The following is a 288,358-nucleotide window of genomic DNA, read 5'->3' as shown; positions in this document are numbered from 1 at the left end:
TTAGGATGGTTTTTGCACAGCAAGGTAATTGTATTTTAAGTCTACTTCCAAATGAATTCCCGATAGCTATCCAACTTTGCAAACAGTCATTTAAGCAGCGCTCTTTGGGGAAGCCTGCATGCACACCCACACACACGCTGTTTGCTTCATAAATTTCCACAGATAAAAATCCTGTTTCATTTCTCACAGAGTGTTTATTTTTAATATGTTCTAACTAGATACTGAGCCAGATACGGCAACAAGAGATATCTGCTGAGTACCTGACTGGCCCTAGCCAAGACTGGGCTTCTGTCCTGCACTCAGGTTCTTGAGATGCCCCCATGACTTTTATGTGAGCATAGAGTACCAAGATGCAGAAATATTTGGGGGAAAGAAAAAAAATCTCAGAAGAAGTGTTCTTCTATTTGTGTAATTGTTCATGGTCTATTTATGTCTGAGCCTAATTCACTGAATACTTCCTTGCTCTTCCCTCATAGACTTTTCCTGACCATCAAATCTGATGCAAAACATTGACATAACATTGGATACTTTGGGATGCCTCTTCTGAGATTTCTTTGTGGGATGTTTTATATGGTATTTAATACCACTTTCTGTGCAAACACATATGAACACACAAAGCACTTCCCTTTGGGAAGTATTGAAATTTCTCCTGGATGCACAAAGGTTCAGGTCCAATGAAGGATAGAAGCATCTCCTGGGGAGAGTCAGTGCCTTATCTCTTCACCAGGAAATGGCTAATTAGTTAGGAGTTCTTCACTGACACAGATGGACTTGTCAGAGCCTGTCCTGATACTTCCATACGGGCAATATGATGTCTGAGAAGTTTAGTTCATGTTTAAATTGGATCCCTTCCCATCTTATTGCAACATCTAGTGTTCAAATTCCTTGCAGGATCCTCAGATGTACTTTCTGATGCCCAGTTCCACCACTCTGAGCAGCAGTTTCTCATATCCAGTGGTAACTTCCTGCCCTTGCACTAAGACCTGCACTCTGCCAGATCTCCAGGCACAGCCCAGCCCACTTGGAGCAGCAGTGGAGAAGTGCTCCTGGTTCCAAAAAGGCAGTTTTGAGTAGGGATGGATTATATTTCCTCACATGTACATTTTGAGCTGTGCTCCCCAGGACAGAATGCAGTTCTTTTACAGTGGCAAAGCAAACGAGGACTCGAATTTTTGACAATGTTGTATGCGTAAGGATGCAGCCTTGCACTCACACAAGGCTTTATAAAACTTGAAGGATCTGACCACCTTAAACCTCTTGCAGGTCACAGTCTGTAAGCTCCTCCCAGACTGAGAGAAAACCTCAAAAGAGGTAATAGTAATGAAGCTGTATGCTCCTCTGCCATCACAATCTGAAAGACATACATCCCAATTACTGACAAGTCTACATTAAATCAAAAACAGGAAAAAATTTTAGGAGCCCCAAAGAATTTTCCAAAACGAAATCAATTAAGAGAAAGGCACATCTGAAATTCAAAACAGTCCTACATGTTTGGAACCGTTGAAAGATATTACAAGAGAAATCACAACCGCAGTCAGTCCAGTGAGTAGCACAGACACTTGTCTACACCGTGTTTCATTGCATCCCTGCACATGGTACTTCAAAAAGCGTGGTAATTTGCAAAAGTAATTTTGTAAAAGCTTCCATACATCTCCTGTTAAAAGCAATTTGGCTAGTATCTGTTGCTAGCTGTGAGCGTGCTTTTAGATATTAGATGGATGAGTGCAGACTAGAAGGAGGGAAAAAAAACCTGAGGATAAATACTTGGCAGATCTCTAACAACTTTCACTAGAGGATCGCAAAGTGATTTACAAACATCAATTAATTAAGCCTCAAAAAGCCCCAGTGAGATAGGTAAGTATCATTACTCTCATTTCACTAATGCGTAAACTGAGACACTGAGAGAATAAGTCTTTCACCCAAGGTCACACAGCAAGCAGCTGGCAGAGCCAGGGATAGAAACCAAGAATGCTGACTTACCCTGCTCCTTTCCTATTAGACCACTGTATCTCTCTTAAAACAATATTAAAACTTCTCTTGTGCTTGTTACTGGCAAATGCAAGCTCCTGCAAACCCAGTGAAGTTTCCTCATATGTCAGGGGTCACAAGTCAGAACACCTCACTGGTGTCAGGCCACACGTTCCTCCTGCTGCATAACGTGAAGGTCTCTAACCCCTTCATTCCCAGTTTCTATTGCCCAGTCCCAACTGGTCATAGGGTCAAAAAATGAAGATAGAATGGAAAAAAAAAACCAACCCCAAACCCCACTTGCCACAAAATGTCACAAAACCCTCAGCCTTCAATGCTGGAAGCATGACTGGTCATGGCTGACTGATGCTACACTGTGGTTGGTGCAGAATGTTCAAGGGCCAGAGCACAGAAATCATCAGTACCAAGGATATCAGTTGCTTTTTACCCTGGCTTGGCTGAGGAAGTGCTCAGATTCACAGAGAGCACTTTTCAGGCTGGGCAGGATATCCACACATACACAGGCTCGTGCCATACAGAATAAAAACAGAATGGTTGTGTTGATAGTACTAGGCAACACCATATGCTTGGAGAGCACCACATGTTTTTACTTTAAACCAGGGATATTTAAAAAAAAATAATTTGATGCCTAGGGTTACTATTGAATACATCATCAGAGATCAGTTTACAAGGATTTAGAGCATTACTTAAAAAATTGGAATTGTGTCTAGAAATAAATATTTGAAATATATAATATACACCCAACATGGCTGCACCAGACAGAGACATTATGCATAAAATATTTTAGAAAACACCTGACCTCTGGTATCAGCAGAAATAAACTCCCAGCAAACAGCTCTGAATAGATTTGTTTCAGCTCCAAATGCATTTGTTTATATACATACATATATTTATATATGTAGAGAAGCAACAATGACCCTCTACAGACAAACAGAGGAAGGATAGAAAACCTTTGCACTATTGCCCAATAATCCTCAATTTTGGATGGACCAGTAGGAGAAACAAGTGCCAAAGCCTCTGAAATTTCCATAGTCATTCAAAAGTGTTCTGCTTGGTAATAAAGTAAATTAGCTGGCTGCTGAGATTTGGGAGCTGAATACAGAAAAGTAACAAAACCAAAAACCCCACTGCACAACAGCAATGTAACTACTTGTTGACAGTCATATGGTCAGGAAGCAACTTCTCATCTGTTGATTATATATATCAGAAAAGTGCTCATATAGTCCATTTAGATATTTAAAATGGAAACCAAACCACTGGAGAAAGGAAAATACTTGCTCTTTGCCTATCTTGCTTTCCCATGGAGAGAACTGCAAGGACTGTCAGAAGAAAGTGTCTTCTTTCAGATGGATCCATCACTACAGCCAGATTCCTCACCAGAAAGAGTAATCTTTTCAATGAGGAAAATTAGATAACAGACCCTGTGATTTTGCAGCTGAGGGAGGCCCCTCCTGCAGCTGCTTCAGCATCATTTGGGTAATGGCTCTGGGAGCTGAACCAAAAAGGTTGCAGGAGTTATGTTCTCACAGACCTTCTTCAACACGAGACCCTACAGAGGAACGGGACACAGTGCCTTCCTGTGCTGCCCCCACATCCTACAACTCTTTTAGTCTCACTGTTTTTGGTACTTACAATTGCAGTGAAGAACTAATCAAAACCCATTCTTGGTTACTCATGGGTGAACTATCAGGTTGTGAATTATAATCAAGTGTTCTGCCAGGGGCTGGGAGCAGACCCTGGTCATTCCACTTGCTACTACAAAACTTGTCCTCAGAGGTTAATTTACAGAGGGTTTATAGTATAGGAGGCTTTTTCCTTGCAAAGCTCTGCCTTGGCTCCCAGATGACTAACAGAAGACAGACAGACAGAAGGAAGCCAACATTTCCACACTTCATGCACTCTCATTTCTATTCCTTATAGCCAACACCACAACCTCGCTGCAAACCCAGCCTGCTAGGCTAGCACATCTGTAATAGGAGAAACATAAGAAACAACTAAAATTCAGGCAGACTACACAGAAGATCATTTTTTACTTTATCCATTTGTGTGTAAAATAATATTAATAAAACTGATGTTTTTTTAAAGCAATTGGCTTATGTATTTATGTGCAAAAAAGAATATATGTGGTATGATCAGCTATTGCAAATAATTCTGGTGTGCTCCCAAAGAAAGAATTCAAATTTAAATTATTTATTCAACATTCCATACTAAATCATATAATAAAATACGATTTCTACACAGAAAATAGATTTATTGCATACAGATGTGCTAAAACCAAAACATCTGCACATGAAAAATCATCAGTACCATGATATTTTATCTACTTTGTGCAGATAAAGCAACCAACTAATTGCTTTCTGAAAAATTCAGGGCAGAAATTTAGTGTGCCAAATATTTATGGGTTAAAAAGAAATGTAGTAATTACAGAATCCTGTATCACTTCCATTTGTACATAGCACATTGGGTGTAGGCACATGCCACCAGACCTCAAGTAATGCTTTGTAGATTGATGAAGTCTGACTCAAACAATATGTCACAACAGGAGCCTGACAACTGCAAGCCTGCTTAATGCAAACTTGTACAGTCTTCCAAAAGAATGCTAGATTTTTAGCCACTTAATGACTTGAGCAGTAGGATCTTCTTACTGCTACTGAAATTAAATACTTCAGTAAACCTCTTGTCATTTACAGATGTCCTTCTATATCAAAATCATGCACCACTTTTGGTTCTTTTACAAAATCAGATGAAACAGAGCTGGATCTTTTACTACTTCCTAACTGGCTGCTATTAGTAGATAGATGCTATTAAATAGGACTATTGAAGAACTTTCTCCCCAGTCTGTTTTTCAGTTTTCTGAGTAAAACTGTAGGCCAACAATCTTAGCAAACATCTCCATTTATTATTTTTCATAGAAAAGTTCATAACATCTTGCAATGTGTTTGCTTTTCGTTTCTGTCTGGCTACTAGACAATGAAGTAATTTGGGACATTTATTCAAATGTGTTCAGCTATCCTTTAGTGTGATCTGAGTTTATGCTTCTGTACAGTACTACGTCTAACACTAGAATTGCACTTGTTTATAAAATTGCTGGCTGTAAAAAATTCAAGGAATATAGTGAGCAGTTGAGTTCTGATGAAAAATAAATCTTATAAAGGTAAGAAATTGACTGAAGTTTGGGGAAAAGTATTCTTGCTTATTTTAAAAAATACATTTAAAGAGCGAGGACACAGATGGAGAAATTGGATTATCAAATATCATTTTAAGTCTTCTTGCCTTTAGAAACTAAGTATCTATGAGGATGGGTTTTGTATTGTAGGAAGGGATTTTAAAATTAAAAATTTCTGCTACATTTCATCCTAAGATGTTTTCTTAAATATTTGATGGATGCAGGTGACCGAGCCTACAGCTTACATGACACATTGGATCTTCTCAGATAACAATACTACCATCCTCATTTTTATTTAATAAATCTTCTGTCAAAAAAAGAAAAAAAAAAGAAAAGAATGCTTTCTAAGTAGAGTGTGTATGATTTGAAGGAATAGGCAAATTGTGACACTTGGGCAGCTGTTGCTGTACCTAAGCAAGACACTACAGCAAAGCTGCAGCTGCCTGTAAGAAGGATGGATATAAAGGTACTCACATTTGGTTTATGATCAACATAGAAAAGACAGTGGAAAAGAAGTCAATATACCAGTCTCAAGTTTCCCTAAGGAATATTTCACTTAGTCAAAGGGAGAGATGAGAAGAGCTGCTTCTTTTCCACTATATTTATGAAATATGTTATATTTTAAGCCATTTAAGGGGGAGGTGGCCTTTAAATTTGTGTATTGGACTAGTTATTGCAATAACCTGAATTATCAGCTCTTTAACTATACTTTTTCCACATGTCAAAAAAAAAAAAAGAAGAAAAGCAAGCCTCCTAAAAGAGCCTCATGCCAGAAACTGTTGATTTGTCAGCTGTGTATTATCAGGGGCAGCTTCCACATGTCTCTCCAGGCCTTTGAAACTTCATGGCACATCATCCCCCCATAACAACATTTACAGATGTTCTTTTTCTGGCACGTGTAAGGTGCCTGGACTTAGACTATTAGCATAGCAAACTGTATGAAATCTTGCCTGTCTTGTATATAAGAGCACATGTAAAAGAAAAAACGAATGTTTTCTATCCTCCTTATTAAGAATAAAATGAACATATAAATACATTAGTATGAAAAATGTATGTTGAATGATCCTACATTAAGAAACTGAGTAAAAAGCAACATCAGTATTTCATTGTACCTAATTCAATAAAACCAATAGGTAAAGAAATTAATTATTTGATTTTGCTGCATGGAATCATAAATGCCTCAATGTTTTCAAATGACACACTTTGTCAGTGTTGTTGCTAATTAATAGCATTTGTTTAGTTTGGGAACCACCTTCTATCACAGCTGAAATTAGCTGGGAATTTGAAAGAGGAAAAAAAGATAAAGGTCTAGTTTCCAGGTCTGTTTTGGGATGTGGCCTCCATTTGAGGACAGTGGAACAAGTGCAGCACTACAAGCTGGAGAAGAGGAAGAGAAAATGGCTATAAACTGGTTATCAGTGGCTTGTTCAGCACTTGATGATTCAGGCTTTAAAAGCACAGACCCATAGAAGCATCTTGACTTGAGGATATAAACTGACAACATTAGGACTAAAGATGGCAAGATAAAAGTGAACAAATCTTTTCCCAGGTATCTCCTGGAGCCTTTCTGTATTCCAGTTTTTCCTTCCTGGGCTAGATTGCTGAAAACAGGTGAGTTACCTTTTCTTTTCATTTCATCTTCCCCATTATTGCAGTTAGTCCTTGCATCCTAAGCTGGAATTTAAGCACCTGTGTATACACATGTGCTGTGTATACCATGCAACATGGGACCACAGGACTATTATCCATATTTAGGTGCTATCACAGATTCATTACTTAGTTTAGTAGCATGTGACAGGTATCTGCAGAGAACCTAACAGTTCTGCTGATTCAATTCTTCAGCTTGGAAATGAGAAAGTCATTCTAAATCACTCACCAGGTGCTCAAGAAAACCACACAAAGAAACAAACATGTAGGGAAAGCTCAACTCACATCTTCTGGAAATGGGTGCGTTTTCCATAGCAATGTTAAAACTCACCCAGTTTTAACCCACTTAAACCCAGTTAAAACTCACTGCCATCAGTGGTCTGGCCACTCAGGTCCCCTGCTGTAGCAGAATTTTAGGGACACTGCCGTGTCACACCACATACCTGAGAGCGCTGTCCAAATGATTCTTAACCTCTGGCAGGTTTGGTGCCATGACCACTTCCCTGGGGAGCCTGTTCAATTGCCCAAACACCCTCTGGGTTAAGAACCTATTCCTCTAAACCTCCCCTGACACAGGTTCATGCCACTCCCTCAGGTCCTGTCACTGGTCATCAGAGAGATGACATCATCCTTTCTATTTGCTGAGCAAGAGCTGACTGAGGATCTCAGCCTGCAGGTCTCATGCCTCCCGTAGTCTTTAGCCTTTTGTTTTGTAATTACATTGTGTTTGAAATTATTGAATTGTTTTCCAATGTTGAAACACTTGTGGAGCATCCAGCCCATCACAGAGGCCAGGTGTGTGTGGCACTCCCTGTTGGAGCTGTTTTATTCATTTACGTTTCATTAGAAAATAAATACTGCCAAGTGTGGACTAAAGACAACTCCTTGTCCTGAAGCAGCATACTGCAATTCCAGTTGGTGAGAGAGGTTTGATGGTAGGACACAAATACTTGGATAGCTGGGCAGTGGGTTTGAACAAACCTTGAGTGAGTTCTGGAAGACCTTCTTCATTGCACTTCTTTGGAAAACCATTCTACATGCTGACACTTATGCTCAACTCTTATAACCCAAACTTAAACCCACTGTGGGATCTATGACTAGGGACTCTGAAAAGCCCTGTTCTTTCCTGTGTATTTTCAAGAAACAGTAACAAAAGTTTGGGTACAATCAGATTCTAAGAATCCCAGCCACTGTCTCCCGGCTGTAAAGCTGGTCTGTTGCAAACTGTGAAAGAATATGAAGTCTTTAATCTATCATTATTATTTCTGGAACTGAAAAAAATGTCATCTTTCAGTCACAGCCTGTGATGGTGTTATCCATTTTATATACATGCACAGCTACACACACATAAATATATACATGTAAAGAAAAACAGCTTAAGTAGGTGTGTAAGCATGCAAATATTTGTGCAATAAAGACAGATAAATGTCAGCAAACCCTACCTTAACTTAAATAAACTACCAAAACAAAACATTTAACATAGAGCTGCAGACCAACTCTTTTTTTTTTTTTTGGCATGTTCCAAGAATCTTTCCCTAGCAGACCAGTACATTCCTTCCTGTTTTTTTCTGTCCATGTTCTCAAATTTGGCTATGTCTTGCCAGTGGAAATGTAAAGACAGTTATTTTATTTAATGTTGTCAATCAGCATTCAAAAAACATTTTTCTTTTAAAATCTTCCAGCTCCTTTTTCAATTCTTTTTTATAGCTATTACATTTCAATCATTTTAAGAAAATGGATGGAGGTAAAATAAGAAAAACAGAAGAAATTGCTAAGTTCAGCAATACAATTAATGCAGCCATCATTGGCAGGCTGAAAGAAGACAATCAATGGCTGGAAGGTGACCTGGCATCAGACTTTTCTGCCATAGCAATCAATATTATTCTTACTGCAGACAGGCTACTCTAGATATGTGAGGTTTCATCTCAATGGTTTTTATTCCTGTATAAATACTTTAAATAAATAGCACAAGAAGAACACCTAGGGCTACTTTCAATTACATCCCTATCACGCAAAGGTGCGAGTAGTTCCACTTGGTAGAATTTGCCCTTCTGTCCAAGACAAGACACTTTAAGAAGGGAAAAAGGAACTTAATGAAGTGTTATTTACACACCATGCAAGTTTTCATTATGCTGTTCTCACATTGTCAGAAAGCATTTCCAGTCTGATAGCAGCTAGCCCCAGTAAACAGCCAAATTCTTATGACTGCTTTCTTTCCAGCTGAAACTTCATGGACCTTGGATTCCAGTGACTTGGCATTTTAATAATGACAAAACCAGTCCCAAAGCAAATACTATTTCTCCAGGACATGTTTGGGCTTTTTCTCCTTCAGAAAATACTTAGAGATGATCTGATAAATATGAAAAAAAAAATCATAAAGAAAGCTTTATCCTTGATCCCTTTTTTCTGATATGTAAACAGATTATAAAATTATCGTGTAGTTGTTCTGAGTTAGAGAATAATACAAAACTATTGAAAAACAACTGGTTTGGGATGTTGTTGACTAGTAATATTACTTATGTTTGGACTAGTTTAGTCAGGACTGTACTGGGCAGATCATTTACAAAGACAGGTCTTCAATTTTTTCTATATATGCAAGGTTTCCCACAGCATCAAGAACAGCTTTTTCATCTCTACCCAGGCTACCTTCTACAGAAGCCTGTGGGAGTCTTTCCATCTGCAGACAAAGATAGAACTGCAAGTTTCTTTCAAGTGCACTGCGTTAATTTGAGACAGGCTAAGAAAATCCCCTTACAACTCAGGAAAAAAAAAATAAAAAAAGAAGTTCCAGTAAGCTAGTAACTAACTTCCATGCCAGGCACAATGTTCTCCAGATATGTCCCAAATAAAAGCAATAAGATAAAATTCTTAAGATAGAACGTATTTGCAAGGAACAGTAACACACTGTTTAATTATATGAAATCAAATATTTGAATGGCAGTGCATGACCTCAGAATTACTGCTTGAAAACATACTTTTAATTATCTGAACAAACCCATCTTAGTAGCTCCTTATGGTACACAGATTGTGAGACAGTCAGGCACCTTCTCCAAAGCCCTGAACATGGGGTGACCCCGACCACAGAGAGATTTGTCCCCAAGGCTGAGCACTGCAGTGCTCGAAGGTCTGAGCAGAGCAGGTCATCGCCTCCCCACGTGCACATTCCACGTGGAAACACAGACAAAATAACTTGCAGAGTTATTTTCAGATTTGTTTTGTGGTGACTATGATTGCAGCAAATATTGAAAATATTATAGTAACTACTGAAAGCATGCCCATGGCCCCCAGAGACAGACAAGTACATTTTATAATCAAATTACTATATGCTTCTGGCCCTTAATTCAGCAAGCTACACCAGTACACACTTAAGGATAAGCACATTGCTACATTTTTTTGTATAACCAGAATCTGGGATAAGAAGAGTAAAATAAAAGGTTTGGATACATCTTAGGCTGTATATATCTTGGTTACATATATCTCTAGGAGAAGGGCAGCAAATCTCATCCAAATTCAAAAAAACTCCCCAAACTCTAGACAATAAACTTTCAATATTAACCAAATGCCTGTTTTGAATTATGCCCCAAACCTGCACCAACTCTTTCAATCTCAAAGAGTTTTAGCAAAAAAAGATAGAAAAAAGTTAAAAGCCAAACAGAATGGAAGTATATACTCAGTAACCTTATTTGTGTTACAGTAGTCAATATGACATTCCTTTGGCTCAAGGTAAAAAAAATCATGGTGAAATTGTCTTCTTAATGAAAGATTATAAACCATCTATTGAAAGCATAGATCATTTTTGGCTCTGATAAATAGGATTTGGGTGTTTTTGATTTATAAAGAAGGTTCATCACCAAGCTTTCTTGTTGCTAGAGTCTGGTAAAGAACCTCAAAGTTGCTGAGCAAAGCACTTTTAACAGCCAATAAGCACGTGCAAGAGTAAGGTCTGGTTTTAAATGCACAGATGTAAGTTATCAAAAGTAACTGGTCATTTGGTGTCAGTTCTAAAATTCTCAACCTGATATACTTTTGATGACTAACTGCTTGACTTGTATGCTTAAAAATGATAGCCTTTGACTCATGACACTCAAAATGAAGAATGGTAACTACAGTTTCAGTTCATCTAAGAACGTCACTAGTCTCACCAACTTTGATTAAACTACTTACATGTTTAAAGTTGGGCAGATGCTTTAGTAATTAGCTGGAGTGGGCACAAAACCCAGCAAGTACAGTTAAATTTCCTCATGTTCCATTATACAGAAATCAAGGCATAAAAATTTTTAATGAACATCAGAGAACTGTGTCAGCATTGTTCTAGGAGAACTACAGATTTGTACAGTTTAGATATGTTCTAATTTAAAGATTTCCACAATAGGGAATTAAAAAGACCTGAATTATAATTCCTTTAATGGCAGATCACTTGATAACAGTGCCATCTCAAGCAGTTCTATTTTAAAATTCATGGTAGTGCAGACAAATACTTTTTGAAGGAAAAGAATTTAACATTATCTTTTTACTTTGTCTAATTAGCTGAATACTGTGTTTTTTCACCCTGCAGCTCTTAAAAAGCTGATCTAATTTCACAATGAACACTTAATGCCATTATATTTGGAAATAGTTGCATTTGCCAACTCTTGTGCAATCACCATTCATCCCACTGCACTCATCCCTTGCTTCTCTTTCCTTGGAAAGGATTCTCTACTTCTGCCTTGATAAGCTCCTTTCATCAGAACAACTGCTTTGCTGAATCAAAAAAAAAAGGGTCAGGAAAGTTTCTCTGTGGATGCATGCGGATATCCTCATATCACTATACCACTACAAATTAGCTCCTTTTCAAAGTTTGCCTTCCACGTGTATATTCCTTCTTTTCCATCCTTGGAAGCCCTTCAACAGCACTGACATTCAGATTCAGAGGAGATTCTATGCTCACTATAGGGCCCTTTGTGAGTGCTGAACCACAGAATCACCCAGAAAAGATGAGGTGGAGGAGACCTCTGTAAATCATCTAGTCCCACCCTCGCTGTAGCAGGGTCAGGTGGAGAAAGGTGCCCAGGACTGTGTCCAACAGTGAAGACTCCACAACCTCCCTGAGCAACTTGTCCCAGTGTTCAATTATCCTTAAGGAAAAAATAGATTTTCTTATCTTTAAACAGAATGCCCTGTATTTCAGTTGTCTCCAGTCTTTTCACTGTGCACAACTGTCAAGAGCCTGGCTCTCCATCCTCTCTACTCCTCATGCCATCAGGTATTTATTCACATGGATGAGGTTCCCCTCAGCCTTCTCTTCTGAAGGCTGGAAATCCCAGCTCTCTCAGCCTCTCCTCATACAACAAATGTTCCAAACCTTTCATCATCTTTGCAGCCTTTTTCTGGACTCACTCCTATACACCCATCTCTCCTTTACTACTACTTCTGTGCTCAAAACTGGACACAGCTGCAGACGTGTCTCACCACTGCCAAGCAGAGGGAGAACACGCATCTTTACCACCATTTATGAAATAAGTTTATCTTTCACAAAAGCCAGCGCACCAGCTCAGTCCTAGACTGTGAGCACACATTTCCTTCCAAGTCCAGCTCCATTAGCATACAGATGACTCACCTCAAAAGGCTGTGATCACTTGCCTTGAGGAGGGTACAGACACTTGATGGAGCTCAGGTAAAATAAATAGGACTTGCTTATACCCTTTACATGACTGGTCTGTGCCAAGGCAGCTGTACTCACCTGACATGAACCAAGCTCCCTGGCAGACCAGCAAAGGCAGTAAAGCCTGGGAATGGACAGGGAATAGAAATCCTCACCCAGGAGCAGTAGTTTCTTTCAATGAAGCAGATAGATTTTGAAGGGGAGGCCTCTGCACAGCTTAATTCATTAGCAGCTCTGAGTAGCCTTCCTGAATAATGACAAACTTCATCTGATGATATGATATGTTCTCACTGCTCCAAAACTAGGAAATCTGATTTTGGCAGCACTGGCAATACTGCTCCACATCTCTGAAAATACATCTGTAGTGACACGCACGACTGGGACTGCCTGAGATGAAATACTAATACAATTGATTAATCATGACAGCTATTGAGCATTTCACCAGTTGGGAGGATAAATACATTATACAGTTAAAGGAGACATTGCCTCAACCTTTCTTTGAGTCTATTACTGCAGAGGGAGAGCAGCTCCCAGCTGGAGAAAGGGGCCCTCAGCACCTATAAACTGCCCTAGACATGTCTGCATACATTTTGGACAAACATTTCTTCGAAGCTGGGCAGTTGTTTTTTCTTCCATTTTCATTTTCCATTTGCTTGCTCAACCTCTGCAGCCCCTTTGTTTCCTGGTAATAGGTGAGATAGGCAAATACAGGCTCTGGGCACTGGAACGAAAGGGCCTTTCATGTTGTCGGCACCTCAGAATGAGCAAGCAGTGTAAGCCCTCTCTGCAGTTTACATACTGTAGTGTCCTGCTATAGAAACTATGTAATTTGGTTTGCTTTGTTATTTGATAAATGGCAAAGAAAGCTTTGTAGCATGTTGACTGACCCTACTTGTAAGGTCATAGGCCAGCACTGGAGTGAGAGGACACAGCCGTCTGCATGGTCCCAGCATGCCTCGAGATTGCCTGGGAGAAAGCAGGCTTTATTAGAGGTACAAAGAGCTTGTGATGCAGAGCATCAGCTCTTAATCAGGAAAAATATCAGGGGTGTTTTCAACAAAAAGATACTGAGAAGTCTTAACGTGTAACATAGCACATAACGCACAGTATGGAACAGTAAGGCATATTAATAGTACTACCTCTTTACAAGCCTACAGTCCAGCCCACCATGGATTGCTCCTTTTTTGACCCAAACCTACACACTTTTTCACCCTGGAGAGGCCTGTTCAGAACATGAGTTGTAAAACAGTCTTCCATTATATTCGAGAAAAATATATTTGAGTAGAAGTTGTGTTCACTTCACCAGACTGTTATGTGTGAGGAGGAATGAAGAACCTCACCCAAGGAGGAATGAAAAACAGGGCATGAAGAAGATGCCAGTCAACCTGTTTGCATTTGCTTTTACCTCCAAGAGCCACTTGTGACACTTTGTTAAGAGGAGACTATGCCCAACATGGGCTCTGAACATGAGGGACTGTTGGATCCCAGCTGGTTGAAACGTGGAGTTGGAAGAGAAAAGGAACTTTAGTCAACAATTTCCACCCCTGTAATGTTCTCCCTCTGCTCCCACTCCCCTCACACACCTGCGGGATCGCAAACTGGGATCGCAAACTGGGATCTTCCTTTAAGAGGTCTGAACTGGCTGATATATATTAAAAAAGTTTATAAAACATAGCAAAGAAGAGGGTGCTATGTGTCTGTGTGCTGCAGCACAGCAAGCAGACTGGGTGCAAGCACTCTGAAATAGGACGGCCCACCCAGGACCACAGAAAGACTTTAAACTGGAGTACAATTAAAATTACAGTGCAAGCTGTTGTATTTCTATCATAGTAATTTCCCCCTGTGAAGTATCTGGCTTGCTGTAGTTCAAAGTTCTATATTTCATATGTACAGTTACATATGTCATGCCTCTGAGAATGCACTGACCCCAGAGACATTCCATGAAGGTATCAAATGAATAGGAGTAGCTACTGAATGAGAAAAATTCGTGTCTCCACTGTGGAGTATACAGGGCAGAAATTCAGTTGTCATTTTATTAAATGGCTTCTGATATACAATTACATTAAGATTCTGAGATGAGTACAGACTACTGAGTGGTAGCATCATTCAAAGCACTGCAAATCCAAAGCCCTTTATAATCAAAAGTGCGAATTTGCCAGAGAGAGCAAAAGGAACTGGGGGGACCCTAAGCCACCACAGTACCAACCAGCTGGGGAGACGCTGAGCACATGCAGCTCCAGCTCAAGGAGCATGCTCAGCACTCAAGATAAACCTATTGTCAAATGACAGATGTGTGACAGAGGAATAAAAACCAGTGTGTGGGCAGTCTGCACATTAAAGCTGAAATTTAGACCTACCATTTTCATAGCAGATACAAGACAGCTGACATTTAAGACAAACTGAGATTCCTCTTCTGAATTATTTGGCTTGCTCCTTGTTTATTTTACTTTATTCTGTACCAGCTCAATTTTGTGAGTCAGGGAGAAGCACCAAGTGGAAATTCCTTGCTAATCACTTGTTCAGAGCTGGGCTACAGAGAGAGTCTTACAATGAATCTCTTAAAACATAAAACAAGGACCAATTTAGCCCAGGAAGACTCACCTAGAAGCAAGCTGTTACAAAGGGGGCAGCAAGGTTTGACAGGCAAGGGATGAGACATAATTAAACTAGAGAGGGGAGGAGAGGAAGAAATTAAATGGTATTTGGGAACACATGAAACAGAAATAACTCAAAATATGAAATATTTATTATTTGTAGCTGTGAGGGGTTATTTGGAAATATTTTATCGCTCTTCTTCTGTCCCCAGTGCTTTTTCTAGGAAGGGAGGAAAAGCAGAATACTTCAAAGGATGTGAACCAGGAACTGCAGAAAAACTGGTTGTGCATGTGTGTGTTAATTCACGTACTTCTGGTCTTCTTTCATTCTCGAACTCATTCCATCTGAGTCTTGAATCTTACTGAGTTTGAAAAGCCAAAACACACAGGTTCAAAAGTGATGGGACTACTGTCACTTCGAGGGACAGTAAACTAATTATTAGGACACAGGATTTGGGGTAACTCAGTGTTCTCTGTTGCTTTGAAAGCCTTCCTGTTTTGGGGGCCTGGAGGAGGTGTGGATACATTCTTATCCCCTCTTTGGGGTCAGGCTGATGACAGCTGACCTGTAATATACTTCGAAAAGATGAAGTATTTATGCATATAAATCCTCCTTTTAGTTACTACAGAAAAAAATTTCAGCCTATTCCTAACCTCTTCAAGGTGCCAGGCATACTGAATTATTGAACTTTCCTGCTCCTCTGAGCATGCTTTCAAAATAGGTACTAGCTAGGCTTTTAGTATATGTATGTATGGATTCCCTATATTAAGCAATACTCATTGCAGTATCTGGGTTCTGTTGATTGCAACACTACTGTCCTCCCTTTAATCACTGCCATAAAAAAAAATTAAATCAATCTGGATTTTGTTCCCTTTTCTCTGATGCTAAATTTGTTACACTTAAATTATTTTATCATTTTCTCCATAATGAAGTAGGTTTTCAAATTTTTTTATGTATTTCAAATAAAATCTTAAAGCTGGGTTCCAACAAACCTCAACTATCATAAGACATAGAGAAATTCATAGAAGTTGACAAAGATGAAATCTTCATCCTAAAAGCACATTGTAAATGTTAAGTAATCATTGCAATATCCACCTCAGTAAATAGTATTACCCTCACATAGTGGGAAGGGCTAAGTCCAGAAAGAGATGTGAGTACTACTGAGCCAAGTAGTGCTGTCTGTGACTCCTGCTGACTGCAGCCAGCCTGGAATTTTACTCCTTTGCAATGCTCTGCAGAGCTTAGCTCAACATAAATTCAAACCTGAACTAGTCATCAAACTGCTGTATAACTTCACACAGTGGCACATTTGCTAAGGTGTTTAAAGTTTCTCTTCTATTAAATACCATAATTATTCATGCCAACCTGCTTATTCACATAAACCAACTCTTCCCTTAAGCTTTCCTTCCCTTGAGAACACTAAACACTCTTATGTGACCATATCTTTAAGTCAAATAAAGAATTGCAAATGCCTGTCTTCCAAAGGAAATGCTGTACAGATCCAGCACAGAGAGGGAACTACATTAACAGGATCCTGATAAAAGAGAACAGTTTAAAGTAATACAGATAGGACAAAATGAGAAGGTTGTCAAGAGACCCCTGTCCCTTCTCAAACATTCTAAAAATTCTTAAGTGCATTTAAAAAAGAAAATTCCCTTCATTAGTCTAAAGATGAACTAACACTTTGAACATTTTGGTGTGGGGATACCACATAAGTAAGGTCTCCAGCCAAAGAGAAATAAGGTAGGACCTTCCCAAAACAGTCACAGCTTCAGGCAGCAGAAATGAGAAACTTAAAGGATATTGAAGTTACAAACATAGTCTGCAATATTTTTGTGTTGGAGGCTGCCACTACTATGCTACAGACAGCTGAATCCCTTTATAGCCATCAAAATACATGCACAAGCAGTTCCATCAGAGGGGTAAAAGCAAAGCCAGGTGTGTAGAGCTAAAAGACACATCTGGCTGCGGGTAGGTAGCTGAACTCAACACTGCTGAGCACAGACCTGCTGGTCAGGTATTCATCCAGACCATCCTGTGCACCTCAATCCAGACCAACACAGAGGCACTCCAGCCTGAAATGAAGAAAATTGCTGCTTATCCCCCCCAGCTACTTACAGATGATCTCAGAGAGGAAGCCTCCCAACCACCAGTGTCCTCACGTGGTGTGGTGCAGCTGCCTGTCACTGGGGCCATCTCCCCATGCCTGCCATGGAGGGTGCAGGGCAGCTGCTCCCCGTGGGATGGGGACTGCAGAGAGGGCAGGGCAGGGCTCAGCCCACAGCAGCAGGTGACAAGGTGGAGCAGAGGTCAGGCCAGGAAATGAGTGAAGTCCTGAGTCAGGGCTCCATAGGGCAGGGCTGAGCTGAAGCCCAGCACTGGTGCAGCAAAGCTGAGGCAGGACTGACTGACTATCCAGGGTGAGAGGGACTGAAGCACCTGGGCTGGGGTGTGGAGAGAGCCCAGGTGGGGCTGCTCATGGCCAAGGAGGCCTCTGAGTGCCCTCAGGCCCTGACAACTCCAGCCCTTTTATTCCAGCTATGACACAGAAAAAACTTTCCTTCTGCAGCCAAAGGGGGAGGAAATAAGCTGTGCCCTTCCACTGGGAATGGTCTGTGCCCATCTAATAGCAAAAGACAGAAAGTTTGAACACACAGTGAGCATCTTGTAGGCAAGCAATGCAATCACGCTCAGGTGTTCAAACGAGAAAATAACTTCACAAGAGAAGTAACAAATTAATTCTGGATTTGGATAGCCTGTGGATTTAATTTACTATGGCATTGCAACTGAACTAGCTTAGAAAAAAAAGCACTTTCAGTGCCTGGTCCCTGGCTGCAGCTGGGACAGGTTAGGGGGTGATGGGTGTTTGACGGGTGTTCCCCATGTGCTGCTCACTTCCACTGAGCCTGCTGGCTGCTCCCTCATCTGCTCTGTCAAAGCCATTGACATAGGAAAATAAAAAGTGTTTAAATTAAAACAGATAATCCTGACAAAGTACAACCGAGAAATGTGGCCTGTTGTGCCAGGAGATACGACAGACAGTGACCTTTAGTAAGGAAAGTGTATGTGTGTGTAGGAAGCTCCCCAACCTCCTAACCCCACTGAGCTCACACAGGATGGCACAGCTGGCTCTGCCCAGCTGTGTCCTCCAATTTCACAACTTGGCTGTTTCCATCTTCCAATGCCAAGCATCCCTGGTCAGTTATATGCTCGCTGGAATATCTCACTGACTGGATCTGCTTGTGTACCTACTCATAATTAATCCCTTGAAACACAGATAAACAGTCTTTGCAAGAACAAAAAGAAATAAGTAATATAAACCATAACACAAGTGCTGGTTTTGTTATTTCCCATGTAAAACACTAGGCCAGCACTGAACAATTAGGCAAACTTTCTGAGGGAACTGCCCATAAACCAGTTCTTTTACCAGGTGTCAATACCACAGCCAAACAAAATCTTTACACATTATATTGATCTGCATCTATCACATCCTGATCAAAGTTTCCTGCCTTTTGATAAGGTGCTAATGATTTCCTAAGCAAAATCAAACACAGCTACTCAAGTGTCTGAACAAGTTAGATGAAGTCACTTTAATTGCTGACTTTGATGCATCTTTCCTCGCATACTAATTTCAGCCAAGCAAGATGGTGCACACACATTAAATGATGAAGCAAGGCAGCAGCAGAGCCAGCTGAGGGGAATCTTGTGAAAAGTGTCTCGCTCATTCCCAAGTCTCAGTTTTAGGAACTTACTTTCTGTCTCTGTTCAGGCAGACCCAGAAGAAGTGGTCTTGCTCCACAACTCATTTTTCAAAGCCCAAATAATTAGACATATCCCAATGACAGTTGCAGTATGCTACAAATAAAAATTCATGCTATTTTTTCATACAGTCACGCAATTGTTGTCTGTTGCTTCTGCCTAGTCACCTTTTGCTCAGATCTAAAGAGGAAATAGGAGGAACAAAATCAAAACTTAAAATTTATAGGCCTAAAGTGCCTTCTCAAAACAGCTGTGGCACATGCTTACCCCAAGATTTCACAGTCCCCAGCAGCATCTCTACTGACGTGGCTCCATGTTGGCCTCTTTAAAATTCCATATGGAGAAGCTCACATTTTCTGTCTGTGCCTGTGATGTAATGAAAGGGAAATATTAAAGGGAATGGGATCCTTCTAGTAATGTATTTGTATTGCTATTGTTAACCTTGTGTCAAGAACTTAGGACTTTGCCATAGAAATATTTGTACTTGGAGAAAATCTGGAGAGAAAGGACTTGGCCCTGGAGGGAATTTCATAAAATACCAAATTAAGACATGTCAATTGGGTTCTTAAATTACGCAAAGGCAAAGCAAATAACATACACCAGTGGCTTGAAGTGCTCTTTTGTAATCAAATGATTTGTGTTTCAAACTCAAAATTTGACAAGTAATTAATTCCTTTTGCAGATTTATTTTTTATGTGTTTTTTGCATTTCTAGAAAAAGATAGATTGCAGCATAATGTAGTAGAATATAAATTATTATGACATGCATTTTTTAGTCTGTCTGAATTTCTTTTTTTTTTTTTGTTACATTGTAGAATATGAGTGCTCTTGGAAATTCTTTCTCCAATTTTACAATTTGCATCTTGCAAATTTTATCTCTGACATGTTTGCTTAATATTTGGATGACTGCCACTGTGTGCACAAAATAGCCCACATATTTTGAAGTGCCAAGCCTCTTATCCATTACATTTCCCATTGCTTTCAACAACCATTCAAGCTGGGATGTAAAGGTCCTTCCCTGCACTGTGTAGGACAGGGCCACTGGGTCACTTGTGCATATCAAGGGGTTGAACATTCAACCTACACTTGGTTCTCACAAATACTGCTCGTGAACTTACATGCCAAGACTTGCACACATAAGATTTCCCACAAAAATATAAATTAAAGAATGGTTTTCAACTTTAGTGGGAGAGCTTAGCACTCAGGACTTCTACAGACCTGTCCCAGAAATACTTAGCACAGAGTTTAAGCAGAGCTGATCAGCAGGTGGTGGCTTCTGGAAAAATGGGGAAGCCTTTTCCAATCGGCACGTACAAGCAGTTATCACCTGGCAGATACTTTTAGTTCACTTTTCTCCTTTTCAATTCCACGCCTGAGTCACAATGCTTTGTACCTGCATTGCACAACCTCAAAGCACACACAGCACAGTTTTCACGGTGCAGGTGAGTAAGAGGTTGGTCATCTGCAAACTTCAGGTTCCATTGCGCAAATCGCGCTGCAAAGGATGCGTGGGGGGTTTTGTTCCAAGACACACAGTACACTTGGGAAAGTTCAAATGCACACTGTATTACAACACTAATTTTTGCTGTGCTGTCATATGATACCTCCAGTGGATTCATGCTGAAGATTGCCTCTGTTCTGCAAGTCCCCATCTGGGCTGCCCTATGGCCCCGGCTGTTTCTGCAGTCTAAGGTAGGCAGGGAGCACTTCCCAGGAGCCACCTTTCTGGTCTCAGGCTCCTCTTCTCTAGGTACAAATAATCTTTGCTGGGGACAGAAAGAGACACTACTGCCAAGACAGATGTGTGATCTCAGTGACCTGTGATCACTGAGAACTCCACATAGTTCTCATACATGTAGGGATGTAGGACAGGGGCAAACCAAAACCATTTCCTAAAGCCTAGGAGTCTAAAATCTCATTTTCTTCACCTATATTATTGTTCTCATTATAACAAGTATGTAAAACTATTAGCATGAATCTAACCTCAAAATTATTATCAATGCATAATACTTATTATCAACGAAAGGAACACATCCCAGCCTCAAATGAGCACAAGAGCTCTTTCAAAGAGAGTAGAACAAGGCATCTTTTTATATTCTACAGGCCAAATTACTTTCCTCACTGAAGAGTATAAAAGTTTCCTAGGGAGGAATGAATATGTAGTGTTTTATCTAAAAATGATTTGCTACCCTGGTATATAATCTCAAAGTCCTGAACCTTCATCATCAGAGTGAGACAATCTACATCTTTTCCCCTCTGTTTTTGTATGTACTGTAGCCAGTGTTGCTACCACGCAAAAGGTAAATGTTTGTATTTCCCCTTATGCCATAACACTATTCATTGAGCTGTAACAACAAGAGTGTCTACAATCTCCAGGTTTGGCTGAATGTAATAATTGTTCTTCATGTTCATGAGAGGCTTCACGTTTGAGGTTGAGAAATATTTCTACTGTAAACATCAGACCAAGGAGCACAAATTTAGCTTTCCTTTCTCTCCATAGTGATCTTTGTGCACAACTTATGGCACAAAGGTGGGTCAATATGTAATACAGCAGCAACAAAATATCTCAATAAAAAGAAATTCCATTTTGTTAATACTTTAGTTGCCTCTTTAAACAAAACTTTTGCTTCTATACCTGTGAATGGCCAGTTCAGTTGTTAAGTCAGATGCAAAGCATGGGTAAGGCTCACAACATAATTGTTGCCATTGTACTGAACTTCCCTGAAGAAAGAGGGTCGTGACATGCCTTTCTGATAAACTTATCTAAATAAGACTGAACGGCAAGCTTTGGTTTCAAAGCTGTGAACTCTTACATGTGGATGTAGGTATTATGGAGTAGAAAGAAAAAGAACTAGCATAACTTGGGACAAAAACTAGTATGCCATGTCTACTTAATGTGTTTGGGTTTTCCCCCTGTGAAAAGGGCTTTGGTTATTCATTAGGCCATTTACATCAATTATACGTTACTGTGTGATATTATGTATAGGTCACTCCTAAAAATTACATATGTGCATAATACATTTTTTTTGTAGAGATATTGTGCATATTAAAGCTTCATAAACAACTGGATAGCAAGTTCTTGATATCTTCTTAAGATACTTGTTCTCAAAGCCTAATTTCCACTCTGATAAAGGTACACACAATTCCCAGTTCTACCCACTCTCACCAGCCTGCCCATCTCAGTGTTGTGTACAACCAAAAGCCACTAAAATTCCACCTGAAATCCTTAACGTACCTCTTCATCTGACAGATAGTAGGATGGTCTCTTAAAATAAGTGATCATTGGCTTAATATCATATTCATGTAGGAGACTCAACAATCCATTTTTCTACTTGTGTGTTAAATTATTGCATTATGTAGTTACAACAATATAAAAGTCTGATTTCCCTTTATCAGCCATAGGTCTAAGTCACAGTAAGATTTTTGCTATTAAAGAATCTCCCTAGGTACATGCTCTGTCACAGATCTTAACTCAAAATCATTTATTTAACATCTGTTCCACAATCATTTCTTAAAGATTTACTTTCTTTAAACACAACTGGGACACTTGATCCTCCCTTGTTTCAATCTGCAATATCCTTAAAAATAACAGTAAAAGATGTTATGAATACAAAACCAAAGCTGACACCAATAAATTTCAGTGACTCATTTCTCTTGCATTATTCCTGCTTGGCTGCTCCTAAGAGGAGATGAACTATAGAGACACTCAGAGGCAATTTAGTGGTATTACAGAAAGACTCATTCAGTCTGGACTGAAAAGATCCTCTCAAAATTACAGAAAAACATTTTTTCCCTTCGGTAGGGGAGTACAGAAAGTGCAATTTCTCAAGCAAGAAGCCCCAAATCACTGTTGTAGCTATGCTTAGAGTGGAGCATGCACCAGTGCCTGGCACACTGTCCCCTGAAAGCAGGTAATGCATAAATACAATCACTCCACCTGCTCACTTCACACTAAAAAGTTGCTTTTCTTTCGCATAGGAGTTTATTTTTGCAAAGTTCTTGGGGGGACGGGAGAGAGTGTTGCCCCCATAAAACTAATATATTAAGAGTATGTACAGTTTTTCCAGGTGTTATAAGTTTTTATCTCTGGCTATGACAGTGTTGCCATGGACTTGCCCTCTTTTTTCCACCTGGAAATTTTGCCTGGGCTGAACGTAAAGACTCTGGACATTGATCCAGGATTTCTGGCAACCCAGACACAGCAGTAACTACTGCCAAGCTGATGGACATCCAAAAATGCCAAACAAATGGCTCCTGAGCAAGTACGGATCAACTGTACAGCACGAGCACCCACCAACGGTACAGGGCACGTGCTGGAGGTCTCGTGTACCATAGATTTGCTGCAAATGCATAGACCATCTGTGCTGCACATGAGCATATATTTCAGTCCAGGAAATCCTGGACAGAAACAGGACCACCTGAGCTCACTGCTGCCCTCCCCCTCCACCAGCAGGCACGCTCCAGGTTACAGCTGCCTTCCCATCCGTACCCGACCACGTCAGTCCTTGGGAGCCACGGTGGCTGCTCTGCCACCAACTGCAGCAAAGCTCAGGATCCAGAGCATGTACAGCTCTGGACAGCTGTGCCAGGCTAGATTTGCAAACAAAGAGATTAGGCTGATATTGCAAATGTTACCATTTTATCGAGGATCTTGCAATGCTTGTTGTTCTTGTAGCTGAACTTCTGGAGCTGGAGAACTGTATGAGAACTGTAACTTTTCACTTAAGAAAAAAAAAATAATTCTGATCAGAACTCTGCAGCTGAGGAAGTGTGAATTATCTGGTGATCCAACTCCAGATTTTCCCTTGTCCAAACATGTAGAATAAAGAACTTGCAGATGTGACCTTAGGGACTTGAAAAGCATAGGTATATAAAGAGAATCCATAATGTTTTGCTCCTTGTTAATAACTTTTAAGCCACTCATAAAACCATCAATAACTTTGAAAGTCCGTATCCTGCTGATAAATGGCAGTTTTGTGTGGATGAAAGTTTGATTTTAAAATTATATTTAATTTTTTTTGGGGGGGGAGGGAGGGGAAGCTGAAGTGTTAATAATAGTTGATGCTCAAAATATTTTCCTAGATGGAGTGGTAGGAAATCATCCCAAGTGCTTGTGCTGAGATATTTGTCACAGTGAGTGTCTGAGGTCCATTCCCAAGAGGCTGGAGGGTCTGGTTGCCTCTGCACAGTCTACTACACTGCTTCAAATAGGGGGTGGCTTGGGTTGAATCAGCGTGGTCAGAGATCCTGAACCCTGATAATTTGTGTCAACTATCAAGGAGAGAGAGCAGGGGAAAAAAAAGGGGAAATCTGACATACAAAAATTGTAACTTATACAGAAAAAAATAACAATAGTTTTCTCAGTCCTACAGTTTCATGTAAACATTTGTCAGAGATGACAACTATATTTTCAGTTTTGTTCTTAACAGCAATGTTTGAAAAGTTGGATTTTTTAAGTGAAATAACTAGAAGTCTAAAAACTTTAACTAATTTAGGTTAATCTGAAAATCCAGGAACACATATTTTCAGAATATATAGAGATAATCTTTATAGGTGTTCCTTAAAAATTATTTCAGATGTATCAGCTTTTAGATTTTTTCTCTTTTTCCAATGGTACAAATCAGAAGAAACTCACTAAAATCAGTGGCGACATGACAGCATAAGAATGGTATGAGTGGATGGAAAATCCATCACAACTGTAGTAAGGAATTAAGCCTGGTCCTTCCTCCTTCAACCACAGCACAATCATAGAGCTCCAGCCAAGTTAAGGTACTCAAGAAGGGAAATGAGGCTCACAGTATAATGAAGGAGGTCTTGTGGGATGTTGTACATCTCGCTGAAATCCTGTTTCATCAGTGGCAGTCAGGGCAGGTGCTGCAGGAGGGCTCTGCCTTACCCAGCAGCTCTGCCCTGTGCAACACCCACCACAAAGCTGCACTGCTGCATCCTAACAAGAGTTCCATATCACTAATATATAATACTCAGTGTCTGCACACAAGAACAGGCAACTGGAAGCTTTTCAACCATCTCAGATGCCATCATGACTTCATGAATCCTGTTTTCAGAGTGACTCACAGCTTCCTGAGATGCCTGACCTCCAAGAAGCTGGGCAGACCCAGTGACCCTGTCCTGTCTGCCTCTCTGCATTATATATCCCTGAAGTTAGTGTGCCATGCTCCTTCACACAAAAAACTTGATGGAAAAACACCAGGTGTTCAACCAACCAGTGAACAGCCAGACTGTGGTCCTGTACACAGCTGTAAATCCCCTGGATGGAGCCCTGATTAGCTGTGCTAGGGAAGATTGCAGGATTGGAACCTATGGAATAAACTTGAAATTACCAGGAATTTAGTAGTTTTGATACCTAAAGGGCCATCCCTTTTCTATAGAATCAGCTCCTTAAACCTCCAGAGCCAAAACTGAACTTGGCAGAGAAGCTGGGGCAGTGGCTGTAGGCGGCTTCCTCCTTGCCCTAGGTTTGCCACCTGTCCTGCTGCAGAGTGTCCCCCCTTTCCTGTCCCAGCAGATGCTGTGCCTGTGTCACCAGACCCTGGCATGTAAGCTCCCACACCCCAAATGCAGCTCATCAACCATGCAGCACTAGGCACTCACCAAAGCTTCCTCACCCACAGAACCCAGTCCACCTTCAGAAGAACAAGCTAAGGGAAGTCCATCAAATTCCTTCCCAAACTTTTTTGCTGTCACACCCATACAAAGTGTGACAGCTCCTGGGTAGCTCCTGCTAAAACCTCTGCTCTGACCCTTAGTGCTGTTCACATATTTGTGTTTTCCTGGCTCACAGGACTGACCTACCCATCAGCATGTGTTTGTACAGTGCTGAGCACAATGATGTTCTTGAGCTCACTGAAGCATTTGAGTCTGTAACTACAGCTCCTCAACACTAGAATACTGTAAATAAGACATGACGACTTGTCTCTACTCCTTTTGCCAGAGAGTCACTAAATATCATTCCTTTGTTTTAAGAGAAGAAAGTGATCTTCATTTGAGGACATTCTTTTCTTATTTATGAGTATCCAAATTTGAAATATTTTCCAAAACAGTAAATACAACAGTGGATTCCCACACAAATGCAAGTGTGCACACATTTTGACTTCACATAGTCATCCTCTTTTTGTTGACAATGAGTTGTTTCAAATATTTGTCACCACTGGCAGCAACACCTCCTGTGTACTGCAAGAGGAACTACTCACAGCTATATTTTCCACTGCCTATCCCTAGCAAGTGGGTCTTTAACTTCTTACTCCAATGGGAATGTGTAGCACAAGACGCCTAACGTGCTGCCTGCTGCCTTTTTCTGGCTCACATGCCACTTAGACTGATACACCAAGGTTTGTGAACTTTCTGGCAGCAGCAACACTGTTGTATTCCCACAGTTTTTCTCAGCAGCCCCAGCCCTATGTGGCTGACAATGGTGTTAGGGGCTGGATGGGGGAGAGCTTGGTGAGTTTCAGAACATTTAATCTGAAAGCATCAAGGTTGCTGCTTGTATTTCAGACTTGAAAAATGGGCCCATTTTTTATCTGTTTCTCCAAAATTATGTCTAATATAACTCTAATGTCTATAATGCCTATAACTAATAAGAGATACTGAATCTTCCCTAAATATCTCGCCTCACTTTTATTCTAGGACTATCACGACTGCAACACCACTACTAATATGAGTATTTTACAATCATTAATGGATTAATCTTCACAGCACTGTTGTAGAGATAGAAGACAATAGCATAGAGATAAAGCAAATCACTATTTAGGTCAGAGACACAATAAAAAAAGGAAAAAAATACCTCAGAATTTCCTGTTCCTCTATGTTCATATGTCTGCATTGCAGCTCGGACTTTTTGCTTTGATTTCTGGTTTAAATTTCTTCATAGCTTTTTTTAATATATCAGAACTGAAACTTTCCAATGCTATAAAAAACTTTTTTATTTTCAATTTCACAGAATAGTAAATTTCCACAGAAAATCCTATTATAATCCAAAACAAACTGGTTGAGTCAGAGTTTTCTATGTAACAAATTTAGCCAGTTTGGGTTTTGACAACACAGTTACCAAAGCAAAACATGATTATGCTGAAGACTTTATTGTAGAAAATTATAACTTCTTGAGTAAAACCAACTTTACAACAAGTCTACTTATAGGCAAGAAATTATTTGTTATTTTACAAGCATAAAGATACTAAATAACTTGTGAGAGTAGGATCAGATAGGAATACAAGTAAGTTAATTATACCTGTTCATTGTTTTTTTGTTCCCAGTCAAGCATATGAAAAAAAGAAATTTATTTATCTTAAAGCTATTGAACTCCCCCTCACTAGATCTGCTCTAGATTTCCAATTCCTTCACTTTTCTGTATCAGTTATCCTGTACAGATGCTTCATTCTTCAATGAGAAAGCCAGAAAATTAAAATCAATAACTTCATTATGTTTACAGTGTTTTTCTTTTCACCTGAGTTTTCCCAGTCTTAATGTCTTACTATAACTTGAAAACTATTGCTTGCTTTTACTGAAATATTCCATTCTTATTCCTTTCAAATAAAGGTTAGGAATATGGTAATGTATACCTTAATTTTTTATAATGTATATTCTGAAAGGCCTAAAGTATAAATCTATGTCTGCTTTCACAAAAGTCCTACTGAATATAACATAAACAAACAATTTTGTAGCATCTTCTACCATATAGTAAAAATAATAATTTGTACTTTTAAAATGGAACAATTACGTTTTAAATTCATATTCTTTTTCTGACAACAAGAATTCTTCCTCCACAAGTCTTTGTGTTTTTTGCATATACAAAAAATAAATAATTGACATTTTGTACTATATGAACTTCATGTATTATTAATTTGATGGAAATGAACACATGATGGAGCACCTTCTTTATCTGTGTGATTGTTTTCACAGATATGTCAGTTACACTGATATGGAATTGTATGATGTGTCCTAGGGACTGCAACATTTCAACAAAATATCTCCAGAAATATATGTGCACCCACAATGTCATCTAACAAACTCACCTTTCATTAAAATCATCTTCAGTAAATGTGAGCTTGCATTTGCAAGGCTAATCTAAAAAGCTATGAAAGGAACACTGAAGATAAAAAAAAAATTATTAATATAGCAAGAGAGCCTTAGAGATTACTTTTCCTATAATTCTAATGAGACAATACAAATAAAAATCCAGAGATTCAGACTTGATGGTAACACAGAACTTTCTTCTCAAGAATATTTGGGGTGTTCATTAAATGAAATACTATGTGCTATTTCATCTCAAATTCTGGCATCTCCTGACAGTGTATTCTCTCACTGATATGCACATGTGTAATCACTCATTTACATTAATGGGATTATGGGTGTTTTGTATCTAGGAGAGAATACCTTTTTTTCCTTTCCCCCCCCCCCCAGAGTGGTTGCTCACTATGTGCTTGGCAACTGAGATGTATTATGGTTTTTGCCTAACAGGAATTAAGGCTCTCCCATACAGCATGTCATACTTGCCTGAAAGCAAAAATGCTGCCTACTAAGCAACAGACACCCTAATTAAAGTTGCCCAGCATAATATCAGCCCATTAGTTTAAACTAAAGACCAAAGAGAATAATGGAGGTGGTATTAGGATACTACAAAACATAACCTAAGGTCAAACAAAGATTACTTTGCTTTGGGTAATTTTTTTTTAATTTATACATTTTCGACCAATTTTCACAAGCATTCCAAACCCAAATATAGATAATAAAATGCTTGTCAGTTTTTAAGCCCCTGCCAAAGCAAAAATGATAACAAACAGCAATAAAATAATTGTCAATCAGATGCTTTCGCAGGAACATTTTGCAATAATGAGATATATTAAATATTCATCAGGACATAGTCTATAAAGGCACATAGGAGCATATTTTATGCCTGTGCTGGACAGTTACAGCTGATCATGGAATAGTAGCAGTCTTATAAAGCTTTCTGGCACATTTACAATTTCTTTATCCCTTACACATAGTCTAGAAAATCTGAACCCTTATAAACAGAAGGAGTCAATACTGTGTCCTTTCCACAAGGCATTCTTTAAAGAGGATGGGAAAAGCTCCAGAAAACAAGTGAACTTGAAATTCCCATTTTCAGACTTCGTTTCATCCATAATCACATCTTAGTGGTGCTATTTCAAACATTTTCAAATTAACTCTTTCAGAACTAATCACTTTAAAATACCTTACAAAGAGAAAAATAATGTATTCAGTAATACTGCTGAATAATAATAATGCAGTAATACTGCTGAATTTTCACATGCTAAAATAAGAATTTTTGGGTTTTTATTATGGTCTTAATCCTTACAATTAACCAAATAAAGCAGGAAATTATCCATGTTCATTAAAAGCCCTTGTATGGCACTTTAACAAACAGGTATGTGGTTCAAAACACAGTAAAAGCCTCCCAGAACAGCTGATAAAAGGAAGCAGCTGGCAGAGAATCTGATTTTGTTTCATGACACTATAAGAAGCACTTAAATTGTTTCTGCTGCATGTCTATCATAAAGTCCTTTGAGATATTTATCACTGGACTTAGGAAAATAAGCATTAGATGGAGTCACAGATACTCCTCAAATTAAGATAGAGAGCCAAATCCTGCCCACACAGACCACAGCCCTTCCTGAAGCTCAGGTTTTTCAGCAGACACCTCCCTGAGGTCATTCCCAGCTCTATTTTCTTGGATTCCACAAACTTAGCACAAAATAAAAGCTTCAGCCTTCCTTTCCTCTCTGTCCTTGCCCATAGGACAGGCATGTAGCAAAGCTGGAGGGTGTGCAAGGGTATTCACAGCCTCAGGCTTCTCCCTCTTCCCTCCAGAGCCTATATGGGGTTGTGGAGAATACACACACATTACAGGCTCATGGTCTAGACTTATTCTGAATTTCTTCAATGAGAATCACACACAAAGACCAAATGTTAAAGGATCACATCAGTAAGGATATATTCAGGACCTGATTGCCTGTGCCTGGAAAGCAGAGCTCTGATATGGTACTGGCTTGGTAAGAGGACCTGGAATTTAGACATGGCATGTCTGTCCATTAGTCAGTTATCTGCAAGTATTTGATAATTATAAAATTGTCACTAGTAGGCTATTTGGCTAGAAAATAAAGATAGCTGCAAGAAATATTTGAAATCTTTTGCCTGAGTGCCAGCTTTAGTGAAGGTCTGAGCTGTTCTCATTAAAAGTCAACAGAGAGGATCCTACTGTTTTCAATGCTACAAGCTCAAATCCTGCCAGCATCATTGTGCAACTGAAAGTAGGTCTGTGTAAGAACAATTACACAGCACTGATCCCAGATACTTGAGCTCTCTTCAGCAGTGCAAGACTCCTGTTATCACATTTGGCAGTGGCACTCAAAATAAGGCTTTCACAGGTTTAAAATGGAGATGACAGAATATCTCGTAATGGGACCCTGTGGGTGAATGAATTCCTTTGCTCCTTGAGCAGTGTGATTAGATGGGCCTGACTGCAAGGCACAGAAAGAACGACCTATCTGTACCACAGGTGGGAACAGGCTTTTGGAAAAGATGGGTTAGACCTCTGATTGTGGATTATGATTCTCCTAATCTTGCACAATTCCATAGCAAGTTGGGCAGGAGCTGCTAAAATAAACACGCATCAGGAAACAACTGTGACACTCAAGGTTTTCCTTAAAGAGAAATTAAAAAACGCAGGTGAGATTAAAGCCCCCAAAGGTGACAAGTATGAAGAGAAGTTTCCCAGCCCTATCTTTGCTATCATTTCTACCCAGGGCTCTTCCAGTGGTACCACAGGGTGCAAGCCCTGATTGTTTTCTGATGCTCTGGTGAGTGTCTGTGGGACACTTCCAAGAACAACTGTATGATGACCAAGGTGATACTGGCACATCTGAGCCTCAGCCTTAATCCCACTAAGTTTTAGTGGGCTGGGTATTTTAGCTGGGCCAGATCCATAGTCTGTTGGGTTTGATCATCTCTACATTTTATCAAGGTAGCCTTGGGCCACAGTCCAGTAATTGCCAGGGTTTTCCAAATGCCAGGTTGAAAATAAACTCCCATCAAAACTGAGTGGCTCTGCCAAGTTCAAAAGGTGAAATAAATGAATCTTTACACATTATAAGAACAAAATCAACATTCTTCTGTGGCATAAAGTGCCTGAAAAACTAGCAAGTAAAAGCAGGTGTGATGTGCTCCCTGTCAGCTAACGACACTGATAAGCTTGCCATGCCTGGTTCTGCTTCATTTCAAACAGACTGCTGGAAAAAAGGGGGAAAAGCCAGAGCAGAAATAATTGCTGGAGCTTCGAGTTAGCTGAGAGAGCCTGCAGGCTAAGATCAACGCGACTGATTTCATCCTCTTCCTTTTATTTCTATAACCTTAAACGTTCTGCTATTATAAAAGTCATCATGTCAGCTTTCCCCCAAGCCTTAGCAGCGGCCTATTTTAAAATTGTATCAATTGGTAAAGCTCTTGGCTGGAGTATTTTCATCTTGATTTATGGTTTTAGAGCTTTAAAGATGAAGAAAACTCCACTGACCTGATCCGAGCATGCATGTGCATTGTCCCACACATATGTTTATAATCAGACCCTACAGAAACAACGCACATTAGGGAAGCTTTAAAATTACAGGGAAAGCAGTAAATTGCAAGTGAACGCTGTTTATCCTGTATTTGTCTCCATGAAGAATTAAAAAAACCCCAAAACAACCCACCTACTTTAATTCTAAACGTTTTCTTTCTCTGCTTAATATCAGGGATTTAGCACTTCCTGAGGCCATTGATAAGGTAAGGGTCTTAGAATTAAGAAACTCGTAAATCAGTGTAACAAATGTGGACATATAATACTGTGGCCTTGTTCTTGCTTCTAGATCAGTGTAACTGATAAAAGAACTTTAGGCTGGTGAGGAAGAGGGCAAAGGGACTTTTGCTTTTTTTTTTAAGCAGGGACTGATCAAAAGCAAGCCCATAACTTAGACTATTCCAGCAAAGCAGCAGCCATCCAGCACTAACGCTTATTGCTTCCTTTTAAACACTTGCAGCACGGACCCCAGAGGATGCATTATTAAAATGTTCAAGAGGATCATATTAGGGCTTCAGAATAAATACTAACTTCCCACAATAATCTTCACACATTCGTCCATAGGGAACGATGGAATAATGACCCTTTGAATTTGTAATACAAAGGAGAGGCTTTTCTTCTCCCTCTCTCCTTGCCAGCAGTGTGGTGGCATTGCACACTAAAGAGCCTGCTGCTAGCAGAGAGGTTAACCTGTGAGAGGGTGAGAGGAGGCACTCAGAGGAAAGGAACTTAATCTAAAAAGATGGTGACTGAAGCAGGCACATTGAGGTAAGGCTTCCTCACCTAACAGGGAAATACACATTGCAAATAAGACACACTTGTAGTGCTGTGGGGTCCTGGAGGGGAGCCGAGCAGGGGGATGCCCAGGAATTACCTGTCGTGATGTTCTCATCAGCCTGTAATGCCCATCACACGTGGAAAAACACTCCCCTACATGAAAACGTTTGAGCGCAAGAAGCACTTCTGAAGTCCTCTGTCCAGATGATTTGAGTTTTTGGTATGTCAACTAACCCAAATAATACCTTAAATAACGCCAGATAAGCTAACCATCAAAAGCGCATTTCTTATAATGCGGGCAGAACAGAAGCTCAATCCAAATCTGAGAAAATTCTCTTGGGACTAAGTGTAATTTTGAAGGTCCTCTAAAAATGATCTATACCTTCCCTTCAGACAGACAGTAGGTCAGAAAATGCTGTTGTTCTTTCGAGGCAAGTTGGTCACAGTGTTTCTGAGACAATTCTTTTTCCCTGTCTTTTTTCTCCTCCTTTGAGAAATGGCTCGACAGAGCTCACCTTACCGAGGGAGATGCTTGACAGATTGCACATGAAAAAATCTGATCTATCCCTTTTCCCAGGACAGAATTGTTCCCTACAGTATACTTTGTATCAATTATCAAAGGAATTAAAACATGCAAATAGGAAAAAGGTCTGTTAAGTTATCCTGTTGCACTGAAAGAACCTAAAGGCACAATTTACGGCAAGTGGGAGTCTTAAAAAACAGCAACTGCTTTAGCTGAGCTGGGGGGAAGAGAGGTTGTGCATGCAGTCAAAGCCATAAACGCCAGCCTTGGTCTGAAAAAAGGTAATTGTGCTGCGAATGCTGACAGGTCTGACAGAAAGTGTCTTCATTGAGAAATTGCATTTTGAAGTTCTTCCCGTTCCTTCAGAAATAAATGGACTAAAGCAACAGGGCTGGCTCTGACAGGAAGCGGGGATTCGGGACTTCAAATACAAACATTATGAAAAACAAGCAACATCTGCAAACAGTAAGTACTTATTTATATTTTATGGAGTGTGTGCTTGGGATTTTGACAGGTTTTTAAACAGAGCCTATATTAGGCCCATACAAAGGCGAGAATGCCCCTTTTTAAAAATACATTATGCTGCTGAAAAGCAGTCTAAATCTGCAGTCCAAGCCTCAGGTGAGCTCTGACCCCTCCTAACCTGGTCTAACAAAACACACATGTGGTGTTTGCAATAGAACAGTTTACTGTTACTTTCTCAAGGTCAGGACAAGACAGACACTTGAGGGTTAGTATTCAGCAAGCTTTTCCCTCAGCTGCCAGAGTCGCTTTGAACTTTTCCCTTTTGAACAAATAGGAAGTGAAACTGTGAGGAAACAAGTGCTTGGAATCATAGAGAAGCACACACACCAAAAAGAGAGGGGAACCCTCCTAAAAAGCTATAAACAGATCTTTTTTCAAACAAACAAACAAAAAAAAATCCCAAAACTGACCCCAGCCTGACATCTAATTTAAGGGTTTAAAAATATTCTGTGTGTAGTTTTGAAATTTTAACACACGCTCCTTTTCACATGCTACCCCTGATTTTTTCATATAACAAATAATAACCAGTTGGCAGGTATGGTGCACTGTGCACTATAAAATATTTAGTAAGGCAATAACGACTCCCTGGGCAGCATAAGAAAACCGCGATTATATTCAGAGAGAAAGCCATGAACAAACAGAGGGGGGAAAAAAATACAAAGAAAGATAAAGGAAGGCCTTTCATCAGGTCTTCCTGTCCAATAACACACTCAGGCTTGATCCATATGTTTTGAGAAAAATCAAAGTGTCACGACTACCAAAAATGTCAATAGCTCCAGTAAGGAATATTGTCTAACATTTTCTATTACACTGTTGAAGAATTTGCCTCCCAGCGCAATTTGGAAGAAAAGTCTTTTATTTCTAAAACACTAAAAAAAATGAACAAGGCACGCTTCTGTGCAATGTGTAATACAATAATGCTGTGGGCTTCCAAACTATCCTGGAAACTGATACTTTGATGAAAGTGAGTCCTTCTCTACACCTCTCATATTTTCTGTCCTCTGCGCACAGACAGGGCTGCGAGGCACATCCTGGTCAGCGGGATCTAATAGCGCAATACGCCGTTCACTGGGAAACTGGAGAAGGCAAACTTTCATCAGCCTTAATATTTTTATAATCCTGCATAATGACCCCCAGGATTGGCTAACCCACCAAAATGAAGGGGGTTGTCCAGGAAAGGAGAATCAATTGCCCTTTGCTCAAAGCTGTGCCTCTGCCTGTGCACTGTTTGCATTCCTGTGCATAGCTCACTTTTAAGGACATCCCATTTCTCCCTGTCATCTGTAAACAAACAATTTTATTGCTGTCTTAGCAAAATGTAAACAAAACTTAGCACCTTGCCCTAGGGAGAGCTGCAGCTAACACACGGTTTGTCTGTACCTTGGTGCACAATTTCTTTTGTATTTGTCTTTTCCAGCACCTTTCAAGTTCCAGAGGGAAAAAAACCACATCAGTGGTGCTGCGTCTTTATCCTGTGGAATCTAAACTAGAATTGAGCGTGTTGCAGGCAATCAATATTACTGTGCAAATTAGCCTTTATGACTGAACCACTGTTTGCTCACGGGGAAAAAAAGAAAAAAGCTGGCGTGAGTACAGTGCAGCCAACAAACCACTGCTGTGAGCACACTGCAACTTAACTCGTGTCCTGGGGCTCTCTTCCAGAGGGCTTAGCATCTACCTGAGGGAGGAGTGGCAGCAGAGTCCGACAGCTACTTAGCAGTGTGAAGGACTCAGAGTTAATTGCTTAGGATTTTGCACCGGAGCCTGTTCTCATCCTTTTGGCCATCCTTTCCTTTGCCGCCAAACAAGTGGGTGGCAGACGTGCTGCTGTGGCCTTGGGAGGGCTCAGCAGGTGCTTTTGGTGCTTGATAACCCCCAGAGCACCAGGTACAGCAAGTCTCTGCTCCCATCCCATCAGACTGCCCAAGCCCTGACAGAGTAGAGAAGAGGCCCAGCAGACAGAATGCTCGCCCTGAAAGAGCCAGCTTGGGGACCAGCACTCATCTGGCCTAGAGAAGTCTTTGAGGGACCAGATAGCAGCCCCCAGAACTTATGAGGGGGTTAGCAAGGAGATGGAGCCAGAGCCAGGCTCTTCACAGTGGTACATGGTGGGAAAATAAGGTGCTGTAGGCTAGAGGTGACACAAGAGAGGTACAGATTAGAGATGAGGAGAAACAAGGTTGCCCAGAGAAGTTGTGCAATCTACATCCTGAAAGGTTTTCAAGATCTGATAAGAAAAAGCCCTGAATAACCACTTCAAAGCCCACAACTGACTTTGCTTTCAGCAGGAGGTTGGAGAAGAGACCTCCAGAGACCCCTTCCAATCCAAATTACAAGCCCTTCATGAGTTACTCACAGGATAGTGTTTTACTTCAGTAAGACAGATTTTTGGAATAAGATGCATGCTAAGGCATTTCAGGATCTGGTCTTTGGCATACTATTTGTCATTAACTCCTGTACTCACTTAACATATTCCAGTACAGTATTTGCACACTCTTACATGAACTCACATACTTATATAGTGCTGCATGCAGAAAATCCAGCAAGGCTGCCCTGTCAATATTTGGTTTTATTGCACGGTCCAAAGTAGTTTGTTTTCCACATGTATGCTATTAAAAGGGAGAGCTAGCACAGCAATGGACATTATTAGCCAATAAACTAAGCATTGATACTAGTCACATTAATAACAAGATACTCAAAAGTGAAAATATATCCTGCCTGCCTAAACCAATCATGCAGGAAGTGGTAGAAATGTCATAAGAATTTATTTTGTAGAGGATAAACAGAAGAAAATAACTATTACTGAGATATGTGCAATGATCAAGTTATTCAAAAAATGTTACTCCTTGTTTGTAAATTATCTGCAAATAGAGACCGAGTTTGTGTATCTATTTGCTATTTAGAATTACTCAGCAAATGGGTCACATCAACAAACTGCTGCCAGTGCTTCCCTGGCAGGTTTCTTACCAACACTAATAATTTGACTATATCTTCTTTGTGCAATCAACCACTTGTGCTCAGCACCTCCTCACCTGAGTCAGGCAGCATTTCCATCTCTCCCTGCTGTACAGAGTTAGCCAATTCCTATGCCAGCAAGGAATGCACAAGACAACTATATACTTTTGGCACCAGTAATTTATAATCATGAGTTCTTTCTGCAAATGGTTTTGTTCACAGAAAAAAGCTCATAATGTTCCCAGGAAGTGAACAAAGATGGAGAAAATACCGTCAAAGTCACTTGCAGCTTTCATTTGAAATAACACAAATAATGTTTTCAAGTACTCATATACAGCTAAAAATAACCCCTCTGAACTTCCCGCTCTAACAGTGAGCTATATTCTAAATAATAAATTTTAAAAGGATCATAGAATCCATGAAGGCTTCCTTCCTTCATAAATTGGATTTAGTTTTTTTTGGCTATCATACAACCCAGACCTTGCTCATGAGTCTGTCATACACAGGAAAAATAGCCAGAAAGGATAAGATTTGACCGACAGTCCTAGCTTCATATTCATCAGTCCCCCATCCCAGGACATGGCAGAATGAGGTCCTGTTCCTCCACAGACCAGCTGCAATACCAAGGCCACACGAAGGCATCACTACTTTGTCAACAGTGTTGTTATTTGCAGTTCCCTGCCGCACTCCCTGGTTTTCCTGAGGGTCCATTAGCTCTGCTTTCAGTGTACGTCGCTGTAGCTGGAACACACAAAGACAGGGCGACATGATAAGCATTTCAACCACTTTCACTGCCTATGTTGTTTTTTGAAAGGAAGTCCAGCAAGAGATACTATGGCTAAGATCTCAAGCATAATATAATACCAGAGACATGACACTGTCTTATTCCTTCAGAGCAAAAATGGTCCCCAGATGACTGAAATTTCCCTCTAGTCAGTGTCAGTAAACAGCAACAGAAATCAAAAGTCACAAGGGTACAATTGTCATTAGTATGTAAATTTTAAAAGCTCAGTCAAAAATATCAATACTTTCCACTTAATTTATTACTATATAAAGATGGATGATAGTAAAGTGAAACATTGATTTTCAATGCCCTTTAAAAAATGGTGATGAAGAAAATACTCAAGGACAACTACTTCAAAATACACAGACTCCAAATTAATTATTGTATTTTTTTTTTTACAACTGCTTGTTCAGTTCAATCCTATTTGATTGCCTTTTTTTTAATGAAGAAAAGGAATAGACCATTTATGTAAAGAGCCATTTCAAAATTGATTAGATGTAAAGACAGGTTAGCATTTTTACAGTATTGACAGAAAACCATTAACCAAGCAGCCTATAGACACGGTCAGTGAAAGTTAATCGAAGTGAATAGTAATTTGGTAGGGCTTTGCGTGACAGTCATACAAGCTACCTCCTTCTGTTCACAGATTTTGGTTGTAACTGATCTCTGAGAAGCATTGAATTGTCTCTTTTGAATGCCAGGTATAATTACTTTTTGATCATAATCATTGAATTTAAACATTTTTGAGAGTGTGTAACTGCTTGTTTCTAAAATTAACTACAGCATATTCACCATTGCATAGACACTTGATTTAAAGGACTGTAAGTGGTCTTGGGTAATAGCTCTTCTTTGATCATTCACCTTTCAGATTACTTCAGTCTACATTGTAAGATAAGGCTAAAGCTAAGAAATTATTTTAAAGGAAACAATACTTGTAGGCATTTTAGGTTGATGGTTCTGAACAAATTTTGTACCACCTGACAAATATCACATGCTCGCAGCAAACATGTTCTTAATAGTGATAAGTTGCAACTAACTCCTTTTTCAAGTGGTTCTGGTGTATGAAACAACCAGTAGAAGTGAAACACACAGGGCAAACTAGATAGAGGGCCTGAATAAGGAGACACCTTTATCTGGAGGTAGTTTTTAATGCCAGTCAGCCCCTGTTCCCTCCTAATCTCATGTTACTGAACTGATGGGCACACACAAAGCCACTCCACGAAGAGCCCTGGCAGCAGCTATGGCTCAGGAGTGGCTGCTGCTTTAATCTTCCACAGAACAAGGCAGAGGCCATTTTCCATTGCCACTGGAAAGTGTTCCAAACCCCTACACGGGATTTTTTTCTGAAGGCCAAAATTTGGCCCCTGGGCAGTACAATATTAAGTTTTGGCCCTCAGGCAGAACAACGATAATAGAGAATTTATAATGATGTCCAGTGAGAGAGACAAGCTGGTGATTAGGACAAACTTTAAATAAACAACTATTCCAAAGCTTTGGGAGACACAGCTGTCTCTGCTGACCACAGCAACAGCAGGAATCATTTCTCCTTGACCAAAGTTATGAAGAGCAACTGCTATAGCACTGTGGTGCTGCTGACCTGTAGCACACCCGGCTGAGGGAGCCTCCCAGTGCTCACAGGGACAGGAGGGGCTCTGTGCTCTCAATGCATTTCAGCTGTAAGGGCATTTAAAGAGAACAAAACAAGAAGCTGGAGCATATTCCTTGTCAAACTGACAAGCGGTTCAACCTGAGGTTTGAATATGTGGACCATGCTTGGTGTAAAAAGACTGAAATTGTTTCCTTATTTGTCTTGAAAGGAAAACAGGAGGCGGGGAGGGGAGGGGGGAAAAAAGCAAAGATGCCAAAACCTTGGAGGCATGCAAAGTCAGAAACACAAACTAAAGGCTGTCTCAACCTGCAGCTGTTACACAAAATATACTCAAAGCCTTCCCCAAGTAAATATCTTCCTTGCCTGCCTCTTTATTAGCAAATTCTATGAACCCTGACCCAGCTTAGAAAAATTTAATATTTTCCCCCTAAATACTTTAAAAAACGTATTCAAGGGGCCTGGTGGAGTCATGAAGTCTGGAGAGAGGTAATTTGACATCTGAATTATTTCAAGGCCAATATGGAAAAGTATTCAAAGTCTTATTTGGACATACATCAGTCAAGAGACCGCTTCTACCACAGAGATGGTGTTGGGAACGCAGACAGCTTTCAGAAAGCTATGAGATAGAGCAAGGGAACTATGGTGAACGTCACATCTCAATCTGAGATGTCTACGATTAAGAAAATTATCTTGGTAATAGGCCTATTTCCACACCTGTAAAAGCATTTAGAATTTATTAAGAATGATAAGCGTAAACAAGGAACATGGTGTAAAAGCTTCCCTCTGCTAATTTGGTTGCACTGATTAAGATTTTACGTGATGCTTCTAAATTGCAATGTCAGCCCCACACTTCATGGAGAGGCTTCACAAGCCGGGGTCTGCAGTGCTTTGGCTAAACGTTTGGCCTTTTAGGACTCTGCTGCATTGAGGGGCAGGCAATAGTAACCCATCCTTTCTTTCCAGTAGATAAATGGATGATACAGTGTGGATGATTTAATTATTCTTTATTGCCCACGCAATGTGGCTTAGCATAAAATGGCCAAGCTTCTGATTTGCCTTCTCTTAAGGTATTTCCCTCTATAAAAAAAATAAAAATCTAATTATCTACTATTAAAATTTGAAAACAAATCATGGTTGTAATCATGCAAATCTGGAGCCATTTTGCTAAAAGACACTCAAGTTGTGTCTGAAAAGTAATCAGCAGTAGAAAAGGAAAAATAAATTAATTAATATTCATTTCTGCAAATTATTAATAGTAGCACGTGACTAACAGCTACTTAACAGGGAGATGAGAGGTGCACGAACACTGGGATTGCCTGTCTAAAGTTTCTTTTTGCAAGTAACACAGACCAGCTACTCAACCTTCCAACTGACTGTTTTTATAGGAATCCTGTCACGGGCACCGCTACGACTCACCCAGAGCAGCGGTGAAGGGGTTTGTTATTCCACTACCCAGTGATGGGGAGGAAGCATGGTCAGCAGTAACTGTTCAGGCATCAGCTCTGGCATGAGATGGTTGGAAGCAGTTTGTTGTTGTACATTACAGACACCTAAACTACTTTTGCATTGTGCAGAGAGACGTATGACATAGGGCTGTGCCAGCAGAGCTGCACCTCTGACCGAGCAAGGCAGGCTCTGCAGTTCTGAACACAGACAGGGTACCCAAAAGCCCCCATGCACACACACACTTTATCTTTAATTTCCCAAGCAGCATGTACATATTTAAAATTACATTTCTCATCTACTGATGTAGTTGCATTTCTGGCATTCATCACCTAATTTTAATGAAAATACTAGACATTATTCAGCTTAAGGGCCTGTGCTGGCAGTCCTTCCCACAGGCAAGGAGCAATGCCTGGATCAGTTCTCCAGGTCTTAAACTCAGCTCTGTGGCTGCACTTCTTAATTTCACAAAAAGTTCTTTTTTTCTGTATTCATCCACACAAACTGCTACTTACTGATTTGTTCCTTAAAAAAAAAATATAATCTTCTTCTCTGCCATTGTCATTTTCTTCGTACAAGGAGCTCTTCTTACCTTCTGCAGAATTTTCTATTTTGTGGCTCCCCAGCTCAGATTCCAACACACAGAAACTTTAAGTAATATCAGAAATAACCCCTTGTCCCAATACAAAGGTGTCTCGATGCACCTCTGTGCCTGGCTGCTCCCTTGCACCTCTGGTGAAGGATCCCCTGGGACAAAACCAAGCCATGGCAATACTGTCTGCCTTGCCCCAAGGAAAGAGAGACAAGTATTAAAAAGAAATCTGCACTGTCAGTCGTAGAAACAGATGGGCTCACTGCTGCAGCACCATTTATCAGAGGGGTGAAAAAGCTCTCACAGGTTGTGCCCTCTGTCCTCCAGTGCAGCCATCTCTCAGAAGCTGCTTTTCTTTCCCATCACTTGCCACCATTTACATCTCAGCACAGCAAGAACAGGCAGTCCCAGGCCCTTCCCTGGAGGCCAGCTTGACTCTTGCCTCCTCTCAGTTGCTCGAGCTCAGTCTCACTGTTATGCTTCACAAAGATGTTATCCACCAGCAAATCTCTTGCTAAAGGCTCACTAATGCAGGGCTGATGGGAGAGATAGCTAATGCACCTTGTTGTCAAGTGATTTCTACTTTAATTGCATTTTAAGTCTCTTTTAATTGGTCCTTTAAAAGTCTCTCATATTGTAAGCAGAATAAAGTTATACTGTGTGTGTCTTATTAGTTCTCTCGCAAAGTGTGTTCTGTAGGGGATTTTGCTCTGGCATTCTGGCCTTTTATTCATTAATTTGAAGGAAAAGATTAGCCAATGATTTGGATATTACTGCTTAACTGGTGGCTCTGGAATTACAAATCTTTTCTTTCCATTAGAATTTTTTTTCTTAAATTCCACATATGAAATACAGTGGATGACACCATCCTAATCCTCACTAATAGTTTCTGACCTTTAGCTTCAGGCATATATTTTCCTGGGTTTTCAGGAATGAACCCCAACATTATGCTTCATTGCAAACTGTTTCACCTCTCTGCACATTCCCAAGTTTAAACTTTCTGCTCTGCCTCAGCATTCACAAAGCCCACATATATTAAGACCATACTTCCATTGACTTAGTTTTTAATATTAAACAGGCAGTACATGATACCCTCAGTATTGACTCTACCAAGTCCATTAATGACCCTTTTGTGGCTTCACTTTAATTTACACTTTGAAGGAAAACTGCTGTATTATGAGTCAGGGGTGAAAGAGAATATTGCTTATATTAAAGATCTGTATAAAAAGAATATCATCTTTGACCTACTAAGGCAAAGTTGAGCACTCAAAATAATTCCTACAGTAAGGCACATGAAAAATATTATTATGGAATGCCCAGGCTTTCATCTGACAAGGAAGATTTAAGGATTTCATTGTTTATGTACATAAGAGGAAAAGGTCTTCACTTTTTTTGTTGCAGCCAAGCTACAATAGAGCCAGAATTGTCCTAAGTCAGAATACATATATCTCCCTCAAAATCCATGTAATTATACAGATCTGAAGTGCCACCCAGAGTGTACTAGAAACATCAACTGTTGAGAGAGACCTCAAGAACTTCAACCTTACAGGTCGCATTAAAGACAGAGTTTCAAAACTTCCCCAGTCTTGCTGGTTTAAGTGAAACCCTTAATAACCCAGTATAGCTCTGGATGTGTATATCAGACCCTGTGGTAGAGCTAAGCACATTGTAATGAGATAGGAGCAGATCTGTGTTACAGTGAAGGATGACATGGGCTAATGGCTTTGGCTACAGCATAAAGTGTGAGATTTAAATTGACTGAAGTGAAATGCAAGGGTGAGATTTGCTTGAATGCGGTCATCTGAGGCATATTCCTCCAGATTGCCCTAGGGAAAAAAAATTCAGAAAGGACACATTGGAGTCTGCCAAGGAGACTGTGAGCTCTGCAACCTGCTCTGAAAGGGCAGCTGCTGGGGACGACCAGGGAAGTCCTGCCTGCCAGGGCTCCAGCTCCCAAGCTTTGCTATTACCATCTTACAGAGAAGCAGCTAAAAGAAGTAGTGTGAAGGCTCCTACTACATGCCAAAAAGGTGCTTGAGACAGTGGGCAGCCACAATATAAAAGGTAAAAAAACCCCACATGTCAATGATGCATCAAGAGATGCCAAAAAAAAATTAAAGGCAGAGGACAGATTCAGAATGTGGTTCAAATCAATAAACTTCTAAGTGAGCAGGCACAGAAGGTGCCCTGCAAAAAGCCAAGGAGCTGTATAGCTACTCTATCAGCATTTCTAATGTAGGTTTTGCAATAATAAAGACTTGTTAATTGAGGAATTGCAGTGAACTATAAGAACATTGCAAAAGGCTAAGGAACACTGAGAAAATTTTATTTTAAAATATTTCTTCAAATAGCAGTTGGGAAGAATTGAAATACTAACAGTTACTGGTCCAGTAACAGAATTGCATTGGATGACAGCTATAAAAAGAACAATTATCACACTTCTCCTGTGAATCTGAACAATTTTCTGTAGCATCTCTGCCAGCCTAACTTCAATTATTGACTAAATCTTTGAATTGGAAAAAGACAAGCAAACTCATCTGAAAATGAATCTACTGGAAGGACAATATTTTTCTATAAAGATCAAAGGCACATATATATGTGTGTGTGTGTATAAATCACATCTGGTGCATTGTTTCTTTACATCTGGTCAACACTCAGTAACACAATTATATTTAGATAAAAATGTGAAACATACCTTAGCGTTTTCCAACAGAGAGTCTGAGTAAATTCTCAAGCAGCAATCCTCTCCCCATCCAGCCACTCATCCTCAATCTCAAACCAACTCTCAACTTCCATTAACTGAATCCTACCTCAGTCAGGAAGCCAAAGCAAGGCTTTTTTTTAAGGTGAGAGAAGTCTGGACTCTCTCAGTCAAACAACAAGAACCAAGAGGTCTGTTACAGTTCTACTGACTCTTTTCTAGCCAGAAGCTTCAATAACCAAAATAAAGCCTGGCAAGATACAGCTGGACAAATGTTCACATAATATGCTAATCTTTTTTTCACATTTGTTGTGAATACCTTGTAAAAGTCTTCAGTTAAAAATCAAACATGGATGAAACATCTCAGCAGCCTGGAAAGGAACAAGGCTACTTGTCGTTAAGGAGGTGATGGAAGTTGTTTCAGTCTTCTCTGTAATTGCACTACTGCCTTGGACTGGTTTAGAGGAGAAACAGACTGGGATCAACATGAATAGAAAACAACTTGCCTTCCTAAGCCTGAGCTCAGGGGTCAAGGCTTCTTACAGTGAATAGTGCCAGCAAAATCCAGGGAACCAGTGCTTTGCCCTATAAATACTTTAACAGAGAGTTGCATCCTTCTAACACCTCACAAAGGAAACTGTTAACTGAATGTCTCCCTATACATCTGTGTTCTGCAGCCATGTCCCTGTGTGAGAACCTGAACACTGAGAAAGAACAAACCTGCCAGAGCTCATGTCCAAACCAAACACAGGGGTTTGCATCCCCCCAATCAACATTCCTGTCCTCACCCACCTCGTACATGGCTGATGCTGCTAATTACTACCGAGTAAGTAAACCCCAATTACTACAGAGCAGCCATGGCACCCAGGCTCAGTGGCAGCCACAGCTACTGCAGGTACCCTTAGTGCATCAGGACACATCTGCCTTTGTGTGTCAATACAGATGGGGAGCACACTGTTGAGATGAATCTCCTGACCATCACCACCTCCTGTGCTTTGGCTTACACCATGGAGCAGAAAGCCATAGTGTGAACTGGGATTCTCTCAGATGAAACTCAACCCAATGTTCTCCAGCTGCTCGCAATCACTTGGCATATAGACACAGACCCGAGCTGATTTTCAGTAAGCTACCCTGAAAACCCCACAGCGTGGCCTTGTCTTTATAACACACCTTTTGCTTTACAGGGCTGCTCCGACTGGGTTGTGTAAGTTATTCACACAGGTTTGGCCCCATGGACAGCCAAGGACAAACACAGCAACTGGTGAGCAGACCAAATCTGCTCAGTGGAAATGGTGCAAGGCAGAGCCTCTGGGGGGGATTGGGATAGAAGATTGATCCTGCAGATAACATCAAGTGATGCTAGAAGTTAAGTGGTCCAAGTTCCTCTTCTTCCCACTGTGTAACCAGAAATCACAAAAAAACCCCCCACTATTTATAGATTATTTTCTATTCAAATATAAAAAATTAAAGCAGGGGACCAAGTTCTGCAGCTCTTCTGCAATAAATACACAATTGCAGTAGGAATTTTTGCTGAATGAAAGACTGCAGACTTTAGCACATTAATTTTACAAATGTCTTGTCTTCAAATGCTACAGTAATTAGCTTAACTCCTCCACACTTTAAGATGCTTTAAAGTGTGCTGTAGGAATGTCTTAGATTTTAGGGCAAAGCTAATTTAAACTTCACTAGCAGTATGATCTCCTGGGATACTGCAGGCAATGTTGATTTTTATCTGCAAACTCTTCTCTTAACTGTTGCCAAGGTTTTAGATTTTATCATAATGTATTCACAAATATTTATGGAAACTATAATTCAAATATGCATTGGATAAAATTAAACATATTTTACACAAGGTAACATCAGTGCCAGTTTATATAAATAAGAGTTCTTAGCTGCTTCAGCAGGCTTATTTGTCATGTTTAGGAAAAAACACCTTTAAATCCTGACAAAGCTGTCTCATAAAAGAAAGCTAAATCTGTGGTTGTGGCTCACTTGCCAACACACCTTTTTAGTGTGCAGCAGCTATTGCAGAAGTCACCACAATGCTCAGAGCACAGCATTTGCTTGCCCTGGGGTGTGTCATAGGCACTGAGGTGCATGGGCTGCTCCAGAGGAGAGTTGACAGTTCATGTGCTGCACAGAGGAGCAGCACAGAGCAGGGCTGGAATTCACACAGAGGGAACCCCCTCTCTCTGGATCCGATATGTTTCTGGGGAATGAAAATTTTCCCATGATTGATCTGACTATGGGAATACTTTGGACACGAAAATGATGCAGGTAAAATAATACTCATTGAAACTTTTCAGAGAAAATAAGGAAATGCAACATGAGAACTCATCAACTTCTGTATGTTACAGATACGGAACTTGTTCAGTGTAATAAAAGAATCATGGGAAAAGCAGAGGCAGAGGAAACAAAGCAAAGAAGGTACTCAACATTTCCATGGCTTATAAACTTAAATTCAGTATTTTAAGTGTGAATATCTACTGTTAGCTCTGCAACCTCAAAAATGCCTACAGCGTATGCATGTCATTCATGATTTTCTACAGTTTTAATTCAGTGTGCTGCTCAAGTTGTTGGGAGAAAAATTTGTGGAGAGAAAGGGCAACACTTAACAATGGCAAAATTAACCTTGCAGTAACCAAAGCTGGAATCCAACTTGGCTTCAGATAAACACGGACAAATGGATTTATACATACTTTGCACTGGAGTTTGTATTTAACCCAAATTACACTAGTTAAGGATTTATCCCTGCAAGGACAGTCACAATGCAAGAAATCTTTCATCTCATTCTGCTTCTATTTTATCTTGGCCTAATTAATTGTACCTGGCAAACCTTCTTGTTAATCTCACAGCACCTTCACTCCTATGTCATTGACTGGTTTTCTACCCATTCTACATTTCTTGACAGGGTAAATGAGCCTATACAGAGGTCTGTGCTGTCACAGCTTGGATTTAAGATCATAGTATCACTGAAGGGTTGGGGCTGGAACCACCTAGTCCAATCCTCCTTCTCAAGCAAGGCCACCTGGAGCCAGTTGCCCAGGACCATGCCCAGATGCATGTACTGGACCTTTAAAAGTTTCTGAGCCAAAAGGAGGGTGAATTTCATCTGAGCCTTTTGGAAAGGGAATGTTATCAGGTAGAGCAGTCAAGCAGAATCCATGAGTAATAAAAAAAGCATGTCTGGTATGCACTTAAAATGAAGGTCTCCTCCATACATGACTACATTACACTGCAGTCACCTGTATCCCTGGACCTCAGTGATTCATGGATCCCACTGAGGTGTTGGAACAAAGCTTCAGATTTGTAGCTGTAGACATCCACAGGTGCTGAAAACAGTTGGAACTATTTTTTCCTACTGCTTTAGACTAAGTCATTGCTCAGTAGGTGTCTTGTGCCATCACAAATACTAAGATAGGCGTGTTTGTCACCTTTAAAGCCCTCAACTTCATATTTAAATCACTTGTTCTCTGGTTATTTCCTTGACTGGATTTTTTTAAGTTCCTTTGACTACAACAGAAATGAACAACTGTACGAGCTCAATCATCAGCTTAGTTTCTAATCCACCCCCCCCATACAGTGAACGACTAAACTGACAGTCCTGTCTTGATCTGTTATGCAGGTCAAATGAAGAACAGGGAAGGAAAAAAAGACCTATCAGTATTTGAAACACTTATTCCTTTCATGTGTTGTTTTCAGTTACATATTGTGTCGCACAACCCTCCATTTTCTAGGCCTTCTTGGATTTTTTCCTGTTTCCACTCAGTAGGTATATGACTGCTGTTGGAATTATGCTGCAGCCCACCAGGATTGAGAGCCAGGTACTTCTCATAATGGGAGGTCAAACTAAATGAAAGTCAGAGCCCCACCAGTTCTCACAGCTGAATTCCAACACTGGATATGACATGGCCAAGGGGAAAATATTGGATTTATTTTTATGAGTTAGTCATAACCCTAATGCCCTTAAGAGGTACTGTGAGAAGTGAATCCATTCATAAGGCCAACAAGGTCACTTTTAACTTGTAAAAATAAATCCAATATTTTTCACTATGTCTTATTAGGTTTGTACAATGCAGCAACCACTGTGGTTTGTTTTAAAAACGTCACTTCCCACAACTGCTTATATTGCTTTTTAGCATGATTCCCCTGTTCCTCAGCTCCCAAGGTCTGTATTGCCTCTCTCACTGCCTTTGTTTGTGCTTTGAGATGCAAGGACAAAACACATCCTTTTACTGAAAGTACTCTCAATTTTAATGTTCACCCCTTGCTCTAACACTTCATTGTCACAGCTCTCTCTTTTCTGCCTCACATGTTTAATGCATTCCTGGTATTTCTCTCGGTTGCTCCCTCTCAGCCTCAGCCTTCACTGACCTGTCTCTGTCTCCTGCCAACTGAACTGCAGTCAACAGAAATCTGCAGCAGCATATAGAATTTGTTGGTTAGCCTGGTCTGACAAATAGTCTAATAATCAGCCTAAATTTGATAACTTCTTGAGCTTTCTCTTTCCTTCTCAAGGCTTCAGTAGCTGTCCACTTAGAAGAGAATGGGTGAGCTGGGATGTGACCTGGAATACTTGTCCCAGCCCATGAAAACTGCCTTTTTAGGCCATGAGAAGTCATGCAGACCTCAGGACTGCCTGAATTTGAACAGCATTTCCCAGACAGAAAGAGCCCCTTGCACATTTCCTTCTTCTCCCTTGTAGCCCATGCCACAATTCACAAATAGCAGGAAAAGGTAGTGGGTATGGAAAGTCCACGGGGCAGGCTGGAACAAGCCTGACACAGCCTTATAGCCAAAGAAGGGAGGTTTCAAGTGACTGTTGACATACATGGGAGTGGGAAGATTTGGGATGGCACAGTCACACCTTCTTGTCTGCAAGAGAAAGGAGGGAAGCACTTGGTGCCCAGTGGAGCTTGAAGAGCTGAGCCCCAGAAAGTCAAGAGGAGATTACAGGGGTAGGACAGGAAGTGTTTCAGAGGTGGTGAAAGGAGGAATGAGTTACTCATCCCTTCAAAACATAAGGAAAAATATTATTTCAGGGATGATGCTAATACTTGCCATCAAGAAACCAAAGGAAAGCAGTGGATCAAAGAATATGGATGGAGCAGAACAGTTTGCTCTCAATATAATTCAAATTTGTTGGCCAGTTTCTGCTTCTGGGCAGAAGCTTTAGGGGCATTCATAAAAATCTAATTAGAAAATAACATCTCTCATGAATTATTAGCTCTCCTCATATCTGGTTGTAATAGATTAAATTAAAGTCACAAAACCAGCAAAATATACTAAATCAATTAAAAAAGGAGATTTTTAAGTCAATCACATTCTATTGTTTCCTTTTAAAACACTTAAAAAGAAATGGTGGTTTATGCCAAGAAGCCATTCTAGAAAATATTTGCTTTTCCCCTACAGGAGTTTGTAAGTTTCCAAAAGCCAAGAAACTTGTATTTTTTCTCCCCCTTAATACTAAGCAAAACATAAATCAAGCTGGGAACAGTTACAGGAACTAAAAAACCTGCCTCTTTCCTTAGTTTTGCCCATGCATCCACCTGTATGTTCCCATTCAATTAAATATGATGAGCCTACATTTTTACTGGTGAAGACAGAGTAGAATTTGGCTTTGAACAAATTGTAGTTGAATAGATCTGGATCAGTCCCTTCTTATCCAAATTCTGAACTATATTCCTTCCCAGCAACGATTTTCACTCCCTTTGTACTAATGATTTCACTAATGTAAATGACTGCACAAGATGCAAAGGAAAAGCAGACCTTCAGCTGTGTGTCTCGGTGAGAAAAGGCTCTGCACCAGCACAGCAGCTCTAACTGTTCCCACACAGCTCTCCTAAAAAAGGAATGGCCACGTCTTTATCACTTCAAAGCTCCAGCTCCCTGCTCGAGTAGCACCTCCAGATCATATAGTGCAATTTGAAATCTTGGCACTTGGCTTTCAATAATTCCCTGTTAGATTACTGTCTGTGGAAGAGCATATAACACAACTGCTACAAATGCTGGGAGCAAAATCTTCAATAACAACTTAGCGCATATGATAACTTTCCCAATTTCCTGCATCTACACCACCTATCTCTTTACTCTGGTCTGTAGCAGCTTGTTTCTTTATTGAACATCTGCCTTGGGATCCCCTGTCATAAAAAGTAATAAACACATCAATCCAAAAGAAAGAGTATTGCATGGCCCAAAACTACTTAACCAATCAAATTGGCAGCTGGTAGCATGAAACTAAAGGGATAAAACTCCAAGGTGCTTTTTATACAGTGGATTTCTAATGATATTACACACCTGCTGCCTTTTTGCACACCTAGCTGCCTGAGCGCTTCAAATAAGTTAATTATAGTTTCTAGCACCAATTATAGATTTCAACCTTTGTGGAAATACAAAGCAATGGGATTAATTTGTAAATCTGCTATCTCACTGATATTTGACAGCTATTGCTTTGATTCCCCTTCCTACAAAATACAGATGGATTGTCTTGGGAAAAAGCATTCTTTAACCAAATAATAATAAAAAAGCACAATAAAAATGCCTTGTAGCTTATTATCTACAGACCCTACAACTTGTAACTGTGACTGTAATTATAGTTGTTCGAGTTTCCCCTGCAGGTTTTGCTAAACAAACAAATGAAAAAGCCAAAAGGAAAAACAAAAGCAATTTATGCTTCCCAGTTATCATAATATAAATATCCATAGATTGCTTGCATAGAAAGTAGATCAGATCTAATCTTTCACCAGAGTTTCTTGTAAATTAGAAATTACATTTACTCCAGGTATATGCTGTTTGCCCAGTTCATATCCAGCTGTAAATTAGAGCAGTTTTGCCTTTTGGGAGAAAAAAACTCACTTTCAAAATGTGTCTTATTGACTGTGTATAGATTACCAGCAGCTGATCCATGAAGTAGATTTGGAGGTAGAACTGCCTATAGGCAACTTTCTTTATTGATTGTAGATTGATATTCAGTTGATTTTTAAGAAGAGCAAAAAAAAAATAAAGCTGCAATGTAACTGCCAACTCTTTGTAGGAATAACAGAAACTGTGCCCAGGGAAGTGGTGGAGTCACCATCCCTGTGTAGGTGAGCTGATTTCTAACAGGACTGAGTTCTCAAAACAGCCTTTTCCTTACAGGAAATGCCTCTCTTGCATTCTCATAAAACCTGCAGAAACTTACTCTCTTATTCAATTAAGTTTGGGTTAAATAGTTCTTTGGTTGATTATGGTACAGAACTAAGACATACACATCTGAGAATATAGCACAATTGCAAACATACTTCCTTAGGAAACCTGGTGAAATGATTTATTCTTCTGAAAAACCTCTGCTCAGAAAGATAGCAAACTGATGTTCCAAGCATCAGCTTGGATCCAGCAAAGCATTTACACATTTTCCCAATTAAAACTCATGCAACTTAAATATACACCCAAGTGCATTGGTGGTTTGGGGCTGAAAAGCTAAATGCCTAGCCCAGTTCTACTCAGTGTCACACTGACTACTAAAAGCAATGTTTGTCCATTGTGGATAATTGTTGGAACCTTGAAAAACATTAGCTTTTATACAGCCAAACCACTTCAAATAACATTACCCTAGTTTTATAAGTGTAAAACACAGAAAGTCCTAGTTTTCTCAGGCTTACTAGAAAGAAGTTGTTGTGTGAGCAGCAGAACTAATGAAGCCTAATTTCCCATGAATTCAAATTCTTTGTCACCAAAATCCTGCCCCTATCCCCTCACCACAATAGTCCTGCTCTCTCCATGTTGTGTAGTGTTTCCTCTCTCCAGGACACAGCCCGTGCTGTGACTGACTGACCAGCTGGCTGCTCCAATGGGACACTGATGGTTATATTCTGTTGGTTCCTCCTCAGAAGAGACACTGCTGTATATCTCTCCTGTTTTGCCACATTCTAAACTTCATGAAAAAAATCTCAGAACTTTGGTCTCTGAGACTCGAATTTTTATTTCATATTGGATTACAGTCAGCCATAAATTCAAAAGTCTTGAGGACAATGAATTACAAACATCAGAGCTTGGTCCACAGGGACACCAAAGCCTTGTTCATACAGATGGAAGAGTCCTGCTGAAACATGTCCATGCCTGAATTTGATTCCTCTATTAATCACAGAATATGTTAAATTCTTTACTCTACCAAAAGCAATACTGTCTGCAAAACACCATAGCACACTCAGGACTGTGGAAAAACACTCCCACCTACCTTTCTGCTTTCCAGCATGTCCACCAGCTTCTTCCAGCCTACTTGAGGTCCTTCCCATCAAGTTTCTAGCTCCCTCCTTTGTTACAGATTGAAACCTTTCTCCTGGGCAGCTGGGAAAGTAAATGGAGTTTTTGCACATGTGCTTCCATTTCCTGTCATCTCAGACTTACTACAGCTGCAGATAACCATGTCCATTGTGTTTTGGGCCTAGAGAGGGGTGGCATCAATGAATTGCAATTTTCCCCTGACAAAGAAAGCTGTTCCTCTGTATTTGATGCCATTATTTTTATTCCTATGTAAACCCAACTTATATGACAACTACCTTCATGGTTTATAGAAGGCAAATTAAGGATACAAGGAACACACTAAAGCAAAAAACCCCCACTAAAATACTTTTACTGCAGGTAGAATTCCATGATATTTGTGAACTATCTATGGAAAAGCATGCCCACCAGCACATTACATTTGTAGAGTGCATAATATGATTAACTACTCCTTCCTAGCTGGCACATCTCAGATTTCCTGTAATAGCAATATTCAAATAGCAATATTTAAGAGAAGAAACTGCAGTAGCAGCAAAAGATTATACCCTGGTGCACAGTTTGTAAGATGGGTCTATGTATTTTTTCACTGCTGATCATTTCACTTCTATCCCAAATTTTCAATTTCCACCTTTAAAAAAAGACCTTCCTGCTCCTTGATATTAATACTTCTCATACAGCTCCATAAGATAGACCCCAGTAAATACACAATATTTGAAAAATATATGAAGTATTTTACATCTCATTCCTCCTGAAAATCCACTGGTAGATAACTGATAATTACTCATAGCTGCTTCTATGATTTGGGGTAGTTAATTTTGATGTGTGTGGTTCCTCATTAGTGTTTGAGGTTTTTTTCTTTCTGATTACATTCTCTCAAACTACTGGCAAGGCCACTTGCTTGAGGAGGGTAGAACTGAAGTGCAGCACTTCATTTCAGAGTACATTATTTGGTGACAGGCAGGCAAAATTACTTCACTGGGTGTTTATCTGCCCTCCTAATGGACATGAGGTCCAAGCCCCCTTCCCTGTATGACTTTTTTATGCTTAAGTACATGAGTTTCCTGAGCTATTGACTTTGTCTGCTTTTTAGCACTGGGCATGGCACAAAGATTTATGTTGCTCTGTGTGACCATACCAGTCATCCATCACTATTAATTACAATAAAATCTTTCTCCTTGTTTTTAAAAGCCCTTTGAATTAGTTTCCATTATGAAGTTATACCACAGATGTTCTTGTGAACATGGAGAAGGTAAATATTCTTCCTAGCACCTTTGTGATCTATCTAGCCTTTTATGTCAGGGAGAAAGTCAAGGGACTTGGATGACTAAAGATGATTTTCCTCAGCCAAATTTAGCTGAAAGTTACACAAGCAAGTTACCTCAGCTCTCTCTAGAGTCAATGAGAATAGACAAGACTTCTTCAGAGACAGTTCATGCTAATCTGAAATAAATACCAAATCCAGGTGGAATGATTAACTCTCTGGATATGCTTCTTGATTTTCATTCATTACAGAAACCATCTCAGAATATCATAGAATCAGCTGGGTTGGAAGGGACCTCTGAGATCATCAAGTCCAACCCTTGGTCCACTACCATCATGGTTATTAGGCCATGGCACTAAGTGCCACATCCAGTCTCATCTTAAAAACCTCCAGGGACGGGAAATCCACCACTTCCCTGGGCAGCCCATTCCAATGCCTGATCACCCTCTCTGCAAAGAATTTCTTCCTAATATCCAATCTAAACCTCCCCAGGCAGAGCTTAAGACTGTGCCCTCTTGTCTTACTGATAAATGCCTGGGAGAAGAGACCGACCCACCTGGCTACGACCTCCTGTCAGGGAATTGTAGAGAGTGATGAGGTCTCCCCTGAGCCTCCTCTTCTCCAGGCTGAACAGCCCCAGCTCCCTCAGCCTCTCCTCATAGGACTTGTGCTCCAGTCCCTTCACCAGTCTCATTGCTCTTCTCTGGACCTGCTCCAGCCCCTCAATGTCCTTCCTGAACTGAGGGGCCCAGAACTGGACACAGTACTCAAGGTGTGGCCTCACCACTGCTGAGTACAAGGGAAGAATCACTTCCTTGGACTTGTTGGCCACACATTATCCCATATGACCCTCCATTTATCTATTTTTAAACCAAACACATGAGGTGCATTAACGTTTCATCATCTGCTCTGGCTGCCCCATTCCAGGAAGCCCCACTGTGGTAAATGGTGGATATTTCAGTGGGACCACATTCATCCCATATCTCAACAACAGCCCTCTGCATGGCTCTTGCCATCTGTCTGATTGGGAAGGAGTTAAAATCCTAATTTCTCTATTGCATTTCACTTTAAAGATAAGCCTCTTTTATTGCAGCGTGGCTCAAACCCTCGGCTTGCACCGCCACTGCTCAGCAGAGCGTTTGGTTTTCTCCTTACATCACATTTTAGAGAATGTTGTGTTTTATAAGATAAAATGATAAATGGCCTGACTTAAATGACCGGAGGGTATCTACTTTCCTGCTACTCTATTTAAAAGGTTTCTGTGAACATTTTACACACCTTATTGTGTGACTGTGGCTGTCTAATAGCAAAGGAAACAATAGCCTCTGATGTCCACAGAGGCAGGGCATACCACACAGGTGCCATGTTTTACAACACCACTATATCTTGTCATTCAGAAGTGCTCCCTGAACAAATTGCCTGTCATATTTAAAGATAAAATCTGACAGTGCCAGAGCTGACAAGTAGTCCTCAACCCTGACATACAACACGGAGCTGAATTTTGCTAGATTCATTGTAGATGGATTTGTCTTTAGAGATTCACAGCAAAGCTAACTGCTGGCAGAGCAGCAAAAATTATTTCAAAACATTGCTAAGTGTCAGACTTTATTAAATGGTTGCCTTAAAAAAAGGGGAAAAAAGCTTCTGTGTTAGCTTTAGAAAAGAACTGTAAAGAAATGTTTTTAAATATTTTACTTCTCAAATATAATAAATAAAAAATAATGATGTACAGTGTTTCTAAATAATAGAAAATTTTGCAGTACATTTCAGGAAGTGCATATTCATTGCTCCTTAACACTGGGATATATTTACACTGCAGGAGCTTGTATTCTTTTATCTTTTGCCCGGTGAGGCTCTAAAAGGTATGTACAGTAAATGAAAATGAAGAAGGAATGGCAGTGCTCAGCAATGACCATGCACTGCTCAGGTGGTGACTGGGGACAGTCAGAGGGCTGCCCTGGGTAAGGAAACACTAGTGCTGCAGTGCTATTTGCCCCCAGCAGCACCACAGGGAACAGAGGGTGGAGGTACAGAACCATGAAACACAAGTGGCAATGGCAGACGGGCAGGGACAGGGCAGGTACTCTGCAGGTCTGCTGAAATGCCAGCCTGTAACTGTTTCCAGATGAGCCCCTTTTTGTTCTCTTTTGGGGTTCTGAGGGGGTAAAGAGCCACATACATGTTCATCTGCTTATGCACCTCTTTGTAACCATTTTATGCCCCCATTAGATCCCCGTATATTTAACTCCCTCCTTGGCTACAGAATGCAAACTTTGGCATGTCTAATTGGAGAGATTGTTCTGATCCTGGTCATTAGCCATTAACAAGGAGCTACATGTTTGTTCTCAGAGAGGAAGAGGAAAACCATCAAACATTATCTACAATTCAACATGCCACGTTGTGTCAAATCATTTCACAAAGACAGCTCTGACATCTTTCCATACCTACTGCCAGCTGAGTGCTGGCTTTAACAATGTAAAGGGAATGTGTCAGTAACCAGGGCTGGTCACCCCCTCCCCAGCCACCCCCATCACTGCCCTCACCACTCTGCTGCTGCTGGAACTGCTTGTCAAGCTGTGGATTAAATAAACACTCAGTTGGTGGGAAAACCAGAGAGGACACTGCCATAGCTGAGGTCAGTAGGTATCACACACAGTACACGTAGGGGCAAACAGGACACCAGTGGAGGAGACAGATGAGTCCCATCAGCAATTGCAAAAGACATCTGTCACAGTGAGCACAAACAGCATGCAGCTGAGTCCCAGAATCACAGAATGGAAGGAACTTCACAGATCATCCAGTTCAAACCCCCCTGCATCAAGCAGGGACATCTTCCACTAGACCAGGTTGCTCAGAGCCCCACTCAAGTTGGCCTCCAGCACTTCCAGGGATGGGACATCCAAAGCTTCTCTGGACAACCTGTGCCAATGCCTCATCACCACCACTGAGTTATGCTTCTTCAAGGAAGGGGACCCTCACTACAGAGTTGAGGCCATCAGTTAATGTCACTACATATGAAAAAACAGGGAGAGAGACAGGGAGGGTAAGAGGGAGGACTGTGCTGTGTCCCCAGCAGGAAGGTGAGACCAGGGGGCTGCAGCCACGTTTCCAGAGGGGCTCTGGTGCCACTTTGCAACTTGAACTTCTGACAAGCTAGTGCTGATGTAGGAGTCTGGGCCAGCAGTATTATGCAAGTGTCCTGGGTATCCAAAATGGATGATTGACATCAGTTAAGCTAGGAGCAATGACTGGAGAGCCTACTGCTACATCTTGCATGTAAAACTGACATGTGCAGAAGGCTGTGGAATTACAAAATTGGGAATTAAGTGGTCAGAGACAGGCAAGGTCTCAGCTACTGCCCACACCTCCAATTTATATTTCAGTCACAGACCTACCATGGAAATTAGGATTTGAATTCAAGAATAATGGGTGAAAATACCAGGATGCCTTGGACTTTCTGGGAATCAGAGGGGCAAGCAAATCCACCCTGCTTTTGTTCAGATACACAAGCTCAGTGGCGGCTCTAATGCTCTCTAACTGCTGGGATCCCTTCCCTGCCATGGAGGGCTGCTGCCCAGCCATGCTGTTCTCCCTGTGCTGGTGACTGTGAGGCAGGTTTGCTGCTACAGTGTGCACAGTCCTGCACAGTGTGGGGAAATAATACCTTTGGAGTGAGAAAGTTCAGGTATAGGCACAGCCCACTGCGTCTAATAAACTCACCCCTGCCCAGCCCTGTCCCAGCCTCTTGGCTGAGACATGCCATGGGACATGTTAAGACTCAGCAAAGGACTACTCAGCTGTGAATTCAAATTGCAGCTCTAACTTGATTGAGGCAGCCTCTTCTGAGTGCCTCTTTTACTGTCCATCTCAGCTGGCTCCCTGGACTTCAACCACAGGAGTGGTTCTTGTTTTTTTTATCTGTTGGATAAAAATACCTGTTGCCATCACCAGCTGCACTCAGTCCATGAAGAAAATAACCCAGACTTTACCAAAGTAACCCACAGAGGGACACTTCTCACTGTCTCCAACAGAAGAGCCATTTATGTGAGTTTCATTTTCTTTCTCACAAAACTTTTCTGTACCATGGACCTATCTACTAGTCACTACACTGAAAAAACCTCCCTGAGTACTCCATCATCCTGTTTCCTACAAAGCATGACTTTGCCTTAGGAATGGTGTTAGCAAAAGATGTAATTGTCATTCTCCCGGGCTGCATCAAATCTTATTTAAGGATCCTCTCAATTTCTCTTAGAGGCACTTCACCCTAGAGAGAACCAATCCATTATTGGAAGAAGATGTTCTGACCCCATTAGCTGGGCAGATGCGTGTTTGAACTACAGACCTCTGAGCATCCTCAATCCAAGATGAGCCAGCTCAAGCGATGGGGTCTAGAAGAGATGCATCCTCAGAGATCCCTTTGCTTCCTGCTTGCATCAGGCAAGTGCCAAATCCACACTGCAACAGGCAGCTGAGAGATCAGTATGACCAACAGCTGACTGAAATGAGAGCTCGCAAGGTTATGCAGATAAATAAATCCTGGGAAGTGTAACTTTGGATGTATGCTTTGTTTAAAAAACAGCATTGGAAAGAAATTCCCTGTGATTTATAATTCTTATATTGGCATATACTAAAAATCAGTGTGTTACATTGAATTTTTTTAAAAGAGTGCTCTGTTCCCAGCTTGTTTCATGCATGTTTGACTTTGGCCCTCTGAGAATATCAGAAGATGCATAATATAAGCCTTTAAAAGTAGAAATGTGATAACTTAGTTAGTCATTTGTGGCTCTGACTGTAATGAAAGTGCTGTTGCCCAGTAAGCTTTGCTCTACATTGATTTTTCTTCTATCAGCTGGGAGTTCTGGTAAAAGAACAATAGATCTAATAATGTCAGCAAAGCAAAGAAAGTAAGGAACAGTGAGCTCTTCAATATAGGTAAGTCAAACCACAATCAATTTCCAGATTTGAAATTATGTTTTTAAAATGTATGTTTAATACAAGACCTTGTTCTATGTCTATCAAGTCAAAGCTTGTACGGTTTAAAATTCCTGAATGACTGCTTTATCAAGTAGCCCAGCGTTGGGCCCCAGAGGTTAAGCAATAAAGGAGAAACAAAAATAACTTAAAAGTTTCTGCAGCCAGTTGAACCCAGCAACAGCTCCTGAAACCACTTTTACATTCCTACAGTTTGACATACCATAAAGCCGCAGATACACTGAAAAGCTATGAATTTGCTAAGTAGGATTTAACTTCCTCTTGTTGTTAGAGGTCATTAAATTTATTGGATGTTAGTAAAATCCTTGTAAACAGAAAATATGAAGGCTTATAAAAGAGTGCCCTTTATTTTCACCCTAATAATTAACATGCAACCAGGAATAGGATAATAACAGAAATCTAATTTATGAAGTGCCGTTAGTTCCAAAATCTTAGTGATATTTATGCAGCAAGTTTCACACATACCTGCTGAAATATAAGTGTGCAAAGGGGGTATCATACACATAAGATGAAAATTTGCATGTATGGTATTTTTAGTAGATATCATTCAGCTACAAATTCTATAATCACACTCTGGACTCCCTGAAAAAGCAATTATTTAGAGTGATACAAATTTTCTTTACTTCTTTTTTTGCCTACTTACAAACTCAGTGTGATTCTTCTGTTTTGAGATGATGGTTCTTAAATATGGATGATGTTGGAATAAAAAACCCCAACACTTTTAAAAATGTTTAGCAAAAACCACTTTGAGTTATGAGTGTATGACCACAAAATAAAGACACCAGCTGACAGATAAACTGCACACCTGCAACTTCAGCAATATAGCTTGAGACTTTTCAGATCAGAAATGAAGTCTAATCACAGAAAGGAAAGAATACCTTTTAGCTATAGCAGGGTATATATATGGAATTCTAATTTGCAGGGTGATAAGTGTGTGTAGCAAGGTGCAAGAGCCTTTATGGGGAAAAGACAACTACAAGTCTGTCTCGTCAAAGAGAATTTAGTTTCTCCTGACAGATTTCCTATAGAAAGAATGGAATTGGGGTAAAAATCAAAATTCAACAAACAATGAATCCTTATTAATCTGTCTCATTTAAGACAAGCTGCTTTTGAGTGCAGAGACTGGAAGAGCTTCTCAACCCACTCAGAAGATGCCTGTTCTTGAGTCTCCTTGTGCTTGTGTCCCTCCAGCAAAGGCCCCTTTGTTGCATCTTTTTTTTTGAAAGGTCACTACTGCCTTTTTATGTTTTACCCATTTTTATGAAAAGTTAAGGAAAAGGAAAATATACTCTGAGACAACCAGAAAAAAAAGGAACAGTTTAAGGCACTGTAGATCCCAGGGACACTCATCTTGGTCTTTCTAGATACATATACTATATATCACAATGGATTGTAAGAAATGTTTCAGAATCACACTGGTTTTGCAAATGGGTCTCCATCCAGTTGCCTGACTTTTACTTAAGTCAATTAAATCTTTTCTAAAGCCAAGGAAAGAATGTTCTAGGCTAAGAAATCAAATTTCTTACCTCTTGGATGCCTTGCTGACTCTAAGCTGGAGTGTCTGTGAATAATGCTCTCTGTCAACTTTTTTGCTTGGAGACTCCATTCCATCCTGGCCAATATTATTCACACTTTCATCACCTCTTGGCTGGAATCTAGTAATGCAGAACAATTTGGGCACACAGTCTTTGGCCTTAAGGGAACTCCAAGTAATACAGAACACTGCAGTGCATCTCAGCCACACGGGCATGTGAACATCAAATCATCCTGCTGTTCTCCACAATGGCTCTCTTCAGAATATCAAAGGAAATTTGCTGTTTCAGTCCTTGCCTTGTTATGCAACCTGAATCTGGGATAGCATGGACTTAGCTTTCCACAGCCCTGGGATGGAGACAACTAATGACAACTGTTCCTTTGATGCAGTACAACCCTCCACAAAATCTGATGTGGGTGGTAGGTAAACCTGTGAAATGAAGCTCCCTAGAAACAACAAACATCACAAATCTCACTACCTTTTAGTCTATGTGCAAGAGACATTTCTCTGATATTGCCTTGTTTAACATGACTGCATGTTTTAAATTGCAAACTCTACAGCGACAAACATGGAACAGTTTATACACTCAAACAGGTTGATGCAGAGCTGGCAGGCACTGAGCTCCTACTACTCACACCATATAAGAGTTTGTGTCAGACATGGGAAGTGTGAGGTTGCACAGCCAGAAGAATATGTTCTCAACCTAGTAGAGCCTTAAATATTTGCTGAAGGAAATAGTATTACAGGGGGTAGAAGTCAGTTATATTCATTTATGGTCTGACTCTAATCAAACTAAAGAAAATTATTCTGCCTTTCTTACTAGAAGATTTGCAATATAACCAGAATTTGATTCTATCAATTCAAAGAATAAAAACAAATTCTTCACTGTCTATTTTATCTATTTACCATTATTAAATTGCCAGCATAAGCAGATGTGGATAACTTTGCACTTAACTTGGACTTGCCACACAGTTCAAGTAGTTAGAAATGCGTCACTGAAGAGTAGACTCAGAGCATCTTTGAGTTTGCTGCTTTGAAGAAGCTTCTCTCTCACTATTTGGCATATAGGAAGCTTAGAGAAAACAATTTTCTCACATAGGCACCTGAAGTTAGGTGGTGGGAAAAATATACTTTTCTTCCACGCACTGCAACAAATGAGGGATTGAAGACAAGACCTAACACACTCTACAGGGCAAATGATAGACACAGATTATTTAACTGGTTTATTTGATAAATATCAGTAAATCAGCAAATACATAACACAAACTTATATTCTCACCATATATCTTGCATAGTTATATAAATAGTCCTTTATAAAAATTACATGTGGAAACACTAAACAAAAAAGGAGCAAAATAAAATCCTAATAAATTGGTTTGAAAATAAACGTACTTCAGAGATTGCTATCTGATATATAATTCTAAAGTTTTCTCACTTTAAAGTCATGTCAGCCTAACAAAGAACAAAACTTGTTAATAACATTACTGTTAATACTGAGACAAAAGGGAAAGGAGGGCCATTAGTTGACTGAAGAGAAAGAACAGCAATGAAAGAAATGTGGAATGTTTTGATAATGTTTGGGTAATACACTATTAGGATGTTCATCAAAATAACTAATAAAGTAGTGCTCTCAGTAAAGTACTACCAGACTACCAAATAGGTACCAGACTAAAGTGCTAATAGGTGCATAACCAACATTCCAGTTTGTTCCAGCAACTCATCTTCACCTTGGTAAATAGTACAAATACCCACAGGGTATTTTCTTAAGAGTTTCCTAGTACAGCAGTTATACCCCCTTGAGGGCATGCAGTGGCCATACTTTAAACAGAGGTAAAAGAGTGTGGACTGTATTATATTGTATTATATACTGCATAGTCTCCATGGAATAATTTAATAGTTCCAATAAAACTTACCTTTTCCACTGAGAGCTCAGGGACCTCGACTGTAACTAAAAGACTCACTGGAAAGTTTAATCAAACCTTAGGAGGCACAAAAGATCTCTATTACATGAGATGCATTATCATATCTTATGCAAATAAATATTGTGCTAAATATGACATGAGTAGGTCAGATTAAAGCTCCACTTACAGATACAACTTTGGAGGACAACAAGTTCTATGAGAGCATCTTTAATCTGTAAACTGAGCTGGTTAACTGGAAGTGATGGGGATATACCACTGATGGAGGGTTATACAACCCCCGGTTCCAGTGCTAGCAGTCAGATCCCTGCTGCACTTTTGACCTCTGCCTCAGTTTCTCTGTGTAAAGAATCCTGAGATCTTAAGATACAGAGTCGCTTCTAAAATACTACAATGAGATGTCAAAATTTTTCAGTGAAGATTTTGAGCAAAGGGCCTTGGAAAATTTCCTCCCACTCCACATATGTTATACCGTGAGGGTTACAATGAACTAGGAAAAATGAAAGGCTTGTGAGAACATACAGGTGATTTCACTGCATTTGTTTTTCCTTTTTTTATGTAGACATTCCTCTTCCACAAGAAACAAAGCTTCTCAGGACATGCCAGATAGCAAAATGCCCTAGTCATACATGCTTAGTTTCAAAGTTACATTTCTACTCAGACAGAGAAATCAATGTATACTATATTAAAAACAATCATCATAGCCCTTCAAATGATTGGATAGCTTAACTTTGAATGCAATTCAACCTAATAAAGGCTTTAATGGCCTTTGACAGATTGTTCCACTGATCAAGGGACATGTATGAAAATAACTGCCTACCAAGCCCTGATTTGATTTTAAGAAAAGAAAACTGAAGGTTAATGGTAAACAGAAGTTGATTGTTCACATTTTCACTGAAATAACTCTATCTGACCTGTTCTTAGAAGCAGCGAAATAAAGGATAATGGGAATCCTATACACCTGACTTTTTACTTTAGCCTGTAATCAAGGGGACTAATCAGATCAAGATGTGTTGGCATGAAAGCAAATATTCGATGATAGAGAGGGGGAGGAGAACAACTTTTGTGACCAAATTCTTAGTCATCATGGACAAGCCCTCTAAAAGCAGTGGAGATTTAGAGGATGTAAACCACAGCATAATATATCCTCTTGGATTATGAATATCTCCAAAGCAATAAGGAGATAAACCATAGTTTTCATGACATATGTGAAGTGCTCATGCCCAAATATCAGCATTTTAACGTGATAATTTTATCAGTTATTTCTTGGCTTTTACATGTTATTCAGCCAGTTCTGTAGCCTTTCTATGTACAGTCTCTTTACAACTGTATAAATTATCTTCTCCTGTTCAATGAATGCCCTTAGGCTAAGATGAAGAGGATAGATAAATGTAAATGAAGATGCAAGCTCAGCCACATTGAAGGGGAAGAGTCAGTTTGGACAGGAAAGAGAACAGTGGTCCTATTCAGGATTGCCTCTGCCTCTACAGGTGGGGTGAGGTGACAGCCAGAATCAGACAGATTGGGAGTCCTCCAAAACACCAATGTTGGTGGTTTAGCCAGAATCCTTCATCACTCCCCAGCAGCTCCCCTCCTCTAATGCCATGTTAGTGCAGTGCTGAGATTTTCATTCTCTTGTGGGGAGTCCAGTGGGTGTCTTTTTTGGGATGAGAAACCTCACTGCAAACAGTATCCTCCTTGTCTGACTCCTCCCCGTGGCAGCTCACCATCCTGGTGGGATAGGTAGAAGATGAGCTGCAGCAACCTGAATCTCAAAAGGGAAACAGCTGTTGACTGGAGTCCATGGAGGGGCAGTAGGACGGAGGTGGAGGACAAAGCTGGGGATGAGAGTTTCTCACACCTGTTGCTACAGTGGAACAACCACTCTTACCAACTCTGTAACCTTGGTGTGAGCAGAGAGTGGTCAGCTCCTAGCAAAAAGCTGAGGACCAGCTGTCAGGGGCAGGAAGGGGTTTAAGGAGCCAACATTAACTTTGCACCAGGTGGTAACAATTAAGGGAGAGATCCTGACCTGCACTGTACAAGTTACAGCTCAATGACTCCCATATGAGTTCAGTTAATAAAGTTGTGGCCTTGAGAAAGCACATCCCTTGGGTCTCATGTGCATCTCATCTCTCTTCCCCTCCTCTCACCCCAGCTTAGACATCAGCTCCTGGCCTAGTTTAATATCTATTACAATAGCCCAAACTCTACTGCATGGCAGAGGATTAATGGAACAGCACTGCAACAACTGAGAAAGGAGCAATGTCCATTACTAAACTCCACAATATTTTAGTCACCTTTCATGATGGATTTTAGTAATCTTTTAATTTCTTTATTTCCCCCACAGCATTATGTAGTCCAGCATGATTTTGTAGTGCATTTTGCACCATTACCAGTGAACCTAGACCATATTTGGATGGAGATCCAGAGTCACAGAATATTCTGAGTTGGAAGGGACCCACAAGGATCACTGAGTCCAACACTTAAGCAAATGAATGACTGTGACCCTGGCATTATTAACAGTATGCTTCACCCAACTGAGGAACTGATTTGGATATTTATTGTGGTGCATGTTACTCATCCTGCACAGTGTCCAGTTGGTGATTATTCCTGGCATTCTTTAATTTATACTTTGTGTAATCAGAACCTGCTGTAAAGCTTAGAACATAAGTATGATGCCTTTAAAATCTACTGTATTGAGATTATTATTTATTTACATAACCTTTTTAACAGAAGAAAGGACCTATGAGATAAAGTATTTTCATACACAGGATATGAACAAAGCATTATAAAAATATTTCTAATTACATTGCATAACACAGCAGTTTTCTATCAAATACTTAGAAACAGTCTGTATCTTTCATCCCTCAAATTACAGAAACAATAAAAGTTTTTCATTTTCTGCCAACATTTTCTTTCTATCAGTGTAAAACCAACTCTGTATCAGATTTTTAAAAGAAAGCCCTTGCCTCGAGCATTTCATTTGTATTGGTTCCATGTTTAGTCAGTAGCTTTTGTAAAATTGATGAATATTGTCTAAAGGCAAGTGCAGACAGGTAAACAGATCTGTATCTTCTGCAATCCATTTAGCCTGGTGCACACGTGCAAGTGAACTGTTTTACCTTAATTCGCTCATGGCTGGTGAAAAGTAAATGTAAGCAAAGTCATGAACTTCGCCATTTAAAAAGAATCACTGAATTTAATGTCAGAAGTTAATTTATGCTCTCACCTCTTCCTTGAAAAAACTTGACCTTGGTCCTCATGCTTCTGGAGCAGCCAGGCTTGGCAAACAGTTGCTATACACTGAATATCCATTAGAGTCTGTGTCTTCCAGCTCATCTAAAATGGAAACGTGTCATCTAAAGCTAGAATATAAATGGATTGCTAAACTATCATTAGTAGATTATAACTATTTTAATAAAGCTAGATTATAACTATTTGAATAAAAAGAAAACCTCAAAGTATTTGTCAGCTTCTAGTACATAATCCCAACACAGAGATAATTTACACTTGATCTCCCAGGTTTTTTACATAATTTTTTACATAATTTTTTACCTTTAACTGTGTTCTTCTTTTGGGGTACCCTTTGGCATTACTATGTGCTTCAAATAGTTCCATCAGCCTTATTCATGTCTTTGCTACCAACTCCTGTGAGCTTTGGAGATATGAAATCTCATACTTCTGCATTTCAACTGAACTCAATCAAGTTATACTGATTTAGATGATGTGAGACTGGAATGCAATACAGAGCATTAATCTTGTTTAATCACTTGATTATTGGTATTTTGGCAGTGAATCTTAGGTTTTATTCATTACAAAGGTGTTCATTTCTCTATGTCATTGCCATCCATGACTTAAATGAGTGCCATGTGACTGCACTGAGACTAGTACTAGTTCAGCTAATTCACTACCTTAAATCTTCAAGCAAAGGCAAGACCTGTGAACATGTATTTTTAAAAATTCTATTATTACTGCCAGCAGCCTCCTATTAGTGGTTTGGTTTTTTTCTACTGCTGCTGGAAATAATTATTTGCTGATCATTTTTTAATAGCTATGCCTCCACTTCAGCTAAAAACTACAGCATCAATGTGCCTTGTCCACCCTTTGTGGCGGTCAGATTCCTTTCAATACTGTGATCCCCACAGTTGTTAGCAGTGCTTAATTAAACACAAAGTAATCATAAAGTAACAGCATAAACAGTCCTCTCAAACACTGTGTTAACGTGTTACATCATTAACTTGTTTGAATCCATAGTGCTTATTTCCAAAGCAATATCTGTTTCTAAGAACTGCCTTTTCAAAAGCAGAATTCCCACATCTTCAGCTAGCTTTTCCCTAAGTGATCTCCAAAGTAAACAGTGTTTAGTGTGGCACTAATCCAAATACGTGCTATTTGCCCACTGGTAAAGCCAGCTTTAGCTAGTGCAGGAAAGAAAAAGCTATGCCCATTTCCAAATGATATGAAATCTGTGGCACAAGAGACAATAGATAAATGTGTGGATCAAGGTAATAATATAATTAAATCTACTTTAAATAATAATATATTCTTGAGAGAGTCTTTACATTCTAAAGGGTGGCTAACAGTTTTTGCAGAAGCCCAGGACTACAATGAAAACACTTGATTCAGGTCTTTACAGTTTTGCTGGCACAACTATGCCAAAAGTGTTATGAGGTACAATCTCTACTTGATATAATTGTTCTGGCAAAAGCTTGTAGGTGTGGACACAGTTTCATACCACTAAAACTGAATTTTTACTGGCACAGCTTCTTTAGCTCCAGGGAGGTCTGGCACACGTTAGACTGTCAAAAGTACAGTTTTCAGCAGGACAAGCCTCATCTGCACACAGAGCTCTTTGCCAGTACAGAATGCTGGTATGCTCTGGGTGAGCCTGGCCTCAGCAGTGACTTTAAACAGAAGATTAACACGGGAGGCATATTCATTTCTTGGTGGCAACGTCAAGCTCTGAGTCTTACTGGCCTCTTTTGTAGTGGTAATAGAGCCTGAGTGCTTTTTCACTGTAATGATTTTATTCTGCTTTTTGTGGCAAAGTTGTACACCAGTTCAAGTTAAAATAGCAATTTAACCAAATCAAAATTCTCTATCTCATTCAGCAGTGCTATATATCATCCAACCTAGAATTGTTCTTTTTATAGCGCATTACTACAAAACAGTTCACAAACAGCTTCATTTCTCATAGTCTTCTGGTTTTGTTCTCATAGATCTCACTAGATGCTGTAATGCCCAATATCAACCCAACAACCCAAATGGAAATCCTTATTTAGGTCCATCAGCTCTTCAGGCAGTGCACTGGGAAACCTGGTCTCAGAACAGAATTCACAACACGTAAAAAACAAAATAATGGTTAGGAACTGAATTCTGAGCTCCAGGGAGCCCAGGAGGTTTAGATTCACATTGGAAATCTCTCCCAGGAGTACTCAACTGCTATGATGCAAAGCAGCAAGAAAGTCTTGGGATCTATGTTAGGATGCTCCTCCAGAGTTCCTCATCAGAAAAAATGGTCTAACAAGGAGCCACTGCATAAAGGATTATCTCCATCATCTCCTGCCCCTCCGTGTTAGTGGATGAAGAATTCATAGCTCTGTTTTGAAGACCTCCAGCAGGCTCACCCCAACCTCACCTCTCATTAGGATGTCCAAATCATTAAGTCTGCTTTGCCACAGGTATGAGATACACCTTGTGTTGCTCAAACCTGTCAAACCGGAGGCAGTTGTAGGCACTCACGGAAGCTGAAATATAGATACCAAAGGAACCTGTGAAAACACACTGGTTGAGGGAGTTGGGCCTGTTCAGCCTCAAGAAGAGATGACTGAGAAGGAACATTATCAATGACTACCAGTATCTGGAGGAGGGTGTCAGAGGATGGACCAGGCTCTGCTTGGTGGTGCCGAGATACAGGACAAGAGACAATGGGCAGAAACTGATGCTCAGGAAGTCCCACCTCAATATGAGGAAGAACAGATTGCCCAGAGAGGGTAATATCTCCCTCACTGGAGATAATCAAGAACTGTCTGGATGCAATCCTGTGTCTTGTGCTCTAGAACAACCCAGCTTGAGCAGGGAGGTTGGATCATATGATCCCACTGTGGTCCCTTCCAACCTGATCCATTCTGTGCTTCTGTGAAACATGGATATCCCTGGGCTGTAGGGTCAATGGGAATCAGAGCAGAGGAGGACAGAACTAAAGCTGGTGTTCTGGACTTCAGGTCTTAAAAAACACATGCTTCTGTAAATTTGGGGGCTGGTCTTTTTTATTATGAGACAGTAACTAAGGTACTGTGCGATGACTGGTAAAATCTGCATTGACATATAAAACAACACATAATGAAGGAATCATAAAGCTGAAAAGGATTTATGTTAAACTACAAAGCTTCTCCCCAGATGATGAGCATCAATAATTCTAGGCTGGAAGGTCACTTGTTATCCATTGAGTAAGATTTTGCAGATAAGCAATTACTTCTTCAAGATCATATGGTAGAGGCATATTACATTCATCATCATCTGTCCAGAAGGGATGACATTCTGGTTTCTGGTCTTCTGGCAAGCTCTCTGCTGCATCTGACTGGCATCTGAAAAGAAAGGTAAGCAGATGAACTACGTAAGTAAAACTGTATCCAGAAACTGAATACTCAGCGAGGATACATTTGTGCATTAATTTAAAGAGAAAGATGATAATAAAAAAGAAATACGACATCTTCTGACCAAATGGATTGCTCATTTCCAGTGAAGTTGATTTCTGTTGTAGGCTTTGTATTTTCTACAGGGATTTCTCAAAAAGCCAATCACAGAGAAAACTCAGTTAGTGTTCCTTTATATGGTGAATTATTTTTTCATTATCTCAGCTGTTATTTAAAGTATGTGATTAAACCATTATCAGATTTAAATGTTTGGCGGTTTCCAATGTATTACTAGATTATTGAGAAAGATTAAACTGAATTTACTGCATTAAGGTCAGGGGGGATAGATTAAACAATATTAAAGAAGCCGGACTAGCTTTGTAGATTCTGGAGATTTACAAGTGTATCAACCTGCTTAGGTCTGAAAAAGGCAATATAAAAAGAGAAAATTCTATAAAGATAAATGGAAATGGAGGTTAATAACAACTTCCAATGATGAATAGGTGGGCAAAACTTCAATAAAATTAAATTAAGAGGTTAGTGTATGTTAGTCCCCAGAGAAAATGTTTAAATTACAATGTTTTTTATTAAATGGATTATTCATCAATACTAGTGAAGTCTAATTATAATATTCAACTGAACTACAGCCTGCAGAAGAAAGTTTTATAAGTGTTAACCATCACATGTGTAAAGATTAGACTGTAATGCAATGTGCTGCATCAAGAAAATTGTCACACTTCAAGGTGGATTTCTCTCCCTCTTTCCCCTTCCCCTCAAACAATTTGCATGTTGCTTATTAATCACAATGTTCACAATGGGGCAAGGCAAACAAAAATGCTGAACATTACCACAATTTTGGTATATACTGCAGGCCTATATAGCTTTTTAAAGAGATAACAAGCAAAATGTAGAAATGCACTTTTATAAGACATTTTTTAAAGTTCGTGTTCCGTAAAGCACATAATTGCAAGAACTTAAAAGTTGTTTTAAACATATGTGTGTCTTTCATCTCTGTAGAATGAACTTGAAAAATACTGACACATGTAACTTCCTTGTCCACACTGTCAACCTTCTGGAAGAGACTGTTGCCAAATGAAAGATGTCTTCTTCTCTTGGGAATTATTAATAGCAGTGTAATCCCCATGAGAAAACATACTTCAGCTTTACACCCATGTTGGTGGGTGGTTAATTGCCACACCAGCATCCTGGGCACTCAATCCATCGTACATTACACTACAAGGACAGTATTAACACATAACATTCCAATATATCTTCAGCTCTCCACATCAGCCCCTGATAATAGCATCTGTTAACATGCACTAAGTACTATTATGTAGCACATCACTTCATAAATAATAAGATTAGCCGACCTCAGGGCCCTGGGAAGCGTAATGTGTTTAAATGTTCTCATTATTTATTTAAAACAAGAATTAAAGGAACAGAAGCTACTTGTGACAATCCTCTTAGCATAAATATTAAACTGTTTGCATTGATAAGCTGCACTGTACAGAATAACAGAGGATTTGTTTTGCTGGCTGCTTTATAATAGTTGTTAGAGCAAATGCAGTTTAGTGTATGGTTCTGAGAGGTACTTAATTGATCGTGCCATCATGTTTGGAAGACATTTTCCAAATTATATAAAGGAACAGGAGAAAATAAATATGCAGGGGAAGCTGAAACTAATTACGGCATAAGTCTATAAGACTTTTAAAATCTTGCTTTATTTTCTGCCTTGGTACAAAATAATATGATCTATTTGGTGGGTAGTATAAGATATTCCAGTTTAAGCATTTCAATCTAAAAGGGGATAAATTAACCATCTAGAGATTATTACAGATGACAAAGCAGGAAGCTCAGCCAGTAAGTACTGCAGGCATGTTATGTCGTCTGCAAAACTCAGCTTATGATAATAATAAACATTCTCTCTCTCACATATCTGCTATTAACAACACAGTTTTCACTGAGAGTTTTCACAGTTTTTACCATTGCTCTCTCACACAAATGGATTGACCAGCTTTCCCCTCACATATGGGCATTTGTGTTGCTGTACACATGGCAGCAGTCAGGGTGATGCCGTGCCTGGACAGCCCATGAGCCTCTACTCACTACTTTCCCTTCTTTACTTTTGTTACCCACAGAGCCATTGCTGGAAGGTCTCCCCACAACTAAGCATGGGCCTGAACTTCCAGGCAATCATGCACTTGGGAAGTTTTAGCCAGAGCATATTCCACGTGAGAAATTAGAGGAGTGGAAGTGTTGTTGTGCAAGTCTGATGACAGAAATGCATCACTGTAAAAGCACAAAAAAGGGAAAGCAGTGCCATAATACTCCAAGTTCAGCAATCCCACAGCTCCTTTGTCTTTCTGTTGGATTACTACTGCTTTGCTTTATATAGTGAGAACAGCAGAACATTTTTACATTTTGTGAATTATGTATTTTGAACAAAACTACAGTCCCTATGTTGGATCTGCTGACATCAAAGCCAACTCAAGCTGCTCCTATTTGAAGGTATGGGGCTGGGTTCTAAGCAGTCACCACTGCACCTGGCAGTTCGTTAGGCAGTTCACCTGAATAGCAACCACAAGATTGAACACAATCATACAAAGATGTGCTCTGACTCAGAATTAGGGTGCAAGAACGGGTCTTCCAGATGAGTATATTACTACTGATTTAAAAAAATTTCTGTAGGAGAAACTGTTCCTACAATGGTCTTTAATTTGTAGCAGTGGAACAGAGCTGAATACCTTGTGAAAGGATAGCAATATTTTAAACTGAAGCAGAACAATCAAAGGCACAGATGACTGCACACAATTATTTCAAATTCTTTTGTATGTGATAGCTAACATAAGTTATCAACAATAACTCACAATAAACAGAAATTATTTTCCCAAATACAAAAGAAACTATGAGGTTCCATGTGGGAAAGACTGCAAACACAGAACTGCAGTGGTAATGGGAAAGTACCAAGATTTATAATATTATAAGTTAATGAAGGTATTCCATATCAATTAAAAACTGTTATTTGAATAATTAGAGTCAAATGTCCAAAAGAGAGCAGAACTAATCTGCGTATATCATATGTACAAAATGTGTAAAGAGTGGAAATCACATAAGTTCTGAGATACAGAATAGATGCCAAATCAAGGGGCACCTTCAATATCTTATCTGCACAACACAAAAACTGCTATGATATATTTCAGAACAATTTAGCTGCAACATTTCACCAACATATTATAGAAAGGATTGTTTGTCTAAAGATGTGCAGAATACACAAAACTCCATAGTCTCTGCTTTCTTACTAAAATAGTCTAGATTCGTGGCAGTTTCAATTAATAAAGCCCATTTTTAAGGAACAATTAGTTACTGTTGCAGTGTACATTCTCACTACCTCTACCCTGTAAAGTTCACAGATTTTTGATTCCCTTTTTGCCTGTTTTTTCCAAACGGACTTTGCTCGTTAATACTGACCAAGAACTATTAATATATGCTCAACTAAGTGCTGACAAACATTTGTATGAATGTATGACCACTTGCATGGCAATACATGACACTTTCCCTGGAAGCTGGCTACCATCTCCATGGGCAGGTGTATCTGTTCAGTGAGACTGACACTTGCCTGGTTATGGTTCCCTGGGCTGCACTGACATTTTGATGATCAGGGTGTCAGCTACATCAGAGCACACTGATCACAATGCTAGAATTAACCAAGCTAGCTAAAGTGTGTGTTAATTATGAGTATGCAAGCAGTCAATAAAAGGTTAATGCAAAAGTCAAAGGATAAATTTATTTCAGTATTGCATCACTCTGCTGGCTAAATGACTAACATTAAGCTTTGTTTTTAATCGATATATTTTACAGTAATGCGTGAGCCATTGATTTGAAAAACAGTTTTCTTTCTAATAGTTAAGTTTTGCAACTATCAAGTATCAATATTCTTAAAACAGTCCTTTTTCAATGCAGATACCTTTTTGTTCCCTTGTCAGGAACAGGAATGCATAAAAGCCAAGAGGCAGCCTCAGGTTCTGCTGATGAATGTGATTAATGCAAATAAGAATTACCCAGGAACCTAAATAAGGTACTGTGAATTAGGGTCCCTGAATTCTACTGCACTGTTTGTCTACTCCAGAGAAGTGTAGTCAAATCAGATCAATAGGGGTCAATCTGCAGCTCAGACTGCACAGGAGTGTTAAGAGTGAGGAGGATATAAACAGTCCTGTTTCCTAGATGGTACTAATTTAGCTGTCTACGCCTGGCAGTTCAAAGACCAAGGGAGATCACGTGGAAATTCGTAAGGTAAGACAAGAAAAATGGGTCTGGCCATCTTACCATTGTACTGATATGGTCAGAAAGGGAGGGTGGGATATTTGCTCTGCAGGTACAAAAGCACACACTCACCCATACATTCTTACTCTAGCACTCCTGAAATTGTTATGTTTTATATGAGAGCTATTTTCTCTCTTTATTCATGCTAGAATAAAGGTGTTACTGAGCTCTTATTCAGAACTTCAAAGTAACTTTTAAAACAACAGCCCAGGTAAAAACAGCATTTGGATCACCCTGCTGAGACAAATGCATTCACTAAACCCATACTGACATCAGTTAAAATGACTCAACTCTGCTAACATAAGTGCTGTTCTGACTAAGAGCAACAGCAGTAACTTCTTTAGACACCACCTTCTATTCTTAAAACTCACAATGACATTGCCCATATGGGTCTGGTCAAATATGGGTTATTAATGTTCCAACAGAGACCTCTGCTGTGTGAACACAAATCCTAATAGTGTAGGTACCTGAGACACAGAGATTTGCTTGCAGGTTTGGATTTTTTCATCCTTGTCCTTCAAATCTTTCCTTTGCATGGAAATTATTATTCAAACTACGTGAAGTTACTCTAATCTCGGTGTTAGGATTATCCCATGTCATTTCAAGCTAACACTCTTAGTTGCCAGAGTATATACAAGAGGATACAGTGCGTTCTCAGCTACTTGAATTGTCATGCAAAGCACAGAGAAAAGATGAGACTACATACACAAGGAGAAATACTCAAATAAATTAACCTTGGTTTTTGTTTTTTTCTAAATAGTGTATGTCATATGTCATTGACAGGTATGACAAATTTACTTCTGCTGCTGAAAACATCACAATTAAAACCTGATGCCATTTAAGTCAATGTTGAAACTTCCAGTGATTTCAACAAGGCCAAGATTTCAACCCAAATGCTTCTCCAGAAACCATTCATGATATGCATGAGCTAGTAAGCATAATAATAAACACCATGCAAAATAAACTATGGAAGAAATGCAAGAGGCTGGATATAGTTTCTCAGAGTGAAATGTCCCAACTCTTTTAGCCACTTACAATTGTGGCATTGTACATTATTGGTATTGTAACTCAGCTAATACAACATAGAGTAACAAGATGTGATGTTCTGTAACTTCAAAGTTTCCACAGAAAGAAAAATAAAATCTGTTTGATCAAACTGACTTGCTCAGTAAAGAACAGAAAAACTCTAAAGTGAAAATTGGAGTTGATGCCGTAAATACAAATTCTCCTTCACCTTTGGACATGGACAGGATATTGCGATAAAGTCCCTAAAAAGGATTGAAAAAGTTACTTCTGCTATTTGATGAACTGAACTTTCATTTACCTACAAGAAAAATTAACAAGTGGAAGGGATAAATGCAATTAATGAAGAAACGGAATAGGAGTGAGAAATTTGAAAAGCAGCTGCTTTCCAGTTGTGTGCCCATTCCAGTATCAGCAATTTCAGAAGTTAAAATATGCCTAATTTTTACTTTTCTTCTACTCCAGGCACCTGTTTGGTCACAGTAGCCTATAACAAGTGAAGGTTTACAACCACAGATTAAGGTTCCCAAAGAACAGTGAAAACAAACAGTTGAAGAAATGGTAATGCTTCTGTTGGGAATAAAACCTGCAAAAGCCATTGTGTTACTGGTACTTTCATCCTTCATGGACAGAGCTCCACCCTTCATCACCTATATCAGAGGGAAACCATTCCTATGCTCTCAAAAGTACTCTTTCTGGAGAACTAATCCAAGACATGAGATCTACATATGGAACTGGAGCTTACCTTGTTTATAGTTGAAAAATGTTGACGTCTTGATTTCTGATTTGACTTATTTTGGAAGAAATAACATATACAGAATCAGTATTTCAGCTGGAACTTCACCAAAGGTGTTTTGAAGGGTGCTTGGAAAAATAGAGTTTTGGAAAATGGGGGTTGACTAATCCCCCGGGTTAGGGTGGAATGCTTTCTGAGCTCTTTGTTTCGACTCTGTAAAATATAATCAAGCTAATAATTTACAAATTTTTCACTTGCTATTAACTTTCATGATTTGTATCCTAAAAGCTGCTTACTGAAAAAACAAAGGATAGAGAAAATATAAATATTGAAATATGGGGGGGGTTAATATGACTATAAATGCTTTGTCTTTATCACCAACAAAATTCTAATTTTTCACACCAAAAGGGACATTTTGAAAGTTATTGAGTCCAATCTAAACCTTAAACCAAAGATTTCCTTAGCTTTTTTAATTAACCAGTCAGAAAGTTGTCAACCTTGGCAGAGAGGATTTCTTTCAGTTGTTCCATGCTTGTCCCTCCTGTGACTCTGCACAACTAAAACCTTCAGAGGACAAAACAAATTACATTAATATTTGACTTTGCAAAACCAGATTTCAGAAGTACTGATCCCAAAAAGGCAGCAAAATGAAATGGCCAGATGGAAAGAGAGCAGTGCTTCATTCTTTTGGACATTTAATCCCCAGTGCATTCCCAAGAAGTCTGTCCCATTTACAGTAAGTCACTGCTGATGTTCTTTCATGTGCTGTAACTACAGTCTGCCCAGTCATAAGTAATGGCTGAGACTGGGATTGCATTTATTGAAGGGACAAAATGAGTTTGTTTCCAGATAAGAGACTTGAAAAGAGAATGCCAGGTTTAGGAAGGGATGGAGGCAATATCAGTTAAATATTAATGTAAGAAAAAAAGTATCAGCTGCACAAATACACGAGTACAAATATAGTTGCTGGCATGTCAGATGATCTTTCCCATCTGCTTCTTTCCAAAGTTGATAATGACTCGAGTCACTGGTGCATTTGGCCCTTACCACAGAACCAAAGTTTACAATCACTGGCTCAAGAGTTTTATGCCTCCAAAATAAACCATTCCATTGGAAATGAGGACACTGGCTACAATATCCCGAGGCATCACTGGTGACACCATAGGATAGGCTGAAAACAACCAGTGTTATCCTTGTGTGTTCTTCTACAAAGTGAATCTACAGCAGGGTCCATCTTTAACACTGCCCTGCAGAGTGCATTTTGCTGTTCCACAGACAGGCAGAAGAGATCAATGAACCTGACACTGAAGAAGTTTAAGCGACAGTTGCACGAGCCTGAAAATGTCAGTTTCTGTTATTACTCAAATAGTATATCAGGTAAATATGAAAAAAATCTTAAATTAATAACCTCCAAATGTTGAAATAATTGCAACCAAAGCATTGGTGGAGTCCAGATGAAAGTTTTCAAACCCACCAATGTGTTTCACATGTATTTGTATAAATACATGAAAAACCTCATAAAACTATTTTTAAAGGACATTTTGCTTTGCCTTAACCATAACTAAAATAAAATATTTCCCCCCTACAATATTAATTAAAATCTTTTAAAATATACTTCAGTTTTTCTAAACTATTTAGCTCACAAACTATGGGAAAGGATAAAGGTTTGCTGCATGGTATCTTCCACTACAGAGTGGGGATTGTAAAACAAAGCCCCAAAACCTTAGAAACATTTCAGCTCTGGGTGGAAAGAATGGAAGAAAAGAGGACACAAGAAGATCCTTTCTCTGAGATAGTAATCTCTGCTGTGGGGTAATTAATAAACAGAAATCTACCCAACTTCTGATGAGTTTATCAATGACCCTCCTTGCCATGGCCACCAACTCTCCCCTACAAAGGGGAATATCTATTAGATGGCACTGCAGCACTGAGAATAATCTTGGCATCAGATGCATTGACTTCCCCAGACAGAGCTTTTCCTCTCCTTTGTGGCCTCTGTCCAACAGAGCCAGAAACTGTCCATGAGAAAATCAGTGCACCTCCTATTCCCACAAGGGAACATCTGTGTGGGGCAGCCTCCATTCCATGTTTGTTTGATTTTTTAATTAAGAAACATCACTACTCTCTATAAAGTGTAGGGGGTAGGGAAAACCCCCAGAGAAACCCTGAATAAATAACACAGCATTTGCTGAAAGATGAAGTTTAATCCAATTTAACTTACATGTCTAAAAATTTTTCCATCTTAGTCCTGTTTCTCAGATGCTTTTGTTTCCTGTTTTTAGAATAATATGTATACAAGCAATGTATCCTGACTGTATGAGAAGCACGCTTATACATATTTATATGCACACCTCTTCATTGCAGTACTTGCAAAAAATCCCATCAGTCCAAAAGAGACAGCATTTAGGAGGAAATTTTCAGCACCACAGACATGGATTTAGTTACATACTTTTCATGATCAGCAATGGGATGTGAGTTATTCCCACCGTGCTGAGAATATTTGGCTTTGACTTCAAAAAAACACACAAATATATCAACCTCAACATAATTTATATTCTCTCAAAAGGAACCTAAAATGCTCTAAGCCTTTGCTGAGACATCTGATGTTCCAGTCCCCTCTGTTTCACTGTATGATCGGCTGTTTTATTTCACTTGCAATCTTTGCTTTTCTATGATTTTTTGCAGACAAAGAAACAAAATGTCTGCTATATGCTGAGTATAAACACAGCTGACTTGTTTTCCCCAAAGTATTGATTTTATGCACTTTTAAAATAACTATTTTCATTCTGTTTGCATAATCAGCTGGGGCATTGTTCCTCTACATTTGCAGAAACACAGATGGAATTGCTGATTTGGAGCCTTTGGAGAGATTTTATAGTATTCTCCAGAATCTAAGCTTCTATTAAAATAAGGTTTCAAGCACTTCTGGTTGTGAAGATAGCCTGGACAATGTAAATTGATGCATGGTTATCTTGTTGAGTCCATAACCAGACAGACAGACGCAATAGCACCAAGGGAGCTGTGAACTTCCCCCACTTATTTTATTGGGTGTTTACTTGGGGCCAGATGCTCCCCTCTGTTGTGCAGAATGGCATTAAATGACTGAGAAAACGAGAGGAAAAGGAAATGGAAATAAAAACCAACAAAGAGGAGAAAAGGAAATCCCCACAGCCCACTTCCCAGGGGGCTACAGATGCCCTCCCTTGCCAGTATTAGACTGTTGGAAGATCTGGGGCTGAGCCATGCATATGGCACATTTTTTTGAAAGACAGCATATTTTCTAAAAGAATGCCATCTGAAAAGTTAATGATGCTTCCAGCATCATTTACTCTCTCACTTTATCTTTTGTACTCCTTTTACGTGAAAGTCACATAGCCAAGGAAAAATGTAAAGACATGGCTGCTTTAAATGTCCCAGCAGGAGGATGGCCCTTCCATTTACTGCCACCTCGTTTAAAGTAAGCAATCCCATTTACCAAAGAACTTCTGGATTTAGAGGTTCTGCCCCTCTTCAAGAAAGGTAAAACATTTTCCTTGTTGAGTGCCTATTTTTCCATAAGGCACCTTTTCTCATTAATAAAAATCAACTGCTCTATGACAAATCCCTGTTATATAAGGAAAGTAAAATCAAAAGAAACATGACTGAATGCAATTAACAATAACTGTATTACTTGATCCTTAAATCAGACTGGACAGAAATGGGCTACATCTTTTTAGCATCAAAGCTATGTAATCCTTCCTATGTCACTCCTGCAAGCTGCTAACACAATCCACCCCCAAAATCCACAATTTCCATCAGGACCAAAGTAAGGGTGACTCAGGGCAGCATTTGGGGGCAGAACGGAATCAGAGACCACAGATATTTGTAGTAACTGCTGTGTAAGAAGGACTCCACACATGCTTTAACATATGTGGATGTATGCTTATTAGGGAGAGTGACACCAAATGGAGATCTTGCCCCAGAAACCACCTAGATCGTCTCAGGCTCTTAATAAAATGCACCTTTGCCTGCTTTGCTCCTTTTCAGTGAATTTGCATGTTTCAATAGCCAAAAGGAAACTATGATAGATGGCTAGCAAGCACCATATATGAAAGCCAAACAAACACAAGACTAACTCTCTATTTGTAGATTGAAATTAAGATCTTGTTTATCACTACAACTTGTGATATAAATACACACATACATAAATATATACTCACATATGTAAGAGAAGCTTATATCACATTTTCTATCAAGAGCTATGGCCTTGAACTCCTAAGTGGCTTAGGAAACAAACAAACAAACAAACAAAAATAAAGATTTATTTTGCTGCAGAGCTACATTGTCTTCCCTGTGTTGTGCACCTCGGCTGTAGCCTGCAACCAGAGTGTTTATAACATATATTGGAACTAATACTATAAGAGCAATGCAATCCTGAGGGCTAAAACACAGTTTCTTTTAGGTCAACATGGGGTCAAGCAGACGCAGGAGGGAACAAATAATAGGGAAATGAGAAAACAGATACAAGAAAGGCAGAGAGGCTCAAGAAGAGGAAGAAGTTGTTTAGGAATAAAAAAAGAAAGCCGCAACTAACTAATAACATTTCAAACACTGCAGAATATCTCCATGGTTGCTGCTTTATTCGGTGACTTTTTATGGATAAATCAGTATAAAAATATACCACCAAAAAAAAAAATCCAGTGTTGGGAGAGACATAGAGTTGATATCCCAGGAAATGCTACAGTACATTTGGCTACAAGTAAAAATCATATGACAGCAATATACTCAATAAGCTTCTTCTCTACAAGTGGAGTAAATCTTTCTGACTACCAAACGAGACCTCAGAATTTTTTCTATTACCCTTTGTGTTTCAAATAACTGAAAACATTATATAGAGATGTTAAATTTCCTTTCCTATATTAATTCGTAAATAATTACTATTGCTCAAATATAATGTGAACAAATGTATTTCTCTACTTAGTTTCAACTGCGTTAAGGGAAGAAATGCTATGTGAAAGTTCAGCATCACTATACCTCAAAACTTTGGAATTAATGTAATTCTACAATATTTTTTAATGCCAACTAAAATTCCAGTACAGACTGAATGATGATTTAAAGTTATTAGCCTGGAATACATTTTCCTTTATGGAATATGATTGAATTCAATCCATTTAAACACATGATAAACTACTTGCATCTGATCCTGGCTTATGTTCACAGGCATTATTTCCAGAAGTGCTTAAAGAAGTGCAAGACTGTGATCTATAACATCCTATCAGTGGATTTGAATTCTCCTTGCACCAGGAAGAGTTATTAACCCAAGTGAGTACCAAAATGCTACTAGTAGGCAAAACCTAAAACATCTATTGCAACAAATGCATACAGCTCTTCATATTACTTTCTGTGGTTGAAAGATCCTTCTGACTGCAATATCAACGACTTTAAACCACAGACTAAGACTTTAGACCTTTTGGTGGTGCCAACTCACTTGTTTCATATCCTATGATATATAGTCCTGGCTTTGAGCTATCTCTCACTACTGATGCTTTTGATGCTTTGTTCTCTTTTTACTTTAGGATGGAAAATAACAAATAATGCTGAATTCTCTTCTTACTCTTGAATTCTTCTGATGTCTATCTTCAGAACTCTTCTAACATCCAATTTATGTCATTCTTTTTCTTTCTTATGCTGTGAATTTGAAACGAAAGGAGGTAACATAATATCGTAAGATCTATGGACGATTGAAATGGTCTTCGGAGTAAACTTCAGAGTTATTCGTAAAACTATCTTGCCTCAACAGAAAGCAAAAAATTGCTTTTCAATAGATAATGAAACTACTCTTGAAATTCTTCTTGAAGTTATTGCCATAGGGAACACTCCAATGATAATAAGGTATATGGTGCCAATACCTTACGAGTAGTTCAGATGGGTTATTTTGTTAGTATTTGCAGGGTGCAATTCAAATTGATTCTCAAACATTTACGTGCTTTCTCTTGACTAAATCTTTATTGTAAAATGGCCAAGCCTGAAGTCTGCTAACGAGAGAGGCTGACATCTGCTGTACAGATTGACCTGCAAGGCTACTCACGTTATTCTGTCATATAATTCCTCTTAAAACATCACATCAGAATTCTAAAGAGCTCTTATATTAGTTAATTAAGGACCTGATCCAATCTTCTATCATAGTCACATATTTAAATCTCATTTAGCTCAGTGGAACTTTCATACACATTTCAGGTTCAGCACAGGCTGAAAAGCTCCACAGCACAGGGCCCAGGAGGTGATCTCTGCATCACTGCCCAACACACAGCACATGCACATGATTATCTGCAACTTCTCTCAAGAACCTGAGGCAGCCATCCCACCCCAGTCCCTCTCCCTGCACTTAGTCTCTAGTCTTTGATTAACTCATTACACAATGGGCAAGAATCTGCCATGTGCTATCTGAAGGGATGCAGGGCTACAGCAACACAGAGCAAAACTTCTCAGGGACTTCTGCCAAGGAACCTACACGGTAGCTACACTGTCAGGTTCAAAGTCTGTGGACAATGTTGTAATTTTTTGAGGCCAAGGAAACAGAAATCTGTTGTTGGGTGCCATCAGCTGTCCATCCCTCCATATTCTCTGCAGATTCATGGAACATCAAGATATACATAACGAAAAGTATCCATTTCATTACTCTCACAAGAGACCTACTGTTTTGTCTTCCTTCGTTCTGTGTCTGCTAAAGAACTGCTATTTAAACTTTATTAAAAGTGGATGATCTTGGCCTTCTATACGTTTTATTTTGTCTAGGAGTGTTGTATTTCAGAATCCATTTTTCCTAGTTTATTGCTTGCCAGCTGACCTTCCTTTCAATGAACTGCTGATGAAATTTCTTCTCTTCCTATGTTACAAGAAACACTCCTTCACTGAGTATGCAACTGACTTAATGTCCCTCCTACTTAGTTTGCTTTTTCAAGTAATATTGTGATCATACTAATCTGCAATGCAAAGTATGCGTTCACCTTTTTCCTTGCTGAAATGCTATTACTCCAATCTGTCTTAATGCCAAGAAATGAATGTAAACTTTAAGGAGTTTGGCAATAGCTATGTAATCCCCCTCTTTTTAATCCAAACAGCAGGTGTCCTTTTTTCTTTTTTCCATTCTTAAGTGCTCCTGAGGAGTTACTAATCTGTAGTTTGTATTTCTCAGATATGTGAAGTTCTACAGGGAAGTTTCACATGCTATCCTGCTTACTGAACTGCCAGTAGGAGCATCTAGGGTAGTTAATGACATTCCTCAGGAAGATGAGAAGACTATTTTCTCAGACCTCCTCCTACAGAGTTTTTTCTTTCCACTTTCACTTCAGCTTTTCAGCATTTCACCACTATTGAGCACGACACTCTTGCCTGCCCGAGCAGTGACAGGTTTAGCTACTTTCTGATAACAGCTATCAGTTTGATCTCCCTTTTCCAAGCCTTAATAACTTTACCAGGTTCACTTTACCTAATGTTGGCTTGTCTGCACAGCCAGAGTGAAATGCTGGTGAAATCATGCTGTTATCTCAGGGTCTTTTCAAGCCCTTGAGGAATATTCCATGCACTTCTTCCTCTTTTTTTTTTCTTCCTTCCAAGATTTTAGAAAAATACTGTTCATTTACATTTGTCTCATAATTTAAGCCAGGTGCCAATCTTCTCAATATATTTGTGACCTTTCTAACTGGAAGGCTTAGAATACCTTCAAGAAAACACCTTTGCATTATGAAAACTTTGGGGCTTAAAAAATCTTGTTTGCTTTTTCTGCCTTTTGTCTTTTTTACTTGGAAGCAACAAAGGGTGTTATCCTCTGCATCTCTGGATTTTAGGAATCAAATAATCGTCTACCAATGTAAAAACCCCTCTTGGTAGAAGTCAGCTAGGGTTGTGCCAGGAAAACAAATCTTGTTGGACAAACCCTTTAAGATGACAAGTTCAGTTACTAGAAGAAACTATGGAGGACTAGGATGAATTGATTTACACTAGCTAGTGAATGACTTCTTTTTCCCAAGTAGCACTGAATGTCAGCAGAACATACACCACGAGTAAGTAATGGCTATCAAGTAACATAAGGATAAACATCAGTGGGGAATCACTACTGAACGGTGACCCTCACAAGGGATTCCTCCAGAGACTGATATGGTGGCCAGTATTAGTCAGATTTTCATCAGTATTCTGAAAGTAAATGTCAGTGATCAGCTATTTGATAATTTCTGCAGATAGCAGAGAGACTGATATGGTTAAAATCACGTGGACAGGACTTAGACCTGCTGGGTCACTTAATGATCAAGACCAAATGTGTTACAGAACTACATGCAGAGACTGGGAGAAGGATGACTGGAAATGTGATGAATTTGTGCTCAAAACCACTGCATTTGAAAAAAAAGTAGATATTATCCCAGACAACTCCAATTGAATTCCCAGCATAGTACATAATCTTTCTGTATTTCAGTAGGTAGACAAATAAGAGAATAACATGGAATAGCCTTGTTTCCAGCTTTTTAGAAGTACATTGAAGAAAGCAGAGAAAAGAGACTGTGGAGACAGGTGGAAAACACACGATAATGATTAACTCAATTTGCTTCACTTATCAGATTTAAACTTGATAGATTGAAGGAAAGTATCTTGTATGAAAGAGTTCTCTTGTATAGCAGAGGAAGCTGAAATTTGAAAAAGAACCCAGTGAAATTCAAATATGCCTGTTTTTTACAGTGAAGTCAATCACACACTGGGACAAACTATTAAAGGAACAGAATATTCTTCATTTCTGACATCTTCAAATCAAGAAAAGATTCCTGCCTGGAAACCATGCAGTTACACAGCTAGCACAGGGATAAAAGGATAAAATTTAGTACCTTATGATAGAAGTCAAAACAGCTGACATAAAAATCCTAAATACAATGATGCTCAAACTTCTACACAACCATTCTTTAATGAGCTGACTTTGAATAAGACTTTTAAAGGTCCTTGTAATATACATCTTGCTGTAAAATTATACATTCTAATTGGAATACATACTCCAGGAGAATGAAAGAAGACAGAAGAGTTCTACTGTCAAAGCCTCAAAAATGTCAGTTTAGCCTTTGAACCCAACACAGAAAAACCCTGACGCTGGGGAAAAAAACCTTTAGGAAGCATCCATGTTCTCCATTCTTTTGCACTTATTATAGACAGGTATAAGTCAAAGAGAATTGGCCCAAAGGTATGTACACACACACATATATTTAAGTAATATTACAATTTGTCATGTAATTTATGAAAAATATCAAATATACAAAAATGTAAGCAAACAGTATGTTTATATTTTCATTTACTTATTTTCTCTTAAAGCTTCGTGAAATCACCAAAATACAAGGTCACACTGAATCAAAGGACATCATCTGCTTGTTCAAAATGCCATTATGGAAGAATGAGGAAAAGCAGCTGTATTACAAGTCACCTTTCCAGCTCCCATAAACAAACTATTAATGGAGAAAGTCAGTCCTTTACAGTACATTAGAGGACCAAGGTCACCTGGGAAGCCGTAAGGCCTCACTGGCTACCCACAAGACCAACTTGATTAGTCCCAATAACCTGCTGCCCTTGCCAAGGGACTGATGGAAAGACCAGCTTTTCAGCAGGCTGCTAACTTGGTGTTCATGCTTTTTAGATGAAGTGCCTGAGATGTGTCTGAAGCTCTAAGCTGCACTTACTGCCACGTTCACTACTGCCTATTGGAACTACCATGAGTATTATAATGATCTTGATAATCAAATTCTTTAAATATGAATGCAGTCTAAAGTCAAAGTTTATGTCTGCTAAAGAAGAGTGTAACTTTGGCACAGTAACTTTAATTGTCTTGCTCCTTTTGACTGCCATAAATCAAGCAATAGGAATCCCTCACCAGGAAGCATTATTGGAAATAACCTGTAACCATGTTCAGACACTTTTAAGCACTCTCTTTACAATACAAATAGACTAAACACATGCTTTCAATATGTGCATAAATTATATGAAGTCTGTTTTCCCTCTACAGAATCCTCCCTCATATTCCCATAAGAGAAAGCAATTTGACCTATGAAAAAATAATCAGCTCACTGCAGTAAACAAATTACACATATGATATGAAAGGTGTTAGAACCCAATGCAGTTTCCTTCTCTATCTTTATTACAATTGAGTAACAACCTGCATTAGAACTGGTGAGCATTTCACTGCATCAACAACTATAGTAAACTGGCAGAACCTCATGAAATAAGGTGATCTGGAAAAGAGTGGGCGAATCTCTAGGTTGTAACCAGTTCTGCCACACAAATATTTGGTTTCAGATTCTCTTTATTACATCCCATGTACTATTAAATGACCAGATTCTTTCTGTATCTGCCATAAGCCCCTTGAAGATATTGTGTTTGTCAAGTTCTTCCTACGTTGGTCACAGTAAAAATATGGTTTTTTCACCATAGTTTTCATAGAATTCTACAAATATAGGCAAACTGAATGAATAAATGGGGCTGTTTTATTTTATGATTTTTTTCTTTTTTTTTTTTTTTATTTGTGAGAAAGAAGCAAATGCTGAATAATGCTGAGCAGAGCACACCTCCCTCTTTTCAGGACTTTCTGTGTAACTTCTGAATCTGTCCCCCAATTTGAGTATGACCTGGGGCACCTCATCTAGCTTCATGGTGCTGCAGTCTTCTGAGCTGTAAAGAATAAATCATAGTTCCATACCCTGAACTGATGAGAGGATGTTAGTTATGTTGAATTGTTTGGCTTTCTGTTCTTTAAAACAGTCTGCAGTTTAAAATGTTCAGCTGGATGCACCTCTAAAGATAACTGAGCTGTGAGTTCAGGCAATCAGAACCAATATTAGGACAGATCTGAAAATGCCATTTATATTACTTATGGAGTTTATAAACATTTTGTCTGTAATGTTTAAATCTGTCACCCGAAAGGAAATGCAGTTTTACACATTCCTATAAAATTGTTTTATTTAAAACCCTATACACTTAGATTTCTAATTATATACAATTAAGAGTGCTTATTTCAGCATTATCCTTAAACAGTGGAGAATTGAGACAGCCTTTCATTTTGGTAATTTAAAAATCTTATTTCTGCAAATTAGGAATTTTATTATGAGCATTCGAATATGCATATATTTAATTTATGGAATAATTCCTCTTAATTTCATAATTACTGAGGATTTAGAAGGGATTTTTCTTTGACAAAGGCTAGAACAACTGAAGCAATACATACTATTTGCTTTAATTCCCTGCAAAATTGCAATGAAGTAACAGCTTTATATATTTTTCTGTGCCTTTTTTAATACCTTTTTCAATTTCCAACATTTTTTCCATAGCATTTCATTTGGTTTCAATTAAGGAATTCTTGAAAGCTTCCACACCTAACTTTAAATATACCAAATTTAAAATGATAACTTCATGTTGTACAAGAGCATATCAACTGCTTCAGTATATAGTATTTACCTGTAAGCTCATCTGCTTTTAGTGCATATTTAACTACTTTCTATGCCCTTATCACTACTCCATCCAAACCCCTCACCCTTCTAGTGTCACAATAACGTGCTCCCAACGCATGGGAAATCAGTGTATGAACTTGTCAAGAACTGAATTAACTTTGTTAATCTTAGTATGCTGCCTGTCCACTGGACAGGCTTCCTTCTCATCAGCCTACAAACACTTCCTTCTCATCAGCCTACAACTACTTCCTTCTCATCAGCCTACAACTACTTCCTTCTCATCAGCCTACAACTACTCCGTTCTTTGCACCATTCAATTATTTATCTTAATTTGACAATAACAGGCAATGCACTTTAAAATCAAAATACAAACCTACAAAGGATGCCATAGGCAAAGAAAAAAGTGTGCTGAAATATCTGTTACTGGCAGTCAAATGCCTCTTTGCCCACTCCTTAATGGATGAAAACTGGTTTGAGGAAAAAAACCAAGTATTTTTCATTAGTAATACTCATATGGTCATTGCTGTAGAGGAATCTGGCACAAACAACAGAACCCTTTCTACTTCCCCCCCCAAAAATAAAAGTTATGAAAAACATATCTTTCAGATGTTTTTCATTTATTTGCAGAAATATCCACTACTTAGGAGCTGCCAGAACCCTCTGTTTTCTAAAGATTTAAAGGTAGAAGGTGCTGAACATTCAGTTCTCAGTGATGAAAATGGGAGCTGACGGCTCTCAGCAGCTCATCTCATCAGAGAGTTGGGACTGCTCACAAAAAGAATGACAGCCACACCTGAGAAACGCTCACTGAGGTCCTAACAGCTCAGTTCCTGGCTGGTGTGCACCCAGAACTGAACACTGAAGAGATGAAGACAAAGTAAGCATTGAATTTTATGCTTATTTTAAAAAGCACTGCATTTAAAAAAAAAAAAAAAAAAAAAGAAAAAAAAAGGGGAAAAAAAGCACCTATGCACATTATGGTTACTGAAAAAGCATTGCTTTAGCTTACTTTAAATAATTTATATTTTTTCCACTTATCCACAGTCTATGCTGGTAAGAATAAGCACAGTGATACCAAACTGTCTATTAGAGCTGCTCACGGGCACAGTTTCTGTCCATAGCATGATGCACAGGATGTTTCAAACAATTACCCAGTCATCTCAAATTCAAATATACCAGTCTAAAGTATTTCTGAGAATTTATCACATAGGACTTTAAGTATATGAATTTCTGTTTAATGTTTTCCATTACACCTTATATTTTCATCAAAAGGGTCTTATTCCCTCATTAGAAAAAAAAATCCATTGGAAAGTGTGGTCAACCTGCAGCTAGTATATAATTATATTTCAGATTTAAACTTCTTAAAACGAAAAAGATGCATAGTCCAAGTGTCATAGTAGTTCTACACTGCCTTAAATTGATTTATCTTCAACCTTTTATATCAGTTTTACACTAGCATAATTGAGTTCAGTTATTAGTCTTATTTACACCTAAATAAGGAATCAAGCCCACAGTATTTCTTTTCATGACCCAAATACCTTGGGTATTTGGTTCAAGGTTCCAGTAAAAGTTCATACTTTCAATTTCACATGTGTTTACCCAGATGCATGACACACACACACACACTTTAAACAGTTATGCCAGTGACAAGAACTGGTGCCATTTAATCTGTATTGAGTTTTTACCCCCTCAGAAGGCAAGGACGTGTGAACTATTTAATGCAATCCCATCAGAGTACAGCATGATCTCTATTTATACAAAATTTCGATTAGTTATTCTTTGCTTTCAGGTACTGTAGCCACTAAAGCAATTCAACTTTAATTCCATCTGACTTCAATTGTGTTCAAATTATAGTAAAAAGGAAGAAGACAACAAGCTGTAAATATGAAAAGAGACAGAAAATCATTGAGAATCATGCCTTTATGAATATTTGATGAAGAAAGGTTAGATCTACTGCTGGTAAATTACTAGAAATTATGTCCATCATGTGACTCTGTCAGCAAAGGTTAATACAAATAGGTTTGGATTTAGTTGAGATGACAATGAGGATTAAAAAAGATTTGTCCTGTCCTTGCTGCAATTAGTTTTTCTCCTATTATTATTGTAACGGAGTTTATTGTTAGGATTATGGTAACAGCACTACTGCTCAATAGAATCATTTTGTTTTTCATAACACTGTGCCACTTCTGCAATGAATTTTTCATCTCTACTAATCTACCTCTTTATTGTGCATTTGCTGAAGTAGAGGTACAATGATTAACCTATTTCTTGCTGTAATAAGTCTTATTTTGACTGATGGGAATTTCGGATGCCGCCTCGTGGGCTGCACGAGGCTCACAGGCTCCATTCTGCCCTTCTCTGCTACAGAGCAAGGGAGGAAGTGCTGATTAGGTGGGACATCACACAAGACCCTTTGGACAAAACCAGTGATGGCATCTGATCTTGTCTGCAGTAACAGCTCTGCTGTGCTCGTGGTGATGGAAAGTGGGAAACCTGGAAGCTGTTACTGTACACGCCTGCACATCAATAAAAGGGAAGTCTTGAAAATCTCACCCTTCCTCTCACATTGTAACTGCTTCAAAGCACAAGCTAAAGTAGATTGAAAACTTGATAATATTTTCTACGGTGAGAATTTGTTCATAAAAAAACTATCAAGAAGCTATGCAAAAGAAATCAGAAGCTTAAACAAAGTTAAATTTAATTTCAAGATGCATTTTAAATTTTAGCTTCTAAGTTCAAATGTTACGTTTGCTCCTGTTCATTGTATTTAAATTGCTTTAAATACAAAATTTTGCTCTTCTGGAGTTGATATTTTCTTTGCCCACTTTTCAGTCTGAATATACACTTTTATAATCCATGGGAAGCAGAAATTTAATTCAGCATTTTCTACGTCTCATGAAAATAGAACTTGTTGTGCAATTCTTATGATAAAACCATAAACTAAGACTTTAGAAGTACATATTATATTTGTAGGGGTACACAGAATTGCTAGAAAGTGTTAAAAGGGACTGGTAAACGACTAATTGGAATTGGCATGTGCAGCACAACTGATGGTTAGCAGTCATACTCTGCTGGTGTCCACTGAGAGTTACATATACTTCTTCCACACTTAATGCCACGTGAAAGATGGGAATTTAACACATCAGGAAGCTTGCTAGATTATCAGAACATCTGATCAATACCATTGACAACAATTCTGCCTAAAAGCATTGGGGCAGCCCTAAGTAAGATATGGAAACAGGCATCCAGGACCTCTGCCAATACATTCCCTTTGACCCGGCATTTCCACTTCGTACCCAAGAGGCAACGTGGCCCCCTTTCCCAAGCTCTTCCATCTAACCGCTTTCCAGCTGCCTAGTTTAATAAAATGCACCCTTCACAGCAGCTCTGACCCAGCTAAAACCAAAAGAAATAAAAACCCAAAACCCCCAGCAGTGCCACAGCCTCCAAGGCACGAGAAACAGGGATTCAGGTCACACGGTTGCTGCTGTCTTATCACTGCCTAGATTGGACTCGTGTAAATCTCAGCAATGTTCTCAACATTATGGGACTCAGTGGGATACAAATGGCTTCTTCATGTACCAGGCTTGCTCAGAGAGATTTGAGTTACCTGTGGAGCAACTTTCCCACTCCCTGACATACACCTGGTGGTCCTAAAAGACATCATGACAAATATCCGCTCGCCAGATTTAATGCTCTAAAAAGCACCCAGATTTTATTGCTTGAGTTGAAGTTAACTCTTAAAGACAGAAGACAGGGATGCATGTGTCTTGAAAGACCTCAGGTAGCATTAGGGAAATGAAGTGCAATGGAAAAAAAACATTAAACTCATAGTATATGCAACATATCAAGTCTGACTGCTGTTCCCATGTACTGGTAATGGCCATCTATCTTTAAAAAAAAGAAAAAAAAGTGATCAGCCTGTTGGAAAAGAAACATCTCAGAGCACAGATGTTCTACACACAAGTCACAGATCAGTATATAAACTTTTAAACATGTTGACTACCATAAAAAAAATCAGAAAGAAGTACAACAAGGAGAGTCATAGCTATTAACTAAAATATGCACATAACCCCTAGAAAAAGAATTGCATGTAACAGGGCAGGAAAAATGATTTTCTCATGTTATCACTGACTTGATTATGTGTTTAGTCCTGAGACCAGGTAGCCTGGGAGAATAATTCTTCTGTGTACCTCTGCAAGGCAATCAGAGAGTGCAGGTTATTTTAAGGACATGATCCACATTCCAGAGCTGCATCAGTCACTGAATCTTTTAACTTTTAAATAAAAATGTGAATATTGCTTTATGATTGTCCAAACTGCCACTTTTTCAAAGACCTCCAAATGATTCCCCGAGACACAGTTCTTTAACTTATGTTTTTACAGGGATATCAAAGTAAAAATAAAACAACCTGAGGTCTTCAGCTTTAAAGACAACATAATGAGATCAGAGATTCTGCCTACAAAGAAATTAACTTATGGCTGATTAATGAAAGTAACCTTAAAAAGTAGGCATATTGCCACGAACAGGATACTATAACAAATGGGTAGGAAATAACAGGCAGCTTTCAAGGGGCTAGAGCACAGCAGCCTAGAAATCTGAGTAGGCTACTGCTTTCAAATTTGATCCTAGATACTTGGAATGACCAAATAAGTCATGTCTGCTATAAAGTCTTCCATAAATTTTCCCCTTCCATGTAACCTATAATAACGTAGATAATGGATTCAATTAACTGTTGGTGAAAAAGCTGTTACTATATAATAAAAATGTTGCATCTTGTAACAGGAAATACCAGAAAAAAAAACCGCTTAGCCCACTGAACACTGAAGGTCCTCTGCTGCATGCATAATTTGCTCCATTTTATGTCAGCAGAACATTTTGTCTATTGCTGTAATTCATATTAAGTATCTCAGGACTCATTCAATTACTATTGCTCCCTGTTCTCTTTGGCCAGTATAGGATCAAGGTCCAAAAAAAATGAGCTTCCAAAAGACAGTTAGCTCATCTTTTTGACCTTTTTGTTACCTCTTCTGGCCTCAAATGTGCTTGGTTCCATGCTCTTACACTTGCTTCTTTACAAACCTCCCACTGTTCCTTTATTACATTTTAGTATATCAGTCATTCTCTGGTCCAGCAAAAAAATGTGCCTTAAAATTTTATTCCACAGGATTGTTTAATTTCCTTTGCCATAAGTGCTGAGGCCTCAAACAGATGTAAAACAACAGGGGTTTTTTTTGGGTTTTATTTAATTAGCTTTTTATATCTTCAGCTTGTTTTACCTTGGTAATTGAAACTTAAAGTCTTCAAACAAAACTTACCCTTTGCTACTTTAAATAATTCAGTAGAAATGTTATCAACACTTGGTGCTTTGTTGTGTCTGAGCACTTTCACTGCCTCTTGAATTTCTTCATGATTTGCTCAGTTGTCTATAAAATGGTGGGGGCTGGTCACCTGTAATAATCTGAGCATCAGGCAGCTCATTAAAGCACCAATTTAGTAGACTTCAGCTATAACTTTTACATTTAAGGTTTTTGTCTTCATCCTTTTTATGGTTTATAAACACTGTCACATTTTGTTCTTCATTGTTGCAGTTATTATCTTTTACCTGGTTTCATCTCTGATTATCTACCACTCACCCTTAACCTTCTCTCAGTAATTTTTCAGACCCTCGAGCCTGTACTTAATTGCCAGCCAGTGTTCTTGTCTGTACTTTATATCCATCACAGACTTTATTTTCTATCTGTTTCATTCAGCACTTTAACCAAGAAAGATCTAGAAATTCTACACAGTTTGAGCTTGTGCTAATCAGGCATCCTTGCTAAACTGAAGGAAACATGGAAGATATGTTACATGCAAACATCACTGTCTTGCAAGAGACAAAATTTGCTATTTGGGAATAAAAGGAAAACATGAGAGTACTAAATCAGTCAAAACAGACATTCCGATACATGACAGTCTTACAAAGTAAGACTGTCAAATTAACTAATATGAAGGTGATGCTAAAACGGAAAAGAAACAATGCAAGCCTAACAAAAACAAGTCTTAAACATCCACATAAAGAACAATCAAAAGGTGTTATATAAGTGCAGAATGGGTTTAATATCAATCAGATTAACCATACACCTATAATTTCAAGCCATAATAAAAATATTGATTACAGCAAAAATCTAGCAGATTAAATGCAGCTCAGATTCCTATCTTCTAGGAAGATGGCAACATGTAGATTTTCCACAGCAAAGAGCTGAACAGACAAGCTGCCTAGACCATTTGTACCTGTACTTTAAGACATTTGGTTAGGCTGTCTTTCAAAAGCTGATATTCCTTATTCCCTTCAAAAACAGTGAAAGCACAACTACAGAAATATTTTTGATGGAACGTTCAAGATTAATATAAAATCAAGACACTTGACTTAGGTGTACTTAAATAACTTGTCAACCAACTTGTTTTGTATGCTCTGGTTCTGCCTCAAGGAAGTCATTCAACATGCACTCAGTTTCAGACAAGGGTCCCAACAGAACTACTGATCCTCTTACAGACACCCTGCATAAGTAGGCTTGGAATGTTTAGCAATCTGTGGAATGAAACATATAAGTAATATTGACATGACTGTATACATAGAACTATTCACAACTTCTATAGGAGGATAGAAGCTCTAGTTGCTGTCTCAAATCAGTAAAATTATCCATCACAACAGAAACTGCTAAAAAGGTGTATGTTGTTAGAAACGGATTTCCTGAAATGAAATGAAATCATTTCAATATGGCCAGGTGAGGACAGTAATTTCACTTGTCCGAAGGAATGGACAATGTGTTATTCTACAAATCAGCTGGCTTTACCAGTGGCTGTCAGAAGAACTCAGGAGTTTGATATTGTCAGGGGGTTATATTCAGCTCTCAAAATTGCTCATGTGTGGCTTTGTATCTGATAGTTTAAGAAGAAACCAGGCAACCATATATTGGTGTTCATGCACTTCCTCTAAATCTAATGCTGGACACATGAATCTGATCCATAATATATGACATACTGACAATGAGCTTTCTCCCATCAATCTTATATTAGCTTCAGTGCTTAATCTTCTGTGTAAACATATACTGTGCACATTGGTAAGTGTAGACAGTACATGCCAAATCCTATAAAAATTAGTGAATAAAGTGATCAAGATGAGCAATCATATACCATGCCTCTTTTATGTAACTATTGCCTATTTTAAAGAACAAAAAATCTTCATCCTTCATATTAAATAAAGCCATTTAGAACTGAACCTAACAAAACTCCTAATCCAGGTCTGTGGAACACTGAAGCTAGAGTGATGTAACATATACATTGGCAGGCTCTCAGTAATGATTATTTTAAGTGAGCTTATGCTGCAAACTACATGGATGCAATGCAGAATTGCTATTATTTTAATATTTCAAATATGAATATGAACACTTTAAAGTGCTATTTAAAACCTGGCATCACCTGTGTAGAACCTAACTAAGACACTAAACAACCAAATGTTTTGTGCATGTTATCAAATGCAGGATTTGTCTGACATAGGCACCTACAGCCAACCACTGCAGGAAAAAAAGGTTATCCCAGGTTGAACAGACCCCTAGGAAGAGAAAACAAAAATTGCTTTTACGACTGGGGACTCAGAGCATAGAGGTTAATGGTTTGCACTCCACCTGGATGGCAATAAGCCAGCAAAGTACCACAGTGGTTTATAGCAGGACACCTCATTTGATGGCTCCATCAGTGACCTGGAGCAGGCAGAGGACTGCAGGCTCCCAAGCTGGCAAATGACATCAAGCTGTGGGGGGACGTGACTACTCCTGTAAGGACTGGAGGAGTGGATCAAGGGGAACCTTATGAAATTCAACACCGAAAAATGCAATGTCCTCCATGTGGGAAGGAACAATAATCTAGGACTGGCTGGGGTACAGCTCTCATGAAAAAGGTCTGAAGGTCTTGGTAGGCAGCAAGGTGCACACAAGCCAGTGGTCCCTCCTGGCAGCAAAGATAACCTACAGTATTAAGGGAAGCAGATCAAGGGAAGTAATCTTCCCTCTCAACAGTTTAAGATCTCCCAATACAAGACAGATGTTAATCAACTGAAGTAAGTTCAGAGGGCTCTAAGATGGTTGGAGCACCTGCCCTGTGAAGAGGCTGAGGGCACAGGGCTTGTTCAGCCTGGAGAAGCAGCAGCTTTAAGGGGACTTGACATCAGCTTCCTAGTAGCTATGAGGAAGTTAGCAGGGAAACATCGGAGCCAGCTCGTCAGAGGAGGACAAGGAGTAGCAGACATAAACTGAATCAAGAGAAATTCTGACCTGATATAAGAAAAATCTTTCTTCCCATGAAGATAGCCAAGTAGTAGAAAAGGTTTCCTAAAGAAGTTGTACAGTCTCCATCCTTGAAGGGTTTCAAGCTCTGACTGGTTAAAGCTCTGAGCAATTTGATCTGACCTTAGTAATAATAATGTTTTGAGCAAGAGGTTGGTCTAGACAAATCCTGAAGTCCCTTTCATTTTCACTTATTCTATAAATCTGTGAACTAAAGCTTTTGACCTCATTTCATTAAAGATATTTTAAATGCAGATTGTCTGTCTCTTTTCAGAGATGTAATCTTGCATCTGCTTCCACAATAATAGACAACTGAAACATTCTTATGTTGCAGCTAAAAATATTGACTTACGTCCAACTTCCCAAAGGAGGATAGGCAAGAAAGAAAGACAAAAACCAAACCTTTATTGACATAAACCAACACAGAGTGGCTTAAGTTTTCCCAAGTATTAACATTATAATTAGGAAACAAGAGGTTTTTTTCCAACTCTGGGTTTCTCACAACATCCTGCCTTAACAGGATCTCTTGGAATTTGTGACTACTTTAAGCACAAATTGTTCTTCCAAAGAGATGTTGACTTTTGTGGTCTATTAAGCAAGCAATACAAAATTGTACAGTGACGCAAGTGCTTCAGGCTAAACTGTACATAAATCAGCTCCTTTTCCCTGGGGATTCTGTAGCAGTACAGACAAGATTAAAACTAAACTTCAGTGTTTTAGCAATAAGTGGTCAGGAAACAAAAGCAATTCATACAAGTTTGCTTATTGTTTCATTTCCAGGTGAGAAAGTTATTTGCCTACTTACAGACAGATGGAGTAATTGCCAGGGGAAAAATACAAATAGTCCAGTCATTTGGGGTGAGTGGAAATCAACATGCAGTTCTACACCTTTGGATCCTTCTTCCAGAATAAGTATCTCCTACAGAAGGCTGCTGGGGTAGCCCTGGCCAAAGATTCAGAAAAATCTACACCACTGTCTATAGCAGAAAAGGGACAGAACCAACAATCAAAGCAGGGATTTTAGCCTGCTACAGCCTCCAAGAAATCCTAATGGACATATATCTGGGTTCAGATGAAGAGAAAAGAGAGAAAGTTAAAAAGAAATCTTCGCAAGGCAGTGTTTTACAGGGTAGAAATGCCACTGAGTTCTTTGTTTATTTACTTTTAGACTGTGCCGTTGTGCACTGTTTTCCTCATTGGTGTGGAATAACCTACCAAACTCTCTGCTGGAAGGACAAGTTCACTAACAGTATAAGCAAATACAAGCAAGTAACAAAAGCATACCTGCAGCAGTAAAAATTCTATCTTATCTGCAGAAAAGTTTTCTATGTAATTTTTTGGCTAACATGCTAGATACAAGGACAGTCACACTTTGCACTTGAACTGTATAGGTTCTACAGGAAATCAGGGAATGGGTGAATATGAAGTATTTATTTTAGGATAGTTCCATTGTGCAGTATTCCACATGAAAATTAACCTGGAAATTGCTAAAATACTGACAGCAACAAAGGGCTCAGAATAGGATGATGTTCCAAGTACTTAGGTTCTTAGACACATTTTGCCCAATTCTGTTTACTACCAGTGGTCCTCATCTACTGAGAAAGTTATCTGGTATGTTTTGACTAGATATACTTAACAAGAAAGATTAATGAAGCTTAGGTTTACCTTTTTCAAACATACATCTTTCAGTCTGTAATGCCTCATATGAACATATACGGTCTCATTCTGCTGTTCTTATTCAGACAAGACACCCACTCACTTTGATATAGTGTTCAGTATCATATAGGAAGTACATTCAGAATTAATTTATCTCATATGGTAAACAGCAATTTTGGAGAGAAATCCTGCAAGATTAAACCTATATATTTTTTCCCCAAAATACTGGATTACCTTTGTGTTTTAATGCAGACCTTACTTCAAAATGTTCTTTTCTTTCTATTCAGATTTCAAAATATTCCAGTTGCTTGTGCCAGTTTCAGAAAATGTGTTATTTCTTCTAAAATAACCTATTTTAATTGATGTTACTTAAAGTACATGAGTTCAGATTTCTATTGTATGAATGCAGTAAGTTCACTGCCCAAAAAAGACCAAGACGTTATGCTTTGTGAAATACTTTTATATAGTCCAGTCAGCAAAGCTGCAAAATGGTAAAGACACTATACACCAAAACTTCAAAAATAAGTCCTTTCCACTGGGAGCTCCCGCTCAGATCAACAATTCATGGAATTTTATTTGGAGGTTTTAATTGTTCAATTGATCTCCACCTACGTCTCAATAATCAAAACAGTAGCAATTGAGTTTTTGATAACTGCAATATTATATTAGCAATGTGTGTTGAAGTTAACTCTTGTAGGATTCAAAAGGGAAAAAAAATTACTTTCTTTTTAAAGACTTTGACAATTAAAAGTTTTTCTACAGAACAGAAACAACTCTGCTTATAATGTAACTTCCATGTTCCAGCTTCTATTTCTCCCAGCTCAAAGCACTTTATAACATTGGTCCAAATAGTTCATGCTTTATGCTTGGAAGCACTTTCATTAACTATTTATGTAGGTACAGAAAGCAAGATTTGGTCCACGATAAATAATAAATCTTCAATAGATTTAGCTAGTATCTTTTCAATGAAACATGTTTTCCCCAGAAAATCCTAATTTCTTAAAACCATATAAGTTGGTTGAAGCAGTTGGTTTCAATTTATCAAACATTTCAAAGATATTTTGGAGAGACATTTCCAATTGTAAAAAATAAAATCTCATTTTAACATATTCAAAACAAGTCACATTTTGAAATTTTAGCAAAATATATCCAAAAGATCTCTCAAAACTCATACATATTTTGGGAACACAAAATACTTTCACTAGTCTGTGCTAAAGTGCCTTCTGAATCGAAGGTTACAGCAGACTTTTAAGAATTTGACTTCTTGTTCTTATAGAAACAGTCCCAAATGCTGACATTTTTCCCAGGACTTACTTCTGCCCTTTGTAGCAATATTGATTACTATTATTTACATTTTCCTGCAGAGATATAGATGAATTACTTAAGATTGCAAAGTAATTTGATTTTAGAACAGCAAGAAACAAAACCAGATTGTTTTCCAGAAAAATGCTGAAACTGTATTGTTCCTTACTTCTGTGAATATAAACTACTAAAGCCTAATTCACAATCCAAAGGTGTGATCCTGTTTCCACAAGCATCCCTGAGTCAGCCAGGATACACCTGGCTGTTTATCTAACAGTGCCCAGTACACAGTGTGTGTCTCTGAGCTAGCAAAGTAAACTGAGACCTCCACAAGGTGACCAGCACAGTGTAGCTGTGCTTCACCAACACCCACTGCAGCTCATTTAAAGCCATCAGGGGCACAACCACCTAAAGTGAATTTACTGCACTGCAATTTGCACACAGTGGGTCTGATCAGCCCCTCCGTAGATGAAATAAGAAGGGACATGTGGAGCTTTGCTCCCATCATTTCAATTACTGGTAAAGAACTGGACAAAACCCATTCTGGCTGAGCATTTGTTCTGTTCTCTAATCACAGTAAGTGCTCAGAACCCAAGAAAAGGAGCAGACTGAAGCTAAGCAAAAATTCCAAGCCAGACATGGAACAGAAAGAATCTCACACAGATGCCAAGCCTGTGCAATTGAAAGCCCTATCAAATGAAGGAGTAAGTCCCATCCCATCCCACCTCCCCAGGTTGCTGCCAACACCCACCTTAGTCCTTCAGCCTCCTGTGGACCTCTCAAGCAAACATTTTGTTCCTACTGATTACCCACCAATTACAAAATTCAGTTCTAGATCTGCTCTGATCTAGCCTTCTAGGATATTACCAGCCATCTAAGAGATTCCCAGGATCTGCCACAACAGCAGCCCCAATGTGGTGCTGTTACTGGGGTTATATAAACAGAAAAAAAATTAATGATTCTGGACCAGAGGGGAAACAAAGACAATCCCCATAACAAGGCAGTCCTTTCTACCCTGTCCTGCTCAATTCCAGAACTTGACTAGCAATTTCTTATATATGATACATATTACATATCCATATCATAAATATTACATTTACTTATGATGGCAAACAGAATAACCCATTACTTGTACATAAATGGATTCTGATTGAAAAAAAAAGGTGTATGATGTTTTCTCAGAGATGACTTAAAGAACAAGAACTTAAAGAACTTCTCCTTTGTGATTTAATTTTAGCATTTATGCAGTTACAAATAACCTGAGGCATTCAAAATTGCCATGCTAAGGTATCAAAAAGGCTGAGTCAGGACCTACTGCTGTCATCAAAGACCCTGAAAAGTAATCAGAACACAGTCATTTGTCCATTGGATGTTGTTTTGGTGCTAGCTCATTTAACAGGGTACAGGGAACCCAACAAAATCAGTGTCTCTGCCAAGGTAAAGTTGAGGGTTTGGCTTAAATTAATAAAGCATGCCAGCAGATACATAAACTTAACTAAACACAAAAGTCTCAATTGAGCTAGAATTTTAAAACAGCTCAAGTGGAGAAGTTTTCATTTTATATAAAAAAGGGGAGAAAAAAAAGCAGTGATTTTGTCATGGTGGGAGTTTCTGAGCCCCTCCTTCACAGTGGCAGCAAAAAAACCCGCTGGCATTCACCAGGAGACCACCCACAGCACCTATAGTATATTGGAAATGTCAAGAGCAAGCTGCATGTGAAAATAAAGAATATGTGCCCTATTTCCTATGGAACACTTCAATATGGCATGCACAATGTTTTAAAATTTTCCACTGAAATATTGGCTGTTACTCTGGCCCAATCTGGATTGTCACTCAAATGTCAGGACAGAAGGAGAAAACGCCGGGTTAGGGTTTTTTTTTCCTTTAATTTAGACTTACCAGTAATTTTACTGTCAGTCACCACCTCTTTTTTGTCACTAATGGTATCCCCTAAAAATCCGAGAGGTGGCATGAGCATTTCTAAAAGCAGCACTCAGCCTACCTCGGGGTGGGCAAGCAGCCGAGTGCATTACACTTGTGTGACCTTGTGGCAGCTGGTCCCCGCAGGTCGGAGTTGTCAGATTCCCACTTCCAACACAGAAACTCATTTCTGGAATTGTAAAATAAGGTACTACATGCCACACTGCTATCACACTGGTATAAGGAAAAGACTTTTCTCTACAGAAAAAAAAAAAAAAGATGACAAAGAGCTGACAAACAAGGGCACGTGTGGCTGCACAAATGTAGCCAGACAATCCAACTCTTGAGCAGTCAGAATATTGCTACTGAATGATTTTCCTGAGAAAAATCTTCAGAGAGGCAGTGGTGGGATGTTTTTATCAGATATACACATATATTAATACCAGGTCACACAGAAAACTCCACAAGGTGAAGCTGCAAGGCACTAATATAAAATCATATTATAAAGAAATGCTGGTTTACATTATTCTCTGGTACAGAAAAAAACAAACTACAAAAGCGTGGAAATGAAATATGCAGGTCATCTGTGTTAATTTGCTGCTCTGACTCAAACCTCTAGATTTTAACATAGAAATGCAAAGCACAACTTTCCAACATTCCCTGGTAAGCAGCTGCTTTATGAATAACTGGAAGAAAACCTTTATGCTTGGTCACACCACCAGCAGGAGACAACTGGCTTTTCTCATGTAATACAGGGAATTGCAGCCAGTACTTCATTAAAACACAAGACACTTTGGCAGACATGGATGCTGAACATTGCTTACTGTTCACATCTGCGGGCAAATGACAGCAGGCTGAAACTGTTGCCTTCCACTAAAGAGCAAGTACATGATCCAGTGCAGTTAATCAATAAGATAATGGAATGAATCAATAGCAAAGATTTTTAGGAGGTCTTAATTAAACAAACACTTGCAGATACAAATGATGTCTTCAATCTATTGATGGTGCCAGGGTGAGGGGTTAAACACGAACAAAACCATCAACTTTATTTTACCAGCATCTATTTCTCTAAAGTACCACATAGCTTCTTGGCCTCTGCATTGGCCCATCACTGCATCCCTATTCATTTTTAACACCACATTACACAGGCAAATTAGCACATAATAAAGAAAAAAAAACCCTAAAAAAACCCCTGAACAATTCAAGATGTGATGACAAAGTAGATAAAAGTCACTATTATTCACTGCTATTTCTTCTCTGTAAAAGCTGTGACTACCTAGCCAGAAGTCCTAATAAAGTCAGTTTCCAGCTGCAAGGTGTACAATTAGAATAATTAAAGAATACCTAAATTGATGGACCCATTAATGCAGGAGATCTCCATGGGCCTTCTGCACAAACATGGTAAGTCGATATTTTTGATTCCCCCAATGGTTCTGTGCTAGGCACTGTTTTAAAGAGACATCAATCTATGATGTCAGCATTTATCTAATGAACCTTCAAAAATCAATGTCAAGATGGCCAGCTACATGTATGCACCCAATTTGTCTGTTCCCCAAGGGATACTAGGTAAAACAAAAACATTATAAGAGCAGTGAAAACTGCCTGTTGACCACTCCACCTGGTCTTGATGCCAACAGAAGGAGGGAAACTTGACCCGGCTGTAGGCATAAACAATAGGCTTCCAAAAACAATAGGTATTCTGATATCTGCTATATAATATGTATGTATAAAAAATAAGTATTCCAAAGAGAAAAGAAAACGAGGTGGTTTAATTTAAGGCCCTCTGAAAGTGCCTTTGTCAGCCTCACAGGACAATGACAAACACGTGGTTGTTATTTTTTAAATTACTATAATCAGGATTCTTAAGGATAACAAGATTGCCTTAGCTATTAATATAATTCTCATCCCCACTACCAGTAGTACGTTCCCTGGCAGAATTCCTGTCTATACCTGAGAGCCAGGGTGTTCAATCCCCTGCACAGCTATTAGCCAGGATAGCCATTTGGCTTTGTTGAAGCAGTTCTTTTAGGTATTTTCTTGGTAGTGTTTAGACTCACCTTATCCTCACTATTCTGTTCACAAAATTCCCCGAAAATGATATTTTGACACCCTGTCAGACAGAAAGTGAAGGTCTAAGTTAGCTTCTCCCTCTCTCCTGTTTGAATAATAAACTGGTCTCTCTAGCTGCTATAAGGTAGGGCTGCCTCTGGCTCGTAACTGGAGGTGACAGGTTCTCTCTGGCAGATGGGCTGTCTTGTAATCTTTTTCTTTACTCACAGAAACTCTGTCTCTTCCTTCTGTTCAGAGTATTTACTCTTGTTGGTAGCATGTAAACAGTTAGCTGTGCCTTAGACAGTTCAAAGATGTGTTATGTGGGTGAATTAGTTGTTGCAGGATGCCTGTCTGCCTTCACACATATGCCTTTCAAACATTGCCATTTTCAGATTTCTGCCCAATTAACTGACAATGACAGAGCCCAGTCCCAGGCTCCTTGCACAGAGGAAACCTCCTCTGAATTCAGAAAAAGTCCTCAGGAACCCCAATCCTAACCCTAAACCTAAGTCTAACCCTAACACTGATTTGAAAGGTGTAGAGGCAGCAATGTTGGGGCCCTGCCATGATCCTCTTGGGCTGCATTTTCCAGCCCCAGTGTCCCTGGGCTCTAGGTTCTTTCTCTCTCTCAAACCTGACCCTAAACCTAATCCTAAAACTAACCCTACCTCTAACTCTAACCCCAATTAGTCCTCAGGAAGCATTTGACTGCTGATATTTTGGTAAATGTAGCTGGGGTCTGTATTTTAACACTAACAACGTTCAACTCATCTTTTTATGCGAAAACTAATTCCCTGTGGAAGGAAGTTGCCGTCCACATAAACATACACCCTTGCATGTTTATGAAATACCCTTTTTTAAATTTTCCTTAATGAATGGGTAATTTTCAAAACTGCCCAAACACTTTTGGTACAAACCCCCACGAATCTTCCTAGGGATTCTGTTTTTAACTGTATTTCATGTACTACATTTTTTTATTAAACAGAATGCAACTCAGTTTTCATAAAGAAGCATGCAAATTAATTTTAAAAACTACTATTCAGTTCTTCAAAGAGATCTTTTATAGATACCTAAAGCTACACCAGCATGGGAACACAGCACTTGCTGTGCAAAATGTACTACCAGTTAAATGAGTAATAAATCAGCAGTTAGTTCACATTTTAGTGGCACAAGAGAAGGTATTTTCCTATACTTTATAGCACCTACTTTTACTCTGATTTTTTAGAAGGTTATGTAAGGTTTCCAAATGTTATCTAAATTTGTAATTCTGTTCTACTGTCATTGGCCAAGAAATAAATGAAGATCTAACAGATAAAAGTCAATAGATATGGTATACATGCTCTATTGGTTAACTTTCTCAAGTGATATCATAGGCTTTTACTTCATCTTTGGGTATTTCCTGGTGAAATTATTTTAATTTTACATTTGGAGTTCTCATTCTCTGAGGGATGCCACTACAGGCCTGTGCCTCCATGGCACTTGGGCAGGTCAACTTACTAATAAAGACTTCTGTGGAAAGACTGAATGGGACTTGAGCATAACCCAAGTGAAATCACTCTTTCTTCAAAGAAACTCTTGCAGAAGGTATGTTGCACTATATACCCATCCACAGTAGCTGCTGAAGATGAAATTTGCCCAAAAGTCCTCATTTTACAAATGGTAGGACATGCAGGCAACAAAATAACTGGCTCTTAAATGTCTTTGTGAACCTAAGCCAGAGCAGCAACATATTTGTACGAAAATAGATCAGAATTGACAGCACATCACCTCTAGTATTATGTCAGAATATTCATTAATAGCTCAGAATGCCTGCAAAAACAGCCAGCTACTCTTTAGCAAGCAGTAAGATACTCCTTCACAATCTCTCAAGAGCTGACTGGTCTTAATCTTTCTTGAGAGACCTTTGCAAAGCAAATCAAGACTGTTGCAACTTTAATATGTGTGATTCACATTCTTGTTGAAAGGGTTGAATTGAAGCTCCAGTCAGACTCGGCATGTTGTGCTGTGGTCTTGGGAAGCGTGTTATAAACGCCATCTAAAATCAATACCAAGAAACAATTACAGCATCTGAATACCATTTGGGTGAAATAAGCTGATGCTGGTGAAGCAACCAGCAGATGAATGTCAATACCTGCAACAAAGTATTCTACAGTGCCTGCACAAAGAGGGGTTGAGTAAATATCAATAAAGCCACTCCTACTACAAACAGTAAAAATGATAAAATCAATATTCTAAAATAAAAAGTTTGCACATAGATGAACTCTGTGATGTAGAGTGCTGTGGAGTGTTGCTGAGTTCCTGGATCTCAGTAAAAGAACAGACAGTGGCTGCATTTTTCCAGTGTTCTGACTGATCAAGAAATCAAAGTATACAACCAACGGTACCACAGGCATTCATACAGAAATGTATTTATATCCTACAGCAGAAGGAAACACATATCTACTGTACCTGCTAGTCCTGTGCACTGTCAAGAATCCATCTAACCAGCTCACAACAAGCCAGCTCTGTCTACTTAACGGGAAGACCCTGAAGGATTTCACATTTGTCCATGAAAAAGGATAGAGTAAGAAAAAATAACCCATTCTTGTCATAAATCTATATAAAAGCATCAAATCTCAGTAAATTCTTTAAAGACCCAGCAACTAAAAGGGTAAAACTATGAGTGACAGCCCATCTGCAAGATGCTGTCTGTAGCTCTGACCTGCATTTAAAACAGGGCTGTTTAGCCTTTAGAGCACCTGAAGTTGGCTCTGTTGTTTGCATTTCATAGAAACTACTTTTGAAAGTAAACAAGAACCTTTAGTGAATTATTTAGCATACAAATAAACCAGCAAAGAAGCCTAAGTAGGCCAATATGAACTAACTGGATTGAAATATTCATCTGTAAATAACTTTTCAATCTGCTGCTTTCACGTACAAATACTACATGGAACATTAGACACAACTAGCTTCTAGGGATATTTAGGCTCACTGGAGAGCAATTTTTATGTCTACTGGCATCTGTGGGTAGTGATATGGACTGACTGTTAATATAACCAACATAAAATTTATGTGAACACTCACTGCAATAGCAACACACTGTCAGACAGCTGGTGGTTGATGCGTAGCACATGCGGATTTTATATGCACTGTGTAAACTAACCTTTGCAAAAAAGATTTAGCAGGTTTATTAGTTTAGGAAATCACTATAATTAAGGATAATTCATAATGGCCGTTTATCCATTCTATAGCAATAGCTGCTTTAATTTAGACTCTGTTTCTTTGAGCCATAAATAAGTGTGCTGATATCTTCTGCACAGATGTGGCATTCAACCTGTTCAAGTTGGTTGAGTTTTGCTTGTGTTTTAATCAAACAAAACAAAACAAAAAGTAGATAAGCCCATAAAATGCACTTTGCTTGAAATAAATTAGCAATAAATACAGTTTGGAAGTTTTGAAATTCTACTTAGTAGCTCCTTTTAGGGAAGAGGGAGTAGGACACAGAAATTTTCCATAAAAAAAGGAACACACTATATGGTCACAGATCTGACCTGAGACAGAATACCAGATTTGCATAATTAATCATAGGAAAAAGAGATATGTCTGTGATCTATGTATATTATTTACAATCTATTCAGCTTGTAATGGAGAGTTTGACCTCTGTGAGCCCTTCCAGTAACACTGTGACTTTCCTCCTTTTGTGCACAACTCCAGCCTTGTCTGTAGCAGAACACACATGGTGTCTCCTTACTTCAATTCTTATTAATAATTCCTGCAAAACAACTCCTTGTGTCCACACTGCTTATGCAGTGGAAAGCACTTGTCCTGAATTGTCAGCCACCCCATGTTCTAATGGGCTGTCTCTCTAACCAAACCCCAACAAAGCCAGCTTTCCTTCCATTCCCTCCCCTTGGACATAGGCCTTCTTAGTAGAAATGTTTCACAGATAATTACTTTGCTAATCAGGAACTATTACCACAAAGGCCTTCAGTAACTGATTGACCAAATTTGCTGATTTTACAAGAAAAAAAAAATCTGCTATACTTGCCACTTCTGACCCCATTAGTACCTTCTGGAGACAATGACTATGGACCCATCCAACTAAAAAATTATGATTTGAGGTGTCTATCAGAAAATGTTTAATAAGATGGTTGATGACTCAGCTTGAAGTATGAAATTATCCCAAGTGTAGAAGCAAATATAATCCAGATTCTCCTGATTCCAATTTATGCTTCTTCCCTTTTGGAAGAACCCTAGATCAACAGGGACACGAAAATATTTGGATTTTGAGCTTTGCAGCAGATAACTAAGCACAGTGGCTCAAGGCATTATTTCCTTATGTATAGAGACAAAAATCTGGAGTGTTATGGAAAACTATCTAGCCTTGTAGGTCTCCTACCACAAAATTACCAGTACACTGCCTTTTCAGGGAGGGTGGAACCTGCATTTTTTCCCCTTTAGATTTTATAGTAACTTCAAAAGTGACATTAAATGACATAAATTCACACTGTGTCATGGCAGTCAGTGGAGCACAGTAAACATTCACTAGTTATGATTAAGTCAGTCAAAGACAAAATTCTTCTCCTGGACTGTACTCAGTTTTCCCATCTGCCCTAAATTGGGCCTGAGGAATGTGTACCAGACAAAGCACTGGACCTACGAGTTTAGTATGGATCTTTGCTAAAAAGAAGATATAAAGTTTTTTAAAAATAAAGAAAATACAACAAAAGTACTCTACTTGCAACCATCAAGAAAATACATGATAATCACAGTTAACAAAGGGAGGTATAGCAATCACCAAACATACTCAATTTCAGGTTATCTAGACCTATCATTTTCAACCTCCTGATGACAAATGACCACATCATTCTACTTATTTCCACTCCAGTCTGAAGAGGTATTCATTGTGAGATTCAGACTTCATTAATAAAAGGATCTTGGCTGAACAAAATACCAATCTAGTAGGCTAAAAAACTGTTCTGGACCTCAGATTGCAGAAGCAGATTTGGTCAGACTATGGCTTTAACTTTGCATCATTAAACACTCAGACTAAAAATGTAAGTCTTGAATACAAAATGTGTTTACTAGCAAAATCTGTATGGTTAACTAAGATCAATTCATGAACACAGCTCCTAAAGTCTTTTAACAGTTCCTACTATACCAGTATGCACGAAGACACACATTTAAAAACATGTCATTCATTATCAGCAGTCCTTATCTTGTACATCATACACATATTTTATATGTGCATAGGTGTACAGACAGGACAAGAGGGAATAGCTTTAAACTGAGAGAGGGCAGGTTTAGACTACATATTAGGAAAGGATTCTACCCTGTAAGGTGGTGAGGCACTGGCACAGTTTGCCTAGAAAAGTTGCAGATGTCCCACCCCTGGAAGTGTTCAAGGTCGGGTTGGATGGAGCTCTGAGCAGCCTGGTCTACTGGAAGGTGTCCCTGCCCATGGCAGGGAGGTTGTAATGAGATGATCTTTAAGGTCCCTTCCAACCCAGAGTATTCCATGATTCTGTGCATACATCAAGCAGGGACAGGACAACATTGCTTCAAAGTCCTTTTCATGAGAAAGATATGCTCATGTAAACTGAAAACATTTAGAACACTTAGGCAGAATGAACATTATCTAAAGAAATGTGAGCATTACAAACACAGATATCCCATTATCAGTTTTCTAATGTTTCTAATACTTTGAATCATGACATTTCATGTTTTCACGAGTGTGTGGAATAGAGTACAGAAGTATAAAAAGTGTCTTCAAATTCCCTTTGCAAATCCACGAGGCAGCAAAGCACAACTACTGCTTTAGCACCATTCAAAACACAAATGTTGCAGTAATTATGTACTTTCTGGGTAAAGGTACTACAAAAAGAGAAGGCAAATGGGAAACAAACATTTTTTTTAAGGCAATCCTGAGCAGTGATAGGAAATAACTGTATTTTCCTTACCCAAATCAGAGCCAAGATTAGAATGGAAACGGGAGAGATGAGCTCTAGAGTTAGAAGTTTTGCTGTCAATGCAAGACACCTTTTGGCAGTATCCTCTTGCTCTCTGGGTTCTGACTAATATGTTTCAAATGAGATAAAAGCTCCTCCATTAGCATTCAGTTCAACCAACAAGAGCAATTGACTCTAGAAGGAATTGCTTTGCCAATGGCATATTGCACATAAGCTGAGTGAAACCACAAATCTCTGTGCCAGAGGAAATTTTGAAATTTCCATTGCCTTTTTATATATATCGCATTTATTTTATCGAATAATGCCCAAATAATTCCGAATTGCAAAGCTCCCTCTGATTTGTAGAACTGAGTTGAAACACTTGGTTTTTTGTCAGTAAAACACTGAACTGTATTCTTCATGGTGATGTACAGTTTGATGGGAGTTGTGGCAGGCGAGCCTGACGTTCACGTTCACACTATAGTTGACATCCCTTGTGGGAGAGTACATCCCCCATAATTTATTCAGCAGTCATTTAACTCCTACAGGCCATTACATGGCTTTGTCTTATAAAGTCCCAAACACATCACAGATATGCTATTTTTTGCCAAGAAGAATAAACTGAATAAAACAGAAGTTTAATCTACCCTCCTAGAAGATGATTTCAAATGCCCCAAAATGAATTTCTCTTTTTTAATAATCAGAAATCTGAACTATTATACCTCAGATCAAGCTCATAGAAAAATTAAACAGATTTTGTTTTAATAAAACAGATGTATTTACCATGGAAAGCTTTAGCTTTGTAACAATTGCACTTTTTGGTGAAAATATCTGACCTTAATTTGCAGCACAGCATCATATGGAGTGAGGGGAGCAGGTATCATTTCAGTGCACTGCAGACTTTGCTCAGAAGCTGGAGCTATGGAAGGGAACTGAGGACACAACAAGGAACTTCCAGTTTGGAAAAAAAAAAAAGAAAAAAACATAGAAAAAAATAACCCTGAGCACATGGAATGTGAGGAAATTGTAAGGGTGGCAGTTCTTTTTAGTCCCTATTCCAGGGACCAAAATTACTTCAGTGATTGCCTACAAAGGAAAGTTTCTTAAAAAGTGAAAGCCAGTGGCCAGACAGAGGGAGAAAAACAGAGATTATAATCTAAACAAAATAAAAACCCAAGCACACCATCTGCCTTTGGTTGTAACTCATTTCTGTCCTGAGAAATAAAGTTCAAATTATCAAATATGAATAATGAAATGAAAGTCACAAAGAGTGACTGAATTCAGAAGTGGTCTTCAAGGTTAGATTAGATTCCTTTGTTTTAAACAAACAAACCAAAAAAACAATAAAACTATCATTAGGTTTCTACAGAGTATTTTAAAAAGCGCAAGTCACTTTTTTTACAATACATTTGCAGTCAGAATTAACACAGTATTGACCATAACAAACAGTAAATGGTTTGGCACTGATTTTTAGCACCTATGGTTGACTGCAACAGCTAAAGCACAATATTTTTTAAAGCAGCACATATTTGTTAAGTCACAAGTTTCTTCATTTGATTTGCAGATGGGGACCTCTATTGGTATAAAATAATTACTAAAAAAAAAAAAAGACACCTGGAAAAAGACCCACTGGCTCCCCTGAAAATCACATTGGCCAAATTCTCATTTTCATTACCTCAATGTTAACGTATATTCATTTCAATTAAAATAGCAGGAATCAGCCCAATCAAATGTAATTAATATAAGTACTTGGTCCAATTGCGAAAGACATCAAGTATTCCTAAAAAAAAAATACTACAAAGAAGAACTAATACACTTTGAAGTTAACCTTCTCATACTTACGCCTGGGGGCCCTTCTGTGCATGTGCCTTATGTGTATTTTTACTACAACCTTCATGTAACCAAGCAGTATTCCAGCTTTGGACTGACATATCTCTGTGTTGGGCAGGATTTTCAATCCTTCTTGACTATCTATTTGTCACTGCAGGTGAGTGGTAGCACTCAGGCTGATCCCCAGCCACTTTCACAGTTACTTATCTGTCTTTATGGATTCTTCCTGTGTGTCAAGTTGGTGTATAAAAGCATTACTGTCAGGGTGACAAAATTGTCCCCAGAGTGTCACAAATGATTCCCCAGCCTTATGGCTGCAAGCAGGTAGTAACACATCGACACTGCCCTCCCAAGCAAATCTTTCTCCAGTCCTGCCACCCGCCTGTTATTCTGCACACACACGCACACATTCCCCTCCACGTATGTAATCCTCAGCTAACAATTAAGACAGTTCTAATTTTGGTACTTGAAAATTACCACAAAAATATGCAGAGCTTGCTTTCACGGCGAAATGTTTGTCTCTGTTCTTTTACCTTATTTTTAAATAATAGAGCTTTGGGGAAACAAAACGCTGCAGAATTCCTGTTCTCTAAATGCAGAAACCATGATTACAAATTCGAAATAGTGGCTAAGACAGCTGTACACACTGAATTTTGCTGAAATCTATATGCCATCCAAGTTCTAAGTTTTTTTTTCACGTGTTTCTATCAATGAAAGTCTGGTTTTTTTCTTCCTATAATTTTGTTGCCTTTTTTACATAATTGCATTCTGCACACAGTAACATCTTTTTTAAAATAATATTTTCTCCAGTTCAACTCTGGGTGTTTATCTGTGATAAATTTAAAATTGCATTTGACAAGGGCTGGTTTAAAAACTTTATTACCCCCTATAATGTAAAATACTCCCAAGGAGGAAAAAAAAAAAAAAGAATCAAGTTAAAACAATTTATGTGTTATTTGGAGACGGCTGAGAATCTTGATGAATATATAGACAAAGAATGGCTCAGCAGCAGAGCTTGCTCAATAATCTAAAAACTACTTCAGGGTCACATAGATTTCGATGATTCTTACATGAACCATGTTTTATGCAAATAAGATTTGCTTTTGTTTAAGTCCACTGCACTTCAAGTCTTCAAAACCCCCTCAAGGTAACTGTTTCCAGACACTGACAGTGGACAGGACTCCATGAAGGAGAGTTCATGTGTTCTTGTGCCTTCATCACCCTGCTAAAAACAGCTTACCCCTCTGTGCCTCAGTTTCCCCAAGTATGAACTGAAGATTGTTATACCAAATTTTTTCACAAAGGCGCCAAACGAACTCCAGAGTAGCAAAACCAGTTAAGGTTAAAAGCATGTTGAGATAAAATAAAAGCCTTTTGTTTGGAAGATGAACCTTTAAAGAACGCCCTGGGGTGCATGTGTGTCAAATGCATGGTCAGACTCTGCTGCCTTGAGAAATGCAGCTGCACTAAGGGTACCTGACCCTTGTTGACAATGGCACGACCAAGGACAGAAGTGTTCCAGCAAACACATGTTTGAGTGTCCACACACACCCTCCCCACCCCTCGGACCATTTGTCCTTCACCTGATGAACACTCATTGTCTGAGTTTTCAGATCGGTTCAATATGATTTCTGACACTGGAAAAACAAACCTAAAAGCAATTTAGAAATACCTGCCCATGAAGTCAAAAGGCAAAATATCTAAAGCTTCTCCTGGAATCTCTGACCTCAGAGGCTGACATGGTTTGATGGGAAATTTAATGTAATAGTCTGAGAAAGCCAAAAGGCCTATTGTCAGCAATGAAGTCTGAAAGTTAGCAGAATTAATATAACTGTACAATGGAAGTGCCCTCGAGGGACAAGGCTGCAGAACCAGGGCAGAGGGAAAAATGACTTTTGAAGTCATTTCACTATGACATTCTGTCATCACTGCTAAACGGAAATAAAAAATCATCTGAATCACCACATGCTTCAGTGTGTGTCCCTTCCTTATCTAATATAAAGTAATAACACTGACGTCCTGTGCCCCACCTAAGCTGGGAAGGGGCTCTGCAGGGACTTCAGGAGCTCCATTTTGAATTGCTAAATGCAATAAGAATAAATGCAAGTGGGAGTCTGTTTAGCAGAGAATGATGTCTGGTCTGTAGCCCATCAAAGCCCAATAAATCTCAATGCTTCAACAAGAGATGAAAATGGTTATCTCATCATTTCAGTGCCAGGGTGAAATTTTCTCTGAGCCAGAGTATTTTTACAGATGATTTATGTCTGGGAAGGGTAGTTGTTTAACAAAATGGCAGATAATGATAAATAGAAAGCAAATAGAAAAAGCAGCAAGGGAGTGGTTCCTAGTTGCAGCAGCAGAATAAACAATATACTTACATAAAGTATATGTCACATATAAGTGCCATTATTCTAAATCCTATGAGTTATATGTTACTTGGAACATCACATAAAAGATCTGGTAATATGATTTACAGGATAGGGAATTTAACATGTATGCAAGGCAAATAAGTATCAAAATTCTTCTTTCTGTTACATTTCTGTTAATCCCCCTTCACTGAAAATACTCTGGATTTACAATTGTATAATAAACAAGAAGTGTCTCTCTGTTCACTGGCTTTAATACACTATTATATTAAAAGGAGAGGGATCAGAAGATGGGCTAATTTTGATGTTGTTACAAATTTATTTTTAACCACAATACTTGCATTGACTGTGTGCTAAAATACAAATATTCTTACAGAAAAAGGAATGGCTGATACATACGCTATATGGACATGTTTGCAATAAAGTCATCTGAAAATAAAACTTTTTTTTCCCTTAAGATCTGGGTTTGGATGACATGATAAAAGAAATATTCATGGAGTTAATGATGAGAAGAAAATGTAGTAAAAAGCAAACAAAGCTGCCTGTTTGAGTTTTTTGAATCAGATACCGTAAACAATGTCAAATTGGAGATAGAGATTTGAGGTCAGGGTGCTCGGTCTCAGTTTCTTTTTCTTTTTCCGCATTTTTCCTGTGGCTGTACACAAAGGGAAAAAAAAAAATCTAATTACAGTTTTAAATGCCCAAAATGCCATGTCCACCAAAAGCCCGATGCTCATTAGTACTAGTAATTAACTTTACAACTGTCAACACAAACACCACACAGGTTGACAGATAGATAGTAGCTCTGAGGGTGCTAATAAATCCGGAAATAACAACTTGACACGCAGATGCACAAAAGGATGCAGGTGATAAAGAAATGTTGACATCAAATCTAATTATCTTCGAAATGGCCAACTACTGCACAATCCACAGTAATGCACTGTTATTGCTAGTGATGAGCCCCACTGGAATGGCTCTTAACCACAGCATACAACTGAGCTTTTACAGCCCCTTGTCATATCTAGTGAGGACAATATCAAAAAGGAAATTATGAGTGTCATGACCCCTCCAAGTCAAAAATCTAGTGATGAATATAGGCTCAGCAAGGCATAGCAGATTACCCCCTTACGAGTTTTAAAGCCAGGATGATATATGACATTTTTATCAGGCACTTTCTCAGGAATGTCACCAAGAGGGAAAATAAAGGCCCTGAAAAGAGACGACTAGGTGAATTATGCAACTGTAATTGCCGATCATAACCTGATATGAGCTGAAATTGCTCTGTTTTCATATTGAGATAGCATAAAATTGTCGGGAAATGCAATGGCTCCTTAATGTGGCCTAGATGAGTCTAATATTCTGATCATTTTTCACTCAGCTGCTAGGTAAATAGTGCTTCTTTAACACAACCACCGTGGCCCAGGGCAATCTGGGGGCCCAATTTTACACTTGAATTGAGAAAATATGTGTAAACTACAATTTTTCATATTTTCTGCATACATAAGAAGATGAAACATCTTTATCATGTGTATTGTCTGGCTGAGCTTATACAAAATATTAGTTTATCTCTCCTACTTTGGTTTATTCCATAAGCAAAACACATAGATCTAAAGGACAGGCAATATTCTATATACAAAATAGGTCCATCTTTTATGCAGCCTCGTATGAAGAATTCTACCATTTTGTTTTTGAAAAGCTGGCAATTAACAACTGTAGATTTTGCAAAATAAATTAAAACATTCTAAAATGCTCACATTTTTCTGCAAATTGTTGTAAAAAAAAAAAAGGAAGACAAAAGGTCACAGAAATATTTATCTGTACAATCTGAGATATTAGTTTAAACAATAACCTCTAGGAGAAAAGAAAGGTGAAGGGCAGTTATTACCAAGCTATAAGACAAATTTATTTTATCATAAATCTTCTGTATTAAGTGATTCATAAAATAGATTTGCTTAAAAAACAGCTTGAGTTAAAATAAAAAAACCACAAAAGACAATGAAACAAAAAAAGCATGCTACTACCCATTCTCAGATAATAATCAGCAATAATACCTGGGGCAGAAAGGTCATAAACCATACTTCCAAGACAGGAATAATTCATTGTACTACTATGTGTTTAAGAATTAGTTTGATAGAGTCACTATCTAGACTGTGAGATATTGTCTATCAATCTGACCTTCTAAAAATGAACCCGCAGACTCCCACTTAGATCAAAACCTCTGCTTTTATGATATGCAGCTCTTACGATGAATTTTAGGACTGGGCTTATGATGAGTGCACCATTTGCAAAACATGGAAGTGAAACAATGCAAGTTCTTAAAAAAATTTGGGGTTTTCTTTCTATATTTTTGGACATATTTTTCCTCCAAAGGAACCAAAAAAAGCAAACCCATTTTGCCCCTTTGCTTAAGAACCAGTTCAGGAATAAACAAGTACAAAGGAGGTCAGAAGGTTGAAATTTCTTTGTTTGCACTTATGTTATCTGTTCTTAGTTCCTATATATCCACCTTACTGAGCTGCTCCAACACTAATTGCAAAGCAGCACTGACTAGCAGCAATAACCAGCATTTGGAAAAATCCCGTGTGATGCTGGTTATTGCAGATAAGAGCCCCTTAACAAACTTGGATATATCTGCATCAACTTACTTCCTACTCTCTTTTACATTTTATGTTTCCTAAAGGCTGAGATTTTGTACTAAATATAGTGGCAAAGTGTGATATCTTGCTCTATGGAGAGGCTTCAAGCACAGAAGATTTCCAAAGGCTTCAGGGGGTGGGATATAAGGGACTGAAAATAACACTGTGGTACTTCAGTAATCACACAAGTCTTTGTAAAATATTTCACTGGAAATCAGAACAGGATTGAAATATAGTTCCTAGCAATTAATACTGTCTGATCCTAAATGTAGTGTTGTTCAGATCTCAAAAGAATTTAAAACTGTAGACCCATCCATATTTATTACATTACCACTAACCCTATTATGAACAGTCTTTATGTAATTAACATACCAGCAGGGAATTTAAGAGGTACTTGGCATTAATTTTCAATCCCTATTCTCCATGAATTTGGTACTCAATTGTAGTGATAAATAGAAGACACATGGTTATGATTACGCATTTTCTGTAACGATTATGCACCACAGCAGAAAATACCTCATAATACAGTGCAGGCTCACAGTTATCAAGAAAACATATTTACTTCTGGATTTTCATTCTCTTCCAGTAATTCAGAAAGTCAAGTGACCGCTTTCCATTTTTTTCCTTTTTCACAGGACCTGTTTACAGAAGACTTTTCCCACAGCCACTGGCACTTAGCAAAAAATAACTTCCAGCCTTTATCATTCCCTTCCCGAGTCAGGCCTGCCGAAGGTGTATTTATTCCATCTCCCTGTCTCTGTATCCCCCTTCCGGAGAGCGGGCGCAGGGGCTGCAGCCGCTGTTGCTAAGCAACCCAGCCACAGCACCGCATCACCAACTACAGATTGCTCCCATCATTTTCAGCCTCACAAATTTGGGAGCCGGTATAATAATAGGAAGTAGTATGGATAACAAAACCATTATCCATAGACCAGTAAGTTAGCAGATGGATCATAAGAACTAAAAAAAAAAAAAAAAAAAAAAAAAGGCTACTGTAACAAGAACACTGAACAATTACTGGTAGTATTATTTCCAATCTGGTAGTATTATTTCCAATCTATTTTTTTTTATCAGTACATCCTCCACAAAGAACTTTACATACTCACTATGTGTGAATGCAAAAGTATTTTTGAATCGTGATGATTTTTTGTGGGTCTTCCTGTGTAAGAGAACACCACAATATCTGTGCTGTTGAAAGCCAGCACAAGATCTATTAGTAATCAAATTTCAGCCCAGATTTTATGGTTAGTCTAACCAAGTTAATTTCTCTAATGTTAGCAATTCATGGAAGAGGTCTCTTGTGGCAGCACAAACCTGGGATCCACAGCAGCTGTCAGAAGAGACTCTGAGGAATTCCTTATTAGCCAGAATGCAACCAGGCAGAAAACTCATTACACAGTGCTAAATATACTTAATCACATCTATTAGAGAAAAATGAACTTGATAATTACAACAAATAACTAAAGAGCAAAAAGTGTTCATGGAAAAACCCACACCAGGATGTGTAAGAAGAGGGGCTGCATACTGACTGTGTGGGAGAAAGACGTGCCTCGCCGGAAACTCTTCCAATTCTAATGGAAAAAGGATTACACCACATCGTACAAATGATTTAGGTCTCCCTTGAAAGTGAAACATTTACATTTAACAGCTTACATAAATGTAAAGTAATAAGTAAATTAATTACTTAGATTTTAAATATTAATTTGGAAAGCTCTTCTGAGAGTTGAGAGAACAATATCTTCTGAACATGCTTTTTTTGGGAAAGGAAGCCTGCTACAGACATTCACAACAATAAAGGTAATGTCACAATAGGTGGTACTATACTGCAATATTTAACAGAAGTGCTCAAAGTCTTTCCTTGTTCTGCAGCCTTTACTTTCCTTCAAATAGAATTGGGATGTGGGGTGACAAGTGGTCCACAATTTTAACCATCAAGCTATTTATATTTTAAAATGGAAAAGCTGAAACTAAAGTTATCAGATATTGACCTCATAAACTAATTACATGCTGAAGTCAAACACAAGCATCACATATATACTCTTCATGGAATCATCACATACCATACACAGGCACTCCAACCAGACCTTAACACCATCTGCCAAAACCTCCCTTGCTCTGTCATCCAGAAATATCCAAAGTCTTAATTTATTTTTATTTGCACATTGCCTAGTAAGTGCATGTGAAGTGTAGGCACTCTAATTTTGCAGCAATGTATATCCTGATATACAGACACGTGGAGAACACAACAGAGCAGTGAATGGGGCTCCACATCTTTAGAACAGGCCTAATACCCAGACTGTCACTTCATACCAAATTCCTCTCACATCTTCTAAGAAGCAGTTAACTTGGTTTGGAGTCTTTTTGAGCCCAAACTTGATTTTAAATTCCTTCCCAACTTTATACATCCCTAATTCAACATCATCTAAATAAAGAAATCAGGCATATTGAAATCATCAAATAAAATCTGAGACAGGATACTCTGAGGTTTTCATATAATTCTGACTTTGTTTGAAGAGGACAGCTAAGTAATGCATGAAGCAAGCCATCTGGGTTTTCTTTTTTATTCAACCATAGAATATCTTCACCTCAATTTGTATGAAATACCATTAAAATACTGAATAGCAACTAGCAAAAATAAGACAAATTCTTCACAGTTATATCTAAAAAGATAAAACACAATAGCCACAGAAAGTCCTTACCTAAAGGCTGTCAAAACCTCAACACTTTGCAAGCCAAAGTGAGGGACCTCGGTAGGTCCCAAATGAAAGGTCTACACTGCCAGCTTCCTCTCTTCACCTCATTCCTTTCCTCCAGCTGTCATGAAGACAGGCAAGAAACTGCAGAATTCCATTTCCTAGGAACATAACTTAGAGTGGTGGAAATTAGGAAACAGGATTTGATTCATTGTGTGGCCCAACAGCAGTGAAAGATCCAGTGTCTGCATGACAGTAAATTAAGAGCAGATGGACAAGACTTTGAACTGACAGAAGAAAATTTCTTTTACTGCTTCCTTGCACTTGTTTTCCTTCGGTTTAGCTGATTCCTACCTTCTCTGGGTCATTTCTGCTGTCTCTGTATCATGTCAGAACCAGTACTTTAGAATTAAAAAGAGGCAGTAGCCACAAAGCTCAGACAGTAGACAATTCTCAGAAGTATCACACATATACCATTTTCAAATATGTTCCTTCCAACGAGTTATACTTATGGACTGATGTTATTTAAATGAAAAATGTAAAAGGTATTCTAAAGGAGTCTAAAAAATTGAACATTTTCTTTCTCCCAGTGAAAATTTATAATCCCATACACACATGCATACAGGGCTTTGCTTGGCTGGGCTTTAGGATAACAGAGTGTAATTTTGGGGGTGGCAGTAATTCTGAAAATTTTTTTTGTTCTATGGGTTACAGAGCAGACAATACTCATATGGAAAGAAGTAATTGAGCCTTGTAGAAATTACTGACTCCATGAAGTCCATTATTTAACCTTCAAATTTAAAGAGTGAACCTTACTACAGAGAACATGATGCAGCATTCCTCTTGTGTGAATAAAGGCATCACAGCACTTATATAATTGCTTACTCAGTTCTGTACATCTATTAAATAATTTGTTTTTATTTGTCCAAACTAAAATTCTGAATTTAGGTTGTCAGTCAGAACTTGGCATATACATCACGCTATGCTGAAATCAGAATTAATTTATGTACATGTGAATTAAATTATGGGCACAGAATTGTACGTGAATATTTAAGTTATTTTTGCAAAGTTCTACTGTATTTCAATAGATTTAGCTCCCACTTACTTATACCAGATCATCTTCACGCAAATGTCCAGCAAGTTTGAAATGTGGAAAATCAGTTTTTGCCTTCAAGCATCCTCTCTCCACTCTCTCTCTATGCTTTCAAAACTAGGCACAGTTCAGACTGGATTGCTGAATCAGGTGAACCTTTCACCTGAACTTTCATAGCAGCTTTTATATTTTTATGACTAAGATACTCTTTACCCTAGAAAGTTAAGGTGGCAACACAAATGTGACATTAGCTGATATGAACAGAAAGAGAGCTATGGTAGCAATGATAAGATAGAAAAACGAAACAAGCAAGTTTTAAAGGGCATAAAAGGCCATGATCTTTCTTTATGTGTCCAGAAAATGCCTACAACTGCATCAGAATTTTGTTCAAAGAGTAGAAGTTACTGACTGCTCCCTTTAGACCATCAGCCTTCATCTCCATGGTTAAGGGTTTGGACAATAAAGGCAGGTTCTGTAGCACTTCTCAGTTACACAGTAAGAATTCTGAGCATAGAAATCCACACATGTATAATTGTGCATTGTTAGCAGTCACAAAAAGGAGGTGTAAAATCCTTATAAAACAATCATATTCAGGAAAGCTAAACACAATGAGAACCTCATCAGAATGTCAGAATTCAACTCTTAGTGTTTTGGGGATAAATGTACATTTTCATCTTTTCTGTCCTGCCATTCAATAAATAATAATAAGCCTTCCTCACAGGAAACACAAAATTTATCCATTTTAATATATAAGTTCATTAGCATTTACTGAGAATTAAATTAATAGGAATGCCAATGCTGTAGAATTGGAGTGTTAATAGTATGTGAACTGCAGATATTTCCTTTTAAATCCAGATAATTCTTGCAGGGACAGAAATTCCCATTCTTATTTAATTGTCTGTTGGGGTCTTAAGATTTTATTATTTATTTTTAGGGAAGTTGTGTCCTTCCCCATAAAAGTGTAGCATTCTAAATACAAAAAAAAAAAAATATATATCTGTGGAGATGTTAGCAGAGCAGGTTTATGTTTGAGAATGAGGAGCAGTTTGGAAGCCATCAGAGAATGATGTGCAGGGGCAAACACAAGAACAGAGAAATTGTTCCTTTTGCAGTCCTGACGGATGGTCCAAGGATTCCACAGGCACAAACTTTTCCTGAGCAGAGAATATTCTATCTGATAGCATCAAAAGCAGAAAATCTGATTAAAATTATTAAAATAGAACTCTGTTATTACAAAGTGTGGAAAACCTCATAGCTCCATAGGTTTCAGTTTGTGCAGTCCCTAACGAGAGACTAGAACAGTTATGAAGCTTTTCTTTGGTTTTTTCCTATTTTCCAACATAGGGTTGCACCAAACACCCTTGAAAAATATGGCAGAGTTAGGAACAACAGTGACAAGCAGAGCAAGCAGAAGCAGCACAGTGTGGCAGCAGCTGCAGCAGCACAGGACTGGCAGGGGATGGAACACATGGTTGGCACTTATCAAACAATAGAGACAACCACTACAGACCAAGGATGGGGTACCTCTCTGCGGGGCTCCACCACAAGAAATGACAAGAAGAACTGTATCTATGACTTTCTCTAATGTTCATAACTCAAAACCGACGACCTTGATCACTTTAGCAGATGGTTTTGCTCTGCTGTAGTTGCAATTAAACAGAGTGTGCCAAAGTGAAGAGCAAATTACCCATGCTATCTATCCCAGTTAAAAAAATCTGCAGTCTTCCAGTATCTAGTGGGACAATATCCAAAATTCTTCAGCCCCAGCCCATGCTGGATTGCCATTATATTTTATGTCAGTCAGTACTTCAGAGAGTCCAAGACCCTTGGCATATGTTCTTAGTTAACAAAATGGAAAATTAAACTTTGTAGCAACCCCCTGCCACTCCCAAAATAAAAGAAAAATTCTATCTACATCAATGAGCAGGAAGTCTGATCTTCCTGTGCCAGCCAAAAAGCCTGCAATATAAGGACATTTGGCTGAAGAAAGGAATTTAAAATAAGCAAACTAGCCTAAACTCATAATCCTGCATTTCAGGTACTGAGGAATATTCATAAGGAATATGAATTTTAAAAAACCTCTGATATTGACAAGCAGAAGTTTATGACTTTGACAGAGTTTTTATGCCTTTTCAAAAATTAGTTAACTTTTTGAACACATTATCCTCATGGAAGAAATGATCCTGAGTTTCTTCAACACAAAAAAATACCACAATCATAAACCCAATATGTACACAAACAAACAAAAAAATTGTATTGCCATGAAACAGGAAGAGGCACCTAAAGCCTGTGGCGTTTTCACTAATTAATAACCATGTATAAGACCCCAAAAAGTCTGAAGGACAACACAAAACAATTTCTGAGTATGAGACCTAGTTTTCAGTTCCCAGCTATCAGAACACTCTCGCCTCTGGGCTACACCAAAAAGGAAACATGAGCAGCATCTGTTCCTTGGTTCCCCAGCAGTGTTGGATTGGAAATACCCAAGTACAGTAGTTTTACAAATTAAATGCATGAAAACTGTGATGAGTAGACTTACAAAAATGATATTTGAGAGTAGATCTGAATATGAAGAAGATATGTAGATAAAATACCTCACTGGCAAACTCACGTTAAGTTTTTTACAGTCCAGATGGTAAGGGGCAAATGAGAAGGGGGCATTTATGTCAGAGCCTGTACAATAGGAACAAGGATGCTGATACGGTTTCTTTTTTTATATATAGCTGGGTAAAGAGATCAGAGAACACTGGAACTTTAGCCAAAACAAGTTATCCAGCTGCACTGTGTTTCATCACATATCAATTTTTACTGAAAGAAAACCATACAAATTTAATCAGTTCTTCATATGGTAATATTTAACATTTTTTTCCAAGTTGTTTGATATTATTGTTTTAAAAGTTCCTTTTCCCCCCGTCCTCAAACGTGATGTGTGATAGTGGTGAACACAGGAAAAATATCTATCCCTGGCAAGACTGAAAGTCTCATTTACAGTAGACTCAGTAATAAATGCACTGGCGTCTGTGTCAATTGACTGTCTCAATGAAGAACAGGTCACTGTAGGGAACAGTACAAACAGCGTCTACATTTGAACTCCCACATCCTCATCCCATGCATGTTTGTAGCATCAGTAGAAATTAAATTACCCTAATAAACCTTTCTGCCTCCTCCCCTCCCCAAGAAATAAGATTTTTTTTCTAGAGATTTTAAACCACATGGGTTTTACCTCTTTTTTTTTTTTTTTTTTTTTTTTTTGGAAGGCTATCATATAGCATTTGTATAGCACTTTTAATTATTTGAAAATATATAATAGAGTGGAGACATGGATCTCACTTATATAAATGCCTATTAAAAGGCCATTTATTCTCTCAGTAACAATAAAACATAAAACACCTCTTAAAAGAATATAATTCCTTTGTTTCTAAGCCAAACACATATAATAAGACAGCTTGCTCCTTTTAAGTAAATAAAAATGATTTGTATTAAATAAAATGAAATACTGTAAGCACTATATAATTTAACAATAAGACACATCAAAGTATGCATTACTGCGAGCTAACCCATGCCTCAGAGGTGTTGCAAGCCAAATACTTTAAACGATCCAAGAAACATGTTGTTACAGAAAAGCAAAAACCACAGCGCGTCATAAACTATTGGTCAGATGAGATGTAAAACCGAGTTCCTAACCATTTGTGGTCACTAACATCCCCTGGCACTTACTGTACCCTTAGAATGTTGATTTTGCCCAAACTGGAATGTTTTTAATACACAAGTTTTATGCTCTAGTCCTCCTGCCCTGCACTGCCCGGCCACAGGGGCGGCTGTTGCTCAAAGGGTTGCAAGAAGTGTCTTGTGTGTGAACACACTCATTTGGATCTCTACATGCTCTCTCAGTTACAGCTCTCTAAAATGGGTGAAACTAATGGGATTTCTTGGAGGTATCTGATAGTAAAATTTGATCCATAGTTTTTAACACAGTTTCAAATCCCTCAACTATAATGCAAGTATAGATAACATGATTATGCTGTATGTAACTCCAAATAAAATGATTCAAAAGATGTAATAATTGAGAATACACTAAACCCATTGACAGAGCACAAAGTATGTTAAAAAACACAGCAAAATTAATCAGCACAGAAAAGCTTATACATTGCTTGTATGAGTTTAATATGGATTTACACCACCAATACTCCCCATTTAGGAACTGCTCTGTAGTTTTGATCGCTCTATTTTTAAAAAGTTTCAGTGGAAGCACTGTAAGTTGAATCAGAAAACTGATGAGTCAGTACAGTTTGCTAAAAAGGAGTTTTCTCTCCAAGAGAAACATTAACAAGTATAGTGTAGCTTAGGTTCTAGTTGTGCCAACTGTCTTGTAGCAAAAAAAACCCTCCGCCGTCCCTAACAATAGCAGTTATTTCTTTAAAGAAATACACCATGATTCACATTATTTGTGAGGAGTGAATGGTGGCATTAAGAGAAATGTGAATCAAAAGTGAGTTAAGAGAACTGTTCACAAACACTAATGTTGTTCCATAAAGAGAAATCTCCCTAGAACACGACAGAACTAAAGACCTTCTACTGCATCCTAAACCTTCGGTACCACGTAATCAGCTGAGAGTGTTGAGTCACACCTTTATTGTTATTTCCATGACTCCATGTTTATTATACAGTTCTGCTAATCCTGGAGAGATCAATTGTTGGGACATCTGCCCTACAGTTGGTCCTGTGCTCGGAGCTGCACAAAGAGCTGCACCGCACACGGTAGATGTGCAGGAGATCAGAAACTCTCTCTGCTTGTCACAACAGTTGCACCTTCCTCCCATGAAAGGCCTCACTAACAACCACAAATATTTATTTCATGATGCTTGAAAAACTCTTTTAAATAACAGAACAATCCTAACTGAAAAATAACAAAGCATAGTGGAGTTTTTCCAAATAACTCCAAACCCCAAACATTTTACTTCATTGATCTAAATACGCATGCTAGGTGGGTAGGAAAAACACTGACACAACATCCTTTTTATTCTAATGTTACAGAAACAGCTGAAAGCACCCTAACATACTTCAAACATTTCAATAAAAATAGCCATGCTAAATAATAACTTTGAGGTGATTTTTTTTCATACCGTAATATCAACAAAAATGAGTGTGCTTATGAAATCTTTTCTTGTTAATGTTGATTAATAGTATCTGAACTTTTGCTATCTTGCAAATTAACCTGCACCTGCAGTTTCCTTTGGCTATAGACTTCACCACCAAAAGTCATATGGTTGTACAGTAATATTTAATAAACACCTTTTATTAACCTGTCTTCCGTCCACAGTATTATTACAGTCAATAAATGTTACAACAACATTCTTACGTGGCCTAAAAATTGTTATTAATTTGCATTTGATCGACTCCATGTGTCCAGGAGCCTAAGAGCATTGCTAACTGCTTCTAGCACAGAGCTAAAGCTCTTTTGAAGCAGATTCACGCCCATTCAAAAACAAAAGGCTATGCCCATTGAACAAAAAGCAGCCAAATCCTCCTTAATTTCGTTGCTCTAGGCGTGGTGGTGAACTATTCACACCGATTGGCATCGTTCAGTTTTCAATAAAGGATTTGCTGAAGTGACAGATACTTGTGGAAATAAACTGCCGACAGATTTGCCACGTCAGTAATTAAGTATGTAAAGCTACAGATGTTGAACAATACTGCCTTCCACCAAGATGTATGCCACAATATCAAAAAGTAACCTGGCATCTGCTTTCTTTATTTAAGTACCTTTCTTAGGGTTTGGATCTTAATTTTTTACAGTTGACAGCAATGTTATTTGAGCCAGTCAGTGGCATCTGGTTGCTGGGGGGGTGGAAAATAAGAAAAAAAAAAAGGAAAAAAAAAAAGCAGCTCTGTGCACTTTAATTAATTGTGGAGAGATTACATGGTCTTCCAACCGTGTAGTTTGTCATCAGAGCACATTACAGATTTATATTAGATGTTTCTCCACAGTGTCAAGAATAATTAAAAAGGGATAGGAAATGATGCCAGCTAGCAATGCTTTACATCAGCAGTGAAAGTTTTATATTTATTACAGCCAAACAATTTTAAAAGAAGATGTCAATTTTGTAGTTATACTGTGCAAGGAATAAATATTAGGTGGGTAAAGCAGCCAATACATTTCAGCTGCTTGAATAATGAGAGGTTCATGTTTAATCTATCAGACCTACCAGAATTGGTGTGACATGTCAGTTATTAATGAAGCAGCATCCCCTTTTCTCATAAAAACATCCTCTCAATACAATAACTAACATATGTTTTTCTTTTCTTCCTAAAAGGAGCTCTGCCCAACTCCTCCTTGATTCATGCAAGAACAGACATGCCAACTGTACACAAATTCTTTTGCTCAATTAACTTGCAGTACCTTTGGTCTTGGGCTGTGCTAATAGTACAGTGTTTATGTGTACTCAAGCTCTCGATTCACTCATCATAAAGGGCCACATTTCTCTCCTCCCCTGTGCACAGACTCCTTTGTATGTGCAGATGAGAGAAGCATATGGACCTAAAGGCAGTTTGCAGCCTAAGGAATAATTTTCCACCCAAATACTACAGGTTTCATTTTTGTTCTCATATACACTCATTCACAAATCACATCTTCCAAAGCCCTTCAGTATATTTTTATCTATTTCATGCAGTTTTATCAACATAGTTTCTGCTGCTTTAAGCATTCTGTAGTAAGAAACCAGTGCAAAGAAGTCGCTTCCTTTTGCAATGAAATAGCTTGCAACCTCTGAGCTCAAATGGAGATTTTCTGCCACATGTCAATGTTAAAATGAATTATTAAAAACAGGTGTAAATTGTCCCCCCTTCCTATTCTGTCATGTTCTCAGAAGCACAATGAGAAAATAACTTCAGACAAATTACTACACATAATGGTGATCAAATGAGTTGGCCCTTGCTGTTGTTTTTGCTGAGCCCAAAACGGGAAACAAGTACTCCTGAGTAAAATGGCAACTTTCCCATTGTATCTTTCACTGAGTTACATTTTATAAAAGTAAAACTGTAAGAATTTACATGCTGCATCTACAGCACCATTCATATGTTCAGAGTTCATGAAGGAAGTTGGAGCATCTCTCCATACAAGTTAGGCAATGAGCTCCAGCAGACAGAGCTCTGGACTGAAATTCCACAGAGGGTAATGCTCTCCTTGGCATGACCAGGAACTCACTAGATGGCCTTGAGTAAGTCTTTCTTTCCTTTACCGTTTATGACTATGGAAGGGGCCATTCCTTTCATTTAATTTCAGACAACTGAGCATCTGCTCATCACCAGACACAACATTACCTCAATCAGAGATTGAGTTCTTTATGTTATTATAGTATGTTAAAAAACAAAACAAAAAACCCCCAAAACCAATCAACCAAAAAAAAAAAAAAACCAAACAACCATTTAAAACAAGTCTATCATTCTTTAATTGTTCTGACTTCATTTAGGTGTTTAACCACGCAATACAGCATTACTTGGTTAAGACACCACAGAACTTTCCTGCTTATTGAAGCTGCTCTGGCACACTTTATAATTGCTTCCAGCTAGCAACGGACACCACACCACCTGCCTTTGTTTGATTTTGTTTTCTGCTGAATGATTACTTCATTTACCACAGAAAACATGGCAATGACAATTCCATAATGTTTTATACCTATAGTAAGTCCATTTGGAAATGGCAACCAGTGTTCAATTTGCCTAAGTGGTGGTTCCCTAAACATCACAAGGCTTTGCAGTAGAAATTTCTATTTACTGCTGTTTTCTAAGCACATTTTAAAATGCAGTTTGTCTAAATTTCTAAAACTTGAGGGAAATTACCTGTCTAGATGCCCTTTCTCTCTTTTTGATCTGCCCAGAGTAGCCACTGCTGCAAGTGCACACAGAAGAAAACCTCTAGGTTAAGCAATACCAGTCAGTGAGTGAGATCTCTTTCTCTGAAGTCTGACTAATGGCATTGGTTTTGGCACTCCCTTCTACCTAAGAGCTGAGGAAGTATTCAGGTAGTGGCTGTGGGGAATTCTCAGGAGGCTTGCTGTGATTATTTTTAGGTTGATAAGGAATTTGATTGGATTGGAAGAGAGAAGATGGGAAGAAACTGTTGGTCTTATCAAATAGGATCAGATTTATTTTAAGATTATTTGGAGCACTGAGAGTAAGCTACAGTAAATAAAATATGAAGAGAGAAAAAGGAGGAAGAAATTGTTCACAGCTACATACTGCATCACATACTGCATTTTACTTAGTGATGTCTTGCAAGTGCCAGTCAAAACAAAAAAAAGTTTCAGCTTCTCTCAGATTTCTGTGTGTGAGTACATGTGCCACTGACAATTCAAAGACTCTTCAGTCTTCAGAGAACTAATAAAGATATTCCAATGAATTTGAGAGGTGCTAAAGAGGCAAAGAGTAGACATCTTCCCTTGTGCTTAGACTCAAAAGTCCTTTTATTTTGAAATAAATTAGTCTTCTAATATCAGTTCAATTTCTTCATCATGAAAGATAACTTGATGAAAACCCACTGCTAAGAGGAAAAGATCAGCTGTTTACAACAACTGACAAAGCTCTTGGTTCTGAATCAGTGTATGGCTAATAGAAATGCATCATGGCAATTCCTGGAGAATTAAACCTGGACCTCAGTGTCTCCTGCATTACAACTTCCAGCTCAGTAAAAGTCATATATCTAAAATCAACGCATAATACTCCAACTTACTGTTTCAGATACGACCCAGGGACTCAAATATCATGAATGTGTCTGGGAAAATATCTCCCCACCATTTTACTGTGTCCTCTAAACTACTTTTCCCCTCCCTCTCTCTACAGTTCAGTGACAGGCAGACCGAGAGAGCCATTAGTAGAGGTATGGCTGTACAGTAGTTACTGCTTTGATCATCTTGCACCATATTAATTAGAAAACTCTTACCCTTTCCATTCTTTAGAAGGTGGATATCTCCATTAAAAATCCCCTTCTCTGATTACTATCAACACATGCAATGTAGGCTTCAGATCTGACACACCCATAGATCACAATGTTTAAATTTAATGCTTCAGCTGCATCAGTATACAACTTCTTTATGGTCAAAGCAATCTACTGATTAACAATATTTGATTATTGACTAGAAATTTTGCCCATGAAGAACACAGGCAAATTATTAATATTTGTTCTGATTTATCCTACTCTAATCAACACTCAGTTGCTACTCAGTTGCTATTACATCAGCAATTAAAGAGCTCTTTCACTCAGATGTTTCCCAGGAATTAAAAATGTATCTGGGTTGGCTACTGCTGCTGGGTACCAAGTTTCTCAAAGCTAAGCTAAATCCACTGGACTTTGAGAAGAGTATTTTTCATCTCCCTTCCAACAAGTAGCTATTATGACAAGTAATTCAAGTGAAATACATTTTTAATTATGATAATACATTGAATATTACCAGAGGTCTTCATCAAGATCATTTGTGCTTGATAAAGGACACAAGCACGTTTTTTCTAGAAAGGAGTTAACATCACTTGTATTACCATTGAATGATTATGCTAGGGAAAATTTTTTGATCTCACCAAAACATATTCCAGTACTCATTATGACTCAGAATTGTGAAATATTTCACATGCAGCAACTGTTACTGCAAATGTTCATGCACTAAACAAAAAAACCCCAAATCATTCCACGGTGCTGGTATCATCCTCAGTTTGGCAGGGCCTGTGAGACTACACTACCTGGCACAGAACACCTGCAAGAAAAACAAAAACACGTCAGTCTGACTCAGGCTTCAAACTGAAGCACAGTCAATAGTCAAACTGGCACTGGTGGCTTTAAGCCACAGTCAACCATCTCTATGCCTGGACAAGCCCTTTCAGGTACAGCCCCTGTCTTGATGTGCCCACCCACAGCAGCAGCTCTGCTTCCCATCTCTCGGTGCCAGCAGCACCTCTATCCAAAACCTTGGGGTGCCTGGCACTTCCCCAGATGCAGGAGCTGGGCAGTGCAAAGAAAAACTTTGAGGGGCAGATCTTTTGACAAGAGCACAGCTTTGGTTTCTGAGCAACTTATATGTGAAATGGCACCACCTGCAAATGAGATGGTCAGTTTGCCCTGGCTGCACCAACACCACCAGGCATCTCTGCTTCCAGATGAAAACCAGCCGCTGTTAAGTCACACAGGTGAATTTTAGATTCATACACCTTGCTACAATAGTTTTCACGTGCATTCATGGGTATAGCCTTGGGCATCTGTCTTTTTGAAAGTGAGATTAATCAAAAAGCAACAGAAGGAAAAAAAAAAGTCTAATTAAGACCTGTCCAGGACCCTAAACATACAGGAGTGAAATAATGAAGGTGCCTGGGTTACTACAGAAAACTATTTCTACCTTCCTTCTACAAATCTTGGAATCATTTCTTATGCCTATCACCAGGAAATACACCTAAACAGAGAAAGACAGGTAGGCAGATAAACTTACTGTATTTTAACACGTTAAAATTTTTTATGTATTTATTTGAAGCCCATCAAGGTCACCACTATCATTTCTCTTCACTGTCAATGCAAGCGAGATTGGCTCTTGACATTATAGTCATATTTTCCTTCAAAATAATAGCATCCATTCTACTCCTATTCAAACTCCAGTTTCTTCACTAACTAAAGTCCTAATTTACAGTAGAAAATATTCTTGAATTTAGATACATGTGACTGAAGTTAAATTGAAATGGTTTTAAGAAATCTTCTTAAGATCTGAAATCATAAGCAGTATATTAATGATTCTGTAAAACTACAGATGTTTTAAGATGGAAAAATGGAAAGTGCTTTTCTTTTTTTACCTGCTATATAAAATGACATTTCCTGAATTTTTTCTTGTGTACTTCCATCAAAAATCAATGGGAAGATTTTAGTGGCAGTTGACCTGGATGCTTACCATCTTTTGTATCTATATCTTTTTAAAGAATTTTCCTTCTTCTAAAGGCCACTATGCTCTGCATCACAGGTGCCAATACTCTAGTGGATAGATGATCCAACATATGTTAAGAGTTTTCTAAAGTACTTTGGGATCCCTGGGGATAAAAGTTGCTACATAAATGTAAGATTTATATTTTTAAATAACAAAATTGTGTCTTCCTTATAACACATGTGCATCTAGATGTTTGCAGACTACATGAGAAGTCGCATTTTTGTTGTTGTGAATATCTTACCACTTTGTCTCCCTGTGGGAGAAACAATAATAAACCAAAATTTTAGTAAAATAACCCCAAATAAACAAAAAGTAAAGACATAATCCCACAACACACACATTCAAATATCGGGCTGAAAACCTAATGAACCCATACTGTCCAGTAAATCCTGTTCTAGACATTTATGAAAAAATGTATAGTTAAAAAGGTAAATGCTAATTATGCATTACAATGTTTAAAGTGATGTTATGCTGGATTCACAAATATGGACAAGCTCTTCAGAAGTACCCAGTTTTCTATTTTATTCCTTGATTTCAAATAGTCTAAACATTTTCACACTGATGTGCCTTTACACCTCTTGACCTTTCAGCACTCAAAAGTGGGGCTGAGATAACTAAAATCTGGGAAAGGTAGTAAAACACCAAGCACATAATAAATTAAATACTTGGAAAATTGTGGTAATAAGCCCTTTGGGGCAAGTCTCTTTTAAAGCAGTAGCACTGTTTAACACCAATTGAGCAATTTTTGTTTTATTTAAGAGTTGTGTTAAGGAGATTCACCTACTCCTTAGAGATACAAAATGTGTTTTTGTTACAGTGATGTGCTTCTGTTTCAATGAGTTTCTGGCTTATTTCATGGTGTCTTTAGATCTCTGTCTAAATAAAAAGACAACAGCTGGGTTAAATGTTTAGTCCTATGTACACACAAGGACAAGTTATTCCTTGCATCAAATGTTGCAAAGCATGAGGTTTGGGGAAGAAAACCAGATGAATCAGTTGACTAAAATGAAAATTAACTTTGCCAAAGAGTCTTCTGGGATATCTCGTTTGTGCAAAGCCACATATGAATGAGCAACACAATTACTGTCTAGATCTCACCTACATTCCTTTTTAAAAGTGAGTGCTTGAGAGAAGACTGCTCTGACAGAAGGGAACACACAGCAGCTGGAACTGGATGATGGAGCTACCATGGTAATAAGAAAGAGGTAGAAGTTATAAGGAATGCCTGACACTACAAAGAGTATTTGCATGAAGCCCTTATGAAATCTCAGAAAGTCATGAAAAAGTTAAGCTGGTCTTTCATGGCAGTTGCAGAGATGCTGGACATGTGCATGCATGAACTCTGGGGAATTCTGTTCTAAGCTAAGGAAGTTGAGAATAACTGAGGCACTGGAAACCTGAGACTATTTAGGTCTTTGACATCTACATGAGGGGAGGCAAGACTGTACAGATGGGGAAAAGATTCAACCAAAAGCTCCAATATTGAAGCCACGAGCGCATGCACTTAATGGAAGACTTCTAGTTACTGCCTATAGACCTGCAGTGGGAGAAATGGATAAGTAACCAGCAACTTTGCAAGACATGAAAACTAGAAATTAATAACTGTTAAAAAAGCAGTCCCAGGTGACTGTCTACTCGATCCTCCTGCAATGGGGCAGTACTGATGTAATTATCAGCATTCATGTTCTCAAAACAACTGATGTGAAAACATGCTAAAGGTGTCAGTTGACAAATGATAGCAAGCATAGATCAAAATGAAGCAAGCAAATTGGCAGGAAAAATGAGTGACTGAATTGCCTGAGGGATCACACAGGTGTTAGATATATGACCATGTGAACAGAAATGCATACAAGTATTCACACGGAGCATCTTTTTACCAAGAATACTTTTTGTCTATTCACCATTATAAAACTGTCAACTCACATATACATTTATAAGCACTCTAAAGGAAAAAACCAAAATGACTCATTGCTATTTATTAGTTTGGTAAGTTAACTAGCAAAAGGGAAAAAAAATCCAAATAAATTAAGTATATGGAGGCTGCCTACTCTTAATAACTAGCAAATCTTTGATCTATGTTAATCTCATGTTATTGTAGTAAGCATGCAGGACCATCATTCATCTCACATGAGCAAGGCACTCTTGCATGTCATGACAGATTTTATCAAGAAGAAAATGAAGTCAAAGGTGGCTGTCAAAGCACCAGGGTTTTGAATGAGTGGAGAACCTCAGAATGGGATTTTTAACTTGCAGAATTTGATGGAGGAAGCAAGGAAATTTAATTAACTTTACACACACGGTACTTCACTGATCATCAAAAAGCTTCCTTCATCTAAATTTACACAGGAAAACTCTTGTTTACCAGTTTATGAAGTAGAGGGAACTTGCAGAGTAATCAACAGCAGTTCAGTGCACAAACGAAACAATAGGGTAGTTTGGTATTGGAAAAGATGCCCTTTCATTATTCCTTTTAAATGTTATGGAGAGATGGGATTTGAGCACAGCAGTAAATGCAGGGCATGAGACTGTTGACAGGATATTAGAAGGAATCCTGTGGTGGGTAAAGTCAATGTAATTCTCATCACTCCGTAGAAAACAGGCCTATGGTATTTTATGAGCAGTGAGTACAAATAATATTCACTTTGGCTTTTAGCACAGCAGTAACTGGCAAAAACACAGAAATTCATTTTAAAATGAAAGTCAAAAAATGGTGTCTTTCTTTTTTTTAATTTGGCAGGCTATGCTAAAAAAACCCCCAAATGGTAAAATTAGAGGTACATTTTTCCTTGAGTATCACTTTGGAGTTCTTTTACTAGTCAGTGTTGCTTTGCAAGATGACATAAGAAAGTTCTCCCTGACGTGCAGCAGATACCAAAGGCATTCACTTGTGCTGAAGTTAACTGGGAAAGTATTTCATTGATCATTATTGAGAGGAGTTATTGTCCTCACTGCCTGCAACAGATTTCAATATGGATGAGCATTAGCCTGTGACTCAGCTCAGCTGCTGATTCCCTTTAGTCCCTAGTGCTACTGGCATCCTTACTCCATTGCAGTTTTCATAAAGTATTGGCACGAGGACTTTAGAAAGCATCTGTGCAGGTATTCTGAAAGTTAGTGAGCTTTTGAGCTCATAGATCACTCCAGGAAAGCAACTAAAGCAAGGCTGCAAAGACTTAGCATTCTGCTTGCTTATTTAACCTCAAGTGAACACAAATATTTATACCACGGTCTTCTGAGCTCATCAATAAATGACAGTCTATTCCTATTCCATAGAATATTTGCAGTGCAAGTTGCCTCTCCACTGTACTAAATTCCTTCACAACTAGAAGAGTAAAGGCATTTGGACACTAATTTCTGCTATGTAAAATGTGACACCTGCACATTTCTGGTTTTGAGGCTTAGGGCCAAATATCTATGTTAGAATTGGTACTTTCTGGCTTCTTCTTTTACCTAATGTTATTTCAAATTTTCGAATGATTAAAAGAGAAGCTGTATGTAGGGCAGAAGATCTGACATCCCATTGGTAAGGGACTGGTTTTAGCTCTGTGTCAAATGCTTCCTCACAATATAAATGGTAGACAGTTCTCATAGTAGACTGCACAAGAACAAGCATCAGCTACAACCACCATCTGTACAGAGGACAGTCCACAGTGGACTTTCTATCACATCACCATGGACGTGCTATCTGACCCCTAAAGTCAAAGTACCATAAGATTAGCATGACAGAAAGAACATATGTTGAGGTGATAATGAAACTAAAGGTCCACACATATATTGTGTGGACTACTAAAATAAATTAAATTAAAGAGGAAAAAAGGTCTATATTTAGCTATGGATGTATGAAGGTATTTTTTCCTTCTTCTCCACCCATGTTAAAAAAATACCAAACACATCAATCCTCTCCTTCATTTTCCCACACTAATGCATTATTGACTACAATGTACCAAACTTGCACTTGCAGTCTAACCCACTATTACAGCACCTTGTATCAGTACTTTAAACATTGCTTAACAAGAAAAATATGTCAATATACAATGAAAGCTTTCATTTATGCTTTCAAATTGAGGAAACTGCTGCAAGCTATGTTGTAAATTACCCCCAAGAATGTTTAACTGGGCAAAATAAAGGACAAATTTTAGTGACATCAGACGTGACTTGATTCATAATTAGCAACACTTAACAATATATTAAGTTTATCTCCTTTCTATTCCAGTGACCCTTTCAGTCCTGAGCAATGTTTGCATATGCTACAATAAATCATGTCTCAGATTTGTCACCAAGCTTGGAGTAGTTCTATTATTTGTGAAAATTACAAAGTGAACTCCTGGTTCAAAAACGTTTTGATAACATGGAACAGGGTAGGTGTGAGCTGCCTGATCTCAGCTTCACTCCAGTCTCTCTTGAAACTGGAAAAGAACCATAATTAGTATCTATGCAGAAGTCCATCACTTCAATAACTGATGCTACTGACTGGTGGGGCCACGCCAAACTGATCCAAACCAGGTACTAACGCCAAGTTAGCACTGCCTAAAGCAACTGTCAAGGAATAATAGATTAGACAAATCTGATTGCTCTATCAAAACATTCATCTCAAATCTTGATTAGTAAACCTATTGAATTATGATTAATTCACAAGAGTGCTGCTGACAGATAAGGTACTTTATCTGACAATGTGTAGTAGTTGCTTTGCCTGAAGCAAAAAAATCTCTGAAGCTGCTGGTAAAATAAACAGTATCAACTACAGAGCACTGAGAAGGATAATGAGGCTAAACTCACCTTTTAATTTAATAAAGGCTGATCTATGAGAACCCAGCTTGAGTTACAAAAACATAGGAAAGGGAGTGTAACGGCCAGGAAATCACAGAAGTGGCAGGAGAGGAGGTAAAACTGTCAGATTGGAAGTACAGAGCTAAAAGATGCATGGGATGGGCTGCAGGGACTTTTTAGGCAGCTAAGATGAATCAGAAAACCCAAAAAGTCCTGGCTTTGAGGAAAAATCTCATTCAAAAATTACAGCATATGGCCTCCACCTATTACATGGCATTGGTTTTACTGTCTTATGGGAGAGTAACACATTTCAGAGTGCAATACTTGCATGAGATGTGATACTTTGCACTTCCAGTGAAGGAAATAAGTGGTTAAAAACTGAAAACTGTATTCAATACACTAAAGTAGGAAGACTTGCTTCAGTGCTACTAAAATGATATTAAAATAATATGCATAGCTTATAATTTTTCATAAAACAATAATAAAAACATATCTAGCGTGTTTCTGCAACTTTTAAAAACTATCTACAACAACAGCATTTTTACAGTTAAGGAAAATGTAATGTCATGGATTCATCCAACTCCTTTCAATGCCACCTCTGCACGCTCACTATGAACTTGTCCCGGACTCAGTGTATCATAACAGACCTTCCATTGCAGGCTAAAGCAAAAACCTACCAGTTTCAGCTCAATGTCACTATCCTGACACCTCCATGCACACAGGGGCAGGTCATCAGAAAGCTCCCCATTACTTGAATTTGCAGCACGCACAGTCAGTGAAAAATAGGTATTGCAATATTTGGCTCTGAATTAATGAAGAATCCACCTTCTCCAAGCCACTTGTTAGCTTATCCTGACCTAATAATTTTACAAAAACCCTAATGCACTATAATTATGTTTCTCCCCAGCCAGTATTAACCTTTCTGTGACTCTTTCTTCTTTCTTCTCTCTCACACATATTTATTTATTTTACCTAGCCTCTGTTAATCAATGTGAACTGCAGATGGGGTCAAGGAAAGCTACTTCCTCCTTTGATAGCCTCCAATGCTTTCACTCCTGGGGATAAAAATGCTTTAAATGGAGTTATATTCTAGGAAAATCAATATATGATTACTGCAAAGATTTGTATCGATTGCCCTGTTGCATTGCAAAAAGGCTAAAGAAAAATTGCATGGCACATTCCCTTCATTTTCTACTCCAGAGAACTTGCTGCAAATATTTTGAGCAAGTAAGAAGTGTTGGAACTTTATTTAATAACCTAAACTTTTCTTTGTTTAATCCTGCTACTTCTGTGTTTACTTTGAAAAAAAAACCACAAACACTGACATCTCTTTTATAATGCCTAAAATCAGAGAGCTGCTTGAGATTCTGAAAAACAAATGCACTGCAGCAAATATCCAGCCTGCAATATCTTCACCAGTTTTGTGTATTTCATAATAACAAAAAAAAAAAAAACCGCACCCCAAACCCAAAATTCCTACTTTCACTTCTTTACCAGAATTGTTCATGTTTCTTCCTAGCACAGACACCACACCAAGTATTCAGGCTGGATCGTATTTTCACAGACTACAGTGGTGGAGGAGCTGGGTTTCCTGACCTGGTTTCATTTGTCTTGATGTAACCAGAGTTAGACTTGTTTTCCCCCAGAAAAGTCCCAAGAACTGGAAATACAGCTTCAACAGTTATTTCACCAAAGTAAATTCTCCAACAAAAGCAGATTCTCACTCTCTTTTTTTCTGCCCTCAAGAATTCGGCTGAAGTTTGAAGAGGACCTTACTAAAATTCTTCACAGGAATCTCTTTTTTTTTTTTTTTTTAAACACATCCTTATTTTGCAAGAATGGCCTAAATGCATTCAGCAAATTGTTTTCAGAAAATGGTTTCTGTAATCTCATTTCTCGTGTCGCACATTTTTCACTTGCATTATGTGGCATGCTATCCTAACAGGAGACCATTGGTTTTACTATCTGAAAGAATAATTAAAAGCTGTTAAATGAAGTAGCACACCATGGTATTTCAAAGTCACTTTGGATGAGTTCTTGCATTTCTCTGATCACCAGTTTCCTGAAATATAACATTATTTACATCTTTGTAAATTATAGAGATCTACTGCCAGAAAGTACTATGGAAGGACTAACCTCATGATGTTTGTATTAGTGCACACAGAGTACAATCTACAACTACAGATGAAAGTACTGAATTCTTACCAAAATGTGCAGGTATTTTCCTGTGTGCACACAATTTATTGGAATGTTGCAAAGAAATAATAGGAATTTAGAATTTACAACTACCAAAACTTAGTGATTTTATTTCCCAACTACACTTGCAAATCAGGTAATCTAGTTCTAGTACCCTAATAAGGGTACTAGAGCTGCTAGTCAGTTCCTTCCTCATTACCAAAATACGTGTCATCCAGATCTGATTATTTTCAGATGTTTGAGTGAATCAAGTGTAGTTTCACAGTCATTTAACATATAGCATTTATGGTGGCCCTGTTAAGAAATAAAGAAAAAACATAAAGAATGAAGTGATTTTTCAGAATGTCTTGATGAATATAATGTTCCTTAGATCCTTACTTCTTTCTCCAGTTTTATACATCAGTGGATTTACAGTTTTATTTACATTTATTTGGTATGAAGATCTTTTTAAAGCCTTTCTCTAGGCCTCTTTCCTAGAAGTAGATCATCCTATCCTGCATGTGTATGTTATGACTGTTGTCCTTTTTCTCTAAGTCTTCAGTTTCACCTTTGTTATATCTTCTGCTTTCTGTTCCTCTCCTTATCACTAAAATATTTCAGTTTTGAAGAATTCCTGAGGATATCATAATGGATCCTTGCGTTAGTTACATTTTTCTATTTCAGGAATACTGTTATTTATTTCAATTTCAATTACATTAAAAGGCATTTCAGGGCATGATCCATTACTTCTCTTGCAGAATTCTTCAGGCTTTTCCCATGTTGCTCACTGTCATTATTAATAAATTCCTAACAGGAAGTTTCTTTTGTTAACATTTTGCAACTTTTTCTCTGAAGTAGGTGCTAAACATACTACAAATTAATGCTAAGCATTTACATTAATGGACAACATGCCATCATTTACATAAAGAAAGGGCAAAACCAAACCACATCTGACTCAGGAGACTAATTTTCAGGAATTTTTCTTCTATAGATATGCATGTGTAAAAACTAAATAAATTCTGTTCTAAGTGAAGAGCAAACAAGAGCAAACAGCTCAACAATTTTGATGTCTGGCCATTTAACTGTTCTGCTGGGAGACAGTAAAGCCTAAAAATAAAGTTTTTTCCTAGATTATTATTTATGTTAATTACTGGGTGAACAGAGGGTCCCAAGTAGTCTATTTTTATAATTGCACTTTTGACATTTCTCAAAGAGTGCCTGGGGAAAAAGACAAGCACACCTTTTTATGGAATGTATATATATGCAGAGTAAATATATACCCAGTACATGAACTCCTGTGAAAACCTGTCTCCTTAAACGAGATTGTTAAGTAGAAGCTCTTAACTGCTGAGCTTTTAAAAAATTTGATTTCTCTGTGTTTTCCCATTCTTTCTCCTGCAAGACAATCTCACTCCATCCAGCCTGTGACTCTGCTGCCCAGCCTCATGCACTGCTGCTGTATCTCTGGGGTTACCTGAAGAGAGGGAAAGCAAGTCCCTTGTCAGCCAGGTCTCCACCACTGCCCCAATGCAAGAGTCGGCCACTCCAAGGCTCCTGCAGCACATCCAGCTGGAACACCTGCTCAGAGTGCCTGTGCTGGGGCACTTGGCAGCACACAGAAGAACCCCCTTCATTCATAACTAGAGGCTGAGTGAAGTACCATTTGTGACTGCCCTTTTCTTATTCTCCAGGTATCTGCACATGGCCACTCCTGGAAGAACAGGTGGGTTTGATGGATCCTTGATCTGAACTCATACCACTGTTTCTGTGTTTATCCACCTACCCATGCTGGCAGGCAGATGTTCCCACTGTCAGGAGTGGTGATGCTCCACATCACCCTGTCCAACTGCCCTCTGCTCTTCTGTCTCAGTGTAAAACTAGACTAGACAGACATTTTAGCATTAATTTGGTTTGATGGGTTTTTTGGATATGTGTTTTGCTAGCACAATAATAAATGGAACATGCACTAACAGTCATAAAACTAAGGAGAAAAACAGGGGAAGAACTCAGTTCTTATTATGACATACAAAGTGTGTATATATATACAGGAAGCACCCCGTGCCCTTCATCGTAAAACAAATGACACCAGTTAGTACATTCACATATGCAGAGAGATTTGCTCCTGATAAAATGAAGCAAAACATAAGATAATTTTCCGTATTTTTAATAATTCCACTTTTAGCTATAAAAAAGTAAACAAAATTAATTTAAGTTGGATAATCTACATCCAAAATGACTGGCTGTCAAAATATCCCTTTGATCTAGAGATGACTTTTGCTAAAACAAATGGAAAATTATATGTAACATTTCTAAGCTGAGTTTCTCAAATTACCTTTCCTGCCAATTTATGTCAGATACAGTATGTTGTTTTACAGGAGAAAATTAATTGCCAGGAAAAAAACCCAAAATATTTTATCTTCTATATCTCATTTTAAAAATCACAGCCTAGTATTTATCACCAAATTTAAAAGCAGGCTACTAAATACTGCTAGTTTACCTCCACATTATAACATTAATGATCAAATCTTTTAAGATAGCTCTTTTAACAGGATATTTATTGAAACCTAGACCAAAATCCTGCCTAATGCACATGTATATATTGTATAAGAGAAACAATGTAAGATTTTTAGTGCAACTCTGGATCTCCTTCAGCAGAGACATGTAAAAATCCAAACCATACACCTAAGCAATATCGTGTGTTTCAGAACAACATTCTGACCTACCCAATGAAAATACAGTCACAAAGAAGAAAAATAGCCTCAGTCCAGCTTTTCAGCTACACCCCAAACTCCTGTGAGAATCAATCATTAGCTAGTGTTAAATGTCTTTGTTCCACAGAACTACAGCAGGTCACACTAGGTGAAAACCTAGCCAAGACACATACATGAACTAACTCTGCTCTCTCATAAGCACAAGACGTTTAAGAAAAACCATGATGGTACAAAATGCAGAGTGATTCTCCTTTCTGTGTTGGATGAATCCTCTACATGAGGTCGGGGTATGCATGATACAGTAAGTAAAACATCCTCTCCAACCCCCTCGCCCCTCAATCTTTTTCCCAGTTCTAAAAAATGTAACAATTATTCAGTTAGGCAAATCTAAATATGTTTTAATTTGGAGAATTTCATACTATCAAAAATGGCAGCACTTTCACCCTGCAGTTTTAAACTGTATCGATGGTCACCCACAAAAGCACAGTCAATCCCGGAGCAGAACAGCACATGTTTAGAACGTGACTCTGCAGATCAGGGCATTCTCTGTCAATTTGATGAGCACCAAGGACTGACCACAACACTCAGAAAATGGTAAGGCCTGTTAGAGTAAATGTGAAGTGCTGCAGCCCACAAAGCAGAAGTCAGCAGGACGCAGAAGCTCTCCCAGACAGTTGGGCACCACTAGATGGTCAGTGAATGCCAGATTATCATCTGCATGAGAAGGGGTGTTAGGCTTTCCCAAAATAAGGTTTCATTTTAATTAAACCCAATTAAAGATATCACTCAAAATCCAGAGTAATTATGAACGGGCAACCTAGCAAAATACCCTGTGAACTACTAAACAATTCCAGAATGAAGTCCTAGATTTAAAAATTCCAGTAATACGTATGTATAAACACATATACACACACACGCACTCATTTTAGTACTGACTCATAAAAGGATTAAGTTAAAATTGAATATAGACTCAAATACATGGAAATGTAGACCCCACTTACCCTATACATATTTAATTGCTATTCTTGTGTAATCTATAGGTAAAAATCTGGTTTTGTTACATTCAGAAACAGAATTTCTTCAATGTACAAAACTGCACAGTTTATTAAATAAACGCAAACTGGGATATAATGGCATACATTTGTTTTCATTACAAGTAGTAATGCAATATTTCTCTGAGGCTTACTACATTAGCATTTCTCTCCATGTTCCAAATGCCTTTGAACTTTCTGAAAAGCTACATCTGTTAGCTCCCTTGTACACAGCCGAAACTTACCAAGTGAATTAACTTTTAATATAAATTGCTTTGTTCACTATTAAGATTGATGTTGGACACACTGTACTGTAAGTTGCAAACTGCAATTACAATTCACTGCAATTATCTCTGGTTGTTAATAGCACAAGATAGCATGTCACTTTCTACCAAGTGTATAATTTATCATCTGGTTGGTTTTTTTTTTTGGTTTTTCCCTTCATGAACTCTTGTGGTATTCCAAATGTATAATCTTGTTGTATTTATTTCCCAGTGGTCCAACAAAATGCACAGCAAGTGCTGACTAGAACAAACTAAAAGGCAGTGCTATTGACAAGCCGTCACTTGAGCAGTAATGAACACTCTGCCTCTACTTTCACCTCACCAAACTAACAGCTTTAATTTATGATAAAGCAAACGAGAGACAACCTCCAGTTTTATTATACCCTCAGTGCTGTTTCAAATCAAGTAATTAGAAGGTCAAGAGGCAGGTCTAGAAAGCCAAACACAAATGCAAGCCCTCTGCACTGACGATTTTAAAAAATCTTGACTGTTCAAAGAGTGTTTTATCCATCCCTCTTCTGCAGAGCAGTGCGAGGCAGTTTTTACCACCGTAACCAATCTGAAACAGTGTGGTTCAATTGTTTGCTGAGTAATTCAGCCCATATGTTCAGAGAGATACTCAGCAGACAGTGCCCCTTCCCCAGGCTTCTATTTAAAAGAAAGGTACAGGTGAGCTTTATAAACATGCTTTTCCAACAGAAACTTTCACATAAAAGTGGCTTTAAAAAAAATATCTTTTTAGAAGTACAAGAAGTTTTGTGGGGTACCATAAAACAACCAAGAGTGAAATATTTGAAGTGAATAAATAAGAGAAAAATAAATCTATGTTAGAAAGGTGAGCTTAAATCCTCTAAAAGTTTATTTATAACTTGATGAGTAAACTATTCCTAGAACTGCTGAAGAACTAGTTTTTCTTGAATGTTTAGACCAACTGGAATAAAAGCACATAACTACATTTGGTCTTTGCAGTATTGTTACATAAATATTTACAACTAGAGAGATATAATTATGCTAATGCAGCATGTCTCCATTTTCATTATATGATACAATCTTGAATTTAAATTTCAGTCAAAAGTACCTCATAATACCTTAGAAGCTATTGAAAATTGTTCCTCAGCTATGTACAATGAAACCTACACAATTAGGCATTCTTATTAGGCAACTGTATGTCTTAAGCTACATCAAAGGATATTCCAATGTATTACTACAGTTCTGTTATATGTTGATTGGAAAATTACTTCCCATTAAGAAACTGTTTTTGTTGAGCCTTTGATGAGTTGTCTTAGACTAGCTTTACAACTTCAGATAAATTGCTGAACTCCAGACAGGTCTGAATAAAAGGTAACAGCTGTCTAACACAAATCAGCAGTTTCAGGGAAAGACAAATCGGAGTCCAAACGAAACAGTCTGGGGAACTGAGACTGACTACAGCTATCTGCAAGGCCTCTGGACCAAGGCCCTTCTCTTCACTAGAGTGCCTGTGGAATACGTGCCAGGAATCTTCACAATACCTCAAAGACAGAACTTTTGTCTCATCCAAAATATTACTGTTCCACCCATGTCCCAGGGTTCCCACAAACACTTTTGCACTGACACCACCACACCAGGGTCAGAAAGGAGAGTGCCACTTGCAGACTTGTGCCACACGAACTCTTGCACCATGTTTTGCTACAACTCAGTCTTGTAAAACAATCAAGTCATTTAGATCATATTTCCTTAGCTAAGTACGATGGTAGAATCCACACATAAAGGCTTATCTGCCTACATCCAGAGCCACAGTTCTCAACTATCTGTACTATTTCTGTGTAGCACTAACATTAGATGAGTTTAACATATACAACAAAAATTGCACCCAAATTCAGGCAAAGGTCTCACAAGTCCATGCATAAGAAAACACTCAGATTTTGCAAACACTTGTGCATCATGGAAGTTTTTAGTCTTCAGTATTTGCTATATTTTGGTAAGCATGTCTTAAATACTTAATTTTTTTTAATTAAGATTCTGTTGTATCACTTTTCTCACAGTAATTTTTGCTCTATCATGGCAGGTTCACACGGCAAGTGCAATTACACTTAATGACATAAGTGGTGTAAATGTGTGATTATATAATTAGAACATGCAGTTATGCTGTGAAGGTCCTTGAAGAACTGAAGAAACCCCAGAAAATACTGTACACAGACCTGAGAGAATTAACATAATTCAGTGAACTGTGCTTTAGTTTTTACAGACAACACCAAAAGGAATTGTTTCAGAGGGTCTCTCAAAAGACCTGTTCAAACAATCCTTTTACACAAGCCATTATAAGGAGCTTCCACCTTCCCTCTTCCATAGTTGTCAATAGTGATTTAAATGTTTCTAGTGCTGACAGGGATGGAAAAGTCTGAATGAATATAATGAAAACAGACATGGAGTTATGTGAACATTCTGGTGAATAAGGACTTTCTTCTCTTTCCACATCTTAATTACTAGTCCTTCAGAGCCGGTGCAGTTATTTGCTCTGAATTCAATTATTTGGTCTAAACGTCCAAATCTACATAGTCTGTATGATCCAGCTATATACAAAAAAGTAACTTCACATTAATACATCAGTAGTACTGAGAAGCACTTGGAATTGGGAAGTTTTCTCCTGGCTCATACAAAAAGTCTGAAGCTATTTTACTTCTGTGAATCCCTCATGACTCTGCTGTTTTTCTCTGACAACGGTCTTCAGAGTTTATTTCCTCAAACTGCTGTTTACTACACGAGGTTAAATTTATTTTTCTCTGTGCTGTGTACTCCCATCTGATATTTTCCACCATATAAATAATGAACCTGCCTTCTTCCTACTTCACAGGTCAACAGCACCTGCAAAGATCACTTTGTTTGTCATTTTTTTCCCATAAGAAACTCCAACTCTGAAGCTTCCACTTTCCACCTACCCTCAGGGTAAGTATATTCTTTACTAAGATGCAGTTGGAATTGATGGCTGCCCCTTTGCTGTCCCTCACCTGCTTCCTTCTAACATTTACTAACTCCCTTATTCAAATAGGTCATACACCAAATGGTGAATACAAAAGATCTGTAAACCCTGCATGGAAGTTTAAAAACTAAGCACACAATATATGCACCCTAAGGTTCAGAATGCAGTAAAGGAACATTAGATGTCTCTGTTGCTCAGTGTATTTTTAGATTGACATAGTTTACATCTATGTGTAGCAGGCAAAAACTGACTGAAATTGTGAACTTTGACAGGTGGTAGCAGATAAGTGTGTGTGTGAGAGAGAGAGAGAAAATAAGAGACTGAATGCTTGACTTAAATGTATTAAGAACTCTCCTTTGTAGCATTACCTGCTGAAATGCCATCCAAACTCACAAGATTCAAACCAGATAATATTCAGTGTTAAGTATTTCTTTAGCAAACCTTTGATGGGTTCTCAAATTTATGACCTTTTGACAAATAAAGCTTATGAGGATCATTATGAGATTATGATTGGAAAAAAAAAAATCATTCCTTGGTTCAGATGCAGCCATTGCAAGGCACAACTACTGTTCGAAGACTGTTAAGCAGTAGAGGAAGTACTGAGGATATAAGGAAATCTGTGAATCAGTGAAAGATGTTGGTATGCAAGAGTGAAGATATACCAGCTGGGCTCCTGCTTCAGCTGGTTACCAGAGGGCCAGGAAGAAATTAGTCTCAGCCATCAGTTGAAAGAACACCTGGACATTAACCTGGGGCACCAATTCCCTTATGAACAAGGTAATCTTTGTTTCCTCACCAATACATCTAGAAACTAAATAATGACTATTTAAAAAAAAATGAAAATCCTTGATCCCAAGTGTCCTTAAATCACTTCACTTCAATAAAAAAAATCAGAGGTATTTATGAAAAGGGTAGAGGAAAACACAGCGGGCTTTGCTCTCACTCTGAGATATAAGCAAAAAAAACCAGCAGTAGCATCTCTCACCTTCTTGACAAAGGCATGCAAACATGGGGCTGTATCTAATTTATTCTTTTATAAAGACTATTTTATTGTTTTATAAAGGCTAATTAATAGTTGATGCTTTCCTCAAGCACTTGGCTCTTTGGATGAAAATGAAGCACAAGGTAATGAGTTTACTGTTTGGATAGACAGAACTTCTACACTGAAGGAGACACAAGCTCACAAAATAAAAGCTGTGCTGTATTTTGGCTACTGGCTTGTACTCTCTCTTATTTGGAAATCTTGCCTTAGGACACAGAATGAGGACACAGCTTGTGTTTGCATATATAGATCATCCCAAAAAAATGAGTATTGCACAATTTCCATAGACATTTACAAAATCGCACATATGGCTAAGTAGAAACTATTAGTGGTGTTTGAATCATATTATATTTGGCAGCACTGACATTCAGACTGCCAAATACCACCCAATTCCAAATACGGCACTAAACCTCTGTTTTAATACTCCGGCAGACTCTGCCCTACAAAGGAAATGCTAAAGAATTAAATGAAATCATTACTTTTACCCCCTATAAGAAAGAGCTTTTTGAAAAAAACTCAATATACTTTATGGAAGAAAAATATTCTTGTTACAAGACATTTGATTGCTTTCCAATAAAAAATGAAGAACATGTTTTATTATTTATTTTATAAAAATTTTATATTTGTGTTTTGGTTTCTATTATTTTGTGTTGGGGAGGAAAAAAAAAAAAAAAGGAACGATTTCTACTGCCAAACTGATATATATAAAGAAAAATGTATTCACCACTCAAATTGGAAACAAAGATGAGAAAAATAATTGGTTTTAAGGATAAAATTCAATACATAAATTATTTTTATTAAACTGTCAGTACGTTTTGGAAGAAAATCCAAATTCCACTACAAATTTGGCATGAATCTGCACAGCATTTATTTTTTTTCTCTGGTTTTCTTGCTGGGGGGCATGCATTACTTTTTCAGTATTTCCATCCCTCTCTCGGCAGCCAACAGCATCCTGATGGAGCATTTGATGATGGACATTCTGTCTGCTCAGTTCGTATCAACAAGTTACTGCAGTAAAAATTTACACTGCTGATGACAGGTACCCTCTCACTAGAGAAGGAGGAAACCTAGAAAACGTGCAGGCAGAAGGACTGGGAGAGGGAAGGCAGGGAGAAGGAGTCAAATCCCCCACAAACAGAAGCAGCCAGAAAAGCTCAGAGACACGAACTGGCAGCCAGAAATCAGCTAAATGCTTCTTACTCATTATGTCAGATAATGGTGCTTCTCCCTGGCCAAGGAGCTTCTTGAATGAAATGTGGGTTACCAAAGTTGTAAAAATCTTGGAACGATATTTTTTTACAGCAGCACATTCGAAATGAAGAATTAGTTTTACATAATCACATTTTCGATTAACTAGTATTTTTTTTCCTACCACTGATGTCTGCAATAAAATGCTCAGCATATTGACATTCTTACAAGAAGAGACTATTGTCTCCTTGTTAGTGTCAGTACTAAGGCCAGTCTTTGACTATCATCATTCAAAAGTACTTAACAGTGATTGCTAAAAGCTGATGGGGGTTTCATAGCTATTTTTGGATGATATCACATTTTACTACTACCCCATGCAAGTACAGACCAATTATGGAAACACATATTTTGCAACATTTCCAAAGGTAGACATGTATTCTTAATGTGCACTTTTATGCCAATTTTCTTTGATGTTTTGCCCTAGTTTTAACCATGGTCCTTCAGATAACAAGGAACAGAACAGAAATACTCTTTTCTTACTCTAGTAATGAAATAGAAATCCTACTCCAACCAGATAGTGGAGTCTTCCATTTTTGGGTCAGCCTTCATCTGCATGTTATACACACACACTAAAGATGTATATTTTATTTCTCAATCAGTTCTTATAAGTACATGAAAGACACATCCTAGAAATTCTTTGCTACAGCTTCTGATTCATGATGTATCTTACGGAAGACATATTTTAGGTTGTCTGTCCTTTGATTTCCCACAGAAACTAATAAATAATCAACAAAAATATGATTAAAGATGTTGCTTGAACTCTCAGCCAAAATGAATACTAGCTAGCTGAAAATCTTTCTGATCCAAATCTGTTTATCTTAGAAACAGAATTCTAAGTTAGGTTTTAAAAAGCCTGATGAAGGGTTGAGCTAAGTTTTGACATGATCTTTTCATATTCAAAATATCTCTTGATATAAGAGGGAAAAGGTTATGAAACTTGAAATTACAGAGGGATGAAATAGAGCGTAACAAACTAGAAAAAATATTTATCTACAGTTGCAATCCTCTATAAAAAAAAAATTTAAAAATCCTTTGAAATCTTAATCAGTACTTGACGGATTCTTGTGAACACTGCTTTAAGACTTTGTTTAGGTAATTATAAATCACAGCCAAAAGTATTAAAAGTATTCTAATTTATGTCTAACTTCCCAAATCAAAAGGTGAGAAAAAACTAAAATTAAAACTTTAAACCAATAATTTCCTGTAATTCAGTTCTCTGTAAGTCCATCTGTTTATCTAAAGCTCTATTCTGAACTTCTCAAACATATTCAACAAAGTGGAAGTGGGCTTAAATTATACTTCTTTTGAGAACATACATGAGACTCTTCCTTTCCTAAACTTGACTTTATAAGTATAGCAAAATACAAAAGATCTGGTTGAAGAATGTAGTCTATCAAAACATATATGACCTCTTTTAAAGAAGTATTTCTTTTCAAATAGGAAAGCCTGAGATACTTTCATAGATCAGTTATTGCTACCTGTAAATGCTCAAGATCTGACATGTGAACCTTATATTTTGTCATGGTAGAATAGTTTTAGCTCAGAGGAACAAGATCAGCGGAAATAAATAGAAGTGAAATCTCTAAAGGAAGGGATTACTTGTAAGAAGCCAAGAAGTACTAACTAAAACCTTCAGTTTACAAAAACATTCCTAACTTAATATAATAACTACCACACTTGACAGAAATACATTTTTGTCAATTCTACATTATACATATTTACTTAGCCAATTCTATACATTTTAGCACTTTGGAAGTAATTACTAACTATTTAAATATTTAGCAAAAATGACAAAAAATGTGGTTTAGGTCTACATTTAGGGAAACTGAAAATGTACAAGATGATAATTTCTTGAATAGTTGTTTTTTAATTAAAACAAAAACAAATTTAGTGCACTGGATATATTAAAAGAATTAATTCTTTTATTTTTGTCTTTCATGTCCAGCAAGCATTCAAAACCTGCAGCTCAAGTCCTCTTACATATCGATATACAGAAAGGTTAGAATGGGAAAAGAAGCTTTCCTGCATTTTCAACTCTCAATTGGTTTCTCAGCTTTGAATGAATTAGTCACTGAACCATAATGAAGGAAAAACTCTCTCTGCATGCTGGTGCTGCTGCCAAAAGCCAGCTTAGCAGTTTAGCAGCCTTGCTCCAGGTGTTTAACTCCTTCAGTCATTTGACTGTAACACTTCAGCTGTAAACAAGTGGGCTGCTCCATTATTGGGTTTCATGGATCTTAAGATAGCTGTACAGTGTCCTGTTTATTTTTACATGTTTATTTTAAAGCAGAATGATCCAAATATAAAACCAATTTCCGCACACTGATTTCCTTTTTACCTACTCTAACTTCTATGTAACATATTTAAACTTGCCTTTGTATTTCTTAAGAACAACACAGACTCTTACTTCACTATATAATTTTTTTGTAGTAGCTTTTCCAGCTATTGGAGAGGACAAACAAAAAAATGCTTTCTTAGCTTTCTCAGCCAGTCCTGCTCAGCCCTTTTAGCAGGTAGATCTCACAACAAATTTTACAACTGGAGCAAAGAAGCCTCCTTAACTTCACAATTTAAGGGCAGATCACAGGCAAATTTCATTTCTTCAAAGCACCTGCAGTAATTATAGAAACATGAGCCCAAGCAGATCAACAAAATGCCCCCTTCCTCAAAGCCACAGAGATGCAGCAGGGAAATACAGGTCCATAAGCATAAAAAAAAGCCATATGCAGCTACTTAGTGCTCCAGTTAGACAACTTTGTTCATGGTAATGAGTGTTAGCGGTTTAAAAATCTTGGTGATAAAAAGCAGATGCCCAGAAAAAGCTTAATTTGATTTAGAAGAGAGATGTGTCTCTAATAGGTGACCTAACACAGGGACTGGGTCTGTTTTAACATGAGCTGGCAGGGACTGACTTGCAGTCAGTCTTCTGTGGTAGCAAAGTGGGAAGACCTTGCAATTTAGAGAACGTCCCCTGTGGTACAGCTGTTTACACAAGACTTCAGATGGTAATAGCTGAGTGATAAAGTTTGCACATAATCAGGAGGAACTAGTCATCTTTCAACTCTTGTTTATTCTGATAGAAAATCAAACTACTGAAAGTTCACAAGCAGGGATAATGCAGTGTTCCCAAGAACTCCATTTTACCAACATTATGGCATTCTTAGTATCCCTTTCATCTGACTCAAAGCAAATATATTCTCAAAAAAACCCAGTTTTCAGAACCAGTGCAGGCAGTGTCCAAGAAAACACAAAGATTAAATTGACCCTTGTGCAGAAAACCTCTGTGTGCCACACTAGTAATATGCTTTCAAATATACAGAGCTGATTTTTTTTTAACAAAAAGGACATAAGCATTTCTATTTATCACATAATTGAAATGCTCTTTTGTCCCCCTAATCTGCATACCTTTTTCCTTTACACTCTACAGATGATACACAAATAGATTTTAAAGACTTTCAAAGAAATTTTGCAAGGGACATATGAGGATTCAGGCAAGCAGAGCAAATATACCTCTATAGTAAGCAGTTGATACCCTTGAAATGTTTTCATTCAATATGTAATTTAGGGGAATTATAGCATTGAACTGCTGTCACAACATTATCTGCCCCAGCAAGAAAAAAAAAATTTAGCATTACTGAAAGATGATCTGACATTTGGCCTTAAATGAAGGAACACAAGCAAGTTTAATATCTCCTGCTCAAAGGACATTCATAATTGAGTATCTCAACCCAGCCTCAATGCACTGACACATCTCACTAAAAATCCTTTTGATTATTGGTGTTGTTCCCAGCATCTGTTAAACATAATATGTTAGTGTAGTGCAAACATGCCATTTAGCCTGTGATTAAATGTGATTTTAAATATACCTTATGCATGGAGGCTGGAGACATCCATTCTCTGTCCGTACAAGCTGCTCTTCACAGTTAGATAACTAGTGCTTTCTCACATTTCATGAAGAGACTCCTCCAAACTCACTGAGGGAATTCCTGAAAGGACTATGAAATTTCAGCCAGAGCCCCCAAACCAGGGCATGAACCACAGAAAGACTCAGCCTTTTTCAGTACATCAAACAGCTTCTAGTCTATAATTTAAAAAGCAATTAAAAATTACAGAAAGCACAACTGTCTGTGTATGCGATCTCAGCAACTGCTCTGTGGGTTGTCTCATCCCAAACCTGTGTAAACTAAACTTTAAAGAAGTATTTCTCTCTCTGTGGAAGCCCTTTCTGCATATTTCATATCACTTATGGTATTTAAGAGGAAAACATCAACATTAGGTACCTCAGTACCAGCGGCACAGAACTGAATGCCACATACATTTGTACATACAAGCACAAGGTGTCTTCTGTGAACTACGAAAAAGCAAAAGGATTTCCTAGCAGAGAATACAAACTCTTGAAAGGAATTGATTAAAAATTATTTTTGTGCTCCTTCTACTCAACAATTAAGCAGATACGAAAAAGTATATTTTCAGTATAGGTCCTTTATGGACATAGCTATTTTAATAATTAAGCTTTACCCCAAATACTCCATACTTGCAAATACTGAAAATAGTATGCATCCCACCACAGGCAACCACAGGTAGAGACCTGAGTGGTAATACAGTAGGCTGAAGATAAAGCTGTTGCATATGTGCAAATTAGCACAGAGTTAAATGGAGATCTATTGGACATAAAGAGGAAGCTGAAGGCACGTGTTACTGTGCATCAGCAATGACTGTCAGTGATCAGCCCTATAAATCAATATCAATCTAAGCTTTACTTACCTATTATCTGTTCACAAGGAGTACAAAAAAATGTTTTTTCAGTACAGAATATCTCATAGTACAGAATTTAAAATGTAACTAAACTCAATGAATGTACAAATATATCTACTGATTCTAATTAGTAACATAATTTCTGCCTATGATCCTCTATTTTCTTTTGTTATCTTGAAAAGATAATTCTGGGATACTATAATAAATACTTACCCATCAGAATATACATGAAGAATTTAAATGCCAACAGAAATGCCAAGAACTCAAGGTAGTGATGACAGGTTTTGTTGACTAGTTTGTGAACAGCCACCTTATGAATTGTGCCATAAACTCAATTATTATCTGGAGTTGGCTAAAGATACACATGAAGAGAAAACAATGAAATCAAGTATCTAGAATTTGAATTCTAAACTTGAACAGTACCAACACCCATTTCTCCATAATTAATCTCTAGCATGCATGTTATTTCCCAAAAGATTTTTAGTCACTTGCTCTGAGATGTCATATACACACTCTCTATGACTCTGGACAGTATTTGAAGCTCTGCATTCAATACAAGCGAAATCTCTATAAAATTCCTGAATGAAATCCCAACCCTGCTGTAGCTAATAATCATGTTCTCACAAACATCCAAGTGGCCCTGAATTTCTTCATGTTAGGAAACTCAAATGATGTAAAATATCAGTAAGAATGTCAAGTTCCAATGAAAACTAAAATACAGGGCTACTGCCTGAATTATATTGCTTGTTTTGAAGACAAAAGGCTGAGTAGCACATAGGGAGAGTGAAGAAACAAGGAGAAGTGCATCAACACAAGTTCTCAAGCAAAGGCCCTGCATGGATTTGTACATCTTAAATCTCATTATTATTCACTCTCAAGTCAATACTATTACTAAGACACCAAAGTACCCATTTTGTTTAACACAATCCACTGTATTTCCACTGTATGCTATCCTCCAAGAATGTCTGAAATGTTTTAAAATTCTAAATGTTAAAAAAGGACTATTTATTGCATTTATATAAACTATTTAATAACTGTATTAGCAAAGAGGAAAAAAAACAGAAAAAGAAAAAAGTAGTCATTTGTGATGAGCAGTAATCATACAGTAATCACTCCCTTCAGCCACAGCCACTCCTGTCACCAAATAGAAACTATTTGTCTTTGAGAATTCTTTTTAGCCTGTATGAGCATAGTTAACAGTTTGACTTGTTCTGCAAGTTGATTTTAATTGTTTTAATGTGAAAAAAACAGCGATAATTAAATTATCATGCAGATCTCCCAGTCGTGTTGACAGTTTCAATAAGAGAAAGTGCACTTTCACAGCACAGAGTAAATCATGAACAAACCCTTGGAAACTGGCCATGTTGGTACTAGAAGTGCAAGTTGACTAAAAGTATTACATTAATGCTGATAAAGTGCTATAGCAAAATGACAATTATCATTCATTTCAATGATTATTTTCGGAGCCATACAGAGAAAAGAAAAACATCTAACGTGCAACCCTTGTAAGCCAGTAACATAGTACTTTCGTGCTCCTGCAGTATGATGCCAAAATAAATATTTTTCTTTAAATTTTACATCCCCATGTGAATTTGGTGGGGTCATTCTGTCTCTATCATCTACATTAATGCTGTTATATTCAGATTTGCTACAGACAGAACTGAGTTCTTCATTGCCAAATACTTCAGATCCTGCAGCACAATAGGAGAACCCCTGTGATCCTACACAACTATTCCAGAGAGCAGAAGGCCATTTCTGGAGTTTACAAAACACCTTTTAGTCATTCCGATTTTCGTTTGTCTCTTTTGGAGGTGGATTTGGAAGAAATGGACTTGCACAGGTGGATTGCTGAGTCTCAATAGTCTTTTTTCCTCAGGCTCCTTTACCCTTTAGCTCTGCTCGACTTTCTGTGGCACAGTTCAGAGCTCTACTAGATGAGTTCAGAGCACAAATCCTATCACTTGTAAAGAGAATGTACACGCCAGATTCTTTGAATCTTCTTGATTTACCCTAACATTTCTTTGCTACCTTTCTGAAGTAGGCTAAGCTAAGGTAATACATGCCCTTCTCACTCTCTAGACTATGAATCTCTGGATAACTCCACGTAACATTTTCTGAAAGACACAGACAGTGACTATGATGTGCTGCTGATTTTAAATGAAGGCTGCATTCCTATGGCTATGGCAACCATACAAGTTTTCAAAAGGCACATTTATTTCAGATCTTATCTTGAAGAATGAACAGAATTTTGACTGACTCAAGGCCTGTGCCAACAGCAGCTCGCACTGAGCGTGGAGCAGAGTCCCTGGGGACTGAAAGTCAAGCATGTGGAACTCAAGGTGACTAACTGCCCACTTTGTACTGCCAGCCAACACATCCCAAAAATAGGGCACTGCACTGGCTAGGGAAGGATCTTGTTACAGCAGACAGAGGATATTACCAGCACAGTGTATGTCAGCTACTATTTGTCCCTACCAGATAATACTTTGGGCTGAGCATTTAAAGACAGTTAAGACCACCCCTTGGTTTTGAGCCAGGAGATTTAACCCCAGAAGTCAGCGCTACTGCACAATTTGTGGTGTAAACTAGAAGGTTGTCAAAACATTTGCAAATGTGCTTACAAATCAAATAAATTGCTTCATTTGCAACTACACTTTACGGTAAGTGCAGAAGCATAAGGCTACTGATTTTTATTGTATATATTCCCAGCTGTGGAAGTAGAATTTTCTATAGAAGAAACTTCATTTAGAACTAGCTCTTTCTAAAGGCAGGTGAAACAAAGAGCACAATAAGGCCAGTGACCGTATTCATACTACCCTATAGAAGCATAAAGAGCCTTTTGTACACCAAAAATATATATTTATAAATTACACATATATATGCACACACATATATGTACATAAGCACTGTATATCTTTAGTTTAAGACGAGTTTAGCTAATGTGATTTTGATTCCTTTTCCAAATGTTGATATCAGAAAAGAAATTTAGTTCAGTTTCATCAGTTAGAATTCTGACTTGCCAACTTACCCAGCCTAGAGGACTGCAAACTCCATCATTTACAAGGCACACATTCTGCTTTGATCCTGCTTGTGCTAAATGCCAGCAGTCACCTAGTGTGGAATATTGCTGTGGCCCTTCTGTTTCTATGCTAATGGCTTTTCAAGCTACACACAGTTCTGCTATGGAAAAAGAGGTTTCAAAGACAAAAGGAGCTACTTTTATTCAAATACTACCTCACACTTACTAGTATATAATAATAAATTTCTTATTTGAGATACAAATATACTAGTACAAAGTCTAGAAAACATGGTCCTAATTTTGTGTAACCAAGATTGCGCTGGCTCAAGACTTTGCAAGCCCCCACAGACAGACTGAGAAATAAAGGGCAATGCATGGCACCCCTGCAGCTACCTGGTTTGTCAGCAGGAACCTAGAAGGCAGTTTCAGGGCTTTTGGAAACCAAGGCCTCCAAAGGAGCACACACCCCACATAACACTGACAGCATTTACGGTCTGAAGGAGTTGAGAAAAGATATCAGTCATTTCAGACCTTCTTTTCACTTCTCTGTCCTTCTCCCTTCATTCACAATGACAGAAAATTTACACTTTTTGCTTGCAAGCAGCAAATTAAACATAATGAAAATCCAAATAGGGGACGGGTCTTTCTAAGTATTTCAAATAGAAGAACACCACCTCCAAGTTTAAGAGCACTGATTCTACTTCCAGCCACACTGATCCTGAAGACTAAGTTATCAGAAGCTTAACAGAATAATCACAAAGAAACAACTATTATACAATTAGAGAAACATCTCTCAACTGTGTTTATACTTTTTAAGAAACTATGTATTTTTGAAATGCTATGCCTTGTGTTCAAACAATGCCCAGTAGATTATGTCTGTGCCCTACAAATCCTGCCTTTATAAAGTACAATGCACAGCTTTTATATTTTATCACTCTTATAAAACACAGAACAAGATTTTCTTTCAAGAACAACACTTTTTGGACTGGAGTAACAACAGAAAAAAGGACACCTTCTTAGCTGACATCATAGCACTACCTATATAAAATGGACCAAGGTTCACATTAACATGATAAACATTTGAAACACAGATTTTGCTTATTTCAGGAGTCTTAAAAGGTTTTCTGAGGAGTGAGACATAAAATAAAAGAAATAAAAATGTTAAATAATTCTCTCTTCTGCTATAAATCATTGAGCTGCTTTTCCCAAATCCACTAATAAAAACAGTGATTGTATTTCATGTTACAGTTATCTACAAAAGACCATTCTTAATTGCTCTTAAGGCATAATGTTTTATTTTAGCCATGTTCACATTTTATTATAGAAGACTAATGGGGCATATACTCTAGCAGAACTTATTTTAAACCTTGGACCAGTCAACTATAAAGAGGGTATAAAAATAGTTATAGAGGCAAAATAAAAATTAAAAACTACAGCTAAGCTTTCAGATTTACAGGTCTAATAAAATGTGTCATAAACTTTTGCTTTCATTCCAAAGCTTTGTCATAAGAACATGCAGAATCTTTCTCCATTTCAAAAGTCTATGTTCAAATGTTAAATCTTCCTGTTTTCATTTTTAGTTTATAGTCTTGCTTGGGTACATGTAATTTCTTCAAATTTATTGCTATTTCATTAAATATCCCTACTGATCAGAATGCAAGAGTGATAAGAAGGAGAACCATTACAGGATAATAATAATAACTTCATGGCATTTCTTGTTAATGAAGTAATAACAAGAGGCCTTTAGGCTTTCTGCTTCAAAGTTTATTTAACCAAACTACTTTATTTTTATCTTATTAACCAGAACCCTCAAGTTGTCATTACCCTAATAACAATTTGAATACCTACTGGATTTATTTACCAAATTAGTTAAAGAATAAAATAATAAGTTAGACCTAAGAACTTATAAAACCTCATGATATTAGACTGAGATGACCTCGTCTGGATGTAATACTGAGTTAGCACTGATTCGAGACGATAGGTGTTGCTATGCTGTTTGGAGCAAGATCTCCCAGAAAAGGCTGAAATCCTAATCCTTTACCATATATAATTATTTTCTAGATCAAAGAAATTAGCACTTGTGTCCTTAAAAATTCTAGCTCGTTTATGTCATCCGGCCTACTAGCTTTTGCTTATTAGCTGCAGCTGGATACCATTCCATTCTATTTCCAAACTTAACCATATTGATTTTCTGAGCTGCAACTCAAGTACAAATCTCTTGATATGGGGGTTATGATTTGGAAAAAAGTCTTCTTAAAAGAAAAAAAAAAAATCACGTTGAGCTTTACTGTCACATTGGAAAGTCAGAACTACCCCAACCTTGTGGGGTCTTGGCTTCTTTATATATTTCCTAATTTTCAATCTACTCTTGTAGTTTTTGAGGTCTGTACTTGATTCCAGTGGTGGTTTATTTTCATGGTAAAGCCACGTCTTAAAATGGCTCACGTGGTTTACTTGCCAAAGGGCTGCAGAAATAACACCATTGCCTTTCATGGCAACAACAAATAAGAGAGACAGTGTAAGAACTTATTTTTTTTCCTACAAGAGTAAATTATTGCACATGAATATTTTGGAACAACCTGGTAGCAAAGAGGCAAAAGGATTTGACTGAAAGTCTAATGCTGGCAAGGTGCACAGTCACCCGATGGTTTTTGTTCAAGTTTAACTAGGAACTGGTTATAGCCATGGAAGCCCCATCTCTTGCTCACAGAATGGGCTAGTTCTTTAGTTCAGTGCCACAATACTCAGGTCTATGTACTATTTTGGTAGGCTGCATTCTGCTAAATATAACAAATTTTCAGGCGGAAGGAGCTGTGAAAATCTCCATCACATGAACTGAGTGTAATTTCTCTAATTGTTCTGTTCCATTTCTAGAGTTAATCAACTCTAGTACAAAAGCAAATTATTTGTGTGCAAAACATTCTTATTTGCTAGGTGCACAGTAAGTCCTCCACAGAGAAAACTGCTTCATTATGCACATACACAAAATGACGTGTGCAAAAAAACGTATGTGCAATAGATAGCTCTATGTCCCCCAGATATCAGCAGCTAACAGGTTTATTTCTAATTCCCCGTCATACTCCTCTGCCACAAACACTTTTAAATAGAAGAATCTTGAACTGGCTCAGGTTTGTTCCCAGCAGGCATACTTGTAAAGATAAAAAGACTAAGAATTTTTTTTTCCCCTGCTTACTCCCTATTTTGGTAGTTACTAACAAGAAGGGCCAAGGAAGGAATGGAATGTTTAGCTCAGCACCACAGCCTGATCTTGCAGAAAAAAAACCCACAAGAGCAGTCAAGCAGAGTAACTCTGTTCCTATTTCTGGGTTTAAATTTCCATGCCAGGTTGTCTTTAATGTCTCGTTCTCAAAGTTTTCCTACTCTTAATCCTTCTTGGTAAAAAAATTTGTTTTGTTTTTTTTTCATCCTGCAGCTTCTGGCAGCAAGTGGTATGTAAATGTTCAGTAGCCCATCTGAACCCTGTTTCAGAACAAAACAATTTCAGTTTCTAAGTGTCTGAATTACTTTAACTAAATCTGAGGATTTACCTATTGAAGCTTGAGCAGCTCCCTTTCAACTCTGAATGAAGGAAGAATTATGAGACTGGAGTTATTCAATGAGAGCTATCTGTCCTGGCACTTAATCAAAGGGATTAGGATTTGGAAAGAAAAGCCTACAGGTGATCCTCCAGGAAGCATACCAAGCAGTTATCAAAAACATACAAGTTCAAAGCAGCTCAATTTTCATATGTTAAAAGTATTTGGATGAAGCCTCAGGCTTGTTTCTAGGTAAAGAATTGTGTTAAAGCTGTTTGTACTTGCATACTTAGTAGACAAGGGAATGAAATAGCATGTGGTGAAGCAGTACTAGGTCCATCTAACCCTAATGTAACACGATAAATCAATCTTGTTCTGTTAGTGAAACATGATCTGATACTGAGTCCAGCTTTCAGTGCTCTTTTCTCACCCCAGCAGTCATAACAGACACTCATTTACCTCTTCAGTAAAGAAAGCTGTCATAACATAAAGGGAAAGAAGTTACATGCTACATCAAGTGCTTTAATAATTGTTATTAATCATGTAACTCTGTTCTCCCCCTCCACTTAATAGACTGAACTTAAAATATATTCAGTACCTTTAATTCATAAGACTATTTTTTAAGTATTAAAATACTAATAATCAGAGATCTTAGTCAATTAGAGGTGCCAAAATTTAAAGTTAACTCATATCTCAACTGCAATGATTTTTATTTACCACAAGCATTACATCACATTGGCAAAAAAAGGGAAGGTTAGGGACAATGAACAGCATGTTCTGTCTCATTGCCAAAAGAAGGAACACTTGAGTAGCAAGGCTGTGGATTCAAGACAAAGTACTTGGGAGTTATAAGCCTCCCCACCACATCTCTGAGATGGTTTTCCTTGCCAGGCACAGGCAGTTACATTTTACATGGAATAAACGGAGACAGAAATAGGAAGAATCCACTTTACATACTATGAAAGTCAACACCAAACCATCCTCTGCAAAGTACACCCAATGTGCAAATAGCACAAGAGATGCAGAGCTGTCATCCCCAGCAGCAGCAGCTGAGGGGTCCTTGGCACCAACAGTCTGGAAACTAAGACAGTTCTTACAGTATTGAGGGCACACAAAAATCCTTAAAACTCAAGAGGTTCTAAGTATGTATATATATACACACATCTCCCTAGGTAGATATTTATACATGGGTACATACACACTTATGTATATTTATACATCTATATATCTATAAATCATTATCTCAACTTGAGGGCAAGTGATCCACGGCCCAGTCCACAGGTAAGGAGAATGGCACTGAAAGGGAAAAACTATTTCCATGCAGAAAGGAAGAGGAAGGGGAAATATGTTGGGCATCCCAGCTGTCAGTCTTCACCTGATAATATTTAGAAAATCCCACTGTTTCTTGTCTTCATGTTGTTAATATGACCATCCTATGTACAGACCATATGTATAATCTTGCATAACAGCAACCAACTAACTGAATTCCATGTGAAGGAAGTAAAGATTTCTGGCAAAGTCATGAAGCAAATTTGGAGTATCATACCAGCCCAATTAACATAAAAGCAAAAGTTTCCTGAAATGACAAAACTTGGAGCTACACAGTACATGTGGGAAAAGGACTTTAAAAGTAAATGTTTAAAATACTCTATATGTGTACCAAAATACTGATTTGTCAATATTTACAAGACTATTTAATTTACAAGACTAATAATTTTTAACCAAGACTTGTATCGTGGACTTTTCACAAGGTCCCAGTCTTAATTTAAACAAATAAGGGAAAACAAACTGTGGGTTTGGAGAAAATAATTTTGAGTGGTTCATTACAGATTGCTCAGAATAGTTGCATTACACACTCCTGAAATACAAACCTTGTAGCAAACATAAACTGCAGCAGAGCTATCAGGCACAGCTCAGAAACAATACCATAATACTGACTCTCCGTGGCTTCCTATCATCTTTACATTGGTAATTTGAAAATTACCCATTTAAATACACTTCAGAGACAATACTGAAGTCCTTATTTGGGCCAAATTCACATTTCAGAGCAACAAGATTTAGATCAAAAGTGTTTAATAATGAGGAACTGGAATAAATTTAAGTTTATATCCTGATTCTGCCTCCATACAGTCTCATATGCTACAGTTGTAAAATCAAAGCCTTAAATGTTCATAGGTAAAAACTATGAAGAAAAACATGCAACAGTTTTCTTATATGTCCTTCACAATTATTCTCTAAAAATGCAGTTATTGAACAGAAACAGATTGAAACAATGGAAGTCTACTAAACATATCTTCACTCCAAGTAAAATATACAGGTTTATTTTGGACTTATGATTATATAAGTGAAACTAAAGGAGTAAGAAGTCTTACTTTATAAACACAGGTTTCAAGGCATTACATTATCAAAAATCTGTGTGCTAGACTACAAAACTAACATAATACTTCATATTTTGAGCCTGCCGATAGAGAAATTAGCTTCCAAAGTCTTTAAAGATCCCAGTCATCTTTAGGGAACTGCCAGGTGCCCTAATTATTTCTCTATTTCACTGTAAGTGGGACTTACACCTGTATCAATGGACACTACTCACAATCCTGGCAGTGTGTTAGACACCACATAAACAAAGAGTAGTAGTCAGTCATGAAGAGGACAAATAAAGCAGGAGGAACTCTGTGTTATGATTACAATAGTACAGAGACATCAAGTACATTCCCTCAGTACCTATACAAAGGGTAAAAGCTGAGGGAAAGCTGGAATTGAATCCATATCTCTTATCTCTCTTTCCAGAGCATAGAAAAAAACCTTAACAAAGTCAACAATAGCTGAGGGCACTCAGCACCTTGTAAGATCAGCCAGCAAGAAGTTCATCTTTCTTTAAAATAAAGCTATTGAAAGCCAAATATCACTGTCATTCATAACAGTGTAACCCCATAAACATTCCTTATTTCAGAGGAGATCCTCAGAGTGGAATTTGGCTCTGCAAAGAGTCAGTTATTGAAACTGATGAGTTTGGTGAGGAATTTTAACTAACTTCAGTGGAGTTCCATGGGATTTACAGCAGTGTAACAGTGTACTTGTCCTTGTACAACTAAAATAAAAGGCTATGCCAGTTAGCTCTCATAAAAATAGAAAGGGCTGTTACCATCACAACATAAACACTGGAATACATCTTGTGTACACTGCTAAAAAAAAAAAAAAAAAAAAGAGATGTATTGCATGATTGCTACAATTCTATTTTTATGTCTTTTTGCCAAAAAGAAAATATGGTTTTAATATAGGTTTACATCTGCGTGGTATTACATGCATGTAAAACAGATGTAACCCAATTACATTTTCATTTAAATTGCTAAATAGCTACTTAAGTAAAAAGCTAAAATAACATACAAACAACAGTTCCTATAATAACAAGTGTTCTCAGAATTAAACGAAAGGGATCAAAGCTACAGCACACAAAATTTGAGCTGGTCTTTGAAAAAGATACAGTGACATAACAGCACTGTATTGATTTACTCAGTAATTTAATGTCTCTACAACTCAGCCAGAAGACACATCTCAGTTTAGCAGAGACACATGGAGGAAAATTCAGGGAGTTTATACAAAGACTTTGGATCTCATAGAGATTAGACATACTCTTCTAGAGATTATGTAGCAAAATCTCAAATTGGAAATTAGAATACCAGTGCAATACATTCAACTTGATTATAGTTTTAGTCAGACCTGTCTGAACTGGCTGGACTCAGAAATCAGCTCTTCAGTTCAAATTCACATTATTTTCACTTTTCCTGAGACCTTAATTTTATTCAGTTACTTCCTTGATAACTAGTTATAAACCACCTAAATTTATGATTCTGTTTTCCCCTAATCCAGCAGACCTTAACAAATCCCCTTAAAACATTTTAGTAGGAAATTTAAGCATTAGTTTTCACAACCCACACGGTTTATTTTGCATATGCATATGCATATGTTAGCTAAAGCTAGGATTTGCTTGAAAAGAATATCTACAAACATACAAATGTCACCCAGGAATTGCTTTTGTCTATGAGATGGCTTGGCTGACACTGGAAGCAGCAGCAGACTACCAGACTGATCTGAGCTGGCCACTCCCTGCTAAGCCACACCTCTTGTCCTCTTGCTATTTATCTTGGAATTTTGGTCTTGAACTATAGCAAAGTCTAAGGAATAACACAGCTGACCATGTGTTTCATCTAACAGCAGCTTGAATGCAGGACAAGGTAAGTAAAAGCACAAGCTATTTAACCTTCCCCCTTACACAAAACCATATGTAATTTCCAAGAGAAACTTGAGGGTTGTTAAAATGATAGGAGACACATTTGAAACAACTTCAGTTCCCAACCAGGTCAACAAAAGTTCAGATTGCTCAGCATTTAATTAAAGGTACTCAGTATGAGTTGAGGAGCCATGTGAAATTCCCATTTTCCTTCATTCTATTTTATTAATAGTCTACTCCTTGCTAGCTTTTATGCATCCAGACATGACAACCAGAGATTTAATATTTACAGAAAATTACTTAATACATAATAAACACTTTACTCTATACAAAAATTTGACCTTAAAACCAAAAACTGAAAACAAAATGTGGGCTTTAAGGCACTTTACCAATTTGGGGGAATATGCAAAGCCAGGAAGTAGATCTGAGTACTCCCTGTGGCTGTTGTACATCAGAAGGAAATAGGACTATTGAAAAGTCCTATTTATTATTTATAGATCAAATAACATCACCAACATTAGGTGCAAGAAGTTTTTGAAGCAAAGGTTTTGTCTCCTCCAACATCCTTTATGCTACCTAGAACAAAGAGGAGTGAGGCCTGATGACAGCAGGCTGCTGAGTGCAGAGACTCCTGGTTCCCAAATTCCTGATGTTGCACATCCTCTCCTTTTGTGCACTGAGGCTGAGTACATATAGGCTGAAGTACATTTTTACATGTTTTGGTATACATCTAGGCCAACAGGGAAAAAAAAAAAAAGGATACATTTATCTTGCAGGAGCAAAGCTTTTTCTTTGCTCATTTTAAAGAGATTATCTTCATTAAAAAAAAACATGAATTAACTTGCCAGGCAGTTGTTATTCTGCTGTTCTGTTCTGTGAGTCTGGACAGAGCAAATCAGCTTTATAAAAACTTCCTTTTCACATAATACTGAGGCCTTGTATTACTATTTCTAGGAAACTTGTTATCTTCTGAATGAAAAAAGAATTCTGTGGTTTTTTCCATTGAAAAAAAAGCAACAGTAGTTACTTTATCATGAAAGGTTCACTGTATGCAGTCATACACATTAGAACACTGACACTTCTAAAGGAGGAATCAGCCTCTGACCCTATTTTGAAGTGCCAGTACCACTTTAGTGCTTGCATTTTAAAATATTTATTTCCCTCATAGATATTTTATGTGTAGATCTCAGTCCCTCAGCAGCAAATATTTTTATTTTCACATTAGCAGAAGCCCAAGATGCCCTAACACAAAACGCTTTCCTTCTTGGAAATCAGATTGTCTTCTTCTGTATTAAAATTAAATACATAAAATCATGTCTGCATTTGGTAATGACAGGTGTAGAATCAAAAATATGGAAACACAAATTCTTCAGCAAAATGGTATATTCCTCTCTGGGAAGGAAATATACTTTGTTTTGAATTGCTGTATTTATGCTTTGAGATCATTTATATCACTTTCTAACTTAGCTCTATTTCCTCTAGGAATATATAGCTCTGCAACTTCTTTTTCTGGACGGGGCCACATAGAAGACTCTGATTACCAGAAAGTCAAGAAACTGACCCATTGAAGAATTATTTTTAATTCTTTTTCAGTTTTCAAGTTATCACACTTTCAAGCAAGTTTCTCTTCCTCACAAACATTAATTGCATTTCTGAATGCTGCCAGAACAGAAGCCAACAGTTCTGCACAGAAATCTGGTAACCAGGAATCCGTCAGTGCCAGCACGGTGGAACTGCTACTTTTTTCTGTAATACCTCCAATGCAATTAAAATCAAGACTGTCTGACAGGATAAATCACTACCAGGAGAAACACTCTGCCTCCTGACACAAGCTACCTTTCATAAGATAAGAACAAGTTAAGTTACCCTCAGATATGTATATGCTTTTGTTCCTTAATGTCAGCTAACTACAATATGAACTTCCCAATCATTTTCAGGTCCTTTTTTTCCCCCCCATCTCTCTTTTTTTTTTTATCACTCATCTTATTGGAAAAGTCCTTCCAAAATGCTGATTTTTATTATCATGATAGGAAAAAAAAAAGTATATTAGATCTCAGTTTCCACCTCCATTTTTATTCCTCTTATATGAACTGATTGTCAGTTTACTACCTTTGTGTCAGGTTTCCATCAACTTTCTGATCACCTCAGGTTGGGCCACCTTGTGTCCACAGAAATCATTTCCACTAAATGGTGTAATACTTGCCTTGAACATTTTTAGAGGCTTTACTATTTCCACTCTCCTTTATTGCCCTTAATCTTGCTGGGCCCACAGTCCTTAAAATCTGTTTGTGTCTGAGCATTTAAGGTTCATTTGCTTCTCATTTGATATTCTCTTCCATGTCTTCCAGCAGGTCCTTCTCCCACAGCCCACTCTTGGTCCACTCACTCTTTAAATGAACAGTTCCTTCATATGGAATGTATTAACTTTTGCTTTCCAACATAATAAATGCTTTGCTGTCTATTGATTTGACCCCACTGTCAAATTCTCATGATGTCCCTGACATCTCTGAATTTCTTATCAACATAAAAACTTCAAATGACTTTGATCCATCTTCTACAATCCCTGAGTCCCTGTTTTTGCATGTTGGGTTAGGGAATTCAGAAAATTACTTCAAGACACATAGTAACATATAGCAATATAATATGTGTTACATGTAATTTTCACTAGTAATTTATCTCAGAGCATACACATGCCATTCTAAGCTGATCAGGCTGCTACCAAAGAAATGAAGAAATTTGTCTGCCTTCTTTATGAAATTTAATATGGCTAGAGATATTTGTCCTCTTGTTTGTAAGACATAGGATGTTCACCATCTCTCTCTTTCCTGTCCTTACTCTATACTGTATTTATCTTGACATCATGCAAGTCAACATTGACTTATTAGTTTGATAAAGCAAAACATGTGACTTTCCTGAACTGATAGAAACTTATCCTATATACTTATATTCTATGTAGATACAAAGTGGCTACACCCAAGATGATATGCTTCCAGAGGAATGCCAGACCCAGGTCAAGGAATGTGTAAGAAAACAATCTTTCTGAATTTTCCTCTATTGTATGAGGTAATGTACCAAACAAACTTTACCTATTTTCATTTGGACTTCTAAAATCTGTGGGGATGGAAAAGTACCCAGGAACTGTTTCTTTGACTGATTTGCATGTTACATCAAACAAGCAGATACTTATTTTTCCCCATGTGTGGCATAACAGAGAAGACAATTAATTCCCACACTTGTAAAATTTCATAAATTTCACTTGAGTCTTTATATATAAATTTTTTTAAACAAACCTCCACCTAAAAGGCTAAAAGAAATGTTGCTTTATTAAGCAGCATATGGAAATAAGCATACCACTTTCAAAGACATAATATGGAGAGAGTAGCAGGGATAAAATGAAAAGAATATAAGTATAGAGAGATCCTTCTGGGACCCTTAAAGTTTTATGAGAATAGCCCTAGCAAAAGATCTCTGAATCTGTAAATGTAAATTAATTGAAGAAATTGAATCTTTACCTGCATAAATTTGTTAAATGTAACAATTAAAATCTATTTAAATGTTAATGATCTGAAATTTAAAATGTGCCCCCTATTAACAGCAATGAAACCCTCTACAATTTAATCAATATTAATGAAAGAAAAATGTTAAGGTAACAAAACCTGATGCATTAGAAGCTATTGGGGAACAGGATTTTTTTTTTAATTAAGTTTTCAATAACCAGACACATTACAGTACTGTATAAAAGATAATATATTGTACAAAAAAAATCTGCAAAGGGTGATTTTAGGAAGAGATAACAATTCTTTATATGCTTTGGAAGGTTATTCATCATTAGGTACCTCACATACACTAACTAACTACTTGACATTAGAAGTTGAACAAGTAACTTAAGAAGCTGAAGAACAAAGTTTGAAATAAGTCATTCACAACTACCTAAAATACATGTCTCCTCTGTGCATATTGTCAGTAAAAAACTCACCTCATCCCAAACTGCTGAGTAATCTATGGAAACAAAGCAAATATCAGCTGTTATACTGTATCCTATAGTTGTGTCCTGTTTTTGAATTCTAATGTTTTTACACAGTTGTTAACAGTATCTTCTAAAACTCATATCCTACCTGTCAGGCAGAGCTCTCTATGGAATGACAGTTTTTCTGTTATTTCTCATCATCCACAATTGAACTGCCATATATATATTTTTTTTATACACTTTTTTTTTTGCAGTGGTTTTTAAACACAGAGTAAAAAGAGTCTATCTATGCACAACTGTTGTACTTCCGTCCAACAGGTTTCATATCTCAGGAGGGAAATACCCTCAAAATTTTTTGTCGCAGGTAAATCCATATATACATTAAGACTCAACTGTGAAGTCCTCTTCAACCCGAGACTTTCTATGAACCATTTTACATATTACTAGTTCCCCTTTCAAAACTTGACTCCTCTCCCCAGCAGTAGAAAAGAAGGTAGGTACAGATGAGACCAAATTCAGGCAAAGAAAAATGGAAGACCATTTTGCATCCTGGGAGCCAGGATGTGTCCTAGTTAGAACTGCAAACACACTGTAGGAGATTCAAAATCAATCCCAAACCTGGGTACCTAAAAGAATTTCTAAGATTAAATCAGACATTAATGAATTGAAGAACAGGTGGTGGAGATGGATCTACAAGTAACCCTAAAGTAGCTCAGCATACAGATGTTTGCCCTTTGTCCTATGAATGTCCCATCAAGGCTTTTATAAAGGCTTGAACATCACCTGGGTAGTGACTGGGTACCTACCACTGAGGCCCCAACTCCCTGGATCCATAACTGTGCTGTACCACCAGAGGGCACAAAGACATGGAAGTGCAGATCCCCCACTGGAATTACATGGATCCGCATCCCTAGAACTAGGTATTGAGGTTCTTGGACTTAACCCAGAGAATGAATAATTAGAAGTAAAATGAAATTCCAGTTAGGAAGAAAAACGAACTAATTTACAGGAATATGGTGATGTTTGAATATGATTAGGTGCCAAAGCATGAAGAACTGAACAATTTTGGTTCCCTGCCTCAAAGCATAGACACTAAAATTAAGAAAGACAAAGAAGAATGATATGGAAAGGACTCCATATGAAAAATATTTAATAAAGACTGTCAAACCTAGAAAAGTGATTGCAAAAGAGATGCAACAGAATTTGATAAAATCATGAATGAACAAAAAAAAAAAGCACCATTCCAACCAAAAGCACAAACTTTACATAGGGAATTGTCCAGCTCAAGGGTGCCTACAGCCACACCATCCTGAGAGCATCCAATCCCATCTGATCCTGGAAGCTAAGCGGGGTCAGGCCCAGTTAGTATTGGAAGGGAGACCTCCTGGGAATACTGGGTGCTGTGTAGGCCTTTGAGCCCACAGAGCTCAAGGAGTGCCTGGATGGTGCTCTCAGGCTCATGGTGTGACTCTCAGGGATGGTCCTGTGGCAGGGCCAGGAGTTGGACTCAACGACACTTGTGAGCCCCTTCCAACTCTGCATATTCTGTGAATTAACTTTTCACTCTTTCCTAAAAAAGAAATAAACATGCAAAAGCAGATTGAGCTTTTGGTTTGGTGGGATTTGGGGGCTTGTGGAATTTTTGGGTTTGGTGGTCTGTTTTGGGTTTTTTGGGTGGAAAGAGTAGTGCAACTGCTCAGAACAGAATAGCAACACTGTTAAAAGTCCACATAAATTAAAAATGATTGCATAAATTCACCAAGAACAAGTATCTACGCAGGACCATTAAAGTTATCACCTTTGCAATTTGTGTCTAAAGTTAGACACAAATTGCTAGAGCTGGATCAATAGTCACAGAGAGAATCGTTAGATACTGTCCTTATTATCTTCCCCCCTCCCCTTTTTGCTGTGTGCCATTGTCCATCTCTGTGTGGCACTGAAAGGTTTTTGGTTTGACCTGGCATGGTGTTGCCTACCATGGGGGATAGAGAGCAGCACAACAGATTATTATAGGAAACATCCCTTCTTATTGATAGACACATTCTTCACATTGTTGTCTAAAAACCACAAATGGAGAGAGTATTAAAACAACAAACAAGGACACTACTTAACAATCATTAATCTTGACTTGCATAAGTATGATATTCAGAATATAGGTACTTGGTATTCAGGCCATGCATGCACTGTGATACTGTGAACAGAGGGACCACTGGGAGCAACTATGGACACTAATGAGCTACAGCTGAAGTGTAAGGATGAAGAATTGTTCCTGGGCAAATGTGTGTTGGGGAAGGAAGTTCATACAATGAAGTAGGTTGCTTTCCTGAAGGGGGAGGTGGAGTCTCTGACTTGCAATTTTAACGGAGGAAACATTATCTAAATAATTGCTTGGCTCATATAATTCTCTCATTCTCAACCCGCTGCCTTCCCTCCTCTCTACCACAATCAGAGTTCATATGTATCTTATCTATAAGAATAATTTATCTACAACTCAAGTGTATTCAGAGTTGCTGAGGTGTTCCTTAAATCATATGTGCACATTCTTAGATTAATAAACTCTTCAATTTACTTGCCAGTACTTAACAGAACTCTGGAACAACAACAACAACAAAAAAGGACACACTAGAAAAAAAAGGAGCTTAAAGAACCTAAAAGTGTTCATAAGTTTTGCAGCTGTTTATAAGGAAAATTTTTTAATTCAGAATAAAGGACAAATGCTGTTCTTTTAATTATCAACATTTATCTCTGGGACAAGAACATCAGGTATATCATATAGAAGATTCTTTTAATATAGAGGACAGATGGCAACTTCACTCCTGGGACTTTCTTAGACTGCCCCAGAAAAAAAAACCAAAAAACCACCAAAAAACAACAACCCAAAACAAAACCAACACCAAAACCCCCATAATTTTAAAAGGCTTTAAGAATTCCCAAAGGAATGATAGTCTGGATACAGGAAAGCTGAACTGTCTCATTTGCAAAGTAAACGATAAAACATTTCAGGACTGTACAGAAACTCCTAAAGGTTGGTAATTTAAAAAACTCACTTATATAATGTTTCCTTGCCATCTAATCATAAAAATTTAGAATTCATTCACATACTTTCAAATTTTACTTCGTTATTTATATATAAATCTGTTGAAACAAGCCTTTTTGGAAACAAAATTATGTTAGCACAATTTAAGGTGATGGTAGGTGGGAATGCTTAGGAAAGGTGTTATTTGCTTGTTTTGCAACATAAACTAAGAAAACCAAAGCAGACTTCACAAGGCTTTAAAAAAGCACTTCTGGTTGTCTAAAATCATACATGCATCCATATATGCATGTGACATTTCATAGGCATGTTTCATACTTCACTTACAGGGTGTTAATATCGTAAGCTGTGAATTCACATTTTCTCCTTGAGTGTTAATACTATTTATGTCCTGCTGGGTAAACAGCCAGAGCCAAAGCAGTGTTCTGAACTGTCCCTGACAATAGTTAGCCTTCCTACCCTTGGTTTTGAATACAGTAAAAACATTTACTTCTGTAAATTTTAAATTTCTCATTAAAAAAAAGAAAGAAAAAGAAGAGTCCGAATGAAAAAAGAATTTCATATTAGCTTAAGAAAACTAGAAGAGGTCCTTCTTGCAACAGCACTGATTGAATATTCTGCAATTGCAGCATAATGTGATTATTACTTAGGGTTTACACTTCCCCACAAAAGATTGGAATCTAGTAGACTAAACCAGGCTCATCTCCATTTCTGGTGCTTTGGGCCACAAATGATAATTTCCTCCTCTCCTGCTTTTCTTTACATTGGCTTAAAAACCACAAAACAGTAAGTTTCATATTTTTTTTCTTAAGCCTTTAAATGTAAAGAATGAAATAATGCAAATATTTTTCCTCCTTGATTTTAGACCAAAGTTGCAAAACAGCAGTATTTTATATTGCAAGAAGTGTCCTTTAAATAATTAAACCATTTGGCTCCTTCCTTAAGTTAAAAAATATATAGAACAAGCACAACCATCAATACAGGATTTGCCCCTCTCTGAATTAATCCAATTATTCAAATGTCAGTTATAACTGTCAGAGAGCAGTTCCTTGGGCTGGACCAAACTGTTAAAAATTAAAACAGTTTTACCTCGTTTAGTCTCTCTGCCTTTTTAATGTAAAATCCATGGTCTTGACAAAAAGTTGTGGGATTTGACACCCAATGCAACACAACCCTATTTCTGTCATACATGCATAATTCACTTTGGAAATTTGCACTTGCTTTAAAATATTACTAAAATATACATGTAACATATGCTAATTTAGCCGCACTGGCTTGCAAGCTCCAGCCACTAGGTTATATGTAAACTTTGCCAAGTGCATACACTGTACATAAAGGGATTATAAATGAAAGAAAAGATCACTGTCCCTAGCTCTCAGTTTCCAGCCTTGGCCAAACTGACAGCCCCAAATCCCAGCAACATCTAACATGCCCTTCCTGTGGAGAAGACAGCCTGTTCTCAGAGTCTTAATTACATCCCAGCTGACTGCCCAGCGTTGCCAAAATCAGGCAACAAACGATGCACCTTCACTTGCAATATGGTCTGCTAAACAGACTCCCAGTCACACAGAAAGAAACTTTCACAACAAGGAGAAATAAAGGGACAAGCTAGAGAGTGAGGGAGAGGGCAAGCAGCAATCAAGACAAGGCAAAAGCCTCCTCCCAGACTCCTGAGGGACCGGCGAGCAGCAGCATGTAACAAACAAGGCTATCCCTCGCTCAAAACAAACTCGCAGCCCAAGGTGCCTCATGCCAAGGACTGCTGTTCTCCAAGATGGGCCACTGTAACTAAGACTCGCTAGATTAATGATTGTTAAGGAAGGCTAACCAACCCCTCACTGCTCAGGCCATTATAATTACAGAAGAACAGCATGCCGCATTCTGCAATCGCAAATGGTATCATATGTTTTCCTGGCCGGCTTGCACGAGGAGCTTTATTTATACAGATGAAATACGAGAGCTGCAGATTTAAGGCAGAAGAATTTTAAAATTAACAGAATTACGTGTACTTGTGGATGCCCACCGAAGAAAGTTACACCGAGATCTGGTTTAGCTTGCAGAGATACAAAGATCAAAGTCTCCGTGAGGGAAAACGCCCACTCGTCCTACCAGAGTCTCATGGTTATAACAGAAAATATTTACAACATAGAAAAAGTTTCATTCTCTTAATGAAATGACTTTGACCTTGCAGAAGTGCTAATAAAGCACTAGGACCCCATGACTTTTTTATCATCTGTGAAAAGAAACCTCACTCTTACTAAGTGTGCTAAGGAAATGTTGAGATTATTTTCTACTAATTCAATGAATATTAATATCAAAATTATGTCAATTTGCTTCCAAAAGATGGACTTGAGACTATTTTTCACAGAATTTAGTATATGCAAATATATAATTACATTTTAGAAATATGATAGTTGCACTGACATTCAGTAAATTCTAATTGATGTATAGCTTACAATAGTAAAAAATGTATTTTAGATTACTCCAAGTACCAAGGTATCTATTCCATTGATAAAGGTAGGTAGGTCTGCCCAATAGTTACACGCCATTTTTAAATTTGCATCCTTCTCAAATATATGTTTGATGAACTAGCATAATAGGACATATATATAAAAAGATATCTACTCCATCAGTTTAATACTCCTTCAGTCTAATCTCCATGTTTAAACTTGTACCTGGTTGACCATCTTTTTCTGACAGTTTTGTGAAAGTGTGCTTTCAAACCCATGAACCTGATTCTGGCAGCCTCTCTAAAGAAAGATGGAGTGAAAGAAACTCAAGAGGTCATCTTATACTGAGGTACTTGACCACTTACAGGACTGGAAAAAATTTTGGCTTTTCAGCACAATAAATATCTACAAAAATTTTCACCTGACACTTTGAACCCTTTCTCCTGAGACACACACAAGGATGAGCATCCTTAGGAGGCCACACAAGGGACTTTACACTGTAGCCTTTACATTAATATAGGAAATCCCTTGTGTTTCTGACACTTGCATTAAGCAGAGCTTTCTTTTACAGATCTTGTGGCAAATAGTCTAGGAAATAACTTTGCTCTGGTTGGTTGGTTTGGTTTTAAATACAGACCCCTGGAAACTGAGAGAAAAACCTGCTCAATATGTATTTTTACTTAGGAAATACATTCCCACTACCTTAAAAACACCGAACTTAATACAAGAGATGCTTCAAATATTAAAGTGAAGACCAACAGGTAAAAAAAAAACACAAACAAACCCAAAATAGTGAATATACCACAAACTATCCTCCCAAAAGTGTAACTGACACATAAGGCATTAAAGGATGATATTGCTAGCTCATATTTACATCTTTAGAATATACCATTGGACTTTTTTTTTTCCTGAGACATGGTGCCAAATACTTTTAACTCCACACCCACTGCTCATTACACAACAGAGTAAAATAATTGAACACACACAATCTTCTTAAATCTGAATACTAAAACATCAGGGTTGGGTTTTTTCCACACTTCTATGGCATAGAGCATTATTTGTGATCTGAGCTTTTAGTAGAAAGAAGTTAATGAAAGCATCTCTAGGGTGGATGACAGTGTTTAGGTGCTTTAAAGAAACATCCTTTCAACCCTGCGAGAAAAAAATATGCTGAAATATAGGTCCTAGGAACAATGAGATCTAGTATTTACACCCTGATTAATGTACTATGCAGAAAAGTCAGAAAGGTTTAAAACATACCTCTCTCAGATCTGGGAATAAGGAACACAACCTAGCAATGAAGATGGTGATGAACTTATAAAAGTCCACTAGGAATCAAAAGCATTATAAATCATCACCTGTTATGTATAAGCTTTTAAAATGAACCATATAACTAGGTATCTGGGAGTTCCTAAAGAACAGGTAGAGAAGATGATTCTTATTATTCTGGCTTGCTGTTCACTTTTAGATGTTAAGCACCAAACATTGCATAGAAACTTCACAACACTGGAAGTACAGGACTAAAAGTATGCAACAGAAGGTGGTGCAGAACCTTGAGTTATCACATATGTGGCTTCTTGAACCCAAGGCAGCAGCTCTGCAAGTAACCTATATGAAGTAAATACCCTTCTGGATCTCAGTCTGCCAAATTGTTCAGAAACAAGAGTGAAGGTTGAAGTGACTGCTGTTTATACCTACTTCTGCAGACAGAAAGTACTGCACACTAATGTTTCTTGTTTCCTGTCCAGCAGAAAAAATTACAGTAAGGACTAGAGACTGAAAAATTGCTGAATCAAAGCATTCCACAGAAAAGACAACTTTTAAATTGTGAGGTTGACTAACAGTTGAATTCAGTTCTAGAAAAGACTCCAATTTCCCATTGTCCTCAGACCAATGGACATCATTCTGAAAGACGCATTTAAGCCTAAAGACAGATCATTGGTCTCAATACAGGGAAAGCCAAGTGCAATGTAATGCCTTACAATATACAGAAGGTCAAACTAGATGATCTAAATATCCCTTCTGGCCTTAAAATCTAAACACAGCACAAATAGAGGAGATGAAAAATAAACTACAAATCTTTCTTTAAAATGTTTGTTCCTTCAAATAGAACTGAATTCTACCCTGTAATTTGAGCCCCTCTAATTTTACCAATGGCATGCAATGTTTTTATGTGCTATTTGAAAATGTATTAAATTTTCAATCAAAGTACTTGTTTAAATTAAGAGCAGGTAAAAATCACAAAATTTTATCTTCATTACTAAAAGGCAGAGACTTAAAAATGGCATTCCTTTCAGATGAAGGAAACACATCCTCTTACTACAGCATTCTATTAGCACAGTCCTTGAAGCCAGCTCTGAACATCCACTGAAATGTGCTTTTGAAGAATGCACAAGATGAATGTCATATTCACTCAGCATCCATAAATCAACTTGAATAATTTAATACCTGTTGAAATTTTCTTCCAATTTATTACATGAAATAATAACATGAGAAGTAATTACAATAAAGAAAAAGTTCAGGTGCAACAGTATTAGTTCAACATCCAGGATCAAGTGTCAGTAGAGATTAACAAATTTCATTCATTTTATCTCCAGCACTGGAGACACACTGCTCCTAGCTTTAATAGTCAGGAATGTCTGTTAGTTAAATGACTTTGTAAAGGCAGTCAAGTGAGGGCAGACAGCGACAGTTTAATTAGGGAGCTTGCTATAACTCTATCTGGGAGCTGTAGGCACTGGACTAGAACAAGTGTAAAACGGCACTCCATACTGACTAGCAACCCCTGTTCCCCCCCAGCCAACAAAACCCCTCCAACACAAAAAAAACCCCAAGAAGATACTTTTCATGGCAGGTTCTCTCATTTATTCTGGCGTCAGGTTGGCTACAGGTGAACAGGAGCAACGTAACCGCTGCAGCAGAAGAAAGGTGAGGTTAAGAGAGCAATCATTTATCTTGTATTGATTTCTGGACACTATGTCCTAGATACATTCCAAGATAGAATGACAGCTTTCTGTTTTGTGTCGGTAAGAGAAGAAAATGACTAGCACCAGCACTCATTGTTTTCCTATCATATTTCCTTTTAGAAACATGCCACACTTAGATTTTTATTCAGACAAGGAAATCCAAACAAGTTTATCACAGAAAAGGAGGGTTAGGGGATGGTTAATCAGCCATTTGTCTTTGCTGCTGGATAGTTGGGAGTCACAGGGTCAAAACCAAGCACAATTGGACCATTTGGTTTTATCTCAGGTAACCCTACATCTCTGGTAATTGAACCCATTTCACTCGGTCAGAGTTCCTGTCACTCATATTCAATGTCTGTCATTACTGAGAAATGCTTCATGACATATTACACTGACAGAACCACCACTGCAAGACTAGAAAGAATCCCCAGGCACCAGAAGTAGAAGACAATGGAAGCTTCTTTCAGACCAGTGATGTTTAACATTTTATGTGCTGACATTGTGACTGTAACCACACTATAACAAAAGCCTAGCAAATGGAGGATCAAAAAAAAAATCCATAGTTTATCTGCTTCAGGGACTAGCAGGCAACATCATAAATAAAGCAAACTGGCAGCTCCAAGGTTACTTGCACATAACATTAAAATCCTTTGGAAAAGTTGCATGTATGAACACATACACTTCGTACTGGACCTCAATATGATACTGATTTTATTTCTGATAGGCTTTACAATTATCACACCTCCCTTAACTATGGGCATCCAAATCCTTTTCTTTCTGCTACTGTTTTTTTACTTACAAGCTGCAAACAGTAACAGAAGCATGACTTGCATACCTTCTGATTTGCTGAAAAGTCTAGCTTCTTAAACCTCTGAAACGCTCCTGTACAAAGAAATTCTAAATGCAAAAATGCCAAAGTTATATCCTCCCACTTTTCAGCTCTATAATCCTTAAAAGTGATCCCCTAATTTGTTTTCTCCATAGAGGCATTACTTCACTTTGCTAGGTCACCCCTGCTGCACTTGACAGACACACCACTCACCTCTGCCACACTTGACTTTATCAGATACATCCAAGCCAGCTTCCTTGGACCATACAAACTTTTTACAGGATCTTTGTCAGTCCAGAGGCTTAAAATTCTACAATTGTATTCACTGTACTCGATGTCTTATTAGCCCACTCATTTGAAGAAACAGTGGATGGAAAGCTGAGAGACTTGGACTGGGAGATAGGGGGGAAAAAACCAAAAAAAGCAACAAGAGACATTGAAAATTTCATTGTCATCTTGAGGGGTTTAACTCAATTTTGCCTTCTTTTCATAAGAATGTGGACGACAGGTATCTAACAAGTAATTTAACTGAATCTTTTCAAGTACCTGGTGTGAAAATTTCACCACATTTAAAATTTCATTTCTAAGAATGACCTTTAAACTAGAAGAGTTAAAAGAGTTTCCAAGACCCTTTGCTAAGTACCCAGTCCAAATGTTAAGACTGTATTAGCTACAATCTACTATTTGTAGCAGTTTCTTGTCTGCTATAGTATGTCCTGACCAACCAGCAGAGAGAAATAATTTCTTTCCATTCTGAATGAAAAATAAACAGGATTAAATTCTACTCCCAGATTTGGTAGAAGTCCAGGATTTTAGCTGAGATTATTATATTAAACACTGATCGCTTCAAGGCTGAGGCAAAAACCAAAGGAACATCAATAGTGTGAACAGTTAGTTTCCATCCTAAGATTATTATGAATTTCACACAGAATAAGGGGAAAATATCCTTAAACTAGATATTTCATATTTTATTAAATCAATTTTGATTAATTTATGGGATTAAACCAAATTTTTCCACTGCTCTCATGCAATATGTGATTGAATATTTTAAATAAAGAGTTGCTAGGAATTCTGACATCAATAAGGAACTAGCATTATTCACTATCAGCTACAGAAAGAACGGAAAAGATAAAGTCATCTTAAAGTATGAAATTGCTTCATAAAGATCTGAGAATATACTGCCTGGAGTTCATAAAAGTTCTAATATCAAGTGCATTACTTTTAAAGCAACCATTATTTTCACTTTTAGAATAAACTGTATTTCATTGTGAAGTACATTCACACACAAAAAATCTTAAATAGATTTAGAAACTACAATTTGCAGCAGTAAAAGCAGTTAAGATGTCCAATAAGAAATATATGACAAACAGCAGCACAATAATTCAGCCATTAATAAATCTGGCACAGTAACCATTATCTTGTCATAAAGCAAGATAATACATCACCAATCCCTCCGTGCTGGACTTTATACTGTATTTATATGCTAAAAGCATTCCCAGAAGCAGATGCTTCGATTCAAAGCTCCAAAACCCCACTGATACGTAGCAGAGCAATTCAACTATTTCTGAACACTTCTATAGGTAAAGCAGTGAGCAGGTTTTGGAGTACTGTGGCCAAAGAATCAAAATGAGTGATATTCAGGTCTATAGCTTAGCAGGGGAAAAAAAAAAAGTGTTGCAACGATTTTTCTAATGCTGAAATACCATTTCACCAAATGTTCCTGTCAAGGCATGGTTTAATTACCTTGGCACCCATGCCACTTATAATCACCTGTCATTAGCAACAACGCTTGCATCTGTTTACACGTCTGTCAGAAATGCCAGCCCAGCTCAAGTCTAAGGATAACACAACTTTTGCTAGGGCTTGATCCCAGATGTGGAAAGCTCACCCTAAGTTTATCCAAGTCCAGAGCAAAACATTTCACAAGTTTCAACTGCAAAGAACACAGTACTACAATGGCTTTGCCATGGTGCTTTCCCAGCAAAGATTTTGCAAGCATGAGGCTTCTCTCTTTTTATTGTCATATATATTGCATGGCAATTCCATCTAGGAATTTCAAAGTGCTATATAAGGAAGAATAAACAAGTCTTACCTATAATACTAAAAACAACTTCCTGGAGGTACAGAGAATTAAACTATTGCTCCTAACGTCAAGTTATTTATAATTCAGGACGACAGGGCAAGACAAGACAAATCTGAATGATAGTCTGGCAAACTCTCCTTACTAGAAGGACTCATTATGTATCAATTCAGTATACATACCACAACATGAGCTATGCATGCACATGCATGTTGAGTGGTAGGGCAGTAACTTACTAAAAATGAGGGGAAGAGCCTATTTTGATAGTTTTTATAATTCTATGGCTAAGACTCCCACAGGAAAAGAAATATATTTTCCATTTTTGTGCTATGCAACTGGAAAACTCACTATAAGCTATTCTAGCTAGTTAGGAAATATCTCTAAAACAATCAAAGAAGTAAATCACTAAAGAAATTTTATGTCTCAGTCCTGCAAATACTCTCTGCTGCAGCACTTGTTCTTTAAAACCCCAGGTTAGCTGTGCATTCAGAAGTGTTTTGAAGGATCAAAACTCTAATAGGCGTCAGCACTCCAGGGCAGTGCCCCACACAGAACGGATGCACACCTGCCCTTTCCTTCATATAAGCACATGTGGCATCACTGGTATTGTTGCATTCTCACTCATGCTTGAAGGACTGGAGATAGATTTTTGTAGACACTCTTTCTAGCAAGCCAGAGGATCTTACATCAAGTTCTTCAGCTGGTAAATTGAGAAAAGTTTACTGTGCTAGTATTTTCACATCTTTATAATGCTGAAAATAAAAGTTTGCAGATACTACAGAAACATGCAGCCACGGTGAGTACTACAATTTAAATGCACTTTCTGTCCTTGTAAGACACATGAAACAAAGCCAAGAACTCTTTGGTTTTACATTCTAGTGAAATCCAAACTGTTCTGAATGATTATAAATGGTTACTGTTTGTCTTGGCTCCTACCTATATCAGATTCAGACTGAAGAATCTTAGTGAAGAAATTATAAGGGATAAACTGGATATTTCTAAATTGCAAGACTGCAATTCCAGTGGCTCAGTGTATCAGTTTTCTGTTTCATCTAAGTCTGCTGTAGAGAAAATTGTGGGATCTGACAACAAAGGATTGAAAACATTTACTTTCATGAGCCAAAAGCTTCTTGCGTTGATTATATTGAAGATTAACCTCCTCCTCCCCCCCCAATAAAATAGATGAAGATCAGTTACATTTTGTTAATGACTCAAAGGGGCATAGGTTACCAACAGAATAGTTACAACAGAATCTTAAAGGGCAACCAATTAGAAAGATATATAATTGAGTTAAATTATATTTATTGAGTTTTAATCCTACAGTCAGATCTGTGTTTTTCATGTAACTTTTAGGTTTGTACCATTAACAGTCAAGGGAAAGCAAGCACTGCCATTGTGTCTTCTGTTCCACAGGAAGACATAACACTTAGGACTGACAGCCTATCACCACTTACAAAAAGACCACTATTGCCAGCTTTTGTTTCACTCGGAGTAAATCACCAGAATTGTGTTAACAAGTAGAAAGACATAACCTATTGTGCATAGGATGCACATCAGGATGAAAATTCCTACCTCAAGGTTTGTACCAAACTCATAACTGAATAAGTAACACCACAACCACAACTTCAACTGAAACATAAAGCTCACAGTAATATTAACGCTGATTTACAAAGGTTCCTACGGTCACTACAGTTTTCCAAATAGTGAGAATAAAAAAAATTGTGTGTTTGACAACCAGAAACCAGTCAGAAGTGTTTCAGAGACCAGGCTAATCGGTGCTGAGGATGATGCTTGCATGCAAGTCAAGGCACCCAGCAAGGCAAATATGATCGTTACCCTTGACTCAACAACAACTGATTTCCTACAAAATATAAATATTAATACAGCATTTGTCATTACACAAACTGAGAATCACAGTGCTTAATGCACACAGAACAAGACAGACAAGGATAATTTTCCTGCCTAAACTGGACTATAAATCCTGTAGAACATGGACCATACACTGTTCTTCCAAATGCTCCCTCAGTCAGCACGTGGTCAAAAGCTTAAAACACATCATTATTTATTATAGACTACTTTTTATATTATACTTTCTCATAACCCATGATGAATATGACTGGAAGAGATTAATTAATATAATATAACCCTTAAAATCCCCAAATAGAAAAGGATTAGGACCAAGGATGCATGGATGGCAGGACAAGGAAGAAGCAGAGAATGGAAAACTTCAGAGGGAAAAAAAAAAAAGACTTTTCCTTGAGGTCTTTGTTGAAAGCATTAAAATCAATGAGAAAAACATGAAGAATTTAAGCTGGGTTGTTTTTTTTTTTTGACTGAATGCTAAATAATTTGTTGAGTAACATTTTGAATATTACTGCTATTGCGACTAGTTAGACAGAGAGGCTTACTGATGACTAATCACCAAAGACCGTAAAAGTTGTACCACTGATAGAATGCCTCTTTCTGAATGTGGCTTAGTTCCACAAACATAAACCTAGAGTTTCATCCTTTCACTCCATTATTCAACAGCAATTAAAGCTGGAATGTTATGTAACAATAACCCAATATTCCAAGCCATAATTTAAGATGATACACAGCTACCTGAACGTTATGGGTACTTCCTCCCATGAAACTTATTCAATCACACACAAATAAAAATCCCTAACCTGTATTACTTGTAAAAGCTCATGAAGATTAAGCTTTTCACTGTCCTATAATTGAAACAATTATTACAAATAACTGTTCCCTAAAAATAAGCTTGTGGATACACAATTCAATTGTGAACCATCTGGTTACCATTTTCCACCTTCCAGCATCGGAGGTGACAGCAGTTATACACTCTAAAATGAAGTCTTAAATGATTTTACCAATCTACACAGCATTCAAGTAAATGAACCCCAGAAGTTTCTGCTTTCCAAGATATTTCTGCACTAGAAAAGACAGATGACTCCTGAAAGGCAAGTTAGCATATCTGCAACAAACATTAGCCCAGTATAGCACAGGACATAAAACTTGCCATTTGCACCATTAGGTTTGCCACAACAAATGAGATGCTGTATGTGATGTATAGCACAGGAAAGCAACCCCAGCTGTTTGCTTCTGTAGAGGGGGACGGAGGTGCTCTGCACCTGAGTCTGCAAATATTTATTAAGCCCTTAACAGTGAGGTTGTGATGTTCAGAACAGCTACTGCTGAAAACCATTATCTATGGATAATTAACTATGTCAGGACACTGAGGTCCTAACATGAGGTCCTCATAATTCCCCACTAAGGGAAAGACAGTACAACATTATTATAATATATTAGTAATATTTAACAACAGGATCATACTATTTGTGTTTTAATAATGAAGGCTGAGTACCATAGCAAGCTTTAAATTAATATTAGTTTCTGATAGTGCAGTTTAAGCCAGGCTTCACAAATTCTTAATTTTTGTTACTACTAACCAGTGTGATACACCAATAAACAATGACAACATCTAAATAGAAAATTATTTAACTTATAAATAAAGCATTAGTGTCCTTGCAGGTTTAATTATTATTAATGCATTTTTTCTATGATTTGCCAGAAGCAGCCTCAACTTATTGGCAGGAAAAATGAAATGGAAAAAAAAATTCTTATTTTTCACTTGACCAAAACAATTCACTTGAACTTTGGAAGCCCTTGTATTTTTTCCAAGCATTTTTTGGAAACAGCAAAAAAAAAAAATTTCATCACGCAATAAAAAGGCTTTTTGACACATGAAGACAAAAGCTTCAGGCCGTTTATTAAGACTACTTCCTACTGTGTTGGGCTTTGTTTTATCTCATAATTAAAATCACACCTGAGCTGGGCCATCTGTGAGAGTGTATTAAGTTTCTTACAAAACATGAAAATCCTTTCATTTTTTCCATACAAACGCCAATAAATCTTGTAGGGTTATTTTTTGTGTGTGACAAAGAAAAATAATATGCTTAAAAAAAGGTCAGGCTTTGAGCAAAAAAATGAGTAGGCAAACAAAATTATTTTTCTGTATTCATCTTCAACTGCCCCTTGTAATAACTGATACATTTTTAAAAGTTGTTCACTTAAGAAATTAAACTTTTTTTAAAAATATTTTACAGCATGTTGTTTTCTTACAGTTCCTTCTGTAGGATAAAAAATAAATATTAGTAAAAATTCAAGGATTAGAATTTTCCATATCAGTTAGCAATTAAGAGTCAGCACTTTTCAAGATCAGCATCTATGTTAGCATTGTAATGCATATGCTAATAGGTTCTAGTGAGAAAAAAAGTTACATATTTCATAAACATAGGTACTTCATAAATTTCAAGGGGGTTTTGGTTTTCTTTGGAGGGACTTTTTTGTTTGTTTTGGTCACTTTGTTGGTTTGCTTTAAAATACTCTGGTGAAATACCAAGAGGATTTCCTTTTACAGAAGGACATCGGAGAGAGAGAGAGAAATCCCTGTAGTCCAAATCCATCAATAGAATATGTCTTCAACAAAGTACTTCTGTATGCACAGTTAAACTGAATGACTAATGACAAAGAGGACCTGAATTCATGCTAAAAGTCAGACATACACTTAACAGTAGCTTGCCTTGAACTCAAACACATAAGTGATTCTATTTACATTTTCCTTCCAAGAGACTATACATGTTCTTGAAATGATCTTGTTTCATACTTCTGTTGAGCCAGAACCCAAATATATATCATCATCATGTTTCTTAATCATGTAACTTTGATTACACAATTAAATTTGCATGGTATTATGGTAGTCAAGCAACCCTACTCCAAGTTTTACACTTCTCAGCCGAGGCAAATTATAGAGTAGCCGTCTTACACTGAGAAAAAACAGAGCAGAAGGCCCTAAAATGGCAGTGAAGAACAGTGATTCTCCATCTCAGAGTAAAAAAAAAGAGCATGGTATGGGAATATTGTGAAATAAAAGATTATAAAAATTGTTTCACACCAGAATTTCCTATATTAGTGCACAAAAAAGGAGATAAGCAGTATTGTGACTTGTTTTCAGGGGCAAACTGAATGAGTAAATGGTCAACTGTGTTCAGCACTCCATTGATTTCACAAAATTCAAACTGCACAGAGGCCCTCCACCCCCATGCTACGGGAACTTAAAACTCATTGTTAGCATGCAGAAAACTCAAACCCCCATTTTTTTTCTATTGCAACACTATTAAAAAAAAATCACAGTTTCTTTATACATTTTGAAGCATCAAGTTTCAACACTAATCTGCACAACCTATCACTGATTTAAATCCCTTTTATATTCAAAATTGTTCTTATCCTTAAAAATTCATTAGGCTGATAGTGCACTAAACTGGTAAACATTTGAGTTTGTATTCTTTTAAACTATTTCTTTTACAAGAAAAAAAAGTCTAAATTCTGTGTGTCATAAATAAGACTCAAGTCAGAAACAAATCCCTTTTTTCCAAATGTTTTTTTTGAATCTAATGACGAATACTGAGGCTATTTTGAAAATTCAGTTTTTCTTGGGTTGATAATAGAACATATTGAGTCATGTTAAGCAAGAAACAGCAACATTTTTTAAATGTGTTTGCCTGTGAAACTGAATAGTCTGGATCCAACTCTTAAGCTGTTTTCTTTCCAATTATTTCACAGCTACTTCAATCCATTTTCCTAAAAAACAAGTTCACAATTCTACACAGTTCTCTTTCCAAATTCAGTTTTTACCTATCAAAGTTGGACAAGAGCCAAGAAATAAAGGCACTTTGTTCTGAAAAAAAAGGTTTTCCTATTCAATTGCATAAAAAAGATTTCTTATATTTAAAAGAGAATGACTTTGGTAATGACCATTTTATGTGTCAAATTAAAACCATAAAGACTTTTCAAATAGGATGCATCTTTCTGCAACAGTGTCACAATAAAAGTCCAAGATTCCATCACAAGAAAATGTAGAGGATATTTACCAAGGCCCTGATTCTCTTCTCAATCACACTCAAATCAAGAGTAACTCTCTTAAACTCAGCAATATTGCAATGGTGCAAAACCAAGCTGAGAAGAGATGATGATAATGATAAACCAGATATTTTCACATGATTTTAAGCAAAATAAATGTTATGTTTTTGGATGCTCAGCAGTCAACTTTCCCCTTAAGAAATCATTATGGGACATCAAAATTCTCAGACCTCTCTCCTGTCCCCAGCCTTCTCTACTACACAAATACCCGAGAACTATCCTACAGCAGCTGCAGATTCTTCCCGGTCGTGATGCAGAATCCTAACTGGAAAGTACCCCACAATTGCTTTGGCAGTACTGATGGATAATCTTTGTGTAGAGGTTGACATCCTACAGTGTAGGAGATAATGACATACATGACCAGGTGAAGCCACCCCACATTCAATGGGATATACCAGCAATACTTAAAATTTACCCTCTTCTCTTCCGTGGGAGACAAGGAAAGGATGAAGCCAAGAAGGAACTGTCTTAGAAGCAATGCCTCTGGGTCTGCTCTTGAGGTAATTCTGGTTTTTACACCTCACTTTGCCCAAGGCTGTAACTAATGCACAGTTTCCCTCTAAAAAAACTCAACAAACAAATACAGAATTCTGGTCAGTTGAAACTTAGTTGTTTCTTCTGGGAATAAACCAAACTGTGTGCTGTTGACTCTGAGGAAAGAATGGACCTCTAAAAGATATCACAAGGCACATTTACTGTAAATTCTTAGGGAAAAGCAATAAAGAACATACATTTAAAGCATACTAATTTTCAGTCTCTCAAGAGCCTTGTTTTCCCCTTTTTCAAACATATAAGAGGTCTAATTTACAATGTCAGCACTATTTTGAATACTTTTTCTTTGCTGTATAATGAATGATCAAAAATAATTAAAACTGAATGAAGACTGTCAAAACAAACAAACAACATATATTTAGATGGATTATCCTTACTGTTTTTCATTACTGTGTTTGTTCATTTTCTCAACTGAATTCATAACATTTACTCACTCACAATGGGTCTGCACACTCACATCTGCACAGTGGTTGCCTATGGAAAAGTATCAGCTTTCAGTATTCCTTCTCATGCCCTCCCAGCTGTAAATGATGTTAGGAAGCAACACTGTAAACACAGAATGCCTCTTGAAAGGTAAAGGAGTGAAAGAATAAAAAGCCTCTCAGGAAATTCAATTTGCACTTTGGTTTTATTCTTAAAGGAATGGCCAAAGCTTAACAGTATTTAAAACTACTGAAATACAAAATATTGAAGGAAGAAATATAGCAGAACAAGGCATTATATTCTATGGTAGTCCTGTATTATTATTATAAAGAGCAGAATAAGGCATTATAGCAATAATAAAAGTGTACTACAAAAATTTAAATAGTACTGAACACCAATCTCATTGTTCTGAGTTGTGGGTTGCTGTATTTTAATTATTCCCCCCCCTTTTTTTTTAAGAAATGAGTGTTTGAAGTTCTTTCAGCAAAAAAACACAGAGATGTCATAAATAATGCCCATATAAACCCATGCTAATTTATTTAATGTGAAACTCCAACACAAATTACTTAGCAGTGAAATTGCACCTCCTCTTATTGTGTATTCCAAATAAAGGCGAACAGATGTGCTCTTCCAGACCAAGCTATTGCTACAATTAAACCAACAGTCATTTTACAAACCAGCGAGCTATTTCATGTGCCTCTACAGTGCTAATCATCTTTTCTCCACTACCCCAGCCCAACAGAACAGCGAGTTATTTATAGAGTTATCTATCTTGCACTTTGCAGATGATGCCTAACATTATGACAACAGTGAAAAGGTCTCCGTACCTGCCTACCTAAAACAAGTTTCTGTAAAGTAATGAATAGAGACAGCTTGGGGACTATCCACCTGCACCGCCTGCCTTTTACTGCCTGCAAAGTGAAACCACAAGGGACTGGCAGAAGGTACTTGTCTGACAGGGCCAGGACAGCCTTTCTCCTCCGTGACAGCCTGGGCCTCGCCTCTTAAACCTGACCCACCATAATTCCTTCACAATGCAGCAGCGAGGCAGCTGACAGTAGCAGCTGCACCTCCTAAGCGAGATGGATGGAATTTTCATAACTAGTTCCCCAAGTTACATTTTACCTTCAAGATAATTTATGAGCTGCTGTGGAGCCTTGAAGAGACAATATGCTTGCCATAAAATTAACTGTAACAGTCTTGTAGGTTATAATTAACACTGGGAGGGTAGCACCAACTGGATGAAACACATGGCATAATTGATGGTGAAACTGGAAATTAAGGAAGCTAACAATATCATTACTGTGCACATCACTTTAGTGAAACCTATGCTTTCCAGGGGTTAATTACAATCCCCTTCCAACGTACACACTCTGACGGGGAGTGGATGAGTGTCACTGCTAGGAGGAGGCAGGTTTGCTGGCAAGGCCACCTTGCACCTGGACTGATGTATATATTGGTTTTTTTGCCTGGAAGAGATATACATGTCAAAGCAGCAGCACCAGCACCTGAACATCTGGCAGCAGGCACACTGTAGCTTAGAGATAGATGATTGCTCAAGCCTCATAGAATATTTCATTTTCGCTGCAGCCAGCAGACTTAATGGCAAAGAAGAAAAAATCCTCTGTGAGATTTCAGTTAATGGCACACATTATTAATTTAAATGACTTGAGTAAAGAAAAACATTTTAACTTTATATTGCTGTAACTTAGCAGCAAATTAAGATTTTTTTTTTTCATCAGTGTATTATCATCCTGGTTTATTACATTAGTCTTCAGAAACATGCAGAGCAATCTTTTTAGCATTCTTGCCTGTCAAGGGAATACTGAACTGAAGATGCAATGCTAGTGAGCTAGTTAATCAGAAATAATATTATAAACTGCTGCCATCTTTGGGAAGGAGAACATGCAATTCATCTGCCTGTATCTAAGACTCTACTCTCTAGTCAAGGTTTAAGGAATCATTAGTGAAATGTACTTTTTTTGAATCTCTCAAATTATTTTAATGAAACTTTTTTTTGTCCCTGGACAACATATGTGAAAACGTACAGATAAATGATGCAACAGTGTCACCTACAGGCAAGCAAAACAGTTAAAACCTTCTCCAACATTGCACCCTCTTACCTCTCAAATCCTTCTTCTCCCCTCCCTTCCCCTCCTCCAACCTGCCTATCAATCATAAATAATACCCAAGTGGACTTGGGGATTATCTGTATTTCCAAATATAAAAAGAAGGGCAAATACCTAAAATGCTTTCAGAAGAGCCTAATATAGAATGGTTAGATCTTTTATGCAGTAAACTATGTCTTACAACAAACATGCTGTGCAGCCAGCAAGTCATCTATGCTGGAGTGGATACATTGAGTACCTTACACCTCCTGTGCACTTGCTCAAATCCACCTTAATTAGGAGGTCAAAAATAATTCTGATAAGAATATTTTTCAGATCTCAGAAAGACCAAATGTTGATGTAGTAAGATATGTGAGAAAGTAAAAATGAGAAAATGTTGACTTGCCTGAAAACAACTGACAAAAATTTTAACAGTATTAGCTAAACTTGCACAAGAAAGAGCCCTCCAGTGTAATTTGGAGCTAAATTCAGCATATTCTTGGGCATAACTGATGGATCCATTCAGCTTACTCTTGCAGAAAAAGTGGAATACCTTCTTATTAGTAGCTCTTAGAATTCTCAGAACTCCCATTTTCCAGCAGAATACTCTTTTCTCCCAGTATTAGTGCCTTCACTTCAACACTGAATAAATAGACTTTTCTTGGCTTCCCCCACAGACCTTGTATTTTGAGAGTCTGTTTCTCAATCTTTTCAAGATACCTTTTGTTTCAACTATTTCTCTCAATTTCTAATCATACCACTGATGTCCACCACTATTAGTTTTTAGTTTAACACCTTTCCACCCATAAGTCCTATCTGCTCCACCACACTCCGGGCTACATAAGCTCTAAAATACAGCAATGTGGAAATATGAGTACTCTCAATCACAAGCTGGGGGTTGCATACTTCTAGAAGAGTTCTCAGGTGGTTGAGTTACTGAATAGTAGGATTTTCTTGTTACTATTACATATGCTTTAAGCACTGTTGCCATTTGGGGCTACTGTCATTTACCAAAATAAGACAAAGAATATGAAAACAATGCATGTTATATAACAGGTTCTCAAGTTCTATGTTTTTACAGAGCCTCTTAAGCTTAAGAAATGCCAAACTTCCTTTTTCAGTTATTAAATGATCAACTATGATGATGTTTAAAATAATTTCACATCAATGATATATTAATTATTGAAAATTCAGACAAAATAAATGGAACAAATAATAATGGCTAACTTAACCTGTTCAAATGCCCCAAAGATCTCATTAGTAGTGAAAATAAGCAAGTAAATCTAATTCTATTCTCCAGTTTATACTGGTTTCTCTGATTACTTGATACACCTCCAACCCATTCTTAGACCTCCCCATGGACTGCACTTCCCTCTCGTCAATGCTGTTAAGATTGTCCAGTAATTTACCCTGCCTCTCTCCCAGCATATGATTATCTGTGCTATATGCTACTATAACTTTAATGCAAGCAAACCGTGGAGCAGTGCAGACTGACAGCCTCTTTCTGCCCACAGTCAGCCACGACACTCATTGGCTTATCACCACCTCACAACCACAGTCTAGACTGCTTAGAGCATTCTCAGCATCTTGCTCAGTTTCTACATCCATTTAATTTTTGGCTGCTCCAAAAATGCCAGCAAGGGTACCTATTAGTGTCAGCTGTAGCAGTTGCTTTATGTGATATACACACCTGCCTAGTAGGGTTGGAGAACCGATGCATTTTACATAGGCCATCAAACACAGACACCCAACGGGAACAATCTTTGGCACTACCTACCTGAGCCATATTTAAACTGCTGACCTGAAAGCAAAAGGCTTTGTATTTCATTGTCAATCCCTGGAGCCATCAAGTTCTATGCATGTGGAAAAACTTTAATAACACAAAGCTGACAGCATTTAAGACTTAAGTCATGAACTTATGTAAGCATCTGCTCATCAATGGTGCACCATGATCAGCACACCATTTGGCAAGGGAACCCCTTTATGTTACCCTCTGTTTTGTAAGTGTTGGTAATGTACAGATTATTTAACGCACCTCCAAATTAAATTTATTTAATTCAGTTTTATGACAGATAAAGCTGTGACAATAATGGTGATAACAACATTTACAGTAAAGTCCTGTTTGGATAAGGCTTCTACTATTTTACAAAGAGAGAATTCTGTTTTCAGACTCTTAATTTTAATGACTAGTTTTAGACAAAGTTTTAGTTCATACTGTTTGCCAGTAGTTCAATGGACATGTTACACACCATGACATCAGCACATTTTGCTGAAGGCAGAGCAAAGTATGGATTGATATTGCAAGAAATAAACCTCAGTGGGTAAAGAGAAATAAACCCATGATAATTTTTCATTCACTGGACCACTCACACTTTATCCCTAGTCTATAACACCAGGTCTTTAGCTAATGCAGACAGCTACAGAGCACAGTACAACATGGAGTTCTTTCAGCTTTCCTCCTGCCTCTGGGGGACACCATTCTCTCCTACAGGAAAGATGACAGCTGATGCTAATGCTACTTTTTGGTTCAACTGTCTGATGATGTGGCTAACACTTTGTCTCCACAGATTATAAATTTGTCACCTCTGTGATCTAGTCAATCTCCAGTATCCTGCAGCCTGGAGATGCAATAATCTCAATTTCCAGCATGCAGGTCTCCCAGTGGTAGTGAGAAAATCATTGTCAAGGCAATGGAAAAAACAACACTAACTATCCTTTTTCTACTGCAATTATGAGAGCTTACATAAATAAGGAAATGTCACCCATGCTGACTTTAAAAGCCTGTCCAAGTAAAACCAAACATAAAAATAATAAATCATCAAATGCTCTCTGATAGAGTGGGAAAATTGTTTATCACTTTTTTAAACTTTAATTGCACTATAAATAAGGACTAAATTTGTGTCATTTGCCAGCTTTTGAATTGCCATTGAATTATCTTTCAAAAAACCCATCTAGCACAACAAGAAGAAAAATCAAGAAATCAAAAAAGGAAAATGTCAAAGAAGTTTGATTCAGTTGTTATTCAGGTATAGGATGATGCATCTCCCTGTGGCTTTCAGAAGTGAATCATTAAAACTGAACTAAAAAGATGAAGTAAACTCTCAGAGCAAACAATCCCTATGAAGGGTCTTAATGAAAGAGTCTGACGCAGACAAAAGCCAACTACAGAGCTCAAATTCTGCAACTTTTGTTAGACTGCCCTGTAATATAATTTGGTTTAGGTCCCTACACCAAATAACTTTTTTTGCATCATATTTCCTGCGTATCTAGTGACATCACAAGGTAAGAAGCAGCATTTGCTGTAAGCAGCCACAGCTTGTAAACAGATAGTCTTTTCAAGGGTAAAGGGTCAAGACAGTTTCAAAGGAGCAGCTAAACAGCAGCATTTAATCAAGCCGCATTTCCATTGTTCCGTAGAGTACTTGCACCTATTGATCCCAAGCTTGGCTGCCTCAATGACTCCTCCATACAAGGAACACAGGTGAAAGACAGAGGCAGAAAACAGGAAGGGTCACGAGAAGCAAAAGAAGTCTGGTAATAAGCAACTGGAGAGAAGTCAAAGGTCAATCAAGGCAGCTGATGTCTAAGCATAACTACAGCAGGAGACCTGACAACTTCATTGAAGCTGCAGTGTTTTTCTACATTCATTTGAAAGCTGCAAGGTTGGTTTTCAGTCTGTCTCAAAGCATCTTCTTGATTAACATACAGCACACAGGATTACTAGTTAAGCCACAATTTACTTTCTGCACACAGTCTAAGTACATTTACTTTCTGAAAACCTGTTTTAGGTTACATACTGGATGCTGAACAGTTTCACTTTCTTCTTTTAAAGAGCATACACACACATACAAAACATGAATATCAGACAATCCAAATATATTTTTTTTTCCTCCCTGTGATTTCCAAAATGATGAATGAAAATTTTGGTCTATGCTTGTTGCTAACTTACTCAGTATCCATTCCTGCTGACACACATTTTTGTCCAGAGAGGACAACTACTAAAAAAAAAAAACAACCCACTGGAGATCACACAGCTGTATGTACTGAAGTCCTTACTAATTTCAGAAACATGGATCCTGGATTCCACCATATGGAAAAAAAAAAAAAATAAATCTGTCATTGGTATGTTACTCAAAGAGACCACAAAAGTTTTAAACAACCCAAATACTTCCACTCACTCTCAGCCAAACTTTGATGCCTCTGCAGTTTGTCTGTTAAATTTTGGAACTAGTGTAGATCCCACTGCAGTAGTTTCTGAAGAGTTCACGTTATTTCATACACTTATCTTCTTTCCAGGCCTGTGAAAGGGTAAATTCAGCATTTGTCAACCAGTCTTTCAACTGGTATTATCACATTTCATTTAAAAACTAGCATTCAGCGAGTTCCTCAAAATACACAAAGTCTGAGACAAAAGGGAAGAAAAAAAGCTCCAATTTTCCCAAAGCCCATGCTAACTTCTTAACCCATCACCTTTTCCTCTGTTACAGAGAAGACACGGTCCTTCTTTACATCAACATCACTTTCTCTTACTGGAGCTAAAAAGAGTAAAATCTACCTCAATTACCTTCTTAATTGCGATCCAAAATTCCAAGGTATAAAGAGGTTAGTCGTAAGAAAAAAAATTAACTTTTCCTTCAAAACAGAAAATAAAATATATAAAATCCTCCTGTTTGTTTCTCATTTAACATGCATACTATTTTAGGATTCCACTCTAAGATTCTTCATTGTTCTCATAGAAAAGAATAGTGTTATCACAGAATAGGACTCAATTGTCACAGTAGGCACTTATAATTTAAATTCCTATATAAATATCCACACAAAAATCCAGATTTCACTGTTGAGAGCTGAGTACCTTCACAGTGTAACTGCTCACTGTAGCTAGAAAAAAAACCCCAAAACCATACCTTTACACTGTTATGTCAAAACTGTGAGATCTAAGAAGGGGTTTGACAAAGGCAAAAAATGCTGAGGAATTATAGCTCAAGTCTGACTTGAAACCTGAAACTAATATGATTTGCTGTGAGTAAGAGGTTCTTTCTTTCAGTGCTGTGCAAAGATGGAAGAATATAACAACTCTAGAAATATAGTGACCCAATCTACAAATTATGGGTTGTAGGATGACCTCATAAAAATAGATTTTTATTGTGTTATTTCAATGATGCAAGGTTATAAGTTATTGATTCTTACAAGATATAATCAATTAACACTTTTCTGCTGTTTATCTCACGAACCAGAAGAATTTTGTATTTACTTTGGTACAAATTATTTATTGAACGTTTATTCTGTTTTCACTATGTCAATTTGTCATTACATGATGATTTAGCGAGAAGTTAAGATTTCAGAATTTGGCTGAGTAGCAAAACTATGAAAATACAATGATCATAAATAATTTTATCAAACTTTCCATTCCATTGTGTCTTTCTCCTAAACTTTACATTTTCCAATATGTGGTTGAACTTCCCCTAAGACAAATGGTACAATTTCACTGAGGAAAACAGCAAAATGGACATCAGAGTCTGTGTCGTACTAAAATCATTTTGTACTAATAAAATTTTTCCATTTAAAAAAGACATATTTTAGGAATGGTTTAACCAACCATATTTTTTCCTAGCAGTCAATAACTTCAATGCAGTTAAACACTACTTTAAATTAATCTATTGTTGACTTATTGATGATAAATTAGTTTGGTAGAAAATATACATCTATGAAAAATACAACAAAAACCAATTAAGCAATTAAGTGCAGCATATCATGCAAATATTAAAGACAATGTTATTATAACATGATACAAGTTCTATTCGGAGAGATAAGAACTACAATTCTATATAACTATAGTCCAGTTCTCTCAGGCACTTACTGGTTGGAAAAAGTGAAACATCCTCTCTTGAAATTCAAGTACTTTTTTTTTTTTTGGCCAAACTGTTTCTTTATGATATAACCACTTTTCTGGTTCCAGTTAAAAAGTAAAATAAAAAATGGCAATAGCATCATCAACGGGGAAAAATATTAAGCCCTTTTCAAAAAATTAATCAGGTGCAGATATTGAACTGTACTTTTTCATCCTTTGTCTCACTTTTCAAATGATAATTTCTTCCACAGTCACCATTAAATCTTGATCTATTCCAGCTCTCTGTATGGGTCATTGATTCTAGATGTACCATGGTTATTTTTAAATGTTTCCCTTTCGTAGAGAAAAAGAGGGCTGTCTAGAGCCAGATGGGTAACTTCACACTTCATTTATCAAACCAAATGCATTAGACTCCACCCTCTCTTTCCCACTATTGCTGTTAAATTTCCATATAATTTGGTAGCAATTTTCATTATCATACAGTGACCCTAAAAAGTCTATACAGGTTTGCATGGTTAGTCCAAAATTCACAGCTGTTCCCTTCACCGTCTATTTGCTACAGTAGAATCCAAGGTTCCCCTCACTTTATAAGGTGAACAGTGACCTTCTATAAGGAGAGGTCAAGAAGGGGTCAGTTCAAAGGGCTAGAGCAGCTCTTTAACAGCTATAACAACCTGTCCATCAGGCACTATCACGCAGCATAAACAAATCTGGGGCTTTAGAAACTCTGGACCATTTCTGTTAACACTCAGAAGACATTCACTGAGTCCTACCTGAAGTATTTTGGATCACTACCACTCAGAGAACAACTTGAATCCCTAAAAGACCTGCTCAGATAGTTGAGATACTGACATCTTTGCCTCAAAAGTACATGAAATGCTGAGCTGAAACACTAAGTATATGAAACACTAAGCACACTGCCACGTGTTTTGGACTGCGGAGCTGAAATAAAATCTCAAAGAGTCATTTCAGTTCATTAATATGCAGAAACACTGGTACAACTTTAAGCAGATAACACGAGAGCATGCTTTAACCATGTAGATACATATCAGAACAGTCCATATGCCTTTCTCTGAGAAAGGTTAAATTTCTAAAAGTTCAATCAATTTGTATTACCAGTTCTCAGCGTGTCATTTCAGGTGTTAATGACACAAATAAAGCACCAGAAAGAACAGAATGACTACAAAACTCTACAAAGACCAAATACAGAGTAAAGTTTTTTTCCAGCTGCCCTCCCTTCATTGACCTAAATTTCTTGAAGTTGTACTGTTCATAATCTGCTCTCTAATGCACAATGTAAGGTAATTAGAGTCATCTGTATTTAACTTCCACAGGAAAAAAATTCTATTATCTAATCTAGCTGATCCCCTGATAGCCTGTTGAAAGTAAAATACTGTAACCTATTGCCTGCCCTTTGACAAGTGCTAATTATTTCCTGTCCAAGCACATTTTTCTCATGTAATTCCAAAGTACACAATAGACTGATCTCTAAAACATGAGCAGCCCTGCTTGTACCACAGCGGACGTTTTATAACTTTCACCACCGTGTGCTCGATGGCTACCACAGCCAGTGTTTCATTCCAGACATGGAGCAGGAGCTTTGATGAAGTAAAGTGAGGTGTATGGTAACAGCCTGTTTATGCAGCTCATATGGATGAGACTCTCAGATAGGTCACTGGAATGGGAAACATCAAATAGAAAGAAAAAGGATTATGGATATTTAATACTCAAAGGACACTTTCTTTCAGAACTTTCAAGGCACAATGCTCTTGAAATTTTCTTTCAGGTGTTTAGTTTTAAGAAGGCCTGCACTTCATCTGCTTGTGCCTCTCCCCATCCCCCAAAATTGCAGAGCTGCTCTCTCAGGAACAAGGCTACAGCTCCAACTGCAGCCCTGGCTCCAGCCTTGGAGCACTCCAAGCAGCAAGCAGAGGCCAGAAACACAGAAACCCACCTGATCTTTAAATTACCCCCAGTTGCTATGATTTGTGATGACTTCATATATTAGGGAATTATTGTTAAACTAAAGGAACACTAAAATGATATTCCACTCATTAGAATCCTCCTGTTCTGGTTCACAACAAAGATGCACAGAATGTCCCAGAAAAGCCTTCAGTGATTTTCCCCTGTCTCCAATGTGGCCAAAATGTTTGCTTTATTTAGCAAGCAGTGACAGAAGGCAACCACCCCCCCAAAAAAACAACCCCTCGAACAACTAAAAACTCCTTAAATTCCTCAAAAAAAAGATAAAACCCACATGATAATATGCACAATATTTTACTCGGAGATCTTAACTGAGTAATACACAAATAAACATTCCATACTCATAAGAACACAAACTTATAAAATGCAGCCTCTAATTTGCAAAATGATCACATGTTATAATGTTTATATTTTATCTAAAGCTTATGAAATATTTCAAGTCCACTCACTGTAACTGTTTGGAACAGCAAAGACACTCAAGTGTCAGACCCAAAATCGACATATTGCTTTTAAAAAGTTATCTCAGAGTTTTCAAGAACTACAACAAACCACAAAAGAGCTCCCTTAAATGGAATATTTAGTGCAGGTAAAAAAAATAATGTCAATTAAGGGCTAAATCTCAAAAAAAAAATCTCATTTACAAATTCTGCATTAAAAATTACTTTTTACTAAAAACTGTATTTAATTATAAATAAGAACACCTGGTTTAAAAGAAAAGCTGTACATTTGGTAGAAAAATTTCATAGACTGATAGATACTTAATGTAAATCATAAACAAGAAAATAATAAGAGATTATGAAATGAGTATAAATCTAAAGCTTTTAGAACTAAACGTGGAAAAGGGTGACATCAACTCATTTAACAGTTAAAGAGAAGGACATAAGGTGGCATATGGTGGAAATTCTGTTTCTGTTCACCTGTTTCTGAACAAACCAAAAGTATGGTCTAGCTATAGCTTCTGAAATGCATTAAGGTTACATTCCAGTAAGAAACCTTTCCAAATAGAAACAAAACCGCCTTTTTAAAATTGTTGACCTGATCTATTACCATGGCAATGAGTTCTGTTAAGAACTACATATAATAAACCAGTCATAATATGAACTCCAGCAATACAGACACTCATGCCAATCTCACCCAACACAACCCAGTTAACACCAGTTGGATCCCACCACAGGAAAATGGCAGGACACGAAGAAAGCAGCCAAGCAGTGTGTCCATTAGCATAGCATGCCAGCAAAGAGCATTGCTCATATTGTCAGCAATATATGGAAAACCTCAGGGCACTTGAGGTGGCACCAATCCTCAAATATATATATGTTGCCTCAAGCTATTATCAATGGCCTCCATTATGTGAGCACAGTAAGGGAGCAGTCTACCCCACAAAGTAACTCTGAAATCAGAAGCAGAAACACTGACTATTCCATTCAAGGAATTACTATTTGAACAGTGAAAATTTTGAAAATTGTTTGAAAATGTCAACTTGCAAGGGGATTTATAGGAGTGTTTCCCACCTTACTGTCCATTCTTTACGCAGCCTCTGTCGCTCCTTAAGGACTAGCAGGAAGCAGCTGATGGTTTCATTCCTTTGTTCCTCAATTTGTTGTTCTTTTCTAACTTCAGAGAGGACCAGACTTGTCTTAAAGAGAGGAAACACATAAAAATTATAATCTAGAAATAGGAAACAATGTGTAAAATTAATAAAAAGCCCATAAGCAAATAAGGACAGTAAATCAATAGCTTTTTTTATTACAGTTCCACTGCTGACAAATCAATACAGTAAATGATGGTTAGAAATGGCCACCATATATTTGGTATTTAATCAATATACATGGCATATAAGGTAAACCTTAAAATCTCATTGCCTTAAGTATCACAACAAGAAATTGTGCATACTAGGCATCATTTTCTTGAGGCGTAGTTCCTTTCTCTTCTAAATATTATCTGGTATCAAATAATATTAGAAGTATTTTCTTCAATGCATTTGTTGGGGGATTTCCCTCTCCCCATTTGCTCTTTGGTAAAGCTGATGAAAATATCTGTTTTTACTGTATCTTCTGAAAGGAATTTCTGATGATGTCTCCATGTTCTCTTTATCATTAAATATTTCAGTTAAACAAGTAGAAAAATATTTTCACGCATAGAATGAATTAAAAACTGCTAAAAATATACATATCTGTAAATGCAATTGATTTAAGTCATCTGCACAGTATGATGACACACAGTCATCTGCAGACTGAAAGTTACTGGCCTTCCCAAATATTGTGTTGGCAGTTAACACTGGCGTAACAAAACTGCAGATCTTCCTATCATCCTTCATCCAGCCAGCAAGCTAACTCTAAATCCATCACTCCATCTTTGCCTTCACTAACTCACCCACTATTTTCTCCCTTTCTTTCTCCTACACTTCCCAATCTCTGCCAACTTGGGAAGGACATGGCACGTGTTGATGCTCACACTACTGACCAGCCAGATGTCCACCAGTGCACATGTGCTGACTTGATGTGCAGCAGAGTAACCATGGCAGAGTCAATGCAAGTGTCTCTTCCTTCAGTGAAGATATTAATATTGTCTTTTTCACCTTAACCAGCCACTGATATACACTTAACTATTTTTGCTATTCTAACCTTCAGTTACATGTTCTGCAAACATATCAAAGTATCTAAATGCTTTTGGGAAGGATGACAGAATAGACAGAATGCTTGCACAAACCTATTTTTTTCACAGTAAAGGAGGCAAAAAAAAAGAAGTTTCTAACCTGAGGAGTTGCATATGTGACTTTGAAAACACAACTTAAACATAACTAAGAGTTGCAATTCCTATTCCCAGTATAATCTCTCTTATAGGAACAATGTGACAAAAATACATGGCATATTGCCTCCTCCTCCAAATCACATACACTTTACATTCTGCCCTGACCAACTAAAATTCCTCTAGGGATCCTGTGAGAAAAATGACTGTTATTATCTTTAGTTTGTGAAAACAGGAAGATGTACCCTGGGTCTGAAAGTGGGGTTTTTTTTCCATAAGAGACAATAACATGCAGATTATACACTTCTTAAGGTACGTAGAGTAGCAGTAGCATTACTACCTCCATGGTTGTTCCATGAGACAAGCATGACAGGGTTCACAGAGACAGAAAATAATTTTATTGTACCAACATCTGATGACAAAGAGCAAAAAGCATCTTTCTCCCCACTTCCCAGTTCTATCAGTTGGCCTACCAGAAGGCATTAGCCCATCATATGGGACTTGCACATCAAAAAGAACATTTTCTTGTAAAAACTCAAAATGTTCAAAACTCTGTCTATACAGATCACATTCTTGACCCTGCTTTGACATTACAAAGCAAACAAAAAGCCAGAGAGCATTTTCAGATAAGGATTCCCTGACATGGGTTTCCCTTGCACTGACCTACAACATCTTTTCCACAAGCTCTAATATCCGCCAACTTCAACAATCCTGACCTTACAGCCTCACTTCCAGCAGCTGCACAGTTTAAAGCAGGATTTGATAGAGGACTTCAGCATGTGAAAACACACATGAGATGATGTACATTCTTTAATGAGTGTAAATTAACACTCCTTGTCATTCACAATAAATATACCTACTAAGGCTTTAACTTTTATATTTATCATGTACAAGCCTTGACACAGCACTACAGCTACAGTTTCTCTCTATTATAGGATGATCAGACCACAGCCTACCAAACTTCCCTTTCAGAATCCTTGGATGGCCACATTAATCACAACAGGACAGGGAAATCCACTGGTGACAGTGACGTGTCTACTTCTCTCCGAGACTGCAGTAAAGTCTCAAGTTTAAAGATGCTCTGCCTCACAAAGCTGAAAGAATAGTTATTTGCAGGCAACAAACATCAAAATCCCCAACACAAGTGATTCACAAAGTGCAGAGCATGGAGAACTGATAGTTCCTAAAGAATTTTTAGTTAAAATCTAACAAAGAAAGGATGTTATTAGATTGTTATCAGTCAGGGATGGGTGACCACTTCTCCAGGTAGTCACAATCCCATAATGCTATTGTATGAATTCTGTGGACCTGGTCAAATTGTAAATTTGGTTCTGAGTTCCATTACCTGAAGTCCCCTCCATCTACAGGAACATCATAACTCTGGAAACTGAACTTAATTTAATTTTTACTGAGAGAAACTATATTGCTCCAGCCTTCTGTTAACACCCTTCATTTATGTGGTGATGTGCATAGTTCAAGTCAAATGCATAGTTTGACACTGACATCATAAAAGCTTCTTTATTAAGCCCTGTGAGAACAGTTGCAGCTACCTGGAGGGTGAAATAGTATGATTAAGCAACATACAACAACAATACATAGCTATTCAACTGATTTACTTGTTTTCTAGGAGTGTTGAGGGCAGTGAGGTTACCTGGAATGTGAGTGCAGGGCTTGATGTGTAGCTTTTATAGAGGCATTTCTTAATAATTTGCTATTCTTATAATCTCAATAAAAATCTCAAATTGTAACAAATAAAGCAGCATTCTGGGTAAAATAATATTATAAAACATGTTCCTTTGAAAGGAACATGTTCCTTTCTTTTCCATGTAACTTGTTTGGGGATTTATTTTTAACAAGGGGATTTTATACCTTGACTGATAAAGGTCAAGGGTTCAAGAAACTCGGTCAAAGATGTTATCAGCTGGGAAAGCCATTTCCTCACATCAACACTGATAAAAATCCATCTGAAACCCGGCTGATACCACCCCTTCTCTAGAGAGCAGGAATGACCTTCTGAACATCACTACAGTTGCACATCCCATCAAAGAAAATCTGATCTTGTGTCTCAATTCTTTCAATGACAGATAATTGTCTGCAGAGGCCCCCTTTGCCCAATGCTGAGTGAAGCCTTCACATTTCTGAACTGGACTCAACACTGACTCAGTGTTTTTCAGCACACATGGGACTGCAGGACAGTAGAATAAATAAACAAGGCAACCAGCCCTACAGCCTGTCTTATCTCATCCTTGTGTTCACAGAGATTCTTGAGGGTGGTAATGTTTACAAACTGTTGAAACTTTCTTTCTTCTGCTTCCTGAGCTGGCAAAAACATATCCTGGACAACTTAAGCAACGAGATTATGCAAACTGCTTATCACTTGTGGGAAGCATCTCCTTGTTTCATTGTTCAGCATATCACTTTAATAAGCAGCATTGTTAATATTTTCAGTAAATCTTACTCAATTCTCCTTATAGATCTATTAACATATTTAAAGCCTTTCCTTGTAAATCCCAAATGGCATGGGTCTTAAAAACAAACACACAACCCACCTCTCAAAAAAGCCCAAAGGTATACAAACATATATCTTACATATATATATAAAGTGTGCCAATCCAGCCTTCTACATTAAACATAGTATCTAGGAAACTAAACTCTTTGACTTCCTCCTGGTACAGCAGCAGAACTAATCTAATGCTCTACTGACCTATCAGGCAGCAGCCATCAGAGTATCTTCTCTCATTATGTAAGAAAGGAAGGTACCAAGATTAGATTTTAAGAGACCAACACCCTATTCCCTCTCATTCCCACTGACAAAATATATCAGTTACATGGGACTGAATTGAAGCTGTTATAACCAAGCCTTTCTATTCACCCAGGAAATACACTCAAAATTAGGTACGTAAAAAATTTAAACTAGGTTTTTTAACAGGATTACAGTAATATTTTTTTCTTAGATACACAGCAAAAGAAACTCTGTTTTAACATCCATAGGCCACTACCCTGCTGAACTGTGTGTGTCCTGGGTGAACACTATGACATGCTTACACACATGCAAGTAAAAGCAACATCTAAACACTCCAAACCCCCACACTGGTACATTTTTGATCTTCTAAAGCTAGATTTTTCCTTCCTTCAATACAGACCTCTTGAGGAGCCAGACTTAAGGTTAAAAACACTGTATAGCTGGAGACATGAAGCCTAGTGTTCTGTCAAACAAATTAGCCTTCAGTCTGAACTAAAGTGGCACTTGGGACAGTTTGCCTCTTGGTTCTACTTTATTGGGTCAACAAATCAGATTTTTCACTCTTAGATTTAATTTACTCACCACCAGTTTAAAAAGGATAAGCTTCTGAATCTTTAGCAACCACTCCTACTTTAACATAGCAGTTATCTCTAAAAAATCAATAACTAATACAGAAAGGAAAAACATAAGAGTAAAATCTGTAAGCAGAGATGAAATGTTGTTCTGTATCTTCCCTGTTATTTTTGTCATTTTATTTTGCTTTCAGTGCAAAAAGTATCCTGATGAAATTCTACAAAACTAGAACATGGTGCCTTTTAAAGGGGTGGAGGAAAAGAAGTTGAAATCTATTAAGCCATGTTAATTTAACATGTTGTAATTCCTCCATAATAAAAAAGCTAGTAATTGCTTACAAAACACTGCTCATTTCTTCTTTACTTTTAAAATACAATCAAATGCACCCATTTTCATTGATATGATGGAAACAGCCAGTATGGTTTAAGTTATCACCCAGTAATTTGGGCACATTAAACCCAATTCTCTGCCTTTTGTTTGTTAATCCACTATGCCAGATATCACAGCTTCACTCAGCAACCAGCATGTTTTGGATGATATTGAAAAATGAGTCATGTTTGTCAAAGAAAAGTTTTTTTTTTTAAAAAAAAAAAAAGGTAAAGAGGAAAAAAGTGTTGTTTATAGAAGCCAGCTGCTCTGGCTTCGGCGCCAGCAGCTCCTCATCCTGCTATTTTACGCTCGCAACCCCCACTGCCCCCACTGGCACAGGTACAACTAAATGTTGACTTCAATGCTTCAGAGAGCACTCAACTGATTCTGTACATGATTAATTGCCAAAGACATGGCTGACCATATGGAACAGAGAAAGCATCAAGTAATTCATACTTCTGTATATGATCATTTGGCCCCTGTTGTTTTAATGTACAGGAAAGAGCTAGTATAGCACAGACCTGGTGTCTTGCCCTTGACAGCCCATTAAGAAATCTCAAAGCACCTAGTTGAAGTTATGCTGTTGGCTTTTCAATAGCAGCCTAATAAAACAGAAGCAAAGCTTTCCAACTAGTCTTAAATCTTTCACATACAGTACATTAACCACTGCTGCTAAAACAACTGGTTTCTTATGATAGGAAATGGGATTTGATTTCTAGCCTCTGCATACTTACTGAAAGCCTTTTTCTGACCTTTGGAGGGTTTACAAAATCATTGTTCCTTTTTCCTGCCATTTTCCCAGTTTCTTGCCATGGTGATCCTAATAGATTTGTTTAAGGTTCAGTACATTCTACTCTTACTAGCTGTTATATGCAAACTGTACAATGAAGGTAAGCCCATGGGAGCTGAAAGGAAAGAAATTATTATTAACTATTTTCTTTCTGGGAGTCAGAGAAGTCACTAAAACATCTAAAACATAATTTACTTTTAAGGAGCCTATAAAACAAAACAAAAAATTCCTCAAAAGAAGCAATATACTAGTGTGTGCTTTCTCGTATCAGACTGGAGACGAATCATCAAATTTCATTTGAAAAGGAAGAGACAATTTATTTTACATCTGTAGTATTCTCAAGGATTTCTGACACAGACCTCAAGTAAAGAAAAGAGTGCAGACTTGGAATAGATGTCAGTATCATTAACTGCTTTATATTAGTTTTATCTACCGTTAGCATCTTTCCAGTCATACACAGTCAAAGAAAAACATTTAAATAATGTTTCCCTGTCAAAGCTCTTAAGATGACAGTGCTAAAAAGTTAATCCCCATCCTCACAGATCTTCTGGCAGTTTTGACATATGTTGGCAAGGATGTATTTGCTGGCACCTTCCATTAGAAAATATTTACACAGAGTTTTCTTGTCTGAGGATTTTCTAGTTCACTAAATGATCCTCATGGTCTGAAGGGCCTTATGTGGGATATTGTAATCATTGGACATTCATCAGTGGTAATTTCCCAAGGCTGCTGAAAATTCAGCTAACACTATTAATACTCCAACAAAACACATGAATAATCCACAAGCCAACATGAAACTCCCTACTGTTCTGGTTATTGATTGAGAACTTCCAACACAAAACCAGGTTTTAAAGTCAAATATTATGTCTATTTTAAATAAAATATAAAGGAATAGAAAATTTTATGAAAGACGTGTAATTTTTGTAGGGTAAAAGGAATGAAAATTCAAGTTGCTGATGCGAAACCATTGCCACAAAGAACATACATTCTCTCCTAGTATTATATTCAATGGTGCACATCAAAACTAAACAAGTACATAACCCAATTATAAAGCAGAATGCTTAAAGTCAGACATATGTTTAAGCTCTATATACAAGTCTACATGCATTAAAATGTTGGCAGCACTGCCTCCCTTTGAGGTATTCACTGCTGACAGCAAAGGATGAATACCTGACTTGATAGATGAGTAGTTTGACCTAGAAAAACCTACAGTGAGTAGATCACTTGGACTTTTTCAGAGAAACTGTAGTCTTGTCTGCACTAGAAAGTTGTACCATTTATCTATACCTGTGGAGCTAAAGCAGTACATTTTCTAGTTTTATGAGTTTAAAGGTCATAAATTAAACCAGGTAGAGTTGACTTGGAAATAACCATTACTTTATGCCTATATAAGTGTATTTCTACTTGGGTCTTGAACCATATATTTAGGGAAAAGGAATCCAAACAGAAGTAATGACCAAGTAATTTTTGGTTACTCTGGCATGCCACAACTGAATGAATTTTCAATTTAGAGAAAAAAATAATCCTTTTTACTGGATGATCCACTGTAGTTATGATGGGTGTCTGTAAGATATTCAATACATACTTACAAAGTAAAAAAATGTATAAAGATCAACACTTTCTAAGTATTTTTGCTGCACTAACTGGTTTGGCAATGTTCTAAAGGTGAAGTATAACCCATCTTATCATGAAAGAGCAACCAAACCACTCAAGATATTTGGAATAAGAGTGGCTTAGCATCTTCAGATGTATGGGTGAGTGAAAGGTTACCCTTCAGCCACATTCTCCCAGAGCATGGCCCCTCCACCTCTGAATCATCAATAGCACAAAGAATGAGGCAGGCCTACCATGCATAGTGGATTATATGAAGTGTAAAACATTGTGGGGAAAAAGCTTTTGAAAGAAGTCAGGAAAAAGAAATCACGCTTGCAAGAAGATCCAGCTGACAGGCCAGTCCCTAACAAGTGAATATGTTTGAAAACATTGTGAATGCAAGAAAAGAACATGCCTTTTGTTTCCAAACCTACAGTGTGTCTTTACCCCAACTGTTGCCTGCATGGCTGAACATATGTTTTCTGAGCAAGAACTGAAGCAGAAAGTGTTCTTTGTTATAATTCACTCCTTTGTGTACACCTCCCTTTTTCCATTTTGGTCACATGCAAACAGTAGTTACGCTGAACACTTAAGTTCTGAAGGACTGCACAGCAGTGTATGCTTCAGTGATTATTTACTATTGCTGAAATCAGTTGAGCTAAGATGCACTACAAGACTCACTTGGCTAATCTGCACTCTGGACAGCTTATATTTTGCAATGCTGAATCACGCCAAGTACAACCTGCACATGCTCGCTCGGCCAGCAGTCTGAATTTCATCATCAGCAAATATGTGCAGTTCTCATAAGCACTGAAGAACCACACAACAAATGGTTTAATGCATTCAAAAGAACTCAAAAGAGTACCCCATAATTTTCTTAGCATCTCAAAACTAACATCATCATCTATGAATAATTTAGGGTGGGGTAGAGAGGAGAGGAAAAAAATTATGGACTTCGAAGCCAGAAGTAGGCAATCCCACCTCACAAACACTGAAATGAAGTTCAAATTAAATACTCAAATAATTTTACTAATTCTAATGAAATAATTCTACACATAAGCAAGGCATTGCTTTGACTCATCTAATTTATACTGAAACCCTAATGCACTAAGCTACACACAAGCTCCTCTTAAAATATTTACAGATGAAAACTTGTACCAAAATCTCCAAAGTAGACCCCTGGCCCTTGCAGCATTCAAAATACAAACTGGAATCACTAAAATTAACATTATTGTCACAAAAACAAGTCTTTTTAAACATCCATAAACAATGAAGAAAGATGGAAAACAGTGAGTGCTAGATTCTGAATTCATTATTGCATTTTTATTTGTGACTACCTTCAGTGTTTAATTACATGTCATGTTACTGATTTCCTTGAACAGCACATCTGAGTATCTATTTAGCACGGAAAAGCCTAGAATACCAACATTTTCCTCCCATCACTGAAGCCACTACCTGTTGCCATCAAGCTACTTACTGTCTTAGCCATAACGCTTCCTAACACAATGTGTACTAAAACATAGTTGTGCAGAAATTTAGAGTGTATTTCCCATGTCATTAGTTTGACTGAAATCATTTAAAACACAGAAAGCCACGTTACAGAATGGGTTAAATGCTGCAGAATGAAGAAGCTGGAAGCCACAATCAAATGAAGCAGCAAGCCACATGTCCAGAAGTGCCTGTGGGCATGCTTTGTCTAAGACACATGCCATAGCAGAATAGCAATTTAGTACATATGCAAGATAACCACATACAGCTGAATCGTATCTTCGAATGACATAAGGGTTTCAATGCCTTTATCATCCTCACAGCACTAAATGCACCGGGTCTGTGGATATCCCTGTGAGAATGGGATTCTCACCATGTTGTTTCAGAAATGAAGTTTTGTCACACTTGTCTCAAGTAACAGCTTCATTACCCCCAGTGACACCATGGCATGCCATTGTGAAGATTTAAAATTCATAATCATGTAAGTGCAGTGGTGATACAAGCTGTCATGGCCAAAGGGACAGAAAGAAAATTTAGAGCACACTGCTGGGAAGAGCACAGGAAATAAAACCAAAATAGAACCTCCTACACTATATGTACTTAATGTACAGGGAATATGACACTGACAAGCAGCAAGGAGAGCACCACCAGATATTATTAGTTCATTATGACAACAGCATTTGGAAATACACTTTTCTAGAAGCTGTGATCCTTGTTTCTCAACTGAAAACTAGGCTGATTTCAGTGCCTTATCCTCCTCCAGTTTTGCTACAGTATATTTTACATAAAACCATGTGCTAGGCACTTCACATATAGGCCACGCAAATGGTGATGATGTGACATTGGGGGTGTGCAGTGTAAAATGTACAACCTAATGCAATGTACTAGAAAATTTAAAAAATGGAGGCATTGACAAAGGAGAAATACAGAAAGGTCTATTGATTTAACTCACATCAAACAATTGCCCAAAACATACCAGCACTATTTCAGATTCAGTCCTTACAGTAAATATGGATTCCTCCTGGAAGAGCAGGCAACTACGTAGTCTTAATTCTCTTGCATTCAGAGCACATTTAGGAATAAAGTTTTGCACGTGTCATTCTGACTTACTAGAGCATAATGATACATAATCCTGTAATATATGTACATGCCATCTATATATGGACACTAATTTTCCATTATAAGTGATGAAGGGGAGTATGTCTTACTATAGCTTACTAATATATAAAGGCAGCACTAATCTTATAAGAAAAAAAGACAATTACAAAATTAGTTCAGTAGTTCAGGTACACCTACAATGCTAAATAAGCAATGCTTCACTATGTCTGATCAAACTTACCATCCTGTAGGCTCAAAAGAAGCCTACACTTTTTTCCAGAATAATAAAAAAAAACCAAAACCAACCACATAAAAAACCCCCAAACATAAACAAATCACAGCTCCTCCTAAATTAAAGAAAATTAAAACTCTGCCTAATCTTTTATGTGTATGCCCCTATTCGCTGTATACAGACAGACACACCAGGGTACAACACAGACAGTACACCTGCAGTCACTGTTTTGTCACATCCCGCTTAATTGCGGCATGGAATCATGGAGTTGGAGCATTAACACACAGTACACCCAGGCAGACCTCCACCCCTTCTAAGGACAGGTCACTTCCACAGAGGTTCTCATCCTCTGGAGACACTCAGCTGCCAACTTCCATCACGCCAGGCACTCAGTAACATTTTCCTTGCTATTTATTTTTCTTCTGAGTGCAATATATTGGTAAAACCTACCCTTTATAAGGCTGTCAATGCCAGCTATAGGCAGCTATTGATTATTCTGCTAGAGTTGTGTCCCAGTAAAACACCATGCTACAACACTGAAGAAGTATTTAAAGACTGAACGTCCAACTATTTGCAAATTTCACTATATCAAAAAATATTACATAGACAATTTTCATTAATGTCACAACATTCAGTCAGGGAAAATAAACTTTCATCATATGATTCATGTGCCTAACAAAGAAAACAATCTGATGTGTCATCATCAGATCACTGTGAACATATACACATCGATTACTCTCTGAAACAAAAGTTGTGTGCTGAGCATTCTGGCTACTCAGCAGAGACGACATTTGCATGATGTGCTCACAAATTAGGACAAAGCCATTTGGAAAACAGACAACACTGTTACCCTGTGGCATCCCACAACAATGCATTCTGTTACCCTGCACCACGACAGTCACAGCTGCTGCCTCACCAGTCACTACCACGTCCTTCTACAGGCACACGAAACAAGATATGGGTTCTCAAGTTCAGCTGCAAAGTCCAACTTAAGAGAGAGGTCAAAGGTGGCTGACTAATCACCTCTGCACTCTTCCAGAAGGAACTGTTAATCCACAAGTAAAAAAGCAATGTCAAGGATGTATTAACACAAACTGGCTGAGCATCCTTAACAGACACATAGTGAGTACATGCCACAATGAAGATGTTCTCCACTAACCCGAAAAGCTTTTGGATCTCCTGGGTTGCTGAAGAAATGAAAAAGAGCAGTTTGTGGAGAAGGGTCTGACTTGTGTTCTCTCATACAAAAACTTCCGCCCTTAAAGATACATCATGACAAGCCATGCTAGGGCTCTAAATCTCCAGTTAATGTTACTGTCTACCTACTTCACTTTCCGCTTTACCACGACACTACAGGGCAAATCACACTTCACACCATCAATTTTTTATTTAGGATATCATTATGCAATCTTTTTACATATATCAAATCAATTTTCAGGGATAACTATATTCATTTAGGAAAAAAAAAAATCTAAAACATTTCACTAGAACATGGACTGCCTTCTAATAATATTTGATATTTTTTGACATTCATAATAACTCTCTTGTCGAGACTTGTATTTGTTGTATGCTTATTTACAGTCTTAAATGCTCTACATTTTGTTGTTTCACAAAAAAGTTTCTTAAATGTTTATCAACAGAACTACTTCCCAATTAAACTACCACAACGTTCCTGAGTATTAAATAATCTTCTTTCAAGGTTGGCAGATTTCATCCTGTTTACAACTAGTTGAATCAGTTATTCTCATACTGGAGAGAACACTAGATATAGTAAGTTGTTCTTACCAGAAATGAAGTGCAAGAAAATTAAAACCCAAGACAAAGTTTATCTCCCCAAACAGCATAACTAAGACCATAGCAATTATGAGGAAAAAGAGTATTTTGATAAGCATCTGTGAAAACATGTTGTCACAACATTTCTGTCTTAAAACAGAGCAAGAAAATACAGTAGACTTAAGTTCATACTGAAGAGTTTTCATCTCGAGAAAGTCATTATTTTTGTCTCAACTGCAAGTTAGAAAAAAACCAATTTTCCACCTTAATTAACAAAGTTTGAAAACCAACAAAGTACTATTTCTACTAAGCTGCAACTTGCTGTATTCAAAATGATGTTTTGCTTTGATAATTACATATTACTGCATCTTCTAGACATAATCCTTTCTCCTTGCCTTGTTCATTCAGTGTTTATACTCTCGGTACCTGCACAGAAACTCTTGCATACAACCCTGTTGGATCAAATTCATCTCATTGGATGGATCACAAGCTCATGTATCTACTGTTCCACGTGCTGGTATAAGTCTGTGAGTCTCGAAACAAGAAATGAATCAAATTATATTTACGGTCCAAACTTATCACCAAATATGGAAAAAAGCAAACAACCTGGAACTGAGATATTCCCCAAAAAAAGAGCATGACTTCAACTTTTTTGGCCTACAAAACCAACTACAAATGTTAGCCACAGAATACCATCAACACTGGGTTTGAAATCACCTAAAATCTTGGGACTCAGGGCCAATTCTGGATAATCAAAACAACTCGTAAGATTTCAATATCATTCTTTCTCCATACATCAGTGACTACAGGCAGAGAAAAATAACACTTACCTAAAACTCCTAAAATCATCTTAAAAGTCTATACTTTGTTAATTTTTAAACTGATTAAAAGCACTGAGCATAATAATTTAATTTGACATTTTTAGAAAGTCCCAATTTTAAACCCCTTTATCAACACAGGAACAGCAACTGGAAAATTGTTACGTAAAGGGGTTTGGGTGGAAAAGAGCAGCTCCAGCTTTGTTTACTAGTTTTAAGATATCAAGAATAGAAAGAGGAAAAGCTTCTTCATTTTGTATTATTTGAGGTGAATCCATTCGCTCAATAAAAAAAAAAAAAGATAGAGAAAGAAAAAAGTATCACAGGTCAAAAGAACAAAATGACACACAAAAATCCATTGCCAAACTGGCTGTCGGTTGGATGCACAAGAGTAATGCTAAACAACTGTGGTATGGAGACAAAATATGCTTTCTTTAAGACACTTTTACAATAAGTTATTTAAGCCTTGTGAACAGCCTTGCCTTGCACCCACCCCTCACACATTAATGAAAACAAAGGGGGCCCATTTACATTGTAACCCCGCAGTGGGGTTAAGCATGTGACCTTAAAGTATGGTGCTCTTGTGCTCAGTGGAAAGGTTCTTGACAATATAAACAAGAATTACTGCTGTTAGAGAAAGGGAAGACAATTAAAAACAATCTAGGATGCATGTTGTACAGCTGTTCAAGTTTCAGCTACGTCTGACCTCTAAAGATGCTACGGGTTTTACTTCAGAAATTTAAGCCATTTTAGTCTTATTAAAATAATCCTTCAACAAAAACGGAATTCATATGACAAACATGAGGTTTTATATGAGTAACACAATGAAAATTGTGTGTTGCTGGCAAAACATGCCATCACTGCAGTTAAAAAGGAGTTGTGGTCTGCACATCTCTTTCCAATACTTAAGCTCACCAACAGCTGAGCAAAAAAGAAATCTCTATGAAGAATGCTATGAAAATTTGCTGAGAAAAAAAAGCACTGTTCTTGAAACAAATGAGACTTTGACAGGTCAAATCACAGCCAAATCTGTTTGACAGACCTTTGTACCCAAGCAAAAAAAAAAACCAAAACAAAAAACCCCAACACAACAAAATGGGGTGATTTCAGCAAAACTCTGCAGGCACAGTGGCCCAAAATAGATCAAATTGCAGGACCAAGCAGCCACAACATTTTTTTAAGCTTAATTTTGGATACCATTGATTCCAAATGCAATAAAGACAGACTGCAATTACGGTCAGTAGTTTCTTTATACACATCTAAAAATTTTCTAATAACCGAGAAAATACTTAAGTTTTAAAGAGAAAATTATAGAACAATCTTTTTTTTCCCCATCAGTCACTAAAACTAATTGACCTAATATTGTCCCTAAAAAATAAGGTTACAGAAGAAAAACTTCTGAGAAAAAAAAAAACAAAAAATCTTGGCTAAGTTTCATAAAACCACAATTTTCCTGCCTGTTTGATCTTTGTACAGTCAGCATAAGCCACTGAAACTCCTCCACAAATGAAAGGCATTCATGGGAAGCCATCAGAAAGCACTGCTGGTCCTCTGGGACCCAGGACAATAAAAGAAAAGTTTGTGCCTGCCACGTGGGCCTACAATTCAGCTTAAATGAACAAACCATTGCAATATCCTTCAGCTTTGTGAAAGCGATACTTCCTACTTTTTTGGAAGAAAGGAAGTCATATATAAACAGAACAAAGGGAAGAGGCAACACAAGTAGAGCCTCTCATAATAAATATTACAGTGAAAGTTTTGCTCATCAAACCAAGATTAAAAACATATTTTAATCTCCCAAGTTTTATGCTTTTGATGTATGTTGAAGAGGAAAGCTTATATATTTTGTAAGATTTACAACATTTCTAGTGGGAATAGCTTCATATTTCAGTTTTCTCCCTGTTTCTAAAATTGAGAATGTATGGGGTTGATTCTATCCCTTAATGCTGTGTCATATCAAACACTACTTTAGAGAACAGAAGTTAGGATGTCCTTTGGACATTTTTTCCCCACAAATAGGCTAGTTTTCCACTGAACAAAGCACTGCAAAAATCACTACAGTGGTGTAATGGTAACCTATGTAACTATGAAATACTTCTTAAAATGCCAGCTTTTCTAGACCACAGAAAAGTTCAAACATTTGCACTAAACTCCATAGCATAGAGAACCACTAAACTGCATTTCCTTGTGGTGCTAAAATTAGGAAAGGTTATATAGTTTCAGTAGAAAGAGCAGTAATTTATTATCTGTAATTTCACCACTACATGCCCACAACAGCCTGATATAACACACGAAGCATTAATTTTCTTACTACACACAAAGCATAAACCTTATGCTTTATCCCTTTATAACATCTTCTGTTGAATTCTGCACGATTTTCTTGACCTCCCGTACAACTTTTCTGGGCAGCTTTTCTTGTTCTCTCTTGATGTAGCACCAACTGCTATGACAAAAGGACCTGCTCTTAAAAATCACATTTTCTTGCTCTAACACAGCTGCTCACTTCTACAACCTTACATGAGGGTAAAGCCAAAAACACTAATGGTCCCTCCAGATGGTGTGAGGCAAAATAGCTGAAAGTTTCACTGTAAGTAACAATGAAAGGGTGGGTGAGCCTCTGCCCCCTTTTGTATGTTGTACAACACGCTTTTTGCTTTGGTTTTATCTACCAGCCATTAACTTTGTGGGACATCATCAGAAATTTTCAAGTACAGTTTCACAAACACAGAAGTCAGAAGAGCAAATGTAAAAGTTGCTAGAACTGACATTTTGAACAACTATTACCATGAAGATGACTGTACTGGGTATTGGTAGACTTAGGTTAACAACACTTAAGGAAGACCTGTTGATTTCAGAGGACTATGAAATTAATACAAAACAGTGGATAAGTGAAGAAAACTCTACTCAGTAGACAGGTGTGCAGTTTAGGAGATGGGAAGGAGGAAAAGGTGAAGAGGTGACAAAATTTTTCCACAGCTGTGGTAGCCCCTGAGAGCTGACAAAGGCTCTCCTCTGTGTCATTTCAAAGGTACATGGACCACACAGCTATCTTTCCAGAAGTCAAATCCTTCCCATGTCTTTCCCAGCACACTCAATCAGTCCATTTGATTCCAAAGATATTTATGAGAGGTGCAGAAAATTGACCAGAGACAGTAACTTGCAGGTAAAGGAAAAAAGGAGAAGGCAGAGATTTCAGGGACAGCAAGAACCTATCACAGCAGATTGTCTTTCTTAAGGAAAATAAGTGAAATGGTGTAAGAGAAGGAAGTGTTATAGTACCAGAAAACTAATATAGATTTTAACTTAAGAACAGTCAAGAAGAGATTATTCCAGAACTGTTAGAAAAATTACAATAAAATTATAATTAGTGCTAAAGCTGGAATTACACCAAAGAAACTTCAAGGAGCCTGACAGGGAAGACAGGTGTCTTGTCAATAAATACTGTGCCAGAGGAAGGTTCAGGAACAAGTTCTGAAGTCACTTGCCCAAAGCAAATAGCGAGCAAATGAAAGTGTGAGGAATAATAGGATTCTTGTCTCCTACTCTCCATTTCCCTTCATGTTGCCATATGGTATCCATATCTGTGAGGATAAGCAGTACTTTGTACCCTGGTGTTTCAGTTTTCATGACACTTTACAAGTCTCATTGCTCATTTCACCACTTTCCACTAGCTACTCCTTAATGACACCCAGCCATTGCTTCCTTTGCTTTCCCATAAAAACAACATACTCAGGAAATAATGAATGTATATTTGTCTCTTTCAAGTAACTGCAGCTCCGTTTTAACCATTTACTTTGCAATAAACCTTTTAAAGAGAACTTTTTTATTCCCCCACAAGAAAAAAAAAAAACAACTGTCTGTATATCTTAAGGGTCACAATATACGAATTTTAAAAAAATACACAAATAACGTACCATAGCCCCACTCCTAAGCTACAACCTACATTAATTCTCCCACCTTGTCCAAAAAAGAAAAAAATAAATCACAATGGACGCAACAACTGAGCACTCCATAGCTCATTTTGACTCTTCAGCCCAAATAGAAATACCCAGGGACTGGTATAGTTCACGAAAAAAACTATCACATTGCTTCCCATGGCGAGTTGCTACAAAGCACACTTTGCTAGATGGAGTTACTTAAGAAGTTGCTGTGGAAACAAGAAAGAACTGGCTCAGAGAGGAGGGATGTGAGCTTATTAACAGCAGCATGTTCAAGTGCTCCAAGCCTCAACCCAGAGAGCCCCCTGAAAAGGCAGAGCTGTTCTGTCTCCTCTGACAAGCACAAACAATGGACTCAAAGCACTTGTCGAGACCGAGAGGGTTTGGTGAAGCTACAGGTAGAGCCCAAGGAGATGCCAGAAGGGACAATGAATCCTCCAGAACTACAAAAGTCAGGACTGTGCCTCAGAAAACAAGTAAAACAGCGATGAACGTGACTAAGAGTTACCTTTTGGCAGGGTAGTGTCTCTCATTCTTTCTTGGTGCTTAACCTGCTACATAGTCTCTATGAGAAAATTCTGCATTTTTCTGCATTATAATGGCCTCTGAAGCAGGTATCAAAACTTATGTTTGAGAAACAGAATTGTCTGCAGAAGACTCAATATTTTAAGATATTTTAAGGCAGGATAAGGCAAAGTTTTGGAAAACAGAGTACTGTTCATAATAAATTAGGAGAAAGAAAAGTCCTGGGAAATAGGAAATCTTGCACCTCTCCCCAAAGCCCAAATTTTCACAGAATTTTAAAATCTATTCCATTCACAGAGCATTGCAACTCTCTGGAAACTATCTTAAAGGCTAACTTTTCCCTGTGTTGAGAAAAGTGTTTGCAATGTATGCTACAAAATGGTCTAAGAATAATATTCTAAATTTTTCACCTTTATATGATAAATCTGAATACTAAGAATACATACAGAAATCCAAGTTAGACTGGTTTTTTTTTGACAATACAATAAAATTAATATAGCAGAGGGAAAAGATTAATCACTGTTTATAAGAATTCATTCACCCAGGGAATTTTTTCATCTGTCCTCTACTTAGCTAGACAGAAAATAGATTTTGCTGGCTATGTTTAATTTCCACAGCTGTCATTGTGATCTAAAACATTTATATTGGAGCAATCACATTTATCCTCAGGAAACTAGAACTGGAGTACCAGTTCAAACACTGTATAGGCTATCTGCTATCTTCTGACCCCAGTGGTGTCTTAGATTTAGAAGCCGTACTGTGCAAATAGGCAGTAAGATGTTTTTTTGATTAAAATATATTTGAAAAATGCAATTAATCAGCAAAAATGCAATGAAACAGCATAAGTTGACATGGTTTATATATGCTTATTGACTGGGTCAGTAATGTAAGGCAAAACGAAATACAACAGTAAAACGGAAACAGGATACAAATACTTAATATTTTTGATGTACATCTCCAAGCTTATTTTAAAGTAGCATACTTTGAATGTCTAGTAATGAATTAAATTGTATAACTTCTGATTATGGGAAGAGTCACCAAAAAAGAGCATCACAAGTAACCGGTTCATAGCATTACTTACGAGTCATGTTATTTACTTAAGTCCATTGTGCAAACTTTCAAATGATTGTTTTGAAAAAAGTATTACAGCACTTCTGCAAATATTCATGGTTCAACCCAAGAAAATAAATAGTTGTTTGTGACAAATATAAGAATAACCAAGGAGATTTCAGCAGACTTTGAAACAGGACTAATGTGATATATATTTGTACAGAAGATAACCTTCAATATAAAAACTGCCAAGTACACTCTTCTGGCTATACCAGCCAAATCAGCAAACAACTTGCTCCATCTTTCCTCAAGTAAATCTTAGTTACCAAGCTGGATCTTAATATTCTCATTAAAAGCATTAATAATTATATGCTCAAACTACACCTTCAGTTTTATGTTCTTTCAGTCTTTCTGGCTATCCCCCAATTTATTTCCTTCACCACTGCTTTTTTTTTTTTTTAGTTCTTAGTACTAAAAATGGATTTACACAAAACCAATAACAATTTTTCCTAAAAAACATATTCTGGTTTTAATCAGGCAGTTCATCACTTGGAATTTCACACATACACACTGCAGAGTTTCAGGCTGAATGTTTTGCTACCATAAGGCCATAATATAACAACTCCTTCAAGAAAGTTGATTCAGAAATATGTTAGCAGACAAAAAACTATTTTGACATATAAAGTGAAATTCTACATCCACACAGAAGTCATATTTTTAACTAGTTGCATCATTTTATATTAGTAGTTTACATATTTAATATTCCCAGAACCAGACCTTATTAAATGCTGCAGTCAACAAGTTTAACAGATGAAAATTCAGATCGTCATATTAATACCTTCAGTTCTTTTAATCCACAAATGCAAATCTGTCCCTCGCCCTTCCAAGATTCTTTATACTTCCATTATATTTATTCCCATTCCTCTCTCTTTTTAACCCTTCTCTCTATTTGCCATACTATCTGTCTTCTTACAATTGCTTCCTTTCCCTGTTATTCCCTCTTTTCTGCAACATATTTCCTCCCAATTTCTTGCACTGCTCACAAAACCGCTTTGGCCTTTAATTCTCCCTCCTACCGAACTCCTTCAAATGCTTTCATACATTTTGTGGTGCCAGACTACTCACAGTCTCTCTGTGGAAGTAGAAAAAAAAAAAAACCATATTTCTAAGCATAAATGAAACTATTAAAATATAAGTGAAACACTGAAGGAACAAAGAAAGAACAGAGTCAGTGTAGCACTCAGTATTTGTAAAAGAGAGCTAACCACAGGCCAGCAGCTGAATGGCAGTCAGCAGTTAAACAATCTTAAACAGAAAAATCATGTAGGAAGCCACAGTGCAGTATGCAGCGTTCCCCCTGGAGCACGTACAAGAAAAAAGTCCCCCTAAAATTTTAGCACGTCTGCTTTTTATCCCGCAACATAGAGACTACTAATCGCCCTCAGTGCCTGAGCTGGATTCCTCGCATGCTGGAGCAGAACAAATACTACTTTTTCACCTATCCGTCACACAAACATGAAAGATTATGACAAAAGCAAACCAGCACTAATCTCAGCACCTCACCGAGCTCAGAGCAAAACACCAGAGAGCAAGGCAGCACACACAGACGGTAAAACACAAGCACCAAATGAGTAGCTGGACAGGAGCAACTTGCCTCTGTGCTTCCACTTACAGAGCAGCCACGTTACCTGCTGTAGAGCAGTATTAAAACACCCGCAGATTTGCTACGCAGAGGAAGCGTTTAAGAATTATTAGAATACATTTCAATCTTCTGACAGATTGAAGGACTTCATCCAGCAGCTCAGGCATTAAGCCCATAGCTCATAACTGAGTTAAAACAGAGCTTTTACACATCAGTGAACTCAAGTTCCAGCTCTGCAAAATATACACTGTTAACACTTGGGTCTTCTACTCTGATGCTGCTCAGGAGCAGTTATGCAGCTATCAGAAAACATAGAAAGAGGTTTATCATATCTCTTTATAGCTTCCAAGGTTGGGATCATTTGAGCTAAGAACATACCACAATCTACAAGCTCAAAATGCTGACCCCACCAGATGAGTTGCTCTTCTTCAGTTTTTGGCTTCACATTAGCTTTTTCTTTACTCTTTGGCCACCTTCTCTGCAATATGCGAGCCCTAAACATTGCAGAGGGCTCCAGTGCATCAAAGTAATTCTCCTGTAACTCCCTTCCAGCAATTTCAGGTACTACCAGCGAGGTTTTGGAGTGGAAAACGCCAGCAAGGGAACTCTTGCAGGTTTTTCCATTATACCCAGACTTTTCCAGATTTGAAGGAGGTGGAACAACCACAGCACGAAAAAACCTCCAGGTGGAACATCTACCTGGAGCATTTGCAGTCAAGGAATATGTTCTGGTCACCTTTACAGGAGGCAGCAATGTCCATGTTACAGCACACTTTGGAAAACACTGGAAATTGCTGTAGGTCACCAGCAAGGCTTTGCAGTTGGATGCAGAAACTCAGAAAGCCTGGACACATAACTGAATTCTCTTGGAGCTGGGGAATGGTTACACAACCCCAACAGTGTGTGAAAAACAAAACAGCAAAAATCCTTTGCTGCTTCCCTCTCACCAGCTCCAGCCCTTTAAGGAACACAGATCAGAAAAACACAAAAACTCCATGGTAGAGAAAAGACTGAAATATTAGGGCATAGATAATTTCTGCACAGTGACAGTCTTTGAAACAACTGAAAGCTTTTAACATAGCTCCTCAATTCTGAAAAAACAGTAACTGGGATACAGCTGGCAGCAGGACAAGAATCTCTGCAGCACCTCCACATTACCTGAAATAACAGCCATATATATTTATACCTTATAAAGTGTGTGTTTATATGAATATATACACACCTTATATATATGCACACATAATTATAATCTTTAATAAGATTAAATTTCCAAGAAGGCTTAGAATGAGACACAAGTAGGTATCTACTCTTTCACAGGCTAAGTAGGGAATACTTACTTCCACTTGCTTTTGACTATGCTTCTTTTGGTTATGAGATTTTCATTATTTTTAGATGGAGGAGTTCTGGAGGGGCCATTCATTGCAAAGAGAACTTATGTTCTAAAGCCTACAGCTTCAACAGACTTGGGCCCCTAAGGAGGAAGCATACTCCTCTCCCCACTCCAAACAGTCTCAAAATAATATTCAGATAAAACAGACGATGAAAAAACCTTTAGGAAAAAAAATATCAAAGGAAGAAATACTGAAAAAAAAACCCAAAACAGCCTCAAATAAAAGAATGTACCTTTGACCTCTGGTAATTCAAATAGAGTGTTAATCACCAAAGGATTAACACCCTCTGTATTATAAATAACATAATCAGTCATCAGGAAATTATAACACCCCATATAATGAAGAAACACTGAAGTCTACAATGCCCAAGCAGTGGAATGAGAAGTACTAATATGAGAACCTAACATATTGTATCAGTTCAGTAAGATTCTGCAACTTCAAGCATTACAGAGAACAGCTCAGTGCTTAAACAGGCACATCTCTTTCCCTCTACGTGTACCCATGGCTCTAAGTACATATATATGTATATGTATGCGCCCATGTGCTATATAAATACACAAAAAATAATTCACACACCTAAACCATTATATGCATTTTTAAAATTGTTAAAAATCTCTGCATATATAATCTTCCTGATTTTTTTCGGAATAATTTTATGTTTATTGAATTAAGAGCAAACACTTTCCAATATACTTAAAGCAGCTTTCTACATTCAACATAATTACTTTTTGCTTAAACAAAGACTATTTCTCCCTTATTTGGTTCTGTATTATAACCCAGTACCATATTAAATGTAGTAGTATTACTTCACAGAGGCATCAATGAAGAGAATTCTATCGAAACACTACTTTTTTAAAGGGATGGAAAAAACCAAATCAAAGAAATTGCTATGCACAATATTCAGCTTTGAAGGAGACACACAACTATCTCACCTCCTGCCATCTTCCTCATAACCACTTCCCCCCTTGCAAAGCTTCTCCATCCGATTTTCTCTCAAACCACACCATTCCTTTTTGACTGAGAGCCTTTGCCATCCTTTCCTACTCTTTCTCAATCTCCAAAGCTTTTCCTGCCAAGCTTGTTTTCTATTCCCACTGTACCCAAAGGTTCTATTCCACATACACACCCAGTTTCAAGTTTTCCAACCACTACCACATTCTCTCCAAACTCCTGTACCACGAGCCCTTACTCACCTTGCTTTTAGTCCTGTTATTCCACCAGCAGAACAGCTCCTAACCCTCCTTCCATGTTTTCACTGGCTACTGGCACCTGCTGCCACTCTCCCCATGGCCAACTGCAACCTGCATTCTGCTGCCCTGCCTGCTTTTTATCCCCACCCCTTACTCCTTCAAACACCTGGAGAGGTAACTAAATAAGTAAACATCAAGAAGCCAGATGAAGCAAATGAGATGGGAATTAGAACTTGCTCAGCACTTATTGTTTCCAGCTGTGTCTGTGCCCTGGTAATCAATCTCATCCTCTCCCCTCCCAGACAGGAGGGTTCCACAAGGACCAGGATCCCAACATTTCCTCAAGAGGAAAACCAGACCTTTTCCTTAATGTGGTGTACCTCATGAAGAATATAAAGAACAACTCATCTCAAAAAAGAACAACTGAGTTCAAATTAGTTTCTTTTGTAATAATATTTTCTGCTGAGACCCAGAGATCAGGGGAGAAAAGATCCATATCCTCAAAACCACACCATGTTCTATAAGAATGCAGCGTCACAGAATCTGATGACCCATCTGGGAGCAGGCAAGGCAAGGTTGGGATGAACACGGACAGCTCTTCACATGTATAAAAATATTAAAATTAGATGGGGAAAAAAAAGAAGAGTAGATTTTCTCAGTTTGAGAAGCCTTTACAACCTAAACTGCACTAGAGTTTTTCCTTTAAATTTTCAGTAAAAAGGACAAACTTCCTTTAATACTTCTTTAACACTTTACTTCTTCCCACTGCAGAGTAACAAGCAAATTTCGTCTTTTTCAAGCCCACTATAAAATCCCACAGAATTTCTCCAACCTTGTGTCATTTCATAACTACAAAATACAGTTTCTAAATGAAATACACTTTTAAACTGTACCATGAGAAAAAGCACAGCTTAATTAAGTTAACTAAGCTGATTAAGCCATGCTCTTTCACCTATTACAGGAAGTATTTAGCCCTGGAGCCATCCTAAAGGCACCTCACACAGTGTATGACATGTTTTCCAGAGATACTGTATATATTTAGTCACTGTGGAAGGGGAAAAAGCAAACACCCTATATGTCAGCATGCCAACAAAAGAACAGAAGAAGCATCAGCTGATAAAGCAGCTGTTTACATCTCATTCTTGTCTGGAAGGTAGGTATTACATTACAAGGGAACAGACAAAGTTAAGAGAACAGTACCCCACCACCTCAGATCTCATTGGTATAAAATAAATCAAGTAGAAACATTCTCTTCAAAAATCCTGATCAGTGTCAATCTTGACATTATCACTGGCATCTTTGTATGTTTAGAAACAACTTGGACAAGTGAATTGAAAATTGAATAGATTACAGCAGCTTTATTTTAAAACAATTAAGAATAATCTTTGTCCTTTGTTGCATTTAAATGAGTTTGTACCATTAAAAGAATTCTCTAAATTTTTCAACTGTTTGAAAATGTATAAAAGCAATTTCTAAAATAAAGACACAGCTAAATAGCAGTATTCTTATCTTGGCTTTTGCTGGTACAAGGCTGCTGCTCTGTGTCTCATGAAGATTTCTGGCAGAGTGAGAAAACCTGGTCAGTATCAGAGTCTTTCCTGGGACCTGTCTGAAGTGTCGACAAGCAGCTAAGCTGAATATTAATACACTCTCCATCATCAAAAGCTGTTGCATACCCAAAGGATGAAAAATATTTTAATCAGCTTTCAGCTTGTCTAGCAGAAGTCAGTTTATTCCTCTGGGATTATACATCTATGTGCTCAATTTTTGTCTTCATGCTCTCTCTCCACATATATTACTTTTGAAACTAGCAGCAAAGACCCTAAATCTGCTGTTTTGTTGGGAAAAGCCAGCTAATGCTGTGATTCAATTATAGTATTTTACATTTAAGAAGAAAATGTAAAAGATGAAAAGCAAAAAAAAAAAGTTGAGAAAACAGTCCTGTTATCAAGTTGTTTGACAGTAGGATTTTTTATATAAACCAGTGGGACTTCTTTGTTTTTTTCAGTATTTTTTCAAATTTTAAAGAGTTTTCAAGACTGGTTCCTCTGTTGTCTTACCCATCTTTTCTCCTCCCCAGTAGATTCCTAATTATTGATACTGCAAATTCACAATTCCTTTAGCATAACAACCCCCAGTGAAACTGACCCATGAATGTATAAATGTTTTATAAAATTGTGTATCAAGTATATCCTACATGAAAACCAACAAAAGATCAGTAAGGGAAAAAATGGTTTGAAGAGCCTTGACTGTACAATTGTACCTGCCTGGCAACCTCTCCTTTCTCTATTGTCATTCCTCTGAGAGACAATGCCAGTCCCTGTAAGGTTGCATTGATGAACACACTAACTACAGAAGACTTTTTAAAGTCTTATTATATTATTATTATAAAAAATATTATAAAAAGTCTTATTATTATACTAATAATCCTAATTCTGTATATTTTGAAGCCTTTCAGAGGCATCATAAGATTTCAGACTAAGACCCAGACAGGACTTGTACTGGCTTTTGCATTGAGCATCTACATAAATGCAATACAGAACTAATTTCATCTTACCTCATCCCTGCTTCCTGGGGGAAAAATGTATTACCATTGGACATGCAACACCATGGTGCTCTTTCCTCTTCCCCATAAGAAAAGACAGAAATGTAAGGCTCTGCTGCTGAAAGACTTGCAGATACTTTATTATATCAAGGAAGTCTGGAAAGTACAACCTTTGTGTACTTCGATACTACACAGCATCAGCATAAATTGGTTTGTACAGGCTAATCTTAAAATAATTTCTATCATCCATCAGCAACACAACCAATCATTAGTTTTGAGCAAGGGAGTGAATTTTGTGGTCCTATTACTGCAAATGATTTTTCATGAAATGGAAGCATGACATTGGACAGAATATGACACCAAAAGGATGACAATGAGTTAACTTACTCTGACGTGTGTCTGAATTACAAAAAAAAACCTCTTATAATTCAGTTATCCAAGCTGAGACCCACCACAACATCACAAAACAATTGACCTTCTAGCTAGCTGGTGAGGCTTTAATCCATTAGCATGTAGGACACAGCTTGAAGATAGAGCTAAAATATAATTATTAGCAGTGTATATATACATACATACACACACACACACACATAAAAATAATCACTTCAGTTTATTACACAGTTATATTGATCCCTAGGCAGCTAGACAACATTAACTGATGCACTGTTCCCACCTATTAACAGTGCACTTTGCAGAACACTGTATGCTAAGCACGAAGTTGGATTCATCTTGAGCACAGCTCCACTGATGCCGTTCCTATTCACCAGCAACAATCTGGCCTGTTCTCGCCATTCCCTTAATTGTTTTACTACATTACAGAAATTCAAAATGAGTCCTATGAAAAGAAATGCCAGTAGTCTAATTGTGATAAACAATCATATTGTTTTACAAGAATAATTTAGATTTGTTACACTTAAACTTTATATCACTGCCTCTGCTGTGAGAATTTAATATAGACTACAAATTCACTAGCAGTCCAAGGAAAACTGCCAAAATCTGATGTTCATTTGTGACATTTGAGGAAGCCAGTAATTATCTTTCTACTGCAGAATAGTAAACATTATATTATATCTACAGCTTCAGGATTATTAAGCAGAAGCATGTGTAGTGACAAACGGAAAATGCAAAAAAGATTCACACAAAAGAACTAGACCTGGGAACTGCCAGGAGACAATCTAGGTCAGCCAAAACACAGTAAGCTCTTGCTGTTGTTCTTAAAAAGATACAACTTTCCCATCTGAAAAGAAAAAAAAAAAATCTTATATGTAGCCCAAATTCTACAATTTCCAGTCATGGGTGGGAGAGGCAGAAATCTGTTGGGTTCCTTCAAACACAGGATGTTCTCTCCCTAGGACATAGCCAGTAGTTTTTGAAAACCACACCTAAGTTACTTGCAAAAGTTAAACAGAGGGTCAGTGAAAGAATTAGCACGTAATCCATCAGAGCACAATGCTCTCCATGGCAAGTTCTGAAGCCAAGTTTTATTTCTCTATGTTCAAAATGAAAGCTGCAGTAATGTTAAAGAACACACTGCAAAAACTCTACTCGCCCGTGATCTTGTTAGGAATTAGAAGGACTGATGATCAGATAGGAAAGAAAAGGCATCAGTGCAGCAACAGCAGCTTTTCAGAAGACATCACCTCCTTTGCCTACCAAAGCTATTTGGAAAATGAAACAGCTGTATTCTATTTTACAGTGGTTACAGAGCCACTAAAATACGGATAGCAATAAAACCATGTTTAGCAACACTAGCTATACTAAAAAAAAATAAAAATTACAGCAATGTAGATAGTGACATTTTAGTCATACTGCCATTTGCTTTCACTTTCATTAAAAATTACAACTTCCCCTAGTTTATAGCAATCATGGTACAAATTCTTCCTGCCAAACCACTGTAATACACAGTTTTAATATCAAACCATATTTTTTTTTTCTGTGTAGCATGTCCATAAACATATGTACACACATAGAAATCAATAAACTCTATATCTAATCACTTCTATGATTGCATAAGTAAGAACTAGAAATAATTTTAAATACTGGTAATAATTGGTAATAAGAATAATTTATATATAACATATACACAAATTCTAAAAATAGATTAATTTCTTTTCAAGAAATGTTATACTTAATGTTCAAATACGGCCTTTCATTCCATTTTTCTACTAGGAAACAGATTTCTAAGAATACAGAATCATATCACAGATTGGCCTGGGTTGGAAGGTACCTTAAAGATCATCTTGTTTCAGTCCCCTGCCATGGGCAGGGACACTTTCTACTAGACCAGGCTGCCCAGAGCTCCATCCAACCTGGCTTTGCAAAGAATAATTAGACCAGTAAAATGACAGCACAATACTACTATGTCATTATTTCCACAGCAATTAATAAGCCTTGATAAACATACCATTGATACAAAGGTCTTTTGTTATTCTAGTGTATGTCCACCCAAGGCTCTGGGGGAACAATGGTGGAAACAGCACAGTTTTATACAATCTCCACTAGCCCCACCACATGGATTCAGCTTTCACTGAAACCCATCCACATAGTTCCCATCAACAATAAAAGGGCAGCAAAACCAGGTTCTAAAATATCCTTCCAGGGTTGACACTGGATTCACAAGGATGCAGCAGGAACCATGATCTCAGGTTTTCTCTCCCTGCCAGACCCTGGGCGACTGCAGAACTGCCAAATGTAGTCCAATGCTCTCTAAACTCCTTTTCTATATTTCTCCTGCTGCACAAAACTGCAAGCAGTTGCCCCCAGTGCTCATACCCTATAAATGCCGTTTCACTAAACATAAGTGTATATGAATCAGAAGTTACATAAAGAAGTTAATTAGAAGATCATTGTGGTTAAAATCCCCAATATGGTTGAGTATGTATTTGTGTGTAAAGCATGCACATACACATACAGTCACACTATACATCAGCTCTAGTGGTCGATCCACTATGGAAAAACTTCCAACAAATGATGGAGAATCCTGTTTAAGCCACACTGCTCAGCTCAGACACAGAGATCCATTTACACAATTCAGATACAAGATTGTGGAGTAACCAACGTGCACAGCTTTGATTTCTGCTGATCATGGTTTATGCATTTATGCCTTAAATACTAATACAGAGCTCATCACATTTTACATGTATTTACTACACACAATTGTATACATCCAAGAGTACAAAAATACAGTGAAGACAACAGAAAGAAGCCCTGTTACAGTAAGAAGCACAAGGCAATGGAATTCTAGCTATCCGAAACTGAAGCCCACCAAGATCCAATTGCGTGCACAAGAACACCTACAAATGTCAGACTTGTAACTCAAAGGCAAATCCACCTGGAAAGCAAGCCAGAAGCAGGACAGCACGCCCAGCCCTTGCCCCATCTGGTGCAGGCACACGACAGGCACAACTGCACAACCCACCCACGGCCCCCCCATTTGTGCTGCCAGGACAGAAACTGTCCCAAACTTTCCCTGGCTTATGCCAATTTATATTATAACCTTAATGTTTTCAATGTGATTTTCCCAGTATGCTGCACGAGTGGGAAGACTGCCCTTTGAACAATTCCAGTTTATAACAGAAATGCTACAGTGGTTCATATCAACGCAGCTTAGATCTCAACCAGCTCACATAAGGGTTAAAAACAGAAAGTACTATCCACTGGTTTGCTCTGATGTTCCTGTAGATATTGTCACTGGATGTATCCTCAGAAGAATTCTATTCAACACCTCTGTCTTTAAGTACAAAGCTGTAGGCTGTAGCAGCTTTAGGAAACATAAGTATCCTTTTTTCTGCTGCACAGTATCTGTGTGTGAAATTCTCTAAAGGGGTTTAAGTATTTACCCTGAACACTATCAGACAGTTTCTAAAATTTTCCTTATCCTGTTGCAGAAACACTTCAAAGAGAATCATAAACACAGTCTTTTGTGCTTTCAGCACACACGTTGTTTTGGAAGCTTAAGTCTGAATTCCCTCAGAATTGTAAATAATTTTTTTCTGAAAGATGTGCAATATAACTTTTTTTTTTCTTTCTACAGATTGTCAGTGATTCTACTACACACAATGCTGAATCCTTTCCCCTATTTGTGACAGCTAAAAATATTGGGGTCAAGGAAATTAGTGCCAGAAAAAGAAAAAAAAGGAAAAATAAGTCTTCAGGATCAGGTTTCGTTGTTGTTGTTGTTAAAGATAAAAGGTACATTTCCAGAAACATCTGACTCCCAGTGCTCACAAAATATAACCTGCCAAAATACATTTATTTAAAGGATCTGGCCTAAACAGATAAGGAGAGCCCCAAAAGACAAGAAATATGGCTAAAATTTGGGTCTTTGAGCTGCCATGTTGTACCTACATTTCACAGTTCATTAGGCAAATACGATATTGCCACATGGCCCTCCAATAAAGTGTGACACTGCAATATCTAAGTACAATGGGAAAACTAAAAGACAAATTAAAATAATACCTCAGAGTTCCTCGAATTTTGGCTGACAAGGTCAAACCAATTGAAATGTCAGTTAAGTAGCTATGCATTTTCTGAAAGAAGCTAAACAATCAACCAGCCTGTTTGTGATCCCATTATCTATTTTTTTTTTAAATAATTGGTTAGTTGTTTAAAGTGCCAAAGTCTACAAAAGCTGGGAGAATTCCTTGTAAAAGCATATTTTGTCTTAAAGCTTTTCATGGTTATTCGGGAACTGAAATACTTTCGATTTAAATACATATTTAAACCCTTGCTTTAATTTGGAAAAAAAAATGGCTCTGGGCTGAGATTTTGTAGCTCAAGTTTCAGCCTAGACTCAATTCTAACTGTCAGGCTGTAAGCCCCTGACAATAGTGGCTTACAGCTGAAACTATGACATACTTCATATGTAGCAATAGTAGCAAATAATAAAATAGTACTCAAAAAGGAAAGAAAAATAATTTCACAAGAAAACAGCTTTGCTGTCTGATTGCAATTCAGTTGTATAAAGTGATGAAAGCATGTTGTTGAGAATAACAGTAGTAATAACATGAATAAATATAGTTCTTAAAAAAGTTTTACAAATCAAGGTGAAAGTTGTGCAGAAAGACACCAGTTTGCATAAAATGCCACCTTGGTCGTTGTCACTACACAGAATGTAGATGCTTCTGCTTTTACACTACATTTACAAATTAAAAGGTGTGTTGCATTTCATTATCATCAGCTCTATTTTAAGATGCCGGAAAGTGAAACAAATGGTGTAACAATTTCTTGTGTTTCAGTTATACCATTAAGAAATCACTACCTTGAGATCTATGTTTCATTCCTTTAAGTAGACCTTCTACTGTAGGCAAACAGTTGTGCTGTTACATGTAACTCAAAATCACTCCTGCTTTTCTCTGCATTTCAGTTCTACAATTTTTTTTTGTCTTGCCAAATTCTTGCATAAATAGGTGGGATTAAATGGAGCCTAGCCTACCTAGCATAATTATATATGTTGTGATTTTATACTGCAATGAAACTGATACATTTTAATAATGCCAGTCTTGGCTCTTACCCACTAAAGTCAATAAAGGTTATTAAGGCCAACTGCCATATAAATACATTGCTACGTTGCTAAATGGACTGTCAAAGCAGGAAATACAATTCACACCATATAGCACTGCAAGGGTCCTTTTTTTTTTAAGGAATACTAGATTTGTTAAAAAAAGCCTTTAAAAATTCAATATGTAAGTAGTGTAACCATATACGTTTACTTTTCATTCCACAAACAAAAACCATTTCACTGATTTACATTTTACTTTTCTAACAGGAATCAACCGAAAACAAAATAAACAAACAAAAAGACTGTAGGACTTCTGCAGTTCTTACAGATATGGTATGGTGGTTAAAGATTTTCATAGCTAAAATAAATGTCAGATTGCAAGGTTTGCATGATATCAGACCCTGAGAGACAAATTGTCTCTCCACTGAATCTCAGAACAGCTACAGCAAGAGTTGCTCACATCACATGAGATTTCAGCTTTTCAGACTTCTCTTTACCCAGAAAGCAAAGCTTGTACAGTCTTTTTTTCAAATGGTAACTCTCCCTTTGAATTCAGCAAGCATTTATCCTGATGTTGCAGGTGATAATGTGTTAATCTTGGATGACTTTTAAAAAAACCCTCTCAAACATATGAATAGCCTTCATATTTTCAAGGGAAGGGGGGGAAAAAAAAAAGAGAAGATTGGTTAAACTGCTTTGGATTTAATGGCTCATAAATTCATGAGGTAATATTGTGGGAAATGTGATGTTTTATCAGAATGTCATTCAAATGAAAGGTTTAACATTTACATCACAAGAGTGAGCTCTAAGTAAAACTATCCTCAGGGAAAGAAATGCCAGGAATAAACATTATGATAAAATTGTGTGCTTGCTATAATGTACAAAAATATTAAATAAAGCCCACAGGTCTGAAGACACTGGGCTAAACTTCCTGCAATATCATATTCTGATGTGACAGAGGAGTAATTACAATTAACAGCATCAGAGATAATTTTGGAAACTTTCTTTCCTTCTTTATAGCTGCTTTACTAAACAAGGGGGAAAACTAAAAAAAAGGCATACTGGGACCCCAAGACTGAATTTTGTATCACTCTAGACACACATATAAGAAAATTAAGTTAAGAATTGTTCAGCTCGCACACAAAAGAAAAATAGAGTGCTTAAATATTTTCTTTTAAGAAATAATTCCTTTTAACCAGAAAACTTCTTCCAAAGCTAGATCAACAATTCTAAGACATTTTTACTTTTAGCATATTACGTGATTCATTTTTTTTAACAATCATCCAGCTAAAATTATAAATTTGGAGAAAAAACATCAACTGCAGACGACTGGGTACCTTCAAAAATACCCTTTTGATTTAACTTAGCTGTGGAAGCTAAGCATGCACCAAAACACTGCACTTTTTATGTTAAATTGCTGTTGAATTTGTTAACCCGCAATTGATTTCCTGTGTTATGGAATCTTAGAGATTACAGCTAACTTGAAGCAACAGGGATAATTCTTGATGTTAATGCCACATTTCGATGTATTTTTATTCAGGCTGTTCCTGCTGCTGCATTGAAACTGCGGCTCAACATTGTCCCCTACTGTCACCTTGTGGAACACCACAGGACAAAATGTAGGTTAAATCCAGAAAAACCCACCCCATCTCCAAGTCCCAAATACAGTAAGCATCAAATTTACTTAGAGACTCAACAAAACAGACATTCTCAATTAACATTCTCTTCTGTCTCCTTCAATAGCTAAAATTAATTGTGAGTAATATGTTATAAGTCATAAAACATTAAAGCAATTTTTAAAATTTAAATTAGAAGCAGCTTCTGTTTTGGCCCAACCTTCAGTTTGCTGATAAATATCATCCTGAGGCCTGTTGAAAGGAGATACACTGACGCCACCATGTTTCTAATTAGAGACACCTGGCAATGTCACACCAATTGCAGAAAACCTAACCCTTGAGAGCTCCAGAGTTTGCTGTTTTTCCATGTTCTCAACACACAACGCATATAAAATATCAAACATTCTTGTCTCTACCTCATCTAAGCCTGTGTTACAAGTGAGTAAGTTGTCATTTGAAAGAAAAACAAACCAAAATATTTTTTCAAATTAGAAAGGTCATTCAAGGCTGTGAGCACAAAAGAACACAAAAATGAGGGGGAAAAAACCTACATAAACAAGTTATAAATACTTTTTCTCCTTTTGTAGGAAAATTCAGTGTTCACTGATTCCCTGTGACAACTGATTTCACAATTGAAAGTTCCACTTTTCCAGACATTTTTCCACATCTGGAACGTGCCACTGCTGGAGAAGCTTACAATACATTTGAGCAGCTTAGTGAGTCACAACATTTCCCTTGAGACTCAAGATTATGTTCTTGTTGCACCACATCTCCAGAGATTCAAACACACCCCTGCTTGGCATCCTCAGCAATATTACAAACTTTTCCAAGACCACTGCAGGCAAATTGAGCCTTTATGCTGTGACCAGCAGAAGTGATTGAGAAGCAACTTCCTGACAAAAACATGGAGATGAGCAGGAGACATCTGCCCATATAGCTCCTTCTGAGCACAAATCCAGCAGCAGACAACTGCTCCCAGAACTCTGACAGCACAGTGTCCCAACTGAATCTCCACCTAGACAGCAGCAGCAGCTGTCCAAACAGGCAATGTTGGCACAGAGTCCCTGTTCAAGGAAAGCAGGATGTACATTCAAGTACACAGGAACCATTATTACAATTGTTCTTAAAACTACTTTCCTCTTGTTGGTTCTAGCTGTGGGGTAAGTGTGCAGGTACAGACCTCCAGATGAACAATCCTGTTCTTAACTTTCCTCTGATGCATTTGCCATTGTTGTCATTGGCAGAGTTGTCTATCTGGGTGTCACACAAAGTAGACAATGCAGTTTCACGTACCAATTTGTGTGATGCAATATATGACTGTCAGCTTATGAGACTGTCAAACCTTAAAAACAAGTAAAGTCAGGAAACAACTAAAATCTTGGGGGGCTGGATTTGATTTTGTTCACATTTTTTCTGGCTACTGGGGCATAAAAGTGAGAGGAGACAGTATAAGGCTGACAGTGATTCTGTTTCTCATATGTTCTGAATAAAATTTAAAACCCGTTACTACAGTACAATTAAAAACATAATTGTGAGTGCTCTCAGAATTAAGCCCTAGAGGCTTTAGACTTAAAACTAGTACTTACCATAATCTCCATTTTTCTCCAAAATTCTTCCAATTTAGCCATAGGCTTAAGCCACCAATCAGTGCACTTCAAATACCTCTTGCCTTGGAACCAAAACTGCCTAAGCCACTCAAATTCAACCTGCAAGATAAAAACATATGGCAGCATAAACATCTACGTTCATGATCTGAGGCAGGAATGGGGTAGTGCATGAATCCAGCTCTACCTGAACAATCCCATAGAAAAGGAAACAGTCACCAAAGTACTCATTTCTAAACACATCCTTACACCCAGCTGTTTGTTCTACTTCTATTCCAATGTCAATTTGTGACCTGAGCTACTCTCTTCAAACCCAGAGAACTGCAAACCCCAACTTTTTTTTTTTTTCACATGTACATGTACAACAAACATTCAGGTTTCCTCACAATTCAGTCGAATAGGTACCAACTCTGGGTCATTGTGATTAATACTGGGTATATCAAAATGTTTCCCTCATAGAAGACTGAAAAAACTTGCAGTGATAACATTGCTAGAATGCAGCCCAGTCAATTGCTATGGAACAAGAGGGTGGCACTACAAGGAATCACAGTCTTTCATCCTTTACCAAACAGCCCATTTACCAGAGAAGACACTTTTCTTTAATAGTAATCCGTAGTTCTGGCCTTTAGAATTCTATATATATCTTTGTTGTGGTAGTTATGTTTCACACTAAGTTCAAAGATACTTTAATCATTATTTGTACCACAAAGGAGATTTGTTCATCCCTGCTCAATTCCAAAGATGCAAATAAATACAACTTACCAAGGTGAAAGAATAAAGAAAAGTGGCCAAAGCTGTCACCTAAGACTTCCTTTCCTGCAGGGGTGAACTGAACTGCTATAGAAATCTTAAAGTATCCCCGTTAACATTAACTAAAGGTTTGGTCAATAAATTAAAGTTTACAATAAAAGATACTTAAATTTCCAGTATACAAAAATAATATTAAAGCAAATTTATTGGTAAAATATAACATGATTAGCTGGCAGACACAGACCTTAGAATGTTTTTAAAAAAACCTGACTGTTAGCCAGTGACTCTTTAGCACAGAAGTTTGACGACATCCTTCCTAAAAAATGCTGAAGGAAACTTTGCTTCCTCTACAATATTAACAAGGTATGAAGGATCAAATTATGGTTTGTGAAAAAAAAAAAAAAAAAGAAAATGAGTATATACCATTTTGGGAAGGCTGAGCATATCAATATTCAGCTAGAATTTTAAGAACTCAATACTTCTTTTTCTCCTCTCCCCATTTCTTTTTGAGTTTTTTGGCCTCTACCACATGATGTCTGGCAAACAGGTTTCATTAAATTAATCACACGGCCATTAATCAATGGAAAAAAAATTCTTTTTATTAAAATCAATGTTAAAATATGATTCATCATGAATCTATTTCAGTCAACCTGATTTCTGGCTAGTCATATTGATTTGCTACATTAATCTATGCAATTTCAGTTTAAGTCTGGCACACGGGCCAAAATTTAAACGTATCTTGATCCTGTACAGCACATACGATTTGACACAGGAGAGCTGCTTTTTAGGTGTAAGACATAAAGTTTAGCAACAAGCTAATTCATTTTCTGCAGGATTAGCTGGTCTCATTAGAGGTCAGTGAACCTAATTGCAAAAGCAGCTGTTTAATGATGTGGACTGACATCTACTACAGCTATCAAACTCAGGTCCACACTCATCTCACAGCATCTCTGTTAAGCTCTAAACTGAGTTAATAAAATGGGGTTTGGGGAGAAAAACAGTGTTTCACCCACCAACTTGGCCATGAAGCTGCTTGACATGTGACTGCACCGAACTATCTCCTCTGAGCAGCTAACTGTTGATTCTGAGAAAGAAAACCATCTTGATGAGGCAAGGGTGACAGGATTTCTCTATCCTTGTTTTAGATACATGCAAACATAAATACTTAGATTTGCTAAAATCACAATATAAAAAAGACATCAAACTATTAGAGAGCATTCAGAAGAGGGCCACAAGGATGAAGGGGAAGCCTTATGAGGAGTAGCTGAGGTCACCTGGTCTGTTCAGCCTGGAGAAGAGGAGACTGAGTGCAGTTACAACTTCCTCACAAGGGGCAGTGGACGGGCAGGTATCAATCTCTTCACTCTTGTGACCAGTGACAGGACTCGAGGAAATGGCATGAAACTGAGTCAGGGGAGGTTTAGGTTGGATATCAGGGAAAAGTTTTTCACCCAGAGGGTGGTTGGGCACTGGAAAAGGCTCCCCCTGGAAGTGGCCACAGCACCAAGCCTGGCAGAGTTCAAGCATTTGGACAATTCTCTCAGGCACATGGTGTGACTCTTGGAGTGTCCTGTGCAGGGCCAGGAGTTGGACTCGATGACCCTGATGGGTCCCTTCCAACTCAGCATATTCCATGATTCTATGATGAAAATCTCCAGAGATTCTTGCTATGCTAAGATTGCTTGGTATTTTTAATTAACATATAAACACCTTTTACACCACATCCATGTTTTCACAACAACATGCTATCTGCTTTCCAAGCTGTATGTCCTCTTGCTTTCAACTGTGCTCTCTTCAGTAACATCTTTTTCTGTAGCAGGAAGGCACTCTTCTTGGCTTGTCTCCTTCCACAAACAGGAGGAGCTGTGCCACAGAAAAACCCTCACGACACTAAATACTGGAGAGACACAAAAAGCTCAATTCTAGCCTTAACGGAACTGAAGTTACAGAGTATTCATCTTCTGTGACAAAACTATCAGGTTAACAGCTCTTGCCAAGGATTTTGTCACAGACTTTTAATTTGGAGATTTACATATATCAGAGCTAACTTTAGGCATCATTAGAAAGCATTTTACATGACCAAACAGGACAAAGCTTAAACATATTCACATATAAAAATATATAGGCTGAGTGTCTGAGGAATAATTTTCATCTCCTAATGGATTTTCACTTAGGATTTACATCTGTGCAAGTAAGCTCAGAATCAGGCCTCATATGTCTAATCTCAACATATTTTCAAGTTGTCCTTTAAACAATGATTAAAGGCCAATTTTAGGCTATTGTCAACATTGGGTAGTAAAAGGCTGACAGTAGCATTTGGCATTTTGTGAGGCAGTGCTCCTCAGTCAATAATTTAAAAGTACTGGTTATTAAATGCCTTGCATGTAGGTGATCTATATTTCTCTCTGCCAGACTAGTCAGTCACCAACCATACCATCAGCTCACCGTGATGTGCTAAAACATATTAACCTTCCTCTGCCTGCATACACCACTACCCTTTCTCATCAGTGGCCTCAGTGTCTAACACCACATACCTTCAACTCATCTAGTCCAGACTTTTCTACATCCCTGTGTATTCACCAGCTTTACCTACTGCTGCCATAAAAACAGATTTGCTGTAGGAAAAAGGTGACTGTACCTCACAAGCAGCAGGACAACCCATTCAGTCTTAGTTCTAGTCATGGCAATCAGGATCTGATAATTACAGCCGAGCAAATATCCTGATGAGAAAAAAAGTCTATCTTTCAAACTTGAGTACTTCCTTTGAAACCTGCCATATTTTTAGCACAATCCCTAGACACTAAAAAAAAATTCCTATAGTGTTTTACTTCACTGAGAATATCCAATTATTAGTTTGGTGTTGGCAAACGAACAAGCCTTGAAAGTACCTCACACCAACATGAACTATTAGCAGATTTTGCATTAGTCAGAGCAAGAAAAGTAAATTTTCTTTGAAATGTGAAGGACAGGAGGGTGAAGATCTTTTCTGCAGATTTATTTTTACGTATGAGCATTTACATCACCTGTTCAGCAGTGTTTTGTTACTTTAAAAAGCAATTGCCAATGGTTTTCCCCAGGTCCCCTGTAGCTCTGTTTGGGATGTACTCAGTAGCTATATGTATTTTGGAAAGCCAAGTGTGATTCAGTAGGAGCAAGAGGTTCCTGTTCAAGGAATTCAGCAAGATCATTTCTTTTGGCATAAATTATTACTGGCCAAACAGCGATCTGATTGTGACTGGGTGTGAGTTTTTAGGCTATTGTAGTCCACAGCTGGAAGGTAACTACATCTGTTCACCCTGCTACACCCCTGCCACTGAAGTATTTGTTCAGACTGCAAGCCCACAAGCTACTCAGACAAGCAGCACGTGAACACCCTTAATTAAGGCTATCTTTACTTACAACTACAAAGTGCATACTGGGACCAAAGTGACTCACACATCTAACAAACAGCACATACCTTGCAATTACTCAGATATTCCTTTGAAGGCTGTTTTACTGAGGGAGACCATGACAACAAAGCTAGGTCTAAAGAAATATTAAACTTCCACCTGGCTGCCCACTAGAGATGCTAAAAACCTCCTCAGGTTAGAATCCTACTTTTTCAACAGGAAGACATCTCAAGACATCCAAGACAGAGCCCCGACAAATGAACTCTGGGAAATCTAATATCAAGTAAAGACATCCCCCAGATACTCACCCATACTTCTCTTAGAGGTTTCTCTGCCCACCATGAAAGTGGAAAAAAAACCCCTAAGTCTCCACCTGTGCTTCAGATCCTCAGTTCAAATGCACTTCATCAGCACAGCAAGTCAATTTTCCTGCCCAGGAGTACAACAGTGAAGGCACAGAATCATACTTCATTTTTTGAGACTTGCTCTTAGGCTTTTTCCCTCTAGTACACACTGATAATTCATCCAGGTCTCATTTGGCAGAGCAGTTAATTTCAGCTCAGACTGGGAATCTCTGCTAAACTACTATATTTTACCTTGGTACTGTGATGGTTCTGTTTTGGTTAATGTTCTCTGATGACTTCGGAGGTACCAGCAAGAGGGGTAAAAATAAATGAACCCATGGCATTTCAAGAAGCAAAAGAATCAATAACAATGACTGCATCTAATTATGAGAGTTAAACTGAAGAACTTCAGTTATGACAATATTTGAAAATAAAATACATCAGTATCACCACCTTCAGAGATGGGAATACTCTCATTTGGAGCTCATGATTTCTGGTCCAGAGGAAGAAAAAAAAGTTACAAGGAGGTTTAGAACTAGTACAGAAAGCTGTATACCAGAAATACACAAGAAAGATTGGGAAATTGGGTGGCACTTCTCCATCAATACTATGTTGGGCTTTTTGTGCTATTTAGATTTTGCATTTAAAAATACTAAAAAATTAAGGGAGTGAAATGCAGGGCTCGTTTTCATCAGTAAGCAGGTTGATTATTTAAAGAAACAAAACAGGTTCTTGTTTTTCACCTGCATGAGAAAGTTTGAACCTAAAATCTGTATTAGTGCCTGAAAAGACAAAATTTTTTCACACAGAATAAAATAAGGTAGGAAGATTTTAGATGCAGGAAAGTTCCATTAGCTTCACAGGTCTGTATGTTTTCACTTCACTGATGTTTTAAAAAGAAATATGCATTTACCAGAGATAAGCCACTAGAACTTTTGTGTACTTGTGCAGTAATAAATGAAATTTAAGTGGCACTCTAACATACAGAATTTACCCTTCAACCAAAGAGGTGACCTTGGGATAAAAGAATAAACAAAAAGAACAGAAAAAAATTAGTATTCTCTTTTCAAATTAAATATAGATCCAACGTGTCTCCTAAGTCTAAGCGCACAATAGGTACAAGTTAAACAAAGGTTGCTGTTACAGTATATCCCATATGTGTAACAGGAAACATCCCTGTATGTCACACAGCAAAATTATTCAGGTGACTGCAAACACCAGGGGCTAGTCTCTCACCTGATGTAAACAGCACATGGCTTTGATGTTAAAGGACCCGTGCAAATTTACACCAGCTGTGCATGTGGCCCTTGCTGTACAAACCACATATGCGTGTAGTTTTATGGACTGAGCCTGATTAATGTTTTGTAAACCCCTCCATGCATCAGACTTCTTTAAATTGCCCTAGGAGCTGTTTTGGTAAAAGTCAAGGGTGCAAATCTTTTGCCAACAGTATACCCCATTTTACCAACTGTAAACACAATACAGATAAAAATGTGCTCTACGAAATTTTGGTAACACTACAGAATGAGAATTCCTCAGCAGACAGCAATTTAAACATTTCACACAAATTCTAATTTCAGTGAAAATGACCCATGTATGGCTTCTAATAGTGATCATATTTATCTTAACAGAAATACAGCACAGCTCCAAGCAAGAAAGCACTGCCAGTGCTTTCCTGTCAAAGTGCATTGTTACGCTTGCATATATTATAGCACTAAATGACCTCCTTAAATATGTTCCTCACAATGTCTTCCACTGCATTTTCTTCAGAACACACTTTAAAGCCCACACTCACAATTGTGTTGCACCAGCCTTTGGCAAAAAGCTGGTTCAACAGGAACCAGGGAGGAACAGCTGTAAAATTCTACCTGCTCTTTCCCTCTAATCCTCTAATTTCTTCTCTCTCTTCCTTTCAGTTAGAGAAGCACTAGAGTAGTTTGTTTGTTCACCACACTGCCAGATTTGGTGCAATATTTTATGAAACTTCTCTTACTTTACCAGCAGAGGGATCTTAAGAAGGAAAAATGAAAACTTCCATGATAATCCCCATTACTGTACCCAAGTAAAAAAGTCATAAAATCCACATTGCAAACTTGCACAAAGCAATGTAAGCAGCTGAACATGACTGTCATTAACTCCATGAAGAGACTGCACCACTCAGACCTGGCTGAAGCATTTTTGGTGCAGATCATCTCACCTCATTATGTATTTCTTCTACTTGCTTCACAACTGCAGCTTCCAGTGATTTCAAAGATAAAGCCATTGAATCAGAATCAGTCTGTAAATTCTGGAGTGCCAGTTCACATTGTCCAAATATGTATTCCAATGTTCCTCTAGAACACTATAAAGATACAACAAAAATTTATATATGACCACTTCAGAAAATATGTACTTCTCAAATATATTGAACAATTTGCTTCTGAAATAACCAAAGCAGAACAGTAACAAAAGTGTAAAGCTTCTTGAATTGTCTATATAGTTATTGATAAAAATTATGCTGAAGCTAGCTTTTCTGCTTATTCAATCCTCAAATGCAGAGAAGGACACAATTTAAAGCATACTCATGCCTAGTCTTGGTTGTTCTGATCTCCTAAAGGCCTTTTTTTCTGCCAGTGGACACTGCTGGTGTGTGTTTTGAGTATTTCTATCTCATCATGAATTTCACCTTTCAACTAGGACTGGAATATGAATACAGCAAAACAGCTGTAGAACATTTCAGGTAAAAAGCAGTTTCCATATTTCATCAGCAATCCATGAGGTGTGATGTAGCACTTTCTGAATTCATATCTGACATGTCTACGTGGGAGTTTAGGCAAACTACCAATACAGAAGCAAGTGGGCCTCAGTACAAAGCTAATCAAAAAGCAGTTGTTCAAGAAAACAGTTTGAGTCATAAGCATAACATGAACCACAAATCTGGATAACACACCATGATCTTACATATAAGGTACCAGAATATTAGTTTTACAAAGGACTAAACAGCAAAACATTTTTGATACTCACATCTGCCACTCGATGAGTTGAGCTGAATCGAGGTGATAAACCAGCCACAACACAGTGCTGATGTGTCATATTGAGATCATCTAGGGACAGATTAGAAAACCTTAAGTACAGGAAAAAAATATACTTAATAGAAGTTAATCTGGTTGAATATGAATTAAGTACACTACTTTTTTCTCCAGTGCTTAGATAATTCAGTCACATCTTCCTAAATACTTCCACTACCCCTTTCAGTGTCCATTCAGTGTGGCATGTTTTATTTAGCTAACACAGAATTAGACATATTACATTTTGATTTGCACCTTTATTCAAACCCTTGGCAAATCTTTCACTGTAGAGTTCTTCCTTGGAATTGCTTCCAACTGTCTCTAATCCTTTATGAATCTTAGAAAGAAGCCTGTAATTTTAATTTAAGAGTTTACAATTCATCTAAAACTCTAATCGTACAAAAATAGTTGAAGCTTCATGGATTGCATGCCTCAAAGCACATTAAAAAATACATTTTAGGTCTTAAAAGATTACGGTAAAGATTTGCTTTCTTTTTCTACTAAATATATATTAACTGAGAAGAAAAAAATCACTCTTTGTTAAATTGGCCATTGTCCATTTGGCAGTAAAAGCTTTTATTCAGATACAGAACACTATACCCAGATTACTGTTCTAGTTTTAGAGCCAAACCAAAGCTGTTGCATTCTTCGGTCACCCGTGTCAGAACTACCAGAGCGCTCTCGTGGGTTCTCTAAAACACAACACACGTGGAGGCAACATCAGTTTTAAATGACTAAGCACTGACTGGCGAGGTCTGGAAAACCAAAATGCTGCCTCTTCAGCAGAATGCATCACGAAAAGTACATGTATGTAAAAGCAGACATATATCTGTCCATCCTGCTTTGGAACACTCAGGCAGGCCAGTTGTCTGTTGGACAGTTCTCCTGAATTTGTGGTGAGGTCAGAGCCAACATGGTCTTTCCTGTCACAAAACAGTGGGACCTTACCTTGCCACCAGTTCTGGACAACTATGGCAGGGATATATCATTTTAATATCTGTTACAGAAACGAAAACTTATTTGAACTGTATAATGCATATGAGAAGTGACTTATTATTTTAAATTACCATTAACACCAACTTAGCAATGTATTTAGTAGTTTCAAGAATTGTCTCACAATCCTTTCTCTTTCTAAAAAAATTCCACATGCGTGCTTAAAAGATGCATATGCCAATTAACTAATTGTTAGATAAGAAAGAAGTTTTGAGAATTGGACTACAATTTTCTGCTTATATGACTGTTCCTCTCCCAAAGCTTTCCCATGGCTATGAAAAATGCTGTCGCTTGCACAGAATATTTTTCTGAAGTCTCATCAGGCTTTTTGAACGTTTATAAATTTTAAAACACTGTGAATTTTCCTAATTTAAAATAATAATTCTAGAGAACAATCAAGAAAAACTAATAAAGTACAATACATGCTAGAATGCTATTTTGCTATTTTGCAAGGCCTCTGAAAAGTTGGTAACCAACACAGAAAAACCTAAGGGTAACTAGAGGTTAAGGGACTTGCCAAAATTTGCATGGAAGTTCTGTACAGGAAGTGGGCTTACAGATGGATCTAATGCCATAGATTTAACAGCTGACCACCCCTCTACTACTGGATGCAGACTATGATTCTCTGTGTGGGGCCTCCTTACCAGCAAAAATTCTCAGTGATTTTACTGCCATTTAGAGACAGCAGATACATTTTTGAATTTGGATGCTGCATACTCTATTTTAAATGGTGGAAGCAGGTTCACATTATAGATCTGTCTCTCCTTCCCCTGTACTGACATCTATCAGCCTGGTTTTCTTCTCAAAGATGTCCCTCCCAGAACAGAACCTCAGCACAGTCCTCTCTGCTGCTTCAAAGTACTGCCAGTTCCTTCCTTTTCTCTCCAATACTGTTCTCAGTCCCTGATCCTGCTCTGTCCACACCTCCACTTTCTTCTAGACAGCTGAACTTCCTGGGCTCCACCAGGAGAAACACTGAAAGCACTGTGCTTACACAGCCCTTATCAAAAGAACAGGCTAATGGATATGTCTGTACATTCAAATAACACACATACAGTTAACTCATTCTACTACTTAACTAATTATCAGAGCACCAGTGAGGTGAGGAGCCAAAGCACTCTGAAACAATGACTGTACACCCATGTCACTGCAGACTATTAAGTCATAACAAATACAGGGTAGAAGGAAAAGGAATTCTTAGCCAAACCTTACTTAAGGGAGTGAGGACTAAAGGCCCAAAACTTATTACTTGGAGGTAAAGTACTTCCCAGGAAAACAGAAACCACAATGGAAAATGGTTCTCAGAATTATCAACAGGGGTTTATACAGTCTTTTCTATCTTCTCTCAACTGTTCTTCCTGAACTTTTTAGACATTTGCCTTTTCATCATCTATTTCATGAAGCAAATAAAAAGTACAGCGATGTTTAAAGCACTGACAAAAGTTTTAATATTCTAGCCACCACAAGTATCTACAAACAGAAGTGAAAGGGACTTCTGTTATTAGTTTTCTTAACTACCATTAACAAGTAAAGAATTTTCTTTTTAACCATATTACAGTGCAATTTTCAAAGCACTAAAATGCTTTTCCACCATTTCCATTTTACTTGTATCCAACTGCACACAATGCTTTAACAGGACAAAATCTAACAAAACTAATTTTACTGCAGATGTATCAATAAAAAGACCAGGAAGGTATATCTCCTTCCTAAGAAATTATAGGTCAGTGGAACATTCCTTTCATAACAGAAAGCTAGAAGGATGATCTTTCCCTAACTAAGAAATATTTTTAGTTTTCTGCACAAACAAAATACAATTAATTAAAAGCTAAATAGCAAATTTTAAAATTTAAAAAAATGTGTCTGAGATTTGCCAACCTTCATGATCAAAGTTTGGTAACGACAAATACATTCCTGAAGTTCTAAGTCTTAATAGTAAGGAATACACCATTTGGATTAAATGTGGACTCAAAAAAAAAAAAAGGGAGAGGTAAAAAACTCCAACACATTCAAGATGCTAGAGAGCAAAGAGGTTTCAAGTTAGTTTGTGAAAATAGAAGCAGATTAAATATCTAGAAATAGTTTAATGAGTCATTATATACATGTGGAAGCGCTTCCATTAAATACTTATCTTTAACCACAAGCCAACCTCTGCAATGTGTGCACCCTTCTTCTGGTTGGTTAGGAAAATGATTTTTTGATGCTTCTCGAACTATAATTTGCTAGGGGTGGGAGTGGTATAAGATTCAAAGTTCATCTTCATGCTGTTTTAAAACCCTAACCTTCAAGCAAGAGCTTGATCTATGGGAAACAGCTGCAGAAAAGTAAATCTGCCTTTGAAAGAGTCCAGAATGTATTTTTGTTAGGTATGTTTTGAAGTCATGGTAGGAAAATTAGTGAAAATTGTAAATCTGCTTGCAAATCTGGTCATGTCTAACTCAAAGATTAGGGGAAAGATTCCAATTTAATAGTAGGACCATGACAACCCTAGTTAAGCATGCTCTAGGACAGAGCAGATGGGGCCCTTTGCTCACCTCCACGCGTTTTGGATTTATTGCATGCACCCAACACGTTTCATATTAGACACCCTTTGACTGTGTACTTGAGACAGCAGGGTTCAGTATGCACTTCCTCTGCAGACCAATATATTATTCTAAATTGAGCTAAAGTGTTTCCGTTTCATGAGTGATATAAAGTTCAGATTCGAGTTTTTAGGCAGCAGACTTGCAGTCATTCACCAGACTTTTTTTCTTATTATTACAGAAAGCCTTAAAAAAATCATTTTAAAAAATCTGTCTTACTGAAAGTAATTTTGAGTTTTGATTGGTTTTGCCTAAACCCCCCACACCCCTTATATTATTGTAACAGCTTAATGGAAGAATGGATTTGGTCACCTCATGTTTAGGATTAACATGCATTTAAATTTCAGCTCACGATTTCATCTGAAGAGGGCTGCTGAGAAGGCAGATGTCAATTTAAATTTTAAGACATTTTACTAAATTTCTACCCGGAATAACAAAATCCATTTTATAGAGCCAATGAAGAGGGGAACATAAACATTATTAAATGTCTACTAGAAATGCTAAAAAAACACCCCTGTTTTTCTTTGTTACTTTGCTATACCCATTGATCTGGATTTACAAGTTACTGTAATTGTACATTACTATTACTACACTTTTTTATATAAGATTTGTGTGTAGTACTCGGGGTATTACAGGTACAGGACTTGATAGGACCGGACTTTTAATTATAAGCAACATTTCAGCACTTTACAGCATCCATATAAAGCAGTAAGCACTGCACCATCTCAACAACTGGAAGAACAGACCTACAGAGTTACAAAGTCTTCTGTTAGAGTGGATGAGTCAATGGTAGTCAGAACCAATCCTACCAGCCCGATATATCAATCAGCCTCTGTACATCAACAGCTCCAGTAGCTGCAGTACTCTTAATGTTCTATTTTCTAGATGTCTTACTTACTGCTGCCACTGCTTTTTAAAATAATGTCAGCAAGAAGACTCTGCTTACTGAAAATGAGGGTCTGGAATATATTGTGTACAAATGCACAAGAGAAAGGAATCTAAAATTTTCTTTTTTTATTGTCAAGAGATTTTTTTTAAAAACAGAGTTTTCCTATTTTAGCTTTTAGATGGCATCCTCAAGGTGCCTCCTCTTAAAAGTAATTTCAAAAAAATCTGAACAGAAAAAAGTACACTAAAACAATATACGTCCACTTATACTGTCTTTCACTTCAAGTGAAAATGATAAAGGCAGTTCTGCTGCACACAGTAACCTAATAAAAGTGCCATTTTGGGATACCCTCTCAGACTGTGTAGAAGAGTAATTTTTTTTTTCAAGTAATTGAAAAGAAATACAAAGACTACGGAAACACAGAAGAGATTAACAAAACACCTGGCCTACAGAGCTCAAATCTGTAGCTCTTCACAAAGTATTAATAAGAAAGTGATTTACTCTTCATCTTCAAAGGAATGTTAAATATATCCTTTGTTTCCATCTAAACAGGTTCACAATGTTACGTATTAAATAAACTAATTTTCTGAGTCACCCTTCATAGAGCATTCCTGATAGTACTTCAGTTACTGCATTTGAATTCCATTGGGGAAATAAAAAATGCCCTTATGATCTGGTAACTCAGTCAACTACAATCCACAGTATTTTTCAATCAAAATACTGAAGTTATACCCCCTCTTTTATTAATCACCTTCTGATTCTGTTGCCCAGCATAGCTGTGTATGCACAAACTTTCCAGTCAGGAAGGATTAGATAAGAAGTTTACTTGATGGTTATTGCACAAAAATAGATTAACAATAGCCTTTCTAAGAATGTTTAGCTGCCACTTCACTCTCTCTTTCTGTATCCTCACAAATACAGAAAAGAGAGGCACATCCACACCACCGTGCCAAAGGATCTCACATCTTAACACTTGATCTGTTCATGTCTGAACACGTTTAAGAGCACAGTCAGTACAGGGCTTTCACACAAGATACCTCACTGATGACAGTGCACAAGATCTGATGAGGTAGTTAAGAACACAGAATGTATATATTTTTTAAGATGGCCAACAAATGTACTGCTTGTTGTAAGTAAACTGTTTTCATCTTTGTTGGAAGATGAAAGGGAAAGGGAAAGTTGAAAAGACTGTTCTGCTCATCAAGTTGGGAGTGACAGGTCATTCTAGGGACATTCCATGGAGTTTACCTTCCAAGGCACAAACACAAACAGGCAACAGTGCAAGTGCTCTCTGTCAAGCCAAGACACTAACCAGGCAAACGTGATGTTGTCAAAAGCCTTGTTCTTGTTTTGTTTGATTTGTAACCAAATTTATTTAAACAAAAAGTTATAACCAAGAGAAACACAAGCCAAAAGAAAAAGCAACAGATTTTGTGTCAACAAACCTTAGGAGCAGTTCTCACTTCGTTTCTTTCCATGGAAAAACCTTAGTGAGTGAGCTCAGCTGCTCAAGTAAATTAACTCAATTTAATTTTCTTCTTTTAATCCTCTATGCTTGAGACATTGAGACTCACTCTTAGAGTAAGGCAGCTCTGTTCATTATGATCTTAGTATAATCCCACCACTAGAAAATAGCATGTTTGAATATAGGCATGGAAAAGTGTAGCAGAAGGACAGAAGTGTCAGGTGTAAAATTGGTGACTAATAAAACATCCACAGATTGGCATAATGACTGAAACTTCAAGAACCATGGTACAAGAAAACTTTAAGACAGTTACATTCACAGCTTACATAATACAGGTGACACTCTATAAGCCATGCTGAAGGACAGAAAGTTATTTGTTGAACATAACAGATGCAAAATGCTCACAGTTACTCAGAAAAGCTGCATTAAGAATACAAAAAGCATCTAGAAATACAAGGATGGGACAGATACAGTGCATCTTCTTACAAGATCTGAGGAAATTCTGGTTATGGCCTGAAGCCTGTCTTCGACTAGTCTACTAATTCTGACTAAAAAACAGATAGAAAAGGCACAAAAAACCTATTTCTTTCTTAGCTGTGAAGTGAAAGAAACATTAATAAAAAAATTCCATCAAAATACTCTGGAAGTAGGCAGGGAAGAAGGAATTTATTATATACCCTAGCCAGATCTCACATCTTTCTAAATAAAGCCCTAACTGAAAGGAAGGTGTGGTAACTTACTTAAATATAAATGTAATTTTCTCTACTGTCAACAGAAAGTTTAACTTCTTAGCACTTGAAAATTACCAAGCATCAAGTAGAAGTCTCCTTGGTGAAGTGGTATTGCTAATCCAGGTGTCTCAATGTCCCACGCTACCTTCAAGCCTACGTGCCAAACAGCTGGGTCTCTTCCCTTCAGTTCTTGTTCATTGCTTTCTCCCACACCTGAATCTTGAGAGAGAGAGAAAAACACCACAAACATGAGAGACAGGGCAAGAATCATAAAATATAAAATCTCATCTAATAATACAGAGTTAAAGATATCCCATATTGGTACAATCTTAACAGGCTTAAAGATTCTATAACCTCCACTTGCTATAATCATCATCTCCAAATTCACAAGTATGCAATAGGTAAAAGTAAAAAAGTTACCAAGATGAAAACTTCAGGTTAATTGCAAAGTAAAGGCAAATCAAGCCAAGGTTTGTAGTGGACTTGAGGTTTTCTGAAGTTCTCAAGCATGTGTAAGAGGAGTTTTCATTAAGCCTCACTCAATTTAATTTGTTTCATTACTGAAACTATAAGCATAGAAGAAAAAAATTTAAAAATGCAGTAACACTGATATAGCAATAGATAACTTCTGAAAGAATTTCAAGTCATAAACTGCCAAAGCATTTTATGAGCAATTTCATTTGTGTACATACTTGCAATTTCAGTAAATCAGAAACTGAGACAAAGTAAGGTGAAATAATGGTTACAAAACACAGACTAGACCAAAGTTGAGCAAATCTTGGAATCACATCTGTCATTCTTTTCTCAAAATTATTAGTCAAACATGCTAGATAACATGTGCAATAGCCAATGAAGCTTCAATACATTTGTCACAACACTTTTCTTATCATTAGGCAACACGAACATGTTGAGCTTGGGGAAAAAATAATCCACTGCATAGAAATAGTATTTAGAGCTTAATCCCTCAGAACTATTTTCATAAGCTTACTTCACTGCAGTATAAATTGAAAGATACAGTCAGCACTTATAACAAGGTATTTGGGAGCTATGGTATAACAGTTTTAGGGCTAAAGTAACAGAGCATTTTGACAGGGAGGATGAAGTTTTAATAAGCAGTTGGCACAGAACGGCAGTGAATGGTTAGAAGTGAACTATGTAACATGCCAAATTCTGGCTTACAAGTTAGTAACTGTGTGTGTCCATTTCACTGTCCACTTGAAATGTGCTTTCACGTAATAATTTTTAAAACCTTTCCCTTCATTAAATTCTACAAGAAAAATATTGAACACATATAGCTCTTACTAGAATAGGCACCCACAAAACGCGGCCTTGAACTCACACTTCCAAAATATTCATGTCACTCCTCTCACAAGGTTACTACATTGCTTTTTTAATTGGGGGTTGCCCTTGGAAAATTAAGACAATCTATTAGTTATTATGCCAATTAAATATTGTCTATATTCAGGAAGCAGAGAGCAAAAACCTTTTGAAGAGCCAATCTAAAAAGTTCTTAAGTTAAAAATCTTACTGTAAGTTTAGTCCCCAAATTCCCTCCCTTCCCTGCTGCAGCTCTCAGCCAACTGAAGCTTTGGCTTGGGAGCAAGTCTAGGCCCTTCTATCAAGGAGCACACAAATGAGAAAACAAGAGCTAGCAAATACTCAGAAAAATCAATACTAAACTCTTCAAGGGGCTTTCATGTTTTCTACCCTCTTCAGATAAATCGTAACTTAATTTAAGAAAAATGTTTTCTGAAAACTGCAAATAGGATGGCTTTCAAGGCATTTTTAATGCAATACATCATGGATATTATGAAAAGAAGTAACCTTTCTGGGTTAACTCTCTCTGTTATTCTGCTTTCCCATTCACTTTGGCAGCAGCACTGTTCACAATATGGCACCAATAAAATATAGAACTACAATCAGAGACAGCAATTTCAATCAAAGTTTCCTGGGGTCTCCTCATAAATCCAGCACCTTTGGAATGTGCTCGTTAAAATGACTTATTTTTTGCAGTTTGATAAATTTTTTATTGCTTAAGTACTGAGTTCAAATGCAGCTCACAGTCTCCTTTTCTCTATATTCTCAATTATTGCACCTTATAATTATCAGCAGCAATTGAAACTGATTGCTCCTACCATGTCATTTTGGTAACAAATGGAAGCAAGTTGCTACTTGCTTTTAAATGCATGCTACTCTGAAAGTGAGAGCAAGGGAAGAAAAGACACCTTAACATTTGTGGCATATCCCCAGGTAGCACTGAAAAACTTTTACATAAAAACAAGTTGTTATTAAATTCTCTATGACACCTCAAGCATGACTGAATGTTGTATATTTATTGATATAATTACAGCTCCCATTTAAGTGAAAATATTTTGATGCATCTATATCATATGTATTTGACAGTAAATCATATGGATCTTGCACATACCCAGCACCTTAAGAACACAAGTTAATTTTGAAGTAAACCATACAGAAATGGTCAAATACAACAGTACTTAGTGGAAATATAACAAAATTATGTTCAAATTTGAATTCTGGTCAGTAAAGATTTACAGATTTTGGCCTGTAAAAAAACCTTTATGCTGGCATCTCAAATGAAACGGTGCAATCAGGTAACAAGCTCATCACAACATAACAACAATACCTCATCAAACCTGCAATTATGGTAGAACCATGAAGGAGAGAATGTAACTTCTACAGAAAACTGGCCACAACATTACACTTTTAACTAGGCAGTTCAAATTTCAAGAGATGTTCCAGCTCTAAGGAGTCTTATCAGGTTTTGGTCATGGTTAGGTTCAGAACAACATGAAACTTGTTTTCCTGAAATTAGTTTGGTTATTGTTCCATGGCACAGAAAGTGGTTTTGAAAGGTTTCTTTGTTATTTAGCACCAAAATCTGGAGAGTTTGAGATTTTTTTGACATTCTGAAACCTAAATGTTCTTTATTCAAGTCAAGCTGTAATCTTATGCATGATTTCTTAAGACAAGAGAATCATTGCCAACACATTGCCAAAAAAGGACTGAAAGCATCTCCTCTGACATTAAATCCAACTGACCATTGTTACAGAGCTACAGAAAAAAAGGCTGGGTTTTTTTACAGACTGTTTGATTTTTCCAGAACTTAAAAGAATTCGGGCACATGTCCCTGAATTAATCAAATATATAAATTATTAGTGTCTTTCTATAGCAATTTATATATGTTGTATGCAAGAAGTGGAAGAAGCAGAGCATGCTTTGCTTCTTAGCAGATGGTGGAAAGAATAAATATCTGCCCAGAGTTATTTCTTCTACCTTATTACTTGAAAAGCCATAGCATAAGAAGTTAAACTGTACTAACATTTTAATTTTTTCTTGCAAATGACATTCACAAAACCAAAAATCCTAACATTTGCCAACAATGTTCTTATCAATTCATATTTGGAATGTTGTGTTCAGCTTTATCAAGAACAAAAGCACTAAAATAAGAACAAAGAATATTCTGTCACCCCTTCATTCCTGAAGGAGAGACTGCATTTGATCAAATCAGTGAGAGCATGTTTAAAAGAACCCCCACAACCCACAACAGTCAATTCAAATGATGATTTCTTTTTAGATAACAGGGATTCAAATCTACTATTGTGAAAGTAATTGGATCATTAAAAATTTGTGATTCTCAGAATGTAATTCCAACTGGCCAGAAACTACCAGTTAGAGATATGACCATGCCACACAAATATTCATTTCTTAAGAAGTAATATATAATTTCCTAAATACCATTCCTGTTATTTTAACAAGCAATATTTCTATAATATTCTTGACACTAGAAATCATTTAATATAATTGGTCTCATCCTGCACAGATGTCTACTCCATGGCTTTTATCCATTAAGCAGTACATAAAGAGGGTTATTGGTCAACTACAAAGTTAGATTGACTTTAATTCCAAACCACTTTTGTAGTTTCAGGATTTTTTTTTCTAACATAGTGAGGAAACACACATCTGTAGTGAAGCTCAAGTATTTTTATTCACAATTCAGTGAAACAGCCATCATTAGGTTTAGTGCTAGGATGCTGCTTCTAACATCACAGAGCGAAAAAATACAAAAGAGAACTGTGCAAAAGAAACAAGCATAAAAGCTCCTTCAAGATCAGAATTCACTGCAACCAACTGTAAGTTTGTTAAACCTTTCAACATCACCTTGTCAACCACCAGTACCAGTTGTTCCGAAGTTCAAGAGTTAAAACAGCAAACAGGCCTTACAGACAAACTAGATATGGTAAAGAATCCAGAGAAAACTACTTATCCAACACAGTCTGTGGGAAATCCAGGTAACAGAAAGATGGACACACTTCAAGTGATCACATTCTTTTCCATCTCCTTTAAGTTAGTAACTGAAACAAGTCTCTACTTCAAAGAACATCTTTAGAACCAACTAGTGCTCTGCTAAGTAATAAAACTTCCTGCAAAACTTAAAATGACCTGAGGGAAAGCTCGTCATTAGGAAATTTTCATGGATAAAATCCAATTTTTGAAAATGCCCTTATTCTACTGGATTGCAATTCACTTTTATAACTGCAGCAGGAAATAAAAATGGGTTATTAGCTTACTATATTAAAATCCTGAATAAGTTTTTACCTTAATGCTCTCAGGTGATAGGATATTTGTAAGCTAATGTGTGTTTAAAAAAGCTGAATTGGTTGAAATTTGAAATTCCTGTTCCTTAGTAAATTCTGAAAGGTAAATTAATGCTGAATATTGTTAGTGACAGTATAACTGAACACACATTCTGTAACCTATTCGGTTCTGCATATGCACCATGACTGCCACTCATGCACTTTCATGCAGCACACACACTAAAAGGAAACCTCTCAAATTTTTATGAGGGTCTGTTCTTATCACTTGACAACCTATTCTTAGCCTAGTGTAATGCATAAAGCAAATATTATTCAGATGAGCATCAAGCAAAATGTTTACCTTGTTTTGTTGTTAGAAATGTAACTCATTTGAGGTTGCTTTGAAACAATTTGACAAAGGAAACAAGAAAATAAACACTGATACCAATTAGAATATCAGCTTGTTCCAATATCTTTATGTTGGTGCCTAAATTTCTTTTCTGGCATATTAAAAACTGCTTCTACTCCAATTAACACTGATCAAAGTTTCAAACATTAAATTTTCATTATGGCATCAAACAGTAAACAAGTGAACAAAAAAATAAGTGGTTTCAATTACAGCAGTATCTGTTTTAACACTATTTAATCAAATAAGTAGGTGCCTAACAATTAATGATATAAAAATGCAAATTAAAGTAAAAGAAAACCATATAACCTGAGCTGTGCATCTCTAAACAGTCTGACAAAGAGCTGCCATAACACAGTAAGACTGCCTGACTCCTAGGGCTCCTGCTGTTCAAAATTTGACAACCTGGGGATTCCGCACTGGCAGCAGGGTAGATCAACACTAGCCATGAAGCTCTGGAAGCCTGAGCTTCCATGTGCTAAAGGCTGCCACAGATCCTCAGTGCTTGGAGTACCTCAGAGACCAGCGAGAATTTGAGGAATTGAGAGCTGACAAAAGAAATGGGCAAGACTAAGCAGAAAAGAGAATCAAGTTGGTTTCAACAAAAATAAACGTGCTTAATGCGTGTGTGCACTTCCCACAGAATCAGTGCCTTCTCCCAGAAAATTACTAATCTATCTAAGCTACATTTTCTAAGGAAAAATTGTTCCATCAAAAAAACTCTGACCACATCTACTCTTTTTATTATGTACTCTGTAATGATTCTGTGATAGTCATTATACACCACAGTGAGAACTCAATGCTAACTCGACACTAAATGAATTAATGGCGTAAGTACTAATCAAAGATCTTGGCAAAAAAAGTAAATATATTTATGGAAAATAATAAGAGAAGTCAAGACATGATTCTACACAGATGTCACAACAATTTTCAAAAAGATGTTGAGATTCCTCTTGCTTTACAGTCATGGAGAGCTCAGTAAGACATATGGGAAATACTGCAAGTCTCTGAACTGAAGAAACCACTGAAGTGATACGCAACTGGAAAGAATAATATTATAAACACTGATAAACTTATAACTACAAGCATTGGAAACCTGTGAACAGAAAATCAGAAGATCAAAAAAAGACAATCTATTTATTTCTCTACAATCAAGTAGACTGGCCCCTCCTCTTGGATGTGCTGGGCACAAAACTTCAGCACACACAAGAATTTACTGTCATTTCAATGACAAAGCCATGCTCATAAGCTATAAACAGGATGCATTTCCTCCAATGTACAAAGAAGCAGGTCATTGCTTCAGGGATATACAGCGACAACCCTCCCTGCACACAGACAGATGAGTGAACTGTTTGCACACAAAGTGACACTGCAGGACATTTCTTCACCAGGCTCAGGAGCCACGCCAGGCACCTCAAACTCCCTCTCAGGTTCAAGAACCCAACCTGAGCCACGCTCAAGGGCCATAAATGGAATTTAATCTTCTTCAGATCTGACTTCATAAATAATTTTCTTCCCAAAAAAACATCTCTTACACTATCTCCAGTTACACTGAGGTTTTAACATTGCCACCTCCTGCCAAGGGACTTCTCCCCCCCACCCCCCCGCACTCCATATATAATCAAACTTCAATTGGAGTAAAAACAGAAAAAAATTAAGTTGTAATTTTTTTAATATTTTTTTTGTAAATCTAAATCAATTTATTCACTGGAAAGATCTTAGTTTCTTTGTTTTCATGTCTATTTTCAAACCCTCCAGAAAAAAATTACAAACTTTTAAATGTAAGTATATTTATGAAAAAATCTTGTATGTGGCAAAAACATTAACTGTGCATAGATATCAAAATAATTTTTAGTCTAAATGTATAAAATATGTCTTTATACCCCCATCAATCAAATCTTCCACAGAATTTACAGTGGTTTTAAAACACCATAATTTTTACCTATTTAACTTGCTGAATAAAAGAAACAAAATCAACTGACGAGTTATGGATAAACATAGCAGCTTTCATATTTGTTGATTTATAGCTCTCTTAACTTAAAGGGACTCACTTTTTTCCCCTCCATAAGCAAATTTTATGTTAAAGTAAAATGTTTTTAAGCATATTACAATAAATCTTCACACACAGTATTATTAAGTTTCTTTAACTTAAAATCTTACTGCAAAAATATTTATCTACAGTCTTACTGGGAAAAAAACAATGTATTTACTGGACATAAAATACCAATGCCTTTGACAAACAGGGTAGAAAAAAGTTTATGAAGAAAATTACACTTTTACTTGTCAGGAAATCTCTTTTATTCAGTTTGCTACGCCAGTTGATGTTTTATGTCCAGGAAAAAGTAAATAATATGACTTCAGCTGTACATTAAGTAACAAAGTGACCCATAGTTTCAAAACTAATAACAAAACCAATAAGAGAATGCACATGAAAGTATAAACTATCATTTTTACATCAAAGCCTTTAGCCAAAACCTACCGAAGTCAACGTGAATTCTTCCCATGTTCTAAGGCAAACATCAAAGGATTTTTGGAATAATAAAAAATCCATTGTGAGTAATGAAACATAACGGAGCATTTGCAATTTCAAATCAAGTGTCTAAATTCTAATCTTATGCCCTGCAAAACTGGGAGTCATTGAAAGAAATCCAAAGCCTGTCAGATAACAGTTCTTTTAACAGAAAATGTCCACCCTTCCCAACTACAGAAATGTTGGCAAGTCCCATAAAACATGCATTAACACTACAGCATGCCTAGACAAAATGTATAACTTCAAAAATAAATATAGTAATACTTCTATCCAAAACCAACTGAAAATGATCTTTCCAAAGAAAGAAGAGTAGTAAAAACAGCATAAAGTAGAAGCAAGTCTGTATATGACAAATAACACCATAAAAATGGTGATCTCAACTACAGTGAAACATTTTACAGGACAGAAAACATGCTCATGCACTAACCTGAAAAAGGAATTTGACAGATTTTGATTTCCTGGCTCTTAGTCAGGAAGTTAATTACACCAATTTTTAAAGCTACTTAGAGAACAACTGCTAAGCCAGTAAACACAGGTATGTTTTGTAGAGGTTTTAGTAAAAATAAAGATAAGGCTTAAACACAAAAGGTACCACAACGCATTCAGAAGCACATGACAAGCCTAGACTGGCATGCAGGTGTGCTTATGCACATATACACAGGGAAAGAGAAAAGGGGTCCAGGGATTTAAGATAATTATATGACTGGTCAGCTCCCATCACCCACCTTCACAGCTGTAACTGTACACAGCAACCGTCGACCTTTCAACCAGATTCTCGTCGTGGTGCCAGCTCACTGCCATGTTCCCCATTCCAAAATAAGGTTCTTGTTTCAAGTACAGCATTTGCAGTGGATCCATATAATTTAATAAAGTCAGGTTATAAGATGTTCTGTTCTTCAGGCTTATGGAGTCATCCTCTGGAACACAAACACTGCTTTGATCTTTTGAAACAGACCCTCGCTCCGTAAGAGAAGTAGCAAAACTTTGCTCCCTATCTATTACAGTAGTATCTGTAATTTCTTTGGTCTCACATAAATTTTGTCCTTGTAATGTCTTGACTGCTTCAATATGCAAGTAGTCATTAAGTCTGATTAATGCTTTACAAGCATCATGTATCTGAGGACTGCAATATTTTATATCATAACCTTCAGTAGGCCAAGGAACTGTAAACAATCTTGTGTTCAAGTACTTGTAAGTGCATCCTGGGTTTCCAATTAATATACGAGACACTGGAGTAAGGAAATCTTTTCCTTTGATCCTTACAAGATCTTGAAAGAAACAATCGTGTTCTCGCAAGGTCAGAAAGCCTTTTTGTACCATTTGATGGAGCTCTTCAGGTACTGTCTCAGATTTTCTGAAAATCAGCTTGGAATATTTGGTCTTCCACTAAAGAAGAAAAAGACAAAAACACCAAACAACAGAAATAGCAAAATAATTATTCTTTTTACAAGAATCAAAATATTTCATATATTGAAGAAGAGACAAGGCTAAACTGTCAAGTTATCGAGCATGAGTCTAGAATATAATGAAGAAACAGATGTCAGTATTTGTTACTTTATTTCCATATATCAATATATTGCACACACTGTGGATATGTACCAGTGGCCTGTAACCAGAGAGTATCAATCAATCAATCAGAGTATTCTGGCAGAAATCAGTAGAACATATAAGTTCATCTGATGAACCTGTAGATAATGCTGCCTTTACATATACAAACAACAGGTTACCAAGCAGTGAAAAAGCAACTCTTCTTTTTGCAATGGTTGCAAAAACCATTTTGTTTCATTCTGATGCACAGAATTCTAGAGGTCTACGTGATAAACTCAAACCATTTGATATAACAACACTTCCCAGGGAAAACGTAAAAAAATGAAAATGTAAATTTTTAAAAAATGCACTGCATGTCTAACTTCAAAACAGTCCTCTACACACTGGTCCTTTCTGTTTTCACATTCCTCAGTGCATGCCAATTAGCTCTCCTGTTTTATATAAAAGTTCTCCTTTTAGATAGCATAAAATTTCCAAACTTATTTTCCTCCCCAGCTCCCTACCTGTAATATCCTTTTTCCTCATATCCTCTTCTGACCATACCAGCTCTGGTATCAGCTGGAGTTCAGAATCCAGCAGCGTGTGGAGGCAACAACTCCCAGCAAGGTATAACACTGCTAATCAGCAGCGTCTTGCTTTGCATGCACAATACTGCTTCCCACTCCAGGAAGGCTTGGATAATTTTATTTTGTTAATCTGGTTTTCTAAGGAAGCGAGTATCACATAATCACACCTTTTATTGGCTGCCTGTAAATCTGCTTTAACTACTGCTGAGACTGTTTGGCAAACTGGACAAAGGCTAGAGAGAATAAATTCTTAAAAAGAGTTCTTATGTATTCCATTAAAATTAATAGATAAATAAAAGAAATAGATGCAAACTAGTGCCTTTAGTAAGGGAAAGGCTGCAATGTGAGCATATCAAGTATCAATTAGCAAGTGTGATGCTCCAAAGAACTCCACCACATCTATCTCCTGTCCAGAAATTGGTCACTAGACTGGGGAAAAGGCAGATACCAATGGTGGTGTGGGGAAAAATGTTAAAGTAAACTGAAATCTGAAGGCATTAGGCAATGGGGTAAGAGCACGTGGATGCACTAAACTGATCTATCAAAACTTTTACTAACCTAATATCTTACATTCAAAGTGCTTTAAAAAATACAAATAAAAGTCACCAGCACAAAGCACCACACTGACCTATAGTCCATCTGTGGGTTCCTTCTGGTACAACTCAAAATTACTTTACTAGTACTATCTACTTCCAAGTCTCATTTAAGACTTTCCTTTCAGGAAATTAATTTTAAAATCCAAAGAACATGCCTTTAAAAAACACAAGGCAGGCAGTAAGTCAGTATGCACATTTTCTGCTGCATGAAAACAGTTACAGTTCTGCATCATAACACACTGTTATCCTACAACTCTGAGGAGTTGGCTTTATAGAATCATTTGTTTCTACTAAAAAGAGGAACATAAAAGGAAGCCTATTTTAAAAATAATGATTACACATAATAAATCTTAGTTTGTCTGTAACCCTTCTCACCATTTCTTGTGAAATTTTTACAGTGAAGCTAACTCCCCTTCTTTACACATTCTTACAATTTACAAAAACTAGCCTCCTGCAGAGAGGGAAAAAACCTCTAACAGTATCTACAGATAATAATAATTTCTGACAATTGTATTTACATCCTTAACTTCAAATATAAAGCTTGAAAACAGATCCAGATATCTGTCTGAAGGTCCCTCTACAATCCCCAGCACAGAACACTGGATCCCAGCTTTCATTCAAAGAACTTGATAAAGTTTTATCAAAACTTGATAAAAGCAATTCACCCGAGCTTGTCAAAAGCTCAAAATGATTCCTTTAGAGGTCCTGAACTGTCCCTTTTGTTTCAATCAGTGCTGTGTATTCTCCAGCCTTTGAACAGTACAGTGAAAAAATCCTTATAAACAACAACTGAAATCAGTAACTACATTTCAGACCTACACTTATAGGCTGCAGTTAGATGGGTGGGTACAGGTTGATGGGAATCATAAATACCTTTTCACAATCATACTTAATTATGTCAGAACATCATATGTTGTGACATACAAAGGTTATTACTGCATTATTTCTTTCATTATGCAAATGCCATGTATAAAAGAAAGAGCACTAACAGTTCTATAACAGTATTCCAGTATTTCTTTAAATAATTCTGTACACTGGACATATTCAGATTAACCAGTTACCACATAACATATGCTACTGTGGTATATTTAAACAGTCATTAATACTACGTATTTTTAAACCATTTATACAAAGATACAAAGAGACTGAATTTCTGACATGAATTGCACCCATGAAATTACAAACAACTATTAGAAACAGAAGGAGGAAAATAAGAATATGATGTAAAGCAATTAAGTGCCTGAAAACACGCACTAGAAAGGAAACACACAGATTTTACAAAGGTAACAACATCGTATTCCCCCCCTGAACTGCAGAGGTAATGCCTTGCACATTTTGTTGCCAGCCAAGTCAGAGGCACGTTACCTTTGGATTCTGTTTTAAGATCACACGATTAAGAACTACTTTATCATGAAGTTTCACACTGTACACTTCGAATTCTACCTTAAAAAGAAAAAAACCACACTGATATCTCCAAAGAAAGCAGGAAGTGGAAACACATTTCCGACACATCACATGAAAACAGTTTGGTCTTCTTTAAATCTCCAACCAGTGACTGTGCTGTGCCCCACATAAGGAAAACATTAAGGGATCAGATCCAGGGTGAATGCTGGGTTCACACAGGACACCTTGTTGTTTCGGGGGGATGGGGAAGGGGGAGTAATTGTGTCCTCTGTGTTGTAACTCTGACAGCAAGTATTAAAGGTCAATTCACTGTTCACTCTGAAAGAAGTAGGTACATTGCTGGCAACTACAGGACAAAAAAAATAAAAAAGCACATTTGATGGTCAAACCTGCATTTAACGTTACACACAGGATTTTAAATATATAGATGCTTTCCCTTCTGATGGTGATACTCAACACACAGATCCACCCTATGGACACAACTGACACAATAAAGTTAGAAATCAGCAATAAGGACCCTTGATAAGAAAACTAACATATACATCATAAAATGATAGTTTGTACTTCAAATATTTGTGAATTACTTTGTTAAAAGCCTTTTTTCTTATTCCAAACTGGCGCTAAACATCACATTTTTTCAGCCTATGGCTTGGGGCCCATTTCTAAAATCCTTCATCAAGCAAGACACATTGAAAGAGGATGTCAGTGAAGTTTTGCTTATGATGGAATTTCTTACTTCTGTTCAGGCTGTGCGCTTCCACATCTGACAGGATATGGCAGTTTTTCTACTTGCAGCCTACCTAACCTTTCCAACATGTTCAAAGAATGCTGCTTTATCTGAGGTGGATCCTTAAAGGAGTAAGGCAGGTCTGTCCAGGAAAGACAGACTGTAAAACTAAAGTGTATGTGATATTTTACTTCGCTATTTGTTGTCTTCAAGCTCTCACCCTTCTTTTCCTCCCATCTGTAGTGCATTTAAGCGTCATGGAATTTGTAATTTCTACAGCTGTGATTCAAGTAACATTTCATAACCACCACAGAATTTAAAAGGTGCTTGTGATGCTTAAGATTATCATGTACACTTAAAAATACCTAGCATGCACACATATACTACATAAAAACTATAATTCTATATTTGCAGAAAGAGTGTATCTAAACTTTATTAAGGCTTGAACAGGTCTGATTTCACTGCTTATCTTGTTCCCACTGTCTTCTATATTTATAGGTTACTGATACTGAGCAAATGAGATGCCACCTGGGCAATCTTGGCTCCACCTTCTCCTTTCACATCAGCTCCATGAGAATGTGGATTTACAAAGATAGGAAAAGAAAAAGATGCTGGGCAAAGCAGCTCTTGCCAGTAACAGAGACAGAAAAAGAGAACAGGAGGGGATGTAACAGGACAAGGAAGGAGAAAAATCAGCTCCCTATGTCTTAAAAGGGGAAGAATTTCTTCATGAACTTTAGTTTAAGACTAAAAAGAATGTGTTTGGGTTTTTTGTAAATAAAAAAAATAATAAAATCCATCTGTTTAGCTCTTATAAATTTTTCCAGCTCTTCCACACTTCTACATCTTTGAGCCATATATCAATATATAGAAGACAGATAACACACCTGTAATGTAAGCATCCTTGCTGTAGCTGTTCAAACTACGAGACTATTTCTTATACTTTTTATCTTACAGTGATCCAATTTGATCTGATTGAACCTACCCTGTGTTTTATAGCTGATATAGAAAGATGCAAGACAGATGCAGAAAATTCTATTAATTCATCATATTTTTCCACACAATCATTTGGTTTACTACTCATGTGTCTACTGGGCCTGATCCTACTTTTGTTTGGTTTCATTTGAGGTATTCCTGTTTCCACAGTTTGTTTTTTAAGCAATGTCTCAATGGTTACTTATTGTTTGAAAGTAAAATTAAGGGCCCAAAAATTTGAATTTCTATGTTAATATTCTCCCTCTTCTGCCAAACACAAGCTATAAAGAACAGGTCTCTTCACAGCTCAGATAAAAAAAAATTAAAGGAATGATGAGATGTGTTTTATTTCAACAAAGCATGAGAAACTCTGATTGTTACACGTTACCTGGAACTCAGGGCACACCCCTAAAAATAAACTAAGTTCACCAAGTTCTCATTCATGAATATCTCAGTTCTAGAGATCTTATTTCACACCACCTGGAAGTCCATTATCAGCCATCAGGACACCTTTTTTCATATCAGATTTCACAGTGTGTCTTTGAAGAAAGATTTATTTGTTGTTCGGTCCAAAAAGTCATTTTAGTTTAAAACAAGTTAGAAGAAATACATTACCAACTGATGGAAATCATCATCGGCTGGAGTCATATATGGAAGTCTGTTCTCTCCAAGTTCTTCAAGAAGCCTTTTCTTCTGTTTTGGAGGGGTAAAATTGAAAAAGAAAATTAGACAAAAACCAAGATATAAACAGAGAGGTATAAAATTAGTTGCATTAAAATGACAAAAACTGGTGCAATTATTTCTCTTCTTACCATCAATTCTGGAAAATTAAATAAGGAAAAACGGATAAAAAAAAAATCAGTGGAACTTCTCTACTTACAAAGCAGTAATTCAAGTTAGGTTGTTTCTCAGCACAGGAGAACTTTTACTCCTAAATTCTTTTTTAGATAATAAGCCCTTATTACGCTGATCAAAATCCATGTCAGCCTAATGTTCTTCAAAACTGTGCCCACTTTATAACTGGACATGAATTTCTTACTTATTTGTTGTAAGAGCAAGACCAGATGGAAATGGAATACAGTTTTTACAAGAATGGTAAGGGTGTAATACAAAGGGAAACACAGAATAAGATAAAAAAGGTATTGCTAATGCTTTAATGAAGCCAAGTTATATGGAAACTACATATTTCATCACCTAAATGTTACTGCAAATGGAGTACTCCATAGACAAGAGGATTAACTGTTAAATAAAAAAATCCTTTTTCTTCTACATTTCCCTCTTCATCATCATTTTGGGTTGCATAAATAAGTTAAAACAATCCTCTCTATTGTGGCAATCTTATTTAAAAAAGGAAGAAAACAATATTGCCTGTAGTAACTAACTCCTGGCTTACAGTAAACACATAAACAAGGAAAGTTGAACTATTAAGAGTATAACTGTGCATTCTGTGACAATTAATTCCATTTATTCAAATTTAAGCATTAAGGAAGATGACAGAGGTTTAAAATCATGAGGAAGTGTACAGGTTTTGGAGGTTTACAGATCAGTCCAACTACAATAAGAGCAGGTGTCTCTCACTTACTCATCTCCACGCTCACAATGTGCTGAGCACCGACTCTTAATGAGCCCAAGAACAGCACTGACATTTCTGAACTGGCACTGTAATTTCTCTACGTCCCCAGTTTTCTTTGGGGACAGGCTGCTGGCATGTTATGGCCATGAAGCCACTGGATTAAGTTGGCAGAGAATGACATGCTGATTTGCTGCATATCCTAAAACAGTTACACTTGTCTAGCACTAAAAGCTTGCCAGAATTTTATTACATGGAATCACTGAAAACATTAGATTGGCTTTATTACCTGTAAGATCAACCACATTAAACTGCAGGGGAAAAAAAAATATATTTCAACATGGACTCACATCTGTGGGAAGGGAAAAAAAAAAAAGGTGGGAAGAAGAGAGATTCTGACAATTTCTTTGTCAAGTACCAGCCTCTTGGCAAAAAGCACACAACATTAAAATGCACTCCTGTGTATAGGTAGTACTAGTTCACATTTGATTGTCAGATCTGGCTAAGTGCCGCTCTTCAGCTTGATGTGCAGACTAATACACACAGCTGGGTGGTATAACATGCTGCTCATCTCTTATGCAAGAAGCTGTCACACGGATGTCAAAAACATCAAGCTGCTCACAAATACCTCCAAAAAGTAAAAAAAAAAAAAAAAAAAAAAAAAAAAAGAAAAAAGAAAACCTGAAGATCTGGCTATACCAGCTGGCTGATGTGTAAATCTAAGTACTGTTACATAAGCACTGTTTATTGGCTCTTCAAACACATAAATCCTAAATAAAAGTTTAAAAATTGCTTTTACTTGAAGGTATCAGGCATCTTAAAAACAATTTTTCTAAATCTGATTTTTAAATTTTAAAAAAATTATTAACAGTGTAGCAGTTTATTCAGGTATCATGATTATGTTTCTTACACTTCAAAAAACAATGTGATTTTTATATATACATCAGTGATGCCAATACATGAAAAACCATCTTATGTGCACCATCCCTATAATGTCATCATGCATTGTGCACTGTTTCAGAAACTTTGTTAACTCTGGCCTTCAAAGAGGAGTAAACCTCCACAAATTTTGTAGGCTGCTATGAGTATTACTCGAGCTATTATACCTAACTGATAACTGCAATGAAGATCAAAAGCACTAATGCCCAATTTTAGAGCGTGCAATGAACTTCTTGAAGATCTTGACAGACTCTGCTCATTTATTAGTCATAGACAGGCCTATTAATGAGATGATTGATTGTGAAATTCATCAAGTGGAATATTAATAATTGGAATGTCTCAATCACTACAAATTTTTTTTCCAAAGTTTTTTCACGGCAATAGAAGTGACACATTGTATGTTACAGAGCAGAAATAACAGATACACAGCTCAGACACATCAAAGTCACAGGCCAAAATGCAGTTACATTACAGATACATGGTTTGTTATTTTTAAATTAAGTGGCATAAGGAAAAGATGGGACTTAATGACATTTTCTGACCAAGAAGCATGACAGTGTAAAAACTTTTGCAGCTGACATTTTTCCCTGCAGGGTGTCAATACCATTCTCAAAAGGGTTCATTTCTCTCTTAATTGTAAGACAGAAGTTCAATACCTAGGCTATAAAGGCTTAAGAAGACTTTAGTGTTTCCAACATAAAATTCTCACTTAGTTTCCTCATCAAACAAGTCAAAAGACAATACCTATTTTCCAATTTATGGATCTATGTCTTGGGTGAAACAATATAATACAAAAACTAAATTTATTGAAATCACACAAACATTAATGAAATTAGTTCTGACAACAAATTCAAGGCTGCAATGTCACAACAATTTCTAACACATAAAAACACTGAAAACATTAAGCAAAAGTGTGGTTTTTCCTCCCCCAGAACTTGGCATAAAACGCAGTGAAGAATTCATTGAAGAAACTGCTGTTGTTAACACAAGGGAGACTTAAGCCCATGCAAGTAGCAGTCACCTCTAAAAAGATAACCCAGTTTGCTGCCCTGAATTTCTCCTGAATTTTGGGAAAATGTCAGCTTCACTATACCAAGTAATATCTCTGGGCCTGGAGCAGCATCTCATATAGGTGTAAAAAGTCAGTCACAAAAGACACATGGAGAGATACAGCAGTGGCTATGAAACATTTAAAGATGTTAGTTCTGAGCTATACAATAAGAATGCAGTCTGATAAGCAGTTAAAATAAATATTATATTCAAACTAGCCTTCCAAAAAATATGACTGTATCTCACTATTCTGGAAAAGTCCATTTCATTATTCCCTAAAAACGATTTTTTTTTTCCAGAAAAGATGGTCTTTTGAAACTTCTAACAGACATATTCCCAACCTCAGAGGGGATGCAAGTAACTTTTTTTTCAGTCACTGATTACTTATTTACACCTTACAATCAGCACTATGTAGAATAAAGCAAAAGATGAATCATGCCATATAAAGAAGGCAATTCAAACAAACCCAAAATATCTGTGTTGTAACTTACTATTTTTAGATATTTATGCAGAGAAAACAGCACAACCAGTAAAAAAATTCTATATAATCATACACACTCTTCCCTGCAAAATAACTGGATTTTCTGACTCATGTCACAGTTCCACCTATTTTTCCCTTAATTTCATCACATCAATGATTTCTGTATTATTTCCATAAAGTTAGATTGAAAATGTTCTTCATTTTTACTCCCCTGCACCCTCAGCAACCTTTCAGCAAAGAGAGCTAAAAGAAAGCTGAACATTTTATCCAGGTTGAATTTTACCTATCTCATGTCTAGATCTGACAAATAATCTCACTGGGGCTACAGGAGGGAACAACACACTGCTGGAGGTGAGGCTGCAAAAGGAAGGCAGAGCAGCTCTGGAACATCATCTTCACTCCCAGCCTAAAACAGCTCCTCTGCCTCAACTCCTTTCATCAGAAGTTCTTAAAACATTGGCTATTTTTTCATCTTAAAAAGTTTTGCTAACCCCCTGCTGCAGTTTTTACACTTTTGAGAATACTGACCTGGGACCAAAACTAGTAAAACTTCAATTTTTTTCTTTTTGTTTTTAACGCAACTCAGTGTTTGCAGAAATTTCTGGGGTAGATCCTAAAAAACAAAGAGCCTCTATTCAAAGCATAAGAAATTATCATCTCCATCTCCAGTACTGTTTTTCCCAACAGTCTTTTGTTTTCCAAAAGGTTATCAGGTGTAGAAAGGCACTCTGAGAATGCTTATTGTCATGAAAGAAAGATCTGAAACACAAGTACAGATACAGACCTTAGGTTTTCCAAAAATCTCTCCTTTCTATTAGCTTGTTTCCCCAGATAAGAATGAACATTAGAGCCTGTGTTTCACTTTCATTCTTTTTTCTTTTAATCAACTATAATAAAACATGGATTTCTTTCAAGTCCTGCATGAAGCAAAGGACTAGTGCTCTGAAGTGAGAGCTCAACAGCTTTATAAAGGAGGAAGATTAAATACTTTATATAGCAAAAATTTTGTGGTACAATAGTAAAATCCCATCTAGAAAAAAGTCACCACTTTACAGGAACTTCCACAACTTTACCTCCTAATAGTCTCTCACATGTTGGGTTTTTTTGTTTCTTTTTTAATAAAATAAAATTGGGATAGTTTCTTAAGGAAGGAATGTGATTTTGAAGTTAATATTTGTTTAAACTACAAGGTTTTCCAAGTGTTAGCTATTAAAACTTCATAGCTACCAAGATCATTCAAGTGGCTCACTAAAACAAGTTATGTCAGAAATGAACCTAGAGTAATAAAAAATATATTCTAAATGCACCATTACAGCTTTTATTTCTCCATTATCACATATATTAGATTTCAGAATTTTTTTTTCTTCAAATTATTTCTGTAAACTCCACTCATCAAAAAGATCTTAAGGAACTGGCCAATTTTACAGTACCATTTACTGACATGAAAAAGTTATATTTCCAGCTTACCCTTCATTACACTCAAGACTTACCAAAAGCCTTGTCTTGCTACATTCTTTCTATAATTCAGACTGCCAAAAATACTGGTAGACACATGATCATACTGTACCACACTTTGTTTACTATAAGATGCCCTCTCCACACCCTACTGTATGTCAAAAACATTTTCATATTAAGGGCAAAAATGTGCATTATTATTATTCTATATACACTCACATTAAAGTTATCTATTAACTCTCTTAACAATATTTCATGTCCCCATACTTACTAATTATACTACAATAAAGTATGCTTGTTATTTAATATGATCACAGTGAAACCTGTTCTCCCACTGAAAAAATGTCCAGTTACAAAAGTAGCAAAGTGCAGCTCAAGTGATCAGGGCACAAAAAAAATTACGTAATGAACAACCTACTGCCATGCAAAGACCTCAGGTCTAACAACCAGCATCTTTAACTGAGGAGCTGTCTGAGAGTCTATTTGATATTCTTTGCTGAAAATGTACTGTTTGGCTTTGCTTACTGATTTCAACCTCTCTTACCCTTTCTCATAAATCAACAGGGCCGGATTTTGGTTCACACAGACCAGTCATGCACATGCACAGCACACTCAACCGATGTAACTGAACTAAGAGTTAATTTATGCATTGAAGCAGCTTAGCAATGTGTGAAAAATGTCTGCTGCCAGTATCCCCTCTCTCCTCACCTTGACGTGTTAAGGCCCCTTAATTGTTGTTTTAACCTACAGGAACATTGTTCCTTTGGCCAGTGATTGTTAATGGAACAGAACTGGCAATTTCCTTACCTAGCTGAGTGTATATTTGTCACACATGGATTAGCACCTTAAGTAATCATAAGAAAACTTTGAAGCGATAAATAGTTCAAACACTGACACTTTGGACTGACAAAATGTCCCTAAGCCTCCTCAGCATAATTGTCAATAAACTTCTGATCCCTCTACCATCACTTCAAGCATCTTGATACCATCATCCATTTCTTGTTCCTTATCACTTGTGCATCCTCTTCCAGCAAGTACCAGCTGGTAAATGGGTCGGCTGTATGTATTAGGTGAGAAGTAAGAACATTCAGACTTTGTTTGAAAATGATCAAGCTTCAATCAGATCTCCAGTTCTTAGTTTCTTCTTATACATACAGACACAAAATCATACATGTACTTAAGAAAACAGTTAGAACAGTGGATACTTTTAGTGCAACATGGTTGTGATTCACAGTGAATAGATAAAGACACTGGGGCATTTCTGCATGCCATTTTTTGCAAAGTTTCTTAAAAAGAGTCAATAGCTGCTGAGAAACTAAATTTCTCACTTGAGCAGTTCTTAAGCAGCTCAATTCCAAAGAATCAGCAGACAGAAACCTTGGTGACTGTCACCAATAACTGATTCTGCATCATGTAGCAAAAATACACATCCAGTCGCCAAGAAAACAAGTGGTTTTGACCAGCTGTGAAATACTAAGCACCAATCTTTGACAGAGAAAAGACTCAATAAAGAATAAAAGCAGATAAAATAAAAATCTAAATTAAAACAAGAGTTAATATTGAAACAAGGATACATTTGGTGTATACATTTGGTCTGTAGACCTCTCAGGTTCTAATAACATGAAGATACTGATGCTGCTTAACTTCTATGGAGTCCCTCACTAGGATGCAGGGCAGTAGAGCTGTGTAGCCTTAGGAGATGCACATTGTGCTTAGGAATGGAAAATAATACTGACATGGTGCTTTTTCTCCTTGAATAACCCAAGGAAACAGAAAGAAACATTAAGAATCACTGCGTTGTTATGGAAAGTATTGCAAATCTGCAACATGGAATTGTACAAATTTCACTGGGGTCCAATATCTAATCAATGTAAGAGCAAACACACTGACCAACAACCACAGAATGGAACAAGGACCTCCAGAATGAAACCCAAGGGCTGATGCAGCTTAAAAATGCAGATTCAGAACCTTTGCAACAGGCTTTTAAGTTCTGTAGATATAGAGGGACAAAGAACTTTCAAACACAAACACAGGCAGGTCACAGTAATACACTTTTTCAGAATCACCAGCAAGATCAAAGATACAATTAATTTTCTTACAGCTTTTCCTCATTTCCAGAAAATAACAAGCCTTGCAGGATTTCTGGGCTATATATATATTAACAGGTAATGTCAGAAGCAACCATTGTGTAACAAGAATACTTTAAAAAAGGGGAAAAAAACCCTTAAGTGTTAAAATATCACCCAAAAGAAAAAGCAGATGAAAGTAAAGTGAAAAGAAAATGAATACTTGAAAAACTATAGATATTTCCTTAAATACTTAAATTTAGCATCAAATGCAACTTCTAAAGTCCCCTTGATAACACTGCTGAAGACAGTGTTAATGTAGAAAGAGCAGGTGTTAAGTGCAAATGCATGTGCCAAGCAATGGGCTACAAGGAAGATCAATAAGGAGCTAGAGCATTAAATTTCACATACTGTAACTGTCATGCCCATTACACAGTATTTGAGCATCTTTCTAGGCCATTACAAAATTGTTGACTCTTGATATTTTTTACAGAACCGAATTATTTTCCAGAGATTTTATTAGCACAATAGGCACTATGAAAGTCTAAAAGCACTTACAAACTTGGCGAAACCTAAAGACCTTTAGAGCCTTTCCAAGACATCATAATTACATACTTACAGAATACATAACTGTATTCTTCAGTCCAGAATGAAAAGACAGGAAGATGGCTGAAAGCCTTATAGATAAAAGGAAATGTATTCCAGGAACACTTTTCTGTTAGTCACATTTCATCAGATACACAGCTGAGGTATTTTAAAGGAGGTATTTACAAGATAATTCTTGAGAGTATGTGCCACAATTAACAAAATCACTGCAGCACACTGCACAGAAAGAAGGGGTATGTGAGTCCCCCGGGGTTTGGCTGCAGAAACAGTACCATACTTCTTGCCTCTGCTCTTCAATCATTGTGATTTGTCCTTTGCAAGGACATGATAAACTCAAATTTTCCTTCAAACACTTCTCACACTAGAAGAGCCTTTGAGCAGGAGTTCTGTGCAATTCTCCCTCCTCTCTCAAGAACAATTTACAGGCAACCATCACCAGTGTGTTATCATGGTTACAATGAATGCAGTGTCATACAAATTGTCAATGTCTTCCCAAAAAAGCACAACCATCGAGATGTCATTTTTGAAGGAACATGGGGATACAGCGTTAATACAGCTGAATCACTTTTTACAAACTATTTTCAAGGACATAAACATCAGAGATCACAGTATGTACATAAATTTAACATATCAATATTTGTACAAGACTGTTCAATGAGGAAAAGTACATTTTGCAACATTTGGACCAGATAATCCTTGAGGTCCCCTTCCAAGATGGTACTTTATGATTCTATGATTTGTAAGAGTGACCTGTGTAATAAATGTATAGACACTGCTTTGTATTTATAACATACTAATTTCCTAATTTTGCATACACTACACCATCGGTCAAATGATGGTAACACTCAGAAAATCCATAAACTACAGTCATTGCCTCAACTTCATAATACAACAACTACTAATGAAATACTATTGAATTTTGGCATATCAGTTCAAGAAGGATATTGCTCTACGGGCTGCTGGAAAAATAGAGTTTTTTTCTGTAACAAAAATAATTTAAAGAAACACCTCATAGTGAACAATTCAAACTTGTTTAATTTTATTTAGCTTGAAGGCTTTGTTTTGTTCACAGTCTCCAAAATAAGCCACATGGGGAACATTTAAATGTTAAGTTGGTAGCCAATGAACTGCAAAATTCAGGGTCTGAAACGCTGGACAAGTTCAGACCAGAAACAATAAGCACAATCTAAAAGAAAGGGTAATTAAGCATTGGAGGAAATACCGCTGTGTAAGATGAATTCTTCCCCCTGGGAATTCTTTCCTATATCAAGCTCAGAAGTTTTTCTAAATGATACATTTTAGTTCAGTGGTTCCCAAACTGTTCAGACCAGCAGAAAGAAGTTCTGCACATACACCCTAACCAAACAAACATGAGGCAGCAGAGCCACACTGACTGAAAGTTTGATGCATCTCATTCCTCAGTTTGGTTTTGATTCATCACTTTGCCAGTCACCAGTGGTCAGTGAATCAGGAGACCCTGGACTACTTCACTAAGAATATATTTTACTGAAGTCCTAAAGCTGGTGTTAGATATTCTCTTCTGCCTCACAATTCAAAAAAACTTAGAAGTTTGTTGGGATCTGTATTTGACAGTGCTTGGAACACTCGCAGTACTACCATAAAGTTAAAGAACTACAGCTAAAAGAAGGACTACTCATTGTCTTTCACATTTTATTTTTAAACTGGCTTTGCATAATGTAAATAGTGTTAGGGAATACTAAAATACAATCAAGAAGTGATCTGCTGTGAAAGAAGCAGATCTGTTAAGCCACTTCCTTTGTGCCAAATCCAGGCAAATTTAATAATGCAAATCAACATTTTGCTTAAGAATACGTTTACTGAGCAAACTTAAGAACTCCTACATTTTCAAATAATGCTGTTTTAATAAAGCAATTCTGACTCTTGGAAAGGCTAATACTTAATTTCCAGTTTTCATTTCCATTATTTGCATATACACACCTTATTTCTCGTTAACTTTCCCTCACTTGCAATGATCAGGTGTAATTTTGCAGAGCAGCACTACTCAACTAAAATGGACAAGCACAAAAACTATTTCTTAAGTCTTGCCTGAACATTTGTTCAGGGAAAAAACTTTTGCCTGTTCTTTCTTCCCATAGACTTATCTTCTTAACTGGTCTAAGATTCTAGACAGTCCTGTTGCTACCTCTGTTTGTATTTTGAGAATGTGAAGTTCAGTAATGACAAGTCTTTTTAAACATTCTCTCTTCCCTTCTCTATGCTATTCTCAAATACAGGCTGGATTTCTGAAGGTAAAAAAGACAGAGGCTGGCATGTTCCAGATTTCAACACAACTCTCCTTTGCCCTACTTGCTGCCTTCTGCTGAAATATCCTACACTTCTACTACTGCTTGTTTCTTCTGCCAAATTTAATAAACAAACAATGAGTACTGACTCATTGTAGAATGGTTAGGATCCCTTGCCTAAACAAAGGAAGAAGAGAGGCAGCCATACTGACCCATACCACATACTAAAGCTGTACCAGGCTGATAGGAAAATACAGACATGTTTAATCAGCTGTGTGGTAACACTCAAAATTGAACCCATGAAAGGACCCAATAAAGTGCCAAATAATCTCTGTATTTTTAAGTAAATATTTGTAGATGTTATATAAAGAAGTCATCAAAAAGCCCACTGTAAATTAGTACAATAATGTAAATTAGGGATGGTGAGGAGAGGTAAAACTCATCTACAAAAAGAGATATACACACAAAAAAAATAATCTTAATATGGAAGTACAACTTGACAAAGAGGATTGTTCTGAACTCTCATAAAATTAAAGGCACACAGGAAAGTGTCAATCCAAATTAAAATATTGCAGACACCTTAAAACTCTGAAGTCTCTTGTTTCCTTAGAGCATATGTCAAAGACAAGAATAAATAAATTTCTTTACTTCAGAATGTGCACACAGACAGGAGTCAACCATTTTATAACCTGATACAGTGGTTTCACATGTTGAGGTACTCCCAACCTGAAATTCAAAAATCTAGGCCATCCTTTCTGACATGTAGTATGCATGTCTGTGTTAGAACCATCTGAGTGACAGCAGCTCACATGCATTAAAATAAGGGAGGCTGAGGGCAAGGAACTGACATTAAGAGAAAGCTGCCAGAGCCACCTTTGTTCTTATTTGCTGGCTTAACACGCTGTATTACTTCCCTTTCTACAATGGAAGTGCTTCAGCAGTAACTAGAATTCAAGAAGGGCTGAATGAAAAAAAGAATGAACAATGTAGGATTTACAAAAATATTCAAAGGGAGGATTTTAAAATTAAGTAACAGACAACTGCAGGAGCTTATGACCCACATTTAGCACTACTTATCCTGCATTTCCCATCTAAACTAGAAGTGAAAAAGGTTTGATGGTCTCCATGCAGAGCTGAACTTCCATATGACAAATGCATCAAACTACTATTAGTTGAACTAACTCATTATATAAGAATTCCATCAGATTTTTACCTAGGAGTTAAACTGAAAAAAAGATTGTGGTTACCTAATAATTTTGGGAACCCTTAACTCTATCAGCTCCTGCGTTTGGAAAGAACCATGACAAGGATGCCTACTCACAGCATTTATTCAAGGACCTTTTGTTTTTATTTCTATCAGAACAATTTTTCTATATAAACTTTTCCAGCTAGGAAAGTGTAAAAAAACCCACGTACTGTTTAACTCAGACATCTCATTTGTATTTTCATACCAAGTAGAGTAACTGTTTGAACATCATGACAGCAGAATGATCACCTTTAACATGCATATGAAGAATTGCTGCTCTAGAACAAAGTACAGAGGTCTGTGCCAAGTTTGATGGAGCACTAGCACAGGCTCCTAAAACAACCCATTAGTAAAAGACACTGCACTCTAATTTCTGTGGTTCCTCGTTCCATTTCTTTTTTTTTGTTCTTTAGCTCGACAAGTTAATTGTTCTGTGCTTACAAGTTTTCAATAGCCTGTTACAAAAAGACTCAAATTTGTTTGCATTACACACCACGGGGATTAAAAAGGAGTTAATATATATCTATTCAGAACTATTGTGCAGAAAATAGCTGTGTTGTACAGGGCTTAGGCTGTGACCCGCTTAACTTTATTCATAGAATGCACAATCCATCACGTACAAAAACACAGAAGAAAATGTGAGGTGTTAGTAAGTACCGCTGTTAGTGAGAAATTCTGCTAATTATTACACCAAATAAGCATAGTCAACAGGCCAGAGCTGTGAGAGGGCATGTTTCAGGGCATTAAATGGCTGCCTTGGATGGAGATGAATATATTACACTATGCCCTTTAACAATAAAACAATTTCCCTGACACTCACAAACCCAGGCAGCTCCAGCACGCAGACGAGGAGCTCGACTGTACTTGGCATACAGCGATGTTCCAGTGCCACCTAGTGACGGGCACTTTACTGTCTCCCAAGATTTATCGCACAGGAAAAGTTCAAAAGCTAATTCAGCCCGAGTGCAGAGTCCGCACAGCACGGAGGAGAAGCCTCACTCTTGGCCAAGAGCAGACAGACAGAGCGAGGTCATGGTGAGACAGGGTCCTCCTCTTGCTTTAAAACCAAACCCGCACGAACTTAAACAGCTGATAAAGTGTCACACACAGTTTTCTTACAGTCTACTCTTATGGTCTTAAACCAGGGAAAAGCCTTGCAGGGAAGGACAAAACCAGCATATTTTAAAGCCTATACTATGCACTGGAAGCTTCGGATAGCTTGGACAGTTTATGAAACTGATTTTAGGAAAATATTTCATCAACTTAATATTTTAAATTTCTCTCCTCTTCCCCTCCCCCAATTTTGAATGGACTTTATTATTATTATTATTTTTATATGGAGTGCTTTCACAGCTTAACAAAGTGTTCTAGAGGCTGCAAACTTGGCACATTCTTCCATTCCTTGTTTACATGTTGACACTTCCCATACTTCTGCCACAGTACTTATTATCACTACAATGGAGTTCACAGCCATTCCACGTCTCCATTACTCTGTTTCCCCTCTGCTGATCAGTACTGCAGTTCGACATTTAAGTCCAAACTAAACTTTGCAGTGCAATCTAGCTCATGAAAAGCCGTGAAGAGGTTGAAATATTATTTTTTAATGAATACAAATTAATGCATGCATAAGATACAAGCAAAATTATCTACCAATAAAAAAATTTGCATATTTAGATCAAGTTAAAAGCATAGACTGCAAAAGATGGTGCTAATACAATCCCTGCCATGAGTCTCTGTATTTTTATTTCACAATATTTTTACAGGACAAGTCAAGAAAAAGTCTTTATGTTCACTAGACATTTAGCACACACCATTTATTTATGGACACACAGATGAATAAATTTGAAATTCTGCATCTGAACCCCACATCTATCATCATGAAATGAATAGCAACATATTAATACTTTATAGTAGGAATTTCAGTAGAAAACCATCCTCAACAAAGCTTCCTCCTATTACTGGCATTAAGCTTCCACTTTAAGTGCCTCATGACTCTAAATTTCATGTGTTTATCTTCATTAAGCTAAAAAAAAATAATACATTTTAGGGTACTTTTTGAACTGCATACTACAGAACAAGGAAAAAAAATCTGAAAAAAAAAAAATAAAATCCCCACTAGGCACTGATTCCTACAGGAGCACAGTAAAAATGCCTGTTCTGATTGAAATATAACCTCTATCACAAAATTTAAAGAAAGATGCTTAGAGATTAGTATAAAAATAATTTCTCCAAATTCTGAAGCCACAAGGAGTGTGAAGGGGAAGAATGAAGAGGGGGACTAAAAAACCTTAGAAATTCAACTGGGAAAGGCTTCACTCAGAGAGTGGGTAACACACAGTAACTAAATTTGGAAACCTTTACTGTAAATGTACTTTAAGTGTTTTAATCCATACCCTGCCTTAGGACCTAAACTTCTGCCACAAGAATTAATATTGTCCCTACTTTAAACAGCAGATAAAAAAAGCAAGATAAAAAAGTAAGATAATCTTGTTCCTTACGTGTCATATAGGATTCTACTCATGACTTCTCAAATTACTTTTCCAGCTTCAAAGAAAGTACTTGTACTTTCTGGAGTACTTTCACTTCTGTGACACCTTGGAAAGGTCGAATGAGCAGACTGGAGGAAAGGTGTGCTGATGAAAGCCATGAAAAACGGTGAAACAGGTAAGGAATTGTAGAGTCCACAAGAGAAAGAAGGCAGCATTATTAGCAAAAACCAACTGTAACCCCCTGCTTACCAAAACAATGAACAAAAAGTCCAAAGTTTTATGTTCACTGAATTATTATTGTCCAAGTTTTTAAAAACCTGTCATATTTTATTGCTTTTACAAGAATACTTCACTTTATCTACCAGAAGCTCTGTTAGAAAGAAAGATGATTTAAACTAGAGTAACTCCTGATCGGCATATTAGAAGTTTTAATCCAAAAGGTCCCAAACTGCTGGCTGCCTTGAAAAATACATGTAGATCATCTACTACTTTTTCTTAAGGATCCTGAGATGCACAGCCCTCTGACAGTCAGGGGCATGCTACTGTATTAGACTCCAGATGCAGTCTTAAATTTAAATGCTGCATAAATTCCAATTCTTGACATCCAAGAAGCAAACAAGGAATACGGGTCAAGTTTTAGACAGTGGAATAAGCCCACTTGGGCTTACCTTCAGTGCAGTCCCCGATCAAAACGTCTCAGCTCACATGCCCTAGCATCAAGTTATCAACATTCTAGCTCTGTAGTCCACATCAGTTTTCCAGCCACAGAGGAATGCTTCTCAGAACAGCTATCACCTGCAAAACTTCTTCCCTCAAAGTAAAACTCATCCAAGAAGAGAACACATCACAGTGAATTTCTGTCACATTCCGTTTGCAAAACACATCATTCACATATTTGCAGGAATACAACATTTTCATCTGCAATATACCAGCCCTTTCCTCCACACCATTAAGATTCTTTCCTTAAAAGCTGCAAAAATGTATTTGCCCTTATATCTCAAGAAATGCTTGACTGACCAAAGCTCAACTGGTCGTATGCCTTAGATATCCCACAGTCATAATTATTCATATTCTCAAATGATGGTGAGCAGCTACCCAGGCCAAAGCCACCTCTAAAAAAATTGTTAAGCATCAAAGTAAAACAAGGTTTCTAGTATCTACTTCCAATGAAGTATCTTTGCCATAAAATATTAAAACAAAACAAAAAAACACCAGATGATTTAAAGCAATTTCTAAAATTGTGGTCTATGTTCTCTTTAGTTGTTACAGGAAAATGAATATACAAAAAATTGGCTTGATAGTACTCAGTTTTACTTCATTTTCAATATTAATTTGTTTTAATTACATGACATGACAGATCATCAAATGCAAACAGGTTCATCATAGTAATACAAGCTTTGTAGAGTATTTTTAAAAAATTCAATTTACTGTCACCATTGTTTTATTTCTTTCCTATAATTGAAAGCTATTTGGAATGCATTAAAAAGGATAAAAATTTCCAAAAAAAATTCATCTGCTCCTCAGCATAAAAATTAAGTTGTTATCCTATGCTTCTGATAAAGTAATTTCCTTTTAAAATTATGTGGAAAGTCAAGCATGACCTATTTGAGCAAGTGCAGTGCAAGCAATACCAACTGTTCTACAATCAAAATTTGCAGGTTCCCTCAAAAACCAAAACAAGGGCACATAAACAAGTATCCTGCACTTCAAGGACTCTGGAATCAATAAAATGGATTTACTCCTATGAAACTGCTCAGCAGTGGAGAGGGCAGGAGGGCTTCTTGTTTTCATCAACTCTTTCAGGCATAGCCACAGTACAACTTTCTTTTGGACACAGTTCTCCAGACAGTTCCTATGCTAGAAAATCCAATGAAAAACTGAGGCAAAGCAAAGCAGAGTGATTCTGGACTTCTAGTAACAGGCCAAAATGTACTTTGATTAATATTAAGCATTTAAGTATTATCCAGTTATTAATTCTTATTCCTGACTTGTGTAATTGTTTTTACATTACAGTAGGTATGGAGTGATATCAACACCTGGAGATTATCCCGATGAAGTCTTGAAAACTGTCTTGTATGACAGTAGATTATACCATGTGTACTACAGAGAAACACTGCTAGTTATTAACAGAAAGTTGTCCTATAGAAAGGTATACTATATCACACTGGGGTTTATCCACCTTACTGCAGAGACAGTCTCTTTTCTGCTGTCAAGATGCTTTTGCTGTATGTAAATATTTAATGTTATTACCATCATTCACTCAGTGCTCATATTGTCTGTTCAAGCATCTATTACTGTCTGCTAGATACACTTGAGGATAACACTTATTCATGTCTACTGCTCAGTCACATGCAGGCCCTACTTCTCAAAGATTCTTCAAAGTTCCATAATTTATTAAACACTCCACAAAGGCCTGTATCATTTGCAGCATTTTACTTGTGAGAGTCTAAACACTGAATGCATGGAAGAAGCTGTAGCAGTTTATGCAATGCCAAGACTGTAGTTTTACCCAGGGTTCTGTAAGCAATTTAAATCACAGAAACAAATTTTACATTTCCTGAACTCCCAGGTAAGAACTACAGATCTTAACAGAAAGATACCGAGTGCATTTTGGTTAACATAATTCTCTGAAAGGAAATCAAACTAAGCATCAGCAGTCAGTTTTACACCTAGTTGTAGCTGCATGCATCATAATTTTTTTTTATATTTACCTAAATTCATAGTCCTGCATATAACAGATGTATCACATATGTAATACAAGATTTTATCATCAATTTTACCCCTTGATACAGCTTCCAATAAAATACCTTACAAATCAGTTTTCTAAAAGATTAAGACAGACATGAAAAATCATGAGAGTCCTCAAAAGGCTTGCCTAGGATTAAACAGGTCTCTTCAAATCAATCAGTGTTTGTACAAAACAGAAATCTGGATATGAAATGTATAAAATGAAGCACAGTATTTCAAAAGGTATAGCTGCATTTCACCTGCATGCAGAACATCAGTACGGGGTTTTCAAGGTGTTTAAGGCTGGTCTGGTGGTTCAATCTTTTAAGACATAAGCACCGAGGGAGGGAGAGCTTACAAAAGCCTCATTCAAAAGAACAAAGAAGATATCTGAAATATGAGACTACCATGAATTTTTAAGGAGTACGTTACTGTCGAAATAAAAGAAAAATAATTAGCTGTAGGAGAAGGACAGTCTCTCTAATGGTTTGAAACAGGGGTTTGTTTCAAATCTCAGTTTTAGTTTAGACAAAAGATTTTTTAATTTTATTTTTGTTTGTTTGTTTGTTTTATTTTGTTAGGAAACAGTAAGCATCACAAACAGACCATCCTAGAAAGTATAAGACAGTACAATTATTCCTTCTATCCCAGTGGACCATCACACTTTATGAACATTTGACAACATCTAACTGTTCATCAATGAGGCTAGAAGGAAATGAAAACGTTAAATTCAAAAGATCTGCCTTTCAGTTAACATCCTTAATGTAAATTAGGGTTAAATGTGAATAAAATTAATATTTAATCACTTGAAAAACTTCTATTCCTTTCTTCTCTTTAAACACTAAAACTTAATTATAAAATAATGTAAAACAAGTGTAAATTTAAAAGAATCATTTTGAACATTTGCATTAATAGTTCAAGACCTATTGACACGGATGAAAAGAAGGGGAATCGCAACATTATGTTGCTTTAAAGCAATGTCTGATTCTATTCCTTGCCAACAGACAGCAGGAGCCCAAAGCCACGGGGGAGTGCTGTGGTAGGGAGGAAGGGAGAGAGCAGGATGGAGTGGCATTGCAGGAGCACAGCACAGCAAGGCTGGGCTCAGGTAAAAAGTCAGGAGGGGGAGTGTTGGGGAGAAGAAATCCAGTTTTCAAACTACTAGAACAGGGCCTCAATATATTGCTTTACACATCACCATGGAATAAAAAGTTCATGCATACAGGGGCATGATCCAATACTTAATTATGATGCAGCATGATACATAGAAAATAGTGCAAAATCAGGGAAAAAAGCTCCTGACATCAACACAACACCTCTCCAAAGTCTTCCAGCTCTTTTGCTGCTGCCCTCCTAAACTTTCATTTTGAGATCCCACACAAGGTGAATCCTGTGTGCCTTATGGTTTTGCACACACTGGTTATCGTCACACAGCCTACGTTCTCCATCAGTTACCAAGCTGTCCTGGGGGAAAGCTCACCATTCTAGCACAGAATTTTCTGCATGTTTAAAAACAACACATAAAAACTCAGATTTGGAGAATCTGTATCTCCAGGAAAGGCAATCTGGCTGTAAAGAACTGAAGGGACTCACTCCACCATTCTCCTCTATGTAAACTTTGAACTACACCCAGGTTAAAAGTTGTTTCCACAAACAGTAACTAAATTCAAAATCTCAGATGTGTTTCCCATTCCTTTCTCAAATATAACTGAAACAATTTGTCACTTCCAAACAGTGTACATAACTGAAAGACAAGAGTGAGCTTTCATGGCAAGCATCAGTCCCACAGGGTATGTGTTTGAATGACAAAAACCCAAATCCAGGAACTTCTTTCAAATCAGCTTTTGACTACTCTGAGTTGAGAACTTTACCTTCCTCTCTTACACCCTGAAACCTGTACCTGCTAAATTTCTTTTGACTAGAATTCTCTTGAAGTTATAACCTGCTTCAAAAGACTTTGGCTTCTATGAGGAGGTGCATGTTTCATAAAATTGGTTATGTAAGCAACACAGTGAATTTTAATATTAACACCATTCAACAAAAATCCAGCAGGATCATTTTTAAAGCAAATCTCTTTCAAAAGCTCAGCTTTACCAAAGTGAACACATCACTAATAGACACCATTGCTCAATCTCATGAACATAATGCAACTTTTCATTCTAAAGGGAAAACTCAAACCCAGTTGAGTATTATGGTTAACCTTCACAAACACAGACAAGTTGAGCTGCACTGAGAAGCATATTTCTCCCTTGAATAAGCACAGGTGGTCATTTCATTTCTGTCCTGCTCAAGTCAAAGATAAGGTAGATATATAAATATAGATCTGTTTTTAGCAAACAGCACCAAAATAAGAAAAAGGAAATAAAAACCTGCCAAATATTTTTCTCACTACAAAAAACCCAGCATCCCACCAAAATTATAATGGTTTATTAGACTTGACCATCACAATGCTGGTAATTTATTAAATCCCTTTTCCCAGCTATTTAACTTCTGCTAATTGAATTTCAAATAAAAGAAAGTGGTCTTATTTCCTCTCAAATAATGCTTTCCTGCCCCCTGTTTACATGGACTTTGTTGACTGTCCTCTACCAGACAACTTTTTAAAACCTGAATCCCAATCAGGGCCACTCTCATTAAAAATATGACCTTTCACCTTCTATGAAGCACTGCTAACATAAATTACATTTTGTTGTAGCCCAAAGGTGTTAGAGATGAGAGAAGGATAAACAAGGTATAATACAAAAGCCAGTTGGGTCAGCCTTTCATTACAGCCCTTTCAAAAGCTATTAATCTCGCTTGTAGTCAGTAGGCTGAAAATAACTACTTCTTCTAACCTACACTGTACTCAAAAATAGCAATAAGGACAGGTCATGCAAGATGCAAATAATTCTCGGTCCTCATAAAACCACTTTGAATGGTATTAAGTGAACATCATGGCATGTTACTGTAAATCTCACTGACAGGAGGAATCTCAACAATATCAAGTGTACATTATTCTACGTCATAGCAGCTGGATTTGACCATAATATACCACAAAGAATAGTTATGAATTAATCACGGTAAATTCAAAGCAACTATAAAGTAGTTCTTTAGGTTTTAAAATGTGAATAGAAAATGCTATTTCTCAAGCTCATCTTAATTTGTCTTTCATATCAGGGTCCACATTTAAAAGAATTTAAAAAAAAAAAAGAAAAGAACCTTACTTCAGTCTACTTAGTGTCTTGTTGCCTTCTGACTTACAAGAATTAACACTTACCATTAGCACATTAAAAAACATTCTCATATTGGTAGGGAACACTGGAATACTGGAAATCACACATTACTAGACAGCTACTCAGTAAAAAAACAAAACCAACCAACCAAACAGAAAACTAATCCAAAAACTTGGTAAGTCAATGATAGTTATAAGTGCTGTCTGCAGAACAGATAAGTTTCTTCAAATTTCCATGTTAAGAAAAGCCTGCTGACAACAACCAGGCTACTAACAGACTGGTGATGAACTGGATACACAAAAAATAGTACTTCCCCACATGAAATGTTTGCTAAAAAAATATTCTACTGAGCATAAGTCATGTTTACATGGTTTCAGAATGAAGTGAATTTAAAAACTGCCAACTAACAGCAATCTCGTGCTTATTCATCTGAACTAAGTAGCTAAGTGATAACAAGGAAAGGAAAAAAAAACTCAGAAATTTTGTGTTATGCAACATGAACAAAAATTCTGTGCCACATTTAATCACATCAGCATTTTACACAACTGGGAAAGCCCACATGCATTGTAAGTAGAACAAGAGAGATTCATATCTCACCTAGGGTCTCTAAGAACCATTGTGAGAAACTTTAGGACTTTTTTTTAATCTACTGGTCAACTAGTAAGCCAACTACACACTACAAATCTACTGCAATCTCTGAAAAGACAATTAAACATTTAATGCACTAACCAGTAGGATATTCTGTTAGAACAGATGTGGAGTCAGAAGAACTTTTACCTCATTTCCAGTGCTAATTCTGTAATTTTTCTTTGAATATGATCAAATCAATCAGGTTTATTTCTCCAGTCCTCCATCTTCCTCCAAGGTTGTTTCAAGACTTAAAAACCAGTAAGAATCTCTCATATAAATAATTTTAATCAAATATTCATTTTGCCCTTAAACAAGCATATAAACAAAAACAGTCTGTTGTCAAATAATGACATCTGCAGATATAAATAGAAATTACAACATCTGGCTAAATTTGGAACCAATCAAGGTGAGAAGAATGCCAACCACTTCATCACAGCTAATCACCCCTCAACAGATAAACCTTTAATGATCAAGATAACCAAGATGATGAAAGAAAGTAGGTTCAGTGCCCAGCTATAGAACTATCAAACAGCTCAGGAATTTGCCCAAGGATAAAGACAGACATGCCAAAAAAAAAAAGGCAGGTAACTTGCAAAACACATAATAAAAAAAATTTTGAAAGAAATTAATGGAAGTACAGGCAATTAACACGTCTAGCCACACTCAAGCAGTGTGAAAGGACCCAGAGAAAGGGCTACTGCTTTGGAAATCTCTCCCTTCCCCTTCCAAATAAAAGTAGGCATTACTGTATTTCAAAGGACCCCAGCACAAGCCATGTACAAGCCAGTCCTTTAGAAATACCATGACAGATGTTAGTAGTAGGTAACAATGATTTTGTCTACCTGCATCCTTCTTTTGGTACTTCATGGCCAATTACAGTAAAAGTTGCTCAACAGGATGAATACATAAGAAAATTCCTGTCACAGAGCAGATGCAAATTTAATTACTTTAAGTTAAACCTTCCATCTTGTCTAGAGGTCCTTCAAAAATGCAACTGTAAACAAGCACTACATTGCAATCAGGTGTCAAGGGCTTATTTGATCTCTTACAAAATATGTCACAAATCACTGGCAGAAAGTGGGTCGAGAGGGAGAACAAAGGAAAAAACTGTCAATGGACTAGGTAGCTCATGTGAGTGTGCCTATTAGTGCACTGGATCTTTCTGCTCCTGTCTAATGCTGTCCATATAAAACCTTCTTAGTTTGACAGTGTTCTGTTATCCTGCATTTGATGTAATTTTTCTGTAGTAAGCAAAAAGAAAAATTTCTGTGAAAAGAACTGATAGAGTAACCAGAGAAAACATTGAAGATTATTCTGCTAAAATATCAATTTTGTGCCACTCTTCATTTGTGATATGTTACAGAACTTCTAAAAAGCTCTACATTTTTGAGAAAATAATCACATAAAAGCTGGGAATAAATTAACTTTACATTGCAATAGAATAGATGGCCCCAATAAAAAAATAACTGGTAACACGTTCTCTTAAGGAAGAAAATTATAGTATTTTACAACTGGCCAGTTGTAAAGAAAAGCATTTGTATGTGATGCATGCATTTTACTCTTCTCTGAAACACCCAGGTACTGGGGACTAGAGTTAAAGTACCAGACAGCTGTGCAGTCCTCTGGTGGTGCTGAAACGCTGGTAGGTCACTGCTCATGAATCCCTACACTACAATGTAGCTCAGGATGGACAGAGTTTAAATGACAAAGTAATGGTAATGTCAAGAAATTTAGGGACACATAGCTATGGGGACATATCTCTTATGGCAGAAAGAGTGGGTAGGTATTTTATTTAGTAGAAGACCCCCTTAGATGTATATAAATGTACAGACAAGTTTTCTGTATGCACTCAGTTAAACCACTTACCACAGAATTAAAACTATAATTAAACAATCCATTAAAATTCCAGATTGAATATGCCAAAAATCTCTTCTGAGATCTCTGGAGTTAAACAATAGATGAATTGTGCAGCTTCAGCAACAAAGACTCACTGGGCTGCATAGCACAGCTTGTCTGCTATAAAGTACAGGTTGGGGGTGTGGGGGGACTCCCCCAAAATACACTGGGCTAAGGCAGCCGTGCCAGTCAAGGCCAGGCAACAGCTGTAGGTGAGGAGAAAGCTGAGGACCTCCCTGAACCATTAAGCCAAGTCAAACAACCTTTAGGACACACTTCTTCAGCATTGTCCAACTTTTATAACCTTACAAGTTGGTCTCATACATATTCCCTTTATCTATCTAACTTGCCTTAACACAGCAAGGAGAGTATCAGAATGGCTCTTCTTACATTACATACCTAAATACTGCTGTCAGAAACTTGAACTTAATTTTCTCTGCTTCAAACAGCATTAACTTCTACATAACATTTACTGCAGGTTTTGCTTAAGTGCCTATTTATTCAGAAAAAAAATAACTAGGAAAAAAACCTCACTTGTGTTCATTAATTATGGTTGGTCTATGTACTGAATTTATGTTACAATGCATTTTCACGAGACCAAAGCACATCCTTATTACTTGTAATATAATGGCTTTTTCAAAAACAGTATCTCAAAGAGTCAACTTAGAGAAGCCCTACTGAGTCAGACAAAACAGGCCAAGGAGTTCCTCTTTCATACAGTCACAATTACCCACAACTGGGGGGGAATATTTTCCTTTTAGGCTTACAAAACCAAGCCTTTCTATGTTGACCTAAGCCCAAAGAACAGATGAAGCACACGAACAGGTAGGAAGGTGAGTGCCTACAATGGACAAGGCCTGACTTTGCTTCCCATGCAGGGGGCTATTTTTCCTGTTTAATCAAAGCTGCATGCCATATTTATCAAACTGGCAAATTTAGTTTAGTTCTGTTTAATACATGTGTCTCTTTTACACTTTCCTGCTACTGAGCAAAGAAACCAAATTGTCAGTTTTCCCACCCAGAGCCCTTTATTAGCAGAATACAGCCCTTTAAGAAAGAACTTGAAGAACTTACACTCTCAATTCTCTCTTTTAAACAGAACATTTTCCTCTTGTTTCAAAAAACGAAAAAAAAAAGAAAAACCAAATCCAAAAACCTCAATCACAACTGTTTTAAGTCTAATCTATTTTACTCATATATTAGACAACAGAGTAGTTGCAATCACTTTGCTCAGAATTGATTTTTTTTAAATCCCCCAATGACTTTAACACTGCATTTACCAACAAAAATACACTAGATCTATTTATCTCATTCCAATAAAATTTAAATAGTGCAACACATTATTCATCTATCCATATTATAAACTCTTGTGTACATTAAGTGGATAATATTATTAATACTAATGTTTCTGTAGGCTATTCATAAAATAAATGGTAGACAAAGTAATTCCATCTATTACACATGGAGCTCAATAACAGCTGTAAATGAGAAAATTGCAATAGACATACTGAGTAATAATCAGAACTAAAACGACAACTGTAACAATATATCCATGGTGTAAATGTTCTGATTATAGAAACACAGACTAATCTGTAATTTTTCATCACTGATAAACATTGGTAACCAGACAGAATTCAGATTATATTTTATCCAGTTATTAAAACACAGTTGCAAAACCTACTTGATTTATTAATTTAACGAGATAGATACAACAAATATTTTGCTTACTGTGATACAGAAATATGTGCAGTATGACATCAAATCACCATACCTGCCTAAAAACTACAGCTAGCAAAATGTACCATACCTTTCCACGTATGTAGCTACAAATATGACATACAGAGTTTTGCCAGCATAATGTCATAAAGCTATACTGGCTTGTCAGTAGAAGTTCTCTAAGGCTTCTTGTTAACATTTACAGGTACCACGTGGTCCCAGTTTAGAGCCTGCAAGAGCAACTGCTCATGTCACAAAAGAGATTGAGGTAATTTCCTAGTTTGTGAGCTTTTGGTGATCTTAGTTAAAAATGTTTTAATTACCTCTAATATTTTAACATTTTTATTACTGTACATGTAATAATGCCTAGAAATTATTCATAGAAGCACAAAAAAACTATGTGGCATGCTACAAACACAACTGAGTAACACTGTAAGGTTAGCTAAGATAAGTCTGGATCATTCCTGAGAATGAACACAATCAAATGCCTAGTATTTGGGATATAAGGTACTAAGTCATCTGATACAAAAATGCTGCAGTCAAACACCAGGCATGATTTTCTGTTAACAATGCCACTTTATTAACATGAAAAGACTCGATGTGGCAAACACCAGGGACTGTTATGTAAAGGCTCCTCAGGAAAATGCCAGATTCCTTGCATTTTCTGCCTCTTTACTAAGAGTCACACAAACTTGCCAGCAAGAGATGAAGGAGGTTGAGGTGTGGTCCAGCTTCATGACACCGACCAGATGGGGAGGATGCTGCAATTGGCATAAAGCCCAAGGAGAAAGAAATCTGTGGGGACATGGGGAGAGACAAACATATCTGACAGCAAGACAAGAGCTCTCTCCCAGACATCATCCATGGGGATCCTTCATTCCCCTTTGCTTACATTGTCACTGCATATGCACAGGATGACTGAATATATTATGCACGGGAATTAATCATGCCACTGGCACTGTCAAGAAGTCATTGAGCTTTTATTATGCATGCAAAGTTCTGCCATTTTGCACACACAGATGAAATTTGGAATCCTCAAACAAAGAATTCCAAAATGAAATTAGAAAGCAGAGATTAGGCCCAGGGTCACAACAGCAGAGAGGATTCCACATGCAAAGGAGATTTTCTGAGCATAAGAGATTCTAAAAAGTCCAGACTTTTTTAGCCAGGTACCTCTCTAAAGGACTCAACAGCCAAGTCCCAGCAGGTACTTATGCTTGAGCAGGTCACATTCTCCCCAACTATTTGTTTGGATTTTTTTTGTTTCATTTTTATTATGTGCAGCTATGCTAACATTGCACACTTTAAAAATCTTCCATTTCTTTCCTCAATATCAACTAATTACCCTTGCTCACTACTTCTCATAGAAGAAGAATTAGCAGATGCCCAAGTGAAAAACAGTACTTGCCTTTAAAATTTGATCAGTTTATAACCATACCGAAAGATGTAAGGATTAAATTGATATTTCCACAGATATTGCTACACTTTCAAGAGTTTAAAATAACATTTATTTAATTCATCAGCTCATCATAATCAAAATTCCTTCAAGCAGAAGTCAACTTTATACCACTTGATACCATGGCATATCCCCAACTTTGAGGAAACTGATTTGCAAACAGATAAAACTAGACCAAAGTTAATGGAACTTACACTTTTTTAAAAAGGCTTCCATGCCTTTTAAAGAAATGTTTTCAGTTTCTGTCATGGAAATTCACTTATGATTTCTCTCATCACAAAAATGCACATTTTGGGCATAGACTTTAGTTTTTAAAAAATGTAAAAAAGGTATCAGTTTGGCAATAGGAAGTTAATTCCCCAGCCTCTGGAGTCTCACAGCTCTAACAACAAAACTTTTTTTATTTATTTATGCAAATAAGAGACAAGATTATTATCAAAGAACTCACACAAGAAACATCCTCTGCATTTCATCACCATCTTGCAAAACATGAAGAAATGCTTAAAAACACTCTATTCTTAAATACTGATAAAGAGCATAACAGAAATTTTTCCTTCAAGTTCAGTTTCTGATTAGCATGAAACATGCCTTCCTTTACTTTACAGAATTTCAAAGAAGTATTAATAATAGCTCAAAGTACATTTAACAGTTTGAGATGTTCCAGCCCCGCAATTTAAATCAACTCTCCAAGTTATATATATTTCATCATGCACAGCTACAGTAAATGAGTAACAATAGTGACTGCTAAATTAATTGTTACAAAGCTATAGTAAATTACTAACAACAGTAGTGACTGCTAAATTAATTGTTACAAAGCTATAAAAGCTTTGGAATGCTACAGAGAAAAGGTCTTGAATATTACACTGATTATTTCCACAATACAAGAAATACAGTTCCCTGTGTTAACTAAGAGCATGATTAAACTCCCGAGGTTGCACAGTACACAGGTGCATCGCAATTTCATGTGTACCAAAAGGCCCCAGACAAGTAGAAAGCTGGGTTAAATGCAGAACTTGAACTGTGGTGTCTGAAGTGATCAGAAGAAATCTCTTGATATGTCCTGTGATAGCAAGGGCTCACACAATAAAGAATCTCTGCATTTCTTCACAACCTTGTTTAGTAGCGTAAACCAGTTTCTTCTCTCTACCCTTGAGTATATTTTATCAGTAGCTAGAAATGTCAAACACTTCTATGGTAAACAGAACTATCCTGGCCTTTTTTATTTTTCTACACACCAATACTAAAGAAGGTGACAATATAATCTGCCCCAGGCAACTCTATCACTATCCACAGTAGACAGGTCATTTTCCTTTTTATCAAAGAGGAGAGTAGGTCATCACATTTTAGTACATGTTGACACCACTGCTAGTAAAAAGAGATAAGAATTCAGTGCCCTTAAGGTGCTTTAACCTCTATTTTACCTAATACAGATATTTCACAGCTCTTGCATTAAAGCCAGAAGAGAGACAGATTTGTACCCTGAAAGAATGGACTACAAAGGTCTCAACCTTTGTGACAAGCTGATATTTGTACTGCAGAGAGTACAGGTGACACCAAAGCACATCCCTTAAGGTATCTACCTCTCCTTTATTTTGGGTAATAGGATTTATTTTTTTCCTATAACACCATAGAGAATCATGGATGTTTAACCTCTCAAGTATCGCTTTTGAACACTAGGAAGTTGAAATAAAAAGCACATGCACATCTTCTGCCACCCTGAAAACAACCTCTTAAGTTTGTTTGATTAAAATGCTTTTCTTTCAGGCAGGATATTCTCAATTCAGAACACAAAACAAAATAATGACACTTAACTGCTGTCATCTTTATTCACTGTGTTTTCACTTTCAAATTCTAATACCTAAAGAAAGTTGCAAAATGCCTTTATGGCAATGCTCCTTTTCTCTTTTAAGGCAATGGGAAAAGACACTATCTTCTAATTGTTAATACATAACCATCTGTACATAAGAACTTACTTTTAATTGAATTTTATGTTAATAAACTGGTTCCTTCACATCCTTTAAATAAGTTAAAAATATCTGCAGGGCAAGAGCAAGAACATCACAAACTATTAGTTATTATACAGATGGGACAGCATTCACAAAAGTACTTCCATTTGGAAAAATATAAAGATATGAAGACTTGCAATAAACTGCATAATGATGCTCAGTTTCTTCTGCACATTAGTGTAAAATACTACTTGAAAATAGGAAAAAGAGTTGCCTCTGGTTAGAGGCAGGTATTCCAGGGTTTAAGAGAAAAAATAAATTTGTGCTTGAAGATTCTAAACTTTTTTCCCCCAGGAACACAACTACAAAACAGTAGTTAACTCTCAGTAGAAATTAAACATTGATTTGTACAGTAAGAGAAAGAAATGAAATGAAAAATAACATTCCTTTAGTTTCAAAACAGTCTGGTCAGTTTTTCTATTAATTTTGGTACTTTTTCCTTCAACTGTGGAAGCCAAGAAAGTAGTTCTGAGTTCAAAAACCATATCCACAAACATAATGGCTCATTATTTAAATTCTCATTATTTATTTGTAAACTTAAAAAGCACTTAAATGGTTGCATATTTGCATATACCCACTTCCGAAATTCAGTCCTCCTTCACCGAAATATATTGTGTAGGTACACATCACTCCAGAAAAGGGAAACATAAATCAAAACTTAATAACAAGAACTTTGTGACCAGCTTAAGGTGTTTAGAAGATCACAGTTTTAACAACTAATAACAGACCACTTCATTTGCCAAAGAACTTTGCGCATTTATGGCCTGCACGTGTACATACACACACAAACACACCAACACATGCATTTTATACTCCAGTTCAGACCAGGCACGTGTCAGTGCATTAGCAAAGACTAAAGTCAAAGAGCTGGACTCATAAACAGCAACAGTATTTATGATCAAGAGCAAGAAGACCAAAGAAGATCTCCATGACACAATGTAGCATTTTACACAAGTGCATGTGAACCGAGCTCTCTTGTGATTGACACTGTATTCAGAATAAAAATAAAATCTGGTTTAGAAAATACACTGAGGGCGAAAAAATTTCGAAAATCTATTTGTTTCTAAGCAATCTAACAATAACCACTACTGTGATTCTATTGTTTTTACTATATTAGCATGAAGATGTTTTGAAACTTGAAGAGAAGTAATTTTACAGCCAGTTTGCAAGGTAACACTACTTTTCTGCTTTGGATAGAAGTCATTATGAACAAGCTCTAGTGAATCTCTGGGGTTTTTTAAGTTGATATTTTTTGATATTTTAATATACTGTTTCAACTGCAAAGGAATGGAGGCATTTTGAGAGAAAACAGATATGTCTGAAATCCAGTAAAATAAATTGCTGTTACAGACTGCTGTTGCCCAAGTGAATAGCAAATATTACACTAAGGTGGGATATGATTCTTCCAAGCATGAACCAATTCAAAGTATTTGTTAATATATGATAGATTGCATAAGTGATTTACCTACACACCAAGTTTATAACCACAATTAACCCAGGGGTACAATTTCCATTCATTAAGTATGAAATTCAACTCCAAATGTCTTTGGCATTACCAGAAGATACAAAGATGTCTGCCTGTGAAATATTTTCAATGTTAAACATTTACTACTTAGTGAATTTCAGCCTTACTGACTCTTCATATTGGATTTTGATGCTCTTTTATGTGCTGCATTCTGTACTGAAGAGAAAAATGACCATTTTATATTGCCTTCGGTTTTTTACATTTTTCTAGGATAAATTCTGTCTTCTCTTCAACTCCTTCAAGAAGAAAAAAAAAAAAGTACCTGAAATAAACATTTCAGTCATTTTAAGTTTGCACAACTGCTTTACAAATCACACAGCCTGACCTCCTTCTATAATATTACATTACAGCAAGATCCAAAATAACATTCCAGTTTGACAGCTAACCTCAGGCACCACTGGTCGAGTATCTCGCTGCTTACACTGCTGGCTGAAAAGCTGATAGGATACGCAAGACAAGCTGAGAGTTTAACTGGCAGAGCTGTTCAAATCTAAATCGTGCTATTTGAAACTTAGACCACAGGAGACAACAGTTCACTTTTTACCATGGCAGCAGAATCAACCTCTTGGCCCCGTGAAAGTCATATGAATACATTTAGCACACACAAAAAGTATCTCCCTATATTATGATCAAAGACATATTCAACACACATTTTTTTATGCACATTTGATCATCCTGTTGACAGTCTCGGAAGTTAAGTAATATGGACTGCTGCACATAGGTTTCAAACCTTGATGGAGCCCAATGGCAGGCTACTTTTGACAGTCAAATAATGACAAGCACGTTGCAGGCCAATGCCCGTCATCCATGAACATCTTGGCCTGCTCCAAGCGTTGCGCGGCAACTAAGTGGACGGTCAAAGGTTAAGTTCGAAGAAGACAGCAATGAAGGGCAACTGTCATGCACCACTGAATACTGTGAGGCAGCAAGGAGTGGTTGTCTTCTGAAGAACATGCAAAATGTTCTCATTCTGTCCAGGCAGACACAGATTTGAAGGTCCTAAATGAGACCACTGCCAATTCACGAAGAGCCAAACTGACAGCATGCCATTCAAACTGTCTCTCTCAAATTTGACTTTTTTTTTTATTATTTCAAATCACAAATGCATGCAAAGTATAACATTAAATAGAACTCCCAGCAGTTCTTTTAAGCAAGCCAGATTTGGCAGGGTAGGAAGAGTGAAGGGAAAGACATGTAAACTTTTTCCCTTCTCATTCTTTTAATATTTAAGAGAAGTTTAGTTATTTCAAAAGAAATTCTTCCATTTTCTTGTAATGGCATGCCTTTATTTCCAAAATGACATCTGTTGTAACCTTTATTCTAAATACTAGGGTTTGTTCCAGTATTAAAAAGCAGAGTCTGACACCTTATAATTAGGTCTAATACAATCACCTGGAATTTAAATTCTGCATTTGTATATTAATATCACAATAGGAGCATCTATTAAAGCATGCAAATAAATACTTTGCATCAGTCCCTAAATATTCTAAGCATTTTTGTTATAAATGGTACAATAACAGTATATTCCATTTGTTTAAAAGCACTGTTTTCTGTGGAGTTATGGCTCGAACAGCATGATTAACAATGAAATTGCATTATTTTGCATAAAACATATACATCTTACTTTTAAACCATTGCCAGTAAAGATGTATATTTTTACTTACACATTTAAATTATGTGATCATATTCACGTTTGCCTCTATTAACATATAAAAGACTTCAGGAAAAATAGAAATACTTTTTTCTATTAGATAAACAGTGATGTCTCTCATCTTTCATATGAATGAATGCTTGACACTAAATTTAATCAGCCTGACAAAGGATCATATGGGTTAGCTCTTTATGCCCTTTTCATGAACAGTCCATCTCCCCTGCACTTACAGGGCCAAATACTGCCCTTTCACAAAACAGATCAACATGCAAAGTGCTTGTTTCTTTTGCTGGGTCACTGCCACCGTCCCACCTGTGACATTACTGCTTTGTACCACCTACTGTCATGATACCAATACATTAAAAGACCCTAATCACAAACTGTGCTTTGCAAACTCAAGAGAAAATGAACTGTCATTATTTATGAGGAATACATTTGTATCATGAAGCATAAAACCATGTGTCTGTCACATACACAGACACACACAGAGCACAAACTCTTTAAGGTAGGAACCATATTCATATGTTGTATTGCACAACTCATACTATCAAAACTTTTCATATCATAGATAACGACCAATCTACTGTCCTGATCACACTGAATTACTTTCAGGAAGCAAGAACCATAAAATCTTTTTTGGGGCTGAAGAAATTTCTAGGCTTTCTTAGACAGGCAAGAGGGTCCTATCTATAGCAGAAGTCATAAATCTAGGGAGAGCTCATCAATGTCTTTTACACTCTCTGAGGGTGGGAGAAAGAAAACAATCATGCTTTAATTATTAGAAGATTTGCTTGGTTACACACCCATTTTTCCCAGCTACTTCCTCTTTTTCTGCCCTACAATGAGGTCCAAATCAATTAGAAGCCCTTCTGTATTTGAGATTTTGAGATCTTAAGTTCTGGGTGTCTTGACTTCACTCTTTACTGTTGAAGTGCACAATGCTCCTGTACACAAACTGCACCACCCGACACTTCCACCATGAGCTGCACAACGTGTGTGCACACACAGAGTAGCTACTTCAGGTAGTCAACCCCTGTGCAAACCAACTGGACTTACTGCACACACACCACTCAGTCTCAAGGAATGTACACAGTGTATCTGATGCCTCATATTCTATCAAATTACTTGAGAAAGTTAAGTTTCTCTTCACTTTAAACATAATTTCCCTGATGTTTATATGCACTGTTTATGATGAAGGCCCCAAATAACTTTCTCATACCTAACAGCATTGGACTAAATAATTTGTTCTGGCTTTATTCAGTGGTTAGGTACATACATAAGCACCATAGCACAGTTCAGTAACTAACTGAAGCTGTTTGCTATCACGAGACTTGGATACCAGACAATAAAGTATTTCCTTTGAGTACAAGAGCATCATTACCTGCTGCATTGATATAAGTTACACTAGAAGTAAACACAGAAGAGAATCAGAAGAGAATACAAATTGTTTCCAGATCTACAAGCTGTTGCCTAATTAATTTGCATAAACCTATCCTTTTGAACACCATCTTCAGACAGCCCTTTCCAAATACAGATGTACATTTCAAGAGGCCTACTGCTTTGAGACAACAGTCAGGTTTCTGAAAGCTTCTTGCCCAACTTGAATGCACACTCAATATCAATAAGACTGAGCTTCTAAAGTTCTTTACATGCTTGTGAAAATCCTACCTATTTCCATCAGAGTAAAAAAAAAGGTAAACCAGTAAATGTGCATTTGAACATGAATTTTACCAGTTAAACTGTCAGAAGTATATCCAAGGTATACAGGTTTTGCAGAGAATAACAGCAATGCTTTTCAATCCAAAAGTTGTTTAAAGTTACTGTTGAATTTTTGGAGATGAAAAGCTTATATGATTTTTACCTCCTTTTTTCCCTATAAGCATGTACCGTGGAACAGTCATGATTTTTCACTGGCAAGAGCCAGCGCATGAAATTTCTACACTTCGATGACAAAGCAGGCATGAGAAGTAGGAGGTTTTGCTCCAAGTAAAACCTTGTGCCAGTATAGAGGAGAATCTCTGGTAAATTACAGGTAGAAGTTACAATAATTTTAGTATCTGTACAGAAACACACAAATCAGAGCCTGAATTTAATATTATGAGATGTTCGATTTCAGTACAGTTTTAAACCTTTTAACAGAATCAGCAACATATTTTAATCAGGTACCTTTTCAAGTATGCAATGCATGAAGTACCAGTTGCCCGAGGGTTATGAAATAATACTAAAAACTTTATAATCATTCATTGATTTAGTTTTGAGCATAGTATATCATTTGAATCCAATGGGAACATAAAGAGCTATTTGTGAGGTCAACCACAGTACAGACAGAGGCTGACATGATATCGATGGCAAGGTGGAAAGAAATTGCCAAATACAGCAGATCAATACCTCGTTTCACTGTTACACCCTTCTGGAGACATAAAATATATATCTTTACAGCTACGAAAATAATAATAATGAAA

The 288,358-nt window shown here is 37.4% G+C and overlaps 1 protein-coding gene and 1 pseudogene across 1 annotated transcript; one reads left to right on the top strand and one right to left on the bottom strand.

The window, feature by feature from the left end:
• Positions 1-65,714: 65,714 nt before the first annotated feature.
• On the bottom strand, positions 65,715-261,032 carry FTO (FTO alpha-ketoglutarate dependent dioxygenase). Its single transcript, XM_018085057.3, has 9 exons — positions 260,951-261,032; positions 255,527-255,604; positions 249,821-250,481; positions 241,640-241,783; positions 234,864-234,943; positions 234,058-234,201; positions 227,360-227,479; positions 193,663-193,787; positions 65,715-67,849 (listed from the first exon to the last, which is right to left on the bottom strand). The coding sequence occupies exons 2-9, from the start codon at positions 255,557-255,559 to the stop codon at positions 67,681-67,683; spliced, it is 1,476 nt and encodes a 491-aa protein (XP_017940546.2). The 5' UTR covers positions 255,560-255,604; positions 260,951-261,032; the 3' UTR covers positions 65,715-67,680.
• On the top strand, positions 165,194-165,313 carry LOC112841435 (annotated as a pseudogene).
• Positions 261,033-288,358: the final 27,326 nt, after the last annotated feature.

Source organism: Manacus vitellinus, unplaced genomic scaffold, assembly GCF_001715985.3.
Source record: "Manacus vitellinus isolate BGI_N305 unplaced genomic scaffold, ASM171598v3 scaffold_10_pilon, whole genome shotgun sequence".
Lineage (NCBI taxonomy): Eukaryota > Metazoa > Chordata > Aves > Passeriformes > Pipridae > Manacus > Manacus vitellinus.
Note: the sequence above shows the minus strand (reverse complement) of the source record. Positions and strands in the feature narration are given on the sequence as shown.

Excerpts from the sequence above, each read along its gene's own strand:
- FTO (XM_018085057.3), bottom strand. The coding sequence starts at position 255,559 with ATGACTCCAGCCGATGATGATTTCCATCAGTTG. Across the intron at positions 234,202-234,863 it reads CAACTCATCGAGTGGCAGAT|TGTTCTAGAGGAACATTGGA; the intron begins GTGAGTATCAAA and ends GTATCTTTATAG. Across the intron at positions 193,788-227,359 it reads GGAGAAAAATGGAGATTATG|ACAAGTCTGGTCCTCTCTGA; the intron begins GTAAGTACTAGT and ends CCTCTCTTTAAG.